Source organism: Pleurodeles waltl, chromosome 4_2 (assembly GCF_031143425.1).
Source record: "Pleurodeles waltl isolate 20211129_DDA chromosome 4_2, aPleWal1.hap1.20221129, whole genome shotgun sequence".
Lineage (NCBI taxonomy): Eukaryota > Metazoa > Chordata > Amphibia > Caudata > Salamandridae > Pleurodeles > Pleurodeles waltl.
Window position 1 is genome coordinate 1,046,776,758 of NC_090443.1, and position 265,480 is coordinate 1,047,042,237.

At 47.0% G+C, this 265,480-nt stretch overlaps 2 protein-coding genes across 2 annotated transcripts; both read left to right on the forward strand.

Annotated features, from left to right (window-relative positions):
- Positions 1-9,210: 9,210 nt before the first annotated feature.
- On the forward strand, positions 9,211-62,432 carry LOC138293711 (transmembrane protein 176B-like). Its single transcript, XM_069233035.1, has 7 exons — positions 9,211-9,329; positions 30,402-30,641; positions 32,685-32,795; positions 41,297-41,353; positions 47,375-47,599; positions 48,457-48,576; positions 56,579-62,432. Exons 1-7 carry the CDS (start codon positions 9,306-9,308, stop codon positions 56,684-56,686), a joined length of 885 nt encoding a protein of 294 aa, XP_069089136.1. The 5' UTR covers positions 9,211-9,305; the 3' UTR covers positions 56,687-62,432.
- Positions 62,433-77,011: 14,579 nt separating this feature from the next.
- On the forward strand, positions 77,012-205,911 carry LOC138294261 (membrane-spanning 4-domains subfamily A member 8-like). Its single transcript, XM_069233376.1, has 7 exons — positions 77,012-77,039; positions 100,431-100,535; positions 124,962-125,081; positions 138,743-138,799; positions 184,652-184,759; positions 187,168-187,296; positions 205,360-205,911. The coding sequence occupies exons 2-7, from the start codon at positions 100,443-100,445 to the stop codon at positions 205,483-205,485; spliced, it is 633 nt and encodes a 210-aa protein (XP_069089477.1). The 5' UTR covers positions 77,012-77,039; positions 100,431-100,442; the 3' UTR covers positions 205,486-205,911.
- The last annotated feature ends 59,569 nt before the right edge of the window (positions 205,912-265,480 follow it).

The following is a 265,480-nucleotide window of genomic DNA, read 5'->3' on the forward strand; positions in this document are numbered from 1 at the left end:
AGCTGTGGTCTGTCCAGTGTAGAGCGGAGGTGTGGCTGAAGAAGACGTGTTTGCTGGCGGAGAAGATAGGGTCAAGCGTGTGTCCGGCGATGTGGGTGGCGGTGTTCACCAGTTGCTTGAGGCCGAGGTTGGCGACGTTGTCGAGCAGGGTGGTGGTGTTGGGGTCGTTGTTTTGTTCCAGATGGAAGTTGAGGTCGCCTAGGAGGATGTAGTCCGGCGAGGCGAGGGCGTGCGGGGAGATGAAGTCGGCAATGGCGTCGCTGAAAGGGGCGCGCGGTCCGGGAGGACGGTAGACAAGGGATCCTCTGAAGGTGGTCCTGGGGTCGGTGCGAATCTGAAAATGCAGGTGTTCAGCGGCGAGAGGGGTGTCTTCGGTGGAGGTGGTGACGCTGATGGAGTCTTTGAAGACGATGGCGATACCTCCTCCTACTTGGTTGGTGCGGTCTTTTCTGGAGATCTTGTAGCCTTCGGGGATGGCGGTGGCGATGTCTGGAGCAGAGGAGGCATTCATCCAGGTCTCCATGATGAAGGCGACGTCCGGTGCTGTGGAGTCCAGGAGGTCCCAGAGTTCAACGGCGTGCTTGTGGACGGAACGAGCGTTGACCAGGATGCACTTGAGGTGGTTGATGGCGCGTGGGCTTGTGGTCGTGGTAGTTGCGTGGTGGAAGATGCGTTTGCAGGAGTTGCAGGCGAAGGGTCCATGGGTGCGTTTGGGGTGAGCTTGGAAGCAGGTGTTGGAGCACCCTGGGTTGAGGGCGTGGAGGGTGGTGGGGTCGTAGCGGATCAGCGGGGCTTGGGAGAGCTGGGAACCAGGGGTCGTGGCGCTTGGCGCGGGCCAGGCGCAGACGGGCGCGGACGGGCGCAGAGGGGCTTGCCTCTGGCGCACCAGCGGCGCGGTCGCGCAGCGGCCGCCATATGAGGTAGGAGGGGGGGAGGGGTCAGCTGGGGGCGAATGGGAGCTGGGGGGCGGGGGCGTGCAGGAGGTCGCGGCGGGAAAGCACGAGGGACAGGTAGAGTGAGAAGAGCTGGGGGGGGTTTAAGGGTGGAGGGGGTGAGTGTTAGGAGGTTTAGGAGATTAGGGAGAGAGATAGGAGTAGGGTTGTGAAGATAGGGGAGGGGGGGTTGTAGAGGTGGGTGAGGGTGAGAGGTAGAGTGAGAGGATAGGAAGATAGGTAATAGAGGGGGTGGCGGGAAGGGGGGGAGAGATAGAGAAAATAGATAGATAGAGAAATAGATAGATAGAGAAATAGATAGATAGAGAGATAGGTAGATAGAGAGATAGGTAGATAGGAGGAGGTGGAGAGTGAGGGAGTTAGATAGTGAGATAGAGAGATAGAGAGATAGGTAGATAGGAGGAGTGAGGGAGGTAGATAGCGAACGGGGTAGATAGGGGTGATAGAGAGGAGGAGGCGAGTGAGGGAGGGGGATGAGGCAGGAGCAGGAGGGCAGGCGCGGGGAGAAGAAGACGGAGGAGGCAGAGGAGCCGAAGACAGAAGATAGAAGACAGAAGAACAGAAGACCGGAAGAACATAAGAACAGAAGACCGGAAGAACAGAAGAACAGGAGAACAGAAGACCGGAAGAACAGAAGAACAGAAGAACAGAAGAACAGAAGAACAGGAGTCCAGAAGATTACAGAAGAGCAGAAGTTCACAGAAGAGCAGAAGATCACAGATGAAGATACGGAAGACGAAGAACAGAAGGCAGAAGACAGGCAGAAGACCACAGAAGAAGATGAAGAAGAAGAGAGGCGACAGGAGAGGCAGAGAAGCACCCAGAAGAAGAGAGCAGACGGGGAAAAGAAGAGTACAGAAGAAGATTACAGAAGAGGAGCAAGGAGGAAGAACAGAGAAGAAGAAAAGAAGAAAAGAAGCAGGAGCAGGAGAGAGGGTGAGTAGCGTGGGGCAGGGCGAGGGGCAGGGAGGTGGGGGGTACTTACTGGGAGGTGGGTCTCAGGAACCTGGAGGAGCTGGAGGAGCTGCGGCGGCAGGGGGAGCGACCTACCCTTGACCAGAAGTAAGCATCAGTCAAGGGACTTCAGGACACCCAAGAACAAGACCTGGGAGTGGCCCTGCTGACCTGCAATCCACCCTCAAAGTGACCTGCACCTGGCTCCAAAGGCTCCTTGACACACAAGTCTTGGCTGACCTATCAGCTCTGCACCCGGCCTCCCTGGCCACTGCATCAGAGAACCAGCTCTGCTGTAGGGGCCCCTAACCCCTTGCAACCTTGACTCCCCAAGGGAACCCACCGGACTTACCTCTAAGTGCCCCTGTGTAGTGTGTTTCCGAGTGGTCCGCTTCCCTGTGGTGCATAGCTTCAAGACTTTCAGCCGCCACTCCCACCGAAACCGAGAGCCGCCCAAAGTCACAGGGAAAGGGCAGGAATGTGCTGTATGTAATCAACACAGTGCATTCCTGTCCTTTCCCCCTGTGCTGGCGCCCTTTTGGCTGCCTAACGATAACGCAGGCACCCTTGCACCATAGTGCTATGGTGTCTGCGTTGCATGCAGGATTGTTTTTGTGCAGGAAGGGACACCTTCCTGCCTAAAAACAAGCCTGAGAGGCTTTTTCCTCTTCATATGTTTGCTGCAGAATGAGTCAAAATCCATGGATGTTGCATGGGAACCCCCACGCAACACCCATGGAAATGCCTCCTTGGCACAGAGTAATACAACCCACAGATCTGTGTTGCAATACATTACTTCAAGATTTATGAAGCAACCGAGGGCCACGTAAGTTGGACTTGCGTGGCTTGATAAATCTCCTTTTTAATTCGCGTCACTCTTGCACCACATTGAGTGGTGCCAGAGTGATGCAAAGGGGCGCGTAAATATGTCCCATAGAGCTCAACCCGGGGGAGATTTCTGTGGGATCCAACATGATAGACTGATGGGTATTTGTTTGAATGCAAAGCAGAGAAGAAATCTGAAAGTGATCTAACAAGAACTGATTGGTTTCAAAGCAAGTTCATCAACACCAGCGCCTTTCAGTCTGTCCAGCGACAGTGTATGATCAATGATGTCGAAGGTCACCTCAAGGTCCCATGGGATGAGGTCGCCCACTTCACCCTTATTATTCAAGTCTCTGCAGGTCATCAAGGGCAGATCTAACCTTCCATCAAGGTACTGAAGGAAAACTTTGGTAACAATCAACATCAACTTGAAATCTTGCATACTTGAAGATACGTTGGCCCTTATTTATGGGGAATTGGCATAGGATAGTGCCGCAAGTCTTCTTGCTGCGTTGCTCTGCGCCAGTGTGAAAGGGCAGGAATGCAACTTGTTTATGAAATATCGTGCATTCCTGCTCTCTGCCTGTGCTGGTGCACAATTTGGTGCCTAGTGCCAGCGCAGTCACCCTTGCATCATGGCGCAAGGGTGTCTGCGTTGCATGCAGGATTGTATTTCTGCAGGAAGGGGCACGATAAGCCCATTTCAAACCAATGACTGTTGGAGGAATGACTTATTGGGTTCCCCAATTTCCAAGAATTACTTATTGGGGGTCCCTGGATTTCAATAAAGATTCAGTGGGGGTCCCCGGGTTCAAGTAATGATTAAGGGTGGGTGCGTCCACAGAAGTCAAAAGGTTAAGAACCACTGCACTAGAGTGTTCAAAAGGAAAACATAAAAATGTGAAAAAGAGGCTGCCATGCCGTTAACTAGGCGCTATCATGCACTGACCACAGGCGACCGTGCACAGATAGAAGCCGGTGGTTCGCACGACGGAAAAAGTTTACATTTGAACTTAGAAACTTCTCTAAGTTTGAAAGTAAACATTGTTTGCCGATGTTTAGCAGAGCTAGGCTGGAGATTGGACCAACAGGTGGCTGAGTGAGGTCACAGAGGGGAGGTAGTGCATGGTATCTGCTTTTATATAGCGCTTCTGCATCTTACATAGCGCCTAAGAGCATCTGCGGAGGGGTAGCACGCTACTCTGTGGGAGAGCTTTGGTTTGTGTGCTTCCGTCTGGTGCTTCTAGTGTTTTGATTCTGTGGCTAAGGACCAGATTTGTGCACTTTGGTGTTTGTTACTGCAGCATGGCTTGCACTGAAGTGAAGAGTGGTGAGGAGTGGTGTACTTAAGTACTGATGTTGGTGTGTGGCTAATGGAAGTCTGTGAGTGTGGTGTGGCTCCCGTGGGGTGTCTGTTGGTGCTGTGCTTGAAGGCAGAGACTCCAAACCATGCATATGTGAAGGAGAAAAGTGTGAGCATGGACCAGGAGGCCCCAGACTGCTCTATGATGTGAGCTACTTCTGATCATGAATATCATCCCTGTTAGACCCACACACAGGCCAGCGTACCCCTGCTCCATCGGGCACTTTTTCATGGCTGAGTATTCATTTACACATTGATCATGTTGCAGGGCTTGTTCAATCAATCACAATCTCTATGCAACTTTGCTAGTCACTGTCACAGGCTCACAGTGAGTGTTTAATTGGCTAAGTGCTACTCCAAGGATCTGAGGTGCCCTTCCATGAGCTACTTCCCTGGAGCCCTCGAGCTACTGTTGGAGGTCCCTGTCAGAGACACAGCCGAGCATGCAGGCACTGACCGTCTGTGCAGTGGTCTCATTGCACAGTTTAAACCAGATTGAATTTGGAGCACAGCAAGTGCATCCCTCAGGGGGTGAAACCTTTTGAGAGATATAATGTGTCTTCAGAAGAGAGAGGACATTACACAACCTGCAGTACTATGTGCACTGAAGAGTCAAACAATGAGTGCCAGGAGCAATCCGTAGGAGTGGACATTACACAACCGGCCATACCACGTACTACAAAGAGTCAATCAGCGAGTGTCAGGTGCAACCCATATATGTGGACATGGTACAATCGGCCATACCATGTGCTCCAAAGAGTCAACCCAGGAGCGTCAGGTGTAGCGGGTAAGAGTGGACATTACACAACCGGCCACACTAAGGCCCGTATTTATACTTTTTTTAGCGCCGCATTTGTGCTGCTTTTTGACGCAAAACGGCGCAAACCTACAAAATACAATGGTATTTTGCAAGTTTGCGCCGTTTTTGCGTCAAAAAACAACCCAACGCCCCCGGCTCGACCTGCGGAAAACCAACACTAGAGGGAGGACTCCCCGGCGACTGCAAGCCCATGAGTAGCCAGAGACGACCCCCCTGAGCCCCCACAGCGACGCCTGCAGAGGAAATCTAGAGGCTCCTCCTGACCGCGACTGCCTGTAACAAGGGACCCGACGCCTGGAACCAACACTACACCCGCAGCCCCCAGGACCTGAAGGAACCGAACTCCAGTGCAGAAGCGAACCCCAGGCGACCCTCTGCCTAGCCCAGGTGGTGGCTACCCCGAGGAGCCCCCCCGTGCATGCCTGCATCGTTGAAGAGTCCCCGGGGTCTCCCCATTACCTCCTATACAAAACCCAACGCCTGTTTGTACTCTGCACCCGGCCGCCCCTGTGCCGCTGAGGGTGTACTTTCTGTGCCTGCTTGTGTCCCCCCCGGTGTCCTACAAAACCCCCTGGTCTGCCCCCAAGGACGCGGGTACTTACCTGCTGGCAGACTGGAACCGGGGCACCCCTGTTCTCCATTGAAGCCTATGCGTTTTGGGCACCTCTTTGACCTCTGCACCTGACCATCCCTGAGCTGCTGGTGTGATAACTTTGGGGTTGCCTTGAACCCCCAACGGTGGGCTACCTTGGACCCAACTTTGAGACTTGTAAGTGTTTTACTTACCTGTGAACTTAACCTTTACTCCCCCAGGAACTGTTGATTTTTGCAGTGTTCACTTTTAAAACTGCTTATTGCCATTTTTGCCAAGACTGTACATGATATTGTGATTATTCAAAGTTCCTAGAGTTCCTAAGTGAAATACCTTTCATTTGAAGTATTACTTGTAAATCTTGAACCTGTGGTTCTTAAAATAAACTAAGAAAAGATATTTTTCAATATAAAAACCTATTTGTCTGGAGTAAGTCTTTGAGTGTGTGTTCCTTATTTATTGCCTGTGTGTGTAAAACAAATGCTTAACACTACCCTCTGATAAGCCTACTGCTCGACCACACTAACACAAAATAGAGCATTAGAATGATCTCTTTTTGCCACTATCTTACCTCTAAGGGGAACCCTTGGACTCTGTGCACACTATTTCGTACTTTGAAATAGTATATACACAGCCAACTTCCTACAATCCCCCCTACAATCTTACTGACCGGGCTACGCCCGTGTGTAAGGGGCTGAAATAGAGCTGGCAGTGAGGCAGAGTGGGTGGGAATAGAGGCACAGCAGTGCAGACATAAGCGGAAGTAAGCACTTGTAAAAACAGATGTAATGATTGCTATGAGAATGTACGTGAGTGCCAGCATGCCCCGGTGTGTGAGTGCTAGCATGCCCCTGTGCGTGAGTGCCAGCATGCCCTGTGCTTGAGTGCTAGCATTCCCCTGTGCGTGAGTGCCAGCATGCCCCTGTGCCTGAGTGCCAGCATGCACCTGTGCGTGAGTGGCAGCATGCCCTGTGCGTGAGTGCCAGCATGCACCTGTGCTTGAGTGCTAGCATTCCCCTGTGCGTGAGTGCCAGCATGCCCCGGTGCGTGAGTGCTAGCATGCCCCTGTGCGTGAGTGCCAGCATGCCCTGGTGCATGAGTGCCAATATGCCCCTGTGCCTGAGTGCCAGCATGCCCCGGTGCGTGAGTGCCAGCACGTTTCTACTCATGTAGTATTATTTTGAGCTCCATGAACCCTGCACAAGCTCAGCCTGGCCTGTCTCTAAAAAGCACTTTGGGGCTTATTTGCAAGCCCTGTGGGGCAGGGCAGCGCAGCAAGTCAGCTTGTTGTGCTGCTCAGCGCCACAGGAAAAGGGCAGAAATGTACCATATCTACAAGATACAGAGCATTTCTGTCCTCTCCCCCTGCCCTGGCGCACAATGAGCTGCGTAGCACCAGTGCAGGCAGCCTTGCACCATGGTGCAAGGATGCCTGCGTCACAGACAGGATTATTTCTGTGCAAGAAGGGGCACTTTCCTGCACAAAAAGAATCCATAGAGGCATTTCCCCTTTTTATGTGAGCTGCAGAATGCAGCACACATAAAAAGAGGAAAAAAGGAAGAGAAATAAAGCTATTTCTCCTCATTGCACCTCCCCGGGGGAGGCGTAAGATTTTGATGTTTTCCCAGGTTTACAAAATCTTGTAAATCTGGGAATCCAGCAAAACCCATGGGTGTTGCATAGGAACACCCACTGCAACGGCCATGGGACGCCTCCCCAATGCAGTGTGAGGCAACACAGCGACTCGTGCTGCGTTGCCTTGCGCTATATCTACAAGGCCAGGAAAAGCCACGCAAAGTGGCCTTGTGTGGCGTTGTAGATCTGGGCCTGCAAAATGCGCCACAGGTGCATCCCAAAAAGTGACGCACCAGCAGCGCAGGGGGCTTGTAAATAAGCCCCTTTGTCTGTGGAGACGCCACACTGTCTCAATACAAATGTGCCTTAGTTGGAAGACACCTATCCCCTTACAAAGTTTAGAACACACTTTCTCGTCCAGTGAGGATTCACGTAACAGTTCTAAAAATGGTAAAGTAAAGAAAATACCTTGTACAAGCCACAGATATTTAAAGTGTCCTATCGTGAAATGCTCACATCTGGTGTGCAACATAAGACCCATGTTAAGGGCCCTGGGTTGTTGTTGACACATTTGCCAACTGGTCTGCTTGCATTTTTTTTAAAAGGTTGCAGAGTTTTTCCATTTGTGGGACTTTTTTCACCCCCAGCTGCTATGTTGGTGCTCAGCTTTAAAAGCCGGGCTGTGATTGCATGCATACAAGGTCCTCAGGTTGCAGAGCCGTGAAGGAAACAGGGTAGGTCTGCCCATCTGGCTCTTGGTGCTTCAGTGAATGTAGGGCACGGTTTCAATCACAGGTGTGGCTGACAGTCTATAATTGTTTTTATAAGAATGCTTTCAGGCGTTGATTCATAACTATCCATTTTGTTTAGCCTACCCTAAAAGTTAAGTTAAACCAAAGTCTGTTCAATCAATCAATCAGGATTTATAAAGCGTAGCAAATCACCTGTGAAGCTTTCAAGGCGCTGGAGTTGCTACCTGCTTTGCAGTGCTCTGTTCATTCGAACAGCCATGTCTTGAGTCCTTTTCTGAATTCCTGGAGCGATGCGGCGCGTCTAAGGTGCAGGGGAAGGTCGTTCCAGGCTTGGGCCGCCAGGTGAGAGAAGGAGCGTTTTCTCCGCTGTTAATTCCACGGATCAGCGGGTTGTCTGCGAGGAAGAGGGAGGCTGATCACAGGTGTCTGCTCTGTTGGTGGACTGTGGTCTCTTCAGGAGGTGCAGTGATTCCTACCTAAAGAGTGTTCCCTTAGTCCAGCCTGCTGAGTGACGCTCCGTATGATGTCGCATTGGGAGCCACCAGAAGATCTTACGCATGCGTAGGGGGTGCAAGTAGGTGGACGAGACTGTTTTTACCTGTTTCTGGAGAAAGCCTTGTCCTGATGACCTTGAATAATTCTTTAACAGATTGTTTCAAATAACTTTTCATTTAATTTATGTTTTATTGTGGGGGGTGTGTGAGTCTATAAGAGACATTTTGCAGTGAAATGCTTACATTTTTCACCAACATCCATAAACAAAGTTTCTTTTAGATCAAAACAGGACATCACATATGAGAAATGGGGGGGGGGGGGTCACAGAGATTATTTGCAGTAACATTACTGAGCTGCTGCTGTTGAGTTACAATATTGAAAACACAGGTCACTATCCCTGATTACTAGATGTAAACACGTAGAATTTGGACCAGTGTCTGTCACTGTCAGTGACCTGGGAAAGAGGGCAGGAAAGAGGAGGAACTGGGTCATGAATTCAGACCTGTTCGAACAGGGGCCCCTAAAATACTTTTGGCCCAGGGCTCATGAAATGCTTAAGATGCCCCTGGCTCACCTGACGTCAGGTGAGCTGTCAGTCACCGTGCTAGCTGTGTATTCTAGATGTGTTGATATGATGAAGTCTCCTCCTAAGTAAACAAGGCCCTGTCAGATGCAGGAGCCCGGCCCTTGGATGCAGCAGAAAGCACCAGCATCTGTCAGGGGGCGTGGCCTGCGTGGCTTTAACCCTTCAGCGCCCAGTCCTCTCACGTCCACCCAGCCTGGCATCCTTCCCCGGGCACCGGTGATTTCCTGACCTGGGTGAGGTGTTGGTTTAAAGGGAGGGGGGGGGGGCAAGGTGCGGGCTCCACCCCAGGCCCGGTGAGTCTCTCCCCTGCCCTCCTACTGATCTATCAGATCGCAGGCTGGCAGTGCCAGGGAAGGTTCATCCACTCGCTTGGTGCCCGGGCCGCGGGCATGGACTCATCCGCTCCTCGGGAGGTAGGTGCCCCACCCACCCCCTGCCCCCTCAGCAGGCACAGAGTGGGAGGCTGGCTGTGAGGACACCTCAGTGGGTTCAGCGCCTGCTGCATAGACTGTCTGTCACCTGTAGACCGGACCGCAGCCCTGGCGAGGATGGTGACTCGGACTTTCAGCCGTTGTATGTCGATAAACGGAGTGACACTGCGCCTTGTGGTTATAGCGCCTGTCAGTCTGAGTGATGCAGGTCACCCTCACTTTGGCTCTGTGGATGGTCCGGGGTCTCTTCCATGCGCCCCTTCACTCCTCCAGCTCTCGGGTCCCTCCTTTCAACTCTTTCTATCCTTTTGTGTTCTCCCCCGTTCTGACGCTTCGGGGTGTCTTTTGTCCGTCACCCACCTTTTGTTCTTCTCTTAATGTGCGTTCTCCAGTGGTTTCATTTTTCCTAGTGCGTCACAGGTGTGTTCCATTCCCCTCATCGTGTTGTTTCCTTCCTTCCTTTCATCTTCCTCGCTTCCTCCCCTTCATTATTTGCTCCACTTTCTCCATTCCTTCCATTTTCCTTCTCTCCCTGCTCGCTCCCTCCCTTCCTGCCTCCTTCGCTCCCCCCTCTCCTCCTCACTACTTCATTTTTAAAGCAATGGGTGCGGGGCCCTTGTCAGGAGACCGCGGCAGGTATTAGTCATTTTTTTAAGTATATAGAATTATTAAATAACTGTTGTGTTCATCAAAAAAAGAATCATCCATACCGCGCCACCATGTGGCGGACTGTCACAAGTGCTGGTGTTGACAACTAAGTGCCGTTGCCGAGCACCGGAAAACCACCTGCTCAAATTAAGTACTCCCCTTTCCTGGCTTACTTTTGCCACCTCTCCACCCTCCTATCCATACCTTCATTCTCCCGCTCTCCATCATTCTTTTCTCCATCCCTCCTCTTTCTTTCATTCTCTCTTCCCCCGCTTTGCCCCTCCCCACCCTACCTACCACCTTCGGGCCCAACGTCACTCCCTCAGTGCCCGCTTCCTTCTTTCTACCAACCATATTTAATTTTTTACCCTTCCATCTTCTCTCCCTCCTGTCCTTTCCCTTTCACCCCCTCTCCATTCTATGGTGGAAGCATCTGTATCAGGCAGTACTCACCCTACACCCCCATCGTCCAAACATAACCCCAACTCCTGACCTTTACAGGCCTTAGCCCCTACCAGTAGGGTGACTGGGGTCCCGGATGTGCCGGGCCAGTCCTGGTTTTCAACAGCTGTCCGGCCAGTACTTCATTTAGAAATGAAATAAGTGCCAAAGCCCTAGTCAGGAGACTACTGCAGTTTGCACCCCCCGTTGTCAGCGCTTTCAATGACAATTCAGACTTTTTATGTATTAAAAATGAATAATACTTCCTGCCCAAGCTGTTATTTTATGTTTTGGGTGACAGGTATTAGTCATGTTTAGTGTAGATAGAATGATTAAACAACTGCTGTTGTCTTCATCACAAAATTAGACAAACAGCGCCACCATGTGGTGACTATAATAAGTGCTGGTGTTAACAATTAAGTGCCAGTGCCGAGCACCGGAAACCACTGGCACAAATTAAGCACAGGTTCCGGCAGATTTCAGAACATTTAACACCTATCCCGGTTCTCAGAGTGGATCAACTGAAAACAAAACGAGGTACACATTTATGTGTTCCAAGGAACGGCAAGTTAGCACCCCTTATCTAAAAGCAATTTAACATGCATGAAGCTGGTTTTTAAAGCTACATTTAATTTAGTCACATAGCGCCTAGTTGCCTCTGTTTATATGGTGCTGAGCGCTGTCATTGAAATCATTAACTGCTCTAGTGCTGATGTACAAGTAAGTCCTTCTTCTGTGTTTGCTAAATGTGTTGTTTTGTTGGTTTTCTAAAACCTGTCACCCTACCCACCGGGCCACCCATTCCCCACCACCCCACAAAAAAGGACAGCCCTCCATCAGAAGACCCCCGTCTAATCAACTTGATATCCCATTCAGGCAGCACTCTACCCGTCAAACAGACCCCACCCCCAATGAGGCAGTGAACCCCAGTCTCCTTCAGGCTTAGTCCCCCAGCTAGCAGTAGTTCTCCCTCAGGACAGGCAGCACCCCCAAATAAACAGGGCTCCCACGAAAGAGAGGAGGGTCCTATCAGTCAGCCACCCCCTCATACACTTTCAGGCATGGTCAATAAACAACCATCTGTTTGGGGTTGTGGCCTAAAGAAGTTTAAGTAAATGAAGACCCTTAATGAACAAATTACACACATACTCACGTCAGGCTTATTTCACAGAACATAAGCATGTTTCTTCTAAAAACATCATACAGGCCAGGGAAAGGGAGGGATGTCACTCCGGCCAGGATACCCATCCACGCTGTGATTCCATTGTACTGCTGACCTCAGCCCTGTCTCTACAACCGGCCACGAAGACGGCAGGCAGACCCCTGTTCTCAGGTAATGGGGGTCGGTGCTCTTCTCATGAACTAAGGCCCATATTTAACAGAAAATGACTGAGCGTAACGCTGCGCCAAAATTGGCAGCACCATGCTCCGTCATTTTCACAATGCAGGGATGCGCCGTATTTTATTGAATACGGCGCATCCCTGTGTTTTCCCCTGCGACGGTGCTAAATTTAGAGCCGAGCACCAACCTTGCGCCAAGGTGCAAAGATGGCTGCGTTGAGGGGGAGATTGTTTTCGTGCAGGAATGGACACCTTCCTACACAAAAACAATCTTAAATGGCGATTAAATTATACAATTATTTCTCCTCGTTGCGCCATGCTAACGCCACCCTTGGGGTGGCGTTAGATTTCGGTGCTGCCTCAGGTTTACGTAAACTCATAAATCTGGAGCAGCGTCAAAATGCAATGGTTGTTGCTGTGGCACGCCCACAGCAACACCCATTGCACACCCCTTCCACGCACAGTGCTGCTTGTGAAGGGGCCATATTTACAAGGTGGCGTTAAGCCACAAAAAGTGGACGGATTGGGCATGGACAGATTGGGCTATCACTGCTATGCTCTCTGTAGAAGTTAGGGGTTAGGTAGGATTCCTACGTACGTTAGTCCAATATGCTTGAGTTATTCATTTTCTTCTCTCTGATCATAACAACCCTACTCTTCCTATGTCTCATTGCCCTAATAATTGCAGCTCATTTATTTTATTGTAGATTACAGTTTTTTCAGTAAATGTATTCGAAACCATCCTGCATCTTTTCTTTGGCCTACATACGTGTATGAGACCTTTGTTAACAAAAGAAAGGGGTGAGATTTGTCGACCACGACTTCTTTGAGAGGTCACCAAGTGTCATGCGTCAGGCTGCCACAAATCTCCTTCACTCTTGGTTTCTGGTGAGATGCTGCTAGCTAGCTGAAAGAGTTAGGCCGACAGCTACCAGATGCTGTGGGAGTGACTCAGTCACCCACAAGTGGTGGTGCTGCCCCCCCAAATCCACAAGTCTTGTTTCAATAGATAGAATCCTTACAACACCATCTATAATACATGTGGCAAGGTATATGGAGAGCCATTGGAATTATGCGGCAGTTGAAGACAAAATTGAGCAGTTAACAAAACTATGCTTCGAAGGAACTGTAAATTATGAATCAAGGAAAGGAAAGTAATGTGGCGCATTCTTCAGCATTGTTATCAAGCTATTTGAGCATTTTAGCTCACACTGATACAAGAGGGATCCTACCATTATAGAAAATACGTAGGTTTCTTAAGAAAAAACAAAAATATTATTCACCAATAATTAATGGTGCTGTCTTCCATTTTTGGGTAACATTAAACATCTGTTATTCACAGATGTCACCCCCGGCTCGAGGGGGGTGACAGTGGGGAGAATACAGATTTTACAAATACACATGTTCTCAGGGGCGTAGTTTCAGGTGGGGTGTTAACCCCCCCCATAAGTGTATTTTGTGATAAATAGTTGGGTACAGGTGCTCTCAGTCAGGCATGGTGAAGTGTCTGTCGGAATTCACCAGGACTTTTTACACACACAGACAAAAACGCACACCCACACTCTCTCCCGCTCTCTTTGGAAGGACTTCAAAAATGTTGGTTATTTCACAAAATAATGCGCTTTCTGTCACTAAGTACACCCATCAATCCACATTCCTTTCTCTTTCCATTGCCCCTTAAGCCCCTCTTGTGATAATGTATCTTAACATCCTGTGCCAGCGTGATTGTCCGGAAATCTGAAGCTAACACCCTCTAATCATACTGACCAAGCTACGCCCCTGCCTCTTATGTGGTGTTCACTGATTCTCTGTGGAACAGGATGCAACAGATCCCCACCAACCCCTTGTCCTGCTGATGTCTCCGAAGACTCAGCTTTTCATCCTGCCCTATTCCCTCTTTACACCACCTCACTTGGTCACATAACGTCCTCTTTGGGCTTCTCATATCTTTCAGAATTTTTTATATTTCCCACTTTCACTCCACACTTTCAATCCAGCATCTCTCTCTGTCTCTTGGCACTTGATTGCCTTCCAACTCTTTATGCTTCATTCTTCCAAGATTTATGTCTTTCCCTCCTTCTCCACTCTATTCACCTTTCATTTTTCAGCAGACACAGAAAGAGGAAAATACCTGTAAGGGTTGTTTTTGTGCAGGAAGGTGACTATTCCTGCACAAGAACAATCCGGTCTGTAACACAGGCACTACCATCCAAAGAAGGGACGTAGCTTAGTGAGTGAGATTTAGAGCAACCACAGTACCGAAACGGCCCTCATCGCTGCCACAGACGACATCAGAACCATACTGGAAAACGGCGAAACCGTGGCCCTCGTCCTCCTGGACCTCTTGGCCACGTTAGACACCATCTGCCACCACACCGTATGCTCACGCCTCAGCAATGCAGGAATCTGCAACAGAGCCCTGGACTGGGTCACCTCCTTTCTCACCAGCAGAACCCAGAGAGTCCGCCTCCCCTCATTCTGCTCGGAGGCCACCGAAATCATCTGCGGCGTAGCCCAGGGTTTCGTCCCTCAGCCCAGCCCTCAATGTCTACATGGCCCGATCGCTAACATCGCCCGATCCCACAACCTCAACATCATCTCATACGCCGACAACACCCAGCTGATCCTCTCCCTCACCACGGACTCCGCCAAGACCAACCTCCACGAAGGAATGAAGGCCATCGCCAACTGGATGAAGAGCAGCCGCCTCAAACTCAATTCCAACAAGACGGAAGTCCTCATCTTCGACTCCACTCCCTCTGCATGGGATGACTCCTGGTGGCCTGCCACTCTCAGAGTCGATCCGACTCCCACCGACCAAGCACGCAACCTAGGATTCATCCTGGACTCCTCACTATCCATGACCCAGCAAGTCAACGCCATCTCTTCCTCCTGCTTCAACACCCTCCGCATGCTCCGAAAGATTTACAAATGGATACCCTCCGAAACCAGAAGAACAGTCACCCAAGCCCTTGTAAGCAGCAAACTGGACTACGGCAAAGCCCTCTACGCAGGATACACGGCCAAACTCCAGAAGAGGCTGCAACGTATCCAGAACGCCTCCGTACGCCTCATCCTGGATATCCCCTGCCACTTCCACATCACAGACTACCTGAGAAACCTGCACTGGCTCCCAGTCAACAAGAGAATCACCTTCAAACTCCTCACCCCGGCTCACAAAGCACTGCACAACACCGGACCAGAATACCTCAACAGGTGGCTCTTCTTCTACACCTGACCCGGCATCTCTGCTCCGCTGACCTCGCCCTCGCAACCGTCCCACGCGTCCACAGAACTACAAGCGGCGGTAGATCATTTTCGCACTTTGTCGCCAAAACGTGGAACACTCTTCCCACCCACCTGCGCCAGACCAAAGACCTCCTTACCCTCAGGAAAGTTCTCAAGATCTGGCTATTCGAGCAGTAGCAGCACCTGCCCTCCTCCCCCCCCCCCGCTCTCCCCACCCCTTCTCCTCAGCGCCTTGAGACCCTCACGGGTGAGTAGTGCGCTTTATAAATTCCTGATTGATTGAGGCGGGGGGGACAGAGTGAATCATAAATTTCCTGACTAAAAAACAGTATGCCAAAAGGGTGGAGGGATGACCAAGGTTTGAGATACTCTGTCCCCATGAGGAAGAAGAGACGCAATACTGATTTGCATCAAGTGGGCCCCTGTCCAAGTTCCTGATAAAATAATAAGTTAAAACCATTTAGTCAAAAAAGGATGAAGAGCAAACCAACAAAGGCATAGGAATCCTGACACAGGGCCCCCAACTCTCAAGCAAAGAATGCATTTATTTGTGCGGGTGTCACAAGCTGAGAACAAAAATGCTCAATATCTTTGTAAATACGGCGCCTTTCTGCTGTCTCTCTTTCATGCAACGCAGCAACTTTGCTTGCTGGTTGCGTTGTGTGAAAGTTCAGTACATTTGCCCCTTGGTCCCTAGTGAATTCCCTATTAATTTGCCAAGATTATTTATTTCTGCAATCTGATGGAGGCCCTCCCTTGCACAACAGCCATGCGCAACATAACTCGCTCATCAAATGCAACGCTCATGACCTCCCCCTTAATGAAACAGATGCACGTGTTGTAGAGCATCTTACGGATGAGACTGCGCATCACATCACACTACAACTACCAGAAACCACTATGAATGAAGTTTGATTCATTGGTTTGATTATATGTTGTTTAATTACATTTCACTTTTAGGCGTTTTTATTTATTGGTATAAATATTGTGAAGTCATAAGCCTTGCATCGGGTGTGCAAGTCTTGATTTGCATGGCTGCTTAGCACTCCTAACCATAACTTGCAATTTTCAGTGGTTTTTCAGTTTCCTTTTGTAACCTTAGCTGCACTTTGACTCTTGTTTCTTTAGGAGAGTTTTTGAGGTGTTTTTTTGAAGATACTTGAGGTGTTATGCCCAAAGCTAACTATAACTTCACTTTAACTTTTGTTTTTTTCAGTGATTTTTTTAAAAGTCATATACCAAATCCTAGAGTTGCCTGCACCCATCATTCTGTGGGTGTCCCCCAGGCCCCCTTTCCTGAATGGCCAAACACAGGGTCTGGTCTCTGGTAAAGCCATGGACTCAGACATCTGTGTGGGGTTTGTGGTTGACCACAGGGCTTGGCCTCTGCAAAGGTCCTGCTCCCAATGTCTGTGATGGACAACCCATGTTGCGCATGTCCAAACACCATGCGGAGCAGTGATTGGCCAGAGGGCTTGGCCGCAGGCCCTACGCGCTGTCCTCTGCAGGTGGCCAGCCACTGCTGAACATAGCCTTCAGATGTGCGCAGCGAGGTTTGCCAGCAGGGCCTCGCCTAAGGGCAGCCCCAGTGCCCAAATTCTGCAGGCTTCCAACCCCTAGTGCACATGTGTTTTGACTATTTGCAGTAGGGTTGGCTGCAGCTCCTTGCATCCAGGCCCTGTGCCCTACCCTCTATAAATCGCCTAATCCTCCATGAATGACAATACCAGGTATATATCTCCTTCGGTCGTATGCAGCAGTGACTGGCCAATAGCCAATTCCTGTGCCCTGTCTTTTGTAGATGACCAAGCACTGCTGCACATAATCTCTGGCCATATGTTGTGAGGTTGGCACAGGGCATCCCTGGAACAGTGCATGGCCTCTAGCCATTTGTAGCAGGGTTGGCCGTCTGTACCTTCCCCTCCGCAAGCTGCCAACCCCCGCCATTCATGGCCTCCGGCCAGGCCCTGCGCCCAGACTTCCGCAAGCAGCTGTCCCCAGATGTGTATGGCCAAAGGCTGTGCACAGCAGCAAGTGCGCCGCAGAACCTCGGCTGTGTACAGACTGTGATCCTACCACACTGACCAGTGGTCACATATGGGGTGTGGCTGCAATCAGACGTTACAGTCGTGCACTAAATACTTCTTACAATGCTATCTTACAGGATTTGCAAAACCTGAGTTCCAGAACAGTCCACGGGACCCAGGGGGGTGCAAGAATTGTATAGCTAGCGTAACGTCAGTTAATCCTGGGATAAAAATCATTTTTTGTTAATAATTTTATTCGTCCTTTTGGGCTCCTCCCACATAGTGCTGGGGACCAGGGTGGGTTTGTTCTGCCCACTTATGCCCTTTTCCTATTTATTTTCCCAACAACGTCCTTGGTCGCAGCAACAGACCTTTTTCTGTGATGGCCACAAAATCCGAGAGCGGCGGATACGCAAATCCTTTGCCGGATTTGTGAATCTGCACTGCGTGACGGAGTAAAGGTCTGTATTCAGTTTCTTTTTTTAATTGAATTTGCAAATCTTCTGTGGGTTTGAAAATCTGCAGTAAATCTGTGAATTAACGATCTGGATAGCTCCCAAAAAAATTCAGATTTTTGCCCATCCGGAGAACCTTTTTAAATAGCACTTTACCAAAAACGACAAGACAAATGTGCTCTATTTTTATTCAGAAGTTGTTTTCTGTATTGAAGACCAAAGACTCCTATTGGAATTAAAAATGGGAATGACACTTTTGAGACCCCCTTTTTCTTGGCCCCTGCTTGATGGATCTGGCACAAACTTACTATGAAGATTCCAAAGTGGATAAACATAAAAAAAATAAAAACTTTTCATGCAGATTTTTCAAGCAGTGCGAAAGTTATAAAAAAAAAAAAACTGCAACCAACCCAGAGTGTGGGTGTCATTATTTTTTTTTGTCCCTCACCACCAGATTTTACCTAGCAGTGAAAAACGGAAATAAGCATTGGCAAAGTCAATAGGGTTTGCCTTCAAGACGATTGGCTCTGGCGTTTCCTTTTGTTCCTGTGGAGTGGAATTATTTGGTGTGGAGTGAAATTATGTGGTGTGGGATTATGGGGTGTCAGGTGGAATTAAGTGGTATAGGGTGGAACGCGTTACTTTGAATTGTGTGGCATGAAATGTTGTGTTGAGTGGAATTATTGGAGTCGACTTTTGTGGAGTGTAATCATTGTATGTTGTGGATTGAAATGATGTGGACTGTAATTATACAATTTGGAGTGGAATTGTGTGGTGTGGCTTCGTGGTGTGGAGTGCCATGGATTGGAATTATGTGTTGTGGGGTTGAATTATGTTTTGTAGGGTGGAATTATGTGGTGTGGGATAGAATTATATAGTGTGTAGTGGAATTATGTGGTGGGGTGTGGAATTATGTGGCATTAATTGTGTAGCGTTGAATTGTGTTGCACTGAGTGGAATTTTGTGGAGTGAAATTGTGTTGTGGGGAATTGTGCGGCATGGAGCTATGTGGCTTTGAATGGAATTAAGTTGATTGGAATTATGTGACATGGAGCGGATTTTAATTTTGTGGAGTTTAATTATGTAGGATGGAGTGGAATTATGTGGGCTGGACCTATGTAGCAAGGCACAGTGTTGAATCTTGCAGATTTTAATAATGTAGAATGGAGGGGAGTAGAATAATGTGTTATAGAGTGGAGTGGGTGTTTGTGGTGTGGAATTGAAATATATGTAGTGTAAATATGTGGCACGGTGCAGAGTGGACTTAAATGGAGTGTAATTATGTTGCATGGTATGGATTTACATAGAATGGCATTGTGTGGAGTGGCGTGGAGTGGAGTGGGATTATGTGGTATGATGTTGAATTATAATTATGTGGGTTGGGGTGAAACTGTTTGTTGTGGGATTGTATTGCGTGGAATTTTGTGGCATGGAATTGTGTGGCTTTGAACGGAGTTGTGTAGTGAAACTATGTGGCATGGTGTGCAATGGAATTATGTTGATACTAAATATGCAATGATGAGTGTAATGGAAGTATGTGGAGTGGAATTGTCTGTCATGGAATGTAATTATGTGGAGTGGTATTGTGTGTCATGGAGAGGTGTGGAGTGGAATTATGTGGCGTGGTCATGAATCATGTGGCATGGTGTGGGTTGGATGTATGTGCTGTTTAGTGGAATTGTGTTTTTGTAATGGAATGTTGTGGTTTGGTGTGGAATTATATGGTGTGGGCTGGAATTATGTAGAGCAGAATTGTGTGGCATGTAATTGTGTGGAGTTGAGTGGAATTATGTAGAATGATGTGGAGTGTATTTATGTGGGGTGTTGCGATGTGGTGTGGAATGGATTTATGTGGAGTGTAATTATGTGGTATGGAACATAAACGTAAACTTCGCACTTGTATAGCGCACTACTCACCTGTTAGGGTCTCAAGGTGCTGTACACATACCGCTGTGGAACCCCTCCTGGCTTTTCCCTGAGCAACCCCCAGGGCGAAGCCAGGCATCCAAGCGCTGTCAGGGCTGTTGTGGAGATTAAGCAAGCTATTGGCCAGAGTTACAGAGTGGGACACATTAATTAGATTAGGCACCGAGGCAAGAATTATCTGATCCAAGGGAATTGAGCCCAAGACCCGCCTGAGGCAAGAATTGAACCCTGGTCCCAGGCCAGATCTCTGCATCAGGGCGTGCCGCTCTAACCATTCTCCATGGAGTGAAGTGTTATTATGAGGAGTTTAATGTGGAGTGTAATTGCATTGTGTGGAATTGTGTGGCGCTGTGTGGAATTATGTGGCATGGTGTGCAGTGAAATTATATGGAATGAAATTATGTGGCAGTTGAATTTTGGGGTGTGTAATTATGTGTTTTGGAGCTGAATAAATATGTGTGGAGTGTAATTATGTGGCATGGATGTATGTGTCATTGAATTATCTGGAGTTGAATTGTGTTGCATGGAGTGTAATTATGTGGATTGGAGTGGAATTATGTTCTGTGGAGTGTTATTATGTGAAGTGGAATTATGTGGCATGAAGCAGAGTAGAAATATGTGGAGTTGAATTTGTTGGATTGTAATTATGTGGCATGGAGTGGAATGATGTGGAGTGGAATTGTGTGGAGTTAAATTGAGTGGTGTGGAATTGTGAGACGTTGAAACGTGTTCTGTCAGTTGGATTTATGTATTTTGGAATTGCATCACACTTATTTGTGTGGCATTGTATTGAATTATGTGGAGTTGAATCATGTGAAATGTGATTATGTGACATGAAGTGGGGGAGAATTATGTGTAGTGGCATTGTGTGGCATGGAGTGGAAATATATGGAGTGGACGGGGTGGTGGATGGCTTGAAGAAGAAAGAGGGTCAGGGCAGGAGTGGATAGATTCAAATGCAAGTAAATACTGTCATTAATGTTAACATGTTTATCTGTCATCTGATATCTGCAAGCAAACCAGGGTAGATGATGTGTCATAACATCCAAAGCTGCCGACTTCGGAGCTGGGGAACCTGGTTCAAATCTCAGCATCAGCTCAGCATCCTGTGATTCTGGGCAAATCAGTTTATCTTCCCATGCCTACACAAAATGAATGTGTCCTTGTGTATAGCGCTCCAACACCTTTGGGTGGAGTGTGCGCTATATCAAAGATGCAATGAAAACGAAAATCAGAGGATGGGGTAAGGCATCTGGCCTCTCAGCTCTTCTATCGTGCTAGATGGGGGCGGGACAATGGGAGGCAGGAAGGGAGAGCGAACAAGCAAACATAGACAACAGGGTGGAGCAGACAAGAGAACCAGCTACGAAAGATGCACGCTGTAGAGTGACTCAACAAAAAGAAAAAAGTAGCTCACAAACGTGCGAACAGTGTAAGGACGCGAGTACTTGGTCCATGCTCCAAGGCAGGGTCATATGCAAGAAGAGGGAGGTGCCGACCGCAGAGCCGACCAGCACGAAGCAAGCGATTGGGAGTGGCTCTCATGCCAAGCAATGGTAAGCAGTGGGCGGCCTCCAAGCCCGCTAACAGTATACAACATGTCTCAAAGAGACAGCGCATGCACTGTCTACGCCAGACCTAAAAATGGACCCTAAACCATCCACCCTAAATAGGGCAGGCAGTGTGATGCCCTTCTCGACTCCTACTTCATCGAGCTTCCGAGGAAGCTTTCAAACCTGCAAGGGTGCACCGGGTCCGCTGACAGGAAGCTTCAGGTCCACCTATCTCTAAATGAGGGGGAGGCCACTCCAGAGTTTGATGAAGAGGGCGCTCTGTTGCGTTATTAGTATTTTGGCCTGATTGGTTCTCTGGCCAACACTGGGTCCGAAGGCATAGGTCTGATCTCTTTTTAATAAACCAGCATGAAAAAGCCAGTAGGCCATACTAACTTATTATGAAAAATGTGCGTTAATGGCAATAGGTTTTAACGGTAGATTATTATCACACTGTGGTATAAGCCTGTTTTTTTAGTTTGTGGGTTAGTTTATTAGGGTTGTATAAGTGGATGAACGCAAGAGGGAGTCAGTAGGTAGATGAATGAGTGCTAAGATGAGCGACAGAGTGCATGTATGATGACTTATTGAAAGCCTAATCCTCTCATTGACTGAGGGACACTCCCATTTAAAGCCAGACATATTAGCATTGCCAGTGCTTGTTTCTTTTCTCTCCTTGTTGCTGCTACATGTTTACTCTCATTCATGCTTCCATTCTTCCCTCATTCTGCCACCTCTCACATTCTATTCCCAGCTCTACTGTGCCCCACCCCTAGTGCATCCTGGCACAGACAGGCTCTCTTATCAGGGATGCTGTCTTTATTGAGTTTGCAGAGCTGCAGCTTGTGTAATGTCTCTGCCCCTCCTGTCCAAAGTCCAGGCCTCTTCCTCTAATGGCTTCTTCACTTCGCCCATAAACTCCAGCCCGGCTCCTGTTAACCCCTTCACCGTCGGCCGGGGTAAGGCTGTTGTGCTTCAGTGGCACATCCTGATGGCACATGAGGCACAGGGACCTCTGTGAGGAGCTCTAGGGGTGCTACAGGACTCTTGTGCCCCTCGCTGGGTCTGGTGGACAGATAAGCAGGTCTGGTGGATGCAGCAAGGATGAGGGCTTTAGCTAAGGATACATGAGGGATGTGGACAGATAAGCAGGTCTGGTGGATGCACCAAGGATGAGGGCTTTAGCTAAGGATACATGAGGGATGTGGACAGATGAGCAGGTATGGTGGATGCAGCAAGGATGAGGGCATGGGCCGCGGATACATGAGGGATGTGGATAGATAAGCAGGTATGGTGGATGCACCAGGGATGAGGGCATGGGCCGCGGATACATGAGGGATGTGGACAGATAAGCAGGTATGGTGGATGCACCAAGGATGAGGGCATTGGCTGCAGATACATGAGGGATGTGGACAGATAAGCAGGTATGGTGGATGCACCAAGGATGAGGGCTTTAACTAAGGATACATGAGGGATGTGGTGGATGCAGCAAGGATGAGGGCATGGGCCGCGGATACATGAGGGATGTGGATAGATAAGCAGGTATGGTGGATGCACCAGGGATGAGGGCATTGGCCGCAGATATATGAGGGATGTGGACAGATAAGCAGGTATGGTGGATGCACCAAGGATGAGGGCATTGGCTGCGGATACATGAGGGATGTGGACAGATAACAACGTATGGTGGATGCACCAAGGAGGAAGGCTTTGGCTAATGATACATGAGGGATGTGGATAGATGAACACGTAGGGTGGATGCAGCAAGGATGAGGGCATTGGCTGCGGATACATGAGGGATGTGGACAGATAAGCAGGTATGGTGGATGCACCAAGGATGAGGGCTTTGGCTAATGATACATGAGGGATGTGGACAGAAAACCAGGTATGGTGGATGCACCAGGGATGAGGGCATTGGCTGCGGATAAATGAGGGATATGGACAGATAAGCACGTTTGGTGGATGTAGCAAGGATGAGGGCATTGGCTGCGGATACATGTGGGATGTGGACAGATAAGCAGGTATGATAGATGCACCAAGGATGAGGGCATTGGCTGTGGATACATGAGGGATGTGCACAGATAAGCACGTTTGGTGGATGCACCAAGGATGAGGGCATTGGCCGATGATACATGAGGGATGAGGACAGATAAGCAGGTATGGTGGATGCACCAAGGATGAGGGCATTGGCTGCGGATATATGTGGGATGTGGACAGATAAGCAGGTATGGTGGATGCCCCAAGGATGAGGGCATTGGCCACGGATACATGAGGGATGTGGTGGATGCACCAAGGATGAGGGCATGGGCGGCAGATACATGAGGGATGAGGACAGATAAGCAGGTATGGTGGATGCACCAAGGATGAGGGCACTGGCTGAGGATACATGAGGGATATGGACAGATAAGCAGGTATGGTGGATGCACCAAGGATGAGGGCATTGGCTGCAGATACATGAGGGATGTGGACAGATAAGCAGGTATGGTGGATGCACCAAGGATGAGGGCATTGGCTGCAGATACATGAGGGATGAGGACAGATAAGCAGGTATGGTGGATGCACCAAGGATGAAGGCTTTAGCTAAGGATTCATGAGGGATGTGGGCAGATAAGCAGGTATGGTGGATGCACCAAGGAAGAGGGAATTGGCCGCGGATACATGAGGGATGTGGACAGATAAGCAGGTATGGTGGATGCACCAAGGATGAAGGCATTGGCTGCGGATACATGAGGGATGTGGACAGATAACGTATGGTGGATGCATCGAGGAGGAAGGCTTTGGCTAATGATACATGAGGGATGTGGATAGATGAACACGCAGGGTGGATGCACCAAGGATGAGGCCATTGGCTGCAGATACATGAGGGATGTGGACAGATAAGCAGGTATGGTGGATGCAGCAAGGATGAGGGCATGGGCTGAGGACTCATGAGGGATGTGGACAGAAAAGCAGATATGGTGGATGCACCAAGGATGAGGGCTTTAACTAAGGATACAGGAGGGATGTGGACAGATAAGCAGGTATGGTGGATGCACCAAGGATGAGGCCATTGGCTGCAGATACATGAGGGATGTGGACAGATAAGCACGTTTGGTGGATGTAGCAAGGATGAGGGCATTGGCTGCGGATACATGTGGGATGTGGACAGATAAGCAGGTATGATAGATGCACCAAGGATGAGGGCATTGGCTGTGGATACATGAGGGATGAGGACAGATAAGCACGTATGGTGGATGCAGCAAGGATGAGGGCATTGGCTGCGGATACATGAGGGATGTGGACAGATAAGCATGTATGGTGGATGCACAAAGGATGTAGGCATGGGCGGGGAAGACTTCAGCTAAATGATGAGCGCCCTGGGGGGATACAGAACCCACAGGTCTGATTCTAACATATTAAAGCCTGCAGTGTTAGCACATCACTGAGACACACAGGTGGAAGCCAGCAGGATGGACAGGAGGTTATAGTTTTAGCAGAACCCCTTATGCAGATCCATACCAGCAGCAGAGTGGAGGGGAGGGGCACACCCCACCAGTCATGGAATAGATGCAAGATGAATACCCCACGAGCTGAGCACAGAGTTGACTAACAAAGGGCCTGATTCAGAAAGGCATTCACAAACAATGGGTCTGATTTAGAAAGGCATTAACAAACAAAGGACTGATTCACAAAGGCATTCACAAACAAAGGGTCTGATTCACAAAGGCATTCACAAACAATGGTTCTGATTCACAAAGGCGTTCACAAACAAAGGGTCTGATTCACAAAGGCATTCACAAACAAAGGGCTTGATTCAAAAGGGCATTCACAAACAAAGGGTCTGATTCACAAAGGCCTTCACAACAAAGGGTCTGATTCACAAAGGCATTCACAACAAAGGGTCTGATTCACAAAGGCATTCACAAACAAAGGGCTGATTCACAAAGGCATTCACAAACAAAGGGCCTGATTCACAAAGACATTCACAACAAAGGGCCTGATTCACTAAAGTAAATTTACACTTTGTGTACGTTTACACTTGCTATAGTAACTTTACTACCTTTTGGTATTCACAAACAAAGAGTGGTACTCACAAAGGTAAACTTACACCTTTCTGTATGTTTACTACTTCTAGGTACTCACAAAATACGCGCAGAGTTTCACGACTCCGCACTCCCTGTACTCATGTGTGCAGAGTTCTCCACAACCTCGGCAACTGGGGCTGAGCCCTCCGCACACATAAGTGAAAGGAAACGCAGTCATAGAACTCCGCCTGTAGTTTGTGAATACCTAACAGTAGTAAAGTTATAGAAAAGTGTAAGTTTACCTTTGTGAATCAGGGCCTACGGGTGTAATATTAGTACTAGTAAAATTACTACCAGTAAAATTACACACGCAATTTGTGAATATGAAAACACTAGTGAACTTACTACGGCACGTGTAAAGTTACTCCAAAGTGTACTTGTGAATCAGTGCTTTGTAGTAAGTGTACAACTGGTTTTGTATTCACAAACTACAAGTGTAATTTTATACTACTAGTGTATACTAGAAGTAAAGTGACACTTGCACTTTGTGAACACAAAAGTAGTAGTAAAGTTACTACAACAAGTGTAAACTGATGCAAAGGTGTAAGTTTACCTTTATGAACCAGGACCAAGTTCCTCAGCTAACAGCTGAAAGAGGATGGCTGAAGAAAGCCAATGGTGGAAAGGGCTGGTCCACTGTGTGTATATTGTAAGCAAGAGATCTGTACCAGAGGTAATTTAACAAGAACCAGGCCTAAAATGTGAAAATAAAACAGTGGCCCAGCAGCCCAGGCACACCGGAACTGAAGTACCCTCTTTTTTCAGGTCACTGTGCACATGTGATCAGTCAAAATGCTGTCATTTGCAGTCCAAGACAGCCAATAGATGATCTCGTCTGACCAATTACCACGTGGTGTATGAAGTGATGGGTGGAAACAAAATGTGAATGACAGTTAAAGAGGGGGCTGACCCATTTGTTTGGAAGACGTACACTGGAGAGGTAGTTGAAGCTGTCTCTAAGCCAGACCCAATAGTTGAAGAGAAGCTGGGGCTGATGTGGGAAGATCCTTGTGATAGCTGAGAGGTCCAGGCTGGATGGCAATGAGCCCTGAGACCAGAGCAGGAGGCCAATGGCAGCACCGTCTGGCCATCATCCTTTGCCAGTGAGCTGTGTGAAGACTTGGGCAAGATAAACAGATGGAAAAAGTACCAGACTTGTGTCTTATCGTTTGAAAGTCACTGATTAAGGGGAAGGAACAGCCGGGCTGTGAACTCTCTTCTGAAGGATGAATTGCCATTTTGTTTCCTGAGGCTTGTTGTTCCCGAATTCCAAAGTTCAGCTGATTGAAGAGCAAATGAGGACCCTGGAAGGTGAAGTTTCTGGGAGGGAAGATTGTCAATTGTCATCTCTAAGTGTCCAGACTCCTTCTGTACACCCACAATCTGTTTTGCAGCTAATGTGGCATTTTACCATCAATTGCCCTGTTATCTCTGTGTGCCAAATGATAGGCAGTGCAGATCATGTCCAGATGAGTTGAGGGGTGGCCCCAAGGAAGGTATCATAGGAGCAGGTTTAGCTCAGGTCTCAATCCTTTAGAGTCTATGCACAGGCTCCAGGATGCCCCAAGGTAATGTCCTCTTTACCTTGCAGGTGACTCAAGTTGAAATCCTTGGCACATCCAACTTAGAGAGCGGAAGCACAAAGATTGTCTCTACATGTGGAAGTATTTGACAATAAAGAAAGCTCTTTCTTGGATGTGTCAACATATGGAGAGAGGTTTTGACTCCATCTTTCACCAGCAAATCCAAGGACAGGCTAGTGCCTACAGCAACTACTAGATCTTTGATGCTGTTAGCTCAGCTGGGGTTCACATATGACACCGGGGGCGCATTTCAAAGGAAGAAAAGAGGATGGCAAGACAATTCTTGTGGATCCACTGTCTAGCGACTGAAAGACTCCGCTTTTATCCTACCAGACTTCTGCCTTTGCGGTTATTGGGGGTACAGTGGCAGCTTAAACTTGAGTTTAGTGTTAGGTGTGGGAGAACCCTAGAAGTACCATAGTACACTCTCAGCACCCCCCCAGCCCTCAAAGCCTGAGTTGAGTGCGGCTGAAGACTTTTGCCTCCTTAAAAATGCCCAAAGTGAGAGGATTGACCCCCCACAACTTTTACCCCATTAATTAGGGTGTGCTCTGGAGTCATTCTCACCTACTTGCTCAACCTTTTTGGTCCCTTATATGCTGAGTTACAGTGACATACAGCACAAGCAGAGCATAACTTATAATAACGCACAAAAACACCCCCACATAGGCTGAACTACAACCCTACACCTGATAAACAAACACACTCTACATAGTTGCAAGCTACACTCCACCGAGGGAATTGGTATTTTATCAACAGTATTAAGTGCTATATCACTGCAATTACAATTAGTACATAACAATGGACTATTCCTGACTAATTCAAGAAGAGTTTTATCATATGGTTTACAGTATACAATCAGTCAGGATGGAAATATTCCTAACTAGAGGGTGAGTTCCAATGAATTGCATAACTGTAGTTTATAGACACACTGCCCAGATGCCAAAATACCTAAAGACAAATTGCACTGCTGAAAGGGTATGCCGTAACGCAGGATAATGTATTATGGCACATCACAGCATAATCTAACATAACTTCACTGAACATAGACATACATTCGTAAAATCCCTAAATACTCTTTTATCATTCATAGCATTAAACAAATGTAAACATGGATCAAAGTGGAAGAATTACCGGTTTTCAAGAAAATGTCTTTGGCCTCAGTGGTGTGGCATGCACAGCACTAAAAAGGGCCTTTGTGTAGCAGGCAGAGCATAACTTAAAGCCTCTAGTTTCCCAGTTAAATCTACCTTCATTCAATCCTTTAAGTCGGGCCACGGACTATGAATGTCTGCTAGGCCTGGACCGAACTCGGGGAGTTACATAAAAACTCTGTGAGATTCTGCGGACTTCTGTGGGTGAGCTGAATTCGGGCACGTCATGCTACCCGCACTGATTTTTAGCCCCATGTGTTTGTTCCACGCTGTAAAATCAGCACGAAAGGCACCACGCGGTGCGCCAGAGGGCGCTGCTTCTTCCTGCTGCTCAAGTAGATTTTTTACTCGAGGGGACGCATTCTAAACCCGAATGGTCATGACCTGCTGCGACTGCCCGTGTTGAGAAATCCTGCTGGGAGGAATTGTCACACCCAAAAATCGCAGTAGGGGATGCAAACTCTTGCTCGCACTCGCCATCTTAACGTTGGCGAGCTGCGTATGAGAAAAAAGTCCACCACATGGCTGTTAGTGGAAGTTTTGCCAGAAATCAATGCTCCAAGCGGAACACTGGCAGGCAAAACTGCGAACTCTGCTGGCAGAGTGGAATTTTCCACCCACCCCTAATGTCTTCCTTCCTCAATGTCATGGTAAGTGAAGTAGGCTCATCTGGAGCCCTCTACTGGCATTTACTTGTCAGCTACCTCATTGTTAGTAGTAAAAAAAAGGCAGATTTGTTTTGTAAATGTATTAAATTAGATTAGACCCCTTTGTTACTTCTTGCCCCCTCTTCTGATGGTGATGGTACTAGTCTATACTCTAACCACTTACACATGGGCTATGAGCACAATGTGAAAGGGGCATCATCACATTACATCACTTCCTGTTACGTCTCTCAGAAGGTGGCTCTTTCAGAGTGAAAGTTGCTAAGGTTGGATCCATGAGACCTTGTTTCTAATCTCAGGTTCTCCAGCTAACAAAAGTTTGTGATCCTGGGGAAAGAACCTCTTGAGCTTTGGGTTCTTGATAGGCCAAAAACTCTGAGGATTTAGTAATTGCCACTATGCACTCTTGTGACGTTGTGTAAATAATTGTAATCTTCTGGTAAACGCAAGAGGAAGGGGGGCATGGGAGGTCAGAGCCAGAATTTCTAGTTCAACAGGGGGAGAAGGGAGGGAGAGAGAAAGAAAAAGAGAGACTGATGGTAAGGGAAGAGATCTTCCTTTGTGCTCAGTCACCCCCTTCCCCATTGCCAGGGCTATTACTTGGTCAGTAAGATTCGGACAGTGGGAACTTCAGATTGTCTGACAATCATGCTGGAATATCATGTTAATCATTATGTGGGAAACCGGGCATGAAGGGGGCATTAGGGCCAGTGAAAAGGGAAAGGAGTGCAGATTGTGAGGGGTACTTAAATAACAGTATTGTCAAAAGTAACTAGGGGTGGGCGGAACTCATGGAGTTTCACTCAGTGGAATTGGGCAGAGTTACGTAAAAACTCAGCAAGATTGTGCAGAGTTCCACGAGCGGGTGAAAATCGGCGCACTGGCCACACTGATTTTTAGCTCCGGGAGCTTGTTCTGTGCTGAGAAATCAGTGTGAACTGCACCATTCAGCATGCCAGAGGACGTTGCTGCTAAAGTTGGTTTTGCTGTGGCTCGAGTCGAATTTCTACTTGAGCGGCAGATTTCCCAACGTGGATGGTCATGACCACCCACCATGGGAAAATCTCTCAAGATGCCTTCCTAATGCCCTAACATCACGCTGGGGAACGCCAATTCTTGCTCCAGCTTGCCAACTTATCGTTCGTGAGCCACGCATAAGAAGAAACTCCGCCACATGGCAGTTGGTGGATTTGCGTAACGCGGAGTGGCCAAAACTCTGCAATCTCTGCCGGCGGAGCAGAATTTATTGCACACCCCTAAACATAACCATGTTTTAAGACCTTCAAAACAGAGAAAGAGTGTGTGTGTGTTTTTTTCTGAGTATTTAAAAATCTCAGGTGAAATCGAACAGACTTCTTACCATGCCCAACTGAAACCTCCTGTGCCCAACTATGTATTAAATAATCATTTATTAGCAGGGTGTAGCACCGCAAAACAGTCCCCGGAAGCTACGCCGGTGCCCCCTGGTAGAGGTTAAAGTGTGTTGGAAGTTATGGAAGCCTAGTTTCTCTACTTTGATTTTACTACTGTGAAGTTCCACTATCTTTGACAACCGCTTTCACTGTGTCACTTCCTTTCTTTTTGTCGTTAAAGCTCACCTCGTTATTTTACAATCTGATAGTATGTAAAGCTCAGTATTTCATCATTTCACGTGCCCTTGTAGATTAGCCAGGCTAGACGACCCATGTGCACAGTCATCAATTTTTTACCAACCCCGTGTCTCCACCCATCACCCCCCTGCCTCATCCCCACCCCTGGGTACAAAGTGTGCCTGCTGTTTCTGTACCACTTCAATCCCTGTAAGCAGGTCTTACCTGACATTGGCTGAGATTTAGCAGATTCCCTAAGTGTCTGAGCGACCTTCGGTTGGATTTTCACCTCCATTGGTCTTGGTTTTAATTTCTGCCAAGTGATGAACATTTGTCTGATCTCATAATCTTTCTCCATCCAGGAGAGCACCATGGCTTCCAACGTTATAAAAGTGAACGGGGTTGAGGTGACCAGCGACTGCTCTAAGCCCACAGTGATTAACATCAACGTCAGCCAGCCACCAGCGACGTCCTGCTTCCTGGAATCCTTGAAGTATTTGGGGAAGGGTCTGAAACCCCTTGGAGATCGCCTGAGATCCCATGGGAGGACAGGCGGAGCCTCATCCGTCAGCTTGATTACGGAAGTCAAGCATGGAATCGAGGTAAACGGTGGTCTTCAACAGTGGTTCATAGAGTCAGTGACCGGTGTCACGGATCCTGGGGAGAACCATAGAGTTGAGACAGAAACAGTAGATGATGCAGACGTGGAAGAGAGGAGGTGATGGACAAATGAGAACTAGTGATGGTAGGTGGGTACTTATGCCATGAACACTAGGGGGCATATTTATCAAGAGTTTGTGTCACCCTTGTGCTGCAAAACAGGGTGCGAGTGCGACGCAAAATCTTAGTGAGATTTATCAAGCCACGCAAACGCCACGCAACACCACCTTGTTAAATCAAGAGTAATTAATGCAAGGCAAGGCAAATTGTTGCGTTCCGTTACTCTGCCCCAGGGAGGCGTTCCAACAATGCAGTGAGGGTGTTGCCACACATTCACCCATGGGAATGTGTCAAAATTCTACGTCTCCCTAGGTGAGGCGTAATGAGGAGAAATATATTAATTTCTCCTCGTATTTTCCTCTTTCTACGTGTGCTGCAGGATGCAGCACACGTAGAAAGAGGAAAATGCCTCTCAGGATTGTTTTTGTGCAGGAAGGTCCCCCTTTCTGCACAAAAACATTCCACCCTACAATGCAGCCACCCGTGCACCACGTCACAGGGGAGTCTGCGTTGGCGCTAGGCAGGCAAAAGCGCACCACCAACGGGAAAGGATAGGAATGCGCCATATAATGTTGATTATGGCGCATTACTGCCTTTTCCCTTTCACACAGCGCAGCAAGGTGGTTTGCTGCTTTGCACTGCGTGTAAGATTGATAAATGTGCCCCAGGGTTTGCAGGGCCATGAGTTGCTAGTGGTGATAGAGCACCAGAGAGGGAGATATCAGAGACAGAGGATGATGCAGACAGGGGAGAGAGGAGGTGATAGGTGAAAGCTAGTGGTGGGAGGTGGGTGTGTGTGCCATGAACCCCAGGGGCCCTATTACACTTAGGGCACACTTTGTTTGTTTGTGCCACGGCGCATCTTAAAAGAGGAAGTGCGCCATATTACATTGAATGTGCTGCTTCCATGCAAGTGAAAAATGGAGAGGGTTTGAAGCAGCTACTCTGTGTTTCACTGTGCAGATTGCAACCGGCCTGCAAGGGGATGTCTGTGGGTCCATAGTTTCCCTGTTCAGAGGACTGCCACCAGGGGGCGCACTGACCGTGCACCACCTTTTAGGTGGCGCACTGCCAGTACGCCTCCTGACAGCTTCTTTACGTCTGCAGCACCATCTATAACTCGGTGGGGGCGCAGATGCAAAGGGATTCCCTCATTAGCATAGGGCCACACCCCCATGCAAATGAGGGCACGCCCTCTGGTAATAGCATTGGCGCTATAAGTGCACCAGCGCTATCTGTATTACAGAAAGGGCACCCGAGCGTCTGCAGCCCCTTCTGTAATACCGAAGTCCCACGGGGTTGCAAAAAGTGGGAGCACATGCCTGTTGCGCCTGGGGCACTTTGTATAACGTGGCCCCAGGTGTGGCGAGCCGTGGGTTCTTAGTGGAGATACAGCCAGACATTGTTGGAGATTATGGCGTTAAGGGAAAGTCAAGGACTATGGGGTAGCAAAGGTAATGAAACTGCCAGAGAGAAAAGACAGTAATGTCCTGGCACAAGTGGGATGATTATTTACTCGTAAGAGAAGACTGATGGCATCAGGGAAGGCAAGGAGGTCATAGACCATAGCACTCATGGGCAGGTCTGAGGGGGGTGGCAAAGCTATGTGAGTGAGTGAACAGAGGTGTGATGGGGAGGATTTTGGATGATGGAAAAATTGAGGTGAAGGACTAAAGGATACATTCTGTAAGATTATATTTTGTGAAAGTATTGATAAGGAGAGTGAACATGGAAGAGGAGTAGAAGGATGGAGAATTGATGACTTAATGGAATATAAAGTTGGAAAGTTACTACCAAGAATAAAGTGGATTAGAGCAGAGATCACCAACAGCTTGTCAGATGTTCAAGCATTAGGCTGAGAGTACTTCATGAGATTGGTAAGTGGTTTTGTCCCTAAGACTTATCTTTTTTTCTGATTTCTGCAGGGTGCTCGGATTGTGATCGCCGTGGCTTCCATCTCCCTGGGTGTCATTCTCTGCCTAGTGCATGAAAGTATGACCTTCGAAAAGGGGGTCGCCTTTTGGACAGGGTTTCCGGTGAGTGTTGAGTGGCTGTCTGAGGTGTGACGGGGAACTGTTTGTAGGATGATCGGTTAGATGCCCAACAACCGTAGTTTAATGAGGACTCTTCCACTGAGCACTGAACCCGGCTAAAGTCGGCTGCTGCTAGTAGTGTCGGAGAGCACAAGCATACCGTAGTCGCACTCCAAGGCACTAGCTCAAACCCTTGACAGAGATTCAGTGCATTATTTACTCCACCTTCTGCTGGGAGGAGGAAACCTGTTATTTTTAAGTGGATGTGGTAGGGAGATGAGGTGAAATCAGCTACAGGACAGATACACTCTTAAACTCGGAGATCAGACTGAACAATCAGGAGTGATTTGGAAGGACCCAACTAAGAATTGCGAGGTTGGTTTGTGCTAATGTGTGGTGTTTAGGCTATGCATGTGGTTCTAATGGGGAGGCAAAACTTAAATAACAAATATGTAAACTGTATCTTGTTACCCTATAGAACCCTACACAAACTAGTGAAAATTACCTTTAGTTAGATATTACCTTTCTTACTAGAAAATACACATTTCCTGGTGGGTCTCTCGCATTAAAATCTTAATTCTGCCCTTTAAGGACAATGCAATAGATTATTTCTGCTGTTCACTTAGGGATTTCCTACTGTTGTGGGCGTGTCCAGCCTTATATTTCTTTCGATAATTTATTTATTTATAAGGTGACACGTATAGGGTAACCATCAATTACCCTTAGAGGTGGACATGAATCTTTGGACTCAGATAGGAGTGAGATAACATCCTAACAGTCAACAACAATGAGATCAAATCAATAAACATCACTTTCAATATTGGAGTCAATAATTTATACGTACCATGACCTATATCCATTGAATCACCACACTAGTTTAGTAAAGTTCAAACATTTATTGCCCTTTAGATTAACAATACTAAGATCACGTAAACCAAATGCAAGACCAAATGATACAAATACAGAAACCATACAGGCTGACCAAACCTTCGAAAGAATCTTAGTCTAAACAGAATATTTATCATTAAGCATTCAAGAACCACCATGCAGAATGACAACAATAACAGATGAATGAAATACACATAATGCATTTAGTTATCGCAGATGAAATGTTTACAATAATTTTTTATATAAAACAGTCAAATTTAGAATGTAACATCCATAACTATTACTCTAATCTGATAAGCATGTTTGGGCTTCATGCAAAAAGAAAAGAAGACAAAAATGAATTTGGAAAAACTTTCGACCATGATGCTATCCAAAAATAGCGGTTGGGTTTCTAAAAGTGAAAACATAAATATCTGCAAGAAAGACAAATGCACATTTTGGTTAAACCTCTCCTAGATGGATCAGCAAGCAGCGATGTCTTCATCAGTGGAGCATCTTCTGGTCTTCTTCAATGGGCAGTGACATAATAGGGAACAGTTCTATAATGTTTGGCCTTTAGCTTTCTGCCATGTAAAGACACAGCACCTCATTACACTAGCAGAGCAAAAGAAAGACCTGCTGACAGCTGAGAAGTGCAAGGCACTGGAAGGAACAGAAAAACTGCCCAGAAAATAACAGAACTTACATCACCAGTTAGATTCAAGTCCTAGAAAGCAACTAGCTGAGCTTCTATTGGTCAGTCTATGGGGTGGTTTAGGTCAGAACCAATTACATTTACTCCACGTTTCAGAAGTATCTTTTCTTCATTTTCTACATTCACGATTGGCTCATCTTCTCTCACTGCAGTCACCAGTTTCCGCAGCTGAATGCAATTGTTGCAGACTACGCCTGAGGACTGTAAACTATTGTTCTTGAGTACACATTATCTCGCAGGAAGACAAATAAATGTTACAACATAAGAACACAACTTTTCCACAGTGAGCAAGTCACACAGGACGCTTAGAAAAACATTATTCACAGTGTCAACATTTTTAAACATTCCCTCTGCATTTTACAGAACACGAGGCCTTTTTAAAACCAATGCTAAAACATGAAGAATAAAACATTTCATAATATTTAAACTATTAATTCTTTTAGTACATATTAATATTTGTTTTTCAGTACATTTAATTATAAACAAGCAAAATACATTTCATTAATCAGTTAATTCATTATTATGTCGAACTAGATTTTGACTGCCACCAAAGTGGTCATGTTTTCCTAACCACACGTTTTCAGTATTAACATTTAAACGCATGTTATTTCATTACGGTTTAGTGTCACACGTTTTATTAATAATGTTTGCACTCTAACACTGTCCCTATCATCTTATGCATTTAAGAGGAATTATTTAAGTATTAGTCAAGAATCTACACGAAGCCCCACCTATCGCCTAATTCTTGTCCCACAGATTCTATTGATTCCCACAACACCCTCGGTCTATCCGAGACACATGGGTGGTGGTCCCCGTTAGTATGTTTTTCATCCAGCATCAGACCCAGGGTGTTAGATGGGCCTGCACACTCCAAGGTGGCTGCTGCACTCACCGCGCATGAAGTAGGAAAAGGCGCTCGCTGTAGCCTCCATCTTAGAAGGGTACAATTCAAGTGTTAAAGTGCTTGAGCACCTGCAATCCTTAACATTATATCTAATTCAAATACGTTGTACAAGCACATGAAAATTAACCTTTATAGATGTGCACTGTACATTGTATCAACTAAGTTGCTTTCTCTGTCTCACTCATAAAGTATTCCAATCTGGAATGGACCAGCCAACCGGTGTTTCATTTTTCCATCACTTCATCATGGCCAGACCAAAGAAAAATATCAAAGTGGTTTTAAAATGCATATATCCCTATGGATTTGTCTTGTTTATGCACTCAAATGAACCTAGTCTATGTGGCTTCCTATTAACCAATGAATACAGTACTCATGTTGTGAGGGAGACCAAAGTTCTGAAAAATAAGTGCTCAAGAACTGAAAAACTACTTGAGAAATCTTATTGTTGACAATATCTGATGAGCTACATTTCAAACTAGTGATCTCACGTGACTCACAGATCTTCATACCAATCAATTCAATATTATAAACTCATTGTGTGAAACTGAGTGACAGTCTGTTCATTACAGTAGGAGACGTATTGGGTTCCTTTAGCACGATAGGGCAGTGGGCGGTTTAAGTTAAGGCTATTCTTTTCAGCCCAGTGTGTGCTGAGCAGAGGCACAATCATAACAAGGTATGAGCAGATGATCCAGTTTGATTGATATGAAGAAGGATCTGTGTAGAAAAGAAGCTCAGTGCAACCTTGGTGATCTGGTGAGCTAAGAGTGACCCATTTGAAGTAATGCAGATATTGTATCAGGCTGGGCAGAGGACCAAGACTCAAGAACTCCACAGAAGAATGACTAGTCGGTGGATTGTTTGGTCTCAGGACCACTTCTTGAGTATGAGTGGAGAAGAGCAAAGTGACCCAGGCCAAGGCCTTTAGCTCAGTATTACATTCAGAAACATTTAGATTTCGACAGACGGGTTACTCGGTCACAACGGTGATGGATATCCCGTCTGCCAAAAACTAAATTCCCATTATTTTCTATGGGATTTAGGGCCACATGTACGATGATCCGGTTTTGTGACTCGCAAACTGCGAGTCTTAGCAACTCGAAATTTGTGAGTCGCAAAACCGGATGTACAACAGTGTCAATGACACTGTTTGCAATTGGCAATGGGGTCGCAAATGACCTACCTCGTGAATATTCATGAGGTAGGTTGCAATTTGCGACCCCATTGGGAATAGTCGCGCACTCACAGGGATGGTGGCCTGCTGGAGACAGCAGACCACCATGTCTGTGACTGCTTTTAAATAAAGCAGGATGTTTTTGAGAAATGCAACCCGTTTTCCTTAAAAGAAAACAGAATGCATTTCAAAAAGAAAAAGGTTGCTTTGCCGTTTTTCAGAGCAGGCTGTGGTCCGTGGGACCACTGCCTGCTCTGAAAAATGGTTACGCATAGGTTCACAAAGGGGAAGGGGAACCCTTCCCCTTTGTTCTTTGTGAATGGGTTAGCACCAATTTGAAATTGGTGGTAACTGCAAATGTTTTGCGACAAAACAATCATACATACCATTCAGATTCGGTATTAGGAAGGGACGCCCTTGACACGCCCCTTCTTAATACCGAATTGCAAAACCCAAACTGTGATTCAGTAACAAGTTACCGAATTGCAGTTTGGGCTTTGTACACCCCAAAAAGCATTTTTGTAGTCGCAGACGGGCCGATTGTGGGAATTGGCCCGTTTGCGACTAGAAAAGTGCTTCGTACATGTGGCCTTAAGATTTCAGCGGACAGGATATCTGTCACCGCTGTGACGGAGCAACCTACCTGCTGATATCTAAATCAGGCCCAGAGTGTGGTAAGAACAATGCTACAACCAGGTCCAGCAGGATCAAGGGCCCATGCCATCAACTTCTTGGAAATAAGGTTGGGTCCGCAGGAAGGATGCGGTGTGGCGTTTACGCCCATGAAGGTGATGCGTATGCAGGAGATGCTGCAATTGACTAGCTAGGAGACCTTCAATAGTTTCACACAGTGATTTGAAACTGGTCAAAGTGCATGGATTCTGTTGGGTTTAAAGAACGTTTCGATGAAAGAGCATGAGCCCCAGCTTCTTCGTTAACTAAGCAGGCACAGAAGCAAGCGGAAGAGCGGTATTGATTAAGCATCGACTAGCAAGCACCAGATGCTGTGATAACTGTTTCAAGATTTTAACTGAGCAGGTATCCAACAGGTAGAAGCTCATGCTCATCACCAGATCAATATTCTTCATCAGTAGCAATTTGGAGACCCGACTGCGGGCCCTTAGGCCTCTAGGTTCTAGATGCGCACCTGGGGGCATATTTACAAAAGTGATGCAGGACAGCTGTACACCGAGTCCATGGACTTGGAGCTCATGCACTGTACAAGATTAATATGCTGCATGAAAAAACTACAGAAAAACAGCATCTAAAAAAAGTAAGTAGTCTTAGGGAAGTAAGTTAACTAAAACCTGAAATGTATATTGGAGTTACCTCACCGACATGGATTACTACAGTATAATGGTTTGTAGAGTCATTGTTGAGAAATCGATTTTGAGAAACTGATCACTCTTTCCCTGTAAAGGACATCAATGGAGGGCTGGATAAGGGCCCACCTGAAAGTCAGCTTTTGATCACTGCTCTCTCCGAGACCTGGTGGGACCCGCCCCACTTAAAACTCTGGTGACAGCCCGAACTTTAAAATGTAACAAAAGTGTAGATATTAAGGGGGTCATTCCAACCTCGGCGGTCTTTTCAACAGACCGCCGAGGGACCGCCGTACGGAAGACCGCCAGTGCTGGCGGTCTTCCGCACGGGCCATTCTGACTGCCGGCAGCGCTCCGCCCGTTTCCAGACGGAGAGCCGCCAACAGCCATACTGGCGGCAGGCGGGGAAGTGGAGGTAGCTCCACCTCCACCGCCACGCCAACAGAACACCGCCCCAGCGAATCACGACCTGTGATTCGCTGTGGCGGTGTCTGTTGGCGTGGCGGTGTCGGCGGAGCTGCCCCCATGGGTCCCGTCCCCTCCCGGAGGATCACCGGAACAGGTAAGGTGATCGTCCGCTAGGGAAGGGGGGCGGAGGGGTGTTGTGAGTTGTGTGCGTGCATGGGGGTGTGCGTGTGTGTATGTTGAGGGGGCGTGTGAGTGAGTGCATGAATGCGGGGGGTGTGTGTATGTGCATGAGTGCGTGCATGAATGCGGGGGGTGTGTGTATGTGCATGAGTGTGTGCATGAATGCGTGCGTGTATGTGTGTGTATATGTTGGGGATCGGGGTGGGGAGGGGGGTCTTGCAACTTTTTGGGGGTGGCAGGGGTGGTGGGGGGGTAGGGGAGGGAGTTGGGGTGGGGGTTGGGGGTGGGGGAGACCCCTATCAGTGCCAGGGAAGGGATTGCCTGGCACTGATAGTGCTTACCGCCATGGATTTCATGGCAGTCCCAAACCGCATGAAATCCAGGGCGGTAAGCCGCAATCAGGCGGGTTGGAATACCGCCGGCGGTATGTGTCGACCGCCGGGCTGGAGACCCAAGTCTCCAACCTGGCGGTCGTTACCGCTGTGGCGGTCGGAACGGTGAAGCGGCGGCTGGCCATGGCGGTAACCGCCATGGTCAGAATACATGAAAAAAGACCGCCAGCCTGTTGGCGGTCTTACCGCCGCTTCACCGCCGACTGCCACGGTCGGATTGACCACCTAAGTTCAATATACCATCTGACTCTTGAGCAGCTGATGGTATAGTGTCAATGCAAGGAAGGAGAGGGGATCCAGAACTGGGAGGCATATATACGGGAGGCTTGTGCTGCCGTTGCATCAGTTTTAGTGCTGCTAAGATGGTGCAAACCTTTCAACCACATCTATGAGGACACGCAAAGCCACCTTGCATGGCTTTGAAAGCCTCATAGATAGGGAGTAAGACAAAGCCCAGATCGCTGTGTTGCCTTGCACTGCGTCAGGGAGGCGTTCCATGGGCGGTGCAGTGGATTTTCCCACGCAACTCCCATGGGTCTTGACGCATACCAAGATTTACAAGAATTTGTAACCTGGGGATGTGCCAAAACCTTACACTTCCCCAGGGGAGGCGCAATGAGGAGAAATGTATTTATTTCTCCTTGTTCTTTCCTCTTTTTATGTGTGATGCATTGTGCAGCACACATAGAAAGAGGAAAAAACCTCGATGGATTATTTTCGTGCAGGAAGAAATCGTGCCCAAAAACAATTCCGCCGACAACACAGGCACCCTTGCATCATGGTGCAAGGGTGCCTGCGTTGCTGCTACTCTGCTAAAACAGGGCCTGCGCAAAGGGAAAAGGACAGGAATTTGTCATATTGCATAGATGCGTTGCATTCCTGCCCTTTCCTATTGACGCAGGGCAGCGCAGCAAGGGGCCTGCTCCACTGCCCTGCGTCCAAAGCCCATATATCTGGGCCTGGGTGTGTTTCCAGAACCTAGATCCCTGAGGGCCCTCAGTTGGTTCTACAGACTCCTCCTGATGGACAATATTGGTCCAGTTAAGAGTGTAAACTCCAGGGGCTGCCCGTTGGATGTCTGCCCTGGCAAAATCCTGTGGAAGTTATCAGAGCATGTGGCGCCGCCTTGTAAGTGCTTAATCAATACGGCTCTTCCGCATGCTATTGATTAGTAAAAAAGCTGTGATTCATCCAGTTTTTTCGAAACCTTCTTTAAATCCAAAAGAATCCCTACATTTTGACCAGTTTTCAACTAAAATCACTAGGCGAAGCTGTTGAAAGTGTCCTAGTGAGTCATTTGCAGCATCTACTTCATACTCATTGTCTTGCTAGGCGTGGAGGCAGCACACATCCCTTGTCCTGGAACGTACTTTCTGAATAACACCTGTGTAGAATGTGGTCTAAAGTGAAAGGACTTGAGGTTAATCCTTAGGCGTATGGTAAGCTTCCCGTTGCATCAGTGTAAGTGACAGGGATGAAAATGTGTTGTCTGCACCACAGCTGAGAGGGATGGTACAGAGAAGAGTGACGTGTATTGGGGTGCACAGGACTGGAGATGTTCGTAGAAGTGGAACTTTACACAAGCAGCCAGCAGGCCTGCACTCCAGGGACTTAGATAAAAAGGTTTGGTCACTTATTGATTCTCAAAACACAATATACCTCCACCACAACTCTCCACGGTAAGCAAGAAGTCAAGTGTCTACAGAAGAGGGCACTGTTGGTTGACACTTCAGGTCCCATGCTCTCTGCGTACAATAGATCAGTGTGATGCCAGGATGAAAATTCAAAAGTTAGGATACCGAATACACACAGTTGGGCATTCATACCTGGTGGAACATGCCAGTTTACCATGCAGGGCACATCCTTGTCCCATTGAACAGAATAAACAATAGAATGTGTCATGTGCGGAACTCAGTTGCTAATGATGCCACATGGTGTAGTAAACAGAGGTTTGGAAAAGATGGCTCAGAGGGCAAACAAATAGGGGACTTTCAGGAAATTAAACTCACATCAACAAAAAGAAGCATTCATCTTCAGGATAGATGAAGTCTATCTTAAAGGGGTTTACTTTTGTTGTATTGAAGTGTCTTGGATTATTTCTAAGCAGTTCACAAAGTACTATCTTTCCGAAAGAGAATGGAACAGAAACCATGTCAGTCAAAGGGTGCATGCTCCAGTTATTCACATCCTATCGGTTAATAATATGTGTTTATTTAATGTTTGCTTTAAAGTTTACAGGCGTATAGAGAGAGACTGCATCTCTCAGCCTGAGCATGTGCAGGGAATAGTTTTCAGGGTACGCAAGCATGTGCACTGACCAGTGTCTGATCATGCACCCCATCTTTGTGAAGGCAAAGTAGGGTTTTGAGCACCCACATATCGTTAACAATGCTCATTTTTTATTCTCAGAGAATAAATTACAATACTTACTAATTGTGATCACTACTGTATGATGGATATGGGATATGTTTCTCACTGGATCACCGACAAGGTAGTTAAAAGTTTATTAAATACTCTGATATTTGATTTTTCTTTTCTGTAGTTCCTGCTCTCTGGAATCCTGTCCCTTGTTAAGGAGAAAACCTCATCATGTTTTTGGGTAGGTCACAGCTGTGATTGTGTTCCTTTGTCCAGGGAACATTACCTCATAGGTTACAAGGGCTACCACCTAATGTACTGCATCACCCATTTCCTACTCCAGAAATACACCCAGGTATCCTGAAGGGCAGGTGATCCCTCGGTCCCTTTCCTACCCTCCCCAGCTGCCACTAAATGTGTTGAGGGTCCTATGAGCATCAGACTGCTCTCCAGTACTCCCATGTGCCTGCCCCTTCTACAGGGGTCTACTCCGCCTATGCCATGTCCCTTCACCTCAGCTATTCTTCTAGACATCGCAAATTCTCTAATTTTTATTTTAAACTTTGCCACCACAACAAACTCTGGAGCTAGAAAAGTCCTGAAGGCAGTCCCAGTTCCAGCAAAGCAAGGGGTTGGGTGGTTTTGGGGTGGGAATGGGTTTGTTGGGAGGGCCTTGGTTAACTTGTTCAGTTTGGTTCTGGCTTCTTTCTACTGGCATCCTGCTAAATTTTCTATGTTGTGCTACTTCACTCTGTTCTCCACTTGCTGATAAACACAGCACCACTCACCCTGATCAGTACCTATGCACTTTGCTGTATATAATGTTGCACTTATATTCACAATACGTTACCCCTATCACTGCTACAGCCAATAGCCGATCAATGCCACAAGTGGGTTCAAAGACACACACTCAGTTTAGAGACCAGATAAATATCTACCACACAAATAAATACCTACCACACTTATATAATGCCAAATTCCCCAATATAAATATCTCATCTTTAATTACCAATGGAATCAATAACCCAGTGAAATACTAAAACTCCTAGGCTACTGCCACAGGATGGAAGGATCTTTGGTCTACCCCAAGGAGAAAAGGATTCACAAATGAGAAATAGACGGGGAGGTGACTTTACATACTCACAAGATAATAAAAACATAGATGGCCTGGTTTCTTCAGTTGTCATCTAGCAGATCTCTTGAATTCTCTCTTCCTATGGGCAATGTGCCTACTGTGTGGAAGCGTTGCAATGTACTCCCCCTCCATAAGAAACCTTGGGTCAACTCTTCAGTTCCTGCTAATTCTTGCCATATTACTCTGCTTCTTTTCTGCTTTACAATGTTCTTGAAAATCTCATCAGCCTCCTACAGTCCTCATATCTGGAGTCAAACAGTTTGTTGGGTCCATCAAAGTTGGGCCCTGATTTAAGAAAGGTGGCGCAGCACACAGTGCAACACCACTTTTCCTGCGCCCCTTAGCGCCCCCTACCGCCACCATGTGTGCACAGTATCGTTGTAATTAGGGGAACTAGCGTCAACATTTTTGATGCTAGTTCGGAGCTTTGCAGGATTAGTGTCAAAAATGTTGACGCTAATCCTGCAAAGCAAATTGAGGTCCATTGAAAACAATGGTGTGCCTTCATTTAACGTCTGCTCTGAGCAGGCATTAAAAGTGCCAAAATAAATTATGCAAATAAATCTTTTAGGTTTCTTTGCGCCATTATTTTTGGCCCCCCTAATGGGGGAACACCCCCTTTCCATACATTATGGGGGTCATTCTGACCCTGGCGGTAATTACCGCCATGGCGGAGGTCGGTGGTAGCACCGCCAACAGGCTGGCGGTGCACCGTTGGGCATTCTGACCGCGGCGGTTCAGCCGCGGCCAGAAACGGAAAGTCGGCGGTGTACCGCCGACTTCCCGCTGCCCTTGAGAATCCTCCATGGCGGCGGAGCGCGCTCCGCCGCCATGGGGATTCTGACACCCCCTACCGCCATCCGGTTCCTAGCGGTTCTCCCGCCAGGAACAGGATGGCGGTAGGGGGTGACGCGGGGCCCCTGGGGGCCCCTGCAGTGCCCATGCCAATGGCATGGGCACTGCAGGGGCCCCCGTAAGAGGGCCCCACGAAGAATTTCAGTGTCTGCTTTGCAGACACTGAAATTCGCGACGGGTGCAACTGCACCCGTCGCACCTTCCCACTCCGCCGGCTCCATTCTGAGCCGGCGTCCTCGTGGGAAGGGTGTTTCCCGCTGGGCTGGCGGGCGGACTTTCGGCGGTCGCCCGCCGGCCCAGTGGGAAAGCCAGAATGACCGCTGCGGTCTTTTGACCGCGGAGCGGTCTTTCGGCGGGAACCGCTTGGCGGGCGGCGACCGCCGTCCGCCGCGGTCAGAATCACCCCCTATGTCTGGTGCAGGCATAACGTAGCGCAAAGGGTTACAAAGTGGTGCAATGCATGCATTGCGCCACTTTGTAAATTTGGTGCGTTGATTTCAGCCTCGTTGGGCCACATTACCCTAAAAATAAAAGAGATCGGGCTCTTTTCTAAAGCTCTGGGCTGGCTTCAATCATTTCTTTCAGAAGGAACACAATCTACTCATCTCTCACTGTTGAGACTGACCCTGTCTCCAGTGGTCTTCTCTCACCCCCCCCCCCCCCTCTTAAGTATCTACACGGCCCCTTTAGCTGATATTCTGAGAACCTTTGGGTTCGGAATGCTATCATACGCTGATGACACACAGCTTGTAATCTCTACTGAGTTCAATGCTGATTCAACAATGAGGAATAAGTCCTGTCAATGTCTCAGTCCTGTGGCCACGTGGATGATGGACAATTGTCTAAAAGTGAACGGTGATAAGACTGATCATATTCTTCAGTAAAACACATTCTATTGCTCCCCCAGTGGGTGGCTGAGCGAGCTTTATTCTGCCCCAATCCCTAAAAAAGTAGCAAGAAATTTGAGCAGAATGATTGACAGCACCTATAAAGGACCACATTTCTGCAGTTTGTGGGTCCTACTATGATACCTTGTGTATGTTAACTAAACTTTTTAACTGGGTATCATTACAGTGCAGAAAAACTATCACTCTGGCCCTCATTACAAGTCACCTGGATTATGACAATGCTTTGCATGGAGGTGTTGGTAATTATCTCCTTACCCGTCTACAAACTATACAGATCATTGCCCTCAGCACTGCTTAATTTGAGCTGGTTGTTGCCGGTGGGGCCCACGGGCACTTGTTTTTGAGGACACGCAGTTACTTTTCCACAACAGATATTGACGAGAAGCAAGAGAGAGAAAACCACACAATCGTGGAAGGAGGAGGAAGAGAAAGATGGAGATACCATCACAAAAGGAGAAAGCAGGCCCAGGTAAGAGTGAAATAATGAGGAAGAGCTGTCTGTGCGTTAAGGACCCCGAGGTAGATTCAAGATGATGCAGCCTTGGTATTTGTGCTCTGGTGTTGCATAGCACCGGCCGTGGGCTTCTGAGCAGAACTTCGAAATACATGCAAATAGATCCAATTCTGCCTGGAGACTCCCAATCTGTGAAGCCACAAGTGGCTTTATGTTGACTGTCTCCTGCCTGAAATTGTTTCTCCTTCAATAGAAGTCAATGGGGGACATTCATTCTCCCAATAATTTTTTACAAATCTCCCACTTTATATTAGTATAGAAGTCAATGGGGGACATTCATTCTTCCAATTATTTTTTTACAAATCTCCCACTTTCGTCTTCTAAAATGTTGTAATGTATGGTTCAGGCACCAGCACCTTTATGTTACAAATTAAGCACTATGGGCCACCTTGCGCCGAGATCTGCTTCCATTCGCACGCTGAAAGCCCTTCATTGGCTTCCTATCCATAACCACAGCATATTTGAGCTCAAACCAGCTGCCTCCATCAAGCCAGAATGGGTGGGCTCTCTTTTTCTCATCTGGCTCCCTGGCACTTGAACAGTCTTCCTGTCCCTATTCGAAGAACTTCAGATCTTTCTATTTTCGAGGAGCTACTCAAAGCTTGGCTGTTGTAGGCAAGCTGCCCCCTTTGGAGGGGTCCGTCTCTGATACTCTGTTTTAAAGGCAACAAAGTTCCAATTTACTGTGCCTGGATATTCCTCGAGGAGGGAGTAGGCACACAGAAAATACAGATATCATAAGACTGATCTAAAACAAGTCAGGAATAACAGTTCTAGTGGCGGACAATGATTCTGAAGGCAGACGGCTCCTCATCTGACTGCAAAACAATAGTCAAGAGATCTGTGCCCTTTTACACTCCATCTGCAGACAACCCAGAATTCTGGGTACAAATACATAAGAAACTATCCCATGTACCAGAGGGGGCAGAATTGTAATGGTCAGAGACTTCAGCTACTGTGGGTGCAAGTTCAGACCCAGTAGATCCCACACACAAATGACCCACCTGTGCAAGTCATAGGACCTCAAAGATGTCTACGGGCTTCATAGCCTAAGGGGGAAATACTTTAACTACTTGCCACGGATTTGCCTGAAATTATGAGATTTTAGTCAATGGCTCACACCTAATAGATGCTTCCAGGCCCGAAACAGAACCTGTACTGTCTTTGACCATGCCTGCACATCAATCTGGGAAACTGGAGAATGAATTACTTTCTTACTCAAGACCCTAAATCAATAAAGAAATCTATAAGGCAATTTGTGAATTCTTACAGCTTACCTCTCCCACATGCGACTCTCTGTAAATCCTATGGGATGCCTTAAAAGCCACAATCAGAGGTAAAATTATCAATATTATGAGTAGAAAGAACAAGGAAGGCAAACCTAGAAAACTCTGGTTAGAATATTAGATTGCAAGACTAGAATGAAAGCTACATGCCGAAAAGAGTAAAGAGCTTTTAAACAGACTAAGCGCTCCAAAATATGAACTGAACAAAATCTTAAGCTCAAAGGCTCTCATAACAAGTTGTGAAGTGTGTGCTTTGGGAAATTATAATTTCATGACACTTGCCTTGTGTTGCTTTATTCAGAATCAAGCAGGGTTCAAAAACAGATTTGAATTTAGTTGCACCCGCTGCTCTGGTGGATACAGAATTCACTCCACCCGGGCACCCTTTCCTTTAGTCTGTCTATTATATCCATGGAGATCCAGAGAGGAATGGTCCAGCACACTAGTACAGGGCAGAGGGGAGTACATGCATGGACAGGAATTTTGGGATGTGGAGAGGCACACAAGTGGGATGTTGTATCTCCATCGTCTACATCCCCCATCCATGTGTTTACACGCCTCTTTCATATGTCTCTTATTTCTGCTTCTCTTGTGTTTCTCTCTCTTGTGTCTTTTCTTTATGCTTATATCATATGTTTATCCTTTCACCGCTGCTTGTGTCTCTAATTCTCACCGCCTCTCATGTGTCTCTCTCTTCGTCTTCTCTCATGTGTCTCTCCCGTCCTCTAATCTCTTCTTCTTCTTCTTTCTGTTTCTATTACTTGTTTCCCTCTCCCCCTTCTATCCTGTGTTTCCCCCTTTCATTTCTCTCACATGTCACTCCCTTGCTCTTTTCTCTAGTGTTTCCTCCTTCCACTCCAGCCATGTGTCTCTCCCTTTCTCTTCTATCCTTTGTCTCTTTGCTTCTCTCACATATTTCTTCCTTGTTGTTCTCTCTTGTTTTTTTCTTTCTGCTACAGTCACTTATCTCTTCCTTGTCCTTCTTGCTTGCTTCTTTCTTATCTGTTCCTTACTCTTCTCTCCTGTGTTTCTCCTTTCCATCACTTCTGCTCCTGTTTTGTATGTGTCTCTCTTGATCTTCTGTCTTGTGTTTCTTCTTTCTGTCCCTCCCACTCTTCTGTGTCTCTCCCTTGCTCTTCTCTCTTGACTTTCTTCCTTCCACTCCTTTCGTGTCTTTTCCGTGTGCTTCTTTCTTGTGTTTCTCCCTTCCACTCCTCTCTAGCGTTTCTCCCTTTTTCTCTCTCTCTTAGAGATGTTCCTTCCAATTCTCTAATGCGTCTCATCCTTGTAATTTTCTCTTGTATTAACCCCTTCCTTCCCTTATGCCCCGCTTGCACGTCTCTCCTTGTTCTTCTCTCTTGTGTTTCTTCCTTCTGTCCCTCCCCCTTCTCCGGCTCTCCCTTCCTCTCTCTTGAGGTTCTTCCTTCCTCTCCTATCACATGGTTCTCCCTTTTTTCTCTTATAGTTTTTTCCTCTCCTCCTCCTATGTTTCATTCTTCTTTATCTCTTTCATTTCTCCCTTCCGCCACTCTCACATGTCTTTCTCTTCTTCCTCCGTGTGTAGCGGTGGGCGGCGAGGTTCATGAGCTTCGCCAGCTTTGTGGTGGCCATCGCCGGCGTTGCTGTCATCGCTGATGATCTGCGGTGGTACTTCAGCTATGACTGGAGTCCCTCACGCTTGTGCGAACCTGAGCGCCAATATGGTTCCTATGGACGATATTACCCGACGGCCTCCTACCAAGACATCTACAGACAGCAGCGCTGCAACGACATCACTCAGAGACTCTTGGTATAATGTCTTTTTAATTCAAGGCACACAAAGAACGCTTTGATCCACTCACATAGGAAATAGTTGGTTGTCTCACCCAAAACGCAGATGGTTTGACTTTATTTCTAGTGGGTGCTTAGAGCCTCTCTGAGCTGAGCTATACACATAAGCTGAGACCCACTTCCAAGGGTCCAGGACTGGCACCACTTGGGAGGGTAGGACTCGCAGCAGACAGAGTCCAGGGGCTGGGTTCAAGGTGGTTCAGGCATTTTCTGTCCATGAGGCTCTGATCAGAAGGCCGGCCAGCTGGCCCTTAGAGTCACTCTGGTGGTCTGGGCTTAGGATGCAGGTCCAGTCCTTTCGCTCAGGCATTTGACCAGCAGACAGCAGCTCTCCTGAGTCTTCCAAAAGTCCAGAGGTGTATTGAAGAGTTGGGTCTAAGGGCCCAATATTTCTACCTGGTGCCCACTTTGAAGTAGGAAAAGGTTCTGGAGGTTTCCACCCCGAGGCATCCTTGGAATTTCCTGCCTCCCTGCTCTTGCCCCATATTGTCTGGGGTCACAAGGAAACGTCAGGATAAAATGATACAATTAGCTGGTGCTATTGCGTAAAAGGAAGACATAGGAATAATTGACTTGAAAGGTTTATTCCATTCCACTGCAATGTCTTCTGGGCTGACACAAAGGCAGGGTGGGTGGTTGCCTCTGGTGCAGTAAGATTTCTGCATTTATTATATGAGTGAAACGAGATCTCAGGGTTATTGGTTTATGAAGAAACACTTGTGCTTGTGCCAGGCCTGCGAATGATTGATTGTTGGCAATGCCTTGATATCGCTGGTCTGGGTGGTAACACGTTGTGCTCTCTGTCACATCTTGCAGAGCCTCTTCGACGGTGTACGAGTCCTGCTGCTGCTGGCCACCATTGCCGGTCTGATCACCTGCATCTGCAGTGTGGCTTGTGATTGGTGGGCCCGCCTCTGCAAACCCTGCCTCAGACAGGTACCTACAGTTGGGTATGAACCACTTGTGTTGTGTTGTGGACCCACAGTGCCTACAGATTTGTTGTTGATGAGATGAGGCAGGTAAAACTGAAAGGAGAGGAAACCCAGATCGCAGAGGATGAATTGATGCGCACTGATGGACAAAAGCGGAAGAGGGTGGAATCGCTGAGCGCATGGATGTAAAACTCATTGCATCTGTATGGAGACCACAGGTGATGCAAGCCTGTGTGAGGGCAATTCTTTGCTGGCATTCACCCCTTGTATCCAAGAGAGAACACTGAGAACACAGTTCTCATTGGTTGAGGTGGAGCTAACAACACCACAGACATGGATGCAATAGAACCCAGAGAGTATGATGGGAATATATTAAACATTCCTCTTATAGATGTAGCTTCAAACATGTTCCAAGAAGACAAGCAGAGTCCAGCTCCTGATTAACCAGAGATGTCTGGGTCCTAAGGGTAAACACTAGAAAATGGAAGGTGGTTGTAGGACTGATAAAAGGCCAAACCATTAAAGCAGAGGGTTTTGCTTGTCATAAATTGACTGAACTGCTACTGCTGATTGTCAGTCCTTCACTTTCTGATATTAGAGGGTTCTACCAAAGTCGCACAACATTTGTCTCAGAGTACTCCAGATTTTAAAGTCCTGCGTTATCTTAAAGCTCGCTTCTCACACTCTAAGTAGTTACGCTCAATATTGAAATTTTGAAAACAATACAAAACTCCTACCATAAAATACAGTGCCCCCCTCGTTTAGGCTCCAGTCTTGAGAAGGGGCCATTGGTCATTCCTTTTTCACTATAGATAGGATTGAAGGTGATTTCATTACACCTCTAACTAGGAATTCAAAGATGCTTCAGATCCAGGATTCAAGGGGTTGAATGAATGGGGGACGTGCTGGTGTTGTCATCTTATAATAAGCATCATGTGATAGAAACATACATTTAGACATGTAAGATCAATAGATCTACGTCAAAATAAAATAATGACAATCAATACATTTGAATTTGGATCCATAACATTGAATCACCAACATTTTCTTAATGAAACCTCTGCCAAATAAAGCCCCTACAATAAGAACCCTTACAAAAAACTAAGGGCCAGATGTACAAAACTATTTAGCAGTCACAAAGAGTGAATGTTGCTGTTTGAGACCGCTAAATGGCCCTCTACCATCTACCATCCCTATTTTGCGAGTCTATAACCTATTACTGACTCGCAAAATAGGGTTTGTGGGTCACTATTAGGAAAGGGTGTGTCAAGGGCATCCCTTCCTAATGATGAGTCGCACTGGTATGTAGGAATGTTTTGTGACTGGAATAACGGTCGCAAAACACCCGCACTTACCACAAATTTCAAATTGGTGGTAACCCATTCGCAAACGGGAAGGGGTCCCCAAGGCCCCCCCTCCCCTTTGTGAATGGGGGTGCAAACATTTTTTAAGAGCAGAGAGTGGTCCCATGAACCACTGCCTACTCTTAAAAAATGAAAAGAAAACTTTTAATTTGTCTTTTTGTAGTATATCCCATTTTCCGTTAAGGAAAACAGGATGCATTTCAAAAAAATGCTTTATTGAAAAAGCAATCGCAGACATGGTGGTCTGCTGACCCCAGCAGGCCACCATCCCTGTGATTGTAGCCGTTCACAATGGGTCGCAAATTGCGACCCATGACATCAATTCACTGAAATGCCAGGTGTCATCACACACCTTTCGACCTCCACTTTCACTCACACACACATACTTACACAGACATACAAATTCACACTCTCTCTCTGTCATATAAACACACTCTCATCCACAAGCACACACACAATATACATTTTCACTTACCTTAGCTGCCATGGAAGGGCATATTCTAACTTATGGTACTCCATTTTTATTACAATAATAATGAATAATATATAATTATTTAATATTAGAGTAATAAAAATGGCCAGAAAACAAAGAGAGTGGAATGACGTCCTTAAAGACAAGCTGAATTTGCCACCTCTGAGGCCAGGGGTCTCAAAGGCAGTGCCAGGGGTAGCAAAGGGCAAGCCAGGGGTCGCAGCTGCAACCCCTGCCTCATGAATATTGATGAGGCAGGTCTCTTGCGACCCATTTGTGAATCGCAAACAGTTGTTGTACATTAGGAATTCACAAATTGCGAGTCGCAATCCATGGTGGTCGTACAATTGGCCCCAAAGGCCATATTTATGGCTAAGTGTTGCAGGGCAGAGCAGCAAGTCACCTTGCGGGACAGTGAAAGTGTAGGAAGGCACCGGATTTAATGCATATGGCGCATTCCTGTCCTCCCCTGCGCTGGCGCACAATGGGCTGCCTAGCGTTAACGCAGGCACCTTTGCACCATAGTGCAAGGGTACCTGCATTTCATGCAAGATTGTTTTGTGCAGGAAGGGACACCTTCCTTCACAAAAACAATTGTGGGAGGCATATTGCTCTATTTTTGTGTGTTGCAGGATGCGGCAAATATTGGAAGAGGAAAGAACAAGTAGAAATAGGGATATTACTCCTCGTTATGCCTCCCCTGGGAAGGCGTAAGGTTTTGAAACATTCCCAGGCTTAAAAGCTCTTGTAAATTTGGGAATAATCAAAATCCATAGGATTTGGGTGGGAACACCAACGTAACGCCCATGGAATGCCTGCCCACGGAGAGTAACGTTATGCAACAATTTGCACTGCGTTGCTTTACTCCATATGTTTTGAGCCATTCTGCCACACAAAGTGGCTTTGAGTGGCTCCAAAAATATGACTTAAGGTTTGCATCACGCATGTATTATGTTGCGAGGTGCAAGCATGACGCAAATCGCTCATAAATATGCCCCAAGGTGTTTAGGTGGCCTCACCCTCATCATAAATCACACTGACTCTTACGCTGACCATACCTATAATGCGAACCCTAAACCTAACACTTAACCGGATTCTGACTAGTGACCCCTTCCAAAACTCTTTTTTGAGAGACCCAGTTGTAAATAACTAAAGGGACAGCTATCTCTCTGCTGTGACATGGGATTCAAGAAGAGGGGTCCGGTCTGTACAAGGAAGGACCAGAAACCTAGAAGGAGAAGGTCAGGACAGGCTCTGACAAAGAAGCAGACTGGGCAGACTGTGATCTGAGAGCTAGACAGCAGCCGGGTAATGGCTGTAGAACTGTACACAGTACAGCAAACAATGGGAAGGCAGTAGGAACATACTATGCAGTGATAGCTTATGTACTCCATGGAAAATTATCTGTCTCTAAAGAAAGGGAGATCCTAAGAAAGCCGGGAGCAGTTACTGTCACGAAGTCTTGGAAGACACCAAACCGATCTTATGGGAGAAGAACACTGAGGGTCTGATTTAAAGTTTTGCGGATGGGGTTATTCTGTCCCAAACGTGATGGATATCCCATTCCACAATTTTACGATCCCATAATATCCTATGGAAATCGCAATACGGCGGACGGGATAGCCATCACATTTTTGATGGCGTAACTTGTCCGCCAAGATCTAAACCAGGCCCAAAGTGAATCTCTGTGCAAGAGACACCAATTATCAGAGGATACTATTGAGTTCTAACATATGAACAGAAGCAAACAAAATAAGCAATGGAATGGACCAATGAGAACAGAATGCAGAAACAAGACTCTGGAAAGGCGGGCTGGATTCTGAGAAACAGAGAACAGACAACATAAACAATACAGAATAAGCAGGGCCGGATTCTAGGAAACATGGGGCGAGGAAAGCAAGAGAGAATACAGAGAGGGCCGCCATGCAATCCTAACTAGCTGGGAAAACAAAACACACACAGGAAAATAAGAAATGTAAACAGGAGAATCAGTAGTTTACAAACAGAACAAGGAATGTAAAAATACAGGGTAGGGAAATAGACTGTCACAGGATTAAACATTGAACATTGAAATATAAGACAAAGGTAGTAACAGCATCAGAGAAGAAACTATGGCATCAGGCACTTAAAAGACAAGGAATAATGAAAGTACAAAATCACATAAACAATAGGCCTGGGTGGAACTCGCAGACTTACAGGAAGACTCAGCGGAGTTCTGCGAGCTGGCAGAAATGTGCAGCTCACGCTGCTTGCACTGATTTTTAGCACCAGGAGCTTCTTCTGCGCTGCAAAATCAGCGCGAATGGCACCACGCAGCGTGCCAGAGGGTGCTCCTCCTTTCTGCCACAAGAGTAGATTTTCTGCTTGAGTGGCAGCTTCCTCAATGCGAACGGTCATGACCTGCTGCGAGCGCCCGCGTTGAGAAATCGCTCCAGGAGGCACGCTAGCACCTGAAAATTGCACTAGGAGACGCACATTCTCGCTCACCAATTTAACTCCAAGCTGACTGGGCAAAGCTCCAAGAACTCTGCCGGCGGAACAGAATTTTTCGCCCACCCCTATTAAACAAGCCATAGACGTACAAGAAGAGTGGCCAAGCTCATGCAGAGTCTCAGAAGTAAGATAGTTGCTAGAACTCCGAGCACTGAGCTCACAGTGAAGGTCCCACTCATATTTCAGGGGAGGAGCACAGGTGCAAGCAGATAGCCAGGTGTCGGGATCAGACCTCCACCAATAGAGGAAAGGCTGCCCCTGGACTTTGAGAGAACAAGCCATGAGGCACAAGAAGGGGAACAGGGAAGTCAGGAATAGTAGGCAAATCAGAGATGAGAGAGGGGGAAGTTTGAAAAGAATGCCTGTAAGCACCAGTAAAATCTTCAGGGACCAGCAACCATATTAAAAAATGGAACTACATTCCAAGGATCTGATCTTCGCAAGGTTTGAGGAAGGAATGTGCTACATGGACCAGAGTACATCTGTGTGGTAGAGTAAACACTAGGACTGGAATGTAAAGTGGAGCCAGGTTTGTGGCATTCGTGACAGTGTCCTGTTGTAAACTCGGCTAAAGGTAGGATCTCCCAAGACCCTCTTGAGCGCCACCTAGTGGCAGGATAGTAGAAATGGTTTCACCAATGTTTGCCTTTCCCAAGCAATGAGGCATAAACAGAACAAATAGCTGGTGGAGGGAATGGAGGTGGAAAGAGATGAAAGGGTGGAAAATGGGGAATAGGAGAAGGAAAGGAAAGAAGCAACATTGAAGACTCCTTTTTCAAAGTCTCCTTCTGATTGTTCTGCTTTCTGCTGGTTGGCGATGCTCAGATAGGAAGCCGGAAGACAGCTTCATAAAAGGACCTCCAGCGACAGCCACAGACCCCATGGTAATATGTTTGAGAAACTTTAGAGGTTTGGAACCAGAGGATCGCAGATGCTGATTTACATTCTGACAAGGTAGTTGATGCTCATACCTCCTTTATTTAATTGATAAATGTGGGCAATTGGGTTACTGGTTGAGGGAGGTGAAACCTTACTCAGGCTGCAACCATAATCTCTGTCAGGCTGAAACACAAGCAATCCCCAAATTAACCTGTGCCTAAACCTCTGGTAGCTCGGCACAAAAGCAGTCACGCTTAACTGAGAAGCAATTTGTAAAGTATTTACACAGCACTTCAAACTGTAAGGAAGTGACGTAAATGATTTGACACCATTAACATGAAAAGTTCAATCAGTAGAACCAGAATTATGTCATTTTAAAGATTTAAGTGAAAATAGTGTCTAAAAGCACAACTTACCTACTGTAATTATCTGGTCGCACCAGACTGGGACAAAGGAACAAGTTCAGGCTGACCACGATGAGCACAGGCCGGATTCAGGGCCCCAGTTAGGCCTGCTCAACAAGAGTACCTGAAATCCTGGCTGCGGAGCATTGCGAGATCCTGCAACAAGGATGTGTTACGCAGCAGAGGTTATGCAAGGTAATGGCATGGACATGCGTCGTGCAAGTGGCAATTCCAAGAAGCTGCGAGGTTGTGATGCTAGGCCCTTTGTCATCGACAAGGACGCCGTTGTGTCTGAGATGTGTCCCTCAGCTGTTCCAATGCAGAGTTTTGAGAAGCGATGTTTCACACTGTGTCAGTTCTGCTGGGACCACAGCTGGGCTGGCAGAGCACATTCAGGCCAACTTCCAAGGATCCATAACTGGGGCGGCACCACCTGGAAGGGTAGGACTCACAGCAGACAGTGTCCATGTGCTGGGTACATGGTGGTTGGAGCCTTCTGTCACTGTGGCTGTGGTCAGGATGCCAGCCAACTAGCCACTTGAAGTCACTCTGGTGGTCCTGGGTTCAATATGCAGGTCCAGTCCTTTCACTCAGGCATTAGTGCAGCAGGCAGAAGGGCAACAGAGTAGCAGTCCTTCTTATAGAGTAGCACAGCAGTCCTTCGGAGTCTTCCACAGGTTCAGAGGTATATTGAAGAGTTGGGTTTGAGGGTCCAATGTTTTTACCTGCTGTCCACTTTGAAGTAGGAAAAGGTTCAGGAGGTTTCCCCCTCAGAGGTGCTTGGAATTTCCTTCCTCCCTGGTCTGGCCTCAGATTGGCTGGGGACACAACAAACTAGTGTCAATCCCTTTGTGAGTGTGCTGAGCAGAGTCTTTGTGATGTGCAAGTGTGATAGGTAACAGCCCCTGCCCCTCATCAAGTCAGAAATCTGCCAATACCTATGCTTCTTTGTCTCGCTGTTTGAGAGCAATATACAAAGACCAACTGCCAGCTGCACCTAGTCATGTGACCCAGGAAACAGGGTGCAAATACCAACTTTTTAAAACTGGCATTTTCAGAATTGTGACTTAAAATCCAACTTTACCAACAAAGAGGTTTTTAAATTACAATTCTTTCAACACCAAACCTGACATTTCTTCCTGCTCCCAATTGAAAGTTATCACTTAATAAATCAATTAAGTTAACCCAATGATATCCAATGGGAGGCAGGCCTTGCAGTAGTGAAAAACGAATGCAAGAGTTTATCACTACCAGGACACATCAAACTCAAAAGTGCATGTCAAACACTGCACCCTGTCCTCTGACTGTTTAGTGCCCACACTAGAGGTGACATATGCGTTAAAAAGTAAGGTTTAGGTCTGGCAAAAGGTTTATTTTGCAAGGTAGAAATGGTAGTTTAAAAAAGCACACACAGGCTTCAATGCAGGCCTGAGACATGTTTAAAGGGCTACTTAAGTGGGTGGCACAATCAGTACTGCAGGCCCAATAATAACCTTACATTTATAGGCCATGGGTACAGGTAGTACCATTTTACTATGGACTTACTAGTAAGTTAAATATCAAATTGGGTAGAAGCCATTGTTCCCATGTATAAAGTAGAAGGCAGAAGCACTTTAGCACTGGTTAACAGTGGTAAAGTGTGCATAGTCCCCGAGCCAGCAAAACCATAGCAAAAACAGGAGGTTGCAAGGCAGAAAGTTGGGGGAAAACCACGCCAAGGATGTCAGGTCCAACAATAACCAATATGAGGATTCAGGTGCAGGCTTGTTCTGCTCTCGTTCAGCAATCTTATTGGGGAAATTGGAGTTTCTATTATGTGTTTTGTAGGTTCATCAATAAAAAGGCATTTGCAGTATTTGTGCAGTATTCTGGGCAAGCAATAGGCATTTTTGAAGTTACAGAAAAACCTTTTTTTGACTGAGCTGCTTGCTCAGTACTGTTGAGCACAACTGGGTGATCTCTTCGTTTTACACCCAAACTATTCCAATGTGTGGTCAAGAATTTGTAGACAGAAAAATATAGTGCAGACTTTATTCCACACTCACAAAGGAGTGAGAGGAAGAAGGGAGGTGGCCAGAAGTCTTCAGAGCCTATCAAACATTTGAGATCTTATATGCTTTTTGGTTTGATAAAACCTTTGGCAGGTTTAAAAAAAATGCAAAACGTGTTTCTTAAAAGGAGGCCAGGGATCTCTTCCCTTTGTAAGGTTTCTGTTCATGGTCTCGGCTGCATCCCCTCAGGTTTGCTGTGCTTGCAGAGCTCTTGCCTCTGAGCCTCAGAGATGCTGCAGCCACACACTGGGACTGGTGGTTGCGGAGTGGCCTCCTTGCTCCCTTCCAGGAGGTTCCACTCCCTGCATGACCAGTGACCTCACTTTGTTGCGTCTTGTTTCAGGAGGAAGAGGAGAACCTGCAGGACAGTGATGTGGAGCCCCTGCTGCCTTCGCTGCTGCCCCCTGCCTATGAGGAGAAGCAGCTGCAGCCCAATGTGCAGAGTGTTTGAGGCTCAGGAAGGATCTGACCCAGCAAGTCGTGGCCTAAAGTTCCAGTGAGGCCTGCACAACACCAAAGATTCGCTTCTTCGCAATACATGATGTGCTCCTTTTTGTTTTGCTGTTTCACTGTGTCTGAATCTTTTATTTTGCATCTTCTGTCTCCCTTAACATCTCTGAAACCCTCTTCCCAGTTGCCTTTTCTTCCCACCCATCCCAAATGCCCTCCTTCTTCTCTCACCTCGGGTACTTCACTCCCCTCTGTCTCCTTCTTTCTCTTCTATGTTGCTCCTTCTAAATCTCTTTTTTCTTTCTCATTCTGTACATATTTTCCATTCCTCCTCAGTTTTATTGCACCTCCTGTCTCTGCCGCAGTCTCCAGCAGCATCTCTGCCTCTTTATAAATATCTGGGTAACTTGCTGAATCTCTCCGTCACCTGTCTCTGCATCACTCTCTCTACACCACCACTAGGCACTTTGTTACTCCCTTCATTGCATCACTTGTTCACATCACTCCTTCAATAGCATCACCTGTCTCTGCATCACTTGCTCTACAGCACCACCAGTCATTCCCCCATTGCATCACCCTCTCTGCATAACTCCATACATAGCATCTCATGAATATCTCCCTCCATCACATCACTTCACTCAGCATCACTCCCTCCGTAGCATCCATTGCATCACATGTCACAGCATTGATCCCTCTATAGCATTTACTGCATCACTTGTCTCCGCATTGCTCCCTTTATTGTCCATCCCATCACCTGATGCAGGATCACTCACTCCGCAGCGCCCATTGCATCATCTGTCGCAACATAATTCCCTCAACATCATCTATCGCATCACCTGTCTCAGCATTGCTCCCTCCACAGCATCCATCCCATCACCTGCCTCTGCACCCCTCTATCTACAGCATCCATCATATCACCTGTCTCAGCATTGCTCCCTCCACAGCATCCATTGCGTCCATCATGTGTCTCAGCATCACTCCCTATACAGTGCCTATCACATGAGTTGTCCCAGCAGCACTCACTCTATCTACAGCGTCCATCCCATCACCTGTCTCAGCATCTCTCCCTCCACAGAGTCCATCCCATCACCTGTCTCAGCATCTCTCCCTCCACAGAGTCCATCCTATCACCTGTCTCAGCATCACTCCCGCCACAGTGTCCATACCATCACCTGTCTCAGCATCACTCCCTTCACAGCGTCCATCCATCACCTGTCTCAGCATCACTCCCTCCACAGCATCCATCGCATCACCTGTCTCAGCATCACTCCCTCCACTGCGTCCATATATCACCTGTCTCAGCATCACTCCCTCCACAGCGTCCATCCCATCACCTGTCTCAGCATCACTCCCTCCACAGCGTCCATCCCGTCACGTGTCTCAGCATCACTCCCTCCACAGCGTCCATACCATCACCTGTCTCAGCATCACTCCCTCCACCGCGTCCATCACATCACCTGTCTCAGCATCACTCCCTCCACAGCGTCCATACCATCACCTCTCTCAGCATTGCTCCCTCCACAGCATCCACTGTGTCCATCATGTGTCTCAGCATCACTCCCTCTACAGTGCCTATCACATCTGTTGTCCCAGCAGCACTCACTCTATCTACAGTATCCATCATATCACCTGTCTCAACATTGCTCTCTCAGCAGCATACACCGCATCACCTGTCTCAGCATCACTCCCTCCACAGCGTCCATCCCATCACCTGTCTCAGCATCACTCCCTCCACAGCGTCCATCCCATCACCTATCTAAGCATCACTTCCCCCACAGCGTCCATAGCATCACCTTTCTCAGCATTGCTCCCTCCACAGCATCCATTGTGTCCATCATGTGTCTCAGCATCACTCCCTCTACAGTGTCTATCACATCAGTTGTCCCAGCAGCACTCCCTGTATCTACAGTATCCATCATATCACCTGTCTCAGCATTGCTCCCTCCACAGCATCCATTGCGTCCATCATGTGTCTCAGCATCACTCCCTATACAGTGCCTATCACATGAGTTGTCCCAGCAGCACTCACTCTATCTACAGCGTCCATCCCATCACCTGTCTCAGCATCTCTCCCTCCACAGAGTCCATCCCATCACCTGTCTCAGCATCTCTCCCTCCACAGAGTCCATCCTATCACCTGTCTCAGCATCACTCCCGCCACAGTGTCCATACCATCACCTGTCTCAGCATCACTCCCTTCACAGCGTCCATCCATCACCTGTCTCAGCATCACTCCCTCCACAGCATCCATCGCATCACCTGTCTCAGCATCACTCCCTCCACTGCGTCCATATATCACCTGTCTCAGCATCACTCCCTCCACAGCGTCCATCCCATCACCTGTCTCAGCATCACTCCCTCCACAGCGTCCATCCCGTCACGTGTCTCAGCATCACTCCCTCCACAGCGTCCATACCATCACCTGTCTCAGCATCACTCCCTCCACCGCGTCCATCACATCACCTGTCTCAGCATCACTCCCTCCACAGCTTCCATCCCATCACCTGTCTCAGCATCACTCCCTCCACAGCGTCCATACCATCACCTCTCTCAGCATTGCTCCCTCCACAGCATCCACTGTGTCCATCATGTGTCTCAGCATCACTCCCTCTACAGTGCCTATCACATCTGTTGTCCCAGCAGCACTCACTCTATCTACAGTATCCATCATATCACCTGTCTCAACATTGCTCTCTCAGCAGCATACACCGCATCACCTGTCTCAGCATCACTCCCTCCACAGCGTCCATCCCATCACCTGTCTCAGCATCACTCCCTCCACAGCGTCCATCCCATCACCTATCTAAGCATCACTTCCCCCACAGCGTCCATAGCATCACCTTTCTCAGCATTGCTCCCTCCACAGCATCCATTGTGTCCATCATGTGTCTCAGCATCACTCCCTCTACAGTGCCTATCACATCAGTTGTCCCAGCAGCACTCCCTGTATCTACAGTATCCATCATATCACCTGTCTCAGCATTGCTCCCTCCACAGCATCCATTGCGTCCATCATGTGTCTCAGCATCACTCCCTATACAGTGCCTATCACATGAGTTGTCCCAGCAGCACTCACTCTATCTACAGCGTCCATCCCATCACCTGTCTCAGCATCTCTCCCTCCACAGAGTCCATCCCATCACCTGTCTCAGCATCTCTCCCTCCACAGAGTCCATCCTATCACCTGTCTCAGCATCACTCCCTCCACAGTGTCCATACCATTACCTGTCTCAGCATCACTCCCTTCACAGCGTCCATCCATCACCTGTCTCAGCATCACTCCCTCCACAGCATCCATCGCATCACCTGTCTCAGCATCACTCCCTCCACTGCGTCCATATATCACCTGTCTCAGCATCACTCCCTCCACAGCGTCCATCCCATCACCTGTCTCAGCATCACTCCCTCCACAGCGTCCATCCCGTCACGTGTCTCAGCATCACTCCCTCCACAGCGTCCATACCATCACCTGTCTCAGCATCACTCCCTCCACCGCGTCCATCACATCACCTGTCTCAGCATCACTCCCTCCACAGCTTCCATCCCATCACCTGTCTCAGCATCACTCCCTCCACAGCGTCCATACCATCACCTCTCTCAGCATTGCTCCCTCCACAGCATCCACTGTGTCCATCATGTGTCTCAGCATCACTCTCTCTACAGTGCCTATCACATCTGTTGTCCCAGCAGCACTCACTCTATCTACAGTATCCATCATATCACCTGTCTCAACATTGCTCTCTCAGCAGCATACACCGCATCACCTGTCTCAGCATCACTCCCTCCACAGCGTCCATCCCATCACCTGTCTCAGCATCACTCCCTCCACAGCGTCCATCCCATCACCTATCTAAGCATCACTTCCCCCACAGCGTCCATAGCATCACCTTTCTCAGCATTGCTCCCTCCACAGCATCCATTGTGTCCATCATGTGTCTCAGCATCACTCCCTCTACAGTGCCTATCACATCAGTTGTCCCAGCAGCACTCCCTGTATCTACAGTATCCATCATATCACCTGTCTCAACATTGCTCTCTCAGCAGCATCCACCGCATCACCTGTCTCAGCATCACTCCCTCCACAGCGTCCATCCCATCACCTGTCTCAGCATCACTCCCTCCACAGCATCCACCGCATCACCTGTCTCAGCATCACTCCCTCCTCAGCATCCATAGCATCACTTGTCTGAGCATCACTCCCTCCACAGCATCCACCGTATCACCTCTCTCAGCATCACTCCCTCCTTAGCATCCATCCCATCACCTGCCTCAGCATCACTCCCTACACAGCATCCACCGCATCACCTGTCTTAGCGTCTCTCCCTCCTCAGCATCACCTCTCTAAGCATCACTCCCTCCTCAGCATCCTTCGCATCACCTATCTCAGCATCACTCCCTCCTGAGTATCCATAGCATCACCTCTCTCAGCATCACTCCCTCCTCAGCATCCATAGCATCACTTGTCTGAACATCACTCCCTCCACAGTGTCCATCCCATCACCTGTCTCAGCATCACTCCCTCCACAGCATCCACCGCATCACCTGTCTTAGCGTCTCTCCCTCCTCAGCATCACCTCACTCAGCATCACTCCCTCCTCAGCATCCATAGCATCACTTGTCTGAGCATCACTCCCTCCACAGCGTCCATCCCATCACCTGTCTCAGCATCACTCCGTCCACTGCGTCCATCCCATCACCTGTCTCAGCATCACTCTCTCCACAGCATCCATCCCATCACCTGTCTCAGCATCACTCCCTCCACAGCGTCTCTTGAATCTCTCCCCCATCCCATCATCTGTTTCAGCATCACTCCCTCCTCGGTATCCATCACAACACCTCTCTCAGCATCACTCCCTCCACAGCGTCCATCCCATTACCTGTCTCAGCATCACTCTCTCCACAGTGTCCATCCCATCACCTGTCTCAGCATCACTCCCTCCACAGGGTCTCTTGAATCTCTCCCCATCCCATCATCTGTCTCAGCATCACTCCCTTCTCAGTATCCATCACATCACCTCTCTCAGCATTGCTCTCTCAACAGCATCCACCGCATCACCTGTTCTCAGCATCACTCCCCTCACACCGTCCATCACATCACCTGCCTCAGCATTACTCTCTCCTCAGCATCCATCGCATCACCTGTCTTAGCGTCTCTCCCTCCTCAGCATCCATAGCATCACCTGTCTCAGCATTACTCTCACCTCAGCATCCATCACATCACTTGTCTCAGCATCATTCCCTCCACAGCGTCCATCCCATCACCTGCCTCAGCATTATTCCCTCCACAGCATCCATCGAATCACAAGTCTCAGCATCGCTTCCTCCTCAGCATCCATCACATCAGCTGTCTCAGCATCAATCCCTTTAGGATCCACTGCATTGCCTGAGCCAGCATTGTTCCCTCCGCAGCATCTATATTGTTTCTTGGCCTATCACTCCTTGCATCTTTCCAGTGCCTTGTTACTTCCAAACTTCCAGACTCTCCAGCCCTCCTCTGCACATCTCTTACATCTCATGCTTCCCCTTGTATCTCCCGCCCTTCCTCTTCCCTTGCTTTCTCCCCTCCCTAATCCACCCTTCTCCTTTACCCGTCCCACTGAGCTCTTCCCTTACCAGTCTTCCGTCACGCTAGATAAACACCCCTCACTTTCAACTTCTATTCCCCCATCTGAAGATGCTGTCCTTTCTATTGTGCTGCTTGCAGAGATTCAAGTAGAGAAAATAAAAACAATCATTGGCAAAGCCAATAGGTTTGTTATTTTTATTTTGGTATTAAAGTGCTTGCTTATTGATTGGCATAACTCTGGGCCCGATTCACAAAGGTAAGCTTATACTTTTGTCTAAGTTTACTACTTTTCGATATTCACAAAGATAAACTTAAATCAAAAGTCTAATTTTACTACTTTTCGGTATTCCCAAAGGTAAACTTAAACCAAAAGTCAAACTTTACTACTTTTTGGTATTCACAAAGGTAAAGTTAGACCATAAGTCTATCTCAGACCAAAAGTCTAACTTTACTAGTTTTCGGTATTCACAAAGGTAAACTTAGACCAAAAGTCTAACTTTACTCATAGTAGCTTACCTTTGTGAATACCGAAAAGTAGTAAAGTTAGACTTTTGGTCTAGCTTTACCTTTATGAAAGTTGTGTGTTGGTACAAATACTTTACACATTACCTTTGAGATAAGCCTGACTGCTTATGCCAAGCTACCAAGGGGGTGAGCAGGGGTTGTCTTAGGAGTGTAACTTCCTTATCCTGACGAGGGTGAGGGTCTCTGCTTGGACACAGTGCAAACTGACTGCCAACTAGAGACCCCATTTCTAACATCGGTGATCAGCGGTTGGAATTAGGACTTGTATTTGTATTTGAGATACAGTGATTGGTGCACACAACTGTTTTCAGTGCGGACCATTATGTGACCACATACTGTTTTTCCTTTTTTGTGTTCTCTGGTGTCCTCCTGAAGGTATTGTGATATTTAGGACTCTGGGTTGTGGTTGCACCTGTGAAACCTTAGCAGAATGGAAGTCAACTTCTGGCACCTGGGGATCTATACAATGAGGGATCTTATAGTTTTCTGCAAGGAAAGGGGGCTGGCTGGGAAGAGAAAGTGCCAAAGGGGGGTTCTTGAGACAGCCCTGTTTCAGTATGAGATGAAAAGCTGGGAAGGAACCATACAAGATGATTCTGAGGAAGGGGGCTACTCTGATGAGGAGGGCAGTCGCTCTGAGAGGAAAACAGAGCAAAAGAAATGGAGTCTAGCTTGCGTGCGGAGGCTGAGAGAGCTAGATGAAGAGCTTGAGAGGGCAGAGGCTGAGAGAACCTTAGCCAGGGAAAAATAAATGTTTGTAGCTCATGAACTGAGCTTTGGAGAGCTGGAAGCCATGAGAGCTGAGTTCATTCAGATGGTGACAGCAAAAGTGTTACATCCAGTACTTAGGAAGACATGCACATGCCCAGAGACTTGGTGCCCAACTTGAAAGCGGGGGATGACATACACCAGGACGTTCAGGTTTATGAGGTATCTCCAGTGGTGCGCATGGTCCCTGAGGTGGATTGGGAAACTGGCACGTGGAGTCATATTCCTAGTGGTGGGAGGAGCACTCTACTGGCACTAGGTGAGATTGACAGGGAGAGGGGTTCCTCCCAGGTAGATGTCCTGTTTATGGAGTGTGGAGACATCCCAGAAGAGTGTGGGTTGAGTGTCAGGGACAGTCAGGTACTGTCTCACCAGTCTCAGGAGGGTGAAGTGGGGTACTTTGTCAAGGCACTGGATGGTGAGGTGGAAGGTAGTTTGCTTAACACATGTGAGGGGCTGTGTGATCTGATTGTTGGTGAGCATATGTTCAGTCTTTGTTTCCCAGAGCTACACCAACACCAGGTGGAGGGAGAGTTCTCTGACTGCAGGGAACCTGCACTGGAAGCAGACCTCTGGGTGGAGGTGCTCCTGAGGGGAGTGGCTCAGGTTTTCCCCAACCCAGGGAGGTGTGTAGTGACCCAGGTAGGTCCCCGTGTAGTGGGATGGTTGAGGGTCCCAGATCCAGTTTCAGACGAGAGGGAGTGGGGATGGGCAGAGGCCCAGGTTGTCCGAGACCCAGTCCCTGAGCCTGGGGGGGTTCCATAAGGGAACACCGGGGGGGGGGGGGGAGCCTAGCCTCTACCGGTACGCCATCTACTGAAGGGGACCCAATAGTGTCAGGAGGAATTGGGGGGGGCAGCTGTCATCAGCGTCCCACCAGTCCTGGTGTCTGGCAGAACCACTTCATGGGGGAGGGTGCAGGAGACCAGACATGGGGTTGAGAGAGGGAGGTAGTCCCCAGTGGACAACCTGGAGGGACAGGGGTCAGCTCTGAGGTCAGAGCTCCCCAGGGATGACCCTAATGATATCACTTCTGGCCTGGGGGGGGCTTTCCTGCACTGTCAGATGGACAGGCAGACTCTTACCCACCACATGGAGAATGTGGTTCCCTTGGGGGGTTAGGGTTACTTCCCTGGAAGTCCCGGCTTGCTAAGCAGTGGTCCAGTATAAGGGCACAGACCCTAGGCTGAATGGTCAAGTTCCGTGGGTAAACTCTGGCCTGATGGGGGAGCGGTTTGCCCAATCACCCCTCCACCCCCCAGTGTGACTTCTAGAGGTACTCCCCAAGGTGGGGGAGTGCAGAACTCTGAAAGTGGGGGCAGGGGAGGGTGAGACTCACCTCTGACCCCAGCCCAGGCTCAGGGTACAGACCCTGGGCAGGGGGATACACTGGTGGTAGAATTGTGCAGGACTGCTTCCTCAAGCACCCTGACAATTCTGGATTCTGGGGCGCCCACTCCTGGTGGGGTGGTGGGGAACCACAGAAGGAGGGGTAGGGAGAGGGAACCCTTGCCCCTGACCCATGCTTGTGAAGTGTCTCCAAGGGCTTGGACTGAGCTTGCCCCCTGTTCTGAAGTCTCAGGGCCATCAAAGGCTTCCTCTGACAGCACCTGGGGCCAGATGTATCATGCATTTGTGCGATCGCAAAAATGCATTTTGGTATGTATGAATCCCAGTTTACGATTCGGTAACTTGTTACCCAATCGCAAATGGGAATTGCGACTACATACCGATTCGGTATTAGGAAGGGGCGGGTCAAAGGCGTCCCTTCCTAATACTGAATCACAGAGGTATGTAGGAATGTTCACATTTTACCACCTACTTCAAGTAAGTGGTAACTCATTCGCAAATAAGAAGGGTGACCACTGCCAACCCTTAAAAAATTAAAAGAAAACTTTTCATTTTTCTTTTTTAAACGCATCCCGTTTTCCTTTAAGGAAAACTGGCTGCATTTAAAAAAATAGATTGCTTTATTTAAAAGCAATCACAGACATGGTGGTCTACTGAGTCCAGCAGGCCGCCATCCCTGTGATTGTAGCCATTCACAATGGGTCACAAATTGCGACCTACTACATGAATATTGATGAGGTGGGTCGTTTTGCGAGCCGTTGGGAATAGCTAAATGAAACTCCTGGAGTTTCATACATTCAAATAGCGATTACCTAATTGTGGTTCGCAAAAAATCGCAATTAGGTAATCGCTATAGGGAAAGTGTATACATCTGGCCCTGGACTCTCTTGCTGAGACTCCTACCCTGCCAAGTGGTGCTTAATCCAGTCCCTGGACCCATGAAAGGAGAAGCTGGTGTAACCAAGACTAAAATTCCCACACAGAAGCAGTGCAGGAGAAAAATCGACGCAGCACCTGCTTCGCGGCTGAAAAATCAATGCACCACCTGCATTGCGGCTCGGAAATTGTCACAACATCCCTGTGCAGCTGCCAAAATTGACACATCACCCACGCAGTGTGGCTCTTCACCACCGTGCGCTGGAATTTCACATGCATCATTGCTGGGTGTCAAAATCACAGTGAACCTGCGAAGACCGAGGATGTCAGTCTGGAAATCGATGCATCGCTCTTCTGCGGGAGATAAAAACGACGCATCGCCTACCCGACCAGAGAAGAAATGAATCAACGCATAGCTTACTGTTTCGATGCACGCTCACCCGTGCAGCTTTATTTTTGAAGCAAACCAGGTGCTGTGTGTAAAAACAACACATCCGTTGATTCCTAAGGATTAAGACTCTTTTTACTTAAAAAATTCACAACTTTGCTTGTGTATGTTGGATTTTTGTCGTTGCGGTCTTGTCTGATTTAGGTAAATATTGGCTATTTTTCTAAACTGGTGTTGCATCCCTTTTGCAGTGTTACTGTGTGTGTTGGTACAAATACTTCATACATTGCCTTTGAGATAAGTCTGAGGGGGTGAGCAGGGGTTGTCTTAGGAGTGTAACTTCCTTACCCTGACTAGAGTGAGGGTCCCTGCTTGGACAGAGAGAAAACTGACTACCAACCAGAGACCCCATATCTAACACATAGCATCACCTGACTCAGCATTGTTCCCTTTAGTGTCCATCCCATCACCGGCCTCAGCATCACTCCCTTTAGCATCCATAGCATCACCTGACTCAGCATCATTCCCTCAGCGTCCATCGCATCACCTATCTCAGCATCACTCCCTTTAGCGTCCAACACATCACCTGCCTCAGCATAACTCCCTTGAACATCCATAGCATCACCTGACTCAGCATCATTCCCTTTAGCGCCCATCCTATCACCTGTCTCTGCAATGCTCCCTTTAGCATCCATAGCATCATCTGACTCAGCATCGCTCCTTTTAGCGTCCATAGCATCACCTGCCTCAGCATCACCACCTTTAGCATCCATAGTTTCACCGGATTCAGCATCGCTCCCTTTAGCATCCATAGCATCACTTGACTCACCATTGTTTCCTTTAGTGTCCATAGCATCACCTGACTCAGCATCATTCCCTTTAGTGTCCATAGCATCACCTGCCTCAGCATCGCTCCCTTTAGTGTCCATAGAATCACCTGATTCAGCATTTTTTCCCTTTAGCATCCATAGCATCACCTGACTCCTCATCACTCCCTTTAGCATCCATAGCATCACCTGAAGGAGCATCGTTCCATTTAGCGTCCATCACACCACCTGACTCAGCATCATTCCCTTTAGTGTCCATAGCATCACCTGACTCAGCATCGTTCCCTTTAACATCCATTGCATCGCCTGTCTCGGCAATGCTCTCTTAGCGTCCATAGCATCACCTGACTCAGCATCACTCTCTGTAGCGTCCATAGAATCACCTAACTCAGCATCATTCCCTTTAGGGTCCATCGCATTTCCTGTTTTGGCAATACTCCGTTTAGCGTCCATGGAATCACCTGGCTCAGCATCGTTCCCTTTTGCGTCCATAGCATCACCTGGCTCAGCATCGTTCCCTTTTGCGTCCATAGCATCATCTGACTCAGCATCATTCCCTTTAGCGCCCATCTTATCACCTGTCTCTGCAATGCTCGCTTTAGCATCCATAGCATCATCTGACTCAGCGTCGCTCCTTTTAGTGCCCATAGCATCACCTGCCTCAGCATCACCACCTTTAGCGTCCATAGTTTCACCGGATTCAGCATCGCTCCCTTTAGCATCCATAGCATCACTTGACTCAGCATCGTTCCCTTTAGCGTCCATATTATCACCTGACTCAGCATCATTCCCTTTAGTGTCCATAGCATCACCTGCCTCAGCATCGCTCCCTTTAGTGTCCATAGAATCACCTGTTTCAGCAGTTTTTCCCTTTAGCGTCCATAGCATCACCTGACTCAGCATCACTCCCTTTAGCATCCATAGCATCACCTGAAGGAGCATCGTTACGTTTAGCGTCCATCACACCACCTGACTCAGCATCATTCCCTTTAGTTTCCATAGCATCACCTGACTCAGCATCATTCCCTTTAACATCCATCTCATCGCCTGTCTTGGCAATGCTCTCTTAGCATCCATAGCATCACCTGACTCAGCATCGCTCTCTGTAGCGTCCGTAGAATCGCCTGATTCAGCATCATGCCCTTTAGCGTCCATCGCATTTCCTGTTTTGGCAATACTCCATTTAGCATCCATAGCATCACCTGGCTCAGCATCGTTCCCTTTTGCGTCCATAGCATCACCTGGCTCAGGATCGTTCCCTTTGGCGTCCTGTGAAAATGGTCCTGGATGACGTGGGGGCACCTCTGCTAGTGCAGGTGTGCCCTCACACACAGGTACTCTGCATCCAGCCTTCAGGGTTGGAAGGCTTGACATATGTGTGACTTATAAGTGACCTGGTGCAGTGTAAATGGCAGTGAAAGGGTGCATGCACCATTTCACACAATGCTGCAATGGCAGTCCCGTAGAAGCCTTTGCATGGGCTCCCTATTGGAGGCAAAATATATGCTGCAGCCCATAGGGATCCCCAACGCCCTGGGTACCTAGGTTCCATATAGTAGGGACTTATAAGGGGTGACCAGTATGCCATTTTTTTGGTGAAATACTGGGTTACCAGTATGCAGTGACAAAATTTAGAGGCGAGAGAGCATAAGCACTGGGGTCCTGGTTAGCAGGATCCCAGTGACACAGTCAAACACACTGACATCAGGCAGAAATTGAGGTACTTTCCTACAACGACTGATACTTGACAATCATTTATCTCATATTTTGGAAAAGTACAGCTGTCTTACTCAGTCTTTTTCTAAGGATCTGGGAACAAGGGCTGATAAATGGACACATAGCTTAGGCGAGGAGGTCACGGATCAAGAACTCACTAGTATTATAGCATGATTCTGGAAGGTCATTACTCCTACTAGTTTGAGAAGCCAGATCTATCGTACACTGTTCGATTTCTATATCAGCCCCTCCAAACTGGACAAACGGTATAATATATCCAACAGTAGCCCCCGCTGCTCAGCCTGAGCATCTGATAATGTTCACATGTTTGCTACATGTCCAAAACTCACACAATCCTGGTCCGCGGTCCAGCAGCAAATGTGTCTTGTACAACCTTTTAGAGGGATAATTTCTCCAAAAATGATGTTGCTGAGCAGAGGAACCACTGACGGGTTCTTTTATACCCTCTCCATTGCTAGATTAAATATTGGCGAGGACCTGGAAATCTGCCTGAGGAGTGGTGGAAAGAGATAAAGGAGGCGTATGAATTGGAATGCCAGATAGCTAAGGTTGGAGGATCTACGGTGAACTTTCATCGTATTTAGGGGGGGTTTGAGATGTTATTTACTGCTAGACTATAGATAGTTGTTTTTCCCATTTCTTTTGATTGCTTACTGTTCAGTGAATTATTTGAATATTGTAAATTGTCTTTGATGTAGACAATAAATGTATGTTCTCCTGATCGATTTCATATTGAATATTTATTATGATGATGTATTTTTCTTACTCTAATGCGTGTATTCTCAGTAAAAAAAGTAAATCAAGTAAGCATGATGCACACATCCCTAGGTAAGGGGTATGGTCTCTGATTATGAGTTTCAAATATTATCAGGACAAAATATCATGGGCAAAACTTTTGTGGGAAAATCAAAGGCACATACATCGTTTTTAATTTTGGTAATAATACAGAGGTTTTACAATATCACTTACTGACCGTAATATTGTATTTTATATAGTTACTTTTAATGTTGTCATTAAGATACTCTTTATATAATTGTTTTGCAACATGTAATTTTTATGTTATATTTTACTTTTGTTGTTATCTTTTATTTTCATTTGGGCTGTGGGTTATTTTGGTGGACACAGTGGGTAGCATTTTATTATGTGCTTTAAATATTCATTTTTAATAAATGCTTAGAATAATATAATATTTTTTTAAACTGAAATATGTTTACTTTTTTTTTAAGCAAGTTGGGGTTCAATTATCAGCTTTTTACATATGAATGTTTAAAATGTTATCATATTATGTTGCATTTACATCATTTAAAAAGTTGTATTGTTTCAAATGTTGGGGTTCGTTCATTTTGGGCCTAATGTACATTTTCTGTTTATTTTACAAATTAAAGGATTTATTGAGAACTTTGATGATAGTATTATATGTTATTTAATTGTAAACATTTTAATGTCTTTTGTATTTGTGGTTAAATATTGTCTTATTGTTTTTATTGTGATTAAAGTATTAATAAAGGGGCACTTTTTGGTATGTTCATACACTTTGCGTGGCTTTGAATCGCTTAAAAAATATGGAGTAAGGCAATGTAGTGCACATTACAGCGTTGTTTTACTCTGCAATGGGTACGTTTTTCATGGGATTTAATTGAACGTGATACTTTACCAGATATACAAGGCTTGTAAACCTGGGAATGCGCCAAAATCTTACACCTACCTAGGAGAGGCACAACGAGGAGAGGAAAACGCCTCTCTGGATTGTTTTTGTGTGGGAAGGTGCCCCTTCCTGCACAAAAATGATCCTGCCTGCAAAGCAGGCACCCTTGTACTATGGTGCAAGGGTGCCCGCATTGGTGCTAGGCTGCCAACAGGGCTCCAGCATAGGGTAGAGGATAGGAATGCACTGTACTGGATAAATACAGTGTGTTCCTTCCCTTTCCCTGTGACGCAGGGCAGTGATGACTTGCTGTGCTGCCCTCTGCCATCAAACTCTTAAATATGCCCCTAATTTCAGATGTAATCTAAATGGAACATAGGGATTTAACGGATATTTTGTCATGTGCTAAATCAGTCATGGTCTTGCTCCCACTATACAATCAGTTCCAGGGTTAAGATTGCTGGTCACCACAGACACAGTCCGCAATCTGACCACAATAGCACATGCGTTGTTAATGGCTTTTTTGCTCACAAGAGTTCCAGAATTTTGCACCTAACATGCAGGTAGAGGTACCACCTTTAGCTTGTGATGCCAGTCTGGACTGCCATAATTTCCACTTTGAACAATTTGCCAAGGTTGGCAAGTTTGCAAACTTTGGCCCAGATTTACGCAGGATGCAGCACACATAGAAAGAGAAATAATCAAGGAGAAATAAAGATATTTCTCGTTGTTACGTCTCTGTTGGAGAGGCGTATCTTTTTGGTGCATCCCCAGATTTACAAGTCCTTTTAAATCTGAGAATGTGTCAAAATCCTTGGATGTTGCATGGGAACAACCACGCAACACTCATGGAAATACCACCCTGGCACAGAGTAATGTAATGCAGCAATTTGCACTTCCTTACATTTCTCGAGATTTAGGAAGCCACGCAGGGCCATGCAAGGTGGCCTTGTGTGGCTTCATAAATCTCCCTTAATGTTTGTGTCGCTCTTTCACCACATTGTGTGGTGCAACAGCGACGCAAACCAGGCCATAAATGTGGCCCTACAGTTGCATGGGAAGTGTTTTTGCAGCATTTCCCTCCCACTGCCAAGTCTTAGCTGAGGTTTTCTCCCAGACCCTACGTTTTTTTAAAAAACTTTGACTGAATTATTTAGCTCATTAGGGCCCTGATTTATACTTTTTTTGCGCCGCATTACTGTCATTTTTTTTACGCAAAAGCGGCTCTAACTTACAAAATTTTATTTTGCAACACAAAAAAAGTATAAATCAGGGCCTAGGTTTGCAGATTTTTAAAAACGACTTTACAAACATACGAAAAAAATGTAAAGTTTTGTTACTTGTCAATTAACTGTCCACTAACACATTAGATAAAATAGAGATGTACTTGTCTCCAAAGGCTCTCGAAAAATCCAACAGGCAGCACCAGACCTTATGGGGAAGGAATGAAATACCACATGGGCCCTTATAACTTTTAAAGGGCTGCTTGGCACCGAAGCGTGGACTTTTCAAGGACCCCTCTCACCAAATATGGCTAATATATAGCGCCTTGTCAGAGTGCACCTCCTCCTCGTCTTGGCCCGTCAAACTCCAACCATCCTTGTGCATGCATCCCTCCCTGCACTCCTTCCATGGCAGTCTGCTTCACCTGCCTCACTGAGGTGGGCCCCCTTTATTGGACATTTCACTGTTGCTTTGTAGCTAGGGCTGCGCTATGTCAGTCTACACACATATACATATATACATACATACATATATACTACATATATACTTACTTAGATGCATACATACATAGATACATACATACATAGATACATACATGCATATAAACATACATGCATAGATACATACATACATAGATACATACATGCATAGATACATACACACATACATACATACATACATACATACTTCCATACATACATGCACATAAGGCTCGACACGAAGAGTAGAGAGGGGTAAGAGAGACTGCAGGACGTGGCTCCCATGGAAGTACAACTGTGTAAGGTACATTCTCCAAGGTCTGGTCACAGTATGGTGACCTGAATAAATGAATCTATATTGTGTCCTTGTTATATTGATCAATTTGACCTTGGGCACATATAGGAAGAACATAGCCGTGGAACACGCCACCTTAAATGCGCAACTTTAGGAGTGGGCGATAAAGTCCACTCCTTTGGCAGAATTGGTGGAGTTTTGGCAAATCCGCATTACACTTTGTAGGAAGCTGGTTCTTTATATAGTGAACCAAAATGAGGCGCACTGTGCAGAGAGCCCAGGTGAACCCCAGAGGTATCACAGACGCACAAATGACATCCCAAATGCTCCCTTTTGTGGTTGTGTGGTCAGCCAGTTAGGCATATCAGAGGGTAGTGCTAAGCATGCAAGGTACACACTCATACCGTAAGTGAGACACACACTCAATAACGAAATCTGACAGCAATTTATAAAAAAATACCACATACTTTTTTTCATAAACTTTGATACCAAGAGCACCAGAATCAGGTGAGTACGTTTTGAGTTATGAATTTTTAGAGTTTTTATAAGCTGGACTCCGTGCATTCAATGTTATCCTATGGAGGAAGAACAAGCACTGCACACAGGTATAGTACAAGGACCAATCTTCTGGACTTAAGATAAGTAGGGGGCAGGGTCCAAATCCACACCAACAGGTCCCCTTGGGTGGCACTGGGGTGGCAGGGTAAAAGGGTGCAGTTCAGTATCAGGTGTCCAGTGTAAGTTTATGGTGATCGGTCCGGTCACAAAGTTGCTGAAGGGATGGACTGGAAGGCAAGTCCAGGGGAACCTACAGGGGGCCTCGACTCTTGAGGTCCTCAGGCATGTGGAGACACCATCGGTCCACTTCTCCTCAGGCTGTGGGTCTCGGCGCAGTGGTGTCTTCTGGCATTGGGTTGGGTGCAAGAGTTGCTCTTGGTTGCAGGGGGGCCTGCAGAAACAGGCTGCAGGTGTGGACTGGGGTCCAGTCTGACCAACCCAACAAGTGAGATCAGGTCTCACAAGGCTGGAAGACAAGGGGACACCTTGGTTCTCTTCTCCTTGGTCCGGGGTGGACAGGTGCAGAGGTGTCCTGGGGCGTCGGGTCTTTGGCTCCTGGTCACCTACAGTTGCAGGAGGGGTCTGCAGAAACAGGCTGCAGGCGCCGTTGTGAAGTCCACAGAGGGCAAGCTTGGGGTGGGCTTCGTCTCCGGAGGGCCAGGGAACCACGCTGGCACCACTGGCCCACTTCAGCTCGGGCTAGGTGGCTCGAGTGCAGTGGTGCTGTCCAGGATTGGATTTTTGGCAGCCTCGGACCTCACAGTTCTTTCTTTGGGTGCCTGCAGATGCAGGGAAGCAGCAACTCTGCTCCAGAAGAGTTCTTCTTGGTGATTTGTGAAACACTGGCAGCTCGCCCTGTTTCTTGAAGACTGCAGCAGCAGGACAGGTCAGTTGCTCCTCAAGGGTCGGGTGCAGCAGGCAGGATGGCCGGCTGGCAGGCTGGCAGGGTTTGCGCCAAGTCCGGTGTGCTCCTTGGTTCTCAGGGGTAGCAGGCTTCTTGTCCACTCCTTCTTTTGTGGCCAGCAAAGATTTGAGGATCTGGTATGAGGGGGGCCACTAAATACTCAATTTAGGAGGCGTTAAGGGGAGTGAAGGGTAGTAGCCAACGGGATACCTGCCCTTGGGGTCACTATACTTCCTAGATGACATTACCCTGTCCCAGAATTCCTAATTCCACTACGCACAAGGAGTTGAATTCCTGAGGTTGTGTTCATTTCAGGTTGGTCACCGTAGGTGCATGTCCAGACTGGAAATGCAACACGCCATCTAGCTAATTTTCCCACCTGTCCAGGTGCTAGATGGGCCCTATGGCAGGGGGTCAGCATCTCTCTAAGGAAGGGCAGTTCTGCATAAAAAAAGGCTGTGGGCTTCTTTGAAGTTCCTGCCTTGGAATGAAGGTCATCCTGTGAGGAGGGGGGTGTAACACCCCTGCCTGAGCAGCCTTTCTTTCTGACCTCCAGAGAGCAAAGGCTCTCTCCCTGGGGAGTCAGATTCTCATCTGTTGTTGGCAGACTGGTTAGAACTGGTCAGTGAGCTCACCAGCAGTCAGAAGGTTTTTGGGGGCACCTCTACGGTGCCTTCTGGGTGCTTATTTCAATAAATCTGTCACTGGAATCAGTGAGGGCTTATAAATACAAGATGTTTGATACCTAACATCCCTAGCTTCAGTGAAGCCATCATGTAGCTGGGGAATTCGTATTGACCAGTGTCCAGCACATGCATTAAAATGGCTTCCCTTGTCACTTACCATGTTTGAGAATTAACAAAGATATAGTAGGGACATATCCGCTCTTGCAGATATGCCCACACATGTAATTAAATGCACCCTGCCCTAGGGCTGAAAGGCCTGCTGTAGGGGGGACTTACAAATATTACATGCAGTGTTTAGGGGACAAGACACACAGGGGGTCATTACGACCCTGGTGGCCGGCGGTAAGGTGGCGGGAACACCGCCAACAGGCTGGCGGTGTCCCGCCAGCTATTATGACCGTGGCGCAAAAGCCACGGCCATACCGCCGGCCCCTCCACTTAACCGCCTGGTGGTCATAATCCCCAGGGCAGCGGTGCAAGCACTGCTGCCCTGGGGATTATGAGTCCCCGACCGCCAACCTGTCCGTGGCAGTAAACACCGCCATGGAAAGGCTGGCGGTAAGGGGACTTGGGGTGCCCCTGGGGGCCCCTGCACTGCCCATGCACTTGGCATGGGCAGTGCAGGGGCCCCCAGGCATAGCCCCGTCGCGCATTTCACTGCCCTAATTTCGGGCAGTGAAATGTGCGACGGGTGCTACTGCACCCGCTGCACATCAGCATTGCCACCGGCTCTATTAGGAGCCGGCAGCAATGTTGATGTGACATTTCCGCTGGGCCAGCGGACGATAACACTGTTACCGTCTGCTGGCCCAGCGGAAATGTCATAATAGGGAGGCAGCAGTGCCGCCGGCAATGGCGGTATTCTGTCTCCCGCGGCCTCGGCGGTCTTCTGTGAAGACCGCCAAGGTCGTAATGACCCCCACAGTCTGTGTGCCATGTTGTGGTTTGCCTTTTAGGGAGCACCTTGTCACACAGCTTGCAATTGCAGTTTGGCATGTGGTTGGTGCTGGGTCCCTCAGAGTGGCACAAGCTGTGCTGCAGCTCTCTGGGACCCTCTCCAGTACCCAGGCCCTAGGTTCTTAAGGTACCACTTACTAGGGACTTAAAAAGGTGCTACAGTGCCTGTTCACATGGGGATCAAGTGATCAATTGCCTTGGTTTGGGGGTGGAACACTGGTTAGCAGGAACCCGGTGCACTTCAGTCAAAGTGGCATCTAAAACCCAGCAAAAAGTTGTGGGAGTACTGCAACCAGAACACAGTTTCCTACACGCCTTTAGTGCGAAGTTCCAGCAAAATTCCGCCAATCGCCATGGTGGAGTTTTTTCTTGCATATGCGCCAAAATGGTAAGCTGGCGAATGAGATTCGAGGTCCTCTAGGGCAATTTTCGGTCAGTAGGTTGACACCCAGCGAGATTTTGCAACGCGGGCGGTCACGACCATTCTTTGTCAGAAGGCTACCGCTCAAGCAGAAAATCTACTTGAGCGGCAGCAAAGTCAGCTCGAGTAGCCTCCCCCTCTTGTGCGCCATGTGTTGCCATTTGCGCTGATTTGCCAGAACGGAACACGCTTGCGGCGCAAAATCACAGCACGAGCAATGCAACGTACTCTGTGGAATCTCGCAGAGTTTTGATGTAACTCTGCGGAATTCAGCTGAGTGAAACGCCATGAGTTCCGCCCACCCCTACCCAACTGGGAGAGCTTGGAATTGTGAGCCAATTTCATTCCATCGAGCTGACCAGCTTTAAAGGTCTTTATCACACATAATAAAATAACTCATGGCCATGTTTATTTCATTCTTTTTCATTATTTCACCACGAAAATAGAAACATTCTATGACATTTAAGTTTAAGTATAAAAGATAAAATGCATCTAAAAACGCAACTAATTGTTATAACAAAAAATGAAATACTCATACAAATCAATGCACAATTTCTAACTTGATTATTGAATAACTAAATAAACCTAGAGCTTCTTATGTCAAATGTTGCCTTTATTTGAAAATCTTGGCAAATAAATGCCACGAAGTTTGTATCATTGTCACCAATTGACACAAAAAAACATATTTTTGCACCAATGTGCATTTTCTGGTTGCACCAGTGCATTCCCTGATAAGGAAAACCCCTAGTATACATTTATGAGGGACATCATTGAATCTTTCAAAAAAATGAGTAGTTCAGTATTATCAAGTTAGTAATTTCAAAGATAAGGATCCTCTTATCTTCACAAAAAAAAACTTTAAGCATGTCACTGACTTATACTTGGACTCACACAATTCCAGGGCACAAGCAAACTATTACAAAATGCCATGATTCAGGCCTGTAAATGTGCCCATCTCTTGCTTCCGCTTGGCTCTGTCCCCTCCTGGGGTTTATAGACATTGGCTTCTGTTCAGCAGGCAGTGGTGCTTGGGAGGAGGGCCGGTAATAAACCTTAATGGCCCTGTGCCTTAAATACCCAAGGATGAGGTGGCAAAGGGCAGAGCCTGCGGGGACCTCTCAGGATCCAGGGAGGACGGAGAGAAGCGGGTAAGAACAGAAGGTTGGGAGAGCGGGTACCAGAGAAGAGAGACAGAGGGAGAGACAGGGGACGTGGGAGGGAGGGGGTGTCTAAGAGGATGTGGCAGACAGGGCTACAAACTCACATGACTTTGGTGTGTTTATGCTGCCCAGTCCCATTGCTATAGAATCTCACTTTTCCAGACTCAACAGAAAAAACTGCATTGAGCATAAAAAGATGAAACTCTGGGAAAGGTTATCATTTTAGACTTCCCAGTGATCCCCATAAGTCGTGTCCCTTATTTTCTGCTCCCCAGTTGAGAGTATTTTCCTCCAGGCTTGTGGGCAGTGGGCTGTGGAGATGCTCAGACTGAAGTGTAAATTGAAGGGCTTGGGTTTATCTCATGGGGCAGATGGAGAACCTTGTGTCTTCCAGTGACCATTGAAGGTTCAGTCCTGAGATCAACGAAGAGAGCGGCATCCTCTTCTCCATGGTCTGGGTGGACGGCAGGAGGGGCCCTTCTGTTTTCCAGTGAACATGCTGGAAGTAATCCTGAGACTGAAGGAAGAAGGCGGAGCTTCCTCGTCCGCGTGCCATGCTGTTGGTGCTCTTCTGTCTGCTACCCAACAAGCAGCGGTCCATCCTGAGGACACAGCAAGGCAGGAAAGCCTCCTTTTTTCCATGATCTGGTTGAAGTTGTGGACATGGCCTTTTGCCCCCCAGTGCACATTCAGACAGTTATCTTCTCATCAAGGGGAGGCAAGGGAGCATCATTGTCTGAGTGTCTATTTTGTTGATGAACTTTTGTCCTCTGCTGCACAGATGGGGTCTCATTTACGAGGCCATAGTGGCACACTGCGCCACAGGGCGTAATTTTTTTTCTCCATTCTGGTTGTGCAGTATGCTGGCCTATATTTACAAGGCCACGCAAAGCCATCTTGCGTGGCATCTCACGGCCATGTAAATATGGACCCCTTTCACACATAACACTGCATGAAAGGGGCGTTCCACGGGTGTTCCCACGCAACACCCATGGAACCAGAAGGAACGTGATGCATTCCCAGATGTACAAGCCTGGGAATGCGTCTGACTCCTACACCACCTCCGAGGTGGTGTAAGGATGACACATAAAGATATTTCTCCCCATTTTTTCCTCTTTCCATCTGAAAACACCTTGTGATTGTTTTTGTGCAGGCACCTAAACAATTATCCCTGCAATGTAGGCACCCTTGCACCATGGCGCAAGAGTGCCTACGGGGGTGCTAGGCAGCAGTTTGCACACCAGCGCAGAAGAAAGTACAGGGATGTGTTGTATTTCTGTAAACACGACGCATCCCTGCACTTTCAAAGTGACACAACGCAACGCAGCAAGTTGGTTTGCAGGGCCACACTGCGTCATTTCTTTGTAAATAAGTCCCATAGTGTTTAATCATGAGTTCAGCGGATGGGAGGACAGCTTCCTTCTTTCCATCACCTTGGGGGGGGGAAGAGGTGGCAACCCGCCTTTCATGGCCTCTTGAGGTGAACAGAAGGCAGGGCAGCACCGTCATCTCTATAGGAGTTTAGTGTTGCAGGTCACTGTTGGTCCTCCATTGAACGCATTGGGGGTCATTATGACCCCAGCGGTCGGCGATAATGTACAACAGGCTGGCAGTACTTACCGCCATATTATGAGATTGGCGGGTTGGCTGAAGCCAACCCGCCAGTGTACCACGCCGACCGCCATGGCAGTAACAGCCGCCGGGCTGGAGATATCCATCTCCAGCCGGCACCCGCCATTGTGCCACCTGCTGGATAATGACCCCGCCGACCGCCATGGTTCTCGTGGCGTTCGTAACACCACGAAAAACAATGGTGGTAGGCACTATCAGTGACAGGGAATCCCTCCCCTGTCACTGATAGGGGTCTCCCCCCTTCCTCTCCAAACTCCCTCACCCCCCCTACATTTACGCACCCCCTTCACACACACGCATACACATACCCATTCCCACATGCTTACACACATGCATACATCCAATTACACACACATCCGCACACACTTCCAAACATGCACGCAGACACACATTCACATTTCACAACTTACACGCACTCACACATCCGTACATGCACACACCCATTCAACACACATCACACACCCGCATTCACAAACACACATACATTCACACACCCCCACACACAAAACCTCCCACCCCCTGTCGGAGACCCGATTTACCTGGATCCAGGGGGTCCTCCGACAGGAGACGGGACGGGGCACTGCTACTGCAGGCAGAGCCATGCCAGCAGAACACTGGCAGGCCATATCATGTGTCATGATACAGTTGGCGGCGGTCTACTGGCGTGGCGCTGCTGGTGGTAGCAGTGCCACCTTACTGCCATCCGGCGGCATGGCCACAGCCAGATTTTCACCATTCTTGTGGCGAAAATCCGGCTGTGGTCATTATATGGCGGACGGCTGGTAGCTGCCACGACGGTCTTTTGGTGCCCGTTGCCATGGCGCTAGGCGGTTTTTACCGCCATATTTAAAATGAGGGTCTTAGAGTTAATTCCTGAGGTGAGAGGAAGGCAGCAGGACCTTCACATCTGGGAACAGTGCTCAGGTTGGTCCTCTGCCCCCGTTACACAATAAAGGTTCAGTTCAGATGGCCCCAAAAGCAGTAGACCCTCCTTCCCAGGGACAGATATGAGGAGATAATAGCCTTTTGTTCTCAATTAAGCTTTGTCTTCTACGTGACCTGGGTAGAGTGGAAGAGGTGGCTGACTGTTCTCTACAGGTCAGCGGAAGGCCTCTGTGCTTCTTCTCCGTGAGCTGTGTGAGATGCTGAAGATGGCTGGCTGTCCTAGTTGAACCTGCAGACAGTAGTCCTGAGGTCACCGGAAAGCAGTGGAGCTCCCTCGTCTCTTTGATATAAGTTCAGCATTGGAGATGGTTGTCTGCCCTCTAATGAACACTTAGAGTTCAGTTCTGAAGTCAAGGGAAGGCAGTGGAGCTGTCTCATCTTCACGATGTAGGTGTAGTGCTGGAGATGGTCTCCTCTCTTCTACTAAACATGTAGAGTTCAGTCCTATGGTCAAGGGAAGGCAGTGGAACTGTCTAGTCTTGATGAAGTAGGTGAAGTAGAGCTCAGTCCTGAGGTCGAGGGAAGGCGGTGAAGCTGTTTGGTCTTCACGATGTAGGCGTAGAAGAGACCAGTCCTGAGGTCAAGGGAAGGGAGGGGGTTTCCACTTCTCCATGATCTGGAAGTAGATCTGGAGGTGGCCCCCAGTCCTCCTCTGTATATGAAGGAGATAATCTTGGAGTCAATGGAAGGAAGCAGAGCCCCCTCACCTGGGGGCAGTGATGAGGAGATGAGGATGAGGAGGATGTCTGTCTGATCTCTGCTGAGCAAGAAGAGTTAAATGCTAAGATCACTGAAGGGAGGCGGAGCTTCCTGTTATCTATGTTCTGTATGAAGTGCTATTGGTCGCCATCTGTCCCCAATAACTAGCACATATGGATAGAGTATATACATTCACACCAACAAAGAGGGGTAAAGTGAGGGGCTATATTAAATTAGAGTCATAACAGACAGAAGCTCATTTGACCTATGGTTGGATGGATGGATGGTTGGATGCTTCGCTTATGGATGGATTGGTGGCTGTGTTTCAATGTATAGATGAATAGATGGCTGATTGAATGGACTGATGATTTCATGAATTGATTCAGTGATGGATTGCAGATGCGTTAGGATAGGTGGATGGACAGATTAAATGGATGGGTGGGTTACTTGCAATTTGTTACATTGGATGGATGGGCAAGCAAACTGGTGGTGTGTCTGGATGGATGGACGGACAAACCAACTGGTGGTGTGTCTGGATGGATGAATGGATGGATGGATGGACGGGCAGATTGATGGATGGACGGATAGGTGGGGGTATGGGTGGATTGATTGTTTTGTAGTAAAAGCTACTTATCCTGGTGAAAATCATCCAGAGCTACCAATATTATTAGCATTTTAATGCTGACCACATCAGACATGTTTACATGTTTGTTTAAAATATTAACTTTTCAGTTTTTGTAGGCTGGGCTACTTGTGGGTAGCTTGAGAGCTACTAGTAGCTTACGAGCTAGTCATTGGAGACCCCTGCTGACAGTGCTTCAGTTACCAGGCATCGTGATGTTGCCTTTTAATTAGGAGATGCCACTGAGTGTCTCATTCACGCTGTGTAAGTCTTATATATCTATGTGGAAGGTTTAATACACCATTATAAGTTAATACACTTTATAGCAGAAAAATGAATTGGAATATATCAAAGGTCCCCAGGTCTACCAGGGCAATGCTTAATTCTGGCCGGAAAACTTCTCTGGCAGGGGCCTGAGCCCCTTACTGCCAGGTCACACCTACTGGCTTCCTCTGCATGTTCACACATGCACGAGCAACGCACGCGCACACCCCCCCCCCCCAGAGTTATCCGCATGAGCCAAGAGCAGCCTCAAGCGAGGGAGGATAGAGGGTTCTAAAGGCCCCTAAAACCATTTGACCTCTGTGGACCCCACTGAATCACTGCTGGAAGCCGGGAATCCCCAGTGAATTATTTGAACCTCAAGACAACATTGAGCAATACAGAAACAAATATTCATCAAACAAATACATGAGTTGTAAAATATTTTAAATCACAAATCAAAAGATGCCACATTTTAATGGGGAGGTTGGAGCTTTTCAAAATGTAGGGCCAGACGTATTAATTTGTCGCGCAGCAGCACACACGCAAAGTTGGAAAAAAAGGAACATTTAAAACATTTCTCCTTTTACCGACTGCTTTGAAATGGTATTAATTTTTTATGAAAAAACCTGTCTCAAATTTTTGGTAGACATGGTTTTGCGTCAGAAAGCATAGGTGGTTGCATGGGAAGGTCCATGTAATGCCCCCCCCTTGATGTGTTACTTTTAGGCAATTTCCACCGCAAAACAAGTTTTCTGCTGAAAAATGAATAGCAAAAAAAAAACATTGTCTGCTACATTCTGCCACTTTACAGATGCAACCATAGTGCAAAATCTTGGTAAATCTGTCTAAAAGACGATGTGATATGCTAGACTCCGGCATACCACTTCGTCTGTTTTGCTCCTATAGCCCTTTGGTGGGCGCATACCAGTGCTGCCTCCATGAAGGCCACCAGTTGTACATTCTAGATTCCATTTGCCGTACTCATGCTGCTCCCACAAATCAAGATAAAGATAGGAACTTAGGGGCGTATTTATCAAGGCTTTGTGTCGCCCTTGTGTCACGCAATGGGGCGAAGGCTGATGCAAAACCTAAGTGAGATTAATCAAGCTATGCAAGGCCACCTTGTGTGGCCCTGAGCGGCTTGATAAATCTGGAATGAGCGCAAATCGCTGCCTTGCGTTACTCTGCCCCAGAGAGGCATTCCATGGGTCGAGCGTAGGTGTTCCCACACATCCACCCATGGATTCTCAAATGTACCAACACTGGTAAACCTGGGAATGTGTCAAAATGCTATGACTCATCATGGGAGGCGCAACAAGCAGGAATATCTTTTACTTCTCCTTGTCGTTTCCTCTTTCTAAGTGCTGCATTCTGCAGCTCACACAGAAAGAGGAATTTGCCTCTGAGGATTGCTTTTGCGCAGGAAGGTGCACCTTCCTGCACAACAATAATCCTGCCTACAACGCAGTCCCCCTTGCACCACGTAGCAGGGGTGCCTGCATTGGCGCTAGGCAGCCAAAATGGCACCAGAGCAAGGAAAGGAATGATCTAGATAATGTAAAATACGGCACAGTCCTGCCCTTTCACGCGCTGCGTGAAAGTTTGAAAAATGTGTCCCTTTAATTTATAGTCTTCAATTTCATATTCATCCATACTCACAGTGTTTTTAATATTGCTTTTTTTGTATGTACCATGTGAATCCACTAATATTATTGGGTCTTCTAAACGGTCGCGAACCCCCTGAGTAGGCACCGCAGACCTCAGGAGTCAGTGGTCCCTGGTTAAGAACCGCCCCCTAGAGGAAGGGATCTCACCTCTACCCTTCTTGGCCTGTGTCCTCTCTCCCTCCTCTGCCTGCACCTGGAGAGCCACTCCCAGGAGAGAGCAGTTGAGTTTCACAAGAGGCAGGAGTGGCAAAATACACAAGACAAACACCAGAAAAGCAGACAGAATCACATTTTTCACTTCCGTCATTTAAGCCATGCCAGGGACAATAAATGTGTCCCAATAAAACACATACTCGAAACACTCCTTTATTGCCACAGAGGCAAGGTCAAGGAGAGCATTGTGAGCTTGGTACAGCCCACCTTCTGGTAAAACTGCGGCCCGTTACTGCACAGACTGCGTGTTGTCATGGGTCACAGCCCACAATGAATGAATGAATGAATGAAGTACATTTATAAAGCACATTATGCCGACAGGCATCAAGGCGCCTGTGGGCATAAATTAATATTTAAGGAGATTTGATTTCTCTGCATGGGCTTCACATATGAAGAGAAAAGTAAAGTGTAACATTTATGTTGATCAACAGAGAGTAACATGCTTCTAGAACCATTGTGGAAGCACCGCCCCTCGAGTCGTCCCCTCCCCCTAACATTCAACAGTGGTGACTGAGATGTGGGGCATTGTGAGCCGCTGGAGGTGGGACAACGGGAAGGGTCACACACTTCTTTCGGAGCAAACTAAAGTCTTATTGTTGGAGACAAGTTCTGCTGGCATTGAGAGAGAGTGCCAGTGTTTGATTGGATTTTTGTCATTTTGGTGTAATTTTGTTTATTACATTTCATTCTATTTTTCTAATTTGCTTTCAGATTTGTATTGTTTTGCGTTTCACCTTTATTACTGTTTTGTAACTGTACAAAAACTTTACACATTGCCGTAAGTTACTCTGCTCTGTGCCATAGCTACCAGCGGGCTGAGCTCAGGTCAATTTAGTGCCTTTGAGGGTCACCCTGGCAAGGTTTGTGATTATTCCTTGAGGTGGGTAGTCACCCATCCCAAATAATATTCCAATTTCTTTTACTCGTGACCCCTGCAAGTCCTGACTGAGTCCAGGTTCTTCTGCCTGGGAAGACACTGATCCTATGCCGAAGGCTGGCATGAACCCCACAGACACTGACAAAATAATTGTTCAGCCATGATTTCTGGTTTTGCCAGCAGGTCTACCAGCAGCAACAGGTCACATGGGACTTCTAGACCCCAAGGACAACGAAATATTGTGACCGAGGCCAGGCGCTTTCAAAACACAAATCTGTGAACACCCTGGTAGATAAGTTGCATATGAAAAAGTCAGCTCCTACCAGGCAATTCCAGGCTACTGGTCTTGAATTCCAATTGACTAAATACCAAGTCCCATATGCATGGGCTTTGCTGTGCAGGGCAGCGTAGCAAGTCACCTTGCTGCACTGCCCTCGTCACAGGGCAAGGACAGGAATGCGCCCTATTTATCCAATATGACGCATTCCTGCCCTTTCCCCCTGCGCTGGTGCCCTTTTGGCAGCCTAGCATCACTGCAGGCACCCTTGATCCATGGTGCACAGGTGCCTGTTGTGGGAAACTGACACCCTGTTGCAGTATCACCCCCACTTTTTGCCTGATGTCTGGTGGCAACTTGGACTGGAGTGCACTGGGATCCTGCTAACCAGGTCCCCAGTGCTGGTGCTCTTTCCCTAAAATTGCAAAGGTATTGATACAATTGGCAACACCATTAGCTGCCACTATATGTCCCTAGTAAATGGTACTTATGTACCCAGGGCATTGGGTAATAAGGGTAGGCCCCTGAGGGCAGCAGCACATATTGTGCCACCCTCAAGGGCCATGCATCCAGATGCACCCAGCACTGCCACTGCAGTCTGAGTGTCCTGGTGCAAACCCAAAATGAAACTCGACATGGCACACTGCCTGTGCGACCTGTCCACTATACACTGGCTCCAATATAGGTAAGTCACCCCTCTGGCAGGCCTTCTAGCTCTACGGCCGCGTGCACTATATTGTGTGTGAGGGCATAGCTACATGAGCAGTATGCCCCTACCGTGTCCTTGCCCAATTTGGGACATAATAAGTGAACAAAGCAGACATTTTAAATTAATGTTCTGGACACTGGTCAGTACGAGTTTCCCAGCTACATGATGGCTACTCTGAACCCTGGGTTGTTTGGTATCAAACAACTCAGAATGATAAATCCAAACTGGTACCGGTATTGGATTTATTACAAAAGGAACCCCGGGGTCACCTTGGAGATGTCCTGTGCAAAAGCTAACTACCTCTCTGGGGCCGGAGAACAAAGCCCTCCCTGGGCAGAGGTGCTTCCCCACTTCCCCCAGGAATGTGCACAGCCCTGCCTAAGACCTTCAAAGGCCTTACTTTACTGCCCTTGAAACTCAACCCCTAAGCCTGCAGCTAGCAGCAGATGGCCTCCTGGTTACAAACCCTCACTTCTGGTGGGAGCAACGGTGGTAAAACACACAAAGGACAGGAGGAGTGGTCAGCCCCTGCTGGCACCACCCCTAAGGTTTTGCATGTGAGGTGACCTCTCCATTTCATTTTCCTCCATCTTGCATGGAAGGAAAATGGCCAATTAGGTGTAGGAACTGACCTCTGCCCACAGGAAGTGGTCAGTTAGTGGTTGTAGCCACCCTATGGTAGATGACCCATTGGTTACTACTAGATAACCCCTAAAATGCCCATTAAATACAGCATTTAGTGGGAATTCATAGACCAAAAAGTCAGATTCCAAGGACAAAAGAAGACCAGCAACAAAAAGACCCAAAACTCCAGAACTGAAGTCCTGCTGCACGAAGAAAAGGTGCCAAAACCCTGCCTGCTGCACCCAGGACTCGACAATCGCCGCTGAGGGTTTGCTTAGATGTTGGATGGACTCTACAAACCCCCAGAGGACCACCACCCTTCCAAAATCACCAAACATCTCCCTCCGAGTGAAGGCATCACTCTACTGCAACAAGGAAACAAAGACCCAGTGAAAGTCAGTTAACTGACCGGCTGCTGACCAATGAACCAGACACCGCAGCCAAACCAAACTCCACCTGATGAACCATGAGGACAAATCCTGAGAGTGTGTCGAGATTGGTGCCACTGCGCCCTCCAGTTGCCAAACAGTGCAATTGCCCTAGTCACTGGTCACCTCATGTCGAGCACCAAGAAGGACAGTCCATTCTGGGCTGTAAAAGGACCAGGAGGAAGCGCCAGTCGAGGGACTTCAGAAACTACCAGAAGCTCCCATCAGAGTGACTCTGCTGACCTGCAATTAACCCTCAAAGAGACCTACCTCCTGCTTCCAAGGGAACCTTTGCGCACAGCTCCTAGCTCACCAATTCGCTCTGCACACAGCCGCCTTGTGCCCTGCACCAAAGATCCAGCTGTGCCCTAAGGGTCCTCCACCACTTGCCACTCCAAGGTGATCCACCGGACTCACCTTTAAGTCCAGTGCTTTTCCAAGTGGTCCCCTGCAGTGGCCTTGCATCAGCTCTAATGACTTTCTGCAGCTTCTCCCACCGAGACCAGGAGCCACCTGAACTTTTCCAGCTGAGGCATAATGCCCACCGACGACCTCAGCATACCTGCAAAAGGAGAGATTGCTAAACACATTGCCTGATTTTATGTGAATTTTCAAAGTTTTTTCTCCATTGGTTCCTATGGTGTGTAATTACGTACAAAAAGACTACTTTTATTAAAACTTCAAAAATTCATAACTTAAAAAGTACTTACCTGATTTTTATGATCTTGGTCTTAAAAAATTTATAAAAATCTGAAGTATGATTGTAAATTTAGCTTGAGTTATTCTTTTGAGTGTGTGTCTTGCTTTATTGGTACTGTAAGTACAACAAATGCTTTGCACTTCTCCAAGATTAGCTTAACTACTCAACCAAGCTACCATAAAAATTAGAACATTAGGTGTCCAGTTTTACATCTGTAAACCAATGTGTGGTTGCACGGACCCTCTGTACAGTGTGCCTAGTTTTGCACTACATAGAGGGCCAGCCTCCTACACCTGTGTTGCATGCATGATTCTTTTGTGCAGGAAGGTGTACCTTCCTGCACAAACACAATACTGAGAGGATTTTTCCTCTTTCTATGGGTGCTACATATTGCAGCACCCATAGAAAGAGGAAAGGAGAAATAAACACATTTTATCTCATTAAGCCTTTCCTGGCAAGGCATATCTTTTTGGCTCATTTCCAGGTTTGCAAGTTCTTGTAAATCTGGGGCAGCTTAAAAATCCATGGATGTTGCATGGGAACACCCACCACAACACCTATTGAAAGACCTCCCTGGCACTGAGTAATGTAATGCAACGATTTTGGCTGTGTTACATTACTCTAGATTTATGAAGCCATGCAGGGCAATGCAACGCTTCATAAAACTCACTTAAGGTGTGCGTTGTTCTTGAACCACGTCACGTGGTGCAAGAACGATGCAAACCTGGGCACAAATATGGCCCCAAGTTCAGCACTTAGCTGCTGCCCAGTAGATGGTGGTGGCAAGGTGGAGGCATCAGTGATGAGACGCCATTTGTACTTGCTTATGCCCTGTACAATTTATTGACTTGTGACCTTGCATTCGACATTTTTTAAACTAGGATACGTTTTAAAGAAAACAAATCAGTTACTCAAGCCAAGCAGACAATCTAGCACTGGCGTGACCCAATGCCATGCCTTGAATGCATTCATCCGGGAGTAGGCCTCGCGAATGCAGCATTGCATTGTGTCACATGCTTAACTTATGCACCCGTCTAGCACTTATTTATTATTCAACTGGTCTTTGTAGCATGTTCTCGAATAAGGTGGTTTCAGACTATGTGCAGGGCCACAGGGCAGGTAGGGGCCGTGGTAGGTGCAGTAATTTGCCACTGGTGTCCTGGGGCCTGTCCTACTATTGTTCCGTAAACTGGGCCACTTGACTCTTAGGGTAGAAAAGGCCTCTCATGGTGTTAGTATGGGGCGTGGGGGCATGGGCTCAGAAATCAGTCTACCAACATGCACAATAAATTTAATGTCCAGCCAAGTGCTTGCCTTTTGGAAAAATGAAGTACTTTTGATTACACATCAGTAGTAAATACTACATTCTACCCCCTCTCGGTGCTCTCTCCCTCCAAGGTAGCCCTGGTTAAATCCTCCAGCAAACCTTGGTAGATCCATGAAGAAGGCACTGTTGAATACTATGTTTTTCCACAAGTCAAATGCCCCACCTACCAGTGTTCTGGTGGGTAGGAAATCAGTCTCTCGTTCTCGCACTATGCGGAGACCCACAATAAACTCATGCAAGTTCAGCAGCAAGGGAGGTCCGGTGCATTTCTCGTCGTCTCTGAGTGCAGCTGCCCTGGATTGTTTGACAACCCTTGGCAGATCCTGGTACTACTTTGTGGGTGCCTCTAACAGCCATACCCCAAATCTGGGCCATTGTGTATGCTTGTCAGGAAGTTGTGGTTCCAGGCCAGGGTGATTAGCATTTCAAGGCACAATGCCATGCACTTATAGCCGGACTTGTCCCAGTATACAGGTAGAAGGAGACCCAACCTGGTTCAGTCACAAGGCAAGTTAGATGCAGCCTCCTTGGGCCTTTGTGCTGATGCACTTATGCTTCCGTGGTTCTCGCAGGGAAACGACAGACTGGGAGACCCTCTGCAGCACGGGTCGCTCCTGGCTTTACTTTCACAGGCAGTTTACTTTTCTTGGGTGTTCTTTAGGCTAGGAACATGCTGCACTTCTCCTCCTGGCCTCCTGCAGTGCCAGGCAGACATATTCCCTCTCTCGGCAGGCATGCACGCTTCTTAGCACCAGGCAGACCCTCAGCTACTCCAGCAGAAAGAGCAGACTTCTGGTGATGTGATGCCCCCTCACCTCTGGGAGACTGGCTGTCAGGGAGGCCTGGTCACATAACAGTGCTTCAAGTACTCTGCAGAGCACTAACTTCCTTGGGAATGAAAACTTGAAAATGGAAGACAATGGAGTGGATTGGGTCCCACTTCTATACACATTTTTCAGACAGTGGATGTGGATCCACTGTCTCAAACTTCAGAACCTGTCTAGAGTGGCTCTCTTTAAAGTGTCCTTCTAAGGCTGCTCTTCGGACACACCCTTTATGTAAAGTGCTGCTTCTGACAGCAGGTGGAACTGGGGCTGTCTCCAGTAGAAATATTCAAGGCATATTGGGCTTTTTGGCATTAACACTCAATCCCATTGTATCCCACACAACAACCCTGTCTATCCTCTTCACTTCAGTGTCTGGATCACCACCTTTCGGCCAAAGGAATGAAAACAATGCTAAGGGCCTGATTGAAATATCTGTTTCCCATCCACCATATTACGATCTCCATAGGATATAATGGAATCTCAATACGTCAGGCGGGATATCCGTCACGTTTGTGATGGAGTATTCCCCTCCACCAAGATCTAAATTAGGCCCAAAATATTTACTGCATTGGGAATCTGTCTTCATCCTCAATCCAGGGTACTCAAAGGGATTCCCACTAGTTTCCATATTCAGACTCATACACACACAGGGGGTTATTCTAACTTTGGAGGAGGTGTTAATCCGTCCCAAAAGTGACGGAAAAGTGATGGATTTACCACCAGCCGTATTACGAGTCCATTATATCCTATGGAACTCGTAATACGGCTGGTGGTATATCCGTCACTTTACCGTCACTTTTGGGACGGATTAACACTCCTCCAAAGTTAGAATAACCCCCACAGAGCCTTACTTCACGCATGTATTATATGCCCACTATGCATTCACACACCTGACGCACACACTGGATGGCAGCACAAGGTTCTGGATTTCACAATAGCAGAGCTTGACATGAGATTGGTCATGCCCCACTCTCAATGGCACAGGAAAAAAGGTTTGGTTTACTATATAGATGACACAATATGGTATGTTGCCACCACCATTAACCTCTAAGTTGCTAAACCTCCTCCCTCCCCCCATGCCTTCTGCCCCCACCTACTTAGTGCTAAACCTTTTTTGGATGTTTGGGGTAGTTCATGATTAAATCTTCATAACTTTTTTCCACAAAAGGCATCCATGACAAATTGGGAGCTTTTGTTCAACATCTTGTGGATTCTAAAGATACCCAGAGTTTGTAGATACCCTTGGAGGGGACTGAGAAAATAGCCAATGTATAGTTACATTTCGTTTTGGGGAAATGGGAAAAAGTGAAGCAAGCAGAATATGTTTTTTTTCTAAAAAAAATAGCATCAACAAAAGGTTTTCTGTGCAAGGATCACCATCTGCCCAGCTTTTAGGATCAAGCAGAGTTGTATCAAAAACATTCTTTTTACCACATTCTTTGCATTTTGTTAAGACAGCTAATTATTCCTAATTTTTGTGGCTTCAACCTACTTGCTGTTTGTGGTGCAAACAGTTTTGAAATCCATGGGTGATACCAAAAAGCTATACATTTCTGAAATGTAAACAACATACTGAATTCAGAAAGGGACCACTTGTGTAGATCCCCCATGCTTTTCCCAAATAAACTAAATATTGAACTAAAAAATATTGAAAATGAATAGGAAAAAACAGCCATTAGTGACAATGGCCCTCATTCTGACCTTGGCGGGCGGCGGAGGCCGCCCGCCAAAGTCCCGCCGTCAGGTTACCGTTCCGCGGTCGAAAGACCGCGGCGGTAATTCTGACTTTCCCGCTGGGCTGGCGGGCGGTCTCCTTCAGACCGCCAGCCAGCCCAGCGGGAAAGAGGCTTCCACGATGAAGCCGGCTCGGAATCGAGCCGGCGGAGTGGAAGCTGTGCGACGGGTGCCGTTGCACCCGTCGCGTATTTCACTGTCTGCGCCGCAGACAGTGAAATACATTTAGGGGCCCTCTTACGGGGGCCCCTGCAATGCCCATGCCAGTGGCATGGGCACTGCAGGGGCCCCCAGGGGCCCCGCGACCCCCCCTACCGCCATCCGGATCTCGGCGGTCCGACCGCCGGGATCTGGATGGCGGTAGGGGGGGTCAGAATCCCCGCGGCGGTGCAGCAAGCTGCGCCGCCGCGGAGGATTCAATGGGGCCGCGGTACACTGGCGGGACCCCGCCAGTGGTGCCGGTCCGACCGCGGCTTTACCGCCGCGGTCGGAATCCCCATTGAAGCACCGCCGGCTTGTCGGCGGTGCTCCCGCGGTCCTCCGCCCTGGCGGTCAAAGACCGCCAGGGTCAGAATGAGGGCCAATGTCTGTAGTTTTCTTGTGACAATGGCTGGTTTACAAAAGCACTATAACTTTACATCTATGTGAGAAATTGGGTTGTTGGGTGGTGGGGTGGAAGGGTGTCACAAGGAGCCCGGAGAGTGTCGCTGAGGGTAGTCACTGTAGCGCAAAGAGGAGGCCAGGCACTGCGGATGCTCATCACTGTGCCGCGAAGATACTGTTGGGCTTCGTGGGCAGTCATTGCTGCAGCTTCACATAGATGGTCACAGCAGGCTGTCGATGCTGTAGCATGAAGTGTAGATCTCGAGTTGGTAGTTGCCACTGGTAGCCACTGTACCACAGAGTCGGGTTCACCAGAGCTTTGCGTTGGTGGTCGGCACAGGCCACAAGACTTGGCATGAACAGGTCCGTTCACAGTCGCAAAGAGCTGAAAACTTTAGGATTTTTTTTTTGAGTCAGAGGAGTGCACTCTAATACCAGCTAATAGCCCAGGACCTGGGGAGGCACCTCTTGGGGATCACGGACTCACTCTTGCAGAGACCAGCAGGGCTCAGGCAGTTCCAGTTGCAGGTCCATGAAGCAGGTCAGCTGAACAGATGCAGGTAGGCCTCTCAAGCTTGTTATCTCCATGTAGTTCAGAATAGGAGGTTAGTAGCTTACCCTAGGAGTCACTTAGCTTGGGATGGGCAAGTCTAGTCTTCCTTCTCAGCAAACAGGGCAGGCCTCAAGCGGTACAGCAGTAGGCCATCCTTCTTCTACAGTAGCCACAGAACCAGAATTGTACTGAAGAGTGGGTTGGAGGGGTCCCCTTTTTAGGTTTCACCTAGACCGTGCAAGCTCTGTCTCTGCAAGACATGTTGTTTCTGTACAGTGGGCTTACAGCCCACCCATAGCTTACCACTTGTTAGCTTCAGTGTCACTCTCATTTCCTTCATCCCAGTTTGTCACAGTTTGTCCTGTGTTTGCCCCCCCCCCCAGAGCATGGACCAAATATCTGTGTCCATTCACCGCTCCCGTTTTTGGAGCTACTGTTGTCATGCTGTCCATGTAGCTTCTATTCCCTCCCACCCCTACCCTGCACTCTACGCCACTGCACTTTACACCACTGGCCTCTACTTTATGCCACTGCATTCTACTCTGAACTGCTCTACTCAATGTCACTGCCCTCCAGGCCACTGCACTCTATGCCACTGCACTCTACTCTGCACCACTCTACTCTACACCCTTGCACTCTATTCCACTACACTTTATGCCACTCTATTCTACACCAATCTATGCCACTGCACTTTATACCACTCTGCTCTATTCTGCACCACTCTACTTGATGCCACTGCACTCTATGTCACTCCGCTCTACTCTGCACCACACTACTCTACTGCACTCTTCACCACTCTACACCATTGCACTCTACTCTACGCTACTGCACTCTACGCCACTCTACTCTACATTGCACCACTCTACTTTGTGCCAATGCATTGTACACCACTCTATGCCACTGTACTGTACTCTGCACAAATCTATTCCATTGCACTCTACCCCAGTGCACCATACACCACTATACTCTACTCTGCACCATTCTACAAGACTTTACTCTATGCCACTCTACGCCCTTCCAAGCCACTATATGCCACTCCAAGCCACTCTTCTCCACTCTACTCCACTCTACCCCACTCCATACTATTCTGCGCCATGTCACTTCACGCCGGTCTACTTTACTCCACTGTCTTGTACAACATGGTTAAAAGACATTGGTAAGGCCAATAGCTCTCATGAAGGTGAAACCTATTGGCTTTGCAATGCTTGTTATACCTGGTGCCCACTTTTAAGTGGAAGAAACTTCTGGAGCCTTCTCTCAAAAGAGGTATCTGGGATACAATAGGCTAGTGTGAAGCCCTTTGTGTGCAAGTTGAGGCAGTCTCTTTGAAGTGCAAATGTGACAGGTGACAGCTCTCCCCCACTATCATCATGTCAGGATGGCCCAACCTGCCAACACCCAGACTCTCTATTGAGTGGCTGTTTGGGAGGAATATACAAAGGCCAACTACATCTAGTAGTGTGACACTGGAAATAAGCTGCAGCCATCAAGTGGTTAGGACATGAAAATGCCAACTTTCTAAGAGTGGCATTTTCAAAATTGTGCCTCAAAATACCATTAAAGAGGGTTTCAAATTATAATTTCTCAGACACCAAACATGAGATTCCTGCCGGCTCCCAAATAAAGGTTAGCACTTTTTAAATGTAATAAGGTAACACAATGTTACCCTGAGGGAGAGGTAGGCCTTGCAATAGTGAAAAACGAACTGGAGAGTTTTACACTACCAGGACATGTAAAACTTAAAGCCACATCTCCAACTTTTTAAATACAACACACCCTGCCCTATGGGTTGTTTAGGGTCTACCCTAGGGGTGACTTATATGTACTAAAAAGGCAAAAAAGTTATTTTGCCATGTCAAAATGGCAGTTTAAAACTGCACACACAGGCTACAATGTCAGGCCTGGCACAGGTTTTAAAGGACTGCTTATGTGGGTGGCGCAATACATGCTGCAGGCTCACTGGTATTTAATTTACAGGCCCTGGGTACCTGTAGAACCACTTCATTAGGGACTTATAAGTAAAGTAAATATGCCAATTGGGTGTAAGCCAATGTCACCTTGTTTAAAAGACAGAGCACAAGCGCTTTAGCACTGGTTAGCAGTGGTAATGTGCACAAAGTCCTTAAAGCTGACACAAATGGGTTCAGAAAACATAAGGGTGAAGTCAAAAGCTTTGGGGGTCACCCTGCAGCGAGGGCCATGTATAACAGTCTGCTAGACCCTTCTGGTCACAGGGATATATAGGTTTTGCAGGTTTGCCAAAAACAAGTGATGCCCAGTGTAGGAGGCAGGCCCACTGTGTGGTAGACACCTATGGTGTCACACCTTATCCTTGGTCCAGGTAACCCTGATGAGATAGTGTTACAGTGTCTAGACAGCAAGGGCTCACTAGTGGTAGCTGTAGTGAGCAGCCAGGACTTACCTAGGAGGAGTGTGAGACACTTGTAATCCCACAGCAGTCACCTCTTAACTTATCATACATGAAAGGAACCACACACTGTTGCAAAAATAAAGCTACTTTAATATAGCAACACCCAACTAGACTACTATTGGCATACCTCCCTCTGGAGGTAAGTACACACAAATATACACCGGTAAGTACTCAGAAATAGCATAAAATAACAAGGGCCCTATAGGGGGGACAAACCATATACTAAAAAAGTGGACTGCGAAACTGGGTACCCCATCAGAGTGTATGGAAGAGTTAGCCAAGGGCTAGGAGAGAGTGGAACCCCAAGAGGTAAGTAACTTATCACTCATGAAAGAAACCACACAGTGTTGCAAAAATAAAGGAACTTTATTATAGGAACACCAACTAGACTACTATTGGTATACCCCCTCTAGAGGTAAGTACACACAAAATATACACCACTAAGTACTCAGAAATAGCATAAAATAACAAGAGCCCTATAAGGAGGCCAAACCATGTACTAAAAAATTGGGATGCAAGACTGGGTCCCCTACCAGAGTGTATGGAGTACTTAGCCAAGGACTGGGAGCCCCAAGAGGTAAGTAATTTATCACACATGAAAGGAACCACAGAGTGTTGCAAAAATAAAGGTACTTTATTATAGGAACACCCAACTAGACTACTATTGGTATACCTCCCCCTGGAGGTAAGAACACACAAAATATACACTGCTAAGTACTCAGAAATAGCATAAAATAAAAAGGGCCCTATGGGGAGCCAAACCATATACTAAAAAAGTGGAATGCAAGACTGGGTCCCCCACCAGAGTGTATGGAGTAGTTAGCAAAGGGCTGGGAGAGAGCGAACCCTAAGAGGTAGGTTCCTAGAAGAACCCCAGCGGCCGGGAGCAGAGAGGTAAGTTGCCCGGTCGTCCCATAGGCTAACATGGAGACTCCTGAGGGGAGGAATGCCGAAGCACGACCAGGCTGGTGGAACCCAAAGGCGGATTCTGGACGAGGAGGACTTACAAAAGAAGAAGACAGAGTCCAGCCCACGCAGGAGTGTCCAGGTGGGGCAGGATGTGATGCCCACCCTTCTGTAGCTGAAGATCTGGGTTGACAGTGATGGATGAAGTTCAGCTGTGAGGCCCAGGAGCTACAGAGAAGTATCTGAAGTCACCTATGAGCTGTCCCTCCACAGTTGCCGGATTGCAGATGGGTCAGTGATCAGGAGGACCACCAACAAGTACAAGCAAATGCAAATGGAGCTGCTGGAAGTTTTGCAGATCTGTGGAAGACCAGCAAGGTCCTGGGGACTCGACCCTTGGAGGAGACTCCAGGCTGACCCTCTGGATGCAGCAGAGCCAGAGGAAGCAGTCAGTGTCCCCACGAGCAACCCACTGGCAGCAGGCCCAGTAAGTCGGAGTGAGGCCCAGTCAGCACACCTGAAGAGGAGTCCCACGTCGCTGGAGCAGCAGAGGAGAGACTGTCCTTGCAAGGATGACGTGCTGGAAGGCGGGGCTACTGGGAGCCTTCCTCAGAGCAGGAGTCAACAAGCCTTGGTTGATGCAACACTCGTGGTGCACAGGTTCGGTCTTAGTGGCAGAGGCAAGAGCCCACTGTCTCCCATATTGGAGAGAAGGCAGAGAGGACCCAGAGGACCCCTAAGAACCACAACCTGTGTTGCAGAATCTACGCAGATCCGGAGAACAGCAGATCCTAGCAGCCAGACGTTGTTGCCTTCGGTGTCTGTGGGTGCAGGGGAGTGACTCCTTCACTCCAAGGGAGAGTCCTTCTTGGTTCAGATGAAGTCTGGCTGACTCCAGAGAATGCACAACCGTGGAAATGTTGCAGATTGCTGACAGGAGCCTCGGAAAGAATGTTGCATGGAGAGATCGTCTCAGGTGGTGCAGTCTTGTCCGGTTCCTGTGTAGCCCAGCAGTGGATCCAGAGGCCAGGAGCAGAACATGTCTTGCAGAGTTCCTTACAGTTGACTTACAGTGACCTGGTGTAGTGACCATCAGTAAAATGGTGCATGCAATTTTCGTGCAGGCTGAAAATGGCAGACCGGCAAACACATTTTGCATGGGCTCCCACAGGTGGCATAATACATGCTGAAACCCATGGCATAACTCTGGTGTACCAATGCCCTGGGTACTAAGTACCATCTACCAGGGACTTACAGAGGTACATCATTATGCCAATTGTGGGGTGTATGAGTACCAAAGCAACCAGATCTGGAGGAGAGAGCATAATCACTGCGGTCCTAGCTAGCAGGATCCCAGTGAAAACAATCTAAGCACACTGACATCAGGCAAAAAGTGGGGGGTGACCATGCCAGAAAGAGGGGACTTTCCTACACCCAGAGCCAATAACTGACTACATCTAACAATCATTTGTCTTGGTGTACAGACTATAAAGCAATTCATATGGTAAAATATAATGAAGGGCAAATGGGTATGAAGGAACACGATGTATTTCTGAAATACACACAAGCTGCAGAGTTTAGGAACAGTGTTTATTCTTATACCTCCGAGTTTGTGGTCACACATACTATCACATGCTTCAGAGGGTATTTTGAGAAACACTTTCTTGCTAGCACACTGGCTTGCATTTGGAAGCCAAAACAGCAGAAAAATCCAATTGGTAATAACAAATGTTCTACTATGTGGTGTTTCCACGTGCCTCCTGATAGAAACGCCACTACTTGTGTGGCAGGGCCTAGCACCTTCAACATAAAAACACCCCAAATACGACCTGGAGACATCACATTTCACCCAGCAAAACCAACACTTTAAAAAAAATGTGGGTGGCTGTGGAATGTGGCCCATAGCTCAGCCGCCACCTGGAGAAAACGACCAAACATAGACAATTCTGAAACCTAGACACCACACCCAGGGAATCCACCCAGGGAATCCAGTGTGGTGTGACTTGTGTGGATCTCAGAAGGTTTTTTTTTACCCAAAAGTCCTTGCAAACCTCAGACTTTGGCAAAGAACACCCATTTTCCTAATTTTTCTGAGGGAAAGAACCTGCGGGGAGCCACTAGTTTCCTGGCACTCAGCATTCTCAAACGTATTTCAATAAAAATGGCACCCACTTGCTTGAGTTGGCCTAGCATCTTTAACAGGAAAGACCCCAAAACGCAATGTGAAGACATCAGCATTTTCTGTAAAAAAATGACGTGCTTTGGCAATGGGGGTAGCTGTGGTATTTTGGGCCCAGGCTCAGCGACTACCCAAAAACAGAGGCCCAAATTTATTATTTTTTAGCGCCGTATTTGCGCCGCTTTTTGACGCAAAAGCGGCACAAACTTACAAAATACAATTGTATTTTGTAAGTTTGCGCCGCATTTGCGTCACAAAGCGGCGCAAAAGCGGCGCTAAAAAAGTATAAATATGGGTCAGACGTTTTTGAAAACTAGACACCAGGAGAAATCCAGGGTGGTGTGTCTTGCATGGATCCCGCAAGGTACAAGGTATTCTTGCCCCAAATGCCATGCAAACCTCACACTTTGTCATTTCTCAAGTATGCAGTGTATGTGGATCATGCTATGTTTATCGCTCGTTCTTTTCACTTTTCCTTCTCCCTCTCTTCTTTCTCTCCCCATCCTGCCTTTCCCTTGTCTGTACCACTTTCTCCTTGTTCTGGTTCCCTCATAACTCTCTTTGTCACCCCTTGTCTCTCTCCTGGTTTCTCTCATCTTCCCCCTCTTCTCCTTCACTTCTGTCTCCCTCTCCTATTGTCTTTTTTCTATTCTCTATTCCCTTTGTTTGCCCTTTTTCTTACTCGCTATCCCTGTCTCCCTTTCACCCCTTTTTCTCTGCACTCTTTTATAGCTCTGTTTCCCCATCATTCTATTTCTTCTTCCCTGTATCTTTCCCCATCTCTTGCTTTCTCCCTACCCTGCCTGTTCTCTTTGCACCTCTTTTCCTTTCCTCATCTCCTTCTCTCATTATCATAATTTTTTTCCACCCAAGGCCAAAAGTTTTTTTCATATGTGCATCTCTGCATGTGATGTATAGGAAGGATGCAGCAGTATTTCACGTGTCTACCTGTGAGAATGGGCTCCTTCCTTTCCATGTCCCCCTTTTCCATTCGGCTCCCGCAGAGCCTGGGAGCTTCAGCTATGGCAGGGGATTCTTTCTCAAATAAAACTTCAAAGGCCCAGTCCAGCAACAGGCTGACATCGTGCAGGCCTTTAAATTGTGTGCTACAAGCAGGGTGGGCACAGACTGCAGGAGAATCCGCTCCCAAAGCCTTCCTTCCATGGAGAAAATTGTAAATTGCTTATTGCAAGAAATTGTGGTATTAGTTGAGGGGATTTCAAGTGATAATCACAGTTCTCGTAACAATGAACCACTAAAGTCACTCACTAAACCTAAGCTAAAATCTAAGGTATCTCTGGCACAGTGCAGACAGGCGTAAATTAGAGGCAATGTGTAAAGTATTTGTGCAGTACTAAAACAGTTATAAAGTCAAAATGCAAAACATTAAAAGCCCCAAAACAGATTTAGAAACATAGAGAAAACTTTAATGAACCATGACATCAAAACTACAAAACTCCCATATGGGGGAAAAGAGATATGAATTTTTAAAGTTTTAAGAAGCACAAAGTAGTTAATGGCCATGTAGCCCAGGGCCGAGGCACAGCTTGATGATGACCTTGGTGGAGCGTGGTATAAATGCACCAACCAGCTTGGTCCTGGTCAAAGATTTTACTTTCTTGCTTTAGTCCTTTAGGTCCTAATCCACCACAGTAGTAAACTTCGAAAGACCCCAGGACCTCAGGAGAGGCGCTTAGAGACTCAGAGGGTGGCAGACAGAGTCAAGTCCATGTCTTTTTTGCAACTGATCATATAGGGAGTTGCAGAAAAGGCCTCATAGCTTGTTGTATCTCCGTAGCTCGAGAAGGAGGCCAGCCTTAGGTCCCTTTGAGTCCACTTCTTTGTACTCAGTGTAAGAGGGAGAGCAGGTCCAGTCCTCCAGGGCTCTTCTCTGGTCTCAGATATCAGTCCAGTCCTCTTCTGATCTTTCCACATGTCCAGGATTGTTCTGAAGTGGCACCTGGAGATGTCACATTAATGCCTGGTACAAGCTAGTGGGGAGGAATCACCCCTCTGGACGCCCTACCCAATCGGATAAACGTTCCTGGGTCAACCCTAACCACTTTGGGTACTTTCAAGATGGCTGAATCTTCGGCCACACTTAACTGGGGCTGTGAGCTGGGGGTGTGTGAGGAGTGTCCTATGGTTAGCCTAGTATCCTCCCATATCTAACACTAAACTCCAGTTTGAGGCAGGTCATGTAGCCACAACAAATTCAGAGCCAGAAGGCTGGTAGGACAAAGCTGATCTTTCAGCACCAGACAGTGGATATACACAAATTGTTTTGGCATTCATTCTCCTTCTTTTGATGTGCGCCCCCAATGTCATATGGAAAACCCCAGCACACCTGTCAAGCAGGTCTTGATACCACAGGTGGATCTGGCACTGTGATGTTAACATGAGGCCCACTGTGATGGAAGGCAGTGTGGCTGGAGAGAAAACAGAAGGGTGCCGGTTTGGGTGTTAGCCACATCTGCTTGTGAGAGGGAGGCCTCATTGAAGTTAATCAAGTTCTTAAACCCAGCCCACAGGCCATCCTGTCAATAGCACAACAATACCCCCTCACACCCAAAGCCCTTGGAATACTGAAAATTCCAAAAATAGGGCCTTTTGATTAGCCGAGGGAGGTTGTTCTCACGTCAGACATTACATTTTGCAGCACCTGTGTGATCTAATTGGCCAGCTGCAAGTCCTTGTGTTTGAATTTTTTTTTTTAAAAGAGCATAGGAGGACATGCTAGGCACTTGTGGGGTGGGAAGGAGGGCAAAAGGGACCCCCCCAGTAATTTTAAAAAAAGTGTCACGGCTACTGCAATACTCCTGTGCGACCCCTTGTGAAATACTGTGATACACCCCCTTGCAGCTGCTGTACACGCTTCAGGGGTAACTAAATAAAAAAAAAGCACCTGCAACCTTTTTTAACTTTAGCCATGGTGTAGCTGCAGTGTGGCTAAAAATAACTGGCAAAGCCAATAGGTCACAAAGGTAAGACTTGGCTTGGATCTGAGATGCCATGTAGGCGCTCAAATGACTTATTACCCTCTGTGTCATTAAATATATTCCACTCTATGTTGCGTGCTTTCTTCATTTTCCAATAGTGCTGGGTTAAATGTGGTAATCCAGACCCTCTGTGCACATTTCACAGGATATATCTTTCTTCCAGGCACCTCACAATATGGCCTCACCTGCGGGCAACGGCGGCTACGTGGTCACCCAGTACGTGCCTCCCACTAACTATGGCGCTTTGAAGTTGAACCAGTCTCCAGAGGTGCGTAAGTGGCCAATCTATGGACACCCCAAGGCCCTGGGGGTAAGTAACGCATCACACACTTGGGGTGAATCCGTCACTCCCAGAAGCACCTGTTGCATATGGCTTGCTCTGGATTTGCCAGGGTATCAGAACCAACGTGGCTGCACTTAAGTACATCAGCAGTTCTCTTTTGCAGTTGTCTATAGCAAGAACTCGACCGGAAGGTATTGGTTCGCTTTAAATGAGCACCAGTTTACGTTAAACAAGGACACATTCATTTGTGGTAGGCACGGGGATATTAAAGGCCTGATTTAGAGTTTGGCGGAAGTGTTACTCCGTCAGAAATGTGACAGATATCCTGCCTGCTGAATTACGATTCCCATAGGAAATAACGAGATCGCAATACAGCGGACGGGATGTCCGTCACATTTGTGATGGAATGGCCTCATCCGCCAAACTCTAAATAAGGCCCCAAGCGATTTTCACAGAATCAGAAGGATATTGAGCCGATGCCGAGACTCGAACCTGGTTCCCCCGGCTCCAAGGTCGGAAGCTCTGGCCATTACGCCACATCCAGTTCGCTTCTTTGCTAACCTACCTAGCCTAGTCACTCAATGCATGTACAACCGAACCCTATTGTTGAAGTAAGCCTCAGCAAGGTCTACTAGTGCAAGGGGTTCACCTTTTCTCTGCACAAAGTCCTCAGACCATGTTGGAAGAAGTTGGCACAGAAACTGAAATAAAAGACAAAGTTTATTAACCTCATGAGGTGGTACTACAGTTCAAACAGCACCCTTCGGTAATGTTTGAAGTAGCACACTGAACTGAGAGAGCATGGTCCTTTTACACCCACGCAGGGGCTAAAAGGAGGTGGTACAATTATAGAAGCAAGACTTGCATACATGTAAGGTCATGTGGAAATGCACAGTCAACATGTAGGAGGAGCTGACAGTTTTCAAGGACTAACAGCTGCAGACCTTACTGAGCATGTGCGAAGTGGGAGATGCTAAATATAACTTGTCACTAGGCAGATTTTCAAGAGTAGTTAACAGAAAGGTAGGACAGAGCACATGGTGAGCACATGGCAGCATGTGGCAGAGAAAATGGCTGCCATGAATACAAAATGGATTCCGCGAAATGTTCACAATAGTTACTAAATACAAGATGTCTTCTGCTAATGCTTAATCTAATCGCTGCTAAACTACAACACTATGAGCAATAGACTCAGTCAAAAGCTCCTCTCATTCAGCATTTTTCCTGTTAGACTAGGGGTGCAAAATGCGAGTTTAGCTTCACAAAGATGACCCCAATGATTTAGGAATGGAATTGCAAACATGTTCAGCTTCCCCTGATAAACAAAATCTGCCTGCATGCCAAGTTCAGAACAGTGGTGAAGGGAACAGACCCAAACACCTTCTAAAAAGTAGAATAAAAGCACTGGGGGCATTTTTATGACCACCTTGCGCTGCTGTTGCATCACTTTTTGTGGCTTTGAATGGCCTCATAGATATGAAGTAAGCAAGGCAGTGCAAATCGCTGTGTTGCCTTACTCTGTGTTAGGGAGGCATTCCATGGACGTTGCAGTGGGTGTTCCCTCGCAACACCCATGGATTTTGATACATCTCCTGATTTATAAGGGCTTGTAAACCTGGGGTTGCGCCAAAACTGTACACTTCCCCAGGGGAGGCACAAAGAGCAGAAATTTCTCCTTGTTTTTTCTTCCTTATGTGTGAGCTGAATTCTGCAGCACACATAGAAAGAGTAAAAAGCCTCCCAGGACTGTTTTTGTGCAGGAAGGTGCCCCTTCCTGCACAAAAATAATCCTGCATGCAAAACAGACACCCTTGCACCATGGTGTAAGGGTGCCTGCGTTAGCGCTAGGCAGCCCATTGTGCGCCAAAGGAATGCGCCGTACGCTGTAGAGAGAGCACATTCATGCCCTTTCACTTTGACACAGGGTGCGCTGCCCTGCACCACATCCCCATAAATACGCCCCTTGGTTACAAAAACCACATAAAGTTTGTGAGTGAAATTGGCGAAAGCATGCCCTTTTACCCAGTGCACACAACCCTATCTTGGAAATAGTTTTGCAATACTTTGAGGGTCTAAGGAAAATACCACACCAGGTAAAACAAATGTTTATTACAAGTATTTTTAATATATATAAAGTTGGGGCCATATTTATGAGAGCCTTGCTTCACGTTTGTACCACGCAGAGTGGTGCATGCGTGATGCAAGGCTCTGAGTCGGATTTATGAAGCCACCCAAAGCCACATTGTGTGGCTTTAAGTGGCCCTATAAATCTTGAGTAAGGCAACGCAGTGCAATTTGCTGTGTTGTCTTACTCTGCGAAAGAACGTGTTTCGTGGGCGTTGGGTGTTCCCACACAACTCCCACGGATTTTGACACACTCCCAGATTTGAAAGGACTTTTAAACCTTGGAATGTGTAAAACTCTTACGCTTCCCCAGGCCAGGCGGAACAAGGAGAAATATCTTTATTTATCCTCCATCTATGCGTGCTGCATTCTGCAGCCCACATAGAAAGAGGAAAATGCCTCTATGGATGGTTTCTGTGCAGGAAGGTGCCCCTTCTTGCACTTAAGTAATCCTGCCAACACAGGCATTCTTGCACCATGGTGCAAGGGTGCCTGCATTGGCACTAGGCTGCCGAAAGGGTGCCAGTGCAGGAGGAAAGGACAGCAATGCATCGTATTGGATAAATGTGGTGCATTCCTGCCCCTTCACTTAGACGTAGGGCAGCACAGGAAGGTGATTTGCTGCTCTGCCCTGCATCAAACCCCCAAGAGGGCCTTAGAGAGTAGAAGGAATGCACTAGTTCACTTTTGATTCAGGGGTAACCCTAGCCAGGGCAATACAGGTAATAGGCGGTGCTGGAATTGTAAAATATTTACTCCAGGAACCCATACATTGGGGGGGGCAAGGTCCTGCAGAGGAAAGGGGTTGGAGTCACGAGGGACAGAGCTTGAAAACCAGAGTCTGCTGCAAAGAAATTGGCAACAAGGACATATGTGACAGTAAACAGTTTGACAGTAAACAGTGCCTTGAGACCCTCACAGGTGAGCAGTGCGCTTTACAAATGCTCTGATTGATTGATGGATTGATTGACAGTGACAGTAAATTTGTTCTACAATATTTAATTGGTCACAAAAGGGCTGCATTTCCACAGGGTTAAGACACCTGCTGCAGTAAGATACCTCTAATGGGGAAGACAGTTCTGGGAGAGATCTGTGTTTTGTACAGTCACAGTTCGACTCCTAGAGTGTCATAGAGGGTTAACGTGCCTGCTGCAAGGCACATTGTCTAACAAGCAGATCACAGATTTGTTTTAATGTAGCTAGGCAAGTGGGCTACTGCCTTTGACATGAGATCATTTTGTTACTTCCAGTTCATATGTTGTAATATAGCACAGTGATCTATTTACAGGCATCAAGGAGCTGCATGCAAACTGTAAGTCATGGGCTTAGATCCTTATTGTTTTATTCTCAATCTGCTGTTATTCTAAGATTCCAAACAAGGCTCCCTTAGGGAAGTAATAAAGTCAGATTAGTACAGACAACCACAGTCACTGTGCTATGTTTAATATCCTGACTTTGTGTTTCTCCTAAGCAGTCACTTTTAACATATAGGCCCTCATTTCGACCTCGGCGGTCTTTTTTAAAGACCGCTGAGGTACCACCGTACTGAAGACCGCCAGTGCAGAAGGTTTTCCGCGCAGCGTATTATGACTGCTGGTAGCCCTCCGTCCTTTTTCGGAAGGAGAGCCGCCAGAAGCCATACTGGCGGTCGGCGGGGAAGTGGAGGCTGCTCCACCTCCACTGCCCCGACAACAGAACACCGCCCACCGAATCAAGTCCCATGATTCGGTGTGGCGGTGTTCTGGTGACAGGGTGCTGGCGGCGGAGCAGCCCCCATGGATCCCACCCCCTCCTGGAGGATCAACGGACAAGGTAAGTTGATCGTCCGTTAGGGGAGGGGGGTGGGGGGTGTTGTGTGTGTGCATGGGGGTGTGCGTGCGAGTATGTAGAGGAGGTGTGTGAGTGCTTGTATGCATGCGGGGGTGTGTTGTGTGTATGGGAAATGTGTGCGGGTCAGTCTGTGTGTATGTCTGTTTGTATGTGTGCGGGTATGTGTTGTTGTAGTGTATGTGTGCGTGTAGGGGTGTGTGTATGTGCATGTTGAGGGTGGAGGTGGGTCCTGCCACCTTTGGGGGACTGCAAGGGGGTGGGGTGTGTGGGGGGAGGACTCGGGGTGGGGGAGGGGGGTGGTGGAGTCCCCTATCAGTGCCAGGGAAGGAATACCTGGCAATGATAGTGCCTACCGCCATGGATTTCGTGGCGGTTCCAAACCACCCGAAATCCATGGCGGTATGCAGGGTCCTGATACCGCCGGCGGTCTGGTGTCGGCCGCCGGACTGGAGACCGAAGTCTCCAGCCCAGCGGTCGTCACTGCCCTGGCGGTCGGAGTGGAGAAGTGGCGGATGACCATGGCGGTAACCGCCATGGTCATAATTCCATTTTTTTCTGCCGGCCTGTTGGCAGTTTTACCGCCACTTCTCCCCCGTCCGCCAGGGTCGTAATGAGGGCCATAATGTCTACAAGTGTAATGATTTGTTATTCCTACACTTTATAAGTTATAACCTTCATATGTAATATTTCCTGTACATTGATTTACATACGTGTATGGTTTATTGTGCCTCTGTTTGATGTAAAGCGCTATAACACCCTTCACTGACATGAGTAGCGCTATAACAGAATTAAACAAAAACAGTAGGTGCGATTTTACATCAATAGTTGTGTAATTACTCATACAGATGGATAAATCTTGCATTCGTGCAGTGCAAGCATGACTGTTACATAGGGAGATGAACGAAATCAAAACCCTGCCTCCAAATCATAGTTTCTCTTAGGTGTTGTGAAGTGATAACATGCTGTGTGCCTTTCTTTTCTTCCAATGCTTTGGCATGTTTAGGCTCTAGATAGCTCATATTCAGTATTACACTCAATCAAAGGGAGGGCTGACTGCCCTTTGATTCAGGCCTTTGTTTTGAGCCCAGCTGGAAGTGTAGATTAAAAAGCCCCCTCGCCGCCTCCACGTTGCTGCTCCGAACAAAGGCAGACAATGTGCGGGTGCTGCTGAAATCTGTCCTGGTGCCAGAAAAAGCCATGAGGATAAATCCTTCTTTTTCCAGATCTGGACAGAAATAGCTGGAACCAGGATCCGACAGGCCCCGCGACATTCCAGCTTTGTATCTGGGAATCTGGCAGTGATTCTTGGGAGGGATAAAGGAAAAGATACATTCCAGGCCATGGTTGCAAACTGGTGGCCATAAGTACTGCAGTGGTGGTAACCTTTGCCTGATGTGATCTTAATGGAGATTTACCCAGGGAGCAGACTGAATGGACATGAGGAGCTGCAACAAACAGGGTTCCATGTTGGAATGGGAGGAGAAAACCAGAGATTCTAGGAGCACTGAAACAGGATATAAAAACAGCAAGGCCAGAATGTTTAAGGTGGGAATGAATTAAAGAGAAAAACAGTGGCAATCACTCAGCACTGGACCTGCACCAATAAATCACCAGCACAGAAGTACCCAACATGCACCGGGACAACACATGCCCTGCTGACCTATGGAAACTAGAGCGACAACTCTGACACAACACAAGGGACTGAAGCGCACCAAGCTTCAAGTGAACAGGAAGTTGCTACTAAATCAGCAAATACATGGAAACGTCAGAAAGCACAGAGCAGAGAGGATTAAAATACCAAACCGACTGAAAGATAGTGAAAGAGTGTGGAAAATGGAGCCCAGCAGGAAAGAGGCAGGGGAAAGGGGCCAATGGAAAGGGACAGAAAGAGACAGTAGATAAGAGGTCTGGAGAAGATTAGACTGTATCAGTACATCCAGTACATCCTCTCAATTTAGGTAATCCCAGCTGCGGCCAGTCCTTACAGGAGGAGGGGGCCTGCCCCCCCTCAATCTGTTTTGCAGTCATGAACAGTGCCTGTCAGGCTGAGCTAAGGTCAGGCACTATACCTGTGCTAAATACCCAGGCGCCTGGCTGCCCTGGGCTGAAGACATCACAGCTTCTGTGGGCGTGACATCTTCAGCCCGGCAAAGCGCTTGGAGGACATCCCCCTCATCATGAGGGGGGGCGTCACTGGTAGCCTGGGACCTGGGCGCTTCAGTTTTAAGCCCTGAAATACCCAGGGCCAAGGTTAGTCACTGACATCTTGTCACAGAATGGGGTCAGCAACTCTCACTGACCCCATACCGCTCTGGGTCAAGGTTGGGACTGCTTCCTCTTCTCATTGGCTGACAAAAGGTCAGGAGGTGACAGTCCCAGCCATCCCAGAACCTCTGAGGCTTCCATATACAGACACTGCAGCAGGTAAGAATTATGTTTTGTAATATTTGGGGGGGAGGGTGTGTGTGTGTGTGTGTTTCTTTGTTTTGGGCACAGACAAACACTATCCTTGTGAGGACTGGTGCGTTAAGAGGAACTGTCCCCTTAGTGTTTTTAGGTAGTTTCTATTGATTCTATCAAAAGACTAAAAGTGTAGTTATAATTGCCTCGGTCTGTGTTATAACCTTCCCTACTATCAAAGTGTGCATGGACTTAGAATAGTAAATACACACTTCAATACCGTCAATGGCAGGTCCTCATAATTATAGGTATGGGATATTGTGGGTGTATGCGTAAATGCACGGGTGTGGGTGAGTGTGTATGTGTGCCTGTATGGCCCACCCTCGCCCTCCCTTCTCAAATTACCAGCTGCCATTGATAATCACACACACACTCTAGTACTGACTGCCATGAGGTAAGGGAAGAGAAGACAGTCCAAGGTACTCTCCAGTTTAGTAAGGAAGGCCCTCGCCCACCAGGTAGGTGGCACACTTCATTCTAGGGCCCCTCCTGGCACCGATCTTCACGGTCAAGGTCAGAAATGGAACCCACACTATTGTCAGGGGGCTCCAGAGGATTTTTTTTAATTGAAAGAGGATGGAGGTGAAGCCACTGTTGCTTGTTGGTTTGGTGCGAGGGCTGCAGTGCAGAGGTGCATAGAAAATGTAAAACTATCACATGGGTGGACGATATATATTTTATGAGGTCCCCTGTAGTAGGGTTAAAAGTCTGTGGGGTTAATTCGGCCCACTTGTGGAGTTTTACACATTCTTTATGTTCCTAGGGAGCAGTTCACTACTCCTGGGACTGGAGCACAACGCAGGAGCTCTCAGTGTAGGCAGGAGTAAGTGAAAGGTGGTCAAAGCCTGGAATGACTTTCTCCTGCACCTCAGGACCACCTCATCACTCCAGCAATTCAGGAAAGGACTCAAGACCTGGGTGGGAGAATGCACTGATCACTACACAGCTACTCCAGCGCCTTGAGACCCTCCTGGGTGATTTGCCGCTCCTTACAAATGAATGATTGATTGATTGATTGGTTGAGAGACAGGCACACATAACACCTACCAGCTCTCACACAGTAAGGATGGAGCTGGCTGAAACACAGAGAAGGGTAGAGTGCTTCATGCGCCTCGTCAGCTATCTGCTTTATGGAGTGAAGGGAAAAAACTCGTCCTCTTAGGCAACAACATTTTTATATTTGTTTATTCATTTTGCACTTAACCTCAGTCCTTTCTCATAATCAAGACTACTCGCTTGACAATATTTATTTGGATACTCCTAAAAGGCAGATGTCTCTTCTAAGCCTTTCCCATGCACCAACCACCTGGGAATACCTTTTACTTGCTATTTCCCTAAGAGGCGAGGGATTACTAAATCAGTCCTGTCTCCTAGGGCATAGGGGAATTGGAAAAGGGCGTCTGGAAAGAAGGCATGGAATTTGATGCCACCATGCGTGCCTGTAAATACTGAAACAGCTCTTTCAACTTCAGCCTTGGTGATCAATACTACACCCTGATTCAACCCTCAGCAGATACCTTAGCTCCTGTGAAAGTCATCCATAATAAAAAGGTCCCACCTAATGGTTGGTCCACACTCAAGTTAAAAGCCTTTGCTGCTGGCATCAGGGCTATAATCCCTAAACCAATGTTGAGTGGAGTAAGTTGAACCCTGACTACAAATATGTTGTTCTGCAGGCTTAACATTTTTATTTAAAAATAAATGTAACTCAGCAAATTCTTCCACATCCATTTTGTATATTATTAATAATCTTCATGTGCGGTTTTCTCAGGTGCAGGCTATTAATTCTATCACAAAATGCAATTTGATTGCTGATTGTTTCATAAGGAAAATTGAGGACATTGAGTTTCCTCTGGATCCCTCTCCTCAACCATTTATAGATCTTTCTATTTATTTTTCTTACCCTTCCACCCTATCTGTGTTTTCCACATTAGGGGCCTCATTTACAAGAATCTGACGCATCGTCCGTGATGTGTCAGATTTCTTGCGGTGTCCTAGGATCATTTAACGATGCCATGGATGCACTGTATTTACAATACAGAGCTCCATGGCGCATGTTTTCACAGGTGCGGCAGAGATTCTGACGTCTCTGTTGGCGCTAAACTCGCGCATTGCTGGACAAGGGTAAAAAAAATGATGCTACTCCAGCAATGCGAGGAGGTCCCCATAGAGAAAAGCCCTGCATCAATTTTACACCTCCTCTGAGCAGACAGTAAAATTCAGATACAGTGAAGTTGCAGAATGACAAAGTGAAATGTTGTAAATTTCACTGCGTCAGTTCTGCGTGTTTGTTTCGGTGGGAACACCTACCCTACATACATCATACCTGACGCTGGTGTAAAGTGACACATGGCTTTACAAACTGACGCATTGGGCTCAATTCATCAGTTTGTAAATATGGAGCAGTGTATTGCACTGCTGGTGTCACTGTTGCGTCAAAAAACAAATGATGCATCAGTGGGGCAAAGGCCTTGTAAATGAGGCAGAAGATGTCAAGGAAGTTAGCCGGCTGATAGCCCTTAGAAAACTCTCAAGCTTTTCTTGTGATCCTGCCCCCACTCCTCTGCATAAAGATTACTGTCCTTTTAACGCTGAATGCTGGATGAGCAGAAATTCCTAATGGAAGCAAGAGAGAAATGTCCCAACAGCCCGCCTCCCACCCTCGAGATTCTGAATTTTCCCTGTTGGCACTCTTCATTAGGCACAACCCCAGGGGTGGCTGCTGATATTTGGAAGTGGTGGGGCATCACACCTGCCAGGCGTTCGCCCAATTTGTTTAAAAATATGCTAGACTCATACTTACTCCCTCTCGCATTTACTCTCTTTGCCCTCTCTCACTCTCACTTTCACTCACTGTTACTCACAAACAAACATACTCATACGCACTGGTTCTCATTCCCTCATACACACTTACTCATTGACCCTTTCATACTAACTGACTCTAGGCCTTGGTGTAACTGCACCTGCTGCACCACTGATGGCTTCACCCCTCACTCAATGCCACTCCCTCTCACAATCTCCAATCACTGACTGCTTCTAATGCTGTCATCCTTCTTGGCTCACTCACTCGTACTCAATTTCACTTACTCAATCACACCCTCAAACTCTGATTCTCACTCACTACCACTCATTGACATTCTCACTCACTTCCACTCATTGACATTCTCACTCACTTCCACTCATTGACATTCTCACTCACTTCTACTCATTGACATTCTCACTCACTTCCACTCATTGATATTCTCACTCACTTTCACACATTGACATTCTACTCATTGACATTCTCATTCACTTCCACTCACTGACATTCTCACTCACTACCACTCATTGACATTCTCACTCACTTCCACTGATTGACATTCTCCCTCACTTCTGCTGATTGACATTCCACTCATTTACATTCTCACTCACTTCCACTCATTGACATTCTCACTCTATTCCACTCACTGACATTCTCACTCACTTCCACTCATTGGCTTCGGATACAGTCCCTGCTGCACTGTGGGGCTCCTCATTGAACATAGGGACGCACTGATGTGCCCCCTGACAGCCACATTTCAGTGGCAATACTGTGCTGCCTGGGGCATGCGCAGTATGTCTGCTAAATAAAATGGATTGTGTCTGTGTGAGGGGACTGTAGTTGAACTACTTCCATTAGACATGCGCAATCCAGACATCCAGTTACAGAGTGTTGTGTTTGCAAGCAACCTGTAGATGGATTGTCGCACAGTCCCCTCAGCCCCCTCCTGCTCCTCCTGTCATCAGGAGCCTGGAGACCAGGCCAGGAGAGATGACGTCACACTGGCACTCTCCATGAAAATGAAACTTGTGTTTTCATGAACACTGCTAAATTAAATGATGCACAGTGTCAGGACTCCGAGAGAGAAAGTGTGGAATGCGGGTCTTCACAGGAGGCAAAGGAACTGCAACTGACCAGCCACCCTCCAGTGAAAGTTGTGAAGAACTTGATAGTAAGAGTTGTTTTTGCACTAACTCTCTCAGGTCACTTCTATCTGGGCTTGCCTTCTTCTTTGATTGGTAATCTACAGCTGATCCAGAACTAAGCAGCCAGGTTAAGATGTGATGTGGATTGTAGGAGTTACATTTCTCCTGTTTTATCTTCTTTACACCAGCTTGAAGTCAAGGAGTGTATCCTTTTGAAGTTACTCTGTCTGGACCTTAAAGCCATTTATTTTTCTGAGAGATCATCTCTTCAGCATTATTTTAAATAGTATCTTCCTTCCCGAGTGCTGACAGCCGCATACCCACCTCTCCTTTTGATACCAAAATCCTGCCTAAAAGCCATGCTGAAGGGAGCCTTTTTGTTGCGGTCAGGTGGAATGAACTTTCGCTGCATCTTCACTCAGAGCTCCATTTACTAAAACTCTGAAAGTGGATAAAAACCTGATTATTTCCTCCACTTTAGCAGCTTCCTGTAGCATCCATGGTCGGTCTCTCTGTTATGGCAGAGGAGCATCACCCCCCTGCTGAAAGGAGGAAGCAGGGTAGAAGAAAAATAAAATGATAATAAAAGCATTTTTATTATCATTTTAATTTTCTGCTAAGGTAAGGCGGTGCAGGGCCAGCATTCTCTGCGCCACAGTTGGAAGAGGCCGGCCAAACTGACATGCGCACTTAGAACCAAGTGCAGGATCCCACTCCCTCCCTGAGTGGCATTTCAGCCCGCTCAGTCCAATCCCAGAACTTCTTTCATGCTGTGCCGTTGCTTTTTCGTCGGATTTCCCATCCAACGGCTTGGCGGTTCGCTTGCCCTATTTAGATTTTGGTAGGACCATAGCTGATAGACTGCCACAGTCCCACTGCCTCCACCAGGAATCCCAACCTGCGTTGGCGGCGCAATAGGAAACAGTGGTTGGCGGCGAGTCTCCAGCCACTGTTACCACTGAGCAGATTTGGATGTGCCTTCCACCAGGTCGATTGTGGCGGGAATACCTCCACACCAAGGCTGGCGGATTGGAGATATATTAGGCGGGAGAAAACCCACTTGTCCCCCCCTTTCCACTTACCTTTTCAACTGGAACTAGACTGGAGGAGTCCTGCTGTTGCTGCTGACACTTCACCATGAACGACACCAACCCTGTCATCGCTGGACACAAAGATGAGCACTACATGGGACATGTACATGGAGCGGTGTCATTACACCTTCGCTCAGGATCCGGCCGTCAACATACATGTAAGTTTAAAAAAAAAATGTCTTTGGGGTTGGAAGTTGTTTCATACATTGCATGAAACACACCTATATGAACACATATATCCAATGGGAGCCCACTTCTCCACCGCCGTCACACTGACAGTACAACGCGGACATCTAAATCTGCTCCGATGGACACCGCAGCGGAGTACTATCAGCCAGCATTGGAAACCGCTGTCGCAGTGGTTTGTTTCTCAACCGTTAACATCTAAATATGGCAGGCGGTACTCTGTGGACTTGACAGAGTACTTGGGAACGCCAGGATGGTGGTAAGACTGTCAAGATCTAAAGCAAGCCCAGAGTTATCTAAAGACTCCTACTTCAGCTCAACAACTCAACATGTGAAAAACCACAATACAAAATGGGACCAGTTCCAACCCCCACAATACAAAATGAGGCCAGTTCCAAACACTGTGAGGATAGCATGGGAACAAGCACTGGGGACCAGCACAGATTCCAAGCCAGGGTCTTGAAAGGTCTCCAGGAAGCATAACATAGCTGGGTAGCAATCAGTGCAGATGGTCTGTACCACTAGAACGGCAACACAAATGGAACTACAGCAGAACTATTGCATGAATGGGAGCATACCAGGACTGAAGCATGAATGGAACCACAAGAGAATTACTGTAGGAATGGAAGCACACCAGGACTTATGTATGAATGGAACCATAGCAGCATTGAAGTATGAATGGAACCTCAACAGAACTACTGTAGGAATGGATCCATACCAGGACTAACGTATGAATAGAACCGCACCAGAGCTACTGTATATCTGGAACCATAACAGGACCGAATTCTGAATGGAACCTCAACACAACTACTGCACAAATATAGCCATACCAGGTTTGAAGTATGAATGAAATCTTAACAGAACTACTGTATGAATGGAACCATACCAGGACTTAAGAATGAATGGGATCAGAGTGTACAAATTAAGCCATACCAGGACTGAAGCATGAATGGGACAACACCAGGACTGAAGTATGAATGGGACCAAAGCAGATCTACTGTATGAATGGATGTATAGAAGGACTGAAGTATGAATGGGACCACGGCAGACCTACTGTATGAATGGATCCATACCAGGACTAAAGTATGAACGGGACCACAGAAGACCTACTGTATGAATGTATCCTTACCAGGACTGAAGAATGAATGGGGCCACAGCAGATCTACTGTAGGAATTAAGCCATACCAGGACTGAAGTATGAATGGGACCACACCAGGACTGAAGTATGAGTGGGACCAAAGGAGATCTACTGTATGAATGGATGTATAGAAGGACTGAAGTATGAATGGAACCACGGCAGACCTACTTTATGACTGGATCCATACCGGGACTGAAGTATGAATGGGACCAGAGCAGACCTACTGTATGAATGAATCCATACCAGGACTGAGGAATGAATGGGACCACAGGAGAACTACTGTAGGAATGAAGCCATACCAGGACTAATGTATGAATGAAACCATAGCAGCATTGAAGTATGAATGGAACCTCAACAGAACTACTGTAGGAATGGATCCATACCAAGACTACTGTATGAATGGAACCACACCAGAGCTACTGTATAACTGGAACCATAACTGGAACCATAACTGTCACGGTTTTCACTGGGCTTACCGTCGAAGTTGATGAGAGTTGGGGAACGACCCCGATTCCGGCAGGTTCTGCTCTGGCCGAGGTAGGGGCGACCCCTTCCGGTAGCCACGGTGCTGTTTGACAATAGCAAGCCACTACAGTCCGTGCCCTCCAGAAGGAGTCCCAGAGGAAAAACCCCAAAAGGGTAAAAAACCTCCAACAGGAACTCCCTGAAACAGAAGGAGGACACAAGGACGTTAGAACTGAAGATCCGAGAGTACAGGAAAACTGGAGACGAAGACAGGTCAGGAATAACTGGATCCACAAGAGGAAACCAGCCGGAGCGTGACTACCACCAAAGGAGTGTTGCAACGCAATGAGCAAGAAGCTGAATTCCCCTTATATACCCCTAGACAGGAAGTAGAAAACAGGAAGTAGAAACACCACCATCTTGGATTGGGGAAGAGATTATAACAATGAATAAAGAACATGCGTCCAAACAAAGAGAAACAATGCATGCTGGGAAGAGAGGAAGTGAGCAGCATGCTGGGAAAGGGAAAGGCATGCATAAAACACCACCATGTGCAGGCATCCAGTTTTTGCCTGTTGTGACCGGTAAGTGGTGGAAGGAGTGGATACCAAGAATTCCAATGTTTAATTTATGTGTGCGCCAGCGCAGCAAACGCTGTACTCGCGGCAAGGACCGTGACCCAGTTTGGGTCCTCTGGCCCTGCCGCGTGCATACAGGAATCCACGGCCGGAGAAAAGGAGCTTCCCCCGCAGCCCGACCGAGTGAGTGCTGCGCCCCCGCGGCCCGCCAGAGTGCTGCGCCACGGCGGCCCGCGCTTGCGGCCGCGGCACGACAGTAGGTCCCCCCCCGAGGCCCCAGGCTTGTGAGGGAAAAGCTGGAAAAAGCAACGGACCAAAAGAGGGGCATGAACTGAAGGGGCATCTTCCCAGGAACACTCACTCATAGGGTAGCCTTTCCAATGAATAAGATATTGGAGGCGTCCATGGAAAAACCGAGAGTCACAGATTTCCTGGACCTCGTACTCGGGCACATTATCAATCAACAGAGGGGGAGGACAGGAGAATTGTCTGTGAAAAGGATCAGGAAGGTAAGGTTTAAGTTGAGAGACATGGAACACAGGGTGTATCTTCCAAGTCTGGGGCAGGCGAAGACGCACAGACACTGGGTTAATCTTTTTGAGAATCAGGAATGGACCATAATAACGGGGTTTAAATTTGTTCTGAGTAAGTCGGAGAGGTAGAAATCTAGAGGAAAGACAAACTTTATCATGGACTTGATAGTGAGGAGCCTCACAACGTCTCTTATCAGCCATCTTTTTCATGCGTGACTTAGTGGCCACAAGTTTGGAATGGATAACACGTTGGACACCCCGTAGCTGTCGAACATAGGAGGAGATGGCAGGAAGATTGGAAGTATCTTTCAGGGGAGTTGGGAAGGCCTTAGGATGGAAACCGTAAGAGCCATAGAAAGGGGAGACTTTCGAGGCACTGTGTTTTGAGTTGTTGTAGGAGAATTCTGCAAGTGGTAAATAGGTAGACCAATTACTCTGCGTAGCATTGCAGAAGCTACATAAATATTGTTCGAGGCCTTGATTGAGTCGTTCCGTCTGTCCGTTAGTTTGAGGATGGAACCCTGATGATAAGGCCACTTCGATTCCCAAGGTCTTACAGAATTGTTTCCAGAATTGGGAGATATATTGAGGACCCCTATAATGACCTGAGGTAATCCATGAAGTCGAAAGATTTCTTGTGTAAAGATTTGACTTAATTCTTTTGCCGTTGGTAACTTTCTTAAGGCCGTGAAGTGAGCCATTTTAGTGAAGGAGTCCACCGTTACCATAATTACTTGATTTCCCATTGAAGAGGGTAAAGAGCACATGAAATATGTGGAGATAGTGTGCCATGGACCTGGGGGAACTGGTAGTGGGCGAAGTAATCCTGCTGGTTTAGTACGGGGTGTCTTGGCTTGAGCACATGTAGGACAGGATGATACATAATCTTCAGTATCTTTCTTGAGAGTTGGCCACCAGAAGGAGCGAAGCAGAAGTTCTTGGGTGGCTTTCATTCCTCGATGACCTGCGATGGGGGAATCATGGCACATACGTAAGGCTTCAGTCTGCACTAGCTTAGTGGGTAAGAACAAGGCCTTATCATGATAATAATACCCTTGATCTATATGAAGTTGCGGACGCAACTTATTCAGCTCTGTATCTTCTAGACGGGAATATTCGGACTTGACTTGGTCTAAAAAAGTCTGTACTAAACCAATGATCTTGTTATTGTCAAAGAGGTTCTGTACAGGAGAATCGCTACACTCAGGGTAACGTCGGGACAAGGCATCCGCCAGGATGTTCTGAGAACCAGGGATGTATGTGATATAAATGTCATATTGGCTGAAAAAGAAAGCCCATCGAGCCTGCCGGCTATTCTGACACTGAAAGTTTCTCAAGCATTGTAGATTTCTGTGGTCTGTCCGGGCTTCAAAGGGTTCTTTTGAGCCCATCAGAAAGTGTCTCCATTCTGTGCACGTGGTCTTTAAGGCGAGTAATTCACGTTCTAGCACAGAATAGTTCCGTTCTGAATCGGATAAAATGTGTGACAGGTAGAATACAGGGTGCTCTAAATCATCATCGGCTTGTTTTTGCAGTAAGGCAGCCCCAATGGCTCTTTCTGAGGCGTCTGCAACAACAATGAATTGTTTGCTGGTGTCTGGGTGTCGAGAATAGGAGCTTGAATAAAGGCTTTCTTTAAGTCTTGAAAGGCTAACTCTGCGTCTTGTGTCCAACAAAAGCCCTTCTTTAGATGGTCTTTTTTAAGGGTTTGAGTAATGTAGCTGGTTCTCTGGGCAAAGTCTGCTATAAATTCTCGATATAAATTGGCTAATCCCAAAAAACACTGAGTCTCCTTGATGGAAGAGGGAGATGGCCAATCCAATATAGCTTGCACCTTGTCTGAATCCATGGCGACCCCAGTTTGGTTAATGCAATATCCCAAGTATTTTACCTCTGTCTGATCAAACTCGCACTTTTCGGGTTTACAAAATAAATGGTGTTGTCTGAGCCTCTCTAGAACTTGGAGATCATGCTTAGAGTGTTGCTCTGGGTGGACAGAAAATATTAAAATGTCGTCGAGATAAACAACCACTGTTTGTTGTAGAAGATCGGAAAAAATAGAATCCATGAACCTTTGAAAAATGGAAATGGCATTGGTGAGTCCTAAGGCATTACCCGATATTCCTAGTGACCGAAGGGTGTTCTAAAAGCGGTCTTCCACTCATCACCTTCTTTGATTCTTAAAAGATGGTATGCTCCTCTGAGATCCAGCTTTCTGAATCTCTTTGCCCCTCTGACTGCTTCTAGGATGTCCTTAATAAGGGGTAACGGGTACCGATCCTTAATAGTGATCTTGTTTAATCCTCTGAAATCAATACAGGGATGCAAATCTTTCGTCTTCTTAGGCACAAAGAAGAGAGGAGCCCCTGCAGGTGAAGAGGAGGGAGCAATCAATCCGCTCTGTATATTCTCATCAAGGTATTACTTAAGAATCTGCTTCTCAGGTTCTGTTAGAGAGTACATTCGCCCGAAAGGAACCACTGTATCTGGTTCTAAAGGAATGGCGCAATCGTAGTCTCTACGGGGTGGCAGTTCAGGTGTTTCTGGCTTCTGGAATACATCAGCATATTCTTGATAATGACTGGGTACTCCCTGTAGGACGTTAATGGAGCATCCCACCTTAGGGGTGCTGCTGAGAGACCTTTTGGGGACCAATAATCTCCTGCAAGGTAGCAGTGGTGTTGGCAGAAGTGAGAGGATAAAGAAATAGTTCTTGTTTCCCAGTTGATGTAATGGTTGTGCCGTGTGAGCCATGGAATTCCCAGGATCATGACGTGGTGTGGTGATGAAATTAAATCAAACTAAAGATTTTCTTGGTGTTTCCCAAACTGGAGACAGAAAGTAGGGGTGGTATACTGTACGGGTCCTGAGGCCAAGAGTGATCCATCCACCGTGTGGACTTGTTCTGGTACTTCCTTAGGTATTTGTGCTATCTGTCGTTCTTTGGCCCATGCTTCATCTAAATAGATGCCACTGGCTCCGCAGTCCAATAAAGCCAGGGTTCTTTCTTCCCGGCCATCAGTTAAGTGAAGGATAACTGGTAAAAGAAAAAGAGCAGTTCCTTCCTCCTTGGAAGAACAAATGGAAGGTATTTCACGATATCCCGTCCTCACCCTTCTCACTGAGGACGGGAGTTGGCGTTTCCCAAAGGCTTGGCTGGACGAACGGGGCAGGTGCGAATTAGGTGACCAGCTGCACCACAATACAGACAAAGTCCCTCCCTTCGTCTGTGTTCTCTTTCACTAGCTGATAAAGGTCCTCGAGCCGTATCAGTTTGCATCGGCTCTTCCTCGGTAGCCCCCTTAGGTTCAGGACGGGCTTCTTCGGTACGATGAGGGAAGGTGCGAGACGTCACTGAGTGTGATGGCAAACTAATCTTCTTTTTCTCCATTCTTCGCTCATTCAACCGATATTCTATCGTCAGGGTCTGATCCATCAATCCTTTAAGGTTCTCTATTCTAGCAGAGTGCACCAGTTCATCCTTAATGTCCTCTCTGAGACCCCTGCGGAACAGTGTCACCAAGGTACGTTCCACCCAGGATGTTTCTGCTGCTAATTGTCTGAAACGGGTGATGTATTGTAATACATCTTGATTTCCTTGTTGGATATCGCAGAGAGCTTCTTCTGCTGAAGACTCGAGTTCAGGGCGCTCAAACATCTGTTTAAAGGTAGTGACAAAGTTGGAATAATTAGACAGGCAGGGGTCATTTCTTGTCACTAAAGGAGTGGCCCACGCCAAGGCTGGCCCCGATAAAGCACTAATCAAATACCCCACCTTGGTCTTGTCTTGCACAAATTGCGAGTGGCGAAAAGTGAAATAAACCGTCAAGGCATCCAGGAATTCTCTCAATTTGTTAGGATCCCCGGAGAAACGAGGTGTAGTGGCAGATACTGAGGGTACATCAGTGGTCCTGGATGCAAAGGCTTGTCGATAGACGGTGTTTTCCATACGTAGCTGTTGGAGTTCTTGAGCCTGTTGTTGTATAGTCATGAGCAGGGTCTGGCTGGTGGGTTCTGCATTCGCCACTGGATTATCCATGGTTCCGGACTGCAACTGGATGTTTGGGCGTTGCAATCTGTCACGGTTTTCACTGGGCTTACCGTCGAAGTTGATGAAAGTTGGGGAACGACCCCGATTCCGGCAGGTTCTGCTCTGGCCGAGGTAGGGGCGACCCCTTCCGGTAGCCACGGTCCTGTTTGACAATAGCAAGCCACTACAGTCCGTGCCCTCCAGAAGGAGTCCCAGAGGAAAAACCCCAAAAGGGTAAAAAACCTCCAACAGGAACTCCCTGAAACAGAAGGAGGACACAAGGACGTTAGAACTGAAGATCCGAGAGTACAGGAAAACTGGAGACGAAGACAGGTCAGGAATAATTGGATCCACAAGAGGAAACCAGCCGGAGCGTGACTACCACCAAAGGAGTGTTGCAACGCAATGAGCAAGAAGCTGAATTCCCCTTATATACCCCAAGACAGGAAGTAGAAAACAGGAAGTAGAAACACCACCATCTTGGATTGGGGAAGAGATTATAACAATGAATAAAGAACATGCGTCCAAACAAAGTGAAACAATGCATGCTGGGAAGAGAGGAAGTGAGCAGCATGCTGGGAAAGGGAAAGGCATGCATAAAACACCACCATGTGCAGGCATCCGGCTTTTGCCTGTTGTGACCGGTAAGTGGTGGAAGGAGTGGATACCAAGAATTCCAATGTTAAATTTATGTGTGCGCCAAGCGCGGCAAACGCTGTACTCGCGGCAAGGACCGTGACCCGGTTTGGGTCCTCTGGCCCTGCCGCGTGCATCCAGGAATCCGCGGCTGGGGAAAAGGAGCGCGGCGAGTGGCGCGACCCTTGACCCGAGCCGCGGCCCGCCGCGCCCCCAGAGTGCTGCGCCGCAGCGGCCCGCGCTCGCGGCGCGACAATAACAGGACCGAATTCTGAATGGAACCTCAACAGAACTATTGCACGAATGGAGCCATAACAGGTTTGAAGTATGAATGAAATCTTAACAGAACTACTGTATGAATGGAACCATACCAGGACTTAAGATTGAATGGGATCAGAGCAGAACTACTGTACAAATTAAGCCATACCAGGACTGAAGCATGAATGGGACAACACCGGGACTGAAGTATGAATGGGACCAAAGCAGATCTACTGTATGAATGGATGTATAGAAGGACTGAAGTATGAATGGGACTAGGGCAGACCTACTGTATGAATGGATTCATACCAGGACTAAAGTATGAACGGGACCACAGAAGACCTACTGTATGAATGGATCCTTACCAGGACTGAAGAATGAATGGGGCCACAGCAGAACTACTGTAGGAATTAAGCCATACCAGGACTGAAGTATGAATGGGACCACACCAGGACTGAAGTATGAATGGGACCAAAGGATATCTACTGTATGAATGGATGTATAGAAGGACTGAAGTATGAATGGGACCACAGCAGACATACTTTATGAATGGATCCATATCAGGACTGAAGTAAGAATGGGACCACAGCAGACCTACTGGATGAATGAATCCATACCAGGACTGAGGAATGAATGGGACCACAGGAGAACTACTGTAGGAATGAAGCCATAACAGGACTAATTTTTGAATGGAACCACGCCAGAGCTATTGTATAACTGGAACCATAACAGGGCCGAATTCTGAATAGAACCTCAACAGAACTACTGTATGAATGGATCCATACCAAGACTACCGTATGAATGGAACCACACCAGAGCTACTGTATAACTGGAACCATAACAGGAGCGAATTCTGAATGGAACCTCAACAGAACTACTGCACGAATGGAGCCATACCAGGTTTGAAGTATGAATAAAATCTTAACAGAACTACTGTATGAATGGAACCATACCAGGACTTAAGAATGAATGGGATCAGAGCAGAACTACTGTACGAATTAAGCCATACCAGGACTGAAGCATGAATGGGACAACACCAGGACTGAAGTATGAATGGGACCAAAGCAGATCTACTGTGTGAATGGATGTATAGAAGGACTGAAGTACGAATGGGACCACGGCAGACCTACTGTATGAATGGATCCATACCAGGACGAAACTATGAACGGGACCACAGAAGACCTACTGTATGAATGGATCCTTACCAGAACTGAAGAATGAATGGGACCAAAGCAGATCTACACTATGAATGGATGTATAAAAGGGCTGAAGTATGAATGGGACCACAGCAGACCTACTGTATGAATGGATCCATACCAGGACTGAAGCATGAATAGAACCACAGCAGAATAAGGAGGCGAGATGGTGATCAGCTAGTAAGCCGAGGGAAAAGCTCCCCTCCCTTGCTCTCCTGGTTGTTTGCTGTAACTGATTGCTCACCAACCCCATGAACGGGATGGAAATGCTCGGGACGATTTGTTGCAATTAAAAGGAGCACAGGGGTGCTTGGGGCAGCGATGCTAGTCGTTTCCTGCGGCAGACCCCCCATCCAGCTGTGTCTTTGCTGGTCGGCGAGCAGGCATGTTAGCGGTGCTGGCGGTCAGCGTGGTCCGCGGTGACCGGATTGAGCTGTGTCTCGCCCAAAGGTGCCCTGCGGAGGAACCGATGGCCGGCAGCCTGCGGGTGTGTCACGCGTGGTGATGGACCGTGGCAGCCTCGGGCTAGGACGCCTGAGGTGGATGCAGGGGCTAATGAGGCTACACGCCAGCACTCCGTTGCAGATCTTTTTTCCAGTAACGGTGGCTGCTGAGATGCTGGTATCATTGATGGGACAGCCGACACTATTGATGGAGGTGACAGAAGCACCGGCATGAAGGCGGGGGAGACACTAGGAAACTATTCATCATAAAGGGTGGATTAGAAGGATGGAGATGGTAATAGACTGCGAGAGGCTAAAAACTCTTCCAGGGGGCTCTTTTAGACGGTTTCCACGCTCTCTAAGATCTCCCCTTCCACATCCTGCTCCACGACCCAATCCTTCTGTAACTCCTTCGCTTCCTTTTAAGAAACAAGGTGGAGGCCATATATAATAACTTTCCATCCACCTTACCCTTTGACGGACCCGAGAGTCAGGAGTCTCCCTCCTCGGTCTCAAAAGGCTTTGTAGTCAATGGAACTTGAATTTTCATAAATAAAGTTCCTGTTGATGTGCTCATCACCACATGAGCCAGTGGCAAGAGTCACTTGGCTAACAGAAACCACCCAACGTGACATCTCAAACGAAAGCAGGAACCTGCTGCTAGGCTGTCAATCTTTCACTAAAATGGTGCTTGGTTCCAACACAAAGGTTGAGGTTGTGGGCATGTCGAATACGTTTCATCTGGGAACTATTGTTGCGCTATGCTCTGCAGGTCAAGCATCCATTACTAGCGATGTGGAATGATGTCTGCAAGACACTTTCGCAAGCACATGACTGCCAGGGTACGTTTGGGGGTCACATGCAGAGTGTTGCAATAATCTTGCAAAAATCAATAGATAAACCGGTGAACATTGGGACTGGAGACACACTATTCAGATTGCCTTTTTCAGGGCGCACATCGACCTCTCAGCCTCACCATTGGCCTGGAACCCTAGAGTGTGATTTTATGTGTTTTATTTACTTTTGGAATTACTTCTATTTTGAGATATTTCAAAAGGTCATCTTTCATAGCTTGAAATTTGGAGGAACTCAATTACATAAGAAGATGTAAACCAATCCATTGACATATAGAAATTACTGGACTTAGTCCGGGAGAAAGAGAAAGCAAGGGAAGGCATGAGGAAAGAAGAGCATTGAGGGAAGGGGAGTGGGATGGGAAAGGAAGGGAGGGGAGGGAGATGGGAAAGGAGGGCATTGAGGGGAGTGGGAAGGTAAGAGAAGGCAAGGCAAGCCAAGGCTAGGAATGGAAAGGTCAGTGTATTTCATGGGTCGTCACATGCATAAAGATGTTCTTAATGGTTGTGACATCTGTGAGAAATTGGGTTGTTGGTTGACTGGGGTGTGAGCAATGGTCAAGCAACAGCCACAATCCCTCGCCGGATGAACCACAAAAAGTCCCTAAATGTGTGCTTAACCCTGGGTAGCTTGAAACAAAAATCATCCAGGCTTAACTTAGAGGCATTATGTAAAGTACTTATGCAGCACACAAACAGTAATAAAGTGGAAACACAACACCAGGAAAATCCCAAACCAATTTAGTAACATAGAGGACATTTTAATATATCATTTGACACCAAAACAACAAAAATCCAATCAGTAGAACAGGAGTTTTGACTCTTTAAAGGGGTAAGTGAAATCTAGCACCTAAAAGATTAACGTGCCAACAGCAGACATCTAGTAGCTTGTGACCAGGTCAAATCGAATGTTAAGGCTGACCGCAATGGAGAACATTCAGATTCAAGCAGTGGACTGGGCCCGGTTAGCTCTTACCTTCGACTTAGAAAAAATTCATGAAGAAAAATGTTTGAGAAGTTAGCTCAGCGGGGCAAGGGTGCAGGGGTGTCCAAGGAGGGAGCCTCATTGTCGAATGGCTGTGGAGTGCTGCCAGGGTGAAGATTTTTACCTTCTGACTTAGACACCAAAATGGAAGTCGAAAATCTCCAGAGGGATAAGGGAGAGTGCTGTAGCCGTAGACGGTTCCATGAGGTCAGATACCCTTTTGATGAAGGACTGCTGAAACCGATTTGTAGCTGGAGAATCTGCAAAGTCAACCCGACCAGCAATGCACCTCGGGCGGATAGGCAAGCAGGTTGGTCCTAGTCTACTCTTGCTTCTCAAAGCACTTTTTGGGCGCATTTTGTCCTCAGTTTGGACAAATGGCCATCGGGCCCCCTTTAACACCACAACCAAGGGTCCAGAACTGGTGAGAGACCTCTTGGAGGTTCAGGACTCACTCAGACAGGGTTTAGGTGTGGGTTCAAGATGGTGGGACCTTGTTATGTCCATTTGGCTCTTAACAGTAGGCCAGAAAGCTAGCCCTTGGAGACACTCTGGTAGTCCTGGGTGCAGATGTAGATGCAGGGCTCAACAGCAGGGCTTGCCTCTGATGGTTCAAAGCAAGCTCTAGGCAGCAAAGCAATCCTTCCAGGTACAGCAGCAGCATGGCAGAGGAACAGCACATCAAAGCAGCAGGCAGTCCTCCAAGAGTCCTTCGAGGGGTCCAGTAGTGAACTGGAGTGAGTCTGAAGGTCCTAATTTTACTCCCTGGTGTTCTTCTTATGAAAGGTGGGAAAGGTTTTTGGAAAGGTTCTTTGAAGTGCTTTGAATTTCTTGACTCACCTGCCCTGGCTCCAAGCTGGCTGCAGTGACAAAACAGGGTTGTTAGGCCTTTTGTGTGGAAACAGGGCACAGCCTTTTCAGATAGGAGTTGGGCTGTGCTCAGATCCCCCCCCCCCATCCTGCCAGTTGATGGCCCATTGAGGCACACCTAATCCCTCTACTGTGTGACTGACTGGGGGGAATTCACAAGTCTAGCTGTCAGCTACACCCAGTTGTGTGACCCAAGACAGGCTGGAGGCACAAAGGGCTTAGAGTAGGAAAATGCCAACTTTCTAAAAGAGTAATTTTCAAAATTATAGTGAAAAATATGACTCACCATTAAAGAGAGCTTATCTTTACAATTTTGTAGGTACCTATCTACCTGCCCCCTATTAGGAATTACAGCTTATTAAATGTAATAAGAAATCCCCAATGTTATCCCATGGGAGGGCTAGGCTTCACAATACTCAAAAAACGAATTTAGTAGTTTTCACTACTGGTAAATATAAAACTTAAAAGTACATGCCCCACCTTTTAATTACACCACACCCTGCTCTATGGGCTACCTAGGGCCTACCTTAGGGGTGACTTATATGTAATAAAAGGGGTATTTAATGCTTAACAAGGGGGTTTAAATGCCAAGTCAACATGGCAGCTTCAAACTGCATTCAGAGTGCAAGGGCATACCTGGGGCATGTATTAAAGTGCTACTTAAGTGGTTGTTTAGGTTCTCTCTTCAGTTGAAACCAGTGTTGAAATGGATGCAGCAGATCTCCACCTATGTTTGTTTGGAAAGTGTAGCTCAGCAGGGCAGCTCTGAAGATAACCTTCTGCTCTCAGTTCACACAGATGTTCATCGGCGGAGCCCAGATCTGCCTGGGGGTCGTCCTTTGTGCTGCTTTTCGCCTTTCAATTGGATTTTCCATTGTGACTGGAATACCTTTCTGGCCTCCAGTGTTTGTGAGTAATGTACATTTAATGCTCTGCATTCATGGTCTATTTTGGCACCGAGAGAAGTTGGTGACATTTGTAAACCAAATGGCAGAAGGCTACGTGGTTTAGAAATGTCACCTGAACCCCAAGATGGCAATGGATGGCTATATTACACGTTACCTGTTATTTATTGTTTATATTATATGATTTATATATTGATTTTATTAATGTTCAGAAAGATTTGCATGACCTGATCAGTGTAGTATTCATGCTTGCCTGAGACTGTAGATATGTCTGTCAATATTTTAAGAAATGTATTTAATGTACTAGCATTTAAAATGTGTTTCATGCAATAATGCCTATCATTACAAGTCAAATTTTAAGTGCAAACCATCTTGAATGCAAGGTTAATTCATGTAGTCGAAAGTGTGCATTTATCTTGAAGTACATTAGCACAAGAGAGTAGGCTTAAGAAAATATTTGGGAAGAGTAACATTTTGTTGACAGGATTCTGTGGGCATAATGTGTATTTTTACACACTGGGCTGGCTGCTCGCATTAAGGATGCGTCTCCAACTGTGAACGTGTCAGGTGTGCTGGTTAGTGCTCTGACAACAGCACTGTCATTGTGAAAGTGTCTTTTTAATCAGCACTAAAAGACAAAAATCAGTGTTAAACATCCATTTAACCTTTTTATTTGTTTAGATAAGCAAAATTTCCTGCAATTAGATTTACCGGTATATAAAAACATTCAATAAGAAGGCCTACATATAATATATATGTATTTTCAAACCATTAATTTAAACCGACATTATAACACACATATAGGTAAAGGCCTTTTTCTGGTCTGATTGAAACAACCTCTGTGCACACAATGTTTATCTTTGCTGTTGAAATTCTCCTGTCCAGTTGCTTCCCATGAAAGACAACTCTTGATCCGTGCACCCCACTAACACAGCAGCTCTGTCAAAGACTCCATGCAAGCTGTTTGCTCAAGGCGCCCTTCATCCTCACAAGCCTCTTACACAAGCTCCTTTAGAAATTAGGGGCATAGTTCAGAAAAGTAGCGCCACCTTTCTTGCAACCCATAGCGCCCCCATAACGCCACCATATGTCGCCATATTTAAAATACGGCGCACCATGGAAGTAGTTAGGGGACTAGCTTCAGAATTTTTTACGCTAGTCTGGAGCTTTGCAGGATTAGCGTAATAAATGTTGACGCTAATCCTGCAAAGCTCATGAGGCCCATTGTAATCAATGGTGTGGCTCCTTTAAACGCCTGCTCTGAGCAGCTGTTAAAAGTGCATCAACAAATGATGCAAAGAAATCTCTTAGCGACATTTTTTCGTCTCCCCCCGCCCCTCGGGGTAACACCCCCTGGCTCAGGCATAATGTAGCACAAAGGGTTACAAAATGGCACAATGCATGCATTGCTCCACTTTGTAAATCGGGCGCTGGGATTTTGGCCTTGTTGGGCCACACTACAGTAAAAAAAACTACGCTAATGTGGCGCGAGGAGGCGCTAGGTGCTCTTAAATATGCCCCTGAGACTCTTGAAAATATCAGACCTTACTTGTGGTCGGAGGTGGGATGCGCACCAAGAGCTTTGCGCACCACACCTCTGTCCGGCTCCCTCACAAGATGTGGCCCATAGACGACAGGGCCGGCACCAAGAAATGTCCTGTTTGCCCTCTTCCTCTCTCAGCTATGGGGACAGGTGGTGCTGTCTTGGCCGGCTCAGTGTGTGAACATTTACAGCGTTCAAACTCCCAAGCGACCACGCGATGGCGCTGTAGCTTCACATAAGACATCTCTGCCTGTTTCTGACAAACCTCACTGGCCTGTGCTCTCCTGTCTCTAACAAACGTCCTATTCTTGGAGGCGCATCGTTAGGATTTGGGGGGCCCTGGGGCCAAAGGTGTTTGTGGGGCCCCTTTTAGGGACAACTTTGAATTTATGATCCTGTTTCAGCTCTTTCATGCCCTCTTTGCCCAGGTCACTGACAGTGCTAAATTAAAGAAAAACGGTATTTAAAACAATCTGTTTAAGAATTATGAAAGGTCATCAGGGCGAGACTCCCTACAGAACAGAGCTGGGTCTATCCACCCCCCCCCCCCCCCCCCCTCCTTGACTGTTTTACCATGTCACACGAGGCTGCACAATTGTATTTTCATTTTTTATACCCACGGTAACACACACTGATAAAATCCTGGCATGACATCAAAGCTGGAATGATTAAAATAGCCTGCACACACAAGGTTCAGAGGGCATTCACATCTGGCGGGAGATCCGAAGAGTGAGGCGAAGAGCAGGAATGATCTGCTTGTACAGCACACAGACGCGCACCCCCACCGCGGCAGCAAGGAGAGTTTGAGTGAGTTTAACCTGCTAATTAATGCATGCAAACAAAGTGTTAGAAAGCCAGACAAGATACAAAGATCTCTAGCCTTCATTACACTCCTGTGTTTGTTTTCATGTGAAATAAAGTTCAGATCAGATGCCAAGAGAGCCTTCGTTATAGTAAAGGACACTGGAATTATGCGGCAGGGGAGCACCACATTATGCAGCGTAATACAGTGCATCTTACGCAGAATACCGAAGTATTATGTCATTTTTACACATTAACATTAAATGAGCAAAGATTTTTGTAACATTTGATCTCTGACCTAGAAACATTTTTTTTTAAGTCTGCAAATTTAGGCAGAAGATGCCAAATTCATAATTATATGGAAAACACGAGAGCTGCAGAGTCACACAGTTCTAGTGTCCCCGATGATAGTCCTTCCATCGTTGCTATTACTTAGAAAGAAATGAATGGCGAATTCGAAGGCTTCTATGCCCCCCGAGCTTAATTTCACATAGAAACAAAAAGAGGACTGCGATAAAAGCAGGGAGCCATTAATACAGGCTGTCTTCCATTTCTATAAACCAGTGGTCTTCAAACTTTTTAATGTTGCACCCCCACCAGTGGGAAAAAAATCATCAACCTCCCACACGTTTCCCAATTATTCTATTAAATTGGCAATGTTTAAGTATGTCTAGACTTATTTAAACATTGAAGTAAAATTCTGTTACTGTTTTAAAAATGCAATCAGATACATGATTCCAAACATACTTGTCTGGTCAGGCAGGCCTCACTAGGATGTAAGGTATCCACAGTGTGGTTATTAAAAGTGGGGATGGGGGCTTTGAAGAGTATGTGGAATCCCCTCCCTTTTGACACACACTCCCGGCTTGTATATAAATGACAAAACATGTTAGTGGTGCCCCATTACAGTGGGGTTTACTGCCTGCTTCTGTTTTCAGCTTAACACAAGGCCCTGCTATGAGCACAATGCTGCTTTTAGCCCAGTTTGAAGACCCCTGCTCTAGCCGAACCCCGCCCGCTGCTTCTGCTCTTGAGCCCCTCAACACATGCAATATTTGTGTGCTGACACTCATTTACACCAATATACTCTACGATGCATACTGTTGTTTAGAATTTCATTCATATGTATCTACATTAAACGCACATTTTTCTTAAAGGATGATAGGGTGGGTGTAGGAAGTTGGCTCTGTATATACATATATGTGTGTATTCATGTGTGTGTGTGTATATATATATATATATATATATATATATATATATATGTATATATATGTAGGAAGTTGGCTCTGTATATACTATCTCAAAGTGAGAGACAGTGTGCACAGAGTCCAAGGGTTCCCCTTAGAGGTAAGATAGTGGCAAAATTAGATAATACTAATGCTCTATTTTGTGGTAGTGTGGTCGAGCAGTAGGCTTATCAGAGGATAGTGTTAAGCATTTGTTGTACACACACAGGCAATAAATGAGGAACACACACTCAAAGACTTAACTCCAGGCCAATAGTTTTTATAAAGAAAAATATCTTATCTTAATTTATTTTAGAACCACAAGATTCAAGATTTGAAGTAAATACATAAAATGCAAGGTACACCACATAGGTAAGTAAGGAACTTTGAATTAGAGCAGTAACATACACAGTATATGTTAAAATGGCAATAAGCTATTTTAAAAGTGGACACAGTGCAAAAATCAACAGTTCCTGGGAGAGGTAAGTAAGGTTAAGTTTCTGAGGTAAGTAAAGCACGTACAAGTTCAGTTTCATGGGCATAGGCAGCCCACCGTTGGGGGTTCAAGGTAACCCCAAAGTCACTGCACCAGCAACACAGGGCCGGTCACGTGCAGAGGTCAAAGGAGGGCCCAAAATACATGGGCGCCTATGGAGAACAGGGGTGCTCCGGTTCCAGTCTGCCAACAGGTAAGTACCTATGTCTTCAGAGGGCAGACTAGGGCAATTTTGTAGAGCACTGGGGGGACACCAACAGGCACACAAAATACACCCTCAGCGGCACAGGGGCGGCCCGGTGCAGTGTGCTTAGCAGGCGTCGGGTTTTCTGTCTAAATCAATAGAGGGACCCGGGGGTCACTCTAGCAGGGCAGGCCGGGCACAGGGGGGCACTCGGGCCAGCCACTGACTGGGCTAGGCAGCGGGTCGCCTGATGGTCACTCCTGCACTGGAGTTCGGTTCCTTCTGGTCCTGGGGGCTGCGGTGCTTGGTCGAGGTGCCGGGTTCTTTGTTCCAGGTAGTCGCAGTCAGGGGGAGCCTCTGGATCCTCTCTGCAGGCATCGCTGTGTGGGGGCAGGGGTGTTGTCTCAGGTTACTGAAGTAGTTGCAGTCACCTGGGAGACCTCTCTGTGGTGTTAGTTCTCTGGAGCTCGAGCCGGGGACGTCGGGTGCAGAGTGTGAAGTCTCACGCTTCCGGCAAAGTTGTTGCTGTTTTTGAACAGTGCCGCTGTTCTCTGGAGTTTCTTGGCCCATCAGGTTCAGGGCAGTCCTCTGAGGCTTCAGAGGTCGCTTGTCCCTGTCGGATTTGTCGCTGTGCAGGTTCTTTGAGTCTGGAGACAGGCCACTAGGGCTGGGGCCAAGTCAGTTGTCGTCTCCGTCGTCTTTGCAGGGCTTTCAGGTCAGCAGTCCTTCTTCTTTGTGTAGGTTGCAGGAATCTGATTTCCTGGGTTCTGGGTCGCCCCTAAATACTAAATTTAGGGGTGTGTTTAGGTCAGGAGGTCAGTAGCCAATGGCTACCGTCCTGGAGGGTGGCTACACCCTCTTTGTGCCTCCTCCCTGAGGGGAGTGGGGCACATCCCTAATCCTATTGGGGGAATCCTCTAATCTCAAGATGGAGGATTTCTAAAGGCAGGAGTCACCTCAGCTCAGGGCACCTTAGGAGCAGTGGGTGACTCCTCCTTGTTTTTCTCATTATCTCCTCTAGCTTTGCCGCCAAAAGTGGGGACAGTGGCCGGAGGGGCGGCCATCTCCACTAGTTGGGATGCCCTGGGGTGCTGTAACAAAAGGCATGAGCCTTTGAGGCTCACCGCCAGGTGTTACAGTTCCTGCAGGGGGAGGTGAGAAGCACCTCCACCCAGTACAGGCTTTGTTCCTGGCCACAGAGTGACAAAGGCCCTCTCCCCATGTGGCCAGAAACTCGTCTGGTTGTGGCAGGCTGGCAGAAACTGGTCAGTCTAGCACTAGGAGTCGGACTGGTATTCAGGGGGTATCTCTAAGATGCCCTCTGGGTGCATTTTACAATAAATTCCACACAGGCATCAGTGTGCTGAGAAGTTTGATACCAAACTCTCCAGATTTCAGTTTAGCCATTATGGAACTGTGGAGTTCGTGTTTGACAAATTCCCAGACCATATACTCTTATGGTTACCCTGCACTTACAATGTCTAAGGTTTTGCTTAGACACTGTAGGGGCATAGTGCTCATGCACATATGCCCTCACCTGTGGTATAGTGCACCCTGCCTTAGGGCTGTAAGGCCTGCTAGAGGGGTGACTTACCTATGCCACAGGCAGTGTGAGGTTGGCATGGCACTCTGAGGGGAGTGCCATGTCGACTTAGTCATTTTCTCCCCACCAGCACACACAAGCTGTGAGGCAGTGTGCATGTGCTGAGTGAGGGGTCCCCAGGGTGGCATAAGACATAATGCAGCCCTTAGAGACATTCCCTGGCATCAGGGCCCTTGTACCAGGGGTACCATTTACAAGGTACTTATCTGTGTGCCAGGGCTGTGCCAATTGTGGGAACAAAGGTACAGTTTTAGGGAAAGAACACTGGTGCTGGGGCCTGGTTAGCAGGGTCCCAGCACACTTTCAATCATAACTGGCATCAACAAAATGCAAAAATCAGGGGGTAACCATGCCAAGGAGGCATTTCCTTACACATGGCAATAGCTTATATGTCATATACTTAAATAATACAATACACAAGTCAGCTGTGGATAAATGCGAGGGAATTTACACTTTCCAGTTCAGGCCCCTATGCCACAGATCACACGTTTAGTTTGACTCATAATAATGATGAGAAATATTATATAAAGTTTGTGCTCAGGCCTCTTGAGGACGGTCTAGCTTCAAACATTCCAGAAGTAGCTTCTACGTGGTAAGCACTCAGCGCCAAGGTTGCACTATCAAGGCACTATCAGAGCCTTTAGTGAACACAGACATTATAAGGACAAAGAGTCAGCTTGCCCACTGGCAAAGAGCAGACTAAAAACACACGAACAAGATGAGCGGGTATGCGTGTGCTCCATTTAGAAAGTTGCTAATCTGGCATCATGTCAGTGTTATGTAGACATTAGCTAGGATTAGGGAGAAAGGGTGCTCAGAGAACTGATTCAATCTCAGATTGCATCATGGATTCTCATCAATCGTTTTGCTAATTTTCATATTTTTTACATGTATGACCTTTATTTCAGTCATCATAATGCTTATATTTGCAATTACACATTTTCATACATCCTGCACTAAATGAGGCATTAATAGATAATTAATAATTAAAACCTTTTAGTTATAGTGTGAACTTCTTTTGTATGCACTAAAGGGGCCTTAATGGATAATTAATAATTAAAACCGTTTAAATGATAGTGTGGACTTCTTTCGTGTGCGCATGCCTTGTTGAAAGGTTCACTTAGCCACATTTAAATAAAGTATATTCCTGATGGCCTCCCTGAGGATCTGACCATCACCCAATCTGGCTTATCACCAGGTAAAATGTGGGGCTTGCACGGGTCACAGTCTGTCTCCTTCTTGCGCCCAAGCTGGTAATTTGTGCCCATATTTGTTGGAAATTGGCAGAGGGCAGCACCTCAAGTCTTCTTGTTGCGCTGCTCTACGCCAATGTGAAAGGGTAGGAATGCACCGTATTTATAAAATAAGATGCATTCCTTTCCTTTCCCCATACGCTGGCGCACAATTTGCTGCTTAGCGCCAACGCAGGCATCCATGGTTCAAAGGTGCCTGAATTACATGCAGAATTGTTTTTGTGCAGGAAGGGGCACCTTACTGCAGAATGCAGTACACAAGGAAAGAGGAAAAAATGAGGAAACATTAGAATATTTCTCCTCACACGCCTGCTCTGGAGAGGCGTAAGGTTTTGGCGCTGCCCCAGGTTTATGTGAGTTTGTAAATCTGGGGCAGTGTTAAAATCTATGGGTGTTGTGTGGGAAATCCTGCTGCAACGCCCCTGTGTAAGGAAATGCCTCCTTGGCATGGTTGCCCCCTGACTTTTTGCCTTTGCTGATGCTATGTTTACAATTGAAAGTGTGCTGAGGCCTGCTAACCAGGCCCCAGCACCAGTGTTCTTTCCCTAACCTGTACTTTTGTATCCACAATTGGCAGACCCTGGCATCCAGATAAGTCCCTTGTAACTGGTACTTCTAGTACCAAGGGCCCTGATGCCAAGGAAGGTCTCTAAGGGCTGCAGCATGTCTTATGCCACCCTGGAGACCTCTCACTCAGCACAGACACACTGCTTGCCAGCTTGTGGGTGCTAGTGAGAACAAAACGAGTAAGTCGACATGGCACTCCCCTCAGGGTGCCATGCCAGCCTCTCACTGCCTATGCAAGTATAGGTCAGCCACCCCTCTAGCAGGCCTTACAGCCCTAAGGCAGGGTGCACTATACCATAGGTGAGGGTACCAGTGCATGAGCATGGTACCCCTACAGTGTCTAAACAAAACCTTAGACATTGTAAGTGCAGGGTAGCCATAAGAGTATATGGTCTGGGAGTTTGTCAAACACGAACTCCACAGCACCATAATGGCTACACTGAAAACTGGGAAGTTTGGTATCAAACTTCTCAGCACAATAAATGCACACTGATGCCAGTGTACATTTTATTGCAAAATACACCCCAGAGGGCACCTTAGAGGTGCCCCCTGAAACTTAACCGACTGTCTGTGTAGGCTGACTAGTTCCAGCAGCCTGCCACACTAGAGACATGTTGCTGGCCCCATGGGGAGAGTGCCTTTGTCACTCTGAGGCCAGTAACAAAGCCTGCACTGGGTGGAGATGCTAACACCTCCCCCAGGCAGGAGCTGTAACACCTGGCGGTGAGCCTCAAAGGCTCACCCCTTTGTCACAGCCCAGCAGGGCACTCCAGCTTAGTGGAGTTGCCCGCCCCCTCCGGCCACGGCCCCCACTTTTGGCGGCAAGGCTGGAGGGAACAAAGAAAGCAACAAGGAGGAGTCACTGGCCAGTCAGGACAGCCCCTAAGGTGCCCTGAGCTGAGGTGACTCTAACTTTTAGAAATCCTCCATCTTGCAGATGGAGGATTCCCCCAATAGGGTTAGGATTGTGACCCCCTCCCCTTGGGAGGAGGCACAAAGAGGGTGTACCCACCCTCAGGGCTAGTAGCCATTGGCTACTAACCCCCCAGACCTAAACACGCCCTTAAATTTAGTATTTAAGGGCTACCCTGAACCCTAGAAAATTAGATTCCTGCAACAACAAGAAGAAGGACTGCCTAGCTGAAAACCCCTGCAGAGGAAGACCAGAAGACAACAACTGCCTTGGCTCCAGAAACTCACCGGCCTGTCTCCTGCCTTCCAAAGAACTCTGCTCCAGCGACGCCTTCCAAAGGGACCAGCGACCTCTGAATCCTCTGAGGACTGCCCTGCTTCGACGACGACAAGAAAATCCCGAGGACAGCGGACCTGCTCCAAAAAGACTGCAACTTTATCCAAAGGAGCAGCTTTAAAGAACCCTGCAATCTCCCCGCAAGAAGCGTGAGACTTGCAACACTGCACCCGGCGACCCCGACTCGGCTGGTGGAGAACCAACACCTCAGGGAGGACCCCCGGACTACTCTACGACTGTGAGTACCAAAACCTGTCCCCCCTGAACCCCCACAGCGCCGCCTGCAGAGGGAATCCCGAGGCTTCCCCTGACCACGACTCTCTGAAACCTAAGTCCCGACGCCTGGAAAAGACCCTGCACCCGCAGCCCCCAGTACCTGAAGGACCGGACTTTCACTGCAGAAGTGACCCCCAGGAGTCCCTCTCCCTTGCCCAAGTGGAGGTTTCCCCGAGGAAGCCCCCCCTTGCCTGCCTACAGCGCTGAAGAGATCCCTTGATCTCTCATTGACTTCCATTGCGAACCCGACGCTTGTTCTAACACTGCACCCGGCCGCCCCCGCGCCGCTGAGGGTGAAATTTCTGTGTGGGCTTGTGTCCCCCCCGGTGCCCTACAAAACCCCCCTGGTCTGCCCTCCGAAGACGCGGGTACTTACCTGCAAGCAGACCGGAACCGGGGCACCCCCTTCTCTCCATTGAAGCCTATGCGTTTTGGGCACCACTTTGAACTCTGCACCTGACCGGCCCTGAGCTGCTGGTGTGGTAACTTTGGGGTTGCTCTGAACCCCCAACGGTGGGCTACCTTGGACCAAGAACTGAACCCTGTAAGTGTCTTACTTACCTGGTAAAACTAACAAAAACTTACCTCCCCCAGGAACTGTGAAAATTGCAGTGTGTCCACTTTTAAAATAGCTATTTGTGAATAACTTGAAAAGTATACATGCAATTGAAATGATTCAAAGTTCCTAATGTACTTACCTGCAATACCTTTCAAACAAGATATTACATGTTAAATTTGAACCTGTGGTTCTTAAAATAAACTAAGAAAAGATATTTTTCTATACAAAACCTATTGGCTGGATTTGTCTCTGAGTGTGTGTACCTCATTTATTGTCTATGTGTATGTACAACAAATGCTTAACACTACTCCTTGGATAAGCCTACTGCTCGACCACACTACCACAAAATAGAGCATTAGTATTATCTATTTTTACCACTATTTTACCTCTCAGGGGAACCCTTGGACTCTGTGCATGCTATTCCTTACTTTGAAATAGCCCATACAGAGCCAACTTCCTACACCCTGGAACGCCTGCGTGACACAGAGTAGGGCAATCCACCCACTCGCGCTGCTTTGTCTTACTCCATATACGAGGCCATTCAGAGCCACGCAAAGTGGCTTTGAGTGGCCTCATAGATATGGTTGAGAGGTGTACGCCACCAAAGCATCAAAAAAGTATCACTCCAGTGGCGCACGGCTCTCGTAAATATGCCCCTTGGGTCAACCTGTCCTTGCCTGAGAGCCAAGGAGAATCTACTGGGACGTATTTTCAAGGAGACTTGTAAAAATGTACCCTACAACTGGCAACTCCTGCTGATGCATCAACAACGATGGATTAAACCCAGATCTGTGACTGGGGGTGAGTGTTTGCATTGTTCAGCACTCCGTCCATCATCCTTTTGTGTTGCTAACTCATGCTAATGCACCATTGAAGGGATTTTCATCAGGCGTACAGTGCTTGATGTTTCTTGTACACTGAAGATACACAACATCTGATCATGCAGGCCAAGGCCATGAAGAGTTCTGAAACACCCCTTTTTTAAGCTCCCATCTGAGCATGATTCAATTATAGAAAGATTTCATCATAAGACTCAACCCAAATGAAACCGAGATTTTACTGACACACACCCAAATTCTCTCCCCAAAACCTTAGTATGGTCGGCTGTCATTGAATGGACCCTGCAGTCAGAAACCTTGGTGTCCTGTGTGATTCTATCTTCGCCTTAAATGCCCAAATTACTGGGGCTGTAACTGAAAAGTGTAACTACTGTCTTAGAGGTTGGTTTACAGCTTGGTGGAGAGGGTACTCCGTTGCAACGGTGATGGAGTACACTGTCCTCCAGAGGCAGCCCGTAACGTGGCTGATCAGTGGGACAGGCCACATTTCCAAACACACACTCACACTCACTCACACTCATCCATTCCGAAGCGCACGCACATACACTCACCATTCACCAAGCACATACACACGCCCGCATCCATTCTCAGCACTTACTCGCAAATACACATACATTCATGCATGCACGCACCCTAACATTAACAAAAGGTACTTACAGGGTGAGGGAGTGATGACAGGTCCAGCGGGAGGGGAAGCAGAAGGCACCGGAAGGCGCTGGATGCTTCAGGCAGGGAAAACAAGATCACGCCGCATTGGCTGACCTTGTCATGGGCCAGCCAATGAGAGGAGAGCCTTCCCTTACTCATCACAGTGAGTTGCTGATTCCAACCCACTCTGGAACGAGGTGACACTGATTGGCAGTCAGCCGTGGGCACTTCAGGGCTAAAAACCAGAGCACCTGGCACTTCAGGGCTTAAAACAAAAGCATCTGGGCACTTCAGGGCTGAAAACTGAAGCATCGATGTCCGAGTCTATCAGTGAATCATCCCCTCCCCATGATGGGTAGGACCTTGCAGGTGTTTGCTGGGTTGAGAAGATCACACCCAGAGGCTGTGAAATCCTCAGTCCAGCAAACCTTGGCTCAGGCTGCAAGGTGCCGGCCTATTTAGCGCATGTATAGCGCCTGGCTGCTTGACCAGAACCGAATGAGTGTCTGTCAGACTGAGCTTTACTCAGCCTGACAGGCACTCTACATGCTTTGTGAAAGGGCAAAGGGGCCCCTCCACCCTTAATGACGGACCGGGCCTGCTGTCCAACAAACTCATAGTGCACTTGCCCAGTTTAGAGGTGGGCGGACCTTAAGTATGTCGACAACGGAACCTACTCCGGCTTCAGCTCCATTACCGAAATACTCCTCAACCTGATGGAGTATGGACCGTCAGAGATTAGCCAACCAACTGCCTGCCCACTTAACAGTGAAGTAAAACCTGGTGGTGAGGAACAGTAAAAAAGGTAATAATGACCCCCATACCATGGAAGAAAACTCTCAGAGTGTGAGGGTAATTATTCTGGGAATTGGTTTTTCAAAAATGAACAACTGTAAAATATTGATGGGCCACCATCCTGTTTCATGGAGCCGCCTGTCAAACTTTTACAACATTGACAGGCCGATTTTAAGAGATGTACTTGAGGCCGACAGACATCTCTAGAAGTGGGGGCCGGGGTGTTCATCAGGGCGACGGCATGATTTACTCCATCACCCAAACTTAACATCAGGCTCTTTTATGTTTGAAACATACCTCACTCATTCAACATGCATCTATGTTGCATAATAGCTATAAGGACCTACTTCCAAACTTCACTACATCAGAAGGCCACTTTGCACCCCTTTCTTGGACTTCACAAATGTGGCTATATCACCCCAACCTATAAGCTCTGTCACTAGCCTGACATCAAGAAAACAATCCCTTCTAATCCTTGTGCCATTCTCAAAACACATTTATGGTTTTTCATCTTCTTCCTCGGACAGAACATTTAGCTTCCCGCCTACTCCCTCCCCAATGAAAAGCGGTGTGCCAGCATGCTTCTAAACTTCACAAGCCTCTCATAGCATGACATATGCAAAGTGTATAACAGAACAAGTTGGAAGAAGCCCTTCCTCCTGTGGCATGGGAAAGTGGGTGCACTGGAACTGCATGGAAGCCATCCTCTCCCACAACCCCTAACCCAAGGATGGGCCATGTCATTTCCCTTCATCCTTGTTCCACCCTCTGCTCACTGATGCAACTCCAGTTAGGTCTGCCTATGTTTGAGTGGCTGTTCTGCCATCCTTAGAGATCCTGACACCCAAATACCTACCCCAGGGCTGCCCTGTCACATCTTGGAAAGTGTTTGTGATTGCAGGATTAGCTTTTTATAAATGGGATCTCTGTGGCTGGGAAACAGGCCAGTTGCAGGGCTATGAGCAACCTAAACCCTGCCCTAACAAAAATGTCCAAAGCTGAGAAACTCACCCAGGACTGCTGGGATGAAATTTGTAGACTTTGCGTTACTTTGAGCACCCGAACACACTCTTGAGATCAAGAAGTGTCAATAAATGTGTTATCTGCAAGTCCCTCCTATAAAGTGAACATGGTGGGATACCAGAATATTGTCAGACTATCCTCTGACATAGTATTGTGTCCTAAATACCATCTACAAACATATTGCCCCAATGGACTTAGCTATGTAAAATACCAATCCAATGAGGCACTATTTTTGTAAATAATATTTAGAGCACAGTATTTATTTTGGGTGCTATTTCTGCCTTCAATATACTGACATATAACTGAGGTTGGCAGCAGAAGCTACAGGCTGGGCCCTGGCACTGAGGCACCGTCCATGGCACACCAGAAGAAATGCAGTGCATGCAACTCATGGATGTGCTGGGACCCTTCTTGTTTTAACGGGAATAAGCAACATGGCTACTGTAAACCTCTTTAGTTCTTGTAGTGTCATGAACATTCTTGGTATGTGTAGTTTGGGAATCATTTCAACATTACACAACAGTAATGCTGTGCAGACAGTGCGCTCTCACACATAAAAAAACGGATGAATAACACACTGTACGTTTCCTCTTCCATCCGCAGTTCATCATCTCCGGAGTGCTGTCCATTTCAGTGCAGAATACAACCAATCACAGACTGGTGAGTGTGAATCCTGCCCTTTCACCCCAATGACACATGGATGATGCATGTCATATCTCGAAACTTCATTCTAGAAGCAGCTACCCTAAACATGTTGCACCCCAACGCATTCTACCACCAAACACTGCATCACTGCCCATTCCAACTCTACCTCTGACTGAGAAACACTGCATCACTTCCCATTCAAACTCTACCTACACCTGAGAAACAGTGCATCACTTCCCATGCAACCTCTACCTCCGTCTGAGAAACACTGCATCACTTCCCATTCCAACTCTACCTACACCTGAGAAACACTGCATCACTTCCCATTCCAACACTTCCTCTAGCTAAAAAACACTGCATCACTGCCCACTCCAACTCTACCTATACCTGAGAAACACTGCACCACTGCCTATTCCAACTCTACCTACACCTCTGAAACACTGCATCACTACCGATTCCAACTCTACCTTTGGCTAAAAAACACTGTAAGACTTCCCATTCCAACTCTACCTCTGACTGAGAAACACTGCACCACTGCCCATTCAAACTCTACCTACACTTGAGAAACACTGCGTCACTTCCCATTCCAACTCTACCTCCGTCTGAGAAACACTGCATCACTTCCCATTCCAACTCTATCTACACCTGAGAAACACTGTGTCACTTCCCATTCCAACTCTACCTACACCTGAGAAACACTGCATCACATTCCATTCCAACTATACCTACACCTGAGAAACACTGCATCACTTCCCATTCCAACTCTACATACACCTAAGAAACACTGCACCACTGGCCATTCCAACTCTACCTCAGACTGAGAAACACTGCATCACATTCCATTCCAACTCTACCACTGGCTGAGAAACACTGCATCACGTCCCGTTCCAACTATATGTCTAGCTCCGAAACACTACATCACTACCCATTCCAACTCTACCTTTGGCTGAGAAACACTGCATCTCTTCCCATTCTAACTCGACCTCTAGCTGAAAAACACTGCATCACCTCCCATTCCAACTCTACCTACACCTGAGAAACACTGCATCACTTCCCATTCTAACTATACCTCTGACTGAGAAACACTGCATCACTTTCCATTCTAACTCTACCTCTGGCTAATAAAAACTGCGTCACTTCCCATTCAAACTCTACCTACACCTGAGAAACACTGCATCACTTCCCATTCCAACTCTACCTACACCTGAGAAACACTGCATCACTTCCCATTCCAACTCTACCTCTGGCTAAGAAACACTGCATCGCTTCCCATTCTAACTCTACCTCTGGCTAAGAAAAACTGCATCACTTCCCATTCAAACTCTACCTACACCTGAGAAACACTGCATCACTTCCCATTCCAACTCTACCTACACCTGAGAAACACTGCATCACTTCCCATTCCAACTCTACCTCTGGCTAAGAAACACTGCATCGCTTCCCATTCCAACTCTACCTCTGACTGAGAAATACTGCATCACTTCCCATTCAAACTCTACCTACACCTGAGAAACAGTGCATCACTTCCCATTCAACCTCTACCTCCGTCTGAGAAACACTGCATCACATCCCATTCCAACTCTACCTACACCTGAGAAACACTCCATCACTTCCCATTCCAACTCTACCTCCGTCTGAGAAACACTGCATCACTTCCCATTCCAACTCTACCTACACCTGAGAAACACTGCATCACTTCCCATTCCAACCCTACCTCTGGTTGAGAAAAATTGCATGACTTCCCATTCCAACTCTACCTACATCTGAGAAACACTGCATCATTTCCCATTCCAACTCTACCTACACCTGAGAAACACTGCATCACTTCCCATTCAACCTCTACCTACACCTGAGAAACACTGCATCACTTCCCATTCCAACTCTACCTACACCTGAGAAACACTGCATCACTTCCCATTCCAACTCTACCTCTAGTTGAGAAACACTGCATCACTTCCCATTCCAACTCTACCTACACCTGAGAAACACTGCATCACTTCCTGTTGGACTTTTTGCCTTACGCAGGGTCATCCCCAGTCTTTTTGCCTCCTTCCTCCTGGTTTTTCTGACCTCTCGCTGTTGGCTCTAGGACTCTGAGCACTTTATCACTGCTGACCAGTGCTAAAGTGCAGGTGCTCTCCCATCTAAAGTTGGTATGATTGGCTTATACCTAATTGGCATATTTAATTTACCTATACGTCCCTTGTACAGTGGTATCTCTATACCCAGGGCCTGTAAATTAAATGCTACTAGTGGGCCTGTAGCACTGCTTGCGCCACCCACTGAAGTAGCCTTTCAAACCTGTCTCAGGCCTGCTAGCGCAGGGCCCGTGTGCGCAGTTTTCTGCCACAGGGACCTGGCATCTAAATTTACTTGCCAGGCCTAAAACTCCCCTTTTACTACATGTAAGTCACCCCTAAGGTACGCCGTAGCTAGCCCTATGGGCAGGGTGCCATGTATGTAGAAAGGCATGACATGTGCCATATTGCATGGCCTGTCCTAGTAGTGACAAACAGCCTAACTGGTGTCTCACTGCTGTGAGTGCTGCCTTCTTATAGGATTGCATTAGAAATGCCCTGCCTTATGTGTAAGGGGTATTGTCTGGTTTATGAGGGGTAGCATAGGCGTGTTTGGTATGGTTGTGATGGTGATAATAAATGCTGCTTACTGGTGTGGGTATAGTTTTTATTACTATCACAGAAATGCCACTTCTAGAAAGTGCGCATTTATCCGTGCTTATGACTCTGGTGTTTTGCAGCTTGACTCCAATCCACGGTTGGGCAGAGTGACAGTTGGGGCTTTGTGCATACTTTTTAGACAGCCTGTACACAGGGAGAGTGGAGGTGTCACAGAGGTGCATCTGCATAGTGAATAGTCTTCCTGGGCTAAGAGAAGGGAGAGGCGGGGCACACCTACATTTGTAAAGGCTGTGCCCTGGCCTCACACAATAGGGTCGTTAACCCCCCACTGATGTTTGGAGCCTGTGCTGAAAGGAGAGAGGGGGCACTCCCAGAACCAGTTGTAACTGGCTGGGACCTCCTCTCCCTACCATTGTAAAACACTGTAAGAACTGACTATAAGTACAGGGGAATTTTCCCCACAATTTGAACACTCTTGGAAATTGAACCTGGACACAAGATGCTGCTGAATGGACTCACCAGGAAACTGCCTTGGATTGCTGCTGCTGTGCTAACCTGTGACCTGCCTGGTCACTAGGAGGAACTGTCATCATCTGCACCCCTTGTGCTGGCCTGTAGCTGACCCACCAGCCATGTGCTCCTTCCGGCTTCATTGTTTCCAGGGGCAGGGTGCCGTGGCCCCTGACCCCTGTAACCTTTCCCTGCACAAGGAGTGCTGCCTTGATATCCCCTTTGCGCTGAGAGAGCGCTCTTCTCTGTCCTCAGGCACTTCAAGGCACCTGTTTCATGCTGGAATCACCGCCGCAACCCGGGCTATAAGTATGGCCTTAGCGCTTTGAAAAGCGCTTCCTGGATGGCCCCCAGTAATCACGGTCCCCGGAAGGGCCCGTCAATGGTCTAGAGGAGGTGCGTACCGCACTTTTCTCCTGAAAAGGATGTCAGAGGCCCCCATTTTGCGCATAGGAGCGCCGGGGGCCCCATTGTTCATCTTCTAGGCACTGGAGGTGCCTTCATCAAGCCAGGTACTGTTAAAGGAACAATATATAGAACATAAGTTCTTACTAGAGACTTCTTCTGATTTATATGTTGCCTACCTGTTTTTGATGGTGTTTCATAGGCATATGCAAATGTTCCTTTTATGGGCATGACTTGCTAATATGTTTCCCTAACTTGCCATAGATTTTCTAATGTTCCTACTATGGGCGTTTTATGATATTCTTATGACAAGTGTTCTAATGTGATAACGTGTTTCCTGACTACTGCTTATGTTGCAGAATACTGAGTAACCTGTGTGTTATGTGTGACTATTGCTAGTTTGCAGAGTAACTAATGTGTAACGTTCTGACAACTGCTAAGGTAGCAGGATAGTACTGTTATGTGATGTTGGTCTAATAGGTGCGTAGTGTACAATACAGTATATTTTCATATAATCTGGTGTTGGGTTTCCTTTGTGGTAGGGATATTGCGTCACATGTGTTGTGTGTGTTGTGCAAACGCTTTACACATTGCCTCCGGTTTAAGCCTGACTGCTCGTGCCAAGCTACCAAGGGGGTGAGGAGGGGTTATCTTGGACGTGTAACTCCCTTGCCCTGACTAGAGTGGGTGGGTTCTGCCTGGCTGAGGTGCATACCCTAGCCAACCAGAAACCCCATTGTAGGAAAGTACCATCTTGCCTGGCATGTTACCCCCATTTTTCACTGTATATATGTTGTTTTAGTTCTATGTGTCACTGGGACCCTGGTAACCCAGGGCCCCAGTGCTCATAAGTATGCCTGAATGTGTTACCTGTGTAGTGACTAACTGTCTCACTGAGGCTCTGCTAAACAGAACCTCAGTGGTTATGCTCTCTCATTTCTTTCCAAATTGTCACTAACAGGCTAGTGACCATTTTTACCAATTTACATTGGCTTACTGGAACACCCTTATAATTCCCTAGTATATGGTACTGAGGTACCCAGGGTATTGGGGTTCCAGGAGATCCCTATGGGCTGCAGCATTTCTTTTGCCACCCATAGGGAGCTCTGACAATTCTTACACAGGCCTGCCACTGCAGCCTGAGTGAAATAACGTCCACGTTATTTCACAGCCATTTTACACTGCACTTAAGTAACTTATAAGTCACCTATATGTCTAACCTTTACCTGGTAAAGGTTAGGTGCAAAGTTACTTAGTGTGAGGGCACCCTGGCACTAGCCAAGGTGCCCCCACATTGTTCAGAGCCAATTCACTGAACTTTGTGAGTGCGGGGACACCATTACACGCGTGCACTACATATAGGTCACTACCTATATGTAGCTTCACCATGGTAACTCCGAATATGGCCATGTAACATGTCTATGATCATGGAATTGCCCCCTCTATGCCATCCTGGCATTGTTGGTACAATTCCATGATCCCAGTGGTCTGTAGCACAGACCCTGGTACTGCCAGACTGCCCTTCCTGGGGTTTCACTGCAGCTGCTGCTGCTGCCAACCCCTCAGACAGGCAGCTGCCCTCCTGGGGTCCAGCCAGGCCTGGCCCAGGATGGCAGAACAAAGAACTTCCTCTGAGAGAGGGTGTGACACCCTCTCCCTTTGGAAAATGGTGTGAAGGCAGGGGAGGAGTAGCCTCCCCCAGCCTCTGGAAATGCTTTGTTGGGCACAGATGTGCCCAATTCTGCATAAGCCAGTCTACACCGGTTCAGGGACCCCTTAGCCCCTGCTCTGGCGCGAAACTGGACAAAGGAAAGGGGAGTGACCACTCCCCTGACCTGCACCTCCCCTGGGAGGTGTCCAGAGCTCCTCCAGTGTGCTCCAGACCTCTGCCATCTTGGAAACAGAGGTGCTGCTGGCACACTGGACTGCTCTGAGTGGCCAGTGCCACCAGGTGACGTCAGAGACTCCTGCTGATAGGCTCCTTCAGGTGTTAGTAGCCTTTCCTCTCTCCTAGGTAGCCAAACCCTCTTTTCTGGCTATTTAGGGTCTCTGTCTCTGGGGAAATTTTAGATAACGAATGCATGAGCTCAGCCGAGTTCCTCTGCATCTCTCTCTTCACCTTCTGATAAGGAAACGACCGCTGACCGCGCTGGAAGCCTGCAAACCTGCAACATAGTAGCAAAGACGACTACTGCAACTCTGTAACGCTGATCCTGCCGCCTTCTCGACTGTTTTCCTGCTTGTGCATGCTGTGGGGGTAGCCTGCCTCCTCTCTGCACCAGAAGCTCCGAAGAAATCTCCCGTGGGTCGACGGAATCTTCCCCCTGCAACCGCAGGCACCAAAAAGCTGCATCACCGGTCCCTTGGGTCTCCTCTCAGCACGACGAGCGAGGTCCCTCGAATTCAGCGACTCTGTCCAAGTGACCCCCACAGTCCAGTGACTCTTCAGCCCAAGTTTGGTGGAGGTAAGTCCTTGCCTCACCTCGCTGGGCTGCATTGCTGGGAACCGCGACTTTGCAGCTACTCCGGCCCCTGTGCACTTCCGGCGGAAATCCTTTGTGCACAGCCAAGCCTGGGTCCACGGCACTCTAACCTGCATTGCACGACTTTCTAAGTTGGTCTCCGGCGACGTGGGACTCCTTTGTGCAACTTCGGCGAGCACCGTTTCACGCATCCTCGTAGAGCCTGTTTCTGGCACTTCTCCGGGTGCTACCTGCTTCAGTGAGAGCTCTTTGTCTTGCTCGACGTCCCCTCTCTCTTCAGGTCCAATTTGCGACCTCCTAGTCCCTCCTGGGCCCCAGCAGCGTCCAAAAACGCCAAACGCACGATTTGCGCCTAGCAAGGCTTGTTGGCGTCCTTCCGGCGGGAAAACACTTCTGCACGACTCTCCAAGGCGAGAGGGATTCGTCCACCAAAGGGAAAGTCTCTAGCCCTTTTCGTTCCTGCAGAAACCTCAGCTTCTTCTGTCCAGTCGAAGCTTCTTTGCACCCGCAGCTGGCATTTCCTGGGCATCTGCCCATCTCCGACTTGCTTGTGACTTTTGGACTTGGTCCCCTTGTTCCACAGGTACCCTAGATTGGAAATCCACAGTTGTTGCATTGCTGGTTTGTGTCTTTCCTGCATTATTCCTCTAACACTACTCTTTTGTCCTTAGGGGAACTTTAGTGCACTTTGCACTCACTTTTCAGGGTCTTGGGGAGGGTTATTTTGCTAACTCTCACTATTTTCTAATAGTCCCAGCGACCCTCTACAAGGTCACATAGGTTTGGGGTCCATTCGTGGTTTGCATTCCACTTCTGGAGTATATGGTTTGTGTTGCCCCTATCCCTATGTTTCCCCATTGCATCCTATTGTAACTATACATTGTTTGCACTGTTTTCTAAGACTATACTGCATATTTTTGCTATTGTGTATATATATCTTGTGTATATTTCCTATCCTCTCACTGAGGGTACACTCTAAGATACTTTGGCATATTGTCATAAAAATAAAGTACCTTTATTTTTAGTATAACTGTGTATTGTGTTTTCTTATGATATTGTGCATATGACACTAAGTGGTACTGTAGTAGCTTCACACGTCTCCTAGTTCAGCCTAAGCTGCTCTGCTAAGCTACCATTATCTATCAGCCTAAGCTGCTAGACACCCTATACACTAATAAGGGATAACTGGGCCTGGTGCAAGGTGCAAGTACCCCTTGGTACTCACTACAAGCCAGTCCAGCCTCCTACATTGGTTGTGCAGTGGTGGGATAAGTGCTTGAGACTACTTACCACTCTTGTCATTGTACTTTTCATAAGAGAAAAATATACAAAACAAGGTCAGTGTATATACACATAGCCAAAAAGTTTTGCATTTCCTCTTTTCACTCTTTTCTAAGTGCTGAAAAGTACTTCTAAAACTTTCAAAAAGTTCTTAAAAGTTTAAAAAGTTTTTTTCTGTCTTTCCAAAAAGTTCTGAAAACTTTTTTCTTTTTTTTTCTATCACTTTAACTCTCTCAAAAAAATGTCTGGCACAGGCAAAAATGTTGAACTGTCCAAACTTGCATATGATCACCTTAGCTGGAAAGGAGCAAGGAGTCTCTGCATAGAGAGAGGTTTGAGTGTAGGGAAGAATCCTTCCTTAGAACTGTTAATTAATATGCTTAGAGTACAGGATAAGGCCATGAGTGCCAAATCTGGTGAAAAAGTAGCTAATGGTTCTCAATCTGATCCAGGGACTCCCCCAGGAAAAGGTTCAGGAAAGAAACTTCTCAGCCTGCCCATTACTAGACAGTCTAGCATAGTTGGTACAGAGGTTGAATCACACCATACTGATGGTGTGCTCTCACATTATACTGGTAGCCAAGCTGTTAGGGTGCCCTCTGTAAGGGACAGGTCTCCTTCTGTTCATTCCCATCATACCTCTGTATCTAGAAATGTCCCTCCCACCCACCCTGATGACAGATTGTTAGAAAGGGAGCTCAATAGATTGAGAGTGGAACAAACCAGACTGAAGCTCAAGAAGCAACAGCTGGATTTGGATAGACAGTCTTTAGAATTAGAGAAGGAAAGACAGAAGTTGGGTTTAGATACCCATGGTGGCAGCAGCAGTATTCCCCATAGTCATCCTGCAAAAGAGCATGATTCCAGGAATCTGCACAAGATAGTTCCCCCTTATAAGGAGGGGGATGACATTAACAAGTGGTTTGCTGCACTTGAGAGGGCCTGTGCTGTACAGGATGTCCCTCAAAAGCAGTGGGCTGCTATCCTATGGCTATCATTTAGTGGAAAAGGTAGGGATAGGCTCCTTACTGTAAAAGAAAATGATGCTAATAATTTCCAAGTTCTTAAGAATGCACTCCTGGATGGTTATGGCTTAACCACTGAACAGTACAGGATAAAGTTCAGAGAGACCAAAAAGGAGTCTTTACAAGACTGGGTTGATTTCATTGACCAGGCAGTGAAGGCCTTGGAGGGGTGGTTACATGGCAGTAAAGTTACTGATTATGACAGCCTGTATAACTTAATCCTGAGAGAGCATATTCTTAATAATTGTGTGTCTGATTTGATGCACCAGTACTTGGTGGACTCTGATCTGACCTCTCCCCAAGAATTGGGAAAGAAGGCAGACAAATGGGTCAGAACAAGAGTGAACAGAAAAGTTCATACAGGGGGTGACAAAGATGGCAACAAAAAGAAGGATGGTAAGTCTTCTGACAAGGGTGGGGACAAATCTAAAAATGAGTCTTCATCAGGCCCACAAAAACACTCTGGTGGGGGTGGTGGGTCCAAATCCTCCTTTAATCAGAACAAGGAAAAGAAACCATGGTGCTATTTATGTAAAATAAAAGGCCATTGGACAACATATCCCAGTTGTCCAAAGAAAGGCACCACAGCTCCTACCACTACAACCCCTACTGCTACACCTAGTGTCCCTACTAATAGCAGTGGTGGTGGGAGCAAACCTACTAATAGCCAATCCAAGGGAGTAGCTGGGCTCACTTTTGGTAATTTAGTTGGGGTTGGTCTGATTAGGGAGACCACAGAGGCTACTTTAGTCTCTGAAGGGGCTATTGATTTAGCCACTTTGGTTGCTTGCCCCCATAACTTGGAGAAGTACAAGCAACTAACCCTAATAAATGGTGTTGAGGTCCAGGCCTACAGGGACACAGGTGCCAGTGTCACAATGGTGATTGAGAAACTGGTGCACCCTGAACAACACATACTTGGACACCAGTACCAAGTAACCGATGCTCACAACAAAACACAAAGCCACCCCATGGCTGTTGTAAATCTCAACTGGGGGGGGGTAACTGGTCCAAAGAAAGTTGTGGTAGCTTCAGATTTACCTGTAGACTGTCTATTAGGGAATGATTTGGAGACATCAGCTTGGTCAGATGTGGAGTTGGAGGCCCATGCAGCAATGCTGGGCATCCCAGGGCATATTTTTGCTTTGACAAGGGCTCAGGCCAAAAAGCAAAAAGGACAGGGAAGCTTGGATCCTGGAACAATGGACCAAGTGCTCCCTAAAGCTAGGGCTAGTAGAAGTAAACCACTTCCTACTATCCCTCCCTCTACAGTGGATTCTACTTCTGAGGAAGAATAATTCCCTCCCTGTGCAGAACCTACACCAGAGGAGCTGGAAGTAGACACTGCTGAGCTTTTGGGTGAAGGGGGGCCTGCCAGGGAGGAGATGAGTGTGGCACAGCAAACCTGTCCCACATTAGAGGGTCTCAGACAGCAAGCTGTCAAACAGGCTAATGGGGATGTCAGTGACTCTCACAGAGTTTACTGGGAGGACAACCTCTTGTACACTGAGCATAGGGATCCTAAACCTGGAGCTGCCAGGAGATTAGTGATTCCTCAGGAGTACAGAAAGTTCCTCCTAACACTGGCACATGACATTCCCTTAGCTGGGCACCTGGGTCAAATGAAAACTTGGGACAGATTGGTACCATTGTTTCATTGGCCTAGGATGTCTGAGGACACAAAGGAATTTTGTAAGTCCTGTGAAACCTGTCAAGCCAGTGGCAAGACAGGTGGCACTCCAAAGGCACCCCTTATCCCACTGCCTGTGGTTGGGGTTCCCTTTGAAAGGGTAGGGGTTGACAGAGTTGGCCCCCTTGACCCTCCTACTGCTTCAGGCAATAGGTTTATCTTAGTGGTAGTGGACCATGCCACAAGATATCCTGAAGCTATTCCTTTAAGGACCACTACAGCTCCTGCAGTGGCAAAGGCCCTCCTGGGAATATTTTCCAGGGTGGGCTTCCCAAAGGAAGTAGTATCAGACAGAGGAAGCAATTTCATGTCTGCATACTTAAAGGCCATGTGGAAGGAGTGTGGTATAACTTACAAGTTCACAACACCCTATCATCCACAAACAAATGGACTGGTGGAGAGATTTAATAAAACTCTCAAAGGCATGATTATGGGACTCCCTGAAAAACTCCGCAGGAGATGGGATATCCTTCTACCATGCCTCCTTTTTGCCTACAGGGAGGTACCCCAGAAAGGAGTGGGCTTCAGCCCCTTTGAACTTCTTTTTGGACACCCTGTTAGGGGTCCACTCACACTTGTAAAGGAGGGTTGGGAACAACCTTTAAAAGCTCCTAAGCAGGATATTGTGGATTATGTACTTGGCCTCAGATCAAGGATGGCTGAGTACATGAAAAAGGCCAGTAAAAACCTTCAGGCCAGCCAAGAGCTCCAGAAGCAATGGCATGATCAGAAGGCTGTTTTGGTTCAGTACCAACCAGGGCAGAAAGTGTGGGTCTTGGAGCCTGTGGCCCCAAGAGCACTCCAAGATAAATGGAGTGGACCCCACACAATTGTTGAAAAGAAGGGTGAAGTCACCTACTTGGTTGACTTAGGCACTGCCAGGAGTCCCCTTAGGGTGCTCCATGTCAACCGCCTGAAACCCTACTATGACAGGGCTGATCTCACCCTGCTCATGGCAACAGATGAGGGACAGGAAGAAGACAGTGATCCTCTACCTGATCTCTTCTCTTCCACAGAACAAGATGCTCTTGTGGAAGGTGTAGTTTTGGCTGATTGTCTTACTGCTGAGCAGAAAGACAATTGCATAAATCTCCTAGGACAATTTTCAGAACTCTTCTCTACTGTGCCAGGCACCACTTCTTGGTGTGAGCACACTATAGATACTGGAGACAGTTTACCTGTCAAAAGTAAGATCTATAGGCAGCCTGACCATGTCAGGGACTGCATAAAGCAAGAAGTTCAGAAAATGTTGGAACTAGGAGTGGTTGAGCACTCTGACAGTCCATGGGCTTCTCCTGTGGTACTGGTACCAAAACCCAATTCTAAAGATGGAAAGAAGGAAATGAGGTTTTGTGTAGACTATAGAGGTCTCAACTTGGTAACCAAAACTGATGCTCACCCTATACCCAGGGCAGATGAGCTTATAGATACACTGGCATCTGCCAAGTATCTAAGCACTTTTGATTTGACTGCAGGGTATTGGCAGATCAAATTGTCAGAAGATGCTAAACCTAAGACTGCATTTTCTACCATTGGAGGACATTACCAGTTTACTGTAATGCCTTTTGGTTTGAAAAATGCACCTGCCACTTTTCAGAGGTTGGTGAACACAGTCCTGCAAGGGCTGGAAGCTTTCAGTGCAGCATATTTGGACGATATAGCTGTCTTTAGCTCCAGCTGGGATGATCACCTGGTCCACCTATGGAAAGTTTTGGAGGCTCTGCAAAAGGGAGGCCTCACTATCAAGGCTTCAAAGTGCCAGATAGGGCAGGGTAAGGTGGTTTATCTGGGACACCTTGTTGGTGGGGAACAGATTGCACCACTTCAGGGGAAAATCCAAACTATTATTGATTGGGTTCCCCCTACCACTCAGACTCAGGTGAGAGCCTTCCTAGGCCTCACTGGGTATTACAGGAGGTTCATTAAGAACTATGGCTCCATTGCAGCCCCTCTTAATGACCTCACATCCAAGAAAATGCCTAAAAAGGTATTATGGACAGCAAGCTGTCAGAAAGCTTTTGAGGAGCTGAAGCAGGCCATGTGCTCTGCACCTGTCCTGAAAAGCCCTTGTTACTCTAAAAAATTCTATGTCCAGACTGATGCATCTGAATTAGGAGTAGGGGCAGTCCTATCACAACTTAATTCTGAGGGCCAGGATCAACCTGTTGCTTTTATTAGTAGGAGGTTGACCCCTAGAGAAAAGCGTTGGTCTGCCATTGAGAGGGAGGCCTTTGCTGTGGTCTGGGCTCTGAAGAAGTTGAGGCCATACCTGTTTGGCACTCACTTCATTGTTCAGACAGACCACAAACCTCTACTTTGGCTAAAACAAATGAAAGGTGAAAATCCTAAATTGTTGAGGTGGTCCATATCCCTACAGGGAATGGACTATACAGTGGAACATAGACCTGGGAGTAGCCACTCCAATGCAGATGGACTCTCCAGATATTTCCACTTAGACAATGAAGACTCATCAGGTAATGGCTAGTCTTATTGTCCTTCGTTTGGGGGGGGGTTGTGTAGGAAAGTACCATCTTGCCTGGCATGTTACCCCCATTTTTCACTGTATATATGTTGTTTTAGTTGTATGTGTCACTGGGACCCTGGTAACCCAGGGCCCCAGTGCTCATAAGTATGCCTGAATGTGTTACCTGTGTAGTGACTAACTGTCTCACTGAGGCTCTGCTAAACAGAACCTCAGTGGTTATGCTCTCTCATTTCTTTCCAAATTGTCACTAACAGGCTAGTGACCATTTTTACCAATTTACATTGGCTTACTGGAACACCCTTATAATTCCCTAGTATATGGTACTGAGGTACCCAGGGTATTGGGGTTCCAGGAGATCCCTATGGGCTGCAGCATTTCTTTTGCCACCCATAGGGAGCTCTGACAATTCTTACACAGGCCTGCCACTGCAGCCTGAGTGAAATAACGTCCACGTTATTTCACAGCCATTTTACACTGCACTTAAGTAACTTATAAGTCACCTATATGTCTAACCTTTACCTGGTAAAGGTTAGGTGCAAAGTTACTTAGTGTGAGGGCACCCTGGCACTAGCCAAGGTGCCCCCACATTGTTCAGAGCCAATTCACTGAACTTTGTGAGTGCGGGGACACCATTACACGCGTGCACTACATATAGGTCACTACCTATATGTAGCTTCACCATGGTAACTCCGAATATGGCCATGTAACATGTCTATGATCATGGAATTGCCCCCTCTATGCCATCCTGGCATTGTTGGTACAATTCCATGATCCCAGTGGTCTGTAGCACAGACCCTGGTACTGCCAGACTGCCCATCCTGGGGTTTCACTGCAGCTGCTGCTGCTGCCAACCCCTCAGACAGGCAGCTGCCCTCCTGGGGTCCAGCCAGGCCTGGCCCAGGATGGCAGAACAAAGAACTTCCTCTGAGAGAGGGTGTGACACCCTCTCCCTTTGGAAAATGGTGTGAAGGCAGGGGAGGAGTAGCCTCCCCCAGCCTCTGGAAATGCTTTGTTGGGCACAGATGTGCCCAATTCTGCATAAGCCAGTCTACACCGGTTCAGGGACCCCTTAGCCCCTGCTCTGGCGCGAAACTGGACAAAGGAAAGGGGAGTGACCACTCCCCTGACCTGCACCTCCCCTGGGAGGTGTCCAGAGCTCCTCCAGTGTGCTCCAGACCTCTGCCATCTTGGAAACAGAGGTGCTGCTGGCACACTGGACTGCTCTGAGTGGCCAGTGCCACCAGGTGACGTCAGAGACTCCTGCTGATAGGCTCCTTCAGGTGTTAGTAGCCTTTCCTCTCTCCTAAGTCGCCAAACCCTCTTTTCTGGCTATTTAGGGTCTCTGTCTCTGGGGAAATTTTAGATAACGAATGCATGAGCTCAGCCGAGTTCCTCTGCATCTCTCTCTTCACCTTCTGATAAGGAAACAACCGCTGACCGCGCTGGAAGCCTGCAAACCTGCAACATAGTAGCAAAGACGACTACTGCAACTCTGTAACGCTGATCCTGCCGCCTTCTCGACTGTTTTCCTGCTTGTGCATGCTGTGGGGGTAGCCTGCCTCCTCTCTGCACCAGAAGCTCCGAAGAAATCTCCCGTGGGTCGACGGAATCTTCCCCCTGCAACCGCAGGCACCAAAAAGCTGCATCACCGGTCCCTTGGGTCTCCTCTCAGCACGACGAGCGAGGTCCCTCGAATTCAGCGACTCTGTCCAAGTGACCCCCACAGTCCAGTGACTCTTCAGCCCAAGTTTGGTGGAGGTAAGTCCTTGCCTCACCTCGCTGGGCTGCATTGCTGGGAACCGCGACTTTGCAGCTACTCCGGCCCCTGTGCACTTCCGGCGGAAATCCTTTGTGCACAGCCAAGCCTGGGTCCACAGCACTCTAACCTGCATTGCACGACTTTCTAAGTTGGTCTCCGGCGACGTGGGACTCCTTTGTGCAACTTCGGCGAGCACCGTTTCACGCATTCTCGTAGTGCCTGTTTCTGGCACTTCTCCGGGTGCTACCTGCTTCAGTGAGGGCTCTTTGTCTTGCTCGACGTCCCCTCTCTCTTCAGGTCCAATTTGCGACCTCCTGGTCCCTCCTGGGCCCCAGCAGCGTCCAAAAACGCCAAACGCACGATTTGCGCCTAGCAAGGCTTGTTGGCGTCCTTCCGGCGGGAAAACACTTCTGCACGACTCTCCAAGGCGAGAGGGATTCGTCCACCAAAGGGAAAGTCTCTAGCCCTTTTCGTTCCTGCAGAAACCTCAGCTTCTTCTGTCCAGTCGAAGCTTCTTTGCACCCGCAGCTGGCATTTCCTGGGCATCTGCCCATCTCCGACTTGCTTGTGACTTTTGGACTTGGTCCCCTTGTTCCACAGGTACCCTAGATTGGAAATCCACAGTTGTTGCATTGCTGGTTTGTGTCTTTCCTGCATTATTCCTCTAACACTACTCTTTTGTCCTTAGGGGAACTTTAGTGCACTTTGCACTCACTTTTCAGGGTCTTGGGGAGGGTTATTTTGCTAACTCTCACTATTTTCTAATAGTCCCAGCGACCCTCTACAAGGTCACATAGGTTTGGGGTCCATTCGTGGTTTGCATTCCACTTCTGGAGTATATGGTTTGTGTTGCCCCTATCCCTATGTTTCCCCATTGCATCCTATTGTAACTATACATTGTTTGCACTGTTTTCTAAGACTATACTGCATATTTTTGCTATTGTGTATATATATCTTGTGTATATTTCCTATCCTCTCACTGAGGGTACACTCTAAGATACTTTGGCATATTGTCATAAAAATAAAGTACCTTTATTTTTAGTATAACTGTGTATTGTGTTTTCTTATGATATTGTGCATATGACACTAAGTGGTACTGTAGTAGCTTCACACGTCTCCTAGTTCAGCCTAAGCTGCTCTGCTAAGCTACCATTATCTATCAGCCTAAGCTGCTAGACACCCTATACACTAATAAGGGATAACTGGGCCTGGTGCAAGGTGCAAGTACCCCTTGGTACTCACTACAAGCCAGTCCAGCCTCCTACATTGGTTGTGCAGTGGTGGGATAAGTGCTTGAGACTACTTACCACTCTTGTCATTGTACTTTTCATAAGAGAAAAATATACAAAACAAGGTCAGTGTATATACACATAGCCAAAAAGTTTTGCATTTCCTCTTTTCACTCTTTTCTAAGTGCTGAAAAGTACTTCTAAAACTTTCAAAAAGTTCTTAAAAGTTTAAAAAGTTTTTTTCTGTCTTTCCAAAAAGTTCTGAAAACTTTTTTCTTTTTTTTTCTATCACTTTAACTCTCTCAAAAAAATGTCTGGCACAGGCAAAAATTTTGAACTGTCCAAACTTGCATATGATCACCTTAGCTGGAAAGGAGCAAGGAGTCTCTGCATAGAGAGAGGTTTGAGTGTAGGGAAGAATCCTTCCTTAGAACTGTTAATTAATATGCTTAGAGTACAGGATAAGGCCATGAGTGCCAAATCTGGTGAAAAAGTAGCTAATGGTTCTCAATCTGATCCAGGGACTCCCCCAGGAAAAGGTTCAGGAAAGAAACTTCTCAGCCTGCCCATTACTAGACAGTCTAGCATAGTTGGTACAGAGGTTGAATCACACCATACTGATGGTGTGCTCTCACATTATACTGGTAGCCAAGCTGTTAGGGTGCCCTCTGTAAGGGACAGGTCTCCTTCTGTTCATTCCCATCATACCTCTGTATCTAGAAATGTCCCTCCCACCCACCCTGATGACAGATTGTTAGAAAGGGAGCTCAATAGATTGAGAGTGGAACAAACCAGACTGAAGCTCAAGAAGCAACAGCTGGATTTGGATAGACAGTCTTTAGAATTAGAGAAGGAAAGACAGAAGTTGGGTTTAGATACCCATGGTGGCAGCAGCAGTATTCCCCATAGTCATCCTGCAAAAGAGCATGATTCCAGGAATCTGCACAAGATAGTTCCCCCTTATAAGGAGGGGGATGACATTAACAAGTGGTTTGCTGCACTTGAGAGGGCCTGTGCTGTACAGGATGTCCCTCAAAAGCAGTGGGCTGCTATCCTATGGCTATCATTTAGTGGAAAAGGTAGGGATAGGCTCCTTACTGTAAAAGAAAATGATGCTAATAATTTCCAAGTTCTTAAGAATGCACTCCTGGATGGTTATGGCTTAACCACTGAACAGTACAGGATAAAGTTCAGAGAGACCAAAAAGGAGTCTTTACAAGACTGGGTTGATTTCATTGACCAGGCAGTGAAGGCCTTGGAGGGGTGGTTACATGGCAGTAAAGTTACTGATTATGACAGCCTGTATAACTTAATCCTGAGAGAGCATATTCTTAATAATTGTGTGTCTGATTTGATGCACCAGTACTTGGTGGACTCTGATCTGACCTCTCCCCAAGAATTGGGAAAGAAGGCAGACAAATGGGTCAGAACAAGAGTGAACAGAAAAGTTCATACAGGGGGTGACAAAGATGGCAACAAAAAGAAGGATGGTAAGTCTTCTGACAAGGGTGGGGACAAATCTAAAAATGAGTCTTCATCAGGCCCACAAAAACACTCTGGTGGGGGTGGTGGGTCCAAATCCTCCTTTAATCAGAACAAGGAAAAGAAACCATGGTGCTATTTATGTAAAATAAAAGGCCATTGGACAACATATCCCAGTTGTCCAAAGAAAGGCACCACAGCTCCTACCACTACAACCCCTACTGCTACACCTAGTGTCCCTACTAATAGCAGTGGTGGTGGGAGCAAACCTACTAATAGCCAATCCAAGGGAGTAGCTGGGCTCACTTTTGGTAATTTAGTTGGGGTTGGTCTGATTAGGGAGACCACAGAGGCTACTTTAGTCTCTGAAGGGGCTATTGATTTAGCCACTTTGGTTGCTTGCCCCCATAACTTGGAGAAGTACAAGCAACTAACCCTAATAAATGGTGTTGAGGTCCAGGCCTACAGGGACACAGGTGCCAGTGTCACAATGGTGATTGAGAAACTGGTGCACCCTGAACAACACATACTTGGACACCAGTACCAAGTAACCGATGCTCACAACAAAACACAAAGCCACCCCATGGCTGTTGTAAATCTCAACTGGGGGGGGGGTAACTGGTCCAAAGAAAGTTGTGGTAGCTTCAGATTTACCTGTAGACTGTCTATTAGGGAATGATTTGGAGACATCAGCTTGGTCAGATGTGGAGTTGGAGGCCCATGCAGCAATGCTGGGCATCCCAGGGCATATTTTTGCTTTGACAAGGGCTCAGGCCAAAAAGCAAAAAGGACAGGGAAGCTTGGATCCTGGAACAATGGACCAAGTGCTCCCTAAAGCTAGGGCTAGTAGAAGTAAACCACTTCCTACTATCCCTCCCTCTACAGTGGATTCTACTTCTGAGGAAGAATAATTCCCTCCCTGTGCAGAACCTACACCAGAGGAGCTGGAAGTAGACACTGCTGAGCTTTTGGGTGAAGGGGGGCCTGCCAGGGAGGAGATGAGTGTGGCACAGCAAACCTGTCCCACATTAGAGGGTCTCAGACAGCAAGCTGTCAAACAGGCTAATGGGGATGTCAGTGACTCTCACAGAGTTTACTGGGAGGACAACCTCTTGTACACTGAGCATAGGGATCCTAAACCTGGAGCTGCCAGGAGATTAGTGATTCCTCAGGAGTACAGAAAGTTCCTCCTAACACTGGCACATGACATTCCCTTAGCTGGGCACCTGGGTCAAATGAAAACTTGGGACAGATTGGTACCATTGTTTCATTGGCCTAGGATGTCTGAGGACACAAAGGAATTTTGTAAGTCCTGTGAAACCTGTCAAGCCAGTGGCAAGACAGGTGGCACTCCAAAGGCACCCCTTATCCCACTGCCTGTGGTTGGGGTTCCCTTTGAAAGGGTAGGGGTTGACATAGTTGGCCCCCTTGACCCTCCTACTGCTTCAGGCAATAGGTTTATCTTAGTGGTAGTGGACCATGCCACAAGATATCCTGAAGCTATTCCTTTAAGGACCACTACAGCTCCTGCAGTGGCAAAGGCCCTCCTGGGAATATTTTCCAGGGTGGGCTTCCCAAAGGAAGTAGTATCAGACAGAGGAAGCAATTTCATGTCTGCATACTTAAAGGCCATGTGGAAGGAGTGTGGTATAACTTACAAGTTCACAACACCCTATCATCCACAAACAAATGGACTGGTGGAGAGATTTAATAAAACTCTCAAAGGCATGATTATGGGACTCCCTGAAAAACTCCGCAGGAGATGGGATATCCTTCTACCATGCCTCCTTTTTGCCTACAGGGAGGTACCCCAGAAAGGAGTGGGCTTCAGCCCCTTTGAACTTCTTTTTGGACACCCTGTTAGGGGTCCACTCACACTTGTAAAGGAGGGTTGGGAACAACCTTTAAAAGCTCCTAAGCAGGATATTGTGGATTATGTACTTGGCCTCAGATCAAGGATGGCTGAGTACATGAAAAAGGCCAGTAAAAACCTTCAGGCCAGCCAAGAGCTCCAGAAGCAATGGCATGATCAGAAGGCTGTTTTGGTTCAGTACCAACCAGGGCAGAAAGTGTGGGTCTTGGAGCCTGTGGCCCCAAGAGCACTCCAAGATAAATGGAGTGGACCCCACACAATTGTTGAAAAGAAGGGTGAAGTCACCTACTTGGTTGACTTAGGCACTGCCAGGAGTCCCCTTAGGGTGCTCCATGTCAACCGCCTGAAACCCTACTATGACAGGGCTGATCTCACCCTGCTCATGGCAACAGATGAGGGACAGGAAGAAGACAGTGATCCTCTACCTGATCTCTTCTCTTCCACAGAACAAGATGCTCTTGTAGAAGGTGTAGTTTTGGCTGATTGTCTTACTGCTGAGCAGAAAGACAATTGCATAAATCTCCTAGGACAATTTTCAGAACTCTTCTCTACTGTGCCAGGCACCACTTCTTGGTGTGAGCACACTATAGATACTGGAGACAGTTTACCTGTCAAAAGTAAGATCTATAGGCAGCCTGACCATGTCAGGGACTGCATAAAGCAAGAAGTTCAGAAAATGTTGGAACTAGGAGTGGTTGAGCACTCTGACAGTCCATGGGCTTCTCCTGTGGTACTGGTACCAAAACCCAATTCTAAAGATGGAAAGAAGGAAATGAGGTTTTGTGTAGACTATAGAGGTCTCAACTTGGTAACCAAAACTGATGCTCACCCTATACCCAGGGCAGATGAGCTTATAGATACACTGGCATCTGCCAAGTATCTAAGCACTTTTGATTTGACTGCAGGGTATTGGCAGATCAAATTGTCAGAAGATGCTAAACCTAAGACTGCATTTTCTACCATTGGAGGACATTACCAGTTTACTGTAATGCCTTTTGGTTTGAAAAATGCACCTGCCACTTTTCAGAGGTTGGTGAACACAGTCCTGCAAGGGCTGGAAGCTTTCAGTGCAGCATATTTGGACGATATAGCTGTCTTTAGCTCCAGCTGGGATGATCACCTGGTCCACCTATGGAAAGTTTTGGAGGCTCTGCAAAAGGGAGGCCTCACTATCAAGGCTTCAAAGTGCCAGATAGGGCAGGGTAAGGTGGTTTATCTGGGACACCTTGTTGGTGGGGAACAGATTGCACCACTTCAGGGGAAAATCCAAACTATTATTGATTGGGTTCCCCCTACCACTCAGACTCAGGTGAGAGCCTTCCTAGGCCTCACTGGGTATTACAGGAGGTTCATTAAGAACTATGGCTCCATTGCAGCCCCTCTTAATGACCTCACATCCAAGAAAATGCCTAAAAAGGTATTATGGACAGCAAGCTGTCAGAAAGCTTTTGAGGAGCTGAAGCAGGCCATGTGCTCTGCACCTGTCCTGAAAAGCCCTTGTTACTCTAAAAAATTCTATGTCCAGACTGATGCATCTGAATTAGGAGTAGGGGCAGTCCTATCACAACTTAATTCTGAGGGCCAGGATCAACCTGTTGCTTTTATTAGTAGGAGGTTGACCCCTAGAGAAAAGCGTTGGTCTGCCATTGAGAGGGAGGCCTTTGCTGTGGTGTGGTCTGGGCTCTGAAGAAGTTGAGGCCATACCTGTTTGGCACTCACTTCATTGTTCAGACAGACCACAAACCTCTACTTTGGCTAAAACAAATGAAAGGTGAAAATCCTAAATTGTTGAGGTGGTCCATATCCCTACAGGGAATGGACTATACAGTGGAACATAGACCTGGGAGTAGCCACTCCAATGCAGATGGACTCTCCAGATATTTCCACTTAGACAATGAAGACTCATCAGGTAATGGCTAGTCTTATTGTCCTTCGTTTGGGGGGGGGTTGTGTAGGAAAGTACCATCTTGCCTGGCATGTTACCCCCATTTTTCACTGTATATATGTTGTTTTAGTTGTATGTGTCACTGGGACCCTGGTAACCCAGGGCCCCAGTGCTCATAAGTATGCCTGAATGTGTTACCTGTGTAGTGACTAACTGTCTCACTGAGGCTCTGCTAAACAGAACCTCAGTGGTTATGCTCTCTCATTTCTTTCCAAATTGTCACTAACAGGCTAGTGACCATTTTTACCAATTTACATTGGCTTACTGGAACACCCTTATAATTCCCTAGTATATGGTACTGAGGTACCCAGGGTATTGGGGTTCCAGGAGATCCCTATGGGCTGCAGCATTTCTTTTGCCACCCATAGGGAGCTCTGACAATTCTTACACAGGCCTGCCACTGCAGCCTGAGTGAAATAACGTCCACGTTATTTCACAGCCATTTTACACTGCACTTAAGTAACTTATAAGTCACCTATATGTCTAACCTTTACCTGGTAAAGGTTAGGTGCAAAGTTACTTAGTGTGAGGGCACCCTGGCACTAGCCAAGGTGCCCCCACATTGTTCAGAGCCAATTCACTGAACTTTGTGAGTGCGGGGACACCATTACACGCGTGCACTACATATAGGTCACTACCTATATGTAGCTTCACCATGGTAACTCCGAATATGGCCATGTAACATGTCTATGATCATGGAATTGCCCCCTCTATGCCATCCTGGCATTGTTGGTACAATTCCATGATCCCAGTGGTCTGTAGCACAGACCCTGGTACTGCCAGACTGCCCTTCCTGGGGTTTCACTGCAGCTGCTGCTGCTGCCAACCCCTCAGACAGGCAGCTGCCCTCCTGGGGTCCAGCCAGGCCTGGCCCAGGATGGCAGAACAAAGAACTTCCTCTGAGAGAGGGTGTGACACCCTCTCCCTTTGGAAAATGGTGTGAAGGCAGGGGAGGAGTAGCCTCCCCCAGCCTCTGGAAATGCTTTGTTGGGCACAGATGTGCCCAATTCTGCATAAGCCAGTCTACACCGGTTCAGGGACCCCTTAGCCCCTGCTCTGGCGCGAAACTGGACAAAGGAAAGGGGAGTGACCACTCCCCTGACCTGCACCTCCCCTGGGAGGTGTCCAGAGCTCCTCCAGTGTGCTCCAGACCTCTGCCATCTTGGAAACAGAGGTGCTGCTGGCACACTGGACTGCTCTGAGTGGCCAGTGCCACCAGGTGACGTCAGAGACTCCTGCTGATAGGCTCCTTCAGGTGTTAGTAGCCTTTCCTCTCTCCTAGGTCGCCAAACCCTCTTTTCTGGCTATTTAGGGTCTCTGTCTCTGGGGAAATTTTAGATAACGAATGCATGAGCTCAGCCGAGTTCCTCTGCATCTCTCTCTTCACCTTCTGATAAGGAAACGACCGCTGACCGCGCTGGAAGCCTGCAAACCTGCAACATAGTAGCAAAGACGACTACTGCAACTCTGTAACGCTGATCCTGCCGCCTTCTCAACTGTTTTCCTGCTTGTGCATGCTGTGGGGGTAGCCTGCCTCCTCTCTGCACCAGAAGCTCCGAAGAAATCTCCCGTGGGTCGACGGAATCTTCCCCCTGCAACCGCAGGCACCAAAAAGCTGCATCACCGGTCCCTTGGGTCTCCTCTCAGCACGACGAGCGAGGTCCCTCGAATTCAGCGACTCTGTCCAAGTGACCCCCACAGTCCAGTGACTCTTCAGCCCAAGTTTGGTGGAAGTAAGTCCTTGCCTAACCTCGCTGGGCTGCATTGCTGGGAACCGCGACTTTGCAGCTACTCCGGCCCCTGTGCACTGCCGGCGGAAATCCTTTGTGCACAGCCAAGCCTGGGTCCACAGCACTCTAACCTGCATTGCACGACTTTCTAAGTTGGTCTCCGGCGACGTGGGACTCCTTTGTGCAACTTCGGCGAGCACCGTTTCACGCATCCGCATAGTGCCTGTTTCTGGCACTTCTCCGGGTGCTACCTGCTTCAGTGAGGGCTCTTTGTCTTGCTCGACGTCCCCTCTCTCTTCAGGTCCAATTTGCGACCTCCTGGTCCCTCCTGGGCCCCAGCAGCGTCCAAAAACGCCAAACGCACGATTTGCGCCTAGCAAGGCTTGTTGGCGTCCTTCCGGCGGGAAAACACTTCTGCACGACTCTCCAAGGCGAGAGGGATCCGTCCACCAAAGGGGAAGTCTCTAGCCCTTTTCGTTCCTGCAGAAACCTCAGCTTCTTCTGTCCAGTCGAAGCTTCTTTGCACCCGCAGCTGGCATTTCCTGGGCATCTGCCCATCTCCGACTTGCTTGTGACTTTTGGACTTGGTCCCCTTGTTCCACAGGTACCCTAGATTGGAAATCCACAGTTGTTGCATTGCTGGTTTGTGTCTTTCCTGCATTATTCCTCTAACACTACTCTTTTGTCCTTAGGGGAACTTTAGTGCACTTTGCACTCACTTTTCAGGGTCTTGGGGAGGGTTATTTTGCTAACTCTCACTATTTTCTAATAGTCCCAGCGACCCTCTACAAGGTCACATAGGTTTGGGGTCCATTCGTGGTTCGCATTCCACTTCTGGAGTATATGGTTTGTGTTGCCCCTATCCCTATGTTTCCCCATTGCATCCTATTGTAACTATACATTGTTTGCACTGTTTTCTAAGACTATACTGCATATTTTTGCTATTGTGTATATATATCTTGTGTATATTTCCTATCCTCTCACTGAGGGTACACTCTAAGATACTTTGGCATATTGTCATAAAAATAAAGTACCTTTATTTTTAGTATAACTGTGTATTGTGTTTTCTTATGATATTGTGCATATGACACTAAGTGGTACTGTAGTAGCTTCACACGTCTCCTAGTTCAGCCTAAGCTGCTCTGCTAAGCTACCATTATCTATCAGCCTAAGCTGCTAGACACCCTATACACTAATAAGGGATAACTGGGCCTGGTGCAAGGTGCAAGTACCCCTTGGAACTCACTACAAGCCAGTCCAGCCTCCTACACCCATTTCTAACACTTCCCATTCCAACTCTACCTCTGGCTAAGAAACACTGCATCGCTTCCCATTCTAACTCTACCTCTGGCTAAGAAAAACTGCATCACTTCCCATTTTAACTCTACCTCTGACTGAGACATACTGCATCACTTCCCATTCAAACTCTACCTACACCTGAGAAACACTGCGTCACTTCCCATTCAACCTCTACCTCCGTCTGAGAAACACTGCATCACTTCCCATTCCAACTCTACCTACACCTGAGAAACACTGCATCACTTCCCATTCCAACCCTACCTCTGGCTGAGAAACACTGCATGACTTCCCATTCCACCTCTACCTACATCTGAGAAACACTGCATCACTTCCCATTCCAACTCTACCTATACCTGAGAAACACTGATTAATTTCCCATTCCAACTCTACCTACACCTGAGAAACACTGCATCACTTCCTATTCCAACTCTACCTCTGGCTAAGAAACACTGCATCGCTTCCCATTCTAACTCTACCACTGGCTAAGAAAAACTGCATCACTTCCCATTCCAACTCTACCTCTGACTGAGAAATACTGCATCACTTCCCATTCAAACTCTACCTACACCTGATAAACACTGCATCACTGCACATTCTAACTCTACCTACACCTGAGAAACACTGCGTCACTTCCCATTCAACCTCTACCTCCGTCTGAGAAATACTGCATCACATCCCATTCCAACTCTACCTACACCTAAGAAACACTCCATCACTTCCCATTCCAGCATTACCTCCGTCTGAAAAACACTGCATCACTTCCCATTCCAACTCTACCTACACCTGAGAAACACTGCATCACTGCCCATTCCAACTCTACCGCTGACTGAGAAATACTGCATCACTTCCCATTGAAACTCTACCACTGGCTGAGAAACAGTGCATCACGTCCCGTTCCAACTATATTTCTAGCTCCGAAACACTACATCACTACCCATTCCAACTCTACATTTGGCTGAGAAACACTGCATCTCTTCCCATTCTAACTCGACCTCCAGCTGAAAAACACTGCATCACCTCCCATTCCAACTCTACCTACACCTGAGAAACACTGCATCACTTCCCATTCTAACTCTACCTCTGACTGAGAAACACTGCATCACTTCCCATTCTAACTCTACCTCTGGCTAATAAAAACTGCATCACTTCCCATTCAAACTCTACCTACACCTGAGAAACACTGCATCACTTCCCATTCCAACTCTACCTACACCTGAGAAACACTGCATCACTTCCCATTCCAACTCTACCTCTGGCTAAGAAACACTGCATTGCTTCCCATTCTAACTCTACCTCTGGCTAAGAAAAACTGCATCACTTCCCATTCCAACTCTACCTCTGACTGAGAAATACTGCATCACTTCCCATTCAAACTCTACCTACACCTGAGAAACAGTGCACCACTTCCCATTCAACCTCTACCTCCGTCTGAGAAACACTGCATCACATCCCATTCCAACTCTACCTACACCTGAGAAACACTCCATCACTTCCCATTCCAACTCTACCTCCGTCTGAGAAACTCTGCATCACTTCCATTCCAACTCTACCTACACCTGAGAAACACTGCATCACTTCCCATTCCAACTCTACCTACACCTGAGAAATACTGCATCACTTCCCATTCAAACTCTACCTACACCTGAGAAACACTGCATCACTTCCCATTCCAACTCTGCCTCTGACTGAGAAACACTACATCACATCCCATTCCAACTCTACCTACACCTGAGAAACACTGCATCATTTTCCATTCCACCTCTACCTCCGTCTGAAAAACACTGCATCACTTCCCATTCCAACTCTACCTCTGATTGAGAAACACTGCATTCCACTCGACCTACACCTGAGAAACACTGCATCACTTCCCATTCAAACTCTACCTCCAGCTGAAAAACACTGCATCACTTCCCATTCCAACTCTACCTCTGATTGAGATACACTGCATCACTTCCCATTCCAACTCTACCTCTGACTGAGAAACACTGCATCACTGCTTATTCAACTCCGACCTCCGTCTGAGAAACACTGCATCACTGCCCATTCCAACTCTACCTCCAGCTGAAAAACACTGCATCACTTCCCATTCCAACTCTACCTCTGATTGAGATACACTGCATCACTTCCCATTCCAACTCTACCTCTGACTGAGAAACACTGCATCACTGCCCATTCAACTCCGACCTCCGTCTGAGAAACACTGCATCATGTCCCATTCAAACTCTACCTCTGGCTAAGAAACACTGCAGCACTTCCCATTACAACTGTACCTCTGGCTGAAAAACACTGCATAACTTCCCGTTCCAACGCTACCTCTGATTAAGAAACACTGCAGCACGTCCCATTCCAACTCTACCTCTGACTGACAAACACTGCATCACTACCCATTCCAACTCAACCTCTGGCTGAGAAACACTGAATCAATTCTCATCCCAACTCTACCTCTGACTGAGAAACACTGCATCAATTCTCATTCCAACTTTACCTCTGATTGACAAACACTGCATCACCTCCCATTCCAACTCTACCTGCGTCTAAGAAACACTGCATTGCTTCCCATTCTAGCTCTACCTCCAGCTGAGACTCACTCATCACGTAATATTTCAACTCTACCTACACCTGAGAAACACTGCATCACTTCCCATTGCAAATCTACCTACACCTGAGAAACACTGCATCACTTCCCATTCCAACTCTACCTACACTTGAGAAACACTGCATCACTTCCCATTCTAACTACCTCGAGGTGAGAAACACTGCATCACATCCCATTCCAACTCTACCTCAGACTGAGAAACACTGCATCACATTCCATTCCAACTCTACCTCAGACTGAGAAACACTGCATCACATTCCATTCCAACTCTACCTCCAGCTGAGAAACACTCCATCACTTTCAATGCCAACTGTACCTCTGGCTGAGAAACACTGCATCACTTCCCATTCCAACCCTACCTCTGGCTGAAAAACACTGCATGACTTCCCATTCCAAGTCTATCTACACCTGAGAAACACTGCATTACTTCCCATTCCAACTCTACCTACACCTGAGAAACATTGCATCACTTACCATTCTAGCTCTACCTCCAGCTGAGAAACACTCATCACGTAACATTTCAACTCTATCTACACCTGAGAAACACTGCTTCACTTCCCATTGCAAATCTACCTCCAGCTGAGAAACACTGCATCGCTTCCCATTCTAGCTCTACCTCCAGCTGAGAAACACTCATCATGTAACATTTCAACTCTTCCTACACCTGAGAAACACTGCATCACTTCCCATTCCAACTCTACCTACACTTGAGAAACACTGCATCACTTCCCATTCTAACTACCTCGAAGTGAGAAACACTGCATCACATCCTATTCCAACTCTACCTCAGACTGAGAAACAATGCATCACATTCCATTCCATCTCTACCTCAGACTGAGAAACCCTGCATCACATTCCATTCCAACACTACCTCCAGCTGAGAAACACTCCATCACTTTCAATTCCAACTGTACCTCTGGCTGAAAAACACTGCATCACTTCCCATTTCAACTCTACCTCCGGTTGTGAAACACTGCATCACTTCCCATTCCAACTCTACCTACACCTGAGAAGCACTGCATCACTTCCCATTCCAACCCTGCCTCTGGCTGAGAAACACAGCATGACTTCCCATTCCAACTCTACCTACATCTGAAAAAACACTGCATCACTTCCCATTCCAACTCTACCTACACCTGAGAAACACTGCATCACCTCCCATTCCAACTCTACCTCCAGCTGAGAAACACTCCATCACTTTCAATTCCAACTGTACCTCTGGCTGAAAAACACTGCATCACATCCCATTCCAACTCTACCTCCGGTTGAGAAACACTGCATCACTTCCCATTCCAAACCTACCTCTGGCTGAAAAACACTGCATCACTTCCCATTCCAAGTCTACCTTCACCTGAGAAACACTGCATCACTTCCCATTCCAACTCTACCTACACTGAGAAGCACTGCATCACTTCCCATTCCAAACCTACCTCTGGCTGAGAAACACTGCATGACTTCCCATTCCAACTCTACCTACATCTGAAAAAACACTGCATCACTTCCCATTCCAACTCTACCTACACCTGAGAAACACTGCATCACCTCCCATTCCAACTCTACCTCCAGCTGAGAAACACTCCATCACTTTCAATTCCAACTGTACCTCTGGCTGAAAAACACTGCATCACATCCCATTCCAACTCTACCTCCGGTTGAGAAACACTGCATCACTTCCCATTCCAAACCTACCTCTGGCTGAAAAACACTGCATCACTTCCCATTCCAAGTCTACCTACACCTGAGAAACACTGCATCACTTCCCATTCCAACTCTACCTACATCTGAGAAACACTGTATCACTGCCCATTCCAACTCTACCGCTGACTGAGAAATACTGCATCACTTTCCATTGAAACTCTACCACTGGCTGAGAAACACTGCATGACTTCCCATTCCAACTCTACCTACACCTAAGAAACACTGCATCACCTCCCATTCCAACTCTACGTACACCTGAGAAACACTGCATCACTTCCCATTCCAACCCTACCTCTGGCTGAGAAACACTGCATCACTTCCCATTCCAACTCTACCTACATCTGAGAAACACTGTATCACTGCCCATTCCAACTCTACCGCTGACTGAGAAATACTGCATCACTTCCCATTGAAACTCTACCACTGGCTGAGAAACACTGCATGACTTCCCAATCCAACTCTACCTACACCTGAGAAACACTGCATCACCTCCCATTCCAACTCTACGTACACCTGAGAAACACTGCATCACTTCCCATTCCAACCCTACCTCTGGCTGAGAAACACTGCATCACTTCCCATTCCAACTCTACCTACATCTGAGAAACACTGCACCACTGCCCATTCCAACTACCTACACCTGAGAAACACTACATCACTTCCCATTCTAACTCTATCTACAGCTAAGAAAGACTGCATCACCTCCCATTCCAACTCTACCTCTGGCTCAAAAGCACTATATCACATCCCGTTCTAACTCTACCTACACCTGAGAAACACTGTATCACTTCCCATTCTAACTATACCTCTGGGTGAGAAACACTGTATCACTTCCCATTCCAACCCTACCTCTGGCTGAGAAACACTGCATCACTTCCCATTGTAACTCTACCTCTGGCTGAGAAACATTACATCACTTTTCATCTCAACCCAACCTACACCTGAGAAACACTGCATCACTTCTCATTCCAACCCTACCTACACCTGAGAAATACTGCACCATTCTCATTCCAACCCTACCTCTGGCTGAGAAACACTGCATCACTTCCCATTGTAACTCTACCTCTGGCTGAGAAACACTGCATGACTTCCCATTCCAATCCTACCTACACCTGAGAAACACTGCATGACTTCCCATTCCAACTCCCTCCAGTTGAGAAACACTCATCATGTAACATTTCAACTCTTCCTACACCTGAGAAACACTGCATCACTTCCCATTCCAACTCTACCTACACCTGAGAAACACTGCATTACTTCCCATTCTAACTCCCTCCAGTTGAGAAACACTGCGTCACTTCTCATTCCAACTCTATGACGCAAGACGGCATACAGAGAGTGGGGGGGGAAAGATACAGAAAGGCTTAAAATATCAAGACATATACCTACTCAGGAGGCTGCAAAACCTGACACATGACAGCCTCTCCCCCTGGTGGCATCTTCTCACCCAGACTTTGCAAAATGGACCCAACTCCACGAATCCCTGGGGGGCCGAGTGCAGTCCAAAAAGATGGTGACAGCTTCACAGTTCAGTTACCTACCGGATGCTACTGAGCAACATTCCCAGCTGTCTCTTGGCCTCCATCAATTAACAGCTTCACATGGGGAGGGAGATAAACCCCAGATCTGAATGCCCAAACTATTTGCTTGTACAGAGGTGGTGTGCGGGGTACGCCTTCCCCACATAGTTTGTACCGCGCAGCCAACCAATTCTTTCATTTGGAGCGCTGGTCAAGGACGATTGAGGACCCACTAATCAGGAGCACTATCCCGCAGTGTGTCGCCACTCTTGATTCCTTTCTGCAGCTCAACCAAAGAGACCAGTGATTGCCAACCCCCTCATTATCCACATGTTCCATATTTGGAAGGCGGCCCACAAGTCCTTATAGGGGGATCCGTGGATCCAGTAAGCTGCTCCTACATGGAACAACGCTAGGATGCGAGCAGGCGGTTGGATCATCACATGGTCAGCAAGGAGGGAATGTGGCATACTCACGCTTGACTAGGGGATTGCTAATTCCTCACTTAAGTCCGATGATGATGTTTCCCAGGAATACAGTCCCCTGACCATGGCCCATTGGGATTTCCTTCAGCTTTGCCACAGCTTCCAGGAAATACTTGGTAGAGACCTGATTCTCCTAGCCACATCACCGTTCTGTACATATCTGACTGTATGGGGCACAGCCCCAGGCGTGAAATCTGGACTCTGTACTCTTCCTATCAATCCTGCCTTTTCACAGCCTTCACTGGAGGCATTGCGCCTTTTTTGGCAGGGAGCAGTGGGTCACATCTACACTCTGAAGGCCTGGTCTTTGCTTCTTGAGACCCACAATGCCTTTCTTCTGGAAGCCAGGTTGAAACTATCTTACTACACAACCTGTACTGGTCCGCAGTGCGACTGCACAGAGCGGACCTGTATCCACACCACAACTCTTGGCGATGCAGCCTACTTGTCGGCGCTATAGGCACTCTCGGCGACTCGCAGTGGGCCCTATTGATGCAGTTTTTTCTCAGCTGGAGGTAGAGTTGGAAAGGGAATGAGAGGCTCTGCCTCACTTCAAGGTCCAGGCTCAAGCTGAAATGAAGTGCATCACTTTTAACTCCAGCTGTAGATGAGAGGTGCTGCATCACCTCTAACTCCAGCTCTACCTCTAGATGAGAAGCACAGCATCTTATCAAAGACCAGACTCCAGATGAGAGGCACTGCATCACCTCTAACTCCAGCACTACCTCTAGATGAGAAGCACTGCATCATATCCAAGTCCAGGCTCCAGATGAGAGGCGCTGCATCACCTCTAACTCCAGCTCTACCTCTAGATGAGAAGCACTGAATCATATCCTGACCAGACTCCAGATGAGAGGCACTGCATCACCTCTAACTCCAGCTCTACCTCTAGATGAGAAGCACTGAATCATATCCTGACCAGACTCCAGATGAGAGACACTGCATCACCTCTAACTCCAGCTCTACCTCTAGATGAGAAGCACTGCATCTTATTCAAGTCCAGACTTCAGATGAAAGGTGCTGCATCACCTCTGACCCTAGCTCAAACTCTAGATGAGAAGCACTGCATCTTATCCAAGACCAGACTCCATATGAGAGGCGCTGCATCACCTCTAGCTCCAGCTCTACATCTAGATGAGAAGCACTGCATCTTATCCAAGTCCAGGCTCCAGATGAGAGGCGCTGCATCACCTCTAACTCCAGCTCCAACTCTAGATGAGAAACACTGCATCATATCCAGACCAGACTCCAGATGAGAGGCGCTGCATCACCTCTAGCTCCAGCTCTACATCTAGATGAGAAGCACTGCATCTTATCCAAGTCCAGGCTCCAGATGAGAGGCGCTGCATCACCTCTAACCCCAGCTTTACCTCTAGATGACATGCACTGCATCTTATCCAAGACCAGACTTCAGATGAGAGGCACTGCATCACCTCTAACTCCAGCTCTACCTAGGATGAGAAGCACTGCATCTTATCCAAGTCCAGGCTCCAGATGAGAGGCGCTGCATCACTTCTAACCCCAGCTCTACCTCTAGATGACATGCACTGCATCTTATCCAAGACCAGACTTCAGATGAGAGGCACTGCATCACCTCTAACTCCAGCTCTACCTAGGATGAGAAGCACTGCATCATATCCAAGACCAGACTCCAGATGAGAGGCTCTGCATCACCTCTAACTCCAGCTCTACCTCCAGATGAGAAGCACTGCATCTTATCCAAGTCCAGGCTCCAGATGAGAGGCGCTGCATCACCTCTAACCCCAGCTCTACCTCTAGATGACATGCACTGCATCTTATCCAAGACCAGACTTCAGATGAGAGGCACTGCATCACCTCTAACTCCAGCTCTACCTAGGATGAGAAGCACTGCATCTTATCCAAGTCAAGGCTCCAGATGAGAGGCTCTGCATCACCTCTAACTCCAGCTCTACCTCCAGATGAGAAGCACTGCATCATATCCAAAACCAGGCTCTAGATGAGAGGCGCTGCATCACCTTTAACCCCAGCTCCAACTCTAGATGAGAAGCACTGTAACTTATCCAAGACCAGGCTCCAGATGAGAGGCACTGCATCACCTCTAGCTCCAGCTCTACATCTAGATGAGAAGCACTGCATCTTATCCAAGTCCAGGCTCCAGATGAGAGGCGCTGCATCACCTCTAACCCCAGCTCTACCTCTAGATGACATGCACTGCATCTTATCCAAGACCAGACTTCAGATGAGAGGCACTGCATCACCTCTAACTCCAGCTCTACCTAGGATGAGAAGCACTGCATCTTATCCAAGTCAAGGCTCCAGATGAGAGGCTCTGCATCACCTCTAACTCCAGCTCTACCTCCAGATGAGAAGCACTGCATCATATCCAAAACCAGGCTCTAGATGAGAGGCGCTGCATCACCTTTAACCCCAGCTCCAACTCTAGATGAGAAGCACTGTAACTTATCCAAGACCAGGCTCCAGATGAGAGGCACTGCATCACCTCTAGCTCCAGCTCTACATCTAGATGAGAAGCACTGCATCTTATCCAAGTCCAGGCTCCAGATGAGAGGCGCTGCATCACCTCTAACCCCAGCTTTACCTCTAGATGACATGCACTGCATCTTATCCAAGACCAGACTTCAGATGAGAGGCACTGCATCACCTCTAACTCCAGCTCTACCTAGGATGAGAAGCACTGCATCTTATCCAAGTCCAGGCTCCAGATGAGAGGCGCTGCATCACTTCTAACCCCAGCTCTACCTCTAGATGACATGCACTGCATCTTATCCAAGACCAGACTTCAGATGAGAGGCACTGCATCACCTCTAACTCCAGCTCTACCTAGGATGAGAAGCACTGCATCATATCCAAGACCAGACTCCAGATGAGAGGCTCTGCATCACCTCTAACTCCAGCTCTACCTCCAGATGAGAAGCACTGCATCTTATCCAAGTCCAGGCTCCAGATGAGAGGCGCTGCATCACCTCTAACCCCAGCTCTACCTCTAGATGACATGCACTGCATCTTATCCAAGACCAGACTTCAGATGAGAGGCACTGCATCACCTCTAACTCCAGCTCTACCTAGGATGAGAAGCACTGCATCTTATCCAAGTCAAGGCTCCAGATGAGAGGCTCTGCATCACCTCTAACTCCAGCTCTACATCCAGATGAGAAGCACTGCATCATATCCAAAACCAGGCTCTAGATGAGAGGCGCTGCATCACCTTTAACCCCAGCTCCAACTCTAGATGAGAAGCACTGTAACTTATCCAAGACCAGGCTCCAGATGAGAGGCACTGCATCACCTCTAGCTCCAGCTCTACATCTAGATGAGAAGCACTGCATCTTATCCAAGTCCAGGCTCCAGATGAAAGGCGCTGCATCACCTCTAACCCCAGCTCTACCTCTAGATGACATGCACTGCATCTTATCCAAGACCAGACTTCAGATGAGAGGCACTGCATCACCTCTAACTCCAGCTCTACCTAGGATGAGAAGCACTGCATCTTATCCAAGTCAAGGCTCCAGATAAGAGGCTCTGCATCACCTCTAACTCCAGCTCTACCTCCAGATGAGAAGCACTGCATCATATCCAAAACCAGGCTCTAGATGAGAGGCGCTGCATCACCTTTAACCCCAGCTTCAACTCTAGATGAGAAGCACTGTAACTTATCCAAGTCCAGACTCCAGATGAGAGGCGCTGCGTCACTTCTAACTCCAGCTCCAACTCTAGATGAGAAGCACTGTATCTTATCCAAGTCCAGACTCCAGACTCCAGACTCCAGATGAGAGTACTCAAGATGAGAAGCACTGCATCTTATCCAAGTCCAGGCTTCAGATGAGAGGCACTGCATCTCCTCTACCTCCAGCTCTAACTCTAGATGAGAAGCACTGCATCTTATCCAAGACCAGACTTCAAATGAGAGGTGCTGCATCACCTTTAACTCCAGCTCTACCTAGGATGAGAAGCACTGCATCTGATCCAAGACCAGACTCTGGATGAGAGGCTCTGCATCACCTCTAACTCCAGCTCTACCTCTAGATGAGAAGCACTGCATCATATCCAAGTCCAGGCTCCAGATGAGAGGCACTGCGTCACCTTTAACTCCAGCTCTACCTAGGATGAGAAGCACTGCATCATATCCAAGTCCAGGCTCCAGATGAGAGGCGCTGCATCACCTTTAACTCCAGTTCTACCTAGGATGAGAAGCACTGCATCTTATCCAAGTCCAGACTCCAGATGAGAGGCACTGCATCACCTCTAACTCCAGCTCTACCTCCAGATGAGAAGCACTGCATCATATCCAAGGCCAGGCTTCAGATGAGAGGCGCTGCATCACCTCTAACTCCAGCTCCAACTCTAGATGAGAAGCAGGGCATCATATCCAAGACCAGGCTCCAGATGAGAGGCACTGCATCACCTCTAACTCCAGCTCTACCTCCAGATGAGAAGCACTGCATCATATCCAAAACCAGGCTCTAGATGAGAGGCACTGCATCACTTCCAACTTAAACACTACCATAGTCTCTGTCCTGACTCTAGATGAGAAGCACTGTATCTCTTCCAAATCAAGCTCTATTTCTAGACAAGAGGCACTGCATCACTTACAATTTCAGACTACGAATGAGATGCACTGCATCCTTTCAGCTTCACCTCTACCTCAAACACAGCCCTCACTCCAGATGACAAGCACAGCCCAAGCTGAATGGCACTGCATCACTTCAAAGCCCAGACTCAAGCTCAAATGCACTGCATCACTTAGGCACACCATCAGTTCAAAGCCCTGACTCAAGCTGAGAGGCACTGCATCACTTCAAACTCTAGCCCTATCTCCAGATGACAGGCACTACATTATTTCAAAGCCCAGACTCAAGCTAAAATGCACTTCATCACTTCTAACTCCATCCCTAACTCCAGATGGCAGACACTGCATTGCTTCAAAAACCAGACTCAAGCTGAGAGGCACTGCATCCCTTCTAACTCCAACCATAACTCCAAATGACAGGAACTGCATCACTTAGGCACTGCATCACTTCAAGGTCCAGACTCAAGCTGACATTCACTGCATCACTTCTAACTCCGGCCCTAAATCCAGATGACAGGCCCTGCATCACAAGTTCAGACTCCAAATGAGATGCACTGCATCACTTCAAAGCCCAGACTCAAGCTAAAGTACACTGCATCACTTCTACCGCCAGCCCTAACTCCATATGACAGGCACTGCACTGCTTCAAAGACCAGACTCAAGCTGTGAGGCACTGCATCACTTCAAAGCCCAGACTCAAGCTGAAATGCACTGCATCACGTCTATCTCCAGTCCTAACTTCAGATGGCAGACTCTGCATCACTTCAAAGTCGAGACTCAAGCTGAAATCCACTGCATCACTTCTAACTCCAGCCCTTACTCCAGATGACAGGCACTGCATCACGAGTTCAGACTCCAGATGAGATGCACTGCATCACTTCCAACTTAAACACTACCATAGTCTCTGTCCAGACTCTAGATGAGAAGCACTGTATCTCTTCCAAATCAAGCTCTATTTCTAGACAAGAGGCACTGCATCACTTACAATTTCAGACTACGAATGAGATGCACTGCATCCTTTCAGCTTCACCTCTACCTCAAACACAGCCCTCACTCCAGATGACAAGCACAGCCCAAGCTGAATGGCACTGCATCACTTCAAAGCCCAGACTCAAGCTCAAATGCACTGCATCACTTAGGCACACCATCAGATCAAAGCCCTGACTCAAGCTGAGAGGCACTGCATCACTTCAAACTCTAGCCCTATCTCCCGATGACAAGCACTACATTATTTCAAAGCCCAGACTCAAGCTAAAATGCACTTCATCACTTCTAACTCCATCCCTAACTCCAGATGGCAGGCACTGCATTGCTTCAAAAACCAGACTCAAGCTGAGAGGCACTGCATCACTTCTAACTCCAGCCATAACTCTAAATGACAGGAACTGCATCACTTAGGCACTGCATCAGTTCAAAGCCAGACTCAAGCCGAGAGGCACTGCATCACTTCAAAGCCCAGACTCAAGCTGAAATACACTGCATCACTTAGGCACTGCATCAGTTCAAAGCCCAGACTCAAGCCGAGAGGCACTGCATCACTTCAAAGCCCAGACCCAAGCTGAAATACACTGCATCACTTCTAACTACAGCCCTAACTCCACATGACAGGCACTGCATTGCTTCAAAGACTAGACTCAAGCTGAGTGGCACTGCATCACTTCAAAGCCCAGATTCAAGCTGAAATGCACTGCATCACTTCTAATTCCAGCCCTAAGTCCAAATGAAAGGCACTGTATCACTTAGGCACTGCATCACTTCAAGGTCCAGACTCAAACTGAAATCCACTGCATCACTTCTAACTCCAGCCGTAAATCCAGATGACAGGCACTGCATTACAAGTTCAGACCCCCCAGATGAAATGCACTGCATCACGTCTATCTCCAGTCCTAACTTCAGATGACAGACTCTGCATCACTTCAAAGTCGAGACTGAAGCTGAAATCCACTTCATCACTTCTAACTCCAGCCCTTACTCCAGACGACAGGCACTGCATCACGAGTTCAGACTCCAGATGAGATGCACTGCATCACTTCCAACTCCACCTCTACTTCACACACTGCCCTAACTCCAGATGACAAGCACAGACCCAAGCTGGGAGGCACTGCATCACTTCCAAGCCCAGACTCAAGCTGAAATGTACTGCATCACCTGGACAATGCATCACTTCAAATCCCAGACTCAAGCTTAGAGGCACTGCATCACTTCAAAGCCCAGACTCAAGCTGAAGTGTACTGCATCACTTAGGCACTGCATCATCAGTTCAAAGCCCAGACTCAAGCCGAGAGGCACTGCATCACTTCAAAGCCCAGACTCAAGCTGAAATGCACTGCATCACTTAGGCACTGCATCAGTTCAAAGCCCAGACTCAAGCCGAGAGGCACTGCATCACTTCAAAGCCCAGACCCAAGCTGAAATACACTGCATCACTTCTAACTCCAGCCCTAACTCCACATGACAGGCACTGCATTGCTTCAAAGACTATACTCAAGCTGAGTGGCACTGCATCACTTCAAAGCCCAGATTCAAGCTGAAATGCACCGCATCACTTCTAACTCCAGCCCTAAGTCCAAATGAAAGGCACTGTATCACTTAGGCACTGCATCATTTCAAGGTCCAGACTCAACCTGAAATCCACTGCATCACTTCTAACTCCAGCCGTAATTCCAGATGACAGACACTGCATCCCAAGTTCAGACCCCCATATGAGATGCACTGCTTCACTTCCAACTTAACCTCTACTTTACACACAGCCCTAACTTCAGATGACAAGCACAGATCCAAGCTGAGAAGCACTGCATCACTTCAAAGCCCAGACTCAAGCTGAACTGCACTGCATCATCTGGACACTGCATCACTTCAAAGCCCAGACTCAAGGTGAGAGGCACCGTATCATTTCAAAGCCCAAACTCAAACTGAAATGTACTGCATCACTTAGGCATTGCATCAGTTCAAAGCCCAGACTCAAGCTGAGAGGCACTGCATCACTTCAAAGCCCAGACTCAAGCTGAAATACACTGCATCACTTCTACCTCCAGCCCTAACTCCAGATGACAGGCACTGCATTGCTTCTAAGACCAGACTCAAGCTGAGAGGCACTGCATCACTTCAAAGCCCAGACTCAAGCTGAAATGCATTGCATCAGTTCTAAATCCAATCCTAACTCCAGATGATAGGCACTGCATCACGTAGGCACTGCATCACTTCAAGGTCCAGACTCGAGCTGAAATCCACTGCATCACTTCTAACTCCAGCTCTTACTCCAGATGACAGGCACTGCATCACAAGTTCAGACTCCAAATTAGATGCACTGTATCACTTCCATCTCCACCTCTATCTCAGACACAGTCCTAACTCTAGATGACAAGCCCAGACTCAAGCTGAAATGCACTGCATCACTTAGGCACTGCATCAGTTCAAAGCCCAGACTCAAGCTGAAATGCACTGCATCACTCCTCCTAACTCAAGCTTTAACTCTAGATGATATGCACTGCATCACTTCAAGGTCAAGGTCCAGACTCAAGCTGAAATGCAGTGCATCACGTCAAACTCCAGCTCTAACTCTAGATGATAGACACTGCATCACTTCAAGGTCCAGATTCAAGCTGAAATACATTGCATCACTTCTAACTCCAGCCCTAACGCCAGATGACAGGCACTGTATTACTTCCAAGTCCAAACTCAAGCTGAAAGGCACTGCATCACTTCTAACTCCAGCCCTAACTCCATATGACAGGCACGCCAGTACTTCAAGGTCCAGACTCAAGCTGAGAGGCACTGCATCACTTCAAAGCCCAGACTCAAGCTGAAATACACTGCATCACTTCTACCTCCAGCCCTAACTCCAGATGACAGGCACTGCATTGCTTCAAAGAACAGACTCAAGCTGAGAGGCACTGCATCACTTCAAAGCCCAGACTCAAGCTGAAATACACTGCATCACTTCTACCTCCAGCCCTAACTCCAGATGACAGGCACTGCATTGCTTCAAAGACCAGACTCAAGCTGAGAGGCACTGCATCACTTCAAAGCCCAGACTCAAGCTGAAATGCATTGCATCACTTCTAAATCCAGTCCTAACTCCAGATGACAGGCACTGCATCACGTAGGCACTGCATCACTTCAAGGTCCAGACTCGAGCTGAAATCCACTGCATCACTTCTAACTCCAGCTCTTACTCCAAATGACAGGCACTGCATCACAAGTTCAGACTCCAAATTAGATGCACTGTATCACTTCCATCTCCACCTCTATCTCAGACACAGTCCTAACTCTAGATGACAAGCCCAAACTCAAGCTGAAATGCACTGCATCACTTAGGCACTGCATCTGTTCAAAGCCCAGACTCAAGCTGAAATGCACTGCATCACTCCTCCTAACTCAAGCTTTAACTCTAGATGATATGCACTGCATCACTTCAAGGTCAAGGTCCAGACTCAAGCTGAAAGGCACTGCATCACTTCAAAGCCCAGACTCAAGCTGAAAGGCACTGCATCACTTAGGCACTGCATCAGTTCAAAGCCCAGACTCAAGCCGAGAGGCACTGCATCACTTCAAAGCCCAGACCCAAGCTGAAATACACTGCATCACTTCTAACTACAGCCCTAACTCCAAATGACAGGAACTGCATCACGTAGGCACTGCATCACTTCAAGGTCCAGACTCAAGCTGACATTCACTGCATCACTTCTAACTCCGGCCCTAAATCCAGATGACAGGCCCTGCATCACAAGTTCAGACTCCAAATGAGATGCACTGCATCACTTCAAAGCCCAGACTCAAGCTAAAGTACGCTGCATCACTTCTACCTCCAGCCCTAACTCCAGATGACAGGCACTGCACTGCTTCAAAGACCAGACTCAAGTTGAGAGGCACTGCATCACTTCAAAGCCCAGGCTCAAGCTGAAATGCACTGCATCACGTCTATCTCCAGTCCTAACTTCAGATGGCAGACTCTGCATCACTTCAAAGTCGAGACTCAAGCTGAAATCCACTGCATCACTTCTAACTCCAGCCCTTACTCCAGACGACAGGCACTGCATCACAAGTTCAGACTCCAGATGAGATGCACTGCATCACTTCCAACTCCACCTCTACTTCACACACAGCCCTAACTCCAGATGACAAGCACAGACCCAAGCTGGGAGGCACTGCATCACTTCAAAACCCAGACTCAAGCTGAAATGCACTGCATCACCTGGACAATGCATCACTTCAAATCCCAGACTCAAGCTTAGAGGCACTGCATCACTACAAAGCCCAGACTCAAGCTGAAGTGCACTGCATCACTTAGGCACTGCATCAGTTCAAAGCCCAGACTCAAGCCGAGAGGCACTGCATCACTTCAAAGCCCAGACTCAAGCTGAAATGCACTGCATCACTTAGGCACTGCATCAGTTCAAAGCCCAGACTCAAGCCGAGAGGCACTGCATCACTTCAAAGCCCAGACCCAAGCTGAAATACACTGTATCACTTCTAACTACAGCCCTAACTCCACATGACAGGCACTGCATTGCTTCAAAGACTAGACTCAAGCTGAGTGGCACTGCATCACTTCAAAGCCCAGATTCAAGCTGAAATGCACTGCATCACTTCTAATTCCAGCCCTAAGTCCAAATGAAAGGCACTGTATCACTTAGGCACTGCATCACTTCAAGGTCCAGACTCAAACTGAAATCCACTGCATCACTTCTAACTCCAGCCGTAAATCCAGATGACAGGCACTGCATTACAAGTTCAGACCCCCCAGATGAAATGCACTGCATCACGTCTATCTCCAGTCCTAACTTCAGATGACAGACTCTGCATCACTTCAAAGTCGAGACTGAAGCTGAAATCCACTTCATCACTTCTAACTCCAGCCCTTACTCCAGACGACAGGCACTGCATCACGAGTTCAGACTCCAGATGAGATGCACTGCATCACTTCCAACTCCACCTCTACTTCACACACTGCCCTAACTCCAGATGACAAGCACAGACCCAAGCTGGGAGGCACTGCATCACTTCCAAGCCCAGACTCAAGCTGAAATGTACTGCATCACCTGGACAATGCATCACTTCAAATCCCAGACTCAAGCTTAGAGGCACTGCATCACTTCAAAGCCCAGACTCAAGCTGAAGTGTACTGCATCACTTAGGCACTGCATCAGTTCAAAGCCCAGACTCAAGCCGAGAGGCACTGCATCACTTCAAAGCCCAGACTCAAGCTGAAATGCACTGCATCACTTAGGCACTGCATCAGTTCAAAGCCCAGACTCAAGCCGAGAGGCACTGCATCACTTCAAAGCCCAGACCCAAGCTGAAATACACTGCATCACTTCTAACTCCAGCCCTAACTCCACATGACAGGCACTGCATTGCTTCAAAGACTATACTCAAGCTGAGTGGCACTGCATCACTTCAAAGCCCAGATTCAAGCTGAAATGCACCGCATCACTTCTAACTCCAGCCCTAAGTCCAAATGAAAGGCACTGTATCACTTAGGCACTGCATCATTTCAAGGTCCAGACTCAACCTGAAATCCACTGCATCACTTCTAACTCCAGCCGTAAATCCAGATGACAGACACTGCATCCCAAGTTCAGACCCCCATATGAGATGCACTGCTTCACTTCCAACTTAACCTCTACTTTACACACAGCCCTAACTTCAGATGACAAGCACAGATCCAAGCTGAGAAGCACTGCATCACTTCAAAGCCCAGACTCAAGCTGAACTGCACTGCATCATCTGGACACTGCATCACTTCAAAGCCCAGACTCAAGGTGAGAGGCACCGTATCATTTCAAAGCCCAAACTCAAACTGAAATGTACTGCATCACTTAGGCACTGCATCAGTTCAAAGCCCAGACTCAAGCTGAGAGGCACTGCATCACTTCAAAGCCCAGACTCAAGCTGAAATACACTGCATCACTTCTACCTCCAGCCCTAACTCCAGATGACAGGCACTGCATTGCTTCAAAGACCAGACTCAAGCTGAGAGGCACTGCATCACTTCAAAGCCCAGACTCAAGCTGAAATGCATTGCATCACTTCTAAATCCAGTCCTAACTCCAGATGACAGGCACTGCATCACGTAGGCACTGCATCACTTCAAGGTCCAGACTCGAGCTGAAATCCACTGCATCACTTCTAACTCCAGCTCTTACTCCAGATGACAGGCACTGCATCACAAGTTCAGACTCCAAATTAGATGCACTGTATCACTTCCATCTCCACCTCTATCTCAGACACAGTCCTAACTCTAGATGACAAGCCCAGACTCAAGCTGAAATGCACTGCATCACTTAGGCACTGCATCTGTTCAAAGCCCAGACTCAAGCTGAAATGCACTGCATCACTCCTCCTAACTCAAGCCTTAACTCTAGATGATATGCACTGCATCACTTCAAGGTGAAGGTCCAGACTCAAGCTGAAATGCAGTGCATCACGTCAAACTCCAGCTCTAACTCTAGATGATAGACACTGCATCACTTCAAGGTCCAGATTCAAGCTGAAATATATTGCATCACTTCTAACTCCAGTCCTAACTCCAGATGACAGTCACTGCATCACTTCAAGGTCCAGACTCAAGCTGAAATACACTGCATCACTTCTAACTCCAGCCCTAACGCCAGATGACAGGCACTGTATTACTTCCAAGTCCAAACTCAAGCTGAAAGGCACTGCATCACTTCTAACTCCAGCCCTAACTCCATATGACAGGCACGCCATTACTTCAAGGTCCAGACTCAAGCTGAGAGTCACTGCATCACTTCAAAGCCCAGACTCAAGCTGATACTCCAGATCGGGTGCACTGCATCTCTTCCTCCTCTAGGTCTATCTCCAGTTTAGAGGCACTTCCAATTTAGCTCTGACTGGGACGTAGTGCATCACTTTCAAAGTCCCAAACTGAAACCCAACTACAGCCCAGATGCTTGGCGAAAAGTAACACATCACTTCTAACTCTAGCCTCAAGCTGAGATGCACCACATCACTTATAACTCCAGCTCTATCGCTTGATGGGAGGCACTGCATGCGTATCCTATTCCTATTCTACCTCTAGAAGTGAGGCACTGCATCACTTCCCGTTCCACCTCTGACTTCATCCAACAGACACTAGATCGGTTCCCATTCCAACCCATAACTCCCACTTAGACGCACTGCACTACTTCTCATTCCAACTTTACCTCTAGCTGAGTGACACTTCAACACTTCCCGTTCCAAATCTATCCCAGCTGAGGAGCACTGCACCATTTCTAATTTCAAATCTTTGCCAGTCTAGGCATACTACATCAGTTCCCATTCCGTCCCTACACCTAACCAAGATATTATGTCATTTTAAATTTTAACTCTACCTCCAGCTGAGAATTACTGCCCATTCCACTTCTATCTCCAGCTGAGAGACACTGCATCACTTCCAAACATAACACTACCTCCAACCAGATTATTTCTTTCAATATAATTAAACAAACAAATGATATGCACTTTGTATGCAATTGGGGTATTAGTTGAGGGGGCGAATGCCCACCTTAAATAAAAACCACAGTCCTTGTCAGGGTGAACCACAAACGTCAGCAAACAAACCTGAACTTGGCACAGAGCAGTCAGGCTTAACTTGAAGGCACTTTGTAAAGTATTTCTGTAGTACCAAAACAATAATAAGATTGAAATGCAAAACATTAAAAAATCCCAAAACAAATTAGAAAAATAGAGTCAAATTTAACAGACAAAATGACAAACATCTACTCAGGGGAACTGGAAATATGATTTTTTAAAGTTTAAGTAAAAATGGCTTCATGAAGCACAAGGTGACAGTGATAGTCAACTGTTGTGATGGAACAGAAGCTAGACGCAATTTGATGCTGACCATGGTGGAAGGCAGGTCAAATTCACTTACCAGGGTTGTCTTGGGCAAAAGATTTGATTTATGACTTTAATCCTTTAGGTCACAATACACCACAGGATTACACTTCTAAAACTCCCTAGGACCTCAGGTGGATGTTTGGAGACTCAAAGGGGGTCAGGCAGAGGCCACAGCTGGGTCCAGAACAGGTCCAGGTGTGACTGGTCAGCTGAGCAGTTGCAGGAAAAGGCCTTGTGTAGCTTGTTTTGTCCCTGTTGCTTTAACCAGAGGTCAGCCTTATGTCCCTTGGGTTTTGTCCTTAGTACAAAAGGGAGAGCAGTTCCAGTTTTCAGAGCTCTTCTCAGGTCATAGCATGCAGGTCCAGTCTCCTTGTGTTCTTCTACAGTTCCAGAAGTGATCTGAAGTGGGTGCCTAGAGGAGCCACACTCACGTCTGGTATAGGCTAATGGGTGGTACTGACCACTGGGGGCACCCTAACCAATGGGGTATATGTTCCTGTGTAAAGGTTTTGGCATTCTGTTTCCTTTCTTTGAAATGTGCTCCAAATACTAATAGGGCCCGGCTGACTGGCAGGACAGTAGAAGGGCCATTTACCACAAAGCATTTGGGCAAATTGTATGCCGGAATGCCAGGCAGTGTGCTCCCCTTTATTTAAAAGGAAGGTTTAGTCCTGTCAAAAGGGGTTACAGTATTTTTACAGGCCACATTTGCAGTTAATACACACACAGCCAGGCCACTGGTGGCAGGTCCACAGTCATGTTACATTGTCACTGCAGAGATGGAACAATAGGTGCTGCAGCCCTCTAGCCCACTTGGGACATTTAATTCATGGGCCCTGGGTACACATTGGTACTTTATACAAGGGGCTTATAGTTATGTTAAATATGACAATCAGGACAGTAGCCAATTTTACAATTATGGTAGGAAGAGCACAAACACTTTGCCACTGGTTAGCAGGTGTAAAGAACACAGAGTTCCATATCCAACAATTAGGGTTAAAGCACAGGAAAAGGTCAAAAAATATGGATTGACTCTACAGAAAGAGCACATTTACAAAACATGTCATCCATTCCAAATGCAGCACAGCCTACAACGGAGATACTCTAATCACTTTTCATTCCCACTCTATTCCAACTTCCAACACCAGCCCTACCGCAAACTCAACCCTAACTCTAGATGAGAGGGATTAATTGCTTCCAATTCCAGACCCAAGCTGAGATGGGCTGCATCACTTCTAATTCAAACTTTAACTTTAGATGAGTGGCACTGCATTACTTCCAACTCCAGCCATAACTCGTGATGAGATGTCGCACATCACATTTAGCTGAAGCCCTAGCTCGAGGTGAGATGCCCTGCCTCACACCTACCTCCAGTTCTAACTTCAGATGAGATGAGCTGCATCACACCTAGCTGCAGCCTTAACTCCAGGTGAGATGCCCTGCATTGCACCTAGCTGCAGCCCTAACTCCAGGTGAGATGCCCTGCATTGCACCTAGCTGCAGTCCTAACTCCTGGTGAGATGCCCTGCATCACATCTAGCTCCACTCCTAACTTCAGGTGAGATGCCTTGCATCAGGTCTAGCTCCAGGTGAGATGCCCTGCATCACATCTAGCTCCACTCCTAACTTCAGATGAGATGCCCTGCATCAGGTCTAGCTCCAGGTGAGATGCCCAGCATCACATCTAGCTCCACTCCTAACTTCAGGTGAGATGCCCTGCATCTGGTCTAGCTCCAGGTGAGATGCCCTGTATCACTTCTATCTCCAGTCCCAATGCCAGGTGAGATGCCCTGCATTACATCTAACTCCAGCCCTAACTCCAGGTGAGATGCCCCTCACCACATCTAGCTCCAGCCCAAACTTCAGGTGAGATGCCCTGCGTGTAGCTCCAGTCCTAACTGTGTGTGAGATGCCCTTCATCACATCTAGACCCAACCCTAACCCCAGGTGAGATGTTCCTCATCACATCTAGACCCAACCCTAACTCCAGGTGAGATGCCCCTCACCACATCTAGCTCCAGCCAAAACTTCAGGTGAGATGCCCTGCGTGTAGCTCCAGTCCTAACTGTGTGTGAGATGCCCTTCATCACATCTAGACCCAACCCTAACTCCAGGTGAGATGTCCCTCATCATGTCTAGATCCAGCCCTAACTCCAGGTGAAATGCCCCTCATCACTTCTAGCTCCAGCCCTAACTCCAGGTGAGGTGCCCTGTATCACTGGTAATCTCAAATTTGTCTCAAGTGACAGATGTTCGTTACCCTATTCTCCCTGTGAAGAGGACTATTCCCTGTTTACCTCCTCTCCATTTTCTCTGCAGATCAGAGCTACCCTGGCTATGAACATCATCAGCTCCATCTTTGCTGGCCTTGGGATCATCACCTACTCTGTGGACGTGAACTACTATTTGTGGCACGCAACAGATGGGGTAAGTTGAAGTCTTTCTGACTTAATGCTGAAGGGCCATCAGGTGTGGTCCATGGAGACGTCTTGCAGCCTGGAGGCTCATTCTTGTCTTCATGTGTTCGAGGTTGTGCCCATTTTGTCAATGGTCACGGTGTGAAAGCGGCACACAAATACCACATTTAGAAAACTTTCTCTCTATTCAATCTAACAATTCATTGTGTTCATGTGCATACTCTCTGAGCTGGTAGTGGCTGTGCATGCGAACCTCGAAGGGTTGCAAGCAATGGACAGCTCCGCTGATGGCACACACAAGAGCGGTAACAACTCACAGGGGGGCAGATGTATGAAAAAATGTGTTTAGCATTTTGCAATTCGCAATTAGGAAATCGCAAACAGCGATGTGTTAATGTGTCCTTAACACACTTAGCAATTCCCAATGGTTCGGAAATGGACCTACCTCAGCACTATACATGAGGTAGATCACAATTTGCGACCCATTGTTAGTGGCCACATATCACAGGGATGGTGACCCGCTGGGGTCAGTAGACCACCATATTTGTGATTGCTTTTTTACATATCCAATTTTATTTTTGAAATGCAGCTCGTTTTCCTCAAAGGAATACTGGATGCATTTCAAAAAGAAAACTGAAAAGTTTTCTTTTCATTTTTAGGAGTAGGCAGTAGTGCGTGGGACCACTGCCTGCTCTTAAAAAACTATTTTCACCCACATTCACCAAGGGGCAAGGGGTCCCTTGAGGACCCCTTCCTATTTGCGAATGGGTTACTGCCAACTTGAACCTGGTGGTAAACTGCAAATATTTTGCAACCGCATTTCCGTTCATACCTCACACTGCAAGTCACTATTTGAAAGTGACGCCCCTATCAGTCCTCCTCCTGATACCGAATCGCAGACCCTATTTGCGAATTGCAGACCCTATTTGCGATTCGGTAATAGATTACCCAATGCGAATAGGGCATTGGTACATACCAAAATGGTTTTTAGCGGTCACAAATGGCCTGATTCTATGAATTGGACTGTTTGCGACTGCTAAAAACTTTTGTACAACTGGTCTGAGTCCCTGATGTGCACCAAACTGGATTCAAGGGAACTGGTTGTGCCTCAACCCTTAAGAAAGTGAAATCCTAACTCTGCCCTCTCTATGCGTACACCTGGCGGCCTCCTGTAGGGCCTTTCCAGACAGAAGGTCGAGCTTTGTCACTTGCACCTCTGGCCTGTTATGAACTATACCTTCAACTTCTTGCAAATTCTGCAGAAAAAGGTCCCGCCTCCTCTCCCGCAGCAGAAGTCAGTTTTGCTTCACTCACTCACTGAGCGACAAATGCAACAAACCCTTTGCAGGACACCCCGAAAAATGCATCAAAACTTCAAATTCCAAAGGGCTCAAGGCGCTGTTGTCTGATTAACTTTCAGTAATAAGTGATTCTATCACCAACTAACTGGTGTTCATTTCATGATCCTGATAAAAAAAGAGATGCTGAGTACATCCCACCAGGATTTGACCTGCATGTTGCACACAAATATGAACAGCAGGTATCTTAGCAGACTGAATGATCTTACCATCAGAAGTCAATGAGGGCAGATTTGATAAGCTGCGCATTGCAGGGCAGCAAGCAATGTTTCTGCATGGAGTTGAGTCAAACAGAGAGAGCAGAAATGACCCATGTCTACTAAGATGCGTCGCACTTCTGCTCCCTGCTTGTGCTGGAGCACTGCGTGCAGCCTGGTGCCAACGAAGACACCCTTGCGCCTTCCCGCAAGAATGCCTGCATTATGAGCAGGATTATCTTGGGGCAGGAAAGGGTACCTTCCTGCCCAAAAACAATCTTTAAAGGCATTTTCCTTTTTCTATGTGTGATGCAGAATTTCTCCTTGTAACGCCTGGGAGGCGCCTCATTATGGTGCAATCCCAGGTTAACTGGCATTTGTAAATCAAAATCCATGGGAGGATGCACAGGAACACTCAAGCTCCACCCACGAAACACTCCCCTGATGCAAAGAAACGCAAGGCACTGCTACACTCCGCCTTGCATAACTTCGCAATCGCTAAACCACACAAACCCACACATGGTAGCTTTGCATGGTTTGGTAAATCCCAGATAAGGACGTGTGCTGCCCTGTGGCAGCTTGCATCATGCAAGGACAATGCAAGTCCTTAGTAAATCTGCCCCTGAAAGTGGTAGTAATAACATCTCCCCTGACACCATATATCAGATTTAATGCAGCTGCAGACTGTACAGGGCATGCCCAGCTCCCTGCTCCCCCTTGCCAGCAGCCATAGAGTAATCTTCATTTGTCTAACCTTGGTAGACGTTGGGTTGCCTGGGGAAGAATAAGAACCCCCAGGTCCACCTGTGACTCTACCCTTGACTTCTTATCACCAATAGTTGTTTTGGCATTTCTTTCCACAGAGTGCCGACTGGGGTATGACACTGGTGTTACTTTTCCTCTCCTTCTTCGAGTTGGGCATTGCTCTTGCCACCTCAGCCTTTGGATGCATAACCACCTGCCTCTGCCCCCCCTGCTACGACAGTCCACAGGTAACTCAGTGCGCTGCCCGGCCAGATGCCACCACGCTGGTCATCTGCCATCGCATTTTGTGGTAATGTAACAGTGCATAGACAATGATGTCTGACACTACATTGGGACAGATGTACGAACGAATTTAGCATTTTTAACGGCCCGAATCGCAATTTCAGTCAAATAACAAATGTTAAATGGCCTTTCCATATATAGAAAGGCATTTAGGGAATCGCAAAATGTGATTTCTGCCCAGTAGATCCCCAAATAGGAAATCGCAAATAAAGATTTCCTAAATGCAAAGTGGGCATTTAGGAAATGCAATCACCACCAACTCCAAGTCGATGGTAACCATGTGCAATTTTAAAAATGTATTTTTTAACATTACATATGGCACATACATGCCCCCAAGGGCATTTGTGCTCATAACATGTGCACCACCTGATTTTGGGGTGTATTAAAGGCGGCGTTAGGTCCATAATCACCCTTGGTATTGCATTTCCTAATTTGCGATTTCCTATCAGAAATTAGAATATGGAAGCCATCCCTACCTATGGGCCCTTAGGCCCTTTGGAACGAATGGTTCAACATTTCTTAAATAGCGATTTCCTTGTAGCGATTACTACTCTGTTGGAATCACTATTAGGAAACCTCTATCTTTGTACATTCCATTTTGCATTTTCTAAATAGCGATTTCTAAAGTGTCAGTATTTAAGATATCCAAAATATGAATTTCGTGCATCTGGCCATTAGGCCCTCATTTAGAGACTGTCAGAATTGGAACTTTCATGTTAAATGTGTAATAAGTGGATTTTGGTGAATTTAGCATTACATTTATGTCTACAGGTATCCCCTATTAGTGAGGTGTTGACAGTGTCTGGGAAGCCAGGGCTCTCTAGGGGTAGCTGTGGATGAGCAGCCAAGACTTTTCTAGGAGACACACAAACGTATGCAATACCACTGTAGTCACACAGTACTTACACACATGAACAAACCACACAGTGTTACAAAAATACAGGTACTTTATTATGGTAACACAAATACTAAAATACTGTATAGGCAATACTCCACTAGGAGGTGAGTAAACACACTATCATGTACACATTAGAAGTCAGTGATTAGCATAGAATGCAATAGCAAATAGTAACACAATAGGAAATAGTGAAGGCCCTGGTGGGGGAGACCAAACCACTTACTAATTAAGTGGAATGTGAAAGGCAGCCTCACACCCAAGGAAGTGGAATCAGTAGAGAGGAGCTGGAGGAACTAGGAACCCCAAAAGGTAAGTACCAACGTGCCTCCCAGCGACCAGGAGAGAAGAGATAAGTACCTGTTTTTCTCCCTAAATCCACAGGAGAACTTTGGAAAAGGACTGCGCAAGACCCAGAAAAGACTGGAAGAAACCAAAGGTGGATCCTGACAGCCGAGGACCTGCAAAAGAAGGGGACCAGGTCCAGTTTGAGTTGGAGTATCCGGCTGTGGCAGGAGCCACTACCCACCCTTCTGTGGATCCAGGAGCAGGTGGACAGTGGATGAAAAAGTCAGTGGTGCAGCACAGGAGCAGAAGATGAGTTCCAGAAATGATGCAAGTGATGTCCCACGTCGGCGGCAGTGATGGCGTCAGTCAGTGGGGCTGGAAAACCACCAAATAGCCTTGGCAAATGCAAGAGTCGGTGAAGAAGGCTTTGCAAGGCTGAAGAGGACCAGCAAAGCTGAGGGGACTCAACCTAAGGAGGGGAGCCCAAGGTGACCCTCAGCAGCTGGGAGAGTCAAAGAAGAGGAGGCACCCACCACAGTCAGCAGGCACAGGAGTCACAGTGAAGCCTACTCAGTACACCTGAAGAGGAGTCCCACATTGCTGAAGCAGCAGGCAGGAGACTATGCTTTGCAGGGAAGAGTGCTGGAGGCCTGGGCTACGCGGAGCCTGAAGATCCCTTGGAAGAGGACAAACAAGCCTTGGTAGCTGAACGAGTCTTGGTGCACAGGAGTACTGTCCTACGAGGAGAGACAAGTTGGACCGCTGGTAGAGAGGACCAAGGGGACCACTCCAGACCACCACCTGTGATGCAGGATCCACGCAGTTCCAGAGGAAGGAGGATCCACGCAGCCAGTCATCGTTGTAGTTGGTGTCTGCGGATGCACTCCAAGGGACATTCCTTCTTGCTTCTTGTGCAGGCTGAAGACTCGTCACTCTCAGAGAATGCACAGCCAGGGAAATGTTGCATTTGCTGGAAGAAGCCAGAGAAACAATGTTGCAGAGCGTAGCCGTCGCTGGAGTTGCAGATTGTCAGTTCCTGGAGGCTCCAGTTGCAGTCCCAGAGGCCAGAAGATGAAGTAAATGATACAGAGGAGTCCTGCTGGAATCTTGCACATCGAATCTGAAGACCTACCGGGAGGGAGACCCTAAATTGCCCAGGAAACGGATTTGGTCACCTAGCAGGGTGACTACCTATCAGGAGGGGTCTGTGACATCACCTGCCTGACCTGGCCATTCAGATGCTCCCAGGGGCCTCTGCCCACCTTGGATTCAAGATGGCGGAATCAAGTGGCCACCTGAAGGAGCTCTAGGCACCACCCCTGGGGTGGTGATGGACAGGGGATTGGTCACTCCCCTTTCCATTGTCCAGTTTTTCACGAGAGCAGGGACCAGGGGCTCTGGACTGGTGTGAACCGGTTTATGCAAGGACTGCACCAAATGTGCCCTTCAAGGCATACTGGTGACTTGGGGAGGCTATTGCTCCCAAGCCATGTAGCACCTATTTCCAAAGGGAGATAGTGTTGCCCCCTCACCCAAAGGAAATCCTTTGTTCTGCCTTCCTCTGCTTGAGCTGGTCAAGCAGCAGGAGGACAGAAACCTGTCTGTGCGGTGGCAGCAGCTTGGGCTGCCCGGAAAACCCTAGAAGACTGGTAGGAGCAATGCCTGGGGTCTGCTAAAGAGCCCCCAGAGTGCATGGAATCATACAACCAATACTGGCAACAGTTTTGGGGTATGATTCTGACATGTTTGATACCAAACATGCCCAGGTTCAGAGTTACCATTATGTAGCAGGACATAGGTAGTGACCTATGTCCAGTACATGGGTAAAATGGCTTCCCCACACTTACAAAGTCCAGGGAGTTCGTAGGGGCACCTCTGCTCATGCAGGGGTGCCCTCACACACAGGTACTTGCACCTTGCCCTCTGGGGTAGGAGGATCTGCCATTGGGGTGACTAACAGTGACCTGGTGCAGTGACCTGTGGTGAAAGGGTGAATGCACCTTTTCATGCAGGCTGCAATGGCAGGCCTGAAGACACATTTTGCATGGACTCCCATGGTTGGCAAAATACATGCAGCAGCCCATGGGGAACACCTGGTGCCCCAATGCCCTGGGTACCTAAGTACCATATACTAGGGACTTATATTTGGGCACCAGTATGCCAATTGTGGGGTGTGCTAAGTCCTAAGCAACCAAATTTAGAGAGAGAGAGAGCACAGTCTGGTTAGCAGGATCCCAGTGAACACAGTCAAAACACACTGACAGCAGGCAAAAAGTGGGGGTAACCATGCCAAAAATAGGGTATTTTCCTACAGTATATATTTCAGGGTTATTAGCATTGAGGCAGTGTTCTACCAGGGTACTGAGTTTTTAATATCGACTGTCACTTACACCGCCTACCAACATATCACAAAGGTCAGTAGATCTAGAGTTAAGAAGAGTGCATGTCTATTTACCTTGAAGATATGTTGGTACTCAATATTCGGGAATTGGTATATGTGCAGGTCAGTATTAGTGACCTTGATATATATGGACACACAATCATCGGGAAGTATACAAAAACGTGATGGAATGCTTGAATTTTTCTCAGTCCCTGGTATTTACTCAGGCCTCATCCCAGTCCAGTGTTATTTTGCACACCATGCTACCTCCGTTTCGACCGAGCCAATTGCAAATCAGTCTTGACCCTGCTACAATAGGAACAGTCCAGACCGAACTGCCAGACCAGGTCCAACCTGGGCTGAAACACAAGCAATCCAAGAAAACAATCATTAAGAGCATCATGAGATGCAGGTAGCCCACTCCAAAGCACAAGAAGTCCATGCCTGTTAGTAACAACAAACAGTTAGTGCTTACTTCGCAACTAGTAATGTGGACACTGTTTCTGCATGTTAATATCTATGTCAATCTTACCTACTGGTTAAGATAGCACAATTTCCAGAATATTGGTGCTACCACAATGTGTCTGACCACTACAATATGAGGATTTCAGCTCATACTGCATATTCACACTTAAGCCTTACTTGCTCCTTTTTGTCCACGGTCTTTAATTTCATTACTGGTTTTGCCCCATAATTCCAGCTGTTGCAACATGTGCAACCCCTTTCTGCAAATTGCTGAATCACCCATTTCAGCTACTTCACTAGGGGCCTGATTTAGAGTTTGCCAGACACAGTACTCCATTGCAGTGCCAACCGAGTACTCCGCCCTTGTTCGGCCTACCCTATTTTAAGTCGGGCTGACCAATTTTTTAAGCCAAACCAGTAAAGTCATCATAATCTTTCCGCTGATGGCCTGAAACAGTTCTTGCATCAGAGGTAAGCCATCTGACCATCCACCCTATTTAGAGTGAGTGTTCAAATGACTTTTCTTACTGTCCGTCACTACCAGGCATTGCGTGGCAGTGAGGGACAATAAACAAAGATGACCGCCACATCATGGAAGAAAACTCACATTGGGTTAGGGCCATTAGTTTTTCTTTTCCAAAAACAAATGTCCGCCTTGGTCTCCCATAGAAACCTACAGAATTCACCGTAGGGCCAGTGGTGAACTTTAAATTTGGTGGGTGGAGTAAAAGCAGGGTGGCAGAGTTAATTTACTCCATTCAGCAAAGTCTAAATCATGCCCTAAGAATCTTATTTCTTGACCTTTTGCATTAGAGCCAAACCTACTTTGAAAGTGTTAATCTCTGCTGCTGTATGAATCCCTGAGAACTATCGCGGTTATTTGTCGTATCTCTCCTCTCTCTCCTCTCCGAGAGGCTGTAAGAAATTGGGCTATTAGTTGCAAAGGATGTGAGCTCTTCACAAGGAGTAAATTTGCATCTTTTCTTTACTGGGAACCAAGTACCCCTTTGGAGCACTTGCCTCTCTTTGTAGGAAGTGAAACAAAGTATTCCAAGACCTACTCATGGGAGGTGGTGTGGGATGGTACCCCCAGCTGACTGGTACACAACAACTCTCAATGAATCATTGTGCAGTCAGTGCTTTTTCTTACAAAAAGGAAAAGTACTTTATAACACACACTACTAAATACTATGAATTACTTTAAATAATTAAATATGCAGGTCGAAATACCTTTGGTGAAGCACCCAGAATGGTTGGCACCCTAACAAGCCATAAACATAAATCACAGTACTGCTACACGTGTGCAGAGACACAATATTATAGGGTGCAATTATAAAAGTCAGGCCTACTGGCTTGCCTCCACAATTGCAAAAATAGAAATATGGCATTTAAAATCACTGTCAACCAAATTAATAATATACGTTGATGATACCATCTCCTAATGACTTTCATTAATATGGATTATGATACACTGTTCATGTGAACACATTCAATAAAGCATTTCCAATTCAATCACATGTGGACATGAGCCCCTTTTCTATTTTTACACTGCTGCCACCGCAGCTTTAAGACTAACCAACACAGTTCCTTCACTCTGCAGAAGTGCTAAAAACATTCCATGCCTCTTGCAGGGATTTAATGCCTGGGAGACCGATGGGTGCTTTTAGGGAAACTTCTGTGGAGCTGCTGCACTCCTGGCAACCTCCCAAAGCACTTGCTAGCAGCATTGGTGGTATCCCTGTCCTTCCCAGGGCATCACAAAGAGAGAGATGTAACTTTCTCAGCCCTCACGAGGACTGATGGGGCGCTCTCAGGCAACGGGATTGAATAAATGATGAGCGGCCTTGTGCCACAGTTTCTTGAATCGTGGCCTTGCACTGTGCTTTGCAGGTGCAACATTGCACTGCAGCTTTGGTTTTTTAAAACCGGTTGTGGATCCCAGGATGGGGCCCGCGTACTTCCCCTTCCCGTTAAAATCCCATCAACCCATGGGAGTTTAGTCATCCCTGGGGTAATGGAGGGGGGTGGTGGGGTAGGGAGGTAGGGGGTTGAATTTCAGGGTTTTGTAGTGGATGTGGACTTCCTTGGCCCTGTAGAGTGTATTTTTGAATAAATCTCGCCTTGTTTCTTGGGACCAGCTCTAGCCCACAGGAACAATTTCCTTAGGCCTACTGGCCTCTAAATTTGATTTGTAGAGTTGATTTTATTGTTCCCCTCACCAGGCCTGTCCCCTTCCTGGGACAGTCCATTTCCGCGAAATTTACTAGACTCAGTTGGTGAGATTCACTGACAGTAAAAGTTCAAAACCAAGTAGTCAATAAGTGAAAAATCCAAGGGAATTAAATGTGCAGAACCCATTTCATACAGAGGCCCTACATATTTAGATCCTTCCATCACTCTTAATATTATCTTTTAATCAGACTAGGCATCTTCACAAACGTTGGCAAGAGGTCTTAATATACTTTGCCATAATTTTAACAATCTACTCATCTTTGTCACAGAAATGTCTAGAAATCCACAACTCCACTTGGAACGTCTCTAGAATCTCAAGCCAATAGAACACCTTAATCTTTCTAGAAAATAAGAAATGCACTGACCAGCCTGTCTAGGTCCTGCAAAATGATGTCCAATGTTGTATTTCTGATTTCAAATACAAAACTGTTTCAGAACATCACACCCATCTTTGCATCCCTAAATTTGATTTCCCTGGACCTTCACTCTGTATACACAATTGTTTGTGTAACTTACAAGACATCCTCCATAAACAAGCCAAAATATTTCTCTCAAAAGCTTTAGATCTCTAGGAGAACCAGAAGCAGAGGTAGCCACAGCTTGCTCATGCTTGACCCACCCACATTCAGAAAGGCTTCCACTTCTAAAGTAACCTTCTCTGGAAATGCAAAATTTCATACGCATACATTTAAGACAAAGGCCGCCATTATGACCCCGGCGGTCGGCGGTAATATGGTGGAAAGTACTGCCAACAGGCTGGCTGTACTTTCCACCATATTATGACATTGGCGGTTTGGCGGAAGCCAAACCGCCAATGTACCACACCGACCGCCATGGCGGTAACGGCTGCCGGGCTGGAGATATTAATCTCCAGCCCAGCAGCCGTCACTGTACCGCCTGCGAAGTCATGACCCCCCTACCGCCATGGTTTTTGTTGCTTCCTTACTGCCACGAAAACCATGGCGGTAGGCACTATCAGTGACAAGGAATCCCTTTCCTGTCACTGATAGGGTTCTTCCCTACCCCAACCCCCTCCTCGTCCCCAGAGTCTCCCTCTGCCCCTCTTCCTCTCCAAACCCCCCTACATTCATGCCCCTCTCTTCACACACGCACACACGAATACACACACCCATTCCCACATTCATCCACACATACATACATCCATTCAAACACACATCCGCACACACTTACATACATACACGCAGACACGCACTCACACCTCCAGACATGCACACACATACAAAACACAACACACACCCACATACACACACACACAGACATACACACACACCCCCACACACAGCATACCCCATCCCCCTCCCCTGTAAGAGCACCCGACTTACCTGTAGTCAGGGGGTCCTCCGGCAGGAGACAGGACGGGGCTCTGCTGCCACCATCAGCGTCCACCAGCAGAACACCGCTAGGCCGTTTTATAACACGGCAGGCGGCGCGCCACCTTACAGCCATCTGCCAGCATGTCCACAGCTGGATTTCCGCCATCCTTCTGGCTGAAATCCAGCTGTGGGCATAATCCGGCTGATGGCTGGTAGGCGCTGCGACGGTCTTTTGGCGGCCGTTGCCGCAGCGGTAGGCAGTTTTTACTGCCAAGGTCCAAATGAGGGCCAGAGTCTTGTTACAGAATAACTTAATGTATACAACTAGGAATTATATGTTATTGGCAAAAAATATATTAACATTATTAAGATTATGAGCTTCATAATAATAAAAGTCATAATTATTTACATAATAATAACACTGTTTGAACATTATATATAACGCAAGTGATATGTGCAGCCAATGTACACATGCTACCACATTCCACCTCACACAAACTTGGCTATTCCGACTTGCTACAGATTGAAAGTAAAAGCCAAAAGAGGGGGTACGGACATTCTGCCTCAGTGCTGAATGTTTTGGCACCTGTACTGTTACAATGTTAAACTTACTGACAATATAAATTGCTGTACTCCACTTGTACTATGTACCACGGTACCCCTCGATGGCCTATCAGTAAACATTGCATTTGGGGGCCATCTTGGAATGGTATTGTGCTCACTCTATTATTGAAGTACTGATCCAAGATGGCGAACATGTTGCTTTTAAGCAGGGCAGTGAAAACTGGAAAGGGGGTGAGGGCCAGGAATGGAGGGTAAGAGGAGCGAGAAAGGTTAAAAAAGGGGGCTGAGAGAAGTGAACAGGTGCATAGATTAAAGGCTTTATTTAGAGTTTGGTGCCTGCCTTATTACTAATGCCATAAGATATACTATACGTGATACGGTGGAGAAGATATCCATCACGTTTGTGATGGAATACCCTTCCACAAAACTCTATTTCTGTCCCTAAATCCATTCAAGGAATTAAGTTCATTTGTAGGAATTATGTTTGGTGTTAAAATTAAGTTCTTTGTCTGAATTCACATAAGAGTTAAAGCACAATGATTTTAGTTTCTTACATATTATTAGTAGGCCTTCTTAAGAACACATATCAGTAGGGAGAGAGCTACAAGGAGTAAGAGCTGCTCCGGTAAAGGCTCATCAAAGTTGGTTTTCCGATTCTAGGATTCCGGTCTGAAGATATCTCTGCTGCTTAGAGATTTTTATGATGGAAGTAAGTAATAAGGGATGTAAGAGTGAATGGCTTTGAAAGTAATGCAGGTTAGTTTGAACATAATTCTGGCCTCTCTTAGGAACCAGTGGAGATCATTAAGGATGGGGTGATATGACGGTATTTATGGGTGCCGGAGGCCAAGTGAGCAGAAGAGTTGAGGACAGTCTTAGGAGGGAGGGAGAAGTCCCATGAGAAATGCATTCCCATGATAAATTTGAGAGATTATCAGGGCTTGTATCACATTATTAGGGCTTGTATCACAACATGGAAGTCTGTGGCTGTAGGAAAGTGTAAGGAAATGCCTCCTTGGCATGGTTACCCCCTGACTTTTTGCCTTTGCTGATGCTATGTTTTGATTTGAAAGTGTGCTGAGGCCTGCTAACCAGGCCCCAGCACCAGTGTTCTTTCCCTAACCTGTACTTTTGTTTACACAATTGGCACACCCTGGCATCCAGGTAAGTCCCTTGTAACTGGTACCCCTGGTACCAAGGGCCCTGATGCCAGGGAAGGTCTCTAAGGGCTGCAGTATATCTTATGCCACCCTGGGGATCCCTCACTCAGCACAGACACACTGCTTGCCAGCTTGTGTGTGCTGGTGAGGACAAAACGAGTAAGTCGACATGGCACTCCCCTCAGGGTGCCATGCCAACCTCACACTGCCTATGCAGTATAGATAAGTCACCCCTCTAGCAGGCCTTACAGCCCTAAGGCAGGGTGCACTATACCATGGGTGAGGGCACCAGTGCATGAGCACTGTGCCCCTACAGTGTCTAAGCCAAACCTTAGACATTGTAAGTGCAGGGTAGCCATAAGAGTATATGGTCTGGGAGTCTGTCAAACACGAACTCCACAGCACCATAATGGCTACACTGAAAACTGGGAAGTTTGGTATCAAACTTCTCAGCACAATAAATGCACACTGATGCCAGTGTACATTTTATTGTGAAATACACCTCAGAGGGCACCTTAGAGGTGCCCCCTGAAACCTTAACCAACTACCTGTGTAGGCTGACTGGTTTTAGCAGCCTGCCACACTCGAGACATGTTGCTGGCCACATGGGGAGAGTGCCTTTGTCACTCTGTGGCTAGTAACAAAGCCTGCACTGGGTGGAGATGCTATCACCTCCCCCTTGCAGGAGCTGTAACACCTGGCGGTGAGCCTCAAAGGCTCACCCCCTTTGTTCCAGCACCACAGGGCATTCCAGCTAGTGGAGTTGCCCGCCCCCTCCGGCCACGGCCCCACTTTTGGCGGCAAGGCCGGATGAGATAATGAGAAAAACAAGGAGGAGTCACTGGCCAGTCAGGACAGCCCCTAAGGCAACCTGAGCTGAAGTGACTCTGACTTTTAGGAATCCTCCATCTTGCAGATGGAAGATCCCCCTAATAGGGATAGGAATGTGACCCCCTCCCCTTGGGAGGAGGCACAAAGAGGGTGTAGCCACCCTCAGGGCTAGTAGCCATTGGCTACTGCCCTCCCTGACCTAAACACACCCCTAAATTCTGTATTTAGGGGCTCCCCTGAACCTAGGAAATCAGATTCCTGGAACTTACGAAGAAGAGGACTGCTGAGCTGAAAAACCCCTGCAGAGAAGACGGAGACACCAACTGCTTTGGCCCCAGCCCTACCGGCCTGTCTCCCTCCTTCAGAAGAAAACTGCTCCAGCGACGCTTTCCCCAGGACCAGCGACCTCTGAATCCTCAGAGGACTGCCCTGCTTCCAAAAGACCAAGAAACTCCCGAGAACAGCGGCCCTGTTCAACAAAGACTGCAACTTTGTTTCCAGAGGAGCAGATTTAAAGACCCCTGCAATCCCCGCAAGAAGCGTGAGACTTGCAACACTGCTCCCGGCGACCCCGACTCGACTGGTGGAGAAACAACGCTACAGGGAGGACCCCCCGGCGACTCCGAGTAACCAAAGTTGTCCCCCCTGAGCCCCCACAGTGACACCTGCAGAGGGAATCCCGAGGCTCCCCCTGACCGCGACTGTCTGAATCCAAAATCCCGACGCCTGGAAAAGACCCTGCACCCGCAGCCCCCAGGACCTGAAGGATCGGAACTCCAGTGCAGGAGTGACCCCCAGGAAGCCCTCTCCCTTGCCCAGGTGGTGGCTACCCCGAGGAGCCCCCCCCTTGCCTGCCTTCATCGCTAGAGAGACCCCTTGGTCTCCCACTGAAACCTATTGAAAACCTGACGCGTGTTTGCACACTGCACCCGGCCGCCCCAGTGCCACTGAGGGTGTACTTTCTGTGCTGACTTGTGTCCCCCCCGGTGCCCTACAAAACCCCCCTGGTCTGCCCTCCGAAGACGCAGGTACTTACCTGCTGGCAGACTGGAACCGGGGCACTCCCATCTCCATTGAAGCCTATGTGTTTTGGGCACCACTTTGAACTCTGCACCTGACCGGCCCTGAGCTGCTGGTGTGGTGACTTTGGGGTTGCTCTGAACCCCCAACGGTGGGCTACCTTGGACCCCAATTTGAACCCCGTAGGTGGTTTACTTACCTGCAAGAACTAACAATAACTTACCTCCCCCAGGAACTGTTGAAAATTGCAGTGTCCACTTTTGAAATAGCTATATGTGTTTTATGTAAAAAGTATATATGCTATTGTGATTATTCAAAGTTCCTAAAGTACTTACCTGCAATACCTTTCAAATGAGATATTACATGTAGAATTTGAACCTGTGGTTCTTAAAATAAACTAAGAAAATATATTTTTCTATAACAAAAACCTATTGGCCTGGAATTGTCTCTGAGTGTGTGTTCCTCATTTATTGCCTGTGTGTATGTACAACAAATGCTTAACACTACTCCTTTGATAAGCCTACTGCTCGACCACACTACCACAAAATAGAGCGTTGGTATTATCTCTTTTTGCCACTATCTTACCTCTAAGGGGAACTCTTGGACTCTGTGCATACTATTCCTTACTTTGAAATAGTGCATACAGAGCCAACTTCCTACAGAAAGGTTTCAGTTTTTTTAATGGAAAGAAGAGACATTCTGGCAGAGTTTGCAGTGTGATTAATTTTAGGCCTGTGTGGGGAGCTCGGCTCCGCTGGCAGAGCTAACAGAGTTTTTGGAACTCAGCTATCAAAAAAACTCCATTTGCCCCGCCAGTGGAGCGGAGTTCACCTGGTGCGCACTGCAGACCAGTATGAGCTGCACAACGCAAGCCCAGACAGTCGGCGCTTGCGCTGGGCAGCCCATAACTTTGCTGCAGCTGCACCGGAGCACTACACCAGGAGCAGGCCAGTGCACAACAGGCCTGGCAGCTTTCACTACCTAAGGCCCTGGCCTAAATTCAGGCCAGGGTCTTAGGCAGCAAAAGAAAGCTACAGTTTAGAACTCTTGTTCACTGGCCTGCCACGGGCAGGCCGGAGCACAAGAGGCCTGAAACGGCTGCTTTCACTGTCGACGACCCTGCTGAGTGTGCCTGATCTCGGAAGTGTTAAGCAAGGTCGGGCCTGGCTGACCAGGCCCGACCCTGCTTAGCGCTTCCGAGATGGGTGCATTCAGGACGCCGCGAGTCACGGAACTCCGCCTCCACTGAGTTTTTTTCAACTTCGCTGAATTCCACGGAGCCAGACTCCCTTTACTCCACCCAGGCCTACTTAATTTGTGATGTTATTGATTAAAAGTGGTTGATCCAGATGATTAGAGATTTTATTCTGATGACAGGATTGGCTTAAAACTCTGAGGTTGCAATTCATTAGCCCATTCTTTGTTGAATTTGTGCTGGCGTTTATGTAGGAGGATGAATTCAGTTGTCTCCAAATTGAGTCTGAGGATTTTGGCAGCCATCCAGTTCTGCAGTGTTTCTAAACAGGGTTTTCAAGATAATGATAACTTGGAGGGAGCTTTCTTCCAGATAGATGTGGGTGTCATCAGCAGACTAGTGGGTCGGTACACCTATCTACTCCATCCCATCTTTCAACGACTCCACAGAGAGGACGAATAACATGGGTACACGGATGGATCTTGAGGAACACCACAGTTGATTCTCATTGAGGTAGATGTGATGGGACCCAATCTAGTCAGCTTTTTGCCGTTGGTGAGGAAGGTAAACCCAGTTCCATGGAAGCACATGCAGGTCTCAAGGATCTTTAGAAGCCCTTGGTTGCAAACTGCTGATAGGTCAAGAAGGACAAGTAGACAGCTGCCACCTTAGTCTAGTGTGCTGTGTATATTGTTGAGTATTTCTAAACTAGCACTTTTGGAAGCTGCACTGATAGGGGGCTGGCAGATCGTTGTTGGTGATCTGGGTTGTTAGTTGCAGCGCAGCACATTTTTTATTGCCATCCAAGGGAGTTTGATGAGCAGTTTCATGTTGGTTTTGTGGTGGGCTGAGATGATCTGTGCAATCTTTCCCTAAAGGCAAAATAATGACTCTTTTTCAGTGGAAGCACACACATTCTGGCCAATCCGAACATTGTGGAGAAGAAGATCATGTTTTCTGTGGGCAGAGCCTAAGAATCTCTCAGTTCTGTTTTCTTTTCAGATCATCCTGGATGGTATGGCAACAGCTGTGCTATGAAACCAGACCTAAAACGACTATTTGCATGTTTAAGTTGAATAAAGATTAACAGGTAACTTTGAGAATCTGGGACCTATGAGTGCTGCTGGTGTGATTACAGTCACAGCAGACATGCCTTTCTAGATGGGCTCTATAACTCTTTTCCTTGGGAAAAATAAATTGAACTAAACAATATAATGGGTTTTCAGTAAAACCACTAGGAACAAAAGTTCCAAATTACTTTGTTCAAAACCATTGTTCACTTTTGTATGTCCATATTTAACTCGCAACAAATAAAGATTTTATTACCCTTAATAGGATTAGGAGAAAATCTATTTTGCCAACGTTCAGCTGTGGGATTTGTGCTTACAAATATATTCAATGACAATAGACATAGATGTTACCGTCCTTTTCCACTAAGGATAAGAGTGTCGTACGTGGAGGCTCCATGAGTGACGCTATATGCTCATATCTGCATGATGGCCATCACGGTTGGCTCTGTGTGATGCATAGTTCTGCCCGTCTCTTGATCTGGGCCCTTAAGAAGAAAGATCTCAATTGTGGAACCAGGGAGTCGTCTGCTAGTAACCTGTGAAGAACCAGTTTTGCTTTAGAATCGACTGTAGGACCCTCACTTACATCATATGCATTGTACCAGTGCAAGACAAAACCAGGCAAAACTGTCAGCGCTTTTTACCATTAAAATGGCTGATAAGTTGTGAGTCTCAGAAGACGAGTGCCTAGGCATTTAATTACAAGAAAAACTACATAGGAAAATACACATAGGAAAATCCACATGAGACAAAATTTAAGTACAACCCATTAAGGTTTATTTAACATTTAGAAATTAATAAAGAGTGCAAAAAGGTAGATGATAAGCCAATTCAAGTCAGCATCAGTGTAGGAAGTTGGCTCTGTATGTACTATTTCAAAGTAAGAAATAGCATGCACAGAGTCCAAGGGTTCCCCTTAGAGGTAAGATAGTGGCAAAAAGAGATAATACTAATGCTCTATTTTGTGGTAGTGTGGTTGAGCAGTAGGCTTATCAAAGGAGTAGTGTTAAGCATTTGTTGTACACACACAGGCAATAAATGAGGAACACGCACTCAAAGACTTAGCTCCAGGCCAATAGTTTTTATATAGAAAAATATATTTTCTTAGTTTATTTTAAGAACCGCAGGTTCAAGATTTACAAATAATACTTTAAATGAAAGGTATTTCACTCAGGTATTCCAGGAACTTTGAATTATCACAATAGCATGTACAGTTTTGGCAAAAATGGCAATAAGCTATTTTGGAAGTGGACACTGCAAAAATCAACAGTTCTGGGGGAGGTAAGTATTTGTTAGTTTTGCAGGTAAGTAAACCACTTACAGGGTTCAAGTTTGGATCCAAGGTAGCCCACCGTTGGGGGTTCAAGGCAACCCCAAAGTTACCACACCAGCAGCTCAGGGCCGGTCAGGTGCAGGGGTCAAAGTGGGGCCCAAAACGCATAGGCTTCAATGGAAATAGGGGTGCCCTGGTTCCAGTCTGCCAGCAGGTAAGTACCCGCGACTTCGGAGGGCAGACCAGGGGGGTTTTGTAGGGCACCGAGGAGGACACAAGCAGGCACAGAAAGTACACCCTCAGCGGCACAGGGGCGGCCGGGTGCAGAGTGCAAACAGGCGTCAGGTTTGTAATCAGATTCAATGGGTTCTCTTCAACGACGCAGGCTGGCAAGGGTGGGGGGGCTCCTCAGGGTAGCCACCACCTGGGCTAGGAAGAGGGCCGCCTGGGGGTCGCTCCTGCACTGGGGTTCAATTCCTTCAGGTCCTGGGGGCTGCGGGTGCAGTGTGTTTTCCAGGCGTCGGGTTCCTTGAAGTAGGCAGTCACGGTCAGGGGGAGCCTCTGGATTCCCTCTGCAGGCGTCGCTGTGGGGGTTCAGGGGGGTCAACTCTGGCTACTCACGGGCTCGCAGTCGCCGGGGAGTCCTCCCTGTAGAGTTAGTTTTCCGCATGTCGAGCCCGGGGTGTTGGGTGCAGAGCGGAAAGTCTCACACTTCCGGTGGGAAACGTGTGGTCTTTAAAAGTTGTTTCTTTGTTGCAAAGTTGGTTGAACAGGGCCACTGTCCTCGGGAGTTTCTTGGTCCTTTTAGATGCAGGGTAGTCCTCTGAGGCTTCAGAGGTCGCTGGACCCTGTGGGGCGCGTCGCTGTTGCAGTTTTTTCTTGAAGTGGTGAGACAGGCCGGTAGGGCTGGGGCCAAAGCAGTTGGTGTCTCCGTCTTCTCTGCAGGGCTTCAGGTCAGCAGTCCTTCTCTGTCTTCAGGTTGCAGGAATCTAGTTTCCTAGGTTCTGGGGAGGCCCTAAATACTGAATTTAGGGGTGTGTTTAGGTCTGGGAGAGCAGTAGCCAATGGCTACTGTCCTTGAGAGTGGCTACACCCTCTTTGTGCCTCCTCCCTGAGGGGAGGGGGGCACATCCCTATTCCTATTGGGGGAATCCTCCAAAATCAAGATGGAGGATTTCTAAAGGCAGGGGTCACCCCCGCACAGGACACCTTAGGGGCTGTCCTGACTTCTGGTTGACTCCTCCTTGTTTTTCTCATTATCTCCCCTGGACTTGCCGGCAAAAGTGGGGGCTGTGTCCAGGGGGCGGGCATCTCCACTAGCTGGAGTGCCCTGGGGCATTGTAACACAAAGCCTGAGCCTTTGGGGCTCACTGCTAGGTGTTATAGTTCCTGCAGGGGGGAGGTGGGAAGCACCTCCACCCAGAGCAGGCTTTTGTTTCTGTCCTCAGAGAGCACAAAGGCCCTCACCACATGGGGTCAGAAACTCGTCTCTCAGCAGCAGGCTGGCACAGACCAGTCAGTCCTGCACTGAACAATTGGGTAATATACAGGGGGCATCTCTAAGATGCCCTCTGTGTGCATTTTTAAATAAATTATTCTGAGAAGTTTGATACCAAACTTCCCAGTATTCAGTGTAGCCATTATTGACCTGTGGAGTTCGTTTTTGACAAGCTCCCAGACCATATACTTAATATGGCCACAACTGTACTTACAATGTCTAAGAATAGACTTAGACACTGTAGGGGCATATTGCTCATGCAGCTATGCCCTCACCTGTGGTACAGTGCACCCTGCCTTAGGGCTATAAGGCCTGCTAGAGGTGTGACTTACCTATGCCACAGGCAGTATTTTGTGTGCTTGGCATCCTCAGGGGGATGCCATGTCGACTTTGCCTTTTTCTCCCCACCAACACACACAATCCGCAATGGCAGTGTGCATGTGTTAGGTGAGGGGTCGCATAGGGTGGCACAACATATGCTGCAGCCCTTAGGGACCTTCCCTGGTGACAGGGCCCTTGGTACCCCTGGTACCTTTTACAAGGGACTTATCTGTGTGCCAGGGTTGTGCCAATTGTGGAAACAATGGTACATTTTACGTGAAAGAACACTGGTGCTGGGGTCTGCTTAGCAGGGTCCCAGGACACTTCTCAGTCAAGTCAGCATCAGTATCAGGCAAAAAGTGGGGGGTAACTGCAACAGGGAGCCATTTCCTTACAATCAGTCAATAATAAAATATTCTAAACCTAAGCACAAAGTCATAGGACTGTTTCTAAAGAATAAGCAAAAGAGTCTGAAATGATTCTAAGTATAAAACAACAGAGAGTCTTGCATGCAGCATACCTTCAGAGAATAGGGTAAAAGCTCCCACAAAATATCCTTGGAGCCCCAGAGTAAATAAACATACTAACATGGAGTCTGCTCTCCAAGGAAAGCCAAGAAGGTCTCCAAAATATTCTAAGTACAAAGTTAAAAAATAATCCGTCATAAGGACATGCACACTTAAAGCTATATACTCAAACTCTGCTAGGCCAGAGGAAATAGCCTTGTAAACATACTGTCAAGCTCTGCTCTTTCCTCCAGGGCCATCAGGAACCTGAATACATTCTGAAGAACAAGACTGTAAAGATGCTTGAATTAAAAGTATTTTACAAAACGCTGAAGGACATATTTTAACTCGGGCTGCATAGACAGAAAAATGAGAAACCATGTTTCAAATGTGCAGTGCATGACAAACCAGAGTGGATTTAAGGTGTAGTTATTTCAACTTAATAAGCATTATTATGTTGAACACAGTGCATTTACATTGTTTGCAACTCATTCAGATTAATTAAACACACATAATTTGTTAATTCTAAATTGACCCACTCAGCATCAACCACTGATTGCTCCCCAGTGCAGTGCTTTCTCTCCTTATAACTAGGTTCTCGCTGCACAAGTATCCTAGGTACATACAAGTCATCTTCAAGGTTTTGCCCATTAGATGTTTCCTGGGTTTGTATGCTCTCCAGAGAACACAGAATCCAGTGGATCCCTTTTAATGATCCACTAATTCAGGCCTTTAATCTCGACAGGGAGACAAAGATGGTCTTCTTATTATCTTTCTCCCTCCCCCACCCTTCCACATCTAGCGATGACTAGTTCTGCTAAGGGGTGTGTACAAAGTGAATCAATCATTCATTCTTCCATACCTTTACATTCAACTGGATATGACATTTAACAGACAAATAATGCTGTTTTGAGCTCTCTGTTGGCAGTGAAATAAAGACTATCGTGGTAACGCATCTGTTCACTCTTGCTTTCAGCCCATGATTATCGTGCAGAGCGGCCCTACACAAGACCCAGTTATCCCCTTGGCACAGATGACAGGAATGCCAGTGGCACAGGTGCCCATGCCCCAGCAGTTACCAATGACGATGTCCTCAAGCTAGCCCCACCAGATACATTCAGAAGCCGGCGAACCCTCTGATTGTGGAACCCAGCCATTATGAGCAGATGCAACCCTGAGGGATGCTCAGGAATGGAATGTTTTCAACATTTTTACTACTAGTCCAGTTAGGGGGGGGCACCAATTTGCACTCGTGTCCTGGAAGGGATAACACCGCTGCAGGACCTAAGGAAGTGCCCCTGTAGGAGGGGCAGCTGGTTCCCATGGATCCCACAGCAAACAGGCGGCAGGCCTCTGGCTAAGCTCTATACTGGGCAGAACAGAAAGGAAAGCAAGCTTGAGCACCCAACATTGATAAAACAGGTTGTAAACAGTTATGATGAGAATTCATTGGCCTGTAAGGTTTAACTGTTCTACAATAGAAATTGTCAATAAAATAAAATACATTAAAAATATGAATTAAAAATTATTTGAAATTGTGTGTGTTGGTAGCTCATCTGGTGGTTGTAGTGGAGACCATAAAGAGGAGTGGACACTTATGGGTAAGTGGAGCAGAGCAGGTGGGAATAAAATGGTTGGCCAGGTATGTTTGGTTCTGTACCATAGTGATTTGTGGATGTTTGACCAAAATATAGAATAAAAAATATGACAAATAGCGTGGCCAGAATAGTGTGATTTCAAGAATGTTGTGAGACTTAATATGATAGGTAAGAATATTGGGCCTTATTAGGAGGCTGGTGGTCCGAAGACCACCAGCCTCACGGCGGCCGTCGGACCGCTGTGGTTGTGGCGATCGGGGATCCCGACAGGCTGACAGTGGTCCTGGTTGTAATCAGCCAGGGCAGCACTGAAGTCAGCACCACCCTGCTGATTATAACCTTGATCTCCACCAGCTTTTTCATGGCGGTCTCACCACCATGAAAAGGCTCGCAGAGAACAAGTGCAGGGGGCCACGGGGGGCCCCTGCATGGCCCATTGTACTGCCATTTGATGGAGTTTGTTTTGACCAATGACTTTGTGTTTCACCACTGCGCATATTAGTTGCTCAATGTTCACCAGTAGCACATGGTATGTTTTGTTCAGTTTAGCCGCCTATGGGCTTTGACATTGCATTAGTCATTACATTCTGTATTCTGCCTATTGGCTTTGACATGGCATTAGCCATTACTTTCTGTATTCAGTTGAGCCGCCTATGGGCTTTGACATTGCATTAGCCATTATATTCTGTATTCTGCCTATTGGCTTTGACATGCTGTATCCAGTCTAGCCGCCTATTGGCTTTGACATTGCATTCCTATTGGCTTTGACATGATGTATTCAGTTTAGCTGCCTATTGACTTTGACATGCTATTAGATATTCTGCCTATTGGCTTTGACATGATATTATATATTGCATTTTGTATTCAGCTCAGCTGCCTATTGGCTTTGACATGATATTATACATTGCATTTTATATTCAGCTCAGCTGCCTATGGGCTTTGACATGATATTATACATTGCATTTCGTATTCAGCTCAGCTGCCTATTGGCTTTGACATGACACTAGACATTGCATTTGATATTTAGGTTAGCTGCCTATTGCCTTTAACATGACATTGCATTTGATATTTAGGTTAGCTGCCCATTGCCTTTAACGTGGAGTTAGACATTGCAGTTGAGAATCCAAGCTGTATTTTTCCAAGCTGTGTTTTTGCACCAGAGAACCAAGATGTTTTTCTCACAGTAGACTAGACATGATAAGAGAGAGTACATGGGTGTTGTTTTTCTCTTCGCTTGAGCTTGGGAACAGGAGTAGTCTTGGAGACCTGGCCAGTCTCCAAAAGGCTTGCTCAGTTTCCCAGGTCTGAGAGGAGGGGGCACACCTTTGTAACGAATGTAACAGGCTGCAGAGAGTCAGATTCGAATCTGCCGGACCTCCTGCTGGAGCTTGGCGCCAGCTGCCAGCAATCCCGTGTGGGTAGATGAATCTCTTTCTCGCGGCTGACAGGGGTCATCAGCTTGCAGACCTTAGAAAGATGAAGCTGTAGATAGTTCCCACACGGTGAAGTATTTGTTTTGCTTTGCATTCAATATCTTATAAATATAACCTGCTGTGTATATTGCAAACTGATATATTTTGTTTGATTAACGCGGACTTGAAAGCTACTAATTCGTCATTCATAAAAATTGGGGTTGGGGAAGAATTAACAACAATAAAAGTCTTCTTTGACCTCAGAAGTGCATTTCTGTTGTGTTATGTTAGTGCTTAGAAACTAAATAAGAGGAAAGCACTACAATTGGTACCAGGAGTCGTGGGGTCGGTCATTAAGAGGTGATTAAGAGGGTGTTGACGAGTTAGTAGATTTCTAAGTGCGCACTTTAAAAGTGTAATTGTTTTTTTGTTGTTTGGAGAATTACAGAAATTGTTTTCTGTTTGGAGAATCACAGTAGCACCGCAGACCATGTCTGAGAATGCATGTGTTGATAAACTGCCTGATGGTGCTACGAAAAACTGTGAATTGTTTTCTGTTTGGGGGATTACAGAAGAAAATGCATGTGTAGCTAAAATGCCTGATGGTGTTTTGAGAAATAATTTCTGTTGTACATATGTAGAAAAAGTGTCTTTTGGAAGTAATGATGACAGAAAGGTCTGGATACCTTTATCTGCTTACAGAGAAATGCAGGAGAAATGTAGGAAGTTGGAACATGAAAATAGGAAATTACGTGAGCAAATTAGCCCGACTGAAAGTTATAAAAGGGCTGTTTTAGAAGAATCTTTCTTGTCCCATTCCAGTAATGAGGGGGTTAAGACAGCTCCGAGCTGCTTTGAGTTTCCGTGTGAGCCAGGGTTTTTGGCAGCCAAAATGCATTCCTTAACTGATAACACAGACGAGAGAGCTCAGAATGTGATTTACGAGTTACCGTTGCAAAATGCACAAGTAAAACGAAAGATTTTAGAGAAAGAGACACCGAGTTGCATTAGCTTGTTTGATTTTTGGAAAAAGAATAGCCCTCATTTGAGAGAAATCCTAACACTTTTGTATATGGTCACTGTGAAAAATAATATGCAGCTGCGCGCTTGTGATTTGGCAAATGAAATAATGCAGACTTTTGGTTTCTGCGCAGTGCAAGAAGGAAATACTTATGTACATGTACTTCAAGAACAAGGAAAGAAAATAGTGCCCCTAGCTAGAATCATACAATGGATCTGGTACTTGCAAGACAGGGCTAGAGTACCACAGGTAAAAGAGTTATCAATGAAGTTGTGTGCACCATTTGAATTCGTGTCTACTGAAGATAAAAAGCATGTTTGTTTTACTAATGATTCATTGACTGAAATGTTGTTTTCTGGCACAGGAGAAGGAATGGAGTTGTATAATGTGTGTCAGATTTTAAAGCAAGAGCTACGTGAGATGTGTCATTTTTACGCTGATTTTTGGTTCATTGCTAATGTTTTAGCACCTAACTTGTTCAATTACCTTGCAGATGTTAATGAGAAAAATTCAGAGAGAGAAGTGTAGACCCAGAATTCTGCCTTAGTGGGGATGGCTAAGTGGGTGCCCCAGAAATGTGAACAGCTGAGAGAAAAAGCCACTTACAGGTGGGCAGAGATGAGAGAGATGCACATTCCCCTAGTTTTGATAAAAACTGTGCAGCACGCACAAAAGCAATCTGTCATGCAAGCAGTCACAGAGCAGTTGGGGAGAGGAAAGTTACCAGGACAGGAATGGCAAAGTGATCAGGTTTTAGGGAGAGTGATTGCTGCAGATTACCAAGGAAAAATCGAAATTATGCTGATACCTAGAAAAGAATCTGATTCATTCATACAAATTGGAGACAGAATGGCCCAAATTGGCAAAAATGCAGTGAATGGAGGTTTGGTAAAGAAGGAGTCTGCCCCAGCCCTTCTGACAGTGCAAGAAAAGGGAAGCTGTGGCGCAGCAGATAAAAACCTCAGTGCTGATGTGTGGGCTGAAGCCCCAAGTGATCCTCCAGAACCTGCAGCGAATATAACAAAGGGCCCCAAAAACGTCCTGCTGATTATAAAACAGGGAAAGGAAGAGGAAGGGTGCAGTTTAAATGAAAAATGTTATTTGCAAGAAAAGTCATACTTGTTTCTTTTGCAGATCCTACCACGTTTCGCCACTGTCCCTGAGTGTGCTGTGTGGTTCACCTTCCGGTGTGTGCGTGTGGGGTCGGGGAAGGGACCGAATCCCCAACCTGAACCTGGCTGAGTAAAGTGCCAGCACCATGGATCCATTTTGCGCAAACTGCGCCTTCAGTTCAAGTTCAACTTGTTTGATTGCATTCTTCCACTGGAACTAAGCTGTGTTTTGTTTTTTTTCCCTCTCGTATGGAACTCTGACTTTTGCTTACCTTCCAGCAAACCTTTCAGGTGGACCGTGCACCTTCCCATGAGCAGAACTCATGCCACATCAAATTGCTAACACTGTTGAATTAGAGACTCATTCAGAGTATAAAAATTGCCCAGTCTTTTCTATGTAGATGTATCTGATGTGAAAGGTTATGAAATCAATGTGTTAATTCACTTCTATTGCTTTACAGGGATTGTTCTGATCATTCAAATGTGACTTGCTGATAATGGTTTTTTTTTGCGCTGATGTTTTTTTTGTTTTTGTTTGAAACAGGAGATATGTGAAACAAAAATTCATTGGTCAAAGGGCGGAATGTACTGCCATTTGATGGAGTTTGTTTTGACCAATGACTTTGTGTTTCACCACTGCGCATATTAGTTGCTCAATGTTCACCAGTAGCACATGGTATGTTTTGTTCAGTTTAGCCGCCTATGGGCTTTGACATTGCATTAGTCATTACATTCTGTATTCTGCCTATTGGCTTTGACATGGCATTAGCCATTACTTTCTGTATTCAGTTGAGCCGCCTATGGGCTTTGACATTGCATTAGCCATTATATTCTGTATTCTGCCTATTGGCTTTGACATGCTGTATCCAGTCTAGCCGCCTATTGGCTTTGACATTGCATTCCTATTGGCTTTGACATGATGTATTCAGTTTAGCTGCCTATTGACTTTGACATGCTATTAGATATTCTGCCTATTGGCTTTGACATGATATTATATATTGCATTTTGTATTCAGCTCAGCTGCCTATTGGCTTTGACATGATATTATACATTGCATTTTATATTCAGCTCAGCTGCCTATGGGCTTTGACATGATATTATACATTGCATTTCGTATTCAGCTCAGCTGCCTATTGGCTTTGACATGACACTAGACATTGCATTTGATATTTAGGTTAGCTGCCTATTGCCTTTAACATGACATTGCATTTGATATTTAGGTTAGCTGCCCATTGCCTTTAACGTGGAGTTAGACATTGCAGTTGAGAATCCAAGCTGTATTTTTCCAAGCTGTGTTTTTGCACCAGAGAACCAAGATGTTTTTCTCACAGTAGACTAGACATGATAAGAGAGAGTACATGGGTGTTGTTTTTCTCTTCGCTTGAGCTTGGGAACAGGAGTAGTCTTGGAGACCTGGCCAGTCTCCAAAAGGCTTGCTCAGTTTCCCAGGTCTGAGAGGAGGGGGCACACCTTTGTAACGAATGTAACAGGCTGCAGAGAGTCAGATTCGAATCTGCCGGACCTCCTGCTGGAGCTTGGCGCCAGCTGCCAGCAATCCCGTGTGGGTAGATGAATCTCTTTCTCGCGGCTGACAGGGGTCATCAGCTTGCAGACCTTAGAAAGATGAAGCTGTAGATAGTTCCCACACGGTGAAGTATTTGTTTTGCTTTGCATTTAATATCTTATAAATATAACCTGCTGTGTATATTGCAAACTGATATATTTTGTTTGATTAACGCGGACTTGAAAGCTACTAATTCGTCATTCATAAAAATTGGGGTTGGGGAAGAATTAACAACAATAAAAGTCTTCTTTGACCTCAGAAGTGCATTTCTGTTGTGTTATGTTAGTGCTTAGAAACTAAATAAGAGGAAAGCACTACACCCATGCCACTGGCATGGGCCATGCAAGGTTCCCCCTGCCAAACACCCTTGAAATGCGCACTGTCTGTTATGCAGACAGTGCGCATTTCGAGGGTGCTGGTGCTTCCTGCGTGCGGCAACATTGCTGCCGGCTCAATTATGAGCCGGGAACAATGCCGCTGCACCTTTCCCACTGGCTGACAGGTGGAAACCTTCGTTTCCGCCGGTCAGCCCAGTGGGAAAGTCAAAATGGGGCCAGTGGGAGGTCACTAGCACCACAGTGATCTCCCCGTGCAGAGTTTGGCGGACAGATGTATCCATCCACCAAACTCATAATCAGCCCCATTGTTTGTTTTTTTAGGTAATATTGTCTTTTTAAATAAAGTTGTATATAATGTCATTTAAATAATAGTTGTGTATAATATAATTTTTTAATTAGTTTGATGATTTTCAGTTATTTTAGCATTATTAGTGGTAAGGTAGTAATATTTCTGTTCAATTTCTTTTAGAACGTTTATCAATTTTATATAAAATGTATTTTTAATTAAATAAGATATTGATAATTTAGTAGCAGGTTGATGGTTTTGTAGGAGATTAGCATGGGAAATTGTTTAATATGAAACTATTTGAAATGTATACTTGAGAACTAATCATGTAAATTAATTAATTCAATAATTGGTACTTTAATTATTTGTAGATTTATAGTTAGTTGCTAATAGGTCCATTGAGTTAAATCTTTCACTGTGGTAATACATTTTATATTTATTAATTCTATTAGTGATAATAGTTTTGTTCAATGTGTAGTGTAATATTAACAATTTATACCTTTTATATTTTTTTATTCTTAAGATAGTACGGTGGGAAATGTTTTGATTATAAATATTTTTAGTTTTATAGTTTTAAGATTATTTTATTTGTATTTATTTGATTTAACTCAACTTTGGTTTATATTTAATTAATACATTTATTATTTTAAAGATATTTAAAGAAATTAAAAAACATTTTGGTCTATGTTTAAATGTTTCATTAAACAATTTAGGAGTGGGACTCAAAAATCTGTCTCCTCCAAATTCTAACACTTTCCCTACTTTGGCTTATGTTGGAGTGGTTCCTAATGTTGTCAGATTGGAGTGGGAATAGTAAATCAGAATCCTCCAAAGTCCAAAACTTTCCCTACTTTTGCTTACAGTGGATTGGGAATATTTAATGTGACCACTCCCAAATCTAACACTTTTACTCTTGCTTAGATTAGAGTGGAAATTCTAAATCTGACCATTCCACAGTCCAACACTTTACCTAATTTTGCTTACGTTGGTATGGGAATAGTAAATATGATCCCTTCAAATCTCATCACTTGCCCTACTTTTGCTTACATTGGAGTGGGAATATTAAATGTGACCTGTCCTAAATCCATCACTTTTTTACTATTGCTCAGATTGGAGTGTGAATAGGAAATCTAACCTTTCCAAAGTCCAACATTTGCCTTTCTTTTGCTGAACTTTGAGTGCAAATAATAAATGTGGTCTTTCCAATTCCATCACTTTTATTACTGTTGCACTGAAACTGACCTCCCCACATCTAACACTTTCCCTACTTTTGCTAACATTCAAGCTGAAACAGTAATTCTGATCCCTCCAAAGTCCAGCACTATCCCTACTATTGCTTAGTTAGGAGTAGTAATGAAGAACAAGCTTTATTCGATACATTGGCCTTCAAACCAATACACAGCAATACAGAATTCTTGATCAAATACAACATTAATATATAAAATAATAAGAATAAAAACATAAATACATAAGATCCTAAAACAGCATCTAATCGCACTTAAAATTTAATTATTTTTGGTTAAAATACAATGTCGTATATGCCAGGCTGCGACTTAAAATTTGCTAACTGCTAGTACTAGGTCATAAGATTTGTGGGTTTTTAAAATCCTTAGTGAGTGATTACAGTTGATTAAGCCCAGTTCTAGACAGGCTTTGCAGATCTACTTTGACCGTGGGATAGAGTAGGCAGGGCAGAAAAACACAAAGTGCACAATAGACTCTGTCGCACCATCACACGCAGGGCATATATCAGTTTTGGTGGACTGCCCCCATTTGCTGGTCAGGGATAGTAAAGCCAGAACTCCAAATTGGAATCTTGCATATAGGCTTTTACCCAGTAGATTTGGTATAATATCTAGATATGGCTCATACTGCGGGAACCATTTAAAATTAAGGAAGCAATCCGTTAACCGACCATAAGAGTTACAAGTTATATAATTGGCCCTAATATAGGACCAATAAACTCTCTTCAAGACATTTTTGTGGCGTCTTTCTAGGTTATGAGGGTGTTCCCAGTAATCAGCCAAACCCAGTAGTCCGAACCAGTAGGAAACATGTCTAATCCAAGGAATTGTTGTTACATTCTGTATTTTTAGCAGATCAACTAATGATGCTTTATAAGAAATCAATTCTGGGGTAGTCCATAACCTTATCCAATAAATTAAGGGTCTCAAGATAATTAGGTCTGCTACACGTTTCAACCCTAAATCTAAAAAGAGAGGAATCAAGAGTGTGCTGCGTGGGCACGCTATGAGGGCCCTGGCAAATGCATTCTCTCCCACTGTTATTTTAGTGCAAGTGCTGGATCCCCATATTTCTGCACCATATAGAGCTGCCCCCTGTGCCATAGCTATATAGATTTTAGTTGCTGGAAGGACTGCTTTAGTGCTAGAACTTTGATAAAAACGAAGAATAGAGGCAGCTCTGTGTTGCAAAAGCCCCGAACTCTTCAAAATCTGATCCTCCCAGGATAATTTACTGGATAGTCTAACGTCCAAATAGTCCATGGAATTAACCTTATTTAACGGGACTCCATTAATAGTAATGGAGCAGCTTTTACTAGGCCCAGTATGAAACACCATTAGTTTAGTTTTATTAACATTGACCTCCAATCCATGTTCTCTGCAGAAAAGATTAAATCTATCTACCAAAATTTGTAGCCCTATTGGGGTTTTTGAGATGAGCAGCGAATCACCTGCAAATAGAAGAATGGGAATTTTTTGTGCATCCAAGGAGGGAGCATCATTTTGACAAAAGGTCATGTACTTCACTACCTCATTAATAAATAAAGTAAAAAGTAAAGGAGCTAGCACACAACCTTGGCAAACTCCCCTCTCAGTTGGAATCTGCTCTGTCAGTTCGCCATAGTGCCCCCATCTCACTTGCGCATAAGTATTTTCATGGAGTCTTATTAGCAAATGCAATAATTCAACTGGGACCCCCAATTTTCCCAACACTTCCCACAGCTTGGCTCTGGGGACCAAGTCAAATGCAGATCTCAAATCAATAAATACTACATACAAACGCAGTTTGGCAAGGGCAACATATTTCCAATACAATACTGCCAACCTAAAGACCTGGTCCACTGTACTGTTTTTTTGTCGAAAACCTGCCTGAAGTGGGGAAGGAATCTGGTGGTCCTCGACCCAGTTGGTTAACCTCTGCAGAAGTTGTTTTGCAAAAATCTTTTGCAAATTGTCTATGAGGCTAATAGGCCTGTAATTAATCGGGAGATTTGCATTGCCCTTTTTATAGATAGGTATGATTTCTGCCCCCTTCCAAGTAACAGGAATTGATCCCCCTGCAGCTATACTATTTGAAATTGAGTTTATGTACCATGACCATAGGTTTGGTTCTGATCTATAGAGATCTCCTGGGAGCTTATCAGGACCTGGTGCCTTGCGTGATTTGAGAGAATTCACAGCTTCAAGGGTCTCTTCCAAAGAAAAGAAATATGGTTATTTATATCACAGTCGCCCCCCCTGAATAGGGGCAGGCTTAAGCTAGAATCTAAACTTGTTGAGCGGGGATATAACCCAGATACTTCCAGAGAATCTACTGGGGGAGCATAGAGACTAGTAAAATGCTCCACACATCTTTCTGGTTGGATGTGAATGGCAGGAGAAGCCCTGCCTCCTGATTGCCTTTTGGTCAGTAGTTCCCAAAAGAGCTTGTTGTCATTTGCTCTTGTGGATTCTAAGAGTTCCTGCCACATATGATCTTCCCACTTTTTTTTTGCCTGAGTAGTGATTTCTTTGTAATTACGTCTTGCTTGCTGGATCTCCCCCTGAGAACCACTATGAAGTGCATCTTTTAACCCTGGCTTGGCCCTTTAACAGGATTCATCAAACCAACCACAGCGTCCCTTGTCCCTTCCATGCGACCCAGATCTTCTTTCTTTGTGAAAAAAACTTCTGTAGTTGTTTGGTCAAATTAACATGGATATCAAGAATCGGAATGTTATCTACAGCCTGATTCTCATATACTGCCAAATTATCTATAAAGGCCTGATAGATTCCTCTAATCAGAGGGGGATTGGTCATCACTTTGGGCCATGTGACCTTAGTAAAATTACGGGTCCATCGCGGTGGGGGAGCCTCGGTATATAAGGTGTTAGAAGTTCTCCTAAACATCTCCCCCGACAATGTGAGTAGCAGGGGAAAATGATCACTCTCATTTCTAGCTTCCACTTTCATATCCCTTAAATGTGGCCATAACCTAACATCCACCAGAAAATAGTCAATGGTACTTATAGACATGCCCCGTTTAAATATCGGGGCAAGGTTTAAGTCAGATAATGTCCTACCATTGCAAGCCCTTAATCCAAATTTTAAGCAAAGGGAGGCAAGCTGTGGGGCCACACAAGAGCGTGTGCCAAGCCGAGTACTATTTAACTGAGGTATCCCCCAGAGCTCATCTTCCTCATCTGTTAGACCACTAAGCAAGGGGGAAGGCTCAAAAGTACAGTTCATATCCCCGGCTATAATCAGAAGAGTAGAAGGATGTATAGTCTCCAAGTAACTGATTAATGCGACTAGAATTTGGGATTCAGTTTTCCGCGAAACTGATCGATTGTACACATTAATAATGACTATAGTTAGATCTTGTTTAAATTTAATTCGAATACCCATTAAATCAGCAGAATCTATTTCTAATAGCTGGAAATCACATTGTACATCCTTATTTATACATAACAAGAGCCCACCCTTTGCACGGCCCTTACCCTTCTCAGAGGGAGTCGCGAGGACTGAAAAGGAAGAAAATCCATCTATAACCTTATCTCTCTCTGCCCATGTTTCCTGAAAAAGACATATGTCTATATGATTGATAAAGGAACCCCAGTCGGGGTCATCCAATTTCTTATCAAGACGTGCTACATTCCAAGACAATAAAATTAGTGGGCTATTTGTTTGTTCTATATTACAAGTCTGCCCGCCAAAGACCCTCTGATCCGTAGCAGGACTACCTTTATCCCACATCAGTCCACTACCGCCCTCCTCAGAATTGAGTACCTCATGGTTAATCGTGTTGGATACCTTCATGTCTGTGGGAAGTCACGCAGGGATTAGCTGCAAAGGACGATTGAGATTTCTCAAGGGTGTGCCATCTCTACAAATGCTACTTGATATATCAGAATTTACTATAATGGGAGAACTACGGGGATCTATCATAAGCCTAACCCCCCCTTTCTTCACCTCATGCGATCTGGTCCGAAGATCAAAATCCATGAGCTGGGTTGCCAGGAACTTATTTGCTAGGTAAATGGTGATCTTATCCAAATTGGTACCCGGGACACTCCTTCTATCTGCTGCCAAAATATCAAAACAGATAATAGAGAGGCAATTTCGTCGAATACGTAACCAATGTGTCACTTTATTGATCAAAGAATCCTGATTCTCCGTTGTACCCAATGATAGTTTAGGAATATCTACCAAATGGATAACATTATCACCCTTACCCATAATCCTGGGCCTGGGGCATGTTTGCTACTTCATTTTTATCTATACGAAGAAAGGAGTTATGATTGAGGGGGGGTTTAGGAGGTCTGGTATATAAGAAAGTAGCTGAGGCCTCTGATCTGGCTAATATCAATGGGTCATGAACCCTGGCCCCTCCTCTTTCTACGTCACCGTCGGGGTAAGCTATGTTACTTGTCCTGGACTTTGAACTATTGTTACATCTAGTTGTTCTGACAGGCATTTCTTTATAGCTTGATTCTGCAGAAATGTATGAAAGATAGCCCACATTCCTGTCTGGAATAAGCAGAGGTTCACAGACTGTGGGCAAAAGCGTCCCTTTCGACGTGTCCCCATAACTGAATTGGTCACTAAGGGTGGTTCGCTCCCTTTGATCTTATTACTATCTCCTGAGCATATACAGCTACAATGGCAAGTTAGTTTCCCTTTTACTAAATTTGTTAAAACCAGAACCAGATCCTTGACTTTGTCTACTCTCTGTAAAATTGAGGCCAGATTGATTCTGCTAATGTGGGGTTCTCGGATTTCTGAGTCAAAGTGAGGGCAATGTGAACTCTCGGCTGAAATGGCAGGTCCAGACAAACAAGGCATTTCATTGTTCTCCTGCAATAGTTCAAAACGATTGGAACACAATATATTAGGAACCACCTTAATCACAGGACTCAGTGCAGGAGGAATATGCTTGCCTGCCTCATGGGAAGACTTCTTCTGTAGCACTATAGAACAAGGTGCATTATCAATGGAAGTCCGCAAAGGGGCCACTGAAGGAGACCTATAAATATCATTACTTTTACCGCCATCAGTCTCAGAGATAATATCTAAAGAATGACTTTTGCCCTTCATGTTGAATATGTCCGGGATTTTCCTGGCCCTTATTTGCTCCTCTTTATGGGGCCTTTGTCCTGTCGAATGAGTGCCTAATATAGACTCGACCTCCTCAAAACGAAGGTCAATAGCGTCTAAGGCGTTTTGGCTACTCAAGGGAACTTGATTAACATGTTTGCCAGGACGTTTCTTGGCTTTCTTAGTTCCCTTGGGTGGTGCTGGCAGATCTACGGCCTTCCTCTTCCCCATGACGTATGAGTAAAAGCGGGACTAAAATATAGATATAAAAGGTCTTACTTATGCTTCAGCACTGCACAAGATGGTAGGCCCTGCCCGGCCTCCTTCGGGCGATGACGGGCAAAGACGGGCCCGTCTTGGCCCGGTCTTCACCCGGGCACACGCGCGCGCGCGTCCCTGGCTTAGTAAATGCATAACTGGTCTATTTTTGCCAAAGAAATTTGTCCACTCTGCAACATAATTTGGTCGTCTCTGCCACATAATTCCAGAGTCCCTGCATATAACTAAAGCACTTCAATTTACCTTCTTCTTCTATCTCTCGTTTATTGTAACAGGGTCAATGCAATGCGTTTAACTGCAGAAGGGAGAGCAGCGGAGTAGTAATATTTATGTTATTGAAATTATTCTTACAATTATTATTTTTCATTTTTATATTTTCATTTTTTATTATTTTTTGTTTTATTTTTATGTATAAATTGCTATACGTTGTTTATATACACATGGTTAGTATTTTGTTATTATTAATAATTTTATATATTTTAGTTTTTAATAATTGTTTAAATGTTTTAATTTCTTTGTATATTTTTATTTTTTAATGTTATTTTATATTATTTTGTAAAATATAGTTATTTATTTTAATTGAATTATTATTTCAAACTATAACATCTTAATTAATTCAAATATAGGGCTACATATAGTAATACAGTACCTTACCTGTTTTTGAAAATATTCTGGACCACAACAGCTTTGTCTAAATATCTTTGTAGTTTACATACAAGGTGTGTAAACACAATATTTTGGTTCCCTATTTTATTTTCACGATATTTGTGTATTGTGATATTTTTGTTCTTGAAATTATGTCATGCGCCCGATTTGTGACAGAGAAGCAAGATGCTCTGGCGCGGCCTCTCTCTGCAGCACCAGTGCGTTGAGCGATGGTCAGCGGGGCAGGCAGCAGTTGTTGGCCATTATCTGATCCACCAATCAGTCAGAGATTCACAGAATAAGCGTGCCAAAGGGAGTGAGAGTAGAAAGCAGCAAACTGGGGCCGCAGTCTGTCCATGCAGGGCAGTCTGCAAGTTAGCGTAACCTTGACCAACAGTTGCCATTCTTCTTGTGTCCAAGTTCTGCCCCAGATGCCAAATGCATTGAGTCAACCACAACATGAGATATCAACATACCTTGAAGTTGAGCGTTCCTACATCATATACCAGGCCACTAATAGATGTTTCCTCCTGAGCTTCCAGGCCTGACTGGCCGTACCGGGCATTGGGCGTTTTCCTGGTAGGCTGGAAGGGATGCGTAACTTATCCCCAAGGGGGCATTACATGGAGGGGTACGTGGGTGTTCCCATGCAACCACCCAAGCCTATTGGTGCAAAACCCTATCCACAAACAATAGTAGACAGAGTTTTGCACCAAACGTTAATGCCATCAAAGTTTTAAATGTAGTCTAGGCATAGTATTTTGTACCGGAAGTGAACACTTCTGGCACAAAACCTATGCTAGGCTTACACAGACACTCTTGCACTATTGTGCAAGGGAGTGTGTGTGGCGCACAGCAGCTAAAATATGCCCCACATTAGGGAGAGGGGAAGAGAGAGCCTTATCTCTCTAGATATGTCGCTCTCCTGCTTCCTCCCTGTCATGCAACGCAGCATAGCATTTTTGGCTGCTGCACTGAGTTCTGTGCCTGTTTGTAAACCTGGGCCTTGGTGTCACCATGACCACTGATGTCTCTGGCATCTTGAAGATAGTTCTGAACATTGATTGCACACTGCAGTGTACCTTCTGTACCACACAAGCATGCCATTGAGCAGGCTGTTTCAACAACTGTTCACTTTTGTCGATACTACTGCTGATGTCTTGTGCACGTTGGCTGACAGGGATCTGGAAGGCGACTATGTCTGCACAACACACTATGGGACATATTTATGGTCAAGTCATGCAGCGCAGAAAGTCACCTTGCAGCACTGCGTCGCAGGGAAAGGGCAGGAATGCGCCGTATTTCAAAGAATATGGCTCATTCTTGCCTTTGTCTCTGCGCTGGCCCTGTTTTGGCCGCCTAGTACCATGGTGCAAGGGCTTTACGTAGGTGGGTGATTGTGAGGAGTGTATGGTGCTACCTGTCAATTCTCAATAGTATACTTGTTGATTCTTACTCCCAAAAAATCCAGATGGTGCACTTATAGGAAAAATCACCCCTAACTCCTGCTGCTCACTGATCAGATCACTGATTAAAGTGTTCATGAAATGTAAGGCACACATCCAACAAATGTCTGCTTTAAAGCCCATCTTTAATCGTTGTTTCTTGTGTTCCAATCAAATATTCCAGCCATCTCTTGCCAGTTGCCACCAATTACCACCAACACGTGTTTCATCAGGGGTGTACCCCGTGACTTCGTCAGGGCTGTTGAGTCCTTTCTTTTGTCCTTATGATAACCTGATTAGTGTTCCATTGAATTTCGTTGCTGTTCTTCTTGACTTCTAATGCCTCTTGTTTCGTTAACCTCTTTTTATTTTTATTTTTAAATGGGAATGGTACTCCGTAGTGTTTCTATCTCAATGTAGTATGTAGTCGTAATATCTGAATTTTGGCATCTGTTCGTGTGCAGCGAGTACGCTTGCTGTGTTATCGTCTCCCATGGTGCAAGGGTACCTGCATTTTGAAGGGGATTATTTTTGTGCAGGACGTGGCATCTTCCTGCCTGCACAAAAACAATCTCCTGAGGCATTTTTCTCTTACTATGTGTGATGCAGGATGCAGCAAACATAGAAAGAGGAAAAACGAGAGAGAGATAAAGATAATTCTCCTCATAGCGAAGGCGAAACATTTTTGGCGGATTCTCAGGTCTTCCACTTTAGGTATCCTTGGGGACACCCATGGAACACCCGCGGAACACCTCCCTGGAGTAGGCTAACGCAACACACTAATTTCCACTGCGTTGCTTTAATCCAGAATTAAGTCACTTTCAGCACTGCAAAGTTGTCTTGCGTGGCTTCATAAATCGCATTTTGGGCTTATGTCGCACTTGCACCTCGCTGCTTGGTGCACGAGCAGCACAACCCCTGAAATAAACTTGCCTCTTCATTTGTTTGAACTAAGGCATGCTTGTAAAGCACAGGAAGGGTCTGGAGTTTTAGGGCCGGACCCAAATAAGGTGGTGTTGGTTAAGCTGCCATAATACCGAAATTCCAGAAGTTGGGCTCTGCAATGTTAGGGTATATTACAATTTTAAGCATTTTGGCGAAATTTGACTGTGAAATGCAGCAAAAATATAATTTTCTGGCTATAAGTACAATAATAATGGGCACTAAACATGGGGTTACGCCATAAAACCCTTTCTTACAATGCTGTGGAAAACCACCTATAAAATGGAAACCGTGCTTCCGAGGGTTTGAAAATGATTTGATTGCCACAGCATTAAAAATGATGATCCTGAAAGGAATGGGTGCTTGGGAGTTGCTGATTTTGGATGGCTGGGTTTGCAGAAGGCTTGACAGACTCTTGCAGGAGTGACACTTTAAAAACAGAACATTCTGATTGGACCAGGGAGCTTTATTTCCCCTGGGCCGAATCGTACTGCAGGAGTCAGCGTCCTGCGGGAGCAAGTGCTCTGATGAACATCAGAAAAATATTGCTGGCAACCATTGTAGGACTTGGAGACTTAGGGCCTGATTACGAGATTAGCGGTTCTAAGACCGTCAAACTCGAGGTGTCAGTCTGACCTCTGCAATCCTGACGGTTCGACCACCAGATTACAATCCTGGCGGTCGGACCACCAGGAGACTGCCGCCACTGCCGGGATCAGAGATTATGACAGGTTGGCAGCGGTGCTAGTCGTGGGCAGCCATGGCGGTGTCGAGTTTGACACCGCCATGCTGATCAGGACTTACCTTTACACCAGCCTTTTCATGGGGGTCCCTGCCATAAAAAGGCTGTCATGGGCAGTGCAGGTGCCCCCCTGTCAGCACCCTCAGAATGGGCACTGTCTGCCATGGCAGACAGTGTGTATTCCAAAGGTGGTGGGGGCACCGTCTGTGAAGTGGCATTGGCCTTGGCTCTCCCTGAGAGCTGAAGCCAATGCCCCTGCACTCTTTCCACCAGCTAGCCCGGCGGAAACATCATAAGATGGTGTTGGGGAGGCCGCGGCTATGCGGCGACCTCTGCACTGTTGTATTGGCAGTTGGACAGCCGGACCATCATAATACGGTGGTCTGGAGGCTGCCGGCTTGGCGGTGGCCTCCAGACCACTGTATTTGCGATCCAGCGGTCCTGATAGAGCGGAACGTGGTAACAAATTTACCTACGTTTGGACGCTCTTTGGGCCGATGAATCTTTTGACTTAGTGGGAACTCTCTGTACTCTTAATCGATCAATCTCATCAAAATCAATAATCAATAACGAACATAAACAACACCTTGAACAACATAACACTTAACAATTAATCCAGAATACATTTCGGAGAACTCTGACCTTTCAGTCAGGAAGAACCACACCAGTTTATTGCAAAGTTAGTTAATTTATTTCCCTATATTAACAAAGCTAGCACAATGTAAATGTGTCTCAACACCAAATGATAAACATATATGAACATTAATAGCTGTCCATAACGTCGAAACAAGTGTAATCTATGAAGCATTTGAATCACAAGGCATTCGATAATGGCAATGCAAAGCACTAATACGATAATCTGTAATGAACTAATTGCGTACATTTAGTCAGCATAACAAGATCTCAATTGCATCGTGCGACACATGGAATCCTAGTCTAACCTCAAATTAGCATCAGCATGTGGGACTTCATGCAAAACAATTTAGCAACATTAATTTAGAAAAACTCCTAACTAGGGGTCTTACCAAAAATCAGCAGTTGGTTACCTAAAAGAAACACAATGCAATTTACAATTTCCTTTCATATTTACCAATTACGATCAGCATACAAGGAAGTCTTCGTCTCACAGGTACCGTTCTTCGGTCATCATGGGTACCGTTTCGATCAGCTTAGGACGGGACAAAGGGGCAGGGGTGAACGGGGCAATTGCCTCACGGCGGCAAGGTAAGACTAATACTTCATGCAAAGGGATCAAATCAAAGTTACAGTCTCTAGGGCAAGAATCATTTAAAGTCTCTTTCTCTCGATTAGAGAAAAAATCAAAGTCTCTTTCAAAATGGCGTCGCAGCAAAGTGGGCCATAATAGCTACGAAGTCAAAAATGGCGTAGTGACTCTCAATGGCAATCATAGCGCAGAATGGCTACCTTCTTCTCGTGCACCTGATTTTTATAGCCAACAGTTCAAGTCCAGTAGGGTCTCCATTGGTGGGTTCATAGGTTAGCTTCAAATTGACCAATCAAACACGACAGTTCTCAAGCTTTTACTTAAGCATACATTATCCTTGGAGATGGGTACGCAAGTTGCAACATTGTTGTCCAATTAGCTTACTCTCAGAGCCTCCATTGTCCGCACCTGCAAGTCGACCTTGAATTTAAGAGAAAATATGCCAGGCTGGCACCAACTTTAAGATAAGCATGTGAACAGTTTCTGTGGAAAAGTACAGCTTCGAGCTAAAATACACGTTTAATAGCACAGTGGAAAAATACGAGCATCTAAACCGTGAGACCAGGCAACTAGGCCAAAGCCTCTGCTAAAGTAATGCTAAGCTAAAACATTTCAAACAAGCAAATCGTAGCACACGAGTATGATTATGTCGGATTAGTGCAATTCTAATTCACCACGTTATATAAAGCACGCGTATAAATGATGGCAAACTACTCTGAGGGCACATTTTGTCCCCGTACAATCTTAATTAATTCGGTTAATGTCACACATGATTATTCCAGCACTACGTTTAAGCGTTAATAAATCAAAACCTTCATTTTCTGCTTCATCAATCCCTCCTCTGATGACTACTAGTCATCACACAAATTTAGCCCACAAATTTTATTCCATTAAAATTCTGTCAGTTCCCTTTTCCTTTTGGTTCCCCTAGTTTGCGCTTTGTATTCTTCGGCCATTCTTTTCATAATTTTCTCTTCTTTTCTTCTTTTAATTCTTTCCATAATCATTATTATTCCCCTTTTTATTCCCCAAATTCCAAACACACAAATTATTACTATTAATATTCCTTCTATTATTTTCAATAATATTCCATTCCAAATTCCCCCAAGCCAATGTCCCACGGAAGCTATTCCCTTTCCAACCTTCTCCCACACTCCTGGTTCTTTCAGTTCTTTCAAATCTGCACTCTCTTTTGTTAGGTTAGCAAGCATAGTTTTAATCTTCACACTATTATCCGGTATATAGGTGCAGCAGTGACGTGCACCAATCATTTTGCAAACGCCTCCATCCTTTGCTAAAAGAATGTCTAAAGCAAGCCTATTTTGAAGAGTCATAGCTCTTTCCGCTGCAAGCTCAGCATCTATCAGGATTATAGCACCTGAAAACTTTGTCAGCATGTTATCCACTATAGTAGACAACTTTCGTATCTTGATGGAATTCAGCACAACTCCCAATGAAGGAATCATGGCTCCAAATATATCACCTACCACAGCAGCTGCGGTCTCTCTTTTCTGGATATTATGAGATCCAGATGTCTTTTGAATCATCGATACGTCATCCAGTTGATAAACTTTCGGGAACACTATACCCAAATAACATCTCCCCCACCATCCCTTGGGAAGACGATAATAAGCATTATGCCCACAAATGTAATATACACCTGGAATGACAGGGTCAAGTCCGTCCATCATGAATGTCCATTTGGCCTTAAAAATAAACGTATGTTTGCACTCACTCGCTCCTACAAAAATATTGTCATAATATGATTCACCTCGATATATACAAAACTTCCCTACATGCCAAGCATCTAAAGCTATTTTCCCTTGTGTCTTTATAGCAGCAAAATCATAATTATCTACTGAAGTCCTCTTCTGTAACTCCTTTTCTAATTTCGCTTTCATTTGAGCCCTTCTATCATCTGTGCGATCTAAAAAGCTTATTTCTACAGCAGAGACTGAGCAAGTAAGGTTCTCCCTATGAGCATGAGCCGTTTCAAAAGGTTGCATTGGCTCGAAAAAGTCCCTCATAATTTTGTAATCCCAATATCTTGCAGTTTCGCTTAGCTGCGCTATTATAGGAACATAAGCAAAGGTAACATCATAATTCGAGTAAAAATACTGTATGTTAGTTTGACCATAAAACCTAGACATTACTATACTACACGTAATCCCATATGTAAGAGGCATGTGGTGATAAGTCACCCCTTCTTTTACTGATGTCGGTATCTGTGTACACACATAACAATCCTTCGCATCCATAGTTTCAACATACTCTGTTAATAAGCGATAGAAAACGTTATACGAAAGCTCTTTCTTATCATGCAAGAGTCTCTCATCCAATGCCAGTCTTTTCAATGGTGTTAGTTCAGTGACAGTAACAGGAGCAATAGTAGAAGCAGTAATAGTCTCATTCTCACCCTTTCCATGCATCCCAAACACAATTGCCACTATTATTATTATATTATACATGTTATTACCAAGCCTATACACGCATATTTACAAAACTTCTTTCTATTGTTTGGCGTCATGATCTGTATAGAATCAGAGAGCTAGAAGCACTTACAAATGAAACTATTTAGCAATTCAGTTACAAAGCTGAACAAGCGCAATGTTCACACCGTCTTCTTCAAAAGGCCAGTCACTTATCGGTTAGCAGCATTTGTCTCAATTCGGTTTAGCAATGTCTCAGCCGGTTGTTTGTCTCACGTTAGATTGCAGCAAGCAATACCATTTACTCTTTCAATCGACAGAGTCTATGAAACTTTTCTTTTCTATTGGTATCTCTTCTTCTTCTTCGTTCTCGATGCTCAGAGATACAAACTCGTCAGTCCAATCATCATTGACTGCATATGCCCATTCAGGACCGGAATACCTCCTGTTTGGTATTCTTTTCCTTTTCAATTTTGCTTCTCTTTTCGATTCTGCTTCGCTGGTACTTTCCTCTTTTGTCAAGTCTTTTTCTTCACTTGACGATTGATCCACAGTAGTCACTTCTTTTCTTTTCTCTTTCACTTTCGGCCTTCCTCCTTCGTTCAAACTTTCTTTACCCTTTTCTTTTATTGGCGAGATACTTAGTCTTCTCTTTGCACCATGTCCATTTGATGGACCTGTGATCTTCTCTGTAGAGGCTTGAACTCTTTCGTTCTGTTCTGCCTCGTTCTCTCCTTCTTGTGAATCAATCACGTTCTCTTTTCCTTTTTCTGTATCGTCTGCTTCTGGGAAAGCCCTCCTCTGATCAGGCTCTCCTGCTTTTTCACCTTTTTCTAGCCCTTTGTCACCGTTACTTTCTTCAGGCTCTGTATCACTTTCAGCTGCTTCAGGCTCCTTGTCACCTTCAGCTGCTTCAGGCTTTTTGCTACCCTCAGCTGCTTCAGGCTCTTTGTCACCTGCAGCTTCTTCGTCGTTGTCTGAACTTTCTCCTTGGTCTCCCCCAAGTGAGTTGGTGTCTTCGTTGTCGGAGAATATTTCCTTTTCTCCTTCTTCTGCCTGTTCGCTTTCAGTTCGCTTTTGTTCTGTCTCAGCACTCGGCACTGCTTTATCAGGCACTGGTACTTTCAGCGCTTCAACTTCCTCATCTGTGGGACACAACACCTTCTTTGTGTGACTGGCGTGAATCCAGTTGGGAACCCCGCACACTTCACAGCGGTAGTTGTCGTCAGGATCACTTGGAAAGGGCCTTTCCAACGGGGTTCCAGACACGACTTTCTCACGTGCTTCTTTACCACGACCCAGTCTCCTGCTTTCAGCGCGTGTCCTGGACCTTGGATCGGTGGCAAGGTGGTCGCTTCCACCTGGTGAGAGAAAGAGCGAACCACGTCAGCCAGTCCTTTGCAGTAGTCTAACACCATATCATCTGTAATATTCAAAAGCATGTTTGCGGGAACTGCAGGAAGTCTCATAGCCCTGCCCATGAGAATTTCATGCGGAGACAATCCAGTCTTTCTATCGGGAGTGTTTCTCATTGACATTAGCACTAAGGGCAATGCGTCAGGCCATTTCAAATTTGTCGATGCACATATTTTTGCCATTCTCGACTTCAGTGTACCATTCATCTGCTCCACCAGTCCTGATGCTTCAGGGCGATAGCTACAGTGCAGCTTTTGCTCAATGTTCAGTGCTTCGCAAAGTAACTTCATCACCTCGTTATTGAAGTGACTTCCCCTATCTGATTCTAAAGAGATCGGGAATCCGAAGCGTGGTATTAACTCCCTCAACAATAGCTTGGCAACTGTAAGGCTGTCATTTCTACGCGTAGGATATGCCTCAATCCAGTGACTAAAAATGCACACAATCACCAACACATATTTCAGACCCCCATGCACAGGCATTTCGATGAAGTCCATCTGCATGCGGCTAAAAGGACCGCTTGCCCTCCCAATGTGACTCGCACTCACAACTGTTCCCTTTCCTGGGTTCATCTGCTGGCAAGTGACACATCGATGGCAAACTGCTTCTGCAGCTTGGCGAAATCTGGGGTTAAACCAATCAGTTTTGAACAATCTTATCATGGCATCTCTCCCTAGGTGAGCTTGCCCATGATAGAACCGCGCAAGCTGTGATAAGAGACTATTTGGCAAAACAAATTTTCCCTCATGTGAAACCCATAATTCATCTTGTCTCTTTATGCATTGTGATTTAATCCAGGAATCTCTTTCATCCTCCCTGACATTACTTTGTAGTGCTTTCAGTTCCTCTATTGTATCTACAACCTTCAAGGCAAATGCTTCAGCTGGTTAGAGTTCTGGTTCACTTATTGTATTCCAATCATCCCTTAGCAATATACAGTTCAAAGCGCAAAATCTTACGACTTGATCTGCATAGGCATTTCCCAGAGACACATAATCCTGCCCTTTCGTGTGAGCACTGCACTTTACCACTGCAACTTCAGCTGGCACTTGAATGGCATGTAACAACTCCCTTATTCTCTCCCCATTTTTCACTGGGGATCCCGAAGAAGTCAGGAAACCTCTCTGTGACCATAGTTGTCCAAAGTCATGCACAATCCCAAACCCGTATTGGCTATCAGTGTAAATGGTGACTTTCATCAATGCAGACAGTTGACATGCTCTTGTAAGGGCTACAAGTTCTGCTACTTGTGCAGAATAGACTCCTTGAAGCCATCCCGCTTCCAAGACACCTGTCACAGTACATACAGCATATCCTGCTTTCAAAATCCCCATCCCATCTCTTAAACATGAACCATCAACAAAAAGAATTTGGTCATTTACATCAAGCTTGGTATCCTTGATGTCCGGTCGGGGTTTTGTGCAAAATTCAGTCACCTGAAGGCAGTCATGCTCGACGTCTTCAGCGTTCTCAATTTCGGCATTTTCTCCAAGAAGCAAGGTAGCTGGATTCAACGTAGTGCACCTTTTCAGCTGCACATTCGGTGAGCCCAGAATTATCGTTTCATACCTTGTGAGTCTTGCTCCAGTCATGTGTTGTGTTCGGGAGCGGGTCAAAAGTATCTCAACTGAGTGAGGGACCATGACTGTTACTGGGTGTCCCATCACTATTCCTTCACTCTGAGTGAGGCTGATACCAACTGCTGCTACGGCGCGCAAACACCCTGGGAGTGCTGCTGCAACCGGATCCAAAGTAGCTGAAAAATACGCTACTGGTCTGTTCACGCCACCATGGGCTTGGGTCAAGACAGACAAAGAACATGCATCACGTTCATGGCAAAACAATGTGAAAGGCTTCGTGTAATCAGGCATACCTAAAGCTGGAGCCCTGCACATGCATTCCTTTAGTTCAACAAAAGCATCCATCTCGTCTCCTTTCAGCTCAATTTCATCCAAGGCATCCTTTTGGGTCAATTTCAGTAGAGGCTTTGCTAGAGACGAAAAGTTGGGGATCCACTGGCGACAATATCCCACCATTCCCAAAAACTTCCTCACCTCCTTCCTTGTCTTTGGTGGACTCATTTGGAGTATACTTGTAACTCTTTCCTTCATTATTCTCCGTGACCCTTTCTCTATTTGGTGACCCAAGTATTTCACTTTCTTCAGACAGAACTGTAATTTGGAAGGAGACACCTTATGTCCATTCCTTCCCAAATGGTTCAACAGAGCAATGGTATCGGCTGTGCAGCCACTTTCTGTCTTTGATGCAACCAGTAAGTCATCAATGTACTGTACTAGGGTTGACTCAAATGGCAATTCTAATGCCTCCAAATCTTTCTTTAGAATCTGATTGAAGATTGACGGTGACTCGGAAAACCCTTGGGGAATTCGACACCAACTGTACACTCTGTCTAGGAATTTGAAACAAAAGAGGAATTGGCTGTCCTCATGAAGAGGCACAGAAAAGAATGCCTGTGACAAATCGATGACTGAGAACCATTCAGCATTGCAAGGGACTTGAAACATTATCACAGCCGGATTCGGTACGACCGGGCAGCACTTTATTATGATGTCATTTATTTTCCTCAAATCCTGCACGAGTCGGACTTTCCCACTTGGCTGTATTAGTCCCATTATCGGTGAATTGCATGGACTGCTTAGCACCTCTTTCAGTACCCCCTGCTTTACAAATTCATCAATGAGTTGAGCAACTTTCATGAGGGTGTCTTGTGGCATGTGGTATTGTGGGGTCTGGGGAAAGATCGCATTGGGTTTTACCATCACTTTCACTGGTTCCACTCCTTTCATCAATCCCACCTCTTTCCCTGTCATGTCCCACACTTCTTTTCCGACTGTTTCCCGTAATTCTGCTGGGATATCTTCTTCAGTTATCATCGGGAAGAGACAAATCAGAGGATACTCTTCGTCGACTGTCTCCATTTCATCCCCCTCTACACTGTCCTCGTCTTCCCCATCATTGCTCGTCTCTATTGTTATTCCTTCGTTTGAACACATTATCGAACAACCCAATTTACACAATAGGTCTCTCCCTAACAGTGCTATCGGGCTTGAGTCACACACCACAAACTGATGTACCCCTTGATAATTACCGATGCTGACTGGAACCGGATCTGTAATTGGGTTCGTCAGGTTTCTGTTTGCTACTCCCACCACTTGAACTGTCCTCCCTGAGAGGGGCAAATTTGGAACTTCACTGCTCTTAACTGTTGAACGTGTGGCTCCCGTGTCAACCAAGAATGAGACACGATGACCCATTACTCTTCCCTCTACGTACGGACCCCTTTGATCAACTTCCAAGGATGCCGCAAGCACACAATCTCCTTCTTCTCCTGAACTTTCACTCTCCCATACGTTGTTTATTCCACTCTCACTGTGTAATGGGAACTGTTGTACGGTGCCATTTGTACTCATTACCTGACCCGTTACCTGTGGAGGAACCATCACTTGCTGCTGACCCATTGGTGCCAAAGGTATTTGCATTTGCTGATTAGGTACCATAGGTAACTGCTGTTGCATTGGCTGCATCTGCGTCATCTGCACACGAGGCATCTGCATCTGTTGCGGCTGCATCGGTTGTAATCCCTGCAATTGATTTATGGTCTGAAAATTTGGGTTTGGACCTCTCATTTTCGGTCCTCTCATTGTCTGAAATGCATTGACATCATTGTTTTGCTGACCAACACCTGCACCTGCACCTGCACCTACACCTGCACCTACACCTGCACCTTCCTGCACCACCATCGGGCACTCGCGTTTCGAATGACCGACGATTCCGCACACGTGACACGGCATCACCTTCTTCATTGCCTGCACACCCGTCACAACAGTGTTCAAATCCGGACCATTATTCACAAAACCTCCTCTGCCTCTGCCTCTGGCCTGTGGCTGAAACGCCATGTTTCCCTGCAATTGTAACTGCGGCTGTGGTACCTGCTGTTGGAACCCTTGCATCCCTTGCAAGCCTTGCAGACCCTGCAGACCTTGCAAACCTGTTTGAGCTGCCTTGAGCTGCATCATCATCACCTTCTCTTTCAGCCTTTTCTGTTTCACTTCAATTTCGTCGCTACAGTATTTCGCATAAGTCAAGACCTCATCGATCGGTTTGGACTGCCAACAAATCAAATGCGACTTTATCATCTGACTTATCTCTGGCCTCAGCCCTTCCACAAATCTGAAGACAAAATGTAGCATGTCCTTCGCCTCTATTGTTTCCGTGCCACTGTAATTTTTAAACGCCTTCAACAATCTTTCATAGTAACTATGAATAGATTCTTTAGTCTCTTGGGCAGTTCTATCGATCTTCTGCCAATCCACGTTTTTCGCGGGTACCTTCGTTTTCAAATGCTCAATCTACTTATAGTACAAGCTCATCACCATAGGCGATGGTGCGCCCGTTTCCCTGTGTCTCTCTGGTTCGCTTGTCGGCCAACCTACAGCTCTTTTGCAATCCTCCCACAAATCTGCCGGAACCACAATCTCAAACAGAGTATTCAGGTCTTCCCAGAGACATTTTGCAAGCTTCACAAACCTATCAGTCTGTTGGTACCATTCAATTGGTTTCTCTCTTAGTTTGGGAAAGTCGTCCGTAAAGGACTGAATGTCACTTCTGTGCCATGGTACGTGTACTAATTTTCCTCCTGCGGTCTCCCTCATTGGTAACATTGTTACTGTATCACTACTCCGCGGTCTTTTGTCATTGTTCTCTGTAGCACTGTCCCTCCTCTTGTCCTTCCTCTTTACCCATCTGCTTTCCCATTTGTCTAGGCACCTCCACACTTGTGCACTCTGCAGCAATTCTCTAAGGTGGGTCTTCATGCCTGCTGACCTCATGTGTTCAAAATCTGTGGTCCCAAAATCTAACCTGTAGCTCCTGCTCAAGTGTTTCGTCTTGTCTATGTCAACCCCGTTTCTGTCAGCTGCTTCCTGCAAGCCCTTATGTATTTTGTTCACTTCCTTCGTAATCCTGGGACATAGATATCTCAGCTCTTCTTCCGTGTAAGACTCTAACCTGTTCACACCCATAGTCCCTTCCACCAATTCTTGTGCTTCCATGTTCAACCTGACCCTATTCATGTAGTCCTCTCCTTTCCCACTAGCTGGACTTTGTGTGGAATTCAGACTGTTGAACCACTGGGTCAACTGTTGCGCATTCACCCCCATCAGGGTAGCGTTCACATCAACTGCCATCGATGGCTGCGGCAGTTTTTCAGTGTTCGACGTGAGAGGTATTATCAGTGGGGGGCTCGACCTCACCAGTGTGGACTGAGCACATACGGGACTGAACTCCATCAAGGACCCAGACCCAGTTGGCTGAGCCGGTATCGGAGTTATCCCTGGAATGTTTTCTATGCACCTTCTTTCTGTCCCATTCTGCAGCATTGATCCCTGACTATTCAGACCTGAATTAGGCTGACTGTACAGAGGTACCACTGGACCTACAGTAATGGGTAACGATATCGCGTCTGGGTTCTGTCCGTTCCCCATGTTCTGTGGCATGTTCATTCCCACACCATGGGACATCATTGCCGGCATGCCCATCTGGCTTCCCGCCATTTGAACGTGTGCATTTCCTCCCTGCATCTGCTTTTGAGGCATCATAAACTGAGTTGAGTCAGCTTGTGCCATTGTTGGGTTGTAACCATTCTGTACTCCCCTCACTGTTGGATCTAGAATCATTCCTGCACTGTTGTCACTGTTGTAGTACCCTGGCATCTGCGGCTGATAATTTTCTGCTGGTTTCAACACGGGCACATCTGGATATATTCTCCTAACCTGTGGTATCTGCGGGGTGAGCAATAAACTCGGGTCCTTAGATCCCGATGACGCTCCTGGACTCTGTGTTTCACTGCTCTGTATCGGTGCTGGAGGGGCAGAACTAGTACTTGGACCTTGTCCATTCTCTGCATAAGGCGGTGGACGGTCATTCAGCAATTGCATTATCAACTCCTCATCCTCTAACTCCTCTTCTCTTCTCAACTTTTCCTCGTCCTCTCTATCCTTAGAACACTTTCTGTCCGTCTTACAGGTAGCTTTCTTACCTGTCTCTTCTCCTTCCTTAGTAATTGCTGGGAACAATTTTATCCCCTGCAATACATCTGACCTCCACACCTTTTGTGCATTATCCCACCTAGCATCCGCTAGTGTCTTTTCTACCTTCCTCATTCTGGTCTCAAACTTCTTTTGCTGTTGCTGTCTGGCCATCAGTTCCCAAATTGCAAGAGCCTCAAACTGTGCTGGCCTTGGAGGCACCTTCAGGTCGTACATCGTGAACCTCAAATTCTCTAAAATCTTTATATTGAATGTCCCGTATATCGGAAACGCTACGCTCCCATGTTTCTCTGTCAACTTGTGCCATTGCTTTAGCCAAAGACACGGAGCTACCCCCTTTTCTTCCATTACAATGTAAGCTGGTGTACCCTCGGGCGGCGTCTCCTCTCCTACGTTCGCTTTAATGTAAGACTCCCCCTTCATTGCGCTCCTAAATGCCTTAAAGAATTTCATTTTCTCGTCTTCTATTTCGCAAAGTTTATGACCAATATTTGACTTCAATTCTACAAAAACTTTAATCAATAGGTAACTTTAATTGCACAAATTTGTAATCAATAGGTGACTTTAATTCCCGGAATACTCTTCACCTGCCTTTCCCCTTCCAACCGAGTCCCACAGACTGCGTCCAATCCGTGCGCGACCCGTCTCTGCAACCAACCTATCCCAGCGCGGCTCTTAGTGACGTCACACTCACACACACTGCGGCTGACAAAGCCTCGCGGCTAGTCTTCCTTCACTCACCTCCTCACGTAACAACTTCTGCATGTATCGCGAGCAACCAAAAAATAAAACAGACCTGTCGGTTTACTACAGGAAGGGTAACACAGTCGCTTCAGGACCTTAGGGACTTTTCACCAACCGTGACCACTATTCGATCTCTTTCACCAGTCTCGGCCGCTATTCGGTCTTTCTCAGTCCCCACATTCGCAAGCAAATCTGACCCGCAGACTTACTCTCAACTTGTCAATGATCTGTTCTAGTGCACTTAGAATCTTGTCAAAGCCCGAAGTCGAAGTTTCTTTCACTCCCTAACACACGTACCCGACTTGTTGACCACGCCCGATCAACCTACTAAACCGCCCAGACCACAACATGGATCAACATACTCCGGAGTCTCTTGACCTCGCAGGGCCCGTCTCAACAACAACAACCACGTGGACCTTTTTATGCACAAAGCGCCAGACGCACATGAAGTTCGACAACTTCCCTACTCTCACACTCGGAGCCGCACCTCCGTTACTCTATGAAGTTCGATGACTTCTCTACTTCTACACTCGGAGTCGCACCTCCGCTATCCTTAAAAGAAAACCCTCGCAACCTTTTCACACACCCTGCGGCAATAAGCTGTGCAAGCGCAAAACCCTAACTTCACTCATACCATCACTAGTACCGCCAACGCTGTTTCCACACCTCCGTTCTCTCCATTCGCAAGCTCCGAGATCCCGGGAAAGTCGCGGTGGACCTAGCCCATCATCATGTTGTCAATCTGTTTCATCAAGAAAAATCTAATTAAACCTTTCGAATGGGGTCTCAAAATGCGTAACCGTTAATTCGACACCATGTACTTTAGGAGTACAGGGTCCCAAAAGACGTAACCGTCCTCTGCTACCATCTACTGATAGAGCGGAACGTGGTAACAAATTTACCTACGTTTGGACGCTCTTTGGGCCGATGAATCTTTTGACTTAGTGGGAACTCTCTGTACTCTTAATCGATCAATCTCATCAAAATCAATAATCAATAACGAACATAAGCAACACCTTGAACAACATAACACTTAACAATTAATCCAGAATACATTTCGGAGAACCCTGACCTTTCAGTCAGGAAGAACCACACCAGTTTATTGCAAAGTTAGTTAATTTATTTCCCTATATTAACAAAGCTAGCACAATGTAAATGTGTCTCAACACCAAATGATAAACATATATGAACATTAATAGCTGTCCATAACGTCGAAACAAGTGTAATCTATGAAGCATTTGAATCACAAGGCATTCGATAATGGCAATGCAAAGCACTAATACGATAATCTGTAATGAACTAATTGCGTACATTTAGTCAGCATAACAAGATCTCAATTGCATCGTGCGACACATGGAATCCTAGTCTAACCTCAAATTAGCATCAGCATGTGGGACTTCATGCAAAACAATTTAGCAACATTAATTTAGAAAAACTCCTAACTAGGGGTCTTACCAAAAATCAGCAGTTGGTTACCTAAAGGAAACACAATGCAATTTTACAATTTCCTTTCATATTTACCAATTACGATCAGCATACAAGGAAGTCTTCGTCTCACAGGTACCGTTCTTCGGTCATCATGGGTACCGTTTCGATCAGCTTAGGACGGGACAAAGGGGCAGGGGTGAACGGGGCAATTGCCTCACGGCGGCAAGGTAAGACTAATACTTCATGCAAAGGGATCAAATCAAAGTTACAGTCTCTAGGGCAAGAATCATTTAAAGTCTCTTTCTCTCGATTAGAGAAAAAATCAAAGTCTCTTTCAAAATGGCGTCGCAGCAAAGTGGGCCATAATAGCTACGAAGTCAAAAATGGCGTAGTGACTCTCAATGGCAATCATAGCGCAGAATGGCTACCTTCTTCTCGTGCACCTGATTTTTATAGCCAACAGTTCAAGTCCAGTAGGGTCTCCATTGGTGGGTTCATAGGTTAGCTTCAAATTGACCAATCAAACACGACAGTTCTCAAGCTTTTACTTAAGCATACATTATCCTTGGAGATGGGTACGCAAGTTGCAACATTGTTGTCCAATTAGCTTACTCTCAGAGCCTCCATTGTCCGCACCTGCAAGTCGACCTTGAATTTAAGAGAAAATATGCCAGGCTGGCACCAACTTTAAGATAAGCATGTGAACAGTTTCTGTGGAAAAGTACAGCTTCGAGCTAAAATACACGTTTAATAGCACAGTGGAAAAATACGAGCATCTAAACCGTGAGACCAGGCAACTAGGCCAAAGCCTCTGCTAAAGTAATGCTAAGCTAAAACATTTCAAACAAGCAAATCGTAGCACACGTTTATGATTATGTCGGATTAGTGCAATTCTAATTCACCACGTTATATAAAGCACGCGTATAAATGATGGCAAACTACTCTGAGGGCACATTTTGTCCCCGTACAATCTTAATTAATTCGGTTAATGTCACACATGATTATTCCAGCACTACGTTTAAGCGTTAATAAATCAAAACCTTCATTTTCTGCTTCATCAGTCCGACCGCAAAAGTCATAATAAGGCCCTTAGTCCTATGTCTTAAAGTTAAAAAAAAAAACAATATAAGGGGGCAGGGTAGGGATACCCTGATGGGGGGGACCCAAAGGGACCCCTGAGGCAGAATACTAAATAAATAGGCAATTTTCACCGCAATCCTGCAGGACTCCCATTGGATTAGAAATAAAAATGGCAGCCAGGGCTGCATTCATGAATTATAATCCTTGGGGAGCCCACCTTGTGCTGCTAAACTTTTTAAAAGTCTGTTTTAAAAGTCAGCCCCTCTCCCTGAGCCTTCTATGGCCCTGGGAATCCCATCCCCGGAACTGGCTCACATACTGAGCCCCGGGGAGCCCATCCATGGGACACAGTATTTTCTCTGCCCGCACCATCACGTCCAATGAAACTTGTGTTTGCTTCCTCCTGGCGGGAGCATTATCATAACTCCTGCCAGACGGGATCACATACTAATTCTGCTCCCAGCGGATGGGAGCTTTAAAAATGCTCCCACCAGCTGGGAGTGGACTTTTGATCTGTTTTCCTGCATGCAAAGTTATTAAAGAAAAAAAGATTTATGTATATCTGACAGATATCATGGTAAGATCTTATTGGCTCCCACCACTTCAAGCAGAAAGTGGTGGCAGCCATCTTCTGACTCTGGACTTGGCCTGAGTCCTAAGACAAAACAAAGAAAAAAACACAAGGGGGCAGATTAGGAATACCCTGACCCTCTAGGCCTGGTGGTGGGGTCCCACAGGGTCAAAAAATTGTGTTTTTTCAAAATTTTGCTGCGAATTCGCAGAGGATCCGAGGCAATTTTTTTTTTAAAAAGTGTGGTTTCCTGCACGTGTTGTTTTCTATCCCCTTTCATGTGGGACAGGTCGGGGGGGGGTTGGTTTTGTTATTATGGGAAGGGGGTGCATGTGGCCCCCCTCCCTGGCTGATTTCAGCCCCTGGGCTCTGCAGCCATTACAAGGGGAGGAGGGCTGTGCAGCCCACCTCTGTGAGTCATTAATGTCCCTGGGGATCCCATTCCCCAGGGCCGGCAAAACTTAAAATGGGGAAGGGGGTAATGCAGCCCCCTCCCTGGGCCGATTCTCCATGGACCCCATCCTCCAGGGCCCGGCCATACTACTAATGGGGACGGGGTCACACAGCACCTAACCCCGGGCTGATTTTGGCCCCGGGACCCCCATCCCCCCTGAGCTCCAGCAGCCATAACAAAGGGGAGGAGGGATGAGCACCCCCCTCCCAGAGCCATTAATGGCTCTGGGGACCCCATCCCCCAGGGCCGGCTCCTACTATGTTCCAGGGTGCTCACACCTGAGGCATAGCAGTTTTCCTGCCTGCACTGGAGCAGAGTCCACACCCAGTGATGTGGGCAGGGAAACAGATCTGAATATTGCTCCCGCCCACAGCATTTTTTAGCTGCTCCCTGCGGGTGGGAGCAATGCTGGCTCCCACTGGATGCAGCAAGCGGCTGGGGCTGCAGGGGCATTGGGGCTTCCTCCATGGCCCACAAGCAGGATATGGTGGGTGCCCTGGGTGGGACCTGGAGAAGAGGGGTTGAGGCCCCTCCTCATTTAAAAAGGTGCTGGCCCAGGGGTAAGGGTCATTGGGGCTGAAATCAGCCCAGCGAGGTGGGCTGCATTCCCAGTGTCCAAAATCAGCCCTGGGAAGGGGCGGCTGGGTTTCCACTCCCTCATAAATATAATGGTGGGCCTGCTGGGACTGCAGGGGCATTGGGGCTTCCTCTGCGGCCCACAAGGAGGATATAGTGGATGTCCTGGGTGAGCACCAGGACACCCACCATTAGTTGACCGGGCCCCAGGGGAAGGGGTTCTTGGGGCCGAAATCAGTCAGGGGAGAGGTGTTGCGTGCCCCTTCCCCATTTAAAAAGGTGGCAGGCCTAGTGGGATGGGGTCCCTGGTGCCCGAAATCAGCCTGAGGATGAGGGCTGGGTGTCCCCCCCTCCCTTTAGACCAGCCCCCCTCCCTTTAGAATATGGCATGGTCCCAGGAGATGGGGTCCCAGGGCCAAAATCAGCACTGGGAGGGGGCTGCTGAGCCCCTCCTTCCCAATAAAAATAATGGTGGACCCAGGGGGATGTGGTCCCCAGGCCCAAAAGCAGCCTGGGAGGTGGGCCCTGTGCCCCCTTCCCTCTAAAAAATGCATTGGGCCCTGGGGGATGGGGTCCCTGTGGCCCAAAGCGACCCAGGGAGGGGGCCCGCAGATTGGCTGCCTTTGGGGGGTTTTTCACAGGGACTGGCCACAGGCCAGGCATTGTGGCCAACCCACCGCTGCACATAGTCAAAATCCAGGAACGGTGTGGGGTTGGCCGCATGTGAGGGGTTGCCAAAGGGCCTGACTGCAGGCCAGGCCCTGCAACCAAACCCTGGCAGCGCATGTCCTTTGGCTGTGCGGAGCGTGGGGTTGGCTGCATGAGGGGGGTTGGCTGTATTCCGGGGTGGCCGCAGATTGGAATAACGTATGGTAATTCAATATAGATTTACGTTAAAAAAAAACTAGAAATTTACTGAAAAACCAAAGATTACATGAATCTTATAGTTAGGAAGTAGCATTAAAACACCTTAGAAATTCACTAAAAGATCAAAGGTTACAGGAACGTTATAGTTAGGTTCAGATTTTACACATAAAAAAACACAGAAATCCAGCAGTTATAGTTAGAGTTGTTTCAAGTGACTTTAACTCATGCCCTAGGGTAACTGTAACTCACGCTTTCATCATGCAATGCTAAATACCCCAAATATTACATCACTCATGACATCTTCTATGACATCATTGATAATAGTGCAACATTTGCTGTAAAATTATTGCCAAGAAAACTGTGCATGGCGGGGGTGTGAGTTATAGTTAGCTTATGGCACAACTGCTGAATTTCTATGGTTTTGTGTGTGTAAAATATGTAACCTTTGTTTTTTTAGTGAATTTAGGTTCCCAAAATAATCAATATGGGTGATGTTTTCTATATATTGTATAGAAATAAATAGCAGCATACTTTCTATAGAATCTAAGCCAAGACCACCAGGTATCGACAGAAAGGAGGTCAGCATTTTCCCATTAGAAGTAATAGATTTTCTATCTGATGAGATAAGAAAATCAAAAAGTTTCACGCAAAGTGTAGGTAAAGGATTAGTTAGACTCATTGACTTACATATTATTATCTGAAAGGTAATACAATCAGAGATATGTCAATTTTTTTCATTTAATTATCACTTTTACAAAAATATAATCGAACAGTTATAGAATATGTTTTCAACAATTAACAGTATTACGGTGCCAACAAGACTGAGGGGCTGATTAGGAGTTTGGTGGACAGAAACACCAGACTGTAAAACTCCCGACGGGGTGGTCGCCGTTGTCCTGGAGACCTCCCCGCCGGCCCCATTACGACTTTCCCACTGGATTGACTGGTGGAAACCAATGTTTCTGCCGTTCAGCCGGGTGGGAAAAGTGCAGCAGCATTGTCACCGGCTCATAATAGAGCCGGCGGCAATGCTGCCACTGGCAGGGGACACCCGCCAGCAACCTCAAAATGTGCGCTGTCTGCACAATAGACAGTGGCAATATCGAGGGTGCTTGCCAGGGGGACGCTTGCACTGCCCATGCCACTCCCCACTGTGGCCACCCCGCAGCAAGGTTGTAATCAGCAGGGTGGCGCGGAGTACAGCCTGCACCGCCGTCAGCCCGTCGGGATCTGAGATCCTGGCGGGGATGGTGGTAGTTTGGCGGTTCTGCCTGCCAACCTTGTAATGTGGCGGTCGGACCGCCGGCCTCATAATCAGGCCCTGAGAATCCAAAGGTTTTGAATTATATAATTTTTCATGGGTACTCAAACATCTGCATAAAACCAAACATTAGTCTGGTATGTAGATACAGGAAGAACTCCAGACATGCTTTTCTTTTACTTGCAGGCCAATTTCGTTTCCTTTGCTCTAATGAAGATTAATAGATGATATTTCATTTTATATGAATGCTACTATTGAGATGTTTGAAGTAATAGAAATATAAAAACGTTTATATATTTTGAAAGCTAAATGTCCAGTTTTAAATGAAGTGTTTAAGAATAATTTAGAAGCTGTGATTTTTGCACTTGTATAACATATGGCAAAGCACATAGAGGCCCTCATTCTGACCTTGGCGGGCGGCGGAGGCCGCCCGACAAAGTCCCGCCGTCAGGTTACCGTTCCGCGGTCGAAAGACCGCGGCGGTAATTCTGACTTTCCCGCTGGGCTGGCGGGCGGTCGCCTTCAGGCCGCCCGCCAGCCCAGCGGGAAAGAGGCTTCCACGATGAAGCCGGCTCGGAATCGAGCCGGCGGAGTGGAAGCTGTGCGACGGGTGCAGTTGCACCCGTCGCGTATTTCACTGTCTGCGCAGCAGACAGTGAAATACATTTAGGGGCCCTCTTACGGGGGCCCCTGCAATGCCCATGCCAGTGGCATGGGCACTGTAGGGGCCCCCAGGGGCCCCGCGACCCCCCCCTACCGCCATCCGGATCCCGGCGGTCGGACCGCCGGGATCTGGATGGCGGGAGGGGGGGTCGGAATCCCCTCGGCGGCGCAGCAAGCTGCGCCGCCTTGGAGGATTCAATGGGGCGGCGGTACTCTGGCGGGAGCCCGCCAGTGTTGCCGGTCCGACCGCGGCTTTACCGCCGCGGTCGGAATCCCCATTGGAGCACCGCCGGCCTGTCGGCGGTGCTCCCGCGGTCCTCCGCCCTGGCGGTCTTTGACCGCCAGGGTCAGAACGACCGCTAGAGTGTATTTGCATAAAATCTCATATTTATCGTCATCATCAGTTAACAATTTATATTTGATTCATAGTTCATGAAAGGAGATAAAGCATTTCCTTAACATATAAAAAAGATACAGAGCGACTTAATCTTTTATGAGGATTCTATCAAGGTGAAGTTTTCTTGTAACATTTGACCCTTGACTGGCACAAAGAATAATATTCTATAACAGTGTTTCCGCCTGCCGGCCCAGCGGGAAAAAGGGCCTTTACAGTGACGCCGGCTCCAAATTGAGCCGGCGCCAATGTGGCTGTGGGGCGGGTGCAGCAGCACCCGTTGCGCATTTTGGGCCCCCCGAGTCACCCATTCCGCCAGCCTTTCCCTGGTGGTGTAAACCGACAGGAAAAGGCTGGCGGAATGGGATTTATAATCTGCTGCCCTGTCGGATCTGAAATGCTGCCAGCGCAGGCTGCCTGGTGGCAGGAGCCTGGCGGTGGTGGCGTTTCCAACGTGGTGTTTTTGCCACGGTCATAATAGGGCGGGCGGACTGCCACTAAAGTGGCGGTCCGCCCGCCACTGTGAGTCTGGTGGTCCATGGACCGCCCGATTCATAGTGAGGGCCTAAACACTGTTTACGCCTGCCGGCCCAGCAGGAACATCATTATAGGGCCGGCGGGTGCTTCACCAGTGCTGGCGGTCTTCCGTCAACCCTCAGTGCGGTTGACGGCGGGGTATCCTGCTGTCATCATAATGAGGGCCATCATTTCATAAATGGTTGGTAAAGTACAAATACTTGTTGCAACTTATTTCATGGTCAGATGTGATCTATACAGTTATTATTCCATTATACATAACAAAAAACATTTTTTATTCATTTACAGCTTTATAAGTGATGTATAAAAATCTTCAAACAATAGCAAAGGTTTATTTATGGAGGATTCAACATAAACATTAAAGCTTCCTTACATATGTAGTGTCTTTGATATCATGCACGCTAGGACCCTAGACAAGAATTACATCATCTGATGGGAGGTGTTAAGGTGTGATTATGAATCTTATGACACAATGCGTGCAGAGTGCGATAGTATGGTGAAGAATAAAGACATCTGTTATAGAGCTCCATGTGTGGCGTATTCATTGCATGCTCGCAGGCTGGGGAAGACGCTACAACTGGCAAAGGGTAGGGGAGATGTGCCCAAAGAAACAAAGCTGCTCTCCCTGAGATTTTGCAAAGGAGTAGCAAACTGCTTGTGCATGCCACGTGCACCCAAAATCGATGCAAAACGGTCTGCGGTTTGTGCATGTAGAGTCAAAACCCTATTCCAGCCAATAGGCAGCCATTAAAGAAGTTAAAGGCCCTGCAGAGGAGCACATTCAAAAAGCGTACCAAAAACCAGCTGATAAAGGTGAAAGAAGCGATACTGCAGTGCTCCACAACACAGAGCCATCATCAATACAAAGCAAATGCTACAGGCCGTGACGGCCAGGTATGCAAACAGAAACTTACTCACCAGCACAAGCGAGTGAAGTGCTATACGATCCTGAAAATCAGGCACGATGACCAGACCCAAGCAACGAGGTCTTGTGTGACGAGGTTGCCAGTCCTGCTTTACAAGAAGAACAGCATATGCTCTCAAAAGGGGCAGGAGGGAGCAGAAAGTCAGACGCGGCTACATTCCTGAAGCCACCACCTTTGTTTGATACAGGTAAGAAATGGAACATTGGTGCCTGGTTGACCGCATGGATCAAAACGTTTGATGACTTCATAGATCTGCTAGGAGAAGAAGACGACAAGAAAATCATTAGATATTTGAGAAACCTTTGCCAGCGATGGAGTGAAAGAAGTGCTAAAGAAAGTCTCACAGCTGATGAAACATCTTACCAAAAGATAAAAGAAGCGTTGGATGCCAAGTTCAATCCAATGCCAAATGTCTATTATGAGAGGGGCACCTTCAACCAAGCATGACAACAAGCTGGTGGAACGATGGATGAATTTGTTGAGAAACCTGATACGCTTCTCAAACACTGTAAGTTCTCTAACTTGAATGATGAAGAAGCCATGTGCCTCAGTCATTAATGGCTGCCTTTCAGATTTTTTCAGATTCCTTCATGTTGAAAGACCCACTCAGTTTAGAGAAGATGCTAATTGTTGCAAGGGCAGAAGAATGAGCAGATCGGGTTAGTGTTACAGTGTCTAGGAAGCCAGGGCTCTCTAGTGGAAGCTGTGGTGAGCAACCAAGACCTATCTAGGAGAAGTGTGAAACACTTGCAATGCCACAGTAGTCACACAGTAACTTATCACACTTAAAGGAACCACACAGTGGTGCAAAAATAAAGGCACTTTATTACAGGAACACCAACTAGATTACTTATAGGCAGACCCTCAACTGGAGCTAAGTATCCACTATATATACATGGTAGGTACTAGGAATTAGCATAGAAAAACAACAAGCATTGGTAAGAAATTGCAGAAAATTGCTAAGGCCCTATAGGGGAGCCAAACCATATACTAACATAGTGGAATGCAAAGTCAGGTCCCCCACCCAAGGATATGTAGTAGTTAGTAGGGAGCGGGGAGAGCTTGGAACCCCCAGAGGTGAGTACCTAGATGACCCCCAGCGACCAGAAGAGCAGAAAGTTGCCTGGTCTTCCCATAGGCTCACAAGTGGACTTGGAAAAGGAAGTTTGCAAGAACAGGACCAGCCCAGCGAAACCCATTGGTGTATTCCAGTTGATGAGGACCTGCAAAAGAAGGGGACAGAGTCCAGTCCACGCAGAAGCGTCCAGGTAGGGCATGAGCCACTAGCCACCCTTCTGTGGAAGAAGATCCGGGTCGATGGTGGAAGGTGAAGGTCAGCTGTGAAGCACAGGAGCTTCAGAGGAATCCCTGAAGTCATGTAGAACCTGTCCCACGCTGGATGCCGGGTCAAAGATGGGTCAGTGGTCAAGAGTACCACCAACAAACCTTGGCAAGTGCAAATCGGGACAGAAGAGGATTTGCAGAGCTGAAGAGGACCAGCAAGGTTGAGGGGACTCAACCCTTGGAGGGGAGTCTGGACTGACCCTCAGCAGTCGGGAGAGCCAGCAGAAGCAGTCGTAGCTCCCACAGGCAACCCACTGGAAGCAGGCACAGTAAGTTGCAGCGAGGCCCAGCCAGCACACCTGGAGAGGAGTCCCACATTCCTGGAGCAGCAGAGAGGACACTGTCCTTGGAAGGATGAAGGGCTGGGGGTTGAGGCTACTAGGAGCCTGAAGATCCCTCAGAGCAGGAGTCAACAAGCCTTGGTTGCTGCAAGAGTCAGGATGCACAGGGATTCTGTCCTGCAAGGAAAGGCAAGGGTTCACCGTCTCCCAAGTTGGACAGAAGGCAGAGAGGACCAGAAGGACCACTCAGAACCTGTGTTGGAGGATCCACGCAGTTCCAGTAGAGAGCAGATCCCAGCATCCGGACATCATTCCCTTAGGTGCCTGTGGATGCAAGGGAGTGACTCCTTCACTCCAAGGGAGATTCCCTCTTGCTTCTTTGGTGCGGCTAAAGTCTTTCCGACTCCAGAAGATGCTCAGCCGTGGAAATGTTGCAATTGCTGGAAGGGGCTGGATAAACAATGTTGCAAGGCGAGGTTGTCTCAGGAATTGCAGACTTCTTTGGTTCCTATGTAGTCCAGCAGCGGTTGAAGTGGCCAGGAGCAGAAGAGGTCAATGCAGAGGAGTCCTGGTGGAGTCTTGCATGCCGAATCTGGGGACCCACCCGCAAGGGAGCCCCTAACTAGCCCTAAGAGGGGGCTTGGTCACTATGCAGGGTGACCATCTATCATAGGGAGTCAATGACGTCGGTTACCTGTCCTGACCTACCAGATGTTCCCAGGGGCTCTGCACATCTTGTTTCCAAGATGGCAGAATTAAGTCGCCACCTGCAGGAGCTCTGGGCACCACCTCTGGGTTGGTGACGGACAGGGGAGTGATCACTCTTCTCTCCTTTGTGTAGTTTCACGCCAGAGCAGGGACTGGGGATCCCTGGACAGGTTCAAACTGGATTATGCAAGGAGGGCACCAAACGTGCCCTTCAAAGCAAGTTGGTGGGGTGGGGCGGCTACCCCTCCTCAGCCCAGTAACACCTATTTCCAAGGGAGAGAGTGTTGCATCCCCTCTCCTACAGGAAATCCTTTGTTCTGCCTTCCCCTGCTTGAGCTGGTCAAGCAGCAGGAGGGCAGAATCCTGTCCGAGGGGTGGCAGCAGCGTGGGCTGCTCGCAAACCCTGGAAGAATGGTAGGAGCAATACTGGGGGTCCTCTAAAGAGCCCGCAGAGTGGACGGAATCATGTCACAAATACTGGCATTAGTAGTATTACATGTATGATTCCAACATGCTTGATTCCAAACATGCCTACGCTCGGAGTTACCATTATGTAGCTGGACCACAGGGAGTGAAATGGCTTCCCCGCACTTACAAAGTCCAGTACATTTGAACTGTAGTTCGTAGGTGCACCTCTGCTCATGCAGGGGTGCCCTCACACACAGGAACCTGCACCCTGCTCTTTGGGCTGAAAGGGCCTACCACAGGGGTGACTTATAGTGACCTGGTGCAGTGCCCAACGATGAAAAGGTGCATGCACCTTTTTCACGCAGGCTGCAAATTGCAGGCCTACAGACACAGTTTGCATGGGTTTCCATGGGTGGAATAATACATGCTGCAGCCCATGGGGGCCCACTGGTGTACCAGTGCCCTAGGTACCTAAGTACCACATGTTAGGGACTTACAGGGGTACACCAGTAAGCCAATTGTGGGGTGCAAAGGATACCACAGCAACCAAATTTAGAGGAGAGAGCACAGTCACTGGGGTTTTGGTTAGCAGGATCCCGGTGAAAACAGTCTAAGCACACTGATAGGCAAAAAGTGGGGGTAACCATGCCAAAAAGAGTGACTTTCCTACACACAGTTTTTGCCATTATTTATACTTTTTAGCTGTCTCTTGAAATGTTTAGGCTCTGTTCAGAGCAAGAGCTATATTGTGTAAAGTAGCATTCATTTCTCTATGTTGCCACCTATGTTGAGCAGTCTGTTTCCTAGGATGCTGCTCAGAGAAAGTTAACAATATTTTGCATGCCAAGAACTGAACAAGGAGAGAGTGTAACAGTGAGTGACAAGTGTGAACGTGGAATTTAACCTGCATGGGGAGAGTGAAAGTGGTAAAAAAAAGGCATCCCATTGAAGCACTGTGTCAGTGTGTACTTTAATGTTACTGTTTTGGGTGACGGCCTACCAGGGACATCTTAAGCATTTCAGCTCTGTCATGCCCTCTTTGGCCAGTTCACTGACAGTGCACAGATACACTGGTCCAAATTCTAAATGCTTTTACATCTAATATTCAGGGATAGGGTTGGGTTTACGATATTGTAACAGAACGGCAGCTCACTGATATTACGGCAAATAATCTCTGTGACACCCTCCCATTTCTCATATGTGAGGGTTAGAAATGGGGTCTCTGGTTGGCAGTCAGTTTGCACACTGTCCAAGCAGGGACCCACACTCTAGTTAGGGTAAGGGAGTTACACTCCTCAGACAACCCCTGCTCGCCCCCCTTGGTAGCTTGGCACAAGCAGTCAGGCTTATCTCAGAGATAATGTGTAAAGTATTTGTACCAGCATACACAGTAATTCAGTGAAACACAACAAAAGGTACACTACACCAGTTTAGAAAAATATCCAATATCTATCTAAATCAAACAAGAAAAAAATGACAAAAATCTAACATACACAAACAAAGATATGATTTTTTAAATTTAAAAAGAGTCTTAATCCATAGAAATCAATGGATGCGTTCTTTTTACACAAACTACCTGGTATGCGTCAAAAATAAAGCCGCACTGGCGAGCGTGCGTCAGAGAAGTAAGCAATGTGTCGATTCCTGACCCACAAGAGAGGCCATACGTCATTTCTTCTCTGGTCGAGTAGGCAATGCGTTGTTTCTCTCTCCCACAGAAGACCGATGAGTCGATTTCCAGATGGGCAGCCGCGGGTCCGTGCAGGTTCACTGTGGTTTTGACGGCCAGCGATGATGCGTGCGAAATCCTGATGCACAATGGTGCAGAGCCACGATGCGTGGGTGATGCAGCGATTTCGGCAGCCACAAGCGGTGTTGTGTCGATTTTTCAGCTCCGATGCAGGTGGCTCATTGATTTTTCAGCTGTGAGGCAGGTGCTGCGTTCGATTTTTTTCCCGCTCAGCTCTGGTGCGTGGATTTCAGCCTTTGTTCCACCAGCTTCTCCTTTCAAGGTCCCAGGGACTGGATAGCGCACCACTTGGCAGGGTGGGAGTCTCAGCAAGTAAGTCCAGGTGCTGGCAGAGGAAGTCTTTGATGGCCCTGAGACTTCAAAACGAGGGGCAAGCTCAGTCCAAGCCCTTGGAGACACTTCACAAGCAGGAAAACACAGCAAAGTCCAGTCTTTATCCTCTCTGAGGTAGAAGGAGTAACTGCAAGCCAACCCAGCAAAGCACACTCACAGGCAAAGGGGCAGTACTTCTCCTCCAGCTCTTCCGCTCTTCTCCTTGGCAGAGGTTCCTCTTGATCCAGAAGTAATCTAAAGATCTGGGGTTTTGGGTCCATTACTTATACTAATTTCTGCCTTTGAAGTAGGCAAACGTCAAAGGAAAGTCTCTGTTGTTCACAAGATCCTGCCTTGCCCAGGCATGGCCCCAGACACACAACAGGGGGTTAGACTGCTTTGTGTGAGGACAGAAACAGCCCTTTCAGGTGTAAGTGTCAGCTCATTCCTCCCCACTCTAGCCAAGGAGACTCATCAGGAGAGAGCACGCCGAGGGTAGGTTTCCCGAATCGAGGACGCCTATTTAAAATAATAGGCTGGACCGTGCTACTTCCCAAGGGGCCCCCCACACGAAGAGGGCGGGGCGACCCGTTTTTTGTTTGAGACTTTTGACGGGACAGTTTACTCAAAATGTAAGTGACTGATACCTAATTTTTCTCACATACATAATAGGTTAGTGAGTTCATCTATATATAGCCAGGAGAAGTCTAATTTGATATAGGTCCTGATGAAGCGTTAGAGGATCTTTAATGACCACATTTACGCGAAACATGTTGACCAGACCCTAGGGGTCAGGTGACAATTTCCCAGTACTCCAGGCTTTTTTAAGTGGTTGAGCATTATTCTCATTGTCCACTTAACTATGTTTTTAATCTTGATCGTGACCCCTTTATATTGCCAGTAAACAGACCAGTTGAGGGGTCCCTAATCAATCTTAATATTTTCTCTACTCTCCTGCCATATTGAGTGCCTGACCTTCTTGATTCAACGGCAGCCACCATACATAAAAAGATCTCCGGCAAAGAGCCCCCGAAAGGGGAGCCCGTCAGACATTGCACCTGCCGGTCTGACGAGGAGCTTCCCGATGATGAAGCATGACACCCTTTGGGTGTGTGAGGGCTCTAGCTTCTAAACTTTAATTGTTCACCCTAGAGTTAGGAACAGTGTACTTTTTGCATTGATTTATCATATTGGGAGTACGTACACTGGACCTATAATTCTCCCGATCCCTCCTTTTTGTTGAGACTCATCAGGATATGCAGGACATCACTCAGCTCCCTTTGTGTCACTGTCAAGAAGGGATTCACATACAGTCCAACTGTCAGTCTGACCCAGACGTGGATTCCACAGGCAGTCAGAGGCACAGACTGGTTAAGCAAGAAAATGCACATTTTCTAAAAGAGGCATTTTGAAACTGACAATCTATAAACCAACTTTACAGATTCATTTTTAAATTGTGAATTCAGAGACCCCAAACTCCAGAACTCTATCTGCTCCCAATGGGAAACTGCACTTAAAAGATATTTAAAGGCAGTCCCCATGTTAACCTATGGGAGAGAAAGGCCTTGCAATAGTGAAAACTGTATATAAAAACACATATAAAACACACCAGTACATGTCCTACCTTTTAAATACACTGCACCCTGCCCTTGGGGCTACCTAGGACCTACAGTAGAGGTGCCTTACATGTAGTAAAAGGGAAGGTTTGGGCCTGGCAAGTGGGTACACAACTGCCAGGTCGACTGGCAGTTAAAAACTGCACACACAGACACTGCAGTGGCAGGTCTGAGCCATGTTTACAGGGCTACTCATGTGGGTGGCACAATCAGGCCCACTAGTATGCAGTCGCGGCTTGTGGCATGCAGAAGGGGCGGGGCGAGCGGCGCATGCGGGGGAATACAAATTAAATTAATAAAAAAAATAAACATTTACCTTGACCGCCGCCACACCGCTCTATTTGCTCCTCTGCTGCAGGCACAGGCTCCCAGCCTGCCCTGCGGCCAATCCTGGCGCTGCTCAGTGCAGCGTTAGGATTGACTGGCACCCAGCCAGGGTGCTCCAAGGCAGACTGGGAGCCTGTGCATGCTCTCTCCAGCACGGCAACTGTGTTGCTGGGCTGGAGAGAGCCTACTGCGCATGTATGTTTGGCCGGCCCTATATGGCCGGCCCAACATACATGCACACTGAGGGGGAGTGCTGAGAACTCCCCCTCACTGCTTGTCACCACCGTGGCCCGCCCCTTTACAAGAAAACGATAATAAACATAGTTTATTATCATTTTCTTGTAAAGGTTTTGCAGCTGCCGCTGCTGTCAAGGAAGTGACACTCCTGCGCCCTAACGGAGGAGCCGCCCCTGCTAGTAACATTTGATTGACAGGCCCTTGGCACCTCTAGTGCACTCTACTAGGGACTTACTAGCAAATCAAATGTGCCAATCATGGATAAGCCAATTAGAGTGAGAGAGCGTAGCTTATATAATAAATATTAACATGAAATGTTTAGGAACTAATGTGTAATAATGCCGCATAGAAAATGTATTAATGGATTTTGCTAAAACGTGAGCTTGAAATGTGCCCACGGGGAGTGGCCGCCACCATATACGAGGACTAATGAAACTGACTAATAATGATGAAATGTTATATTATGATATGATTTTACACTAATAATAATAGGTATATGTAGAGGTTTTGCTAATAAATCATTAGGCCTTAGTTAGCATGAGTCGAGGCCTAGCTGCCTGGCTCTCATATTAAATGTGTTTTTCTAACTTGCAGTGTGCTGACTTGCTGAAGGACATGAACTCTTGTTTTTCTCTAAACTAGAAGCTGAATGTAATCGTAGTAGATCCGTTCTCATGAAATTCGACTTGCTTGTAGAAACATGTCAGCTGAATGCCACACCGTAGACCAATAGCAGGTACAAGGTCACCTGAACCAGTATAGACAATGGAGCCACTGCCCGAAGATGTGCACAAGACCACAAGACTATGAAATCATTCCGGACATTCCACCCGCTAAAGACGTCAATCATAAGGACCAATTGTAAGGAAATGCCTCCTTGGCATGGTTACCCCCTGACTTTTTGCCTTTGCTGATGCCAAGTTATGATTTGAAAGTGTGCTGAGACCTGCTAACCAGGCCCCAGCACCAGTGTTCTTTCCCTACCCTGTACCTTTGTTTCCACAATTGGCACACCCTGGCATCCAGGTAAGTCCCTTGTAACTGGTACCCCTGGTACCAAGGGCCCTGATGCCAGAGAAGGTCTCTAAGGGTTGCAGCATGTCTTATGCCACCCTGAAGACCCCTCACTCAGCACAGACACACTGCTTGCCAGCTTGTGTGTGCTGGTGGGGAGAAAACGACTAAGTCGACATGGCACTCCCCTCAGGGTGCCATGCCAACCTCACACTGCCTATGGCATAGATAAGTCACCCCTCTAGCAGGCCTTACAGCCCTAAGGCAGGGTGCACTATACCACAGGTGAGGGCATAGGTGCATGAGCACTATGCCCATACAGTGTCTAAGCAAAACCTTAGACATTGTAAGTGCAGGGTAGCCATAAGAGTATATGGTCTGAGAGTCTTTCATACACGGACTTCACAGCACCATAATGGCTACACTGAAAACTGGGAAGTTTGGTATCAAACTTCTCAACACAATAAATGCACACTGATGCCAGTGTACATTTTATTGTGAAATACACCCCAGAGGGCATCTTAAAGATGCCCCCTGAAAACATACCCGACTTCCAGTGTGGGCTGACTAGTTTTACCAGCCTGCCACACACCAGACATGCTGCTGGCCACATGGGGAGAGTGCCTTTGTCACTCTGTGGCGAGTAACAAAGCCTGTACTGGGTGGAAGTGCTTCTCACCTCCCCCTGCAGGAACTGTAACACCTGGCGGTGAGCCTCAAAGGCTCACCCCCTTTGTTACAGCTCCCCAGGGCACTCCAGCTAGTGGAGATGCACGCCCCTCTGGCCACGGCCCCACTTTTGGCGGCAAGGCCGGAGGAGATAATGAGAAAAACCAGGAGGAGTCACTGGCCCGTCAGGACAGCCCCTAAGGTGTCCTGAGCTGAGGTGACTCTGACTTTTAGAAATCCTCCATCTTGCAGATGGAGGATTCCCCCAATAGGATTAAGGATGTGCCCCCCTCCCCTCAGGGAGGAGGCACAAATAGGGTGTAGCCACCCTCAGGGCTAGTAGCCATTGGCTACTAACCCCCCAGACCTAAACACACCCCTAAATTGAGTATTTAGGGGCTCCCAGAACCTAGCAAGAAAGATTCCTGCAACCTAAGACGAAGAAGGACTGCTGACCTGAAAGCCCTGCAGAGAAGACGGAGACACCAACTGCTTTGGCCCCAGCCCTACCGGCCTGTCTCCTCACTTCAAGAAAAACTGCAACAGCGACGCGTTCCACAGGGTCCAGCGACCTCTGAAGCCTCAGAGGACTACCCTGCATCTAAAAGGACCAAGAACTCCTGAGGACAGCGGCTCTGCTCCAAAGAAGAAACAACTTTGCAACAAAGAAACAACTTTAAAAGGACTCCACGTTTCCCACCGGAAGCGTGAGACTTTGCACTCTGCACCCGACGCCCCCGGCTCGACCTGTGGAGAAACAACACTACAGGGAGGACTCCCCGGTGACTGTGAGCCCGTGAGTGGCCAGAGTTGACCCCCCTGATCCCCCCCAGCGATGCCTGCAGAGGGAATCCAGAGGCTCCACCTGACAGCGACTGCCTGCTTCGAAGAACCCGACGCCTGGTAAAGACACTGCACCCGCAGCCCCCAGGACCTGAAGGATCCGACCTCCAGTGCAGAAGCGACCCCCAGGTGGTCCTCTCCCTTGCCCAGGTGGTGGCTACCCAGAGGAGCCGCCCCCTTGCCTACATGCTTCGCTGAAGAGAACCCTGGGTCTCCCATTGAACTCCATTGCAAACCCGACGCCTGTTTGCACTCTGCACCCGGCCGCCCCCGTGCCGCTGAGGGTGTACTTTTTGTGCTGACTTTTGTCCCCACCGGTGCCCTACAAAACCCCCCTAGTCTGCCCTCCGAAGACGCGGGTACTTACCTGCTGGCAGACTGCAACCGGGGCACCCCCTTCTCCATTGAAGCCTATGCGTTTTGGGCACCACTTTGACCTCTGCACCTGAACGGCCCTGAGCTGCTGGTGTGGTAACTTTGGGGTTGCTCTGAACCCCCAACAATGGGCTACCTTGGACCCAACTTTGAACCCTGTAGGTGGTTTACTTACCTGTAAAACTAACAAACACTTACCTCCCCCAGGAACTGTTGAAAATTGCACTGTCTAGTTTTAAAATAGCTTATTGCCATTTGTGTAAAACTGTATATGCTATTTTGCTAATTCAAAGTTCCTAAGTGAAATACCTTTCATTTGAAGTATTACTTTTAAATCTTGAAGCTGTGGTTCTTAAAATAAACTAAGAAAATATACTTTTCTATACAAAAACCTATTGGCCTGGAATTGTCTTTGAGTGTGTGTTCCTCATTTATTGCCTGTGTGTGTACAACAAATGCTTAACACTACCCTCTGATAAGCCTACAGCTCGACCACACTACCACAAAATAGAGCATTAGAATTATCTCTTTTTGCCACTATCTTACCTCTAAGGGGAACCCTTGGACTCTGTGCATGCTATTTCTTACTTTGAAATAGTGCATACAGAGCAAACTTCCTCACCAATAAAATACGTGAGAACTGTTATGGGGTGACAAATTCGATGAGCTAATGTGAAGACAATTGGTTAAAGACAGTGGGGTGCAACCCCTTGTCCAACCAAATTTTAGGAGAATATACAACGAAAAGGGGATAAAAACCCTTGACACCAGGAAGTAGAACAGACTAGAGAACAGGAGAGAATAGGAAAGAGTTACGAGAGATGCTGATGCGATTTATTATGACCCAGACACTTTGTCACTCTGCATAGAGACTTTGCTGTTTGGTTCTTAAAACCATTCTTGCCTTATAAATTGCCCGTTTACACTTTACCTCCTTATGAGGGAAGTGCCCCCTTTTTCCCGATTGCGTATTCCTGATGGCGAACCAACTGATGTCCTGAGGACGAAGACCGAACCTGAGTGCTGACCCAAATACGGAGGGTAACTATATGACAATGATACTGTAATTGTCTGTTTGCTTTTCCTTTCTAGGTACCAACTGCTTATTGTAGGAGGCTGGACTGGCTTGTAGTGAGTACCAAGGGGTACTTGCACCTTGCACCAGGCCCAGTTATCCCTTATTAGTGTATAGGGTGTCTAGCAGCTTAGGCTGATAGATAATGGTAGCTTAGCAGAGCAGCTTAGACTGAACTAGGAGACGTGTGAAGCTACTACAGTACCACTTAGTGTCATATGCACAATATCATAAGAAAACACAATACACAGTTATACTAAAAGTAAAGGTACTTTATTTTTATGACAATATGCCAAAGTATCTTAGAGTGTACCCTCAGTGAGAGGATAGGAAATATACACAAGATATATATACACAATAGCAAAAATATGCAGTATAGTCTTAGAAAACAGTGCAAACAATGTATAGTTACAATAGGATGCAATGGGGAAACATAGGGATAGGGGCAACACAAACCATATACTCCAAAAGTGGAATGCGAACCACGAATGGACCCCAAACCTATGTGACCTTGTAGAGGGTCGCTGGGACTATTAGACAATAGTGAGAGTTAGCAAAATAACCCTCCCCAAGACCCTGAAAAGTGAGTGCAAAGTGCACTAAAGTTCCCCTAAGGACAAAGTAGTCGTGTTAGAGGAATAATGCAGGAAAGACACAAACCAGCAATGCAACAACTGTGGATTTCCAATCTAGGGTACCTGTGGAACAAGGGGACCAAGTCCAAAAGTCACAAGCAAGTCGGAGATGGGCAGATGCCCAGGAAATGCCAGCTGCGGGTGCAAAGAAGCTTCGACTGGACAGAAGAAGCTGAGGTTTCTGCAGGAACGAAAAGGGATAGAGACTTCCCCTTTGGTGGACGGATCCCGCTCGCCTTGGAAAGTCGTGCAGAAGTGTTTTCCCGCCGGAAGGACGCCAACAAGCCTTGCTACACGCAAATCGTGCGTTTGGCGTTTTTGGACGCTGCTGGGGCCCAGGAGGGACCAGGAGGTCGCAAATTGGACCTGCAGAGAGAAGGGACGTCGAGCAAGACAAAGAGCCCTCACTGAAGCAGGTAGCACCCGGAGAAGTGCCAGAAACAGGCACTACGAGGATGCGTGAAACGGTGCTCGCCGAAGTTGCACAAAGGAGTCCCACGTCGCCGGAGACCAACTTAGAAAGTCGTGCAATGCAGGTTAGAGTGCCGTGGACCCAGGCTTGGGTGTGCACGAAGGATTTCCACCGGAAGTGCACAGGGGCCGGAGTAGCTGCAAAGTCGCGGTTCCCAGCAATGCAGCCCAGCGAGGTGAGGCAAGGACTTACCTCCACCAAACTTGGGCTGAAGAGTCACTGGACTGTGGGGGTCACTTGGACAGCGTCGCTGGATTCGAGGGACCTCGCTCGTCGTGCTGAGAGGAGACCCAAGGGACCGGTAATGCAGCTTTTTGGTGCCTGCGGTTGCAGGGGGAAGATTCCGTCGACCCACGGGAGATTTCTTCGGAGCTTCTGGTGCAGAGAGGAGGCAGGCTACCCCCACAGCATGCACAAGCAGGAAAACAGTCGAGAAGGCGGCAGGATCAGCGTTACAGAGTTGCAGTAGTCGTCTTTGCTACTATGTTGCAGGTTTGCAGGCTTCCAGCGCGGTCAGCGGTCGTTTCCTTATCAGAAGGTGAAGAGAGAGATGCAGAGGAACTCGGCTGAGTTCATGCATTCGTTATCTAAAGTTTCCCCAGAGACAGAGACCCTAAATAGCCAGAAAAGAGGGTTTGGCTACCTAGGAGAGAGGAAAGGCTACTAACACCTGAAGGAGCCTATCAGCAGGAGTCTCTGACGTCACCTGGTGGCACTGGCCACTCAGAGCAGTCCAGTGTGCCAGCAGCACCTCTGTTTCCAAGATGGCAGAGGTCTGGAGCACACTGGAGGAGCTCTGGACACCTCCCAGGGGAGGTGCAGGTCAGGGGAGTGGTCACTCCCCTTTCCTTTGTCCAGTTTCGCGCCAGAGCAGGGGCTAAGGGGTCCCTGAACCGGTGTAGACTGGCTTATGCAGAATTGGGCACATCTGTGCCCAACAAAGCATTTCCAGAGGCTGGGGGAGGCTACTCCTCCCCTGCCTTCACACCATTTTCCAAAGGGAGAGGGTGTCACACCCTCTCTCAGAGGAAGTTCTTTGTTCTGCCATCCTGGGCCAGGCCTGGCTGGACCCCAGGAGGGCAGCTGCCTGTCTGAGGGGTTGGCAGCAGCAGCAGCTGCAGTGAAACCCCAGGAAGGGCAGTTTGGCAGTACCAGGGTCTGTGCTACAGACCACTGGGATCATGGGATTGTGCCAACTATGCCAGGATGGTATAGAGGGGGCAATTCCATGATCATAGACATGTTACATGGCCATATTCGGAGTTACCATGGTGAAGCTACATATAGGTAGTGACCTATATGTAGTGCACGCGTGTAATGGTGTCCCCGCACTCACAAAGTTCAGGGAATTGTCTCTGAACAATGTGGGGGCACCTTGGCTAGTGCCAGGGTGCCCTCACACTAAGTAACTTTGCACCTAACCTTTACCAGGTAAAGGTTAGACATATAGGTGACTTATAAGTTACTTAAGTGCAGTGTAAAATGGCTGTGAAATAACGTGGACGTTATTTCACTCAGGCTGCAGTGGCAGGCCTGTGTAAGAATTGTCAGAGCTCTCTATGGGTGGCAAAAGAAATGCTGCAGCCCATAGGGATCTCCTGGAACCCCAATACCCTGGGTACCTCAGTACCATGTACTAGGGAATTATAAGGGTGTTCCAGTAAGCCAATGTAAATTGGTAAAAATGGTCACTAGCCTGTTAGTGACAATTTGGAAAGAAATGAGAGAGCATAACCACTGAGGTTCTGATTAGCAGAGCCTCAGTGAGACAGTTAGTCACTACACAGGTAACACATTCAGGCACACTTATGAGCACTGGGGCCCTGGGTTACCAGGGTCCCAGTGACACATACAACTAAAACAACATATATACAGTGAAAAATGGGGGTAACATGCCAGGCAAGATGGTACTTTCCTACACAACCCCCCCCCCAAATGAAGGACAATAAGACTAGCCATGACCTGATGAGTCTTCATTGTCTAAGTGGAAATATCTGGAGAGTCCATCTGCATTGGAGTGGCTACTCCCAGGTCTATGTTCCACTGTATAGTCCATTCCCTGTAGGGATATGGACCACCTCAACAATTTAGGATTTTCACCTTTCATTTGTTTTAGCCAAAGTAGAGGTTTGTGGTCTGTCTGAACAATGAAGTGAGTGCCAAACAGGTATGGCCTCAACTTCTTCAGAGCCCAGACCACAGCAAAGGCCTCCCTCTCAATGGCAGACCAACGCTTTTCTCTAGGGGTCAACCTCCTCCTAATAAAAGCAACAGGTTGATCCTGGCCCTCAGAATTAAGTTGTGATAGGACTGCCCCTACTCCTAATTCAGATGCATCAGTTTGGACATAGAATTTTTTAGAGTAACAAGGGCTTTTCAGGACAGGTGCAGAGCACATGGCCTGCTTCAGCTCCTCAAAAGCTTTCTGACAGTTTGCTGTCCATAATACCTTTTTAGGCATTTTCTTGGATGTGAGGTCATTAAGAGGGGCTGCAATGGAGCCATAGTTCTTAATGAACCTCCTGTAATACCCAGTGAGGCCTAGGAAGGCTCTCACCTGAGTCTGAGTGGTAGGGGGAACCCAATCAATAATAGTTTGGATTTTCCCCTGAAGTGGTGCAATCTGTTCCCCACCAACAAGGTGTCCCAGATAAACCACCTTACCCTGCCCTATCTGGCACTTTGAAGCCTTGATAGTGAGGCCTGCCTTTTGCAGAGCCTCCAAAACTTTCCATAGGTGGACCAGGTGATCATCCCAGCTGGAGCTAAAGACAGCTATATCGTCCAAATATGCTGCACTGAAAGCTTCCAGCCCTTGCAGGACTGTGTTCACCAACCTCTGAAAAGTGGCAGGTGCATTTTTCAAACCAAAAGGCATTACAGTAAACTGGTAATGTCCTCCAATGGTAGAAAATGCAGTCTTAGGTTTAGCATCTTCTGACAATTTGATCTGTCAATACCCTGCAGTCAAATCAAAAGTGCTTAGATACTTGGCAGATGCCAGTGTATCTATGAGCTCATCTGCCCTGGGTATAGGGTGAGCATCAGTTTTGGTTACCAAGTTGAGACCTCTATAGTCTACACAAAACCTCATTTCCTTCTTTCCATCTTTAGAATTGGGTTTTGGTACCAGTACCACAGGAGAAGCCCATGGACTGTCAGAGTGCTCAACCACTCCTAGTTCCAACATTTTCTGAACTTCTTGCTTTATGCAGTCCCTGACATGGTCAGGCTGCCTATAGATCTTACTTTTGACAGGTAAACTGTCTCCAGTATCTATAGTGTGCTCACACCAAGAAGTGGTGCCTGGCACAGTAGAGAAGAGTTCTGAAAATTGTCCTAGGAGATTTATGCAATTGTCTTTCTGCTCAGCAGTAAGACAATCTGCCAAAACTACACCTTCCACAAGAGCATCTTGATCTGTGGAAGAGAAGAGATCAGGTAGAGGATCACTGTCTTCTTCCTGTCCCTCATCTGTTGCCATGAGCAGGGTGAGATCAGCCCTGTCATAGTAGGGTTTCAGGCGGTTGACATGGAGCACCCTAAGGGGACTCCTGGCAGTGCCTAAGTCAACCAAGTAGGTGACTTCACCCTTCTTTTCAACAATTGTGTGGGGTCCACTCCATTTATCTTGGAGTGCTCTTGGGGCCACAGGCTCCAAGACCCACACTTTCTGCCCTGGTTGGTACTGAACCAAAACAGCCTTCTGATCATGCCATTGCTTCTGGAGCTCTTGGCTGGCCTGAAGGTTTTTACTGGCCTTTTTCATGTACTCAGCCATTCTTGATCTGAGGCCAAGTACATAATCCACAATATCCTGCTTAGGTGCTTTTAAAGGTTGTTCCCAACCCTCCTTTACAAGTGTGAGTGGACCCCTAACAGGGTGTCCAAAAAGAAGTTCAAAGGGGCTGAAGCCCACTCCTTTCTGGGGTACCTCCCTGTAGGCAAAAAGGAGGCATGGTAGAAGGATATCCCATCTCCTGCGGAGTTTTTCAGGGAGACCCATAATCATGCCTTTGAGAGTTTTATTAAATCTCTCCACCAGTCCATTTGTTTGTGGATGATAGTGTGTTGTGAACTTGTAAGTTACACCACACTCCTTCCACATGGCCTTTAAGTATGCAGACATGAAATTGCTTCCTCTGTCTGATACTACTTCCTTTGGGAAGCCCACCCTGGAAAATATTCCCAGGAGGGCCTTTGCCACTGCAGGAGCTGTAGTGGTCCTTAAAGGAATTGCTTCAGGATATCTTGTGGCATGGTCCACTACCACTAAGATAAACCTATTGCCTGAAGCAGTAGGAGGGTCAAGGGGGCCAACTATGTCAACCCCTACCCTTTCAAAGGGAACCCCAACCACAGGCAGTGGGATAAGGGGTGCCTTTGGAGTGCCACCTGTCTTGCCACTGGCTTGACAGGTTTCACAGGACTTACAAAATTCTTTTGTGTCCTCAGACATCCTAGGCCAATGAAACAATGGAACCAATCTGTCCCAAGTTTTCATTTGACCCAGGTGCCCAGCTAGGGTAATGTCATGTGCCAGTGTTAGGAGGAACCTCCTGTACTCCTGAGGAATCACTAATCTCCTGGCAGCTCCAGGTTTAGGATCCCTATGCTCAGTGTACAAGAGGTTGTCCTCCCAGTAAACTCTGTGAGAGTCACTGACATCCCCATTAGCCTGTTTGACAGCTTGCTGTCTGAGACCCTCTAATGTGGGACAGGTTTGCTGTGCCACACTCAGCTCCTCTCTGGCAGGCCCCCCTTCACCCAAAAGCTCAGCAGTGTCTGCTTCCAGCTCCTCTGGTGTAGGTTCTGCACAGGGAGGGAATTCTTCTTCCTCAGAAGTAGAATCCACTGTAGAGGGAGGGATAGTAGGAAGTGGTTTGCTTCTACTAGCAATGGACTAGCCCTAGCTTTAGGGAGCACTTGGTCCATTGTTCCAGGATCCAAGCTTCCCTGTCCTTTTTGCTTTTTGGCCTGAGCCCTTGTCAAAGCAAAAATATGCCCTGGGATGCCCAGCATTGCTGCATGGGCCTCCAACTCCACATCTGACCAAGCTGATGTCTCCAAATCATTCCCTAATAGACAGTCTACAGGTAAATCTGAAGCTACCACAACTTTCTTTGGACCAGTTACCCCCCCCAGTTGAGATTTACAACAGCCATGGGGTGGCTTTGTGTTATGTTGTGAGCATCGGTTACTTGGTACTGGTGTCCAAGTATGTGTTGTTCAGGGTGCACCAGTTTCTCAATCACCATTGTGACACTGGCACCTGTGTCCCTGTAGGCCTGGACCTCAACACCATTTATTAGGGTTAGTTGCTTGTACTTCTCCAAGTTATGGGGGCAAGCAACCAAAGTGGCTAAATCAATAGCCCCTTCAGAGACTAAAGTAGCCTCTGTGGTCTCCCTAATTAGACCAACCCCAACTAAATTACCAAAAGTGAGCCCAGCTACTCCCTTGGATTGGCTATTAGTAGGTTTGCTCCCACCACCACTGCTATTAGTAGGGACACTAGGTGTAGCAGTAGGGGTTGTAGTGGTAGGAGCTGTGGTGCCTTTCTTTGGACAACTGGGATCTGTTGTCCAATGGCCTTTTATTTTACATAAATAGCACCATGGTTTCTTTTCCTTGTTCTGATTAAAGGAGGATTTGGGCCCACCACCCCCACCAGAGTGTTTTTGTGGGCCTGATGAAGACTCATTTTTAGATTTGTCCCCACCCTTGTCAGAAGACTTACCATCCTTCTTTTTGTTGCCATCTTTGTCACCCCCTGTATGAACTTTTCTGTTCAATCTTGTTCTGACCCATTTGTCTGCCTTCTTTCCCAATTCTTGGGGAGAGGTCAGATCAGAGTCCACCAAGTACTGGTGCAACAAATCAGACACACAATTATTAAGAATATGCTCTCTCAGGATTAAGTTATACAGGCTGTCATAATCAGTAACTTTACTGCCATGTAACCACCCCTCCAAGGCCTTCACTGAATGGTCAATGAAATCAACCCAGTCTTGTGAAGACTCCTTTTTGGTCTCTCTGAACTTTATCCTGTACTGTTCAGTGGTTAAGCCATAACCATCCAGGAGTGCATTCTTAAGAACTTGGAAATTATTGGCATCATTTTCTTTCACAGTAAGGAGCCTATCCCTACCTTTTCCACTAAATGATAGCCATAGGATAGCAGCCCACTGCCTTTGAGGGACATCCTGTACAACACAGGCCCTCTCAAGTGCAGCAAACCACTTGTTAATGTCATCCCCCTCCTTATAAGGGGGAACTATCTTGTGCAGATTACTGGAATCATGCTCTTTTGCAGGATGACTATGGGGAATACTGCTGCTGCCACCATGGGTATCTAAACCCAACTTCTGTCTTTCCTTCTCTAATTCAAAAGACTGTCTATCCAAATCCAGCTGTTGCTTTTTAAGCTTCAGTCTGGTTTGTTCCACCCTCAACTTATTGAGTTCCCTCTCTAACATTCTGTCATCAGGGTTGGTGGGAGGGACATTTCTAGAAACAGAGCTATGATGGGAATGAACAGAAGGAGACCTGTCCCTTACAGAAGCCAACTTAACAGCTTGGTTTACAGAAACATTACTACCAGTATGGTGAGAATAAATGCTTTTGCTATGATGTGAGACAACACTATTTCTTTGGTGTGGCTCATCATCATTACCATCTATGCTAGATTGTCTAGTAATGGGCAGGCTAGGAAGTTTCTTTCCTGAATCTTTTCCTGGGGGAGTCCCTGAATCAGATTGGGAACTATTAGGTACTTTTTCAACAGATGGGCCACCTCTGGCCTTATCCTGTTCTCTAAGCATGTTAATTAACAGTTCCAATGCAGGATTCTTCCCTACACTCAAACCTCTCTCTATACAGAGACTCCTTGCTCTTTTCCAGCTAAGGTTGTCATATGCAAGTTTGGACAGATCAACACTTTGGCCTGTGCCAGACATTTTTTAGAGAGAGTTAAAGTGATAGAGAAAGAGACAAAAGTTTTCAGAACTTTTTGGAAAGACAGAAAAAAACTTTTTAAACTTTTAAGAACTTTTTGAAAGTTTAAGAGTACTTTTCAGCACTTAGAAAAGAGTGAAAAGAGGAAATGCAAAACTTTTTGGCTATGTGTATATACACTGACCTTGTTTTGTATATTTTTCTCTTATGAAAAGTACAATGACAAGAGTGGTAAGTAGTCTCAAGCACTTATCCCACCACTGCACAACCAATGTAGGAGGCTGGACTGGCTTGTAGTGAGTACCAAGGGGTACTTGCACCTTGCACCAGGCCCAGTTATCCCTTATTAGTGTATAGGGTGTCTAGCAGCTTAGGCTGATAGATAATGGTAGCTTAGCAGAGCAGCTTAGGCTGAACTAGGAGAGGTGTGAAGCTACTACAGTACCACTTAGTGTCATATGCACAATATCATAAGAAAACACAATACACAGTTATACTAAAAATAAAGGTACTTTATTTTTATGACAATATGCCAAAGTATCTTAGAGTGTACCCTCAGTGAGAGGATAGGAAATATACACAAGATATATATACACAATAGCAAAAATATGCAGTATAGTCTTAGAAAACAGTGCAAACAATGTATAGTTACAATAGGATGCAATGGGGAAACATAGGGATAGGGGCAACACAAACCATATACTCCAAAAGTGGAATGCGAACCACGAATGGACCCCAAACCTATGTGACCTTGTAGAGGGTCGCTGGGACTATTAGACAATAGTGAGAGTTAGCAAAATAACCCTCCCCAAGACCCTGAAAAGTGAGTGCAAAGTGCACTAAAGTTCCCCTAAGGACAAAGTAGTCGTGTTAGAGGAATAATGCAGGAAAGACACAAACCAGCAATGCAACAACTGTGGATTTCCAATCTAGGGTACCTGTGGAACAAGGGGACCAAGTCCAAAAGTCACAAGCAAGTCGGAGATGGGCAGATGCCCAGGAAATGCCAGCTGCGGGTGCAAAGAAGCTTCGACTGGACAGGAGAAGCTGAGGTTTCTGCAGGAACGAAAAGGGCTAGAGACTTCCCCTTTGGTGGACGGATCCCTCTCGCCTTGGAGAGTCGTGCAGAAGTGTTTTCCCGCCGGAAGGACGCCTACAAGCCTTGCTACACGCAAATCGTGCGTTTGGCGTTTTTGGACGCTGCTGGGGCTCAGGAGGGACCAGGAGGTCGCAAATTGGACCTGCAGAGAGAGGAGACGTCGAGCAAGACAAAGAGCCCTCACTGAAGCAGGTAGCACCCGGAGAAGTGCCAGAAACAGGCACTACGAGGATGCGTGAAACGGTGCTCGCCGAAGTTGCACAAAGGAGTCCCACGTCGCCAGAGACCAACTTAGAAAGTCGTGCAATGCAGGTTAGAGTGCCGTGGACCCAGGCTTGGCTGTGCATGAAGGATTTCCGCCGGAAGTGCACAGGGGCCGGAGTAGCTGCAAAGTCGCGGTTCCCAGCAATGCAGCCCAGCGAGGTGAGGCAAGGACTTACCTCCACCAAACTTGGGCTGAAGAGTCACTGGACTGTGGGGGTCACTTGGACAGCATCGCTGGATTCGAGGGACCTCGCTCGTCGTGCTGAGAGGAGACCCAAGGGACCGGTAATGCAGCTTTTTGGTGCCTGCGGTTGCAGGGGGAAGATTCCGTCGACCCACGGGAGATTTCTTCGGAGCTTCTGGTGCAGAGAGGAGGCAGGCTACCCCCACAGCATGCACAAGCAGGAAAACAGTCGAGAAGGCGGCAGGATCAGCGTTACAGAGTTGCAGTAGTCGTCTTTGCTACTATGTTGCAGGTTTGCAGGCTTCCAGCGCGGTCAGCGGTCGTTTCCTTATCAGACGGTGAAGAGAGAGATGCAGAGGAACTCGGCTGAGCTCATGCATTCGTTATCTAAAGTTTCCCCAGAGACAGAGACCCTAAATAGCCAGAAAAGAGGGTTTGGCTACCTAGGAGAGAGGAAAGGCTACTAACACCTGAAGGAGCCTATCAGCAGGAGTCTCTGACGTCACCTGGTGGCACTGGCCACTCAGAGCAGTCCAGTGTGCCAGCAGCACCTCTGTTTCCAAGATGGCAGAGGTCTGGAGCACACTGGAGGAGCTCTGGACACCTCCCAGGGGAGGTGCAGGTCAGGGGAGTGGTCACTCCCCTTTCCTTTGTCCAGTTTCGCGCCAGAGCAGGGGCTAAGGGGTCCCTGAACCGGTGTAGACTGGCTTATGCAGAATTGGGCACATCTGTGCCCAACAAAGCATTTCCAGAGGCTGGGGGAGGCTACTCCTCCCCTGCCTTCACACCATTTTCCAAAGGGAGAGGGTGTCACACCCTCTCTCAGAGGAAGTTCTTTGTTCTGCCATCCTGGGCCAGGCCTGGCTGGACCCCAGGAGGGCAGCTGCCTGTCTGAGGGGTTGGCAGCAGCAGCAGCTGCAGTGAAACCCCAGGAAGGGCAGTTTGGCAGTACCAGGGTCTGTGCTACAGACCACTGGGATCATGGGATTGTGCCAACTATGCCAGGATGGTATAGAGGGGGCAATTCCATGATCATAGACATGTTACATGGCCATATTCGGAGTTACCATGGTGAAGCTACATATAGGTAGTGACCTATATGTAGTGCACGCGTGTAATGGTGTCCCCGCACTCACAAAGTTCAGGGAATTGTCTCTGAACAATGTGGGGGCACCTTGGCTAGTGCCAGGGTGCCCTCACACTAAGTAACTTTGCACCTAACCTTTACCAGGTAAAGGTTAGACATATAGGTGACTTATAAGTTACTTAAGTGCAGTGTAAAATGGCTGTGAAATAACGTGGACGTTATTTCACTCAGGCTGCAGTGGCAGGCCTGTGTAAGAATTGTCAGAGCTCCCTATGGGTGGCAAAAGAAATGCTGCAGCCCATAGGGATCTCCTGGAACCCCAATACCCTGGGTATCTCAGTACCATATACTAGGGAATTATAAGGGTGTTCCAGTAAGCCAATGTAAATTGGTAAAAATGGTCACTAGCCTGTTAGTGACAATTTGGAAAGAAATGAGAGAGCATAACCACTGAGGTTCTGATTAGCAGAGCCTCAGTGAGACAGTTAGTCACTACACAGGTAACACATTCAGGCACACTTATGAGCACTGGGGCCCTGGGTTACCAGGGTCCCAGTGACACATACAACTAAAACAACATATATACAGTGAAAAATGGGGGTAACATGCCAGGCAAGATGGTACTTTCCTACACTTATTTTGACAGAGACCATAGTTAGATGTTTTCTAAATTGGTGTTACTAAATTGTTTTGCATGAAGCCCAACATGCCAATGCTAATTCGAGGTTAGTTGAGAAGGGTTCACGAAACTGACGCAAATAGACAAATGACCAAATCTATGCTTTGTTGAATAACGTGATGATGATACTCTGCTAAAGATAACCTATGCTGACGCCGTGTTATGTTCTAATATTCGTGATTCTTGCTTTGATGAAATCTTATCAGTTGCCATATTGTTACTATGCTAATGTGTTTCTTGGTTTTGAGACCAATAAACTTGCTAGTAGAATTGTAATCAATAGGGAATAAACTTCACAAAATCGTACTAAACTGGTGTGGTTATTCATGACTGAACGGTCATGGTGGTTTTTGAATTTTATTAAATGTCTTTGATCAATCTGAATTGTCGTATTACTGTGAACTTTGATGACATTATT

Coding starts and splice junctions, on each gene's coding strand:
- LOC138293711 (XM_069233035.1), top strand. CDS start 9,306: ATGGACTCATCCGCTCCTCGGGAG. Junction 41,354..47,374: donor AAACCTCATCATGTTTTTGG/GTAGGTCACAGC, acceptor CTCCGTGTGTAG/CGGTGGGCGGCGAGGTTCAT. Junction 47,600..48,456: donor ACATCACTCAGAGACTCTTG/GTATAATGTCTT, acceptor CACATCTTGCAG/AGCCTCTTCGACGGTGTACG.
- LOC138294261 (XM_069233376.1), top strand. CDS start 100,443: ATGGCCTCACCTGCGGGCAACGGCGGCTACGTGGTCACCCAGTACGTG. Junction 100,536..124,961: donor AGTTGAACCAGTCTCCAGAG/GTGCGTAAGTGG, acceptor TTCTGCTCTCAG/TTCACACAGATGTTCATCGG. Junction 187,297..205,359: donor CCTGCTACGACAGTCCACAG/GTAACTCAGTGC, acceptor TCTTGCTTTCAG/CCCATGATTATCGTGCAGAG.